Source organism: Leguminivora glycinivorella, chromosome 3 (assembly GCF_023078275.1).
Source record: "Leguminivora glycinivorella isolate SPB_JAAS2020 chromosome 3, LegGlyc_1.1, whole genome shotgun sequence".
NCBI classification, from domain to species: domain Eukaryota; kingdom Metazoa; phylum Arthropoda; class Insecta; order Lepidoptera; family Tortricidae; genus Leguminivora; species Leguminivora glycinivorella.
In genome coordinates this window covers 10,878,235-11,109,481 of record NC_062973.1, presented here as the reverse complement: position 1 = coordinate 11,109,481, position 231,247 = coordinate 10,878,235, and the positions used below count along the sequence as shown (strand labels likewise).

Here is a 231,247-nt window from a genome sequence, read left to right as displayed (position 1 = left end):
TTAGCGCCATCTAGCTGAGCCTACCCCAAAGGTGTAACGCCATCTAGGTCACCACTGCTTTATCTATATGGTACTGAGGTACGTTTTTTTCTTAGACTTTATCCGTCTAGATGGAGTTATATAGGTCTTTGATAATATGGAATTAATATGAAATCGAATTGAGTGACGTCACGGTCAACTCAGTTATTTTATTTATTTCTACCTGACTTATTAAATAGAAATTGGATTTAAAAATAACTTCTATCCATGTTTTTCTTATATTTATCTGATGCTTTATTTCGTGCATGGTATAAAATAATTTATCAAAAAACTGCATTGTAGAGAACAGATTGTGGAGTATTTTTTATAGAGCTGTTATGTACAATAAATACGAAAAAATATACCTACCTAAAGAAAAATAATATACATGTTATAATTAATAATTGTTTTATTTATTTATTAAACCTTCATCAAATCCTATTATCACAATATCAAGAATAGGGGATAATACGCAAAACTTTGCTCAGAGGGCGCCACTTGCCCATTAAGGAAGTTGAACTTGCACTAAGGAAGGAACAGAAAGGAACTACCCTGAACCTCGATGGTGTGTTACCCCTTCGTCGAATTATTTTGTACTAGTTTTTGCCCGCGGCTTCGCTCGCGTTAAATTCGAATATTGCGGAATACTCCATACAAACTTCTACCACCCATTTTAGGGAAGTGGGGGGTTAGAAAGAGACAAAAAGTGGCCTATGTCACTCTCCATCCATTCAACTATCTCCACTAAAAAAAATCACGTCAATTCGTCGCTCCGTTTTGCCGTGAAAGACGGACAAACAAACAGACACACACATTTTCCCATTTATAATATTAGTATGGATAAGTTACAGTAATCTAATCCCCGATAAGTTTGCAACGATTTTCACAGCGGCGCCAGTGCAGATGTTATTTTAAACGTCAAACTTTGATGAAATTATGACGTTTACTTAACCCTTGCAGAGGCGGGGATATTAAAATCTCGTTGATTCTAAAGACGTAGTATGTCAGGCCCCGTAGCCGAATGGCATTTCTCCGACGCCAAACGAAAGCGATATGGCTCTGTCGCGCCAAATTCGCGTGATAGAGATAGATATCTAAGCGCTTCGTTTCGTGTGCCATTCGGGAAGGGAAGGAAGCAATATGTATATCAAATGCAATTAGGCGGTAGGCGCTCTAAGACAAACTGCCCTGATATATCGAAGTTAAAAGGAAAAATCTGTTTAAGTTTAATCTGCATAGTAGATACCTAATATGTATAAGTTATTCTATGTTTTTTTAAGTGGTAAAAAAGTGATATAACTGGGTATACAACAGTTTTGCTCTAGAAACTGTAACTTTTGTTACTTTTATCCAACTGATATCAGAATTACGAAGACAACAAAAATTGATCAGAGTTTTTATGTAATACGTAACCTATTTAGATAAAGTTTTCGTCATATTATGTCAAGATCGTAACCTTTCAAATGATTGTCACGTTGTGTTTTGCTATTTTTTATTTCCGTATGACTCGTAAAGTACATAAAATTCAAAGAAAATCTACTCTCCCTAGATTCATAATACATTAGTACCTACCTACTGGATGTGGCTAGACGCAATTTTATTACATTTAGGTATTACCTACATAACCGCAGCTGCAAATATCGCCGAGTTTGCTTGAGATTTTTGCTTTCTCACCCAGATAACTTATGTTACTTCTTCGAAGATAAGTGATACCATATAGAACATTGAAGGGAATTATGATGAATATCAGTTATAGGAAGTAAGTATATTTTGTCTTACTATCGACTACACGTTGATAAGTGATTTGGCAGAAGTTCCTGCCACATATTTCTAATTTTCTCATGAATAATGTATGGACAAAGTATTGGACAAAGTGAAGAGTTAGTGACGAATGTACATAAAATACAAAATTTTAGTTGATTTTTATATTTTTGTGTAAAAAAGTTTAATGAATGCACTAAGTGATAAAGTTACGAATGTACATAAAATACAAAATTTTCAGAGTTGATTTTTATATTTTTGAGAATGCCATAAAAAAATATAGGTACTTAAGAATAGATAATGATGATAGATAAACATAAATTATCTACACCGTGTTTTTATTGAATTCCGTTAACTTTAAGGGAAGGGTCTTTAGGTCAAATACAATTAATTTCTCTAAGAAACAAGCGTCCTAACTTTTACGGTTATCGAATCATTAAAAAAATACATTTAATTACTGGCAAAAAACGACTCTAACTTACCTCATTTTCTCAAGCCTGATTTTGATATATGATACGCAGGGACCTGTAACTAGACCGTTTGTAAGCAGCCAGACCAATCGGATGGACCCAACCATCCGCCAGACCGACTTAAAGTTTCGATATGAGCATTAGTAGAATTGAAATATTCCGGGTCTATAAAAGCTAAAAACTTGAATTTTCTACATTAAGCTACGTGTATATTGTATACTTGACGTAATAAGCGACTTTCAAAAATTTTACTTCTAAGGAAATAAAAAAATGAAAGTTTATATGTGGTGCAAGATTAATTTTAAGCTATGAATTTTATTTACACTGCGTAAGTACATGTGTATTTTATTATAAATATAACTTTTACCAGACGCGACAAAGTTGGCAAAAAACGACTCTAACTTACCTCATTTTCTCAAGCCTGATTTTGATATATGATACGCAGGGACCTGTAACGCAGACCGTTTGTAAGCAGCCAGACCAATCGGATGAACACTTGTGTGGCATCCCTTACCACTCCCTTATGTTATTTGTTTTGACATTTGCCGTCAGACACTTGACACTGACTTTAATGTTAAGATTAAGGTCCTCTCACACTAATTAATTCATTTATTATGTATGGAAAGGAGAAAAAAGAACGAATTTTACGAAAAGCGATATACAGGGTGGTTCCTGATGACGAACCTAACTGCGCACGGTGGGCTGGATGGCTCGAAAAGAGGACATTCGCACTTTTTTTAGAAAATGTTTTTTTGAAAAATGCTATCCGATAGAGAATTATATAAAAAACAATAAATGCAGAATACATTTTTTCGAAATAAGGCGTATTGACAGCAGAAAAAAATAAAGTCTGTTTTTTTGTATGGGACCCAAAAAATATGTATCTTGTTTCTCAGAAACTATTAGAGGTCCTGTCTTCTACCTTTTAAGACTTTGTTTTTCTACTTTTATAGAGGAGGAAACGATAAGCAGATTTTTTATACAGGTGCTGTTTTTTTTTAGTCTAGTAAACAGTCCACACATTTTCGATTTTTTCGTTTTGTCTTTTTTGGGATTCCACAATATTTTTCGATAGTTTAATTCTGTAATAATAATAAAAAGTTACAGATGCGACGATTTTTGACATTTTTTTTGGGAAAGAGTTGATTTTGGTTCAAATTTGTTGTTAGTTATTTATTTACAACTCAATCATAACCATATTTTTTAAATTGTTTATTGTTTATTTTAAGTGACATGTGTCTATTGTAAAACATTAGATTATTTACTTTTTAGTTGTATGAAAAATGTAAAAAATATACTTAGGCTTTTTTTTATAACTTAATAAACGTGACATATATTATGTGTTACTACCATTTTTACTTTTAACTATCTAAATATAATGTAAAAATCCAAAAATGACATAAACGAAAAAATCGAAAATGAGTGGACTAAAAAAAACAGCACCTGTATAAAAAATCTGCTTATCGTTTCCTCCTCTATAAAAGTAGAAAAACAAAGTCTTGAAAGGTAGAAGACGGGACCTCTAATAGTTTATGAGAAACAAGATAGCTATTTTTGGGTCCCATACAAAAAAAACAGACTTTATTTTTTTCTGCTGTCAATATGCATTATTTCGAAAAAATCAATTCTACATTTATTGTTCCTTATATAATTCTCTATCGGATAGCATTATTCAAAAAATGATTTTCTGAAAAAAGTGCGAATGTCCTCTTTTCGAGCCATCCAGCCCACTGTGCTGTGCTGCGTGTCGAATTTAAAAAAAAAACACGGTGTATAATCCCACTTATCTATCTATTACTACACGATACAAGTCATTGTATTTTGCATCAGATATTATAGATACCTAAGCATAAATAAACAACGATCCATAACTATGAATAGCACATCTTCATCAGAATCGACATAATGACATACATTCTGTAATCAGATGATCACTGTGATTAGAGACTCACAGACCAATACTATACTTGCCTTGAGCCAGCAAGATAGCGATTGCAGAATGCTCTCCAGTATACGTGTGCATTTTGACAACGACGACCGCCTCGGTTTTTATCGCGCAGTACAGGGCTTTATATGTTTTAATGCAATGCATTTCCATTGAACGGGGACGAATGGGGACGGGTTAACTACTAAAAATGCGGTTAGGTATTGAATAATTTTAGCCGGTGAAAGTGCCTGTTCCATTTATTGGATAATTAATATTTTAATACTAAATAAATAGCGACATCAATACGGTAAGTATTTAAAATAAGAATACCACGCTATGGTTATTTCATTTTGTACGACTAGTATTCGTGTTAAATACTCGTATTCTAATTTTGTTCTAATTTATTTTTCCCGAAAATTAAGAATATTAGTGATACAAATAACTATTATCTGTTTAGTCCAGTAATTGGTTGGCTGAAGTTAAAATTAGATGTCAACAAAATTTCGAATACAGAAAAATACGCTTTAACAATTGTTACTCATTTACTCTTATGAGCAATCGGTGTCATATTGATGAAGCAATGTGAGTAGAAAAGTTTTGAGGTTTGGAATTTAATTCGTGAAGACAGGCTAACACATACCATTCCTTTTTCTTACGTATGATTGCAATGTCAAGTCAGCGAAAAAATAATGTTGGACACCAGAATCATGTCCCTGTTTTTGTACCTAATATAAATAAAGTAATGCACCATGCATTGGGGTAATTTCCATAGCTGGGCACCGTTAATCAAATAGTTAACTTCGTTAATCGCTAATCCGTTACTAAAAAAGTTAACTTCGTTAATCGTTAAAGCGATACATTTCGACAAATTTAACGTAAGTTAAAGTTAATCGTTAATCCGTTAACACGTGAAGAAAAATGAACTTTTCTTTAAATATCTTGCATCAGTATCCACTATAACGTATTATATTTCTGTAAAAGGCCGAAGTACAGCTAGCCTATTGAACTCTAGGCTGCACGTGGAAGGCAGTGATCGCCTGAGCTACTGCCAAGAGCTGTGTCAGGAGAGATGCTGGCGGTGACGGGACTGTTGTGGCACTTTGGGCGGTAGAGGCTAGGGAAGCGAATGTGGTCGTAACAGTCGCCATGGTAAAGCTTAAGATTCACCGAATCAAAGTTAGTAAAAGCAAATCCACGTGAAGAATACTTTTTTAGGTAATATTTCGGACAGACATCGACATCGGTAAAACAGACCGGCAAATCAGATTTGCCGGTAAAACCTAGGATTTACCGGCAAATCATAGGATTTGCCGTACTTCGGGCTTTTATAGTAGCGTTCAGAACGTGTTTTTCGCAGCGCAGATGGCGCCTGGTGCCCTACTAGATTAACGATTAACGGACTCGGAGAAATTTAACGGAAGTTAACGAGTCCGTTAACATTTTTTCAAGTTAACTTAAAAGTTAATCCGTTAATCGAAATGTTAACTTCGTTAATTAACGATTAACGGATTAACGAGTTAATGCCCAGCTATGGTAATTTCGAAGGACAGAAATGCTCGGGTAATTTCGAAAGGGGAATCTTAATATGGTGATTTTATGTGACTTTCGAAATTATACGACCTTCGAAATTAACCCAATGCACCCTACAATATTTAATTAAAATTAAGTAAAATGCAAAGTTCTAAATTGATAAAAACGCTGATGGTGATGAAGAACCAATTCGTTATAATTATTTGATCTATCTATGTATATTAAAATGCTTAGGCCTTTGCTAGGTAAGTAGGGAATATTAAAAAAAAATACCAAAACTATTTACATACAATCAATGATAGCGAAAGGAGTTCGTAGGAATTGACAAACAAAAAAATATTTTTTTTTCTAGTAAAAATGAAGCTCTCAATGTTCGGGACATGGGATTATGTCATAATAGCGGCCACTTTAATCATCTCTACCGCCATAGGAGTGTACTACCGCTTCAGTGGAGGGAAACAAAAGACTAATGAGGTAAACAGCATATCATGAGAAATAATATCTCTTCGTCTTCCTCGTCTTACACAATTCATATTTATCTAATAGTAATCACACCAATAAAAATGTTATCAAAGCAATACCTACTTGCAATAATTATGATAATAAGTATTAGGTATAGATTGACATCTAATAAAATAAAATGAGCCTTACTTATCTAAAATATCTATATCTTATGAATTATAAAATGGAGTTGCAAATTTTGTCTAAAAATCTCATATCACCTATATTTCCAGGAATTTTTACTGGCGGACCGAAATATGTCCATAATGCCAGTCGCAGTATCTCTAATGGCTTCCTTCATGTCCGCTATCTCCTTGCTAGGAGGGTCTTCAGAAACCTACACTTACGGCATGATGTTTTTTCTGATAAACTTGCCTTATGGCTACGGCACGCCAATTGTGACGAAACTGTACCTACCAGTATTCTTTGGACTGCAAAAGACGAGTACTTACGAGTATTTAGAACTGCGATTTGGACGTTACATACGCTTGCTTACATCTCTGACGTACGCCTTGCAAATGCTGTTGTACAATGGCGTTGTTCTCTACGCGCCAGCTATCGCCTTGGAAGCAGTCACAGGACTTGACAGACTGATATCTATATTAGTAGTGGGGTTGTCTTGTACCATTTATGCGACTTTGGGAGGTATGAAAGCTGTGGTGATCACTGACGTTCTGCAGTCTGCGTTGATGTTTGCTGCAGTTCTGAGCGTTACTGCGTTCTGTTCCATACAGCTTGGAGGTTTTGAAAAGATTTTTACTATCGCTCGAGAAGGTGGACGCCTGGATTTCTCTAAGTAAGTTTTTTAAACTTCGTCGACTTTAATACAACTATAATTTTTCTTCGGGCTTTAAAAACATTATTCCTCCTTTTCAGTATCAGCATAAGTCCAACGGAGAGACACACGTGGTGGTCCTTGAACATCGGTGGTCTGATCAACTATTTGTCGCTCTACGCAGTCAATCAGACACAGGTTTAAAGTAAATCTTCGTTATATATTTTTCGTTATCTTATACGATACGCAAGTGCAACCGTGAGATACTGTTTTAACTAGAAATCTTAGAATTTCAAACAAAATTACAATTCTTTTTAACATTTCTAAAAAAAGGATAGCAGTTTGAAATTCTAAGAGAAGTGTAAGAAAGGGAATGTATAAGTATTACGTGCAAGTGGCGCAAATGTTTCGTATGTTCCAGGTCCAACGCCTTCTAACAGTAAGCTCGTTGAAGCGGTCACAAGCTTGTCTGTGGTGGAGCTGGCCGGTCCTCGCATTTATGAGCTTGTCCTGCTGTATGGCTGGTATCGCCATGTACGCTGTATACAAAGACTGTGACCCGCTCACGTCGGGCAGCATTACTGCTGTAAGTATGTTGACTCGCAAGCTGGCTTAAATAAGACTGTCCTGGATTTGTCATGAGTCCAGCTGTCTGGCAGGGGCCCATTTCTCAAAACTGAAAGTTACAAATTACAAGCGGAAGTCTCTTTCCAACTTGTCATATTAGACATTGACAATCACTTGTAAATTGTAACTACTAGCTTCGAGAAATGGGCCCCTGGTATCGCCATATAGGTACGCTGTAGGTATACAAAGTCCTGTGACCTGCTGACATCCGGTAATGTCCTATCACTGCTGTAAGTATGTTGACTAGCAAGCTGGCTTGAGACCGGCCTGTGTTTGTCGTCATTTCCAGCCGTCTGGCTGGTATTGCTATGTAGTGATTCGGTCAAACTGTGTTTTTTGAAAAAAAAAATTAAATCCAAATAAAAATAAACGCGGTTTGATACCTTAGCGTAAGGTGCTTTGCGCACACTAGCGTCCCCTCCTCCCCACCTGACGCAACCCCCCTTTTTACCCAAAAATATGTCCCAAAATTCTGTTTTTTTTTATTTTTTGGGCAAAGTATACATTTTAGAAAAAAGTTGACAATGAAAGAAATAATGCTCATGAAATTTCCAAGAAGAAAGGTCATATAATATTTTTTGATATCATGCACTATTTTCATGTTATCTACATTATATAAAAGGCAAAGTCCTGAGTGACTGACTGACTTAAATCAAGGTAAAGCCCAAACCGCTGATGCTATAGAATCTAAATTTGACACGTAGGTTACTTATAAGGTCTACGAAGCTGCTAAGGAAGGAATTTTCAAAAATTCATCCCCTAAGGGGGGTGAAATGGGTGTACAAAATTCGTATAAGGATCCTACCTTTATTTTGAGAATATGAGCTTGAAACTTTGTATAAAGACTATAAAGGTAAAATTAAAATGGAAAGAAACTAATTTCAGCGTTTTTGGATTTTTATCATTTAAGAGAGTTAAAATGAGGCTGGCTGAAGTATGTATGGGGAATAAGTTTTATTTCAAGCTACAGGCTTGAAACTTGGTAAAAAGGTACTTCAGAAGAGCAAAAACTAGTACCTTGATAAACTTTGTCAAAATTCTGAAATTAAACCACTAATACACATATGACTATACACGGATATGGTAAGCGCTACAAAAAAAATGCATATGACCTTTTTTGTCTAAAATTTAATAGGAATTAATTCTTTCATAGACACTTTTTTCCTAACTCTGATACTTTTCTCAAAAATGAAGAAAAACCGTAAAACGGGACCTATTTCGTGCTAAAAGGGGGTGTTGCGTCAGGGGGACGGTAGGGGACGCTAGTGTGCGCAAAGCACCTTACCCTAAGGTACCATACTACATTAAAATTTTGCTGGATTTAATTTTTTTAAATTTCCATACATTCAAACACAACTTGACCGAATCATAGGTACGCTGTATACAATTACAAAGACTGTGATCCGCTGACGTCGGGCTGCATTAGGTACTGCTGCTGTAAGTATGTTGATTAGCAATCTGGCTTGAGACTGACCTATGTTTGCCGTCATGAGTCCAGCATTCTGGCTGGTATTGCCATGTAGGTTCGCTGTACACAAAGACCTGTGACCTGCTGACATCCGGTAATGTACTACCTATCACTGCTCTTAGTGCTTGCCTTTATGAGTCTCCAGATGCCTAGCTGGTATTACCACGTACGCCGTAGCAATAGAATAATCTACAATAAGCTTCTGACTCAGTCGTGGTACTCGTATTGACATAACCGAATAATAACAGTTTGGTACACTTTACTTTTTAGTATCAGAAAAGAAAGCCATAAAATATTTGGCTGAGTCTAAGTTGCTTTTTAATGTCTCTGTGTATAAAATAATTTCTTTAATGTTTCTGAAATATGACACCTAAATACCTAATTACTTATCTTTATTACCGCTGCTATTGATACAGATACTTACGCAAATTGAAGTTTATTGGTGTCTAGTTGATAACCGTCTTGGGGCTCAACTCAGCGTAATATTTCTTAAGGTTGTCTAGAAGAAATCTACCTTAAGGTTGTCTAGAAGAAATCGCTCTTTAGCGATAAGACCGCCTGTTGTTTACCTAGCTTTGTTCGTGTTGCTTCCTTGTTTTGTATTGTTGTATTTTATCAAGGTGTGCAATAAAGAGTATTTGTATTGTATTGTACATATATAATCTCATTGAATTTAACAAATAGATAATCGACCGTGATCTTTGACCCTTAACCGTACGGCTATGCAAAACCGCCGTGTATAAGGTACCTACATTACATAATATGTATGCATAATTTATTTTGTAGATGGATCAGCTGATGCCATACTACGTCGTGGACTCAATGCGAAGAATACCCGGGATCTTAGGGTTGTTTGTGGCCGGTATATTCAGCGCTACTCTATCTACTGTGTCTTCTTCCTGCAATTCCTTGGCTGCCGTTACGTTGACGGATTATATGGGCAAGTAAGGCACTATCTCTGACAATCTACATTATATACAATATATGTAAGTATGTTTATATCTACCTATATTCCACCATTATAGAAGTACCTAGACATTGTCTGGACACAAAGAATTTACTATGAACATACATCCTACTTATGGCTGGTTAGTCAAGTCAATCGTCTAGACTGCACTTATAAAACATGTACCAATCTATTTCCGATCTAAAAGTATACAGTTTGTCTTAAGTTGTTGATTCTTGTAGTTAGCTATATCTCCGGATTTTTGGAAACGAAACTTACGATCGACTATTATTTTTTTCCGAAGATGCTGCCACGTGCGCAAGTCCTATATCCCCTGGCTGACAAAACTGGCTGCCTGTGTATACGGGCTCGTGTTTCTCGGCGTGGCATTTATCGCCGGACACCTGGGAGGAGTGCTGCAGGCGGCGCTGACGATCTTCGCTGTGGTCGGTGGCCCGGTGTTGGGTGTGTTTACACTTGGCATGTTCACTACCTTCGCCAACGAAGCCGTGAGTAGTTTTAAATAGTTTTTCAAGATGCTGACAATCCTGGCCGCCTACATACAGCTTCGTGTTTCTAGCATTTTTTGTCACGCGAAGTGGACGTGAAAAACGCTAATTACCAAAGCCAGGCCAAGGATAACTTGATTAGAGGTATAAATTACCACTATAAGTTACTTGTACTTCCCAAATTCCTCCTTTATTGAATTATGATTTCGTAGAGCATCCCAAATATTCATACCAAAAAGCTACCATTACCTACGGAAAGTAAAAAGTTAATCAATAATTACAGGGTGCCTGCTCAGGCTTGCTCAGTGGGTTAGCACTGACATTGTGGATAAACTTCGGCAGACCTCGGCCCTTGCCTACCAGGCTACCTGTGAGCGTGGAGGGCTGTGGCGGCAACGTCACTCTACCGGCGCTACCGCAAGTTAATCAGGGAGACTACTTCTATCTGTACAGATTGTCTTACCTGTGGACTAGTCCGGTAAGTTTATACTATTGAGTATGTGTTCAGGCTTGCTCATTACCATTTTAAACCCTGCAAATTTCTATAAATAAGATGACACTGAAATATCAATTAATTGTTGCTAATTAACTCATCTCCACAATTATAATGATAACTCATTGCTCTTCAATTTAAAGTCCTTATGTAACGCTTAACCCATTTAGATAAGATTCTCGACATATTATGTCAAGACCTTACAAAAATCATCTTTCCTCATTCAAGTTCAAGCAAAACGATTTGTTTTGCTGCTTTTCACGTTTGATAACATAACCCGTTATTGTAATGCAAATGTCAAAAATGAAATACCTACATAAAACAAGCCACTATCGTGCTGCATTGTTTCTAGTGTCATTAATGTCATTATATCGCTCGTCGCTTTTCAGCTTTCGTGGTAGGCTGTTAATATATTAGGTACGAAATTTCAACCATGAAAATGTTAGAAAATCAGTTTTTCCATTTCAGATCGGTTTAGTATGCGTACTGGTAGTGGGTTCTGTGGTCTCGTTACTATGGAGACACCAGCAGCCGTGGGAGCGGGCGGGGCGGAGCCATCCTGACCCCGCGCTATTCACACCGCCACTCGCCAAACGGCTTCGGCGAACTCAGGTGGAAAAGGGTATTCAAGTACATAGGGTAAGTTTTGTTTACGTACTTACTTCTTTGTCTCAGTGTCCCAAAATGAGACTTGGCCTCCAATACAAGACAGCGACACTTTTCTCGGTCCTGCGCTACCTCTCGCCAAATCTTGACTTGGAGTTCGCACAGATCCAGCTCCACCATGTCGCTCCAGCCAGCGAAACCTGCGTGCGTAGCCGAATGCACAAACGCTCACGAAACGAAACGCTCGCAGATATCTATCTCTATCGCTCTTGCGTATTGGCGCGACACATCCAGACTACCTTTCGCGGCGTTTAGTTTTCGTTTCGCGTCGTAGAAATGCCATTCGGATACGGGGCCTGGGGCGTCCAGCCGGTCGTCCTCCTGCTTGGCGACCCAGGTATGATCTTTAAGTAAGTTTATGTAAGTTTTGTTGAACGACACGAAATTATGAAATCATTATCTGACTGTTGAAGTAAGATTTTGTTTCAAATGCAAGTAGGTGTATACAGTCCAAACAAGAGTTTTGTGCATTTTTGTGACATTACTTTGATACCAGCTTGCGAGATTATTAAATACAGATTCTCGAAAGGTTTATGCAGATAGTTCCTGTTTCAATATATGGTTTGTGATACCATATTCAACTTTAGATATCGATACCATTAATTTCTATCAGCAAGTTGAATCATTAAATATACAGGCAAAACATTGCCGCATTATATTAAATTGCTCCATATTTGTCCGGTGACTGACTCCATTATAATTAACAGGAAATTACTACCCAATAAAATTGGTTGGATACCGTGTACGCAAAATAACACATAAAGAAGATGTTCACATACATTTCACAGCATTCTCTAGCTATACCTACCCAGTGATCGATTTTTCCCATTGAAAAACCAAACCTTCATTATAAAGTGTATTCAAAATTTCAGTCTTTTTGGTCATAACTACAGTAGTTTATTAAATATGTTTATTGAAAACAACTTAATTTTCTAGGTCGACGCGTCAGGTGAAACATCGACGAAGTAGAGTCACTGACTGACTCCGAAACTAAGACTAAGAGTAAGAAACTGGCTAAGAAAGAAGAACGCGTATCCTCTCATTTGCTGACTGGGATGAATGTAGAAAGATACGATTTGTTAGGTATATCGTATGTAATTGTTTTTATGATTAAAATGTATGACAAAAATAACACCTTTTTTGCCAAACGAACAGAAATAATAGTATGCAACTATGTAATGTAATACTATGTTAGCACGCCATTCCCATCGTTCTATCTCGAATAATGACACATGTAAGTTTTAATATATGTATATACTTATATTTTTATCTATTTTATGATATTCGCAAAAAGTCTATATTTATGATAATATTGATATTATAAATTAGGCACTTATGTGTAAATTTACGTACCGTTTAGGTGTCCGTCTGGTTATTATCTAATAATTAGACTTCAAAAGTTTATCATATCATATCATATCGATACCTCTGGGTTCAATTGGCGTAAAGGACATTTTGGCGAAAATGAGTTATATATACAGTTTTGTTCAGAATTTCAAGCGCTATCGATCTGTGTAGTTAAAATTTCGATATCTCTTAAAAAGTTGCCTTTACGACCAAGATTTTCTACTATGGACTTGCAAAAATAGCTTTTCTGAAGGGGCGTAAATATCAAGTCATTAATTATAAATTATTATTTGTGTCGTAAAGGAAATCTACAAATAAAAATATAGTCGTAAGTCACCTTGAAATATATTGTTGCCCTTTAAGCCCTTACTTTTTAAGGATCACTTTCTATAGTAGTGTGGTAAAGTTGGGCGTAAAGGACAAGTTTTTTTGTTCTTCGTCCTTTACGACCAGCACTAAAAATATTTAATCCGCAACTGTAATCGATATCTTTGGGTTCAATTGTCGTAAAGGACATATAATGCAGGTTTCCAAGAGAAAGATAAACCCACTTTTTTGTTTTATTGACCTATATTTGTGACGTGTATAAGAAAAATATGCAGATTACGAGTATCTTTAACCTAGTGTAGCAACCGTAGTGATAAACTAAACGATTTAGAAGATAGATGGTTGTAAAGGACACGTCAAAATGCTATAACGTCCTTTACACCCATGATTTGATAGGGTCGTAAATGACAGTCTTAGATGATTTTTATACAAAGTCGGGGCGTAATTGTAACCGAAATGGTACTACAAATGTTGTGCTAAGTTTACAATTTAAAACTGGAAAAATGTATCAATACGAGTACGTACTTAATATGGCATAGAATAGCTACATTAGTTTAATGCAGTGTATTATTTATCTAAGCTATCTTAGCAACAAAAAAGAACAAGACTATTTTATATCCAGTTTTGTAATAAAGAAACAATATTTGCTTAAAAATTACGTTTATTGTTTGGAAAACCTCATTTGTTTACTTTGGCAACAAATTCAAAGTTATTTTTTAGTATTCGCCGCTGTCTGAATAGTCAGTAGGTTACGCATTCAGCCTTTAATTCTAGCAGGGAAACGCTTTCGTAGTATTATTATACCGCGGCGAGATGTAGGTAATAAAAAAAACACTATGGTAATCAGGGTACGTACCCAAATGCACAAACGTTCACGATAATATCTATTTCGTAGCTATTAAATATATCTTTATCGCTCTTGCGTATTGCACCAGACTGAATTTTTGTCGGCGTCTGGCGTCGACGATTGCCATTCAGCTACGCCGGCAGTAAACTTTAACAGTAGACTATACTAACATTTAGTGCGACAATAACAGGTGCGTTTCGCTAGCGAATGAGCGTTAGCGTTTGGTGACTTGGCTATGTACCCAGGTACTTAAAGCATTGACTATAATATTTCTAGGATTGAACTCATAATTAAGATTATTCTTATTTAACAGGGTTTAGACTAAATAACAATCTTCTGTTTTAAAATTATCAAAAATATGAATCAACATAGTAGGTAGTCTTGAGTACAGTTACTATTATTTATTAGTTGGTTACAGTTTGTATACGCGTCCTAACTTGCGTTTATAAATAGGTACTTAACTCTTTAGTTATTCTTAGAACTTCTTTCTACTTTAGACTTAAAATTACTGTCGTATTAATATACTCTACTGTTCACAGTTGCTGATTAAAGTTTACGTGATTACCATTATTGTTTTATATTTACTTAAACTACGAAAGCGTTTCCCTGCTAGAATTAAATACTGAATGCGTAACTTATTGAGACAGCGGCGAGTACTAAAATAATAACTTTCCAAAATAGTAGATAGTTTTGAAGAAAATGTTGTTTCTTTATTGCAAAACTGGATATAAAATAGTCTTGTTCTTTGTCTTTTCTAAATATTTAGATAAATATACACTGTAACACTATTGTGGCTATTCTATGCCATATTAACTACGTTTTGATACATTTTTCAAGTTTCTCAATTGTAAACTAAGCTAAAAACAGTTGCCATTTGTACCATTCCGGTTACATTTACGCCCCGAATTTGTATAAAAATCATCTAAGACCGTCACTTACGACCCTATCAACTCTAATTGTTCAAAAAAATCGTGGGTGTAAAGGACGTTCATAGCATTTTGACGTGTCCTTTACAACCATCTAACTTCTAAACCGTTTAGATTATCACTACGGTTGCTACACTAGGTTAAGGATACTAAAAATCTACATATTTTTCTATATACGTCACAAATATAGGTCAAAAAACAAAAAAGATATAATCATTTTTCTAAAAAAAAAGTTGTTTTTTGCTTCTCCTGAAAACCTGCATTTTGTCCTTTACGCCAATTGAACCCAAAGGTATCGATATATCATATCATATCATATATTTATTCAAAGAAAACAATACAGGTATTGTGTTTGAATTGAAGCCTTAAAACTAAATATAATGGTACAATAAAAATGGTAAGCCTAGATATTAAACATTATGAAAAATTTCGTCTACGGTGTAAAAACAACTTCTCAATAAAAAATTTTTTAGTTCTTTTTGAAATAAAGCGTAATCTGTAATGATTTTAAGTTCTGTAGGCAATCGGTTATAAATACATATACCTTGATGGCCAGCGGAATGTACAGCAACCTCGAGTCTGGGACGAAACTTTACCTTCATATTTTTGGTGCGCGTAAGTAGGCGTTCATGTTGCTCCGAAGAAGACTCGTTCCTTAGAAGCTTTGTGAGCAACACCAACACATACAAACTAGGCACTGTGAGAACTCCCAACTCTTTAAAAAAAGTGTCTACACGAGACCCATGGGGGTATGCGGAAAATAGTACGGACTGCTCTCTTTTGAATTATAAGGGCTCTGCTGATATTATATTTGTAGCTATTTCCCCAGAGTTTGATGCTATATCTTAACTTAGATTCTATCAGAGCATAGTAGACTGTTTTGAGTTGATCGATTCCCATGACCTCCCTAAGACAGCGTAAAGCATAGCATGATGATGCAATAGAGCTCTCGACAACCTCCAACTCATGCTTCCAGTTTAGATAAGAGTCAATGCGTACACCGAGACATTTAACCTGTTCTACTACATCTATGACAGCTCCATTCATTGACACTTCAAGTTTGTCAGTCTTGTGAGAGTTATATTTATATACTATTATTTTAGTCTTATCAGTATTTACTCGTAAATAATTTTTTGCAAACCAGTCACTAAATATTACAACTAGATCATTCATAATCTTATTTAACTCGTCAATACTGTCAGCAGAAACCGTTGCATTTGTATCATCTGCATAAACCGTCAAATTACAGTTTTTGACAGTACCTTTGATATAGTTTATGAGATCATTTGTAAATACGAGAAATAGTCAAGGGCCGGGAATGGAACCCTGCGGGACGGGAAGTATAAATGCGTTATAAATAGCTTTCCATCCATATCAACACATCTAAAACGCAAATATTTGGTGTCATATCTAGAATGTGTGACAATCACGCTGAAAACGTTGTTATCTTAATCGAAAAGAGGTCATAATTATGTAATTATGTCTAAAAAAACAAAGTATTGATGAAAAAGTAATAAAATTGCATTTATATTATCTTAATGAAATGTGCATACAATTATTTTAATGCAGCTTCCAATACTTAAGTGTAATGGTATAGTGATTAAAGACTACTGAATTAAGCAGATAAGAATCCTTCTGGGCGGTTGGTGAGTTCCTCTAAACGACGGCGTAAGTATGTGTTCTAAAACAGAAACAAAAATAAAACTGCTTTAGTAAAGGGAAGTATGTTTAATGACTAGTACTACTTATTTTCCCCACCAGATGAAAAAGCGAAAGTGTTTGTTCTGCTACAGTAGCAGTGAAAGAATAAAATAACCTACAATGTTTATCAAGAGAAAAATAGAGACCAACTTATGAAATCTTACTTATAATATGTAGGTTATAACTAGGTACTTTACACAACAACTAAGATAATTTCTCTCGATTCGGTTTTTGTGAAAAATGCTACAATGCTTTAAGAGGAAAATATTATAAATATTAACAGTAAGTTTGTTTCTCATAAAAGTTTAGGATTTTTACTTTATCGGCTAGAATTTAGCTCTAAGAATTTCTTATAGAACTTTATCTAATTTATCACACAAAAATACCTCCTGAAGTAGGTCCTCCTCTCTTTCAGCGGCTATCTTGAGCATTTCCTTGGACTTCTCCAACAAAAGGTCTTTGTCTTGAATGGTCCGTTTCAGATTGGCTATTTCGACACGGTAAGGCTCGAGCTGACGACTCTAATAAGTGGAATATATTCATATTAATGTCAAAATATATTGCTAAATACTGTTGTCATATAAAATGGTTAGTTTCTGTGCTTGGTACTCGTAACTTATTAGATTTTAGGGCCCATATCAGTATTACTGTTTAGACGTCTATTTATGCCAGTGAGTCAGGTCATCAATATGCGATAAAAAGAGTTTAAATTCAAAAACAAAACAATGCATCGGGAGGATGAAGTAACAAAGATCAAAATTGGCAGCGAGATGACAAGATCCCATGGGCTACGAAATCCTTTACTTATGTAAAAACATATTTGTCATGACTTGAGTATGCTGTAGAATGTAGAGTTTATCTATATATGAATAAATTTATTTCATATCTAAAACATACATCATCATCCAAATCCAGAGCGCAGGCTTCGTCAAACGTGTAGATACAAAATAACATCCGCAACAAACTTCGTCCAAACTACATCAGTCAATCAATAATCCACCACAGGCTTCGTCAAAAGTGTACATGATAAAATCCGCAACAAGCTTTGTCCAAAACGCTCTAATACCTACACGCTCCCATTAATCCCCAAATCGACATGTGACCGATGCAAATGTTCCAAAAATACTGGCTGCATTACCACGCTGCACTGCCAACGATATTTGCTGGACCAGGTATGAACCAGCCCGTGGACCCCCACCTAGCTCTCTTAACCGCAGTCCCAGGCTTTTAATGAAAGTTTTTGCCTCAGTACACCAGGGGCCACCTATGTATGTAAAGTAAAGAGAAGTACCTATCGTGGAATTTACGGGGGCCGTATTCCACGTCTTTTCTCTTTCCGCGTGATCGTTAAATAACTATAGGTACCTTATCCATTCCACTATGGCCGCTGCTGGGTCTTGAGCTAGATTCTGACCGCTTTTGTAGCGTAGACTTTTGCTCAGACTGGAGTTTACTCACTAGGCCTGAAAAATTACAATAACAGAAGTAGTGTAGAATTTATCCATTTTGAAATGATTGCCCTTCTCCCCTATGTCAATATTGTGATTTTGTAAACTTTTCTGTAGCTGTTCAAGAAGTTACCTCTTAATGTAAGTATTGTTTGCTCGAGATCATTAGCCCGCTGTTGATGGGAACTGGTCGGACTTGTTTCAATACTGTTGATCCTCATGGTCAGGTTCATGTTTTCTTCCTTCAGCATCTCGCAGTAGCTGGAAAACCAGAATCATCAACACTGCATCAATCTCAGATATTTTTATCTGAGACATAAAGAACATTAAAAATCTTCTATGCTATAAAAATTTAATTAAATAATCACGTTTACTTAACCTTTGTACAGGTGGTGCTATCAAAATTGTTGCCAACAGTTTTGGACAAATCGTTATTATCTATATTACTTCATAGACGTGGCGGCGAAAAGGTTAATAACGGTTAAACAAAATGGTTACATTAGGTACCTCTTCCAATAGTCTAATTCCGGTTGCGTTTCCTGTGCGGTCTTCATCGGCGTTCGAATCTGGGATTCTAAGAGGGACGATTCCAACTTCAACACTTGTCCTTTTAGAACAGTGATTTCGGCCAAGCTTCTCTCGTATTCCGCGACTAGGATCTCGTTGCCCTAGAATGTAAAATACGAGCATTAAAATTACTTTTTTTATTTCTGGGAAGTTCCTAACCAGCAAATTTAGGAAACAAGAAGAGCTTGGAAAGAAACACCGGCAGCGGCGACGAACACTCGTAGAAGATCGCTTGCTGGCTCATGAAGAAATTTTCTAAGTAGGGAAGAACTTTTCAAAAATTTTATCATAATTATGTAGCCTTTAAGATAGACCAACCTTTTCAGCAACTTCTAATGCAGCGATCCGTCTCTGCTGAGCTTCGACCCTGTCAAGAAGAGCTCGGGATGACACAGGGAGCGGCGATGGCGACTCATAGCGATCACTTTCTGGTTCGCGTAGGGACTTCTCCGAGTATTCTCCATCTTGTTTCTCTAATAGAACTTTGCTTTCCTCTGAAATTATGAATACTGAGTGTACTTAGAAAAATAGTTTCAAAGCGTTGATAAACTCTAACCAGAAATATATGACTATTTTCAAGAGAGCGCTGGTATTCATCAGAAAACCAGCGCCCAAAATGTCAGCGCATATGTCAGTGCGGTAACAGTTCAGTAGGTATATTCTGAAGACAAAAGTTCTAATTAAATTCCACAACATGGAGCGTACCTAGTCATATATTTTTGGTCAGGCTTTACTGTTATTTATTTTCTGCCAGTTCATGATCAATGATACTTACAAGAGATTTTTGCAACAAAGAAAATATAAATTGATTCTTACGTTTAACTTCATTCAGTCTTGACAACAATACACGTTTTTCCTTTTCGAGTCTTGAGAGTGTCGATTTTGCAAGGTGCAAGCTAGCTTCCAGTTTTTTAACTTCTTGACATTTATCTTCGTATCTTGTTTGCCAGCGATCAGAGGATTGCTGTGCCCTAAAATAAAATTCATATTCTCAAAATTCGAGAAACTGCTAAAACCGAGAAAAATAGCATGCGGTACTAAGAGACCTAAGGCATTGCTTTAATGATAGATACGGACTTAATACTGTCTTTTAGTATTATAAATGTAACGGTCTTACTTTTTCCATTTATCCCAAAGCGCGACACTGGAATTGGAGTCTCGTCTTGCACTAGAGAGTTGTGCAGTCAGCGATGCAATTTTATTGTGAAGGGACGCTGTTTCTGCAGTAGCCACCCTACTGCCTGATGTACTACTGCAAATCAAAAGGAACCTTCGGAGTATCATCAACATTTTAGAAAAAAAAACGTCCAATGCTGGACATAATACTCATGCCCAGAGAATGCCAGATCACAGCTCGCACCTAGTGAAGTTTCACGATCTTTAGGAAGTCTCCATGGACGCAATTTTGAGAAACTAACTTGACGATTCAATTCAACCGAAACCACTCGAGCGTTTATGTAAGTAATTAAGCCAATCCGACTGTATGTGACTTATCGAATGCCTAGAAGAGAACTAGACTTGGACAGAAGATGGTCCGGTAAGGAAGTATCAAAGATAAAAACAGGAGTTTTACGGATTTCTGTTCAGTTTGCTACTTACATACGGAACACTTGGTTCTTCAAGTTATGTGCATCGAGCCGGGCTCTCCTCTCCCTGGAAGCGAGTGCCTTGATCTGCCGTCGAAGCATCCCGTTCTGCTTGCTAATCAGCTGCTTCTCTCGCCGAAGCCGCTCAATTATTGGCTCTTGCCTTAAATGCATAAAATCAGGTTAAAAAAATCTCCTATTTATACATTTTCTAAGGCTTTTTAAATACCAGGCGAAAAACAATCAACCAATCTTTCATTTGGGCTTCTCGGTGGACCACACAAATTGGGAAAGTCTACGTATTATCCACAAAAAGTTACCATATAGTAGACGAAGTAGCAGGCAGCCTAGCATCATCTTGCAGATCTTGCAGATCCAGTGCAGAGTCGAACTTGAGCTCCAATCGCTCTGACCCTGGCTGGGACACTCCGTCGCTCACTTCCTCTACTTCCACTATGGCCGACAAATCGAAACTCGGGTCGTTCACAGCCATTATCGTTTGCATGTTCATTATTTGGCTCTAGAATAAAATAAAAACATTTTTCATGTGTCCGCAAATCACAAATAAACAGGTCAATAAGGCGTGAACCTAAGTGTATCCACATCAGAATTTCCGTTTGTTTGAACGAACATTTTTAACATTTAATAAGACACCGCCTGTATGATCAGATCGGATACTTACTACTTAGACTTACACGTCAAATCCCAACTCTATGACAACATTCTTGCACATTCTCGATAAATCGTCTAGTGACGAAATATTTAGCTTACAGGTAAGTTAAGTTCGGACAGACACCTGACATTAAACCGACAATATAATCATATCATCAAGGAAGGACCGATACAGAAAGACTCCAACCCAAAAGCAATTAGTAAGAGAAGTTCTGTTCCCCATATGGGTATTATTTGTAATGTATTGTAACTGTAAATTTAATGTATCTAATCTAGTATTTATAATAATTGTATAATTGTATTAGCAAATTACGTGACATTGTTAATTTTTAGAATAGGTACTTAAGCACTATCTTGTGAGCGTTTTGGGATCACCTGTAAGCCCGCAAGAGTTGATACTAAATCAATAAATCAATATGTCTTGCAGTTAAAAATCGTATCTCACCTTCAAAGTGTGTATAGCAGAACGCAGCTGCTCAATTTGCACGTCTTTATCAGATAATTGTTTAATGTGCAGTGCTTTTTGTTCAGATAGCTTGGCCCGTAATCCCAGGTGCTCGCGTTGAGTTTCGCTTAGTTGTGACAGCCAATGCTGATTCTCGGCTTTGTATGACTCCACCTAAACACAGTAAAGAAACATTTTATATAGAAATGTAAATAGTTAATTGCAAGTTGGAAACAAATAAAAATTTAACTCACTTCGTGAAAATGACGTTCTTCTAATTGTGAACTTAGTTGTTCCATTTTAGTCAGTCTTTCTGATGCTAAATGTTTCCAACGATCGACTTCATTTTGGTAAGAAACTCTGTAAAAGAAACTTCATTAGGTACTTATTCTTATAGTCTTGTAATATTTAGTAAATTTAAAATAAAATTAATTACTCACAGGTCAGTCTTACTTCCATCCAACTTGTTTCTTAAATTAAAACACTCGTCTTCAAGTTCTAAAATTTTCTGTGAATATTTTGCAACTACTTCTTGCAACTTTTCAGAGTAGGCGGCGTCTGAATCACTACCTCTTCTGTAAGTATAGAGTTATGTTTAGATGTTGAAGAAAATGTTTACAAAAGATTAATTTTATCTTGTTAGATTGATTATTTTTAGCAAAGCATTTAAACACGTAGGTAATATGACGTAATTATTTTAGAACGAAGGCGTGGCATTTAAAATAAGTAGGTTCATTGAAATATATGTAGTTGTCATACCTCTCTAGCTGCGTTTGTAATTCAATAATTTTAGATTTCAAATCTTTTGTTGATTTAGCATGTTCTTCTCTTTCAGTTTTCATCAACCTTTGGTATTCTTCCACAATTGCGTTTTTGTCTTTTTCTATCTGCTTAAGCGAACTCAAAAGTGCTTTATTTTCTTGTTGAACAGAATTTCCCATTTCATGTGATTTCGATATCTTAATTTCTTTGCTATCTAGTTGCCTTCTCAAATCGTCTGCAGTTGAGTTCAAAGTTTTAATTAATGTGTCTTTAAGATCGTTTTCTTTTTGTAAATCTTTTAATCTTGTTTCTAGACTTACTTTTTCAGTATTTAAATTTAAAATATCTATAGTTTGTTGCTTTGCGAGTGTAATGCTATCGACCATTTCTTTCCTCCTTTTCTCATTTTCTGTTTTAAGGTCGTTTATAACTTTATTCAAGTGCGGAATTTGAAGGTCTTTATCTGTTTGTGAAAGTTTATTGATTCGTCTCTTTTGTTCTAAATTAGTTTGTACAAAAACATTGATCGTCTCTTTTTTGCCGAGGATTTTTTCTGGAGAGCCAGGCAGATCAGGGTATTTTTCATAATCATTATGTATATTATCAGCTGTTACTTTTGGAGGTTTCAAAACTTTTGGCTTTGGTAACGTTATCGTTAGGCTTCCTGTAACAAAACACACAACATTTAAATAATGTGTACAGATTGTAAATATTGTAATAGACATTCGACTAATGCAATAATAAAAAATGTGCTTACTTCGTGAAGCGGAGTCATCATCTGATATAAGATCTTCGACTTCCATGTTTGGCGCGTTGACGTTTTCATTTGACTGTATTGTGCCAAAAATACCATCATCGCATAACTTCTCTGCGCCATGGTTTATTAGCAGTAATGTTTTCTCAAGATAATTACACTGCTTAGTCATTTCACCCATGGTTTGCTCCAGTGTTACAATTTTCTTATTCAAATAATCCGTTTCCCGCGAATACTTGCTTTGCTGAAATATATTTTAATCACTTTTCGTTAAAATTTATAATTTTGCGTGTGAGAAATCTAAGGGTGTCTAAAAAAACTACGTACCATTACAAGTAGTTGCAATTTATGTTGGCATGCATCATCTTCCTCCAAGCACTTGTTTTTTGAAATATCCAAAATTTGTTCATATACGCTGTGTTTTATGATCAGATTAGCTTGCAAGTCCTCTATTTCATTTAGTTTTGCATTCACTGAGTGTGTTTCCCGGGATAATTCTTCAAAGTTGTTTTGGTATTTTTCTAACGAGATCAAAGGTATGCATCCCTCATATTGTTGACGTAGCACTTGCATCACTTCGTACAAATACCTAAAATTTTGTCAAATAATAATATTAATAGATATATCGACTGTATATTTAAAACTGGTAATAAAAAAAACAACCTAAATTTAGTTTCGTATCTGTGTGCGTATAGATTAAAAACATTATGGCGTGCTTTGAACATTTCTTCAGCTTCAACCCGCATTCGCCTTTCATTGGTCAATGTTAAGTTCAGTTTATCAATTTTCTTTTGAAATTCCGATGCCTGCAAATGGGCTACCAAAATTTCTCCACTGAGCCTGTAAGTCATAATCATGATTCAGATATTAATTGCAATAATAGTTTTAAAAGTACCTATATCGTCATTTCGACCGATGTATTATAATTATAGTTACCTTGCCACAATAGCTCTATTGTCTCCAGTAGATTGCAAATCTAGTATTTGATGCCTTAGCATATTGATTTCCATGTCATTATCAAGTTTGTTATGCTGAACTTCCTGCAACTAAAAATTATTACTGTCAATTAATTATTTGACAAATATACGTTATGTACTGCCCGTCAGATTTTAATTCAGGTAGGTATCCTTTGACTTACTTGCAATAACGCGATGTTTAATTGGCTCGTGGTATGTTGGTTTTGCTCTTTCAAATACTTGTTTTCTTCCATGGTTTTATGTAATTGATTTCTTAAATCTTCGATATCTTTGTTTGGAAGGGCAGCCAAATTATCATCTCTGCAATATAGTAGTTGAATGTGTTACCTATTTTATTCCTGACGGAAAAAGGTATACAGTATTTTGAAATACGTTTACTTACATTAGTTTAGATTGAGATATTTGAAATTCCACATTTTTCTCTTGCAGGTGCTTTATCTCTTTTTCTTTTTCATTTAGCTCATTACATAACTCTTTTATCTGTTTTTGAAAGAGAGCCGACTCGATAGATGTTTTGTCTCTTGTCGTTCCTTTGTCATTAGAATCTTCTAAAAATAAATAAAAAATATATTAATTAGGTAAGTAGTTAAAATCATGTTTATTGCTCTTTGTCACTTTTATTCTTACCCCTGAAATAATTTCTTATTGCATTTAACACTTCAAGTTTATCATTGTCTAGTCGTTTCATCAAATTGAACGGTTCATCTTGAACGCTTATTTTATCATTTAATGATTTTCGATATTTTGCAATGATGTCTGATAGCGTATTATTTTGTTTCCAAAATAGATCAATGGATATAGATTTCCTCAATTTGTCTGTAAGATCTGACACGGTAAAAATAAATTTGTTAATTTGTGCTTCGTACTGTGATGCTGATAACATGGCATCTCTTTGACAATCCAAGAGTTCGTTCCTTATATTTTCATTTACGGTTCTAATATGCCGGTAATTTTCTTCCAAGTAGGAACATCTTCGTTCTAAGACACCGGCATCAGGGACGTTAATAAGCCCGGGTGAATTTTCACTTATACTATCATCCATATTTTCTACTATTTGTGACTTCAAGTTCTCAATTTGAGCCTTGTACTGTTCCTCTTCTATTCTCCAGTTGTTACGATCATCAGCGGCTTGAACCGCTAACGCTGTCATTTTGTTGTATAATGCGTTTAGTTTTTTATGAAAATATGATAATCCAGATTTCAATTGATTCTCGTACATAGAGTCTCGTTTAGCAATATAATTTATAATTTCATTTTTATCATTTAATTCTATAGCATCGTAATCTTCAGCTATCCAAGAACCAAATTCACCAATGTTTACATCTGTATCGTGATTTTCATTTATAATAACTTTTGCATCTAATTGTCTAGTAGATTCCATTTGCGATATTTTTTCTTCTAACTTAGTAGCCTTCATAGATTCTTTTGATAGTTTGTCCATCACGTCAAAAGTCTCTTTCCTAGAAACAAAATTATACATAGTCAAATTAGTCAATGAATACTTAGGAAATAATAATTTAAAATGAGACGGTTGTATACATAATGTATACACTTACCTCGCTTCATTCAATGCAGTAAGTAGAGCGTCTCTACCTCCCAGAGCTGCTTTCAACTCCATAACAGCTGCCATGTGCGGCGCGAACCAACCGGCTGAGTGTCGCGCTTCCATAGAATTCAAAACCGCTTCCAAACTCGGACATTGCAATTCTAATACTCCAGACGTAGTTTTACCTGAAATACGAATCAAAACTCTAGTCCTCGTATAATATGCGGGAAAATTGAAATAATGTTCAAATATTTAGGAAGGAGAGAATGGAAACTTTTTTGTTTTTGCTTACTATTATCCTTTAAAAAGTTCAATATATCCTGGAGTCCTTTACGAAGACCCTCATTTTCCTCTGTTATCGCTTGCATTTCGGCGTCTCGTTCGGCATTCTGTTTCAAAATCTCTTTTGAGTTTTTCCGAGCGACTTTAGCTAAATAGCTGTAACATTTAAATTATACACATTTTAAGAGCAGCTCCCAAAAACTTTGTACATAGCCACGTCAGCAAATTTTAATTGATCCTAATAATTTTAGAACAAAACGGGACTTATCCTATTTTGTTTCCAACATTTAGTAATATAAGTCGACTTTCATAAGATATGTACAGGATAATTGTTATAATTAAAAAATATAGATACTAGAAAACCTTAGTGACGAAATGAAACATAATTATAATAAAATCCAATTCATCAAATATAATCTTGGAAACAAAATAGGAATAAAAACAAATGATTTAACTTTTTTCCTAATTTTTGTACTAACTTTTTGAGTACTGCTGAGTGCTGTTAACTTTGATCCAAATAATTAATTATTGCGAGATTTAGTTATGACTGACTGACTTGCAACTGTGCTTGCAACAATAAAAAAATAGAAAAACGCACCTAGACGATTCTCCTCCGCCATCCATAGGCATTTCATCATTGCACATTTCGTTAACATCTTCTTTTTTCAATGTGTTTAGTTTTTTAATTAAACTGCGATTTTCAAGCTCCACAGATACGAGTTTATTTTCCATGGCTTTTAATTCCTTAGTAAGGGTCATGTTTTGGCTATCAATAGCCTGGTATTTACTTACAATGTCCTTGGAATCAATTGGTTCTCCACTAGGAATGTTAAGCTTTTGCCTATTCATAATAAATAGTTAAACCTTAGTATTTATTACTTATACACAATACCAAAAAAAAAAATTAAAAACTACGAATACTTAGATATAACCAACATTCATAGATTCATATCAAAACTGGAAATTACCTCATTGTTTCATTTTCAAGTTGTAAGTTGTCCACCACTTCATTTAACGAATTAAATTCCTTTACTATTTTTTTGAGTTCGTCATTCTTATTTTTGAGTTGCAGTTTCTTTTGTTTCAAGCTATCAACTAATGCCTTAACACCGTCATCCTTTTCAACCAGGTGTAAACGTGCTGTCATTTCAGCTAACTAAAAATAAAAGAGGGATATATTCATTTAAAGTATATTCAAACTATATTTACAGCTAAATAAGTATTACTTGGTACCTCTTTTTCCCTAGAAGCTATTAGCCCTTCAGATTCCGATAGTGCAGTTGTTAAAGACTTTATCCTTTTCTTCAATTTGCTTATGATAATCCTTTCTTTTCCTTCGTCACTTTCGTTTTTGACCTCAGTGGTAGAACACTCCACTGTATCATCTTGAGTTGATTTTAGATGTTCATTTTCCGCTTTTAAACGTTCTATTAACTGTGCGGATTGCAATAGCTTGTGAGAAGCCTCTAACAATTTTTCTTGTAATTCTTTTAACTTGTATTCTTCTGCGTATGATTTGCGCTGAAAATTTGTCACCAAAATGAGTTCTAGGTATATAATATGCATTAGTCATTATAGTTGAATTTACTAGTAGATAAAACGCTTACCTTTGGAGAAACCATTTTAGGAGTTTGAATTATTTCCTCCTTCAATTTCGTATTTTCATTTTCTAATGCTTCTATTTCAGTGCGTTTTGCACGTGCTACATCCTAAAAAGAATCGTTACATTTGAAATTACATTTTTGGTGTACAAAATACAGTTGTCCGAAAAACATATTTTTTTGAATTGATAACTCACAAGTCACCTGAGTTAATTACCTTCCAATGTTGAGCCTTAGCTTTGATATCTGCCAAAAAACTTTCTTTTTTTGATTCACTTTCTTGTAGTTCTTGTTTAAGAGTCTCTATCTCAACGGAGAGTTGTGTTTTTGATTGTTTAGTGTACCCTAAGTTTTCTGTGAATAAATGAATGAACAAGGAAATGTATAATGTATTCCTATCATTTGAATTCTCGCCATATGACTAGGTATTTTACGATTACTAGCAACCGATACTAAAGTAAAATTTTCCAAAATGTGGTAGTTTGCTTATTCATTTTCATAACTATTTTAGTAGAAAAATGTGTTAAATTATTTTAATTGTACCTTTTAACTTTGTGCACTCTGCGTTCATCGCATATACTTGGTCTGTTAAATTTTCTATAACTGCCGTAGCTTCTGTGAGCTTATCTTTCAATACTGATAGTTTTTCTTTCAGCTTATTATTATCATCTTCTAAAACCTTGGAAAAAGGGAAGACAGCATTATATTTAACAGTTCTTCTGAAATAAACTTTTAGATTGTAGATAAATAGTACCTAAATTCATATTAATAGCTATGGGTACCTTGAAATTTCCGCGTTGAATAGGTACCTGCATACTTTTGGAAGATTGGCTTAGAGTTCAAAAACCAACCATCTTATACAACAGACATCTTATACACACTATTTAATTATCTTAAAAAAATACCTTGACATCACCAAGCAGTTTCCTAATATGTCTATTCTTCAGTGTAATTTCGTTCTCGAGTTGGGCCACCGCATTCATTTCAGACAACGCATCTCTACTGGACTCTGTATCGTCATCGTGCCTTTCTTCTAATTTAGATTTTTTGCCTTCCAACTCAGCGATGTCTGCGTAGAGTTGCTCGAGAATTTCTTTATTTGCTTTTATTACTTCTTCTTGGTCGGCTATAGTGTCTAATACGCTGTCGTTGCTTCTTGTTGGTGACGCTAAACATTCAGAAGTTTAGGAACATGTTAAAATTAAGGCTGGAGAGCCTAAAAATCAAAAATCAAAATCAAAATAATTTATTCAGCAAATAGGCCACAGGGCCCTTTTACACGTCACATGTACATATTTAGAAAATATTTAAAATTGAGTTGAAATTACAATTGATACTATTATATACTAATTCTAAGTTCTAACTAAAGTATAACTCTACTACAATTAATTAGAGATGTAGAAGGTCTCTAAATGTCGAATTACAACCAAGAACTACACTAAATATAAAAAGTACAAATACAAAAAAAAAAGTCTAAAATTACTTTAGAGGTGCAAATGACTCTAAATGTCACAACTAAAGATAAAATGTATATCTACTTAAACTAATTCTCCTTAGAGATGTATATGGTCTCCATGAGTCAACATCATATATTTAAAATATTCACTAAAAGAAAGGAAACAAACGACAACCGAACAAAGTGTCCTAATTTAGTAAAAATTAGCCTAGATATTTAAAAAAAAAAAACCGGCCAAGTGCGAGTCGGACTCGCCCACCGAGGGTTCCGTACAAACTTTCAATGGTTAAAATAATCATACTACTCATACTCATTCATTTATTCATTCAACGCCATTTTACACGTCAAGATTTGATTTAAAAAAATAATATTCATACAACAATAATACTTAGAGAATAAATAGACAGAAGATTGAAATTACAAAAAGTTAGGCAATATTCACATAAAAAATGCACAAAAATATTTTTCTAATTAGGTAATAAAAAAATTGTCATAAGTGTAGAACGGGTGCTCGACCAGCCAATTTTTTAAGCGATAGGTACTTAAAGTTCGACACACTTAGGCGCTTCAACCACATATTGCGGCAATTTATTATAGACGGCAGTCCATCACATGTGTTAATTTAATTTGACCGTAAATTGGATTTCGCCAATTTACGGTCGATACCTACTAACTTTCCGGCATTTCGAATGTTGTACTTGGAACACATGTTGTTAGTTTTGTCACAGAATATATGTATAATAGTACAAGTACAGAAGGCTCACTCCTTTGATGTTCACAAAATGACGCCATTCTAAATTCTTACCTACATTAACAAACGGACCGCACGCGAGCAGCCAACATTGAATTTTTCCCCTCACTAGCTCGGAAACACGTGTTTTGTCCTTTAATACCAGCGGGTAAAAACCATTCCAGTTCCATCATGTAGTTCCAGTTCATATCTTCCGGCTCCATCATCAGATCAGTTCAACAGTACCATATTATTGTACTGTCATCAGAACTACATACAGCTGCCAATTATCATTACGCTACGATCCTTGGAAGATGGTTAAATTAGCCTCCGTAAATTCCATTACATAGTTAGTTACATACACGACGACCTAATAAAAGCGTGTTAATATTAATATTAGCGCCATCTAGCTGAGCCCTTCTTCTGTGTGGTACTGAGGTAAGTACGTTTTATTCTTAGACTTTACCTGTCTATACGGAGTTATATATGTCTTTGACTAGAAGTATAGGTACTCTAATGAGTATTATTGTATTTAGCGCCGTCTCTCGGCAAAATTTACTAAGTAATTTACGCGACTTGAGACTTGTGCGAACCTTTAGGCATGGAAAGTCACATGAAAAGTTGTCGAAACTAATAATAGATGGCGCTGCATTTAAATTTCTTGACTGATAACTCTAATACTAAATTGAATATACTCTAAGGTAGAGCAGAGTCTAATACCTCCGCTTTACAAAAGACCGCAATCAAGTAGCACTAGACTTTACTCATTGTTGTGTTCCTGCCGGTGAGTAAGGCAGCCAGAGCTCAACGAGGGTGCGGTACTCCTTCCTTCCTTCCCCCTCCTTCCTTCAGTCTTCGGCACCCAGGCCCCTTCTAAGTACAGGTTTGTACAAGTTTCTAATGAGTCGAGTCGGCAACGCACATGTGCCACTCCTTGAGTGGCAGGCGTCCATATGTAACAGTCACCGCTTTCCATCAGGCGGACCGTATGCATGTTTGCCACCTACGTGGTACAAAAAAAAACTCTCGACGAATTCACCTTAAACATTAAAAACTAAATCAAAATCGATTGATTCGTTCGGGAGCTATGATGCCAGACAGAAATGTCAAGCGTCAAACCTATTATTATTATAATATTTTTGCGTTGGTGGTTAAAAACAAGAAACCTCCTTTAAAACTATAATAAAACACAACTTTCTATGAAAATCGGTAAAGTGCGAGTCGGATTTCGACATTTCCATACAAAAAGGTCATGAGCGCCTGACTACACTAGATTTGTACTTTAAAGATTTTGCGTATATTTTGGAAACTATAAGAGATAGAGCAAATAGACTTCAGATTTTGGTTGTCGGTGGCACAATTTTTTTATTTTCGTATATATACACCATTTTTTGGACCTACTCGTATTAGGGCAATATTATGGTCAGTGCAGTTCTAAACAGTCGTAAGCGCCTCTTTTTTAGTAGGAACTTAAGTCATTTTGGCAAATGCTTAAAATTTTTAACAACTTCTAAACAGAAATGAATTTCTTTCTACCTGTCCATGGCGCTTACAAAATTTCAAAACATTTAGTAAGTACTTGTAGCGGCAGTGAGTGAAAAATCTCAATTTGAGTTTTTTTCTCTTAAGTCCGACTTACGCTTGACTGTAGATTTCTAATAGGTTTTCCTGTAATCTACAGGTAGAGGGCTATCTCGTGTATTTTTTTGAAAATTTTCCGCTAAGTAGTTTCGGAGATAAGGGGGGGAATGGTAATTTTTTGCTTATTTTCTTAAATTACTTCTAAATTACCAAAATAAAAACTATAAAAAAAATATATTTGAGATGCTTATAAAATGCTCTTTCATTTGATATGTAACACAATATAGTTCTAATAACTTTGATTTTTAATTGTCAATTTTACCCCCCAAAAGTGGCCCCTATGATTAAATCTCGTTTAATTTCATTTAATTATATTACATGTCCGTCTTTGGGCCACTTGTTTACATACGTGTGCCAAATTTCAAGTAAATCGGTCTAGTAGTTTCGGAGAAATCGGCTGTGACAGAGGGACAGACAGACACGCGAGTGATCCTATAAGGGTTCCGTTTTTCCTCTTTGAGGTACGGAACCCTAAAAACACTTTCGTCTCCATTGTCCATGTAACTGAGTTTTATTTTAACCATTTCCAGAAGTAACGTTCAATAGGTTCAGTAAATTATTATCCTCTCACTCTCACTAAATGTAAGAGTGAGGGAGATGGATGTGCGTGGTATTCATTTATTCTGGTTGGTGCTATATTCAAATGTTGACTTACCCACATACTGCCCTTTCGCTTTCCCTTTGCCTTTTCTTTGAGTTTCTAACTGGCCAAGTAAATTGTTTACCTAATGAAACAAGTTTCCGTTAGCATTCATTACATAGAAGTAGCAAATTTTTGACTAGTATTCATTTTAAAATAATATACCTATTTTTGGTCGAGTAACTAAATAATGTAATACAGTATAAAATACCTGCTCATTCTTAAACTTAAGAATGTCCTGTGCAAGACGAAATAAAGTTTTCAAATCCGTAAAGTTTAATTCAATATCATCAACTTCCATCCATGATAAAGATTCGCAAAGCTTCTCTTTGTCCGCTTCTTTGAGTTCTCTTTGAGAGAAACTAAGTAGTTCTCTCCAGTCCGTCTCTACCATTTTCACAGTTTAATTTCATTTATAAGTATTTCTAAATCGTATTATTTATTTGACTACAGTTTTGTTATTGCAGTCTAAAAGACAACTCAAGCGTGACGCAGTAATGTTTTGAAGTTCGCGCCGTTGCTAAGCAACCGTGCCCTGTATTGCTCTATGGAAGTATGGTACCGAAATCTGAAAAGCCCTGTCTAAACTCATGCGATATATCGATCCAATAGAGTGAGGTAGAGCGATAGTTAGAATGAGACAATCGCAGATCGCACCACGATCGCACTCATATCATAGACAGTCATAGTGCTCATATTGTCGTTGATATTGCTGGTCAAACAAGGCTGTCACAAAAAAGGCGCGAAATATTTTTTTCTATGGGGTCATTAAACATTCGCGCAAAAGATTTATGTATGACGCGAGGTAGGTACATTTCCCTGCATTTGATTTTTAGAGCTTGACCACAAGAGCGCGTTATTTTTCCCTACATTTGATTTAGGTATTCTACACTCTACACGCGATAACGCCACTACTCGCGTCCGCTTATTTTCGAATTGAGATCTAATCTGGATCAAAGAATATATTACTTACTGCTCATTCAGGTCGACACAGAACTGCAGCAACCAACGTGCAGTTCCCATAAAATACAACTTGCAGTTCGACAGTCATTCGTCTTCAACTTTAACGAAAATGGAGGATTAACCCTTCGTCTGTGTTTGATAAGGATTCTAACATAAGGCGTTGGACTTTAAAATTGTACATCAAAGTTAATTATTTTATGACAATTTTTTGACAGACACAGACGACGGGTTAACCAGAGGGTTAATCCACCATTTTATATGGAATTTGACAGATGACAGCCCACCAACCCTGAGCAAGAATTTTATATATATCTCTGGATAGTGCGTGCCGACCAATGAGTTGAAGCCAGGTTCATTCACCTTTACTCCTATGTTCTATCTCTTTCCGACACTGTGATGTATTGCCAGATTAGTTACTAAAAAAAACGTATAAAACATTCTTCAATCAAATTGACTTAGTTTTCTTTGTATTATACAAAAAAGCACTCGAGCAAAAACCTTATTTCTCCGGTATTTACCTCCTGCGTACTATGGGAACACTAATAATAAAGAAATATGCCCGATATGTCACAATTGTCAAAAGTAATTTACCAATTCAGATTTTTCTTTTGTGATATAAACATTTTTCGTCGGTTTCCTTAAGTTATGCGCAATGTATTGCATAGTGCAGCATTGTGGAAGTAAATGGAAACCGAAATCCGACATAAGATTTCACAAGTAAGTACTTATTTTACCAAAATGTTCATAAACCTCACTGACAATCAATTTTCTTCTATTTTGCTTGTAATCTTGGTTAGTTCTAATCATTATATTGTTTTCATTGTCTCAAATGATATCAAAATTCCCGCGAATAGGTTTAGAACGATAAATATAACCTTTAAAGAAAAAAATAGCTATGTGTGGTTTTACGACTAGGGTGACCAATCTTTTTTCGTATTTACTCTTATTGAATGGAGCTAAATCTATCAACTTGGTACGGTTTCTATGTTCATAATTCATATCACAGTATATAATACCAAATTTATTGTTTGTGTCTTTACAATTAACATGAATAATATTAAACATTTCAGTGTTCCAAAAGATGAAACAAGGAGACAGCATTGGCGACCAACATCTCGAGAGACTCTCGCTAGGTGGTTGGATCAAGGGTCAGATGCAGAAGGCGGTGATCTTGGATACGGCGCGGATAGTCCTACGGTTCCTCTCTCTGCATCCTTAACCACCGGCAGCTTGAACCCTGCCTCGCTGCTAGCGGCACCCTAGGTTAGGTTTTTTATAATATGTTTTTTTTTATTGTTTTGTAAGTGGTTTTGTATTTTACTTTTATTATCGTATTATAAATAGCCTAGCCTGAAGACTTAAAAGAAATAAAGAATAGATACTGTTGTAAAATGTCCTAGTATTTAATTTTTTTCCTATTGACAAATCGTCACTACTTTGAAAAAAACTTGTATCTTCTTCTGTCAATTAAAAGAAAATGTAGTAGTATGTATGGAATGCATATAGACTTACTGTGTTTTAACTTTGAGGAGAAGCATGAGATACGAGATTTTTTAAAAGTAGTGACGAAATACTTCCCTTATATTTCTGGGGCTATTCCCACTAGTTACCACCAAGTTTTACCAGCCCTAACTACGGGGATTTTTCCCACATTGTTAACTACCAAACCACCTGGTTTGGTAGTTGACTAGTTAATTAGTTTTCCCAGTAGTTCTACCAAAATATTGTTGTGATGGTTTAAAGTGACTGAAACATTTTTTAATAAATACAGGTGTCAGTTAGTAAAAGAAAAGTTATATTTTAAGCCTCGTGTTGCAACACTCACCACGTTCTTAACTATTCTGGAACGGTTCTGAAAAAAAATCCCAGTAGTTTACCACTGGTAAAAACTGTACCGTATTTTGTGGCGTAAGGCAAAGTAACTGCAGAGTGGTATAGAAATGGACCTTATTGGCGGTTGACAAATTAGTAAGGTGCATTAGAGTAATTCCGAATGACAGAAATGTTCAGATAATTCCGAAAGGGGAATCTTGATATGACGGAAATAATGGTGATTTCTATGCGACTTTCCTAATTAGACGACTTTCGGAATTGCCCTAATGTACCTTACTTTTTGAGTTTGTGAGGATGGATGTTCATTTTCGTGATAAAACGATTGATCGGATTTGAATTTAATAAGTTACAAAATTAATCAGTCGTATAAACGTAATACGTCAAATTCCGCGGGATATCCCTAATGTATGCTTAATCATGGACACCCTAAAGAAAGAGATGCAAGACCGGCGTGACGTAATTCAAGGTCAAATTTTCTGGCTTCAACGTAATGTTCGGCGTGCAATATCCAGTATGTATATAAGATTCTTGACCCTGAGTTAAGTGGTTGGTGCAAGTGGACCTAAGAGTTGTAGTTCTCGAGAACTTTATGTTGTGTGGCATTTCTGTTATTAAAAGTGCATGTTCTGAGAACATTTCTCTTAGTTAATGGAGAATGTTCTCGAGAACCACGCTCGGACCACATAGAAATATTTTAAGTACTATGTAATGATAGAGGCAGGGATCCTACCAGGGGGTTGTGAAAATAAAAGCGACAATTAAATAGAAGGATTATTTTATTAAAGTGATGATTTTGAACAATCAATTACTGTTACCATTATGTCGTGGTGTCAACAACAAAATAAACCATTTGTGCTTTTAAAAATAAATTAACAAGAGTAAATACAACAAATAGGTTAAAAATAAATGAAAGCATTTGGTATGTACTACATAAAACAAGTATGACATAGGGCGAGAGGGTTTCATTTTGGAGCTTAACTACAAAGTTTACGAGTAAAGGATTACAAAATATATATTCATATAACTTAATAGTAATACAGAATATAGTATGCGTTGTTAGCTAGACATGTACCACAAGTAATATCATTCTTTACACAAATCACGAAGGAAGCTGAGTTTAGGCCACAATGTAAAAATATAGTTACACAATTTGATTCATGACTAGACTTAATAGACACATAATTAAATAAGACTTTTTAACAGGATTTCCGTGCATTGATCGATCTGTTTCCATCTCTATTGTTCGCTCGACGTGACATTGACAGTTGACAGCCTGTTTCATAGGCAAAAGATGTGCAAAAGAGACAGCACCAGCTGGGTCCATGTACGATATTCCTCGTGGAAAGCGTATTTTATTTATAAGGAAAACAATCATCCCTGCAAGTCATTTTGACATTAGACTGTTAACATTTATTTCTTTTACACCTCATACTCCTAATTAAAAATTAAGCATATAAATATTGTATTGTCAACCGTTTCCAAATATACCTCGCCCTATATACATTACTGGGTGATTATTTGAGTATTACGAGTTTAGTGATTAATTTTATGCGGTAACTAATATTTGGTAAAACCTTACTCCATCTCATATATAATCTATGTCGCTTTTACTGTGGCCAATAGTCACAAAACGTCTAAACTTTGATACTGTTAGCATGTTACCGTTTTCAAAGTTTAACTTTTGCGGATATGTATACGTACAAAATTTGTTAGTAACAAGTATTAGTACCGAACGCTCAGCTTCGTTCTTTTAAAATGTCACTTTTAAAAGACAAGCTCAATTCACTCCTACACGTAAATAAATAACTATGCTAAATAATTATACAAGTATATAAGTATTTTTATTAATTTCTTTACACAATTATACAACGTCATTTTCTTTTAACTTACTCTTTGGGACGCACAACTTAGGATAGCTTACAATATGCCGAGGGCTGTTAGATGACGATTTAGTCAATTAAATAGACAATGACGACAGAAGCCACATCCATGGAGTTAGCACACTTTACAGTTAGAACTGAGATTCTAAACTACTCAGCGAAACCCGTCGAACATCGCCGTATATACCGACAGCCAAGTTACATGATACACCATATGATTATTGGAGACTACGGATTGAGGCAGTATAGATAAATATATAAAAATGTTATAAAAAGTCATGGTATAGTTTGGTTTCTTTACATTAAGATATGCTACTTGTGTGATACAGATTTCATCGTTTTATAATCAAGTTGTGTTTGTGTGGTGCCCGTTGGCAACTCTCATTCGACAAGGCTTTCACGTGTTAAAGCATAATTATAACAAGAGCTATCGCGTTGTCTCGCTATAGAAAGTTGAGCCACGACTTACTACGCGCCGTTACATAATTTGACAAGTATGGCTCAACAATTCTATGACTCTTTGACCTTATAGATCTATCATTTAAGGGCAGATATTGATATCGTTTTCTATACAGCTTTGGTATACCCTATGTTTATATTACATCGAGTCCGGTCCACCCTCTACTAAGCTGACACGCTTTAGAAACGAGTGCGTAACCTTATAAGGTACAATCCTAGGGGGAAGTCACTTTATTGTCATATTCAGTGTTTCACTCGTTTCCTACTAAGAAAAAGGCAGTTTATAATATTCACAATAGCCTTTCACTTTTGAATAGTATAGTTTTACCACTTTTATAGCTTACGTAGATTTTCATTCGCATTTAAGACCGATTTACATGGCACGAGATCCCACATGTAAGTATTATTACAGTGTGACCGGATTCATAGCTGGTGATGTCACTGAAATCACATGCCAGTTTGCGCGCCGTGTAAATAGGCCTTCAGTCTTCGATTTAAGGTCAGTCGCACCGACCAAAACTAAATAGATCAATGGCGCTCGACAGTAAGTCTTACAGTTTGGCGCAACAGTTTGCCAATCAAAACTCCACCTAACGGTGTTAAAAGAGTTTGATTCCGATCATGTCAGCCAAAACTTCACCTTTCGGTGTTAAAAGAATTTAATTCCGATTGTCAGTTGAACGATTTGAATTATGATTGGCATCGCGTATTCGGCGTGAAGGAGGTGTGACGTAAGCTATAGTGCGGCTCCGGCGGCGTCAGCGGCGGGGCCCGGGGCGGGCGGCGCGGCGCGCGCACAGCGCGGCGCTGCGCAGGCGCCGCAGCAGCGTCGCCCGCTATCAGATGCGCTCCACGTAGTTACCTGCCAATTAAGATAACAACTAAATTAAGTGATTTATTAATACACAATACGTAGCTTATATTATAACTGGACAAACTTCTAAAAAATTGTCGTTTCTCGCTTGCAGGAATCCATCTGTAAGTTGTTAAACAACCGTTAACCTGTTAACCGATTTGAGAGCCGCGAAACTGCTCTAGCATGCTTTACCGATAAGTAGAAGCGTCAGTATTGTGTGTAATATGCCGCAACTGTTCTTCGCGCTCTGTATTTAACAATAATTTTGCGTGAGACAAATTTTAGTGTAGCCAACGCGATGACTCGTGTCTCATGACGAATCTCCAACTTAATTTCAAAATGGCGTCAATAGCGTTACTATAAACGTAAGTAGAACCGTGCTTTTCAATATTTACAATATATGCACAAAATATATATTGTACGAACCAGTCCTATGAAGGCCTTTTTCGGTTTGACGTGTTTAATTTTAATATAAATCAAATCAATACCTGGGAAGGTACCGAAACGGCCGGTGCGCTGTGAAGAGCCGACGTACCAGCCGTCGTCACATTTCTCCAACACATACACAGTGTCGCCTTCGTTAAGTTCCAACTCATCGGGGTTCTGGGGTCGGTATTTGTACATCGCTCGGTACCTGAAAAAAAAAAAACAGTCATGGGTCATTAATCTGAGTCAGGTACTAATTGTAATACTTGTTTGGGTGATATTTAAATGCATGACCTTGACAAAGATTTATTCAAATTTGAACATATACATCACTATGCATTTAAGGGTTAACCCGCGATTTTTTTTTGCCCAGAAAGGTAAGTAATTGAGACCCGCTATGTATAACATTTATTCTAAGAAAAGCAAATCACATTTAATAATTTCAAGTGCTGATCAAGTCTTGCGAAAAGATTTTTCTTTGTATTTTTACAGAAATATCCGAACGTGTCCATGCTATTTCAGTCAGACCCGGTACAAGATGCACTGACTCTATTTAAACTAGCATGACAAATGTGTAGCTTAACTTCAAACTTGGATAAATCCATTCCGCTTTAAGGTCGATTATATAAAAAAAATATATTATGATCTGAAAGATAATCAACCTTATAGCAGATTGGATTTATCCAAGTTTGAAGTTAAGCGACACAAATATAATTGAACGTCTCCGTAAAAATACGAACGAAAAGCTTGGTCAATCCCTCTGACAGTTTGATTTTTGCTATGAAGAATTCCGGTCCTTGTCTATGATACATAAATAAAATAAAATAAATAAATAAATATTATAGAACATTCTTACACAGATTGACTGAGTCCCACGGTAAGCTCATGAAGGCTTGTGTTGCAGGTACTCAGACAACGATATATATAATATACAAATACTTACATACATAGAAAACATCCATGACTCAGGAACAAATATCTGTGCTCATCACACAAATAAATGCTCTTACCGGGATTCGAACCCGGGACCGCGGCGTAGCAGGCAGGGTCACTAGGCGCTAGGCCAGACCGGTCGTCAAATAAATATGGTATGATAAAAAGTAACTTACGGCACGGCTTCCGCGTTAGTGTCGACGTACAGAGGTTCAGTGTTGTTGAGGTCGACGCCAGCCCCGGTTGGTGGTCCGTAGCCGCGCTCCGAGGGAGTCATGGCTGATTGCGCTGTTTTTGTCGTGTACCCTGAAATTTTAATAAAAAATATTGCCAATAAGCCTGACATTGTGATAATAGATCGACCGCAACGCCGGGCCGTGCTCGTTGACATCACCATCCCCCATGATGAGAATCTCGTGAAAGCCGAGAAGGACAAGTCCAGTAAGTACCTAGACTTGGCTCACGAGATAACCGCCATGTGGGATGTTGATTCAACGATCATTGTTCCGATAGTCGTTTCAGCGAACGGTCTCATAGCGAAGAGTCTCGACCAACATCTTAAGAGACTCTCGCTAGGTGGCTGGATCAAGGGCCAGATGCAGAAGGCGGTGATCTTGGACACGGCGCGGATAGTCCGACGGTTCCTCTCTCTGCAGCCCTAACCACCGGCAGCTTGGGCCCTGCCCGCTGCTGGCGGCACCCTAGGTTAGGTTTTTTATAATATGTTTATATGTTTTTATATTGTTTTGTAAATGTTTTTATATTTTATTTTTATATACATATTGTAAAAAACCTAGTAGCCTAGAGAATGAAAAAAATAAATACTGAGAATAATAAACTGACACTGACATATGAAACATGTAAAATCGGGTAACTCACGTAAAATTGTCGCTCGACATGATTCGCTCAGTAACGAGGAGCATTTTCATTGAGCACGCGTGATGCCGATGCTCGTTACGGAGCGAAACATGTCGAGCGACGTTCGACAATTTTACGTGAGTTACCCGATTTTACGTGTTTTAAAATATTATTAAGATACTATTTTATATTTACATACAATGTTTTAGTTACTAAATACTTTTTTCTGTCTATTTAAGCTAAGTGCTATCCAAAAAGTATCTGTACTGATCCCTACATCTGAAGTATTGAACGAACGATCAGTCAGAGGGTTACATCGGAACGTTTACGGTCGAGCAATATTTCAAGGGTTGATATTTGGTAATTATAATTGTAAGCAGGTTTGTTAAAACAGGGACATAAAAGACGGTCATGTGTGCAGCAAAATGCAGGAGTAGGTATTATATCCTGTGTGCCAAATAAATGTACACAGTTCGATTACAACCAGCGTTGTTTAATAATAATAAGCATTTGTTGGTCTTAAATCACTTAATAACTATTTTACAATAGAATCACTTAATAACTATTTTACGATACACAAAATCATGAGACTTTGATACTTGCAATAGGAGAACCTGTGCTACAAGTATCAATTTCTTCCATATGTCTAAAACATTATGTAATAAGAGACATTATTAGTTGCCAATACAAAAGTTAGAAATTAAAGAAAAATAAGCCAAAGTAAAAGAAACATGTTTCATTTAATAGTTTGACTCCTTTATCATGTAGCCTATTTAACGTGGATTGGAGGCCGTTTACGTATGAAAGAAGTGCCCGGACTAAGTTTGATTACATATGTAAGGTAGTGATCTCACTAGCCAGTACACCCAGTCACTGAAGTTGAAACCGGCCGGGTCAGGATGATGATGAAGCCTATAAGTTCGCGGGACACTTCTAGATGTGGAATACGCGAAGAACGGTAATTAATGGACGGTCAATAACTATACCTATCGACGTTTAGTGACATTAAATTTGTCCACTAGAAAGTTGTAAATTATCGTGATTACCGAGTTGGAAAGGTTTGCGTTGATAGAGGCTGTACGATCTAGCTATCGTACAGCGTAGGCACATCTCGGACACTGGCGATCAAATATATGAAAGAGGCGCGTTCCTAGCACACATTCTAAGCTCGTGTAGGTGAACGCGTACCATGCTTGTATGAGTGAGATATGACAGGTCAATTGTTCGCGTTTTTGACAGGCGGTAACTGTGAGGTAACCGAGAGGGGGTGGGCGGCACTTTCAGCGGGGAGTGGGAGTGGCCATAGTGTACGATAGTACTCTTTATTATACTGTGGCGTAGGTATAGCATATACTGTAGCAATGTCTTTACGCAAATATTCGCACTCACGCGACCCAGATTATTTATTCAACACGTGTAATTGCATTAAGTACCAAAATCAGTGCATTAAAGACTATGGTTAACAACAAACGTATGTGAGTTATTTATGGGTTCCTAGAATTCTGACAGTACCGTCAACTGGCGCGTACAGAGGCATAACTACGTGATCTCACTTGATCGAGCTGTTATGGCGACGGCAGTGGTTATGTTGGGGCGGCGCATTTGCAAGGTTTGACTTGTTTGTATGAGACATGTGATTGTGAGCTCTTACGTTACGTTTGACAAAGCCGTTGAGGAGTCCATGTTTGGGGTGACACTATGAGCACACCTCGGACACTGATGATCAAATATATGAAAGAGGCGCGTTCCTAGCACACAGTCTAAGCTCGTGTAGGTGAACGCGTAATATGCTTGTATGAGTGAAATATGACAGGTCGACTGTTCGCGTTTTTGACAGGCGGTAACTGTGAGGTAACTGAGAGGGGGTGGGCGGCACTTTCAGCGGGGAGCGGGAGTGGCGATACTGTACGATAGTACTCTTTATTATACTGTGCTATGAGTCTGTAATTTGACTATCAAGAGTTTTCAATGTTTCAATTTACCTGGTAGGGGTTGCGTAGAGGGCGGTGCATTCGCGAGGTTAGGATTATTTGGCGTGGGCATGTAGCTGTGCGCGCCCATGCTGCGCTTGGCCGAGCCGTTCAGGAGCCCGTGCGCCGCGGGAGACGCTACTGGCTTGTCTGAGGGCGCGATTGGCTGAATTTCTGAAATACGAAAATGGTTTATTAGAAAACTGCACTGTAGTCATAGTGACGTTAATATCTGGGCGACCGAGCTTCGCTCGGTTCTATTTTAATATATCACGTCTTTAGATAAAAAAAAAACTCTTATAAATACAAAAACAAAAAAAAAAGACAAAAAACAAAAACTTAATTTCTGACCGGGATTCGAAACCCTGACACCTACGATCTATCTGCGTACATTAGACCGACCTCGTGCGACTGAGCTAAGCGGAATCGATGCGCGCGCGGCGAAATTAAGGACCATATTTTACGTTTACAAATGCGAAAGAAAAACCCATGAAAACTCGAAAATTCGCGTTTTCCGGGATCTAAGGCTACGCTAGATCGATTTTTCACCCCCGAAAACCCCCACAAAACAAATTTCAGCGAAATCGTTAGAGCGGTTTCCGAGATCGTCGGTATATATAAATAAATAAATATACAAGAATTGCTCGTTTAATAGTATAAGATAAAACAGTTTGTAAGCAATCTCTTACTGCTTGTCATTTTGACATGGTTGTAGAGTGGGTTCCAATTGGTTGACTGTACCGTAAATGTAATAAGCGCTACGTAGTGGTTGAGCATAACTTTGCTATTCAGGTCATGTTTTTTTTTCATTATTATTATAAATGTGCTTTCTTTTGGGTGGCCAAAGGCAATGAAGTCGCCTACGATGGAGTTAGCTCGCCCAGAATATGCCTGTTCACCCTTGATTTGAAGGTCGCCAATCTGCCACGTGTCTTTTTTTTATGGGATAGAAGGCAAACGAGCAGACAGGTCGCCTGGTGGTAAGCGATCACTGCCGCCCATGGACACTCGAAACACCAGAGGTGTTGGAGGTGCGTTGCCGGCCTTTAAGATGGGTGTACGCTCTTTTCTTGAAGGTTTGAAGCTCGTATCGGTCCGGAAATACCGCAGGCGACAATTAATTCCACAGTTTAGCTGTGCGGGGCAGGAAGTTTCTGGAGAAACGCACAGTTGAGGACGTGTCTTCGAGAAATGCGCGTGCTACCAGGCTTCTGCATTGTCTGTTTGCCATGCAAGAGGAAAATGCCTCGCGACACTGCTCGCTCTTGGGAATGACAATATGGCGAATATGAAAATGTGATCTGTTTGGTTGGGTCGCTTTTGTTCCTGTTGCAATAAGCTTCGGAAAACTAATAGTATAATTAAAGGTTGAACACGCCAAAACTGAGGCATATAAATTCATTTGCTGCTTCGTTATAATTAAAGGTATAGAATTTTTTTTGATGCCAAATAAATCTTAAAAGAGTATAGTTTTTAAATATATCAGTTACTTTTGTGAAAGATTTATATATGTAGCGATATCGAACAGGCAGCTGAAACAACGTGAACTTATTTTGCACGAAAACACAAAAAATCCAAAACTCAGCTACAGAGATGTGGGTAAAATATTTAAATTTCCACAATCCACTGTTTGTTGCGTATTGAAAAGGTTTCGGGAACGCCTAACTTTAGAACGAAAGCCAGGAATTGGTGGGTTGCAGGGTACAAAGGATAAAAAAAAAAGAAGGAATACATCTTAAGGATATTTGCTTCAAATTGTATGATGTTACCTCATGACGTGGCTAAAAAGTAAAAATGTCCCAATCGTATATTCAAAAGGTGAAACGTAGAGCAGGGCTAAGAAGTTTTAAAGCACAAAACGGCACCAGATCGGAATGTGAGACAGAAATCAGCAGCAGAAACTCGATTGAGAAACTATACGAAAATTTATTAACAAAATTTGACTGCGTTCTGATGGATGGTGAAACTTACATAAAATCCGATTTCTAACAAATCCCTGGCCAAGAGTTTTATACTAGCAAAAGTAGCACAGAGGCTCCCAAAGACTGTCAAATAAAAAAAGATCTAAGTTTCCGAAAAAAATACCAACTTTGGCAGGCAATTAGTGTTGGAAAAATCAGCATGCTTTGTAAACCAAAGAAAATGTTAGCTAATCACATAAACGCACTTAGAACATAATTTAAATGTTTGAATAAAAAGTCAGATGAATGTTCTGGTGCGTTGGGAATTCATTCTTGTTTCGATCCTACTACTACTAACATCCTAAATTCTATCAGGCCTTATTCATCAGGTCATGGGCCTGCGCTCTTCCAGTAAAAATCAAGTTTTGAGCGATAAAAAGTGAATATAGTTAATACGGTTGCCGACGGCAATGGCGTCGTCCAGTATAAGTTCCTCAGCTCCACTCGTAATGGAAAAACTAAAGGGAATTGAAAACTATAGTTTTTGGAAATTTATGATGAAAATGGTGTTGATTCACGAAGATCTATGGGAATTTGTGGAAAAAGAGGTTGACGAAAAAAAATCCGAAGATGTGAAGAAAAGCCAGAAAGCGCTCGCACGCATTGCATTATCCGTGCAATCGACGGCCTTCGTGCACATAAGGAACGTGACCTCGGCACACAAAGCATGGAAGAATCTTCAGAATGCTTATGAAGATAAGGGATTATGTCGGAGACTAGGCCTGTTGCGAACTTTGTTTAGCACAAAGTTGACGGAATGTCAAAGTATTGAAAAATATGTCAACAGAATCACGAACGTCGCACAACAATTACAAGATATCGATGCAAAGTTGGATGATGACTTTGTTGCGGTAATCATGCTGAGCGGACTTCCTGAGGACTACGACCCGCTGATCATGGCAATTGAGAACTCAGACCTCAAGTTGACTAGCGAAGTTGTATCGACGAAGTTGCTGCAGGAGACGTTGCGACGTGAGGACAGCAAACGCGACGGAGATGGAGTTACAGCTCTGGCGGCTGCGAGGAAGCTTCCCAGGTGTTTTGCTTGTAAAAAGATGGGACATATCAAGAAAGATTGTCCGACGTTGAACAAAAAGAAAAGTAGCAAGGTGATGTCATCGTCAAAGGTTCTGCTCACGGCGCTGTCGGTGAACGTTGAAAGTGATCTTTGGTACGTGGACAGTGGGTCGGCGAGTCATCTTTGTCGAGATGTGAACATGATGAGTGACATGAAGTCAGATAAATCGTTGCAAGTGACTGTGGCTAACGGAGATAAACTATTTACGGCTGGTAGAGGCAATGTTAACGTGGAACAACGTGATGGCAATGTAAAGACTATAAGTGACGTATATTATGTACCTAACTTAGCAGCTAACTTATTGTCAGTAAGCGCCATGGCTAAAAAAGGCTATAAGATAGTATTCGACTCCGATGGTTGTGAAATTTTAGATAATGGGGTTATTGCCGCGACGGCTACTTTGAAAAATGACGTGTATATCCTTGACACTGTTGAGGCTTGTTCAAAGGTTCCTTTACAGAATAAACAGGTGGCCAACGCAGCAGTGGAGGAGGAGCGTGCGGTTTCTAGCGACGAAACTGTCTCTGCAGCTTCAGAGAAAGTTTGGCATCGTCGTCTTTCGCATCTCAACAGAAGAAGCATGGAACTTTTAAGAAAAGGTATGGCTTCTGGTATATCGTATGATAGTAGAGATTTTGAAACGTGTATAGCGTGTGTCCAAGGCAAAGCGAGTAAGGTACCGTTTCCGAAGAAATCTCACAACAGGGCTAAAGAGGTCCTGGGTTTAGTGCATACAGACGTCTGTGGACCGCTACCATCGGCCTCATTCAGCGGTGCTAAATATTTCTTGCTCTTCATAGATGATCATTCTAGGAAGACGTTTGTGTACTTTTTAAATAAAAAAGGTGAAGTATTTGATAGGTTCAAAGAGTTCAAGGCTTTAGTGGAGAACCAGACAGGTAAAAAGATAAAATCGCTACGCAGCGACAACGGAGGGGAATACACCAGTTCTGCTTTTCAGGCATACCTCAGGAGCAATGGCATCGTGCATCAAACGACAGTTCCTGGCTGCGCTGCCCAGAACGGGGTCGCGGAGCGCGCGAACAGGACAGTGATGCAGGCGGCAAGGTGCATGCTACAAGATGCAGGCCTGAGCAACGAATTTTGGGCGGAAGCTGTCAACACGGCAGTCTACGTTAAGAACCGTTGTCCTACGAAAGCTGTACTGGGGAGCACTCCTGAAGAAAAGTGGAGTGGCAAAAAGGTATCACTGAGTCATTTACGTATCTTTGGTTCTGTGGCTTATGCTATGACTTCAAAGCGTTCAAAATTAGATCCGAAATGCAAAAAGTACATTTTTGTTGGGTATTGTGAGCATACAAAGGGTTACAGGCTCGTAGACCCGGAACAACCAACAAAATGCATCAAAGCCCGAGATGTAACCTTTTTAGAAAATACGTTCATTAAAAAAGCATCAAATGATGACATTGACAATGTCATTGTGTCAACTGAAATATTTACACAAACTAAAAATGCAGATGTAAATAAAAATGTTGAGTTCAAATTGTCTGACCCATCTTCTGTACAAACAGAAACGTCTGTAGTGAGTGGTACGTCTGATGATGTTAATTTGACAACAAATTCTCAGAATACAAACGATCGAACGAGTACAATCACAATTCATGATTCGTCTAGCTCTAGTGAATGTGATGATCCGGCCGATAAAACTTATATTCCAGAGGAGGAGAGCACGGAAACTTCGGAATATGACAGTTCATCGGGTTCGATACTTTCCGGATTATTGGCGGGTACGTGCGATCCAGATGCTCCACGAACTGTACGAGAGGCACTGAGTTGTCCAGATGCAGACAATTGGAAAGAAGCTATGTCTTGTGAGTACAACTCATTTATTAAGAACAAATGTTGGACATTGACAGATCGACGAGAGTCACAAAAACCTGTCAAATGCAAATGGGTGTTCAAAGTGAAACGTGGATTGAACGGTGAACTCCTAAAATATAGGGCACGCCTGGTAGCTAAAGGCTTCACTCAACAATATGGCATAGACTATGAGGAGACGTTTTCACCAGTTGTCAGATACTCCACAATACGTATTCTGCTAGCTTTAGCTGCTGAGTATGGTATGAAGATTGAACAGCATTTCTCAATGGTGATTTGAAGGAGACTGTGTTCATGGAACAACCGGAAGGCTTTGTAGTTAAAGGGCAAGAAAGTAAGGTCTACAAATTAAATAAAGCTATTTACGGGTTGAAAAAAGCTTCAAAGGCATGGTACGAGAAGATTGATCATGTTCTCTGTAATAAGTTGAAGTTCAAGAAGTCATCATCTGAGCCTTGTGTCTATTTTCAGCGCCAAAAGGGGTCGCTTATAATCATTGCTCTTTACGTTGACGACATCATATTGTTTTCAACAGGTAATAAACGTGATAAGCTAGATGTCAAAGTCAAGTTAATGAAAGAATTTGACATGACAGATCTAGGGCCAGCTCATCAAGTATTAGGTATGAGATTGTGTAGGGAAGAAAACCAAATTACTCTTGATCAATCGAACTATATCGCGATGGTGCTGAAGAAATATAAAATGGAAGAATGTAAGTGTTCGCCTACTCCTATGGAAACCGGACTTAAATTACCTAAGGGAAATCAAAGAGATGATACCTATGATTATAGAGGTTTAGTAGGTTCACTAATGTATATTGCTATCTGTACCCGACCAGACATTGCGTACGCAGTCAGCTACTTAAGTCAATTTAATGAATCATTTACAGAGACCCACTGGAAAGCGGCGAAAAGAGTCCTGCGCTACTTGAAAGGTACCATGGATCTCCATTTGACTTTTAAGAAAGGCAAGCAGCTGGACATCACTGGATTCGCAGATGCAGACTGGGGTGGAGACACCGTGGACAGGCGGTCGTACACGGGATATGTCTTCAAAGTAGGTGAGTCAATTGTTACTTGGGCAAGTTGTAAACAAAAAACAGTTAGCCTTAGCTCAACCGAAGCCGAATACTATTCTTTGTCGAACTCCTGTAAAGAGGGTTTGTTTATTCGTACATTTCTAAAAGAAATTATTAACGAAGAAATTGTGCCGACGATTTTCAATGACAATCAGTCAGCGCAGAAATTGTGTAGGAACTCCTTACATCATGCTAGGAGTAAGCATATAGATATTCGCCACCACTTTATTCGGCAACTTGTGAATAGTAATACGATTACTATTGAGTATCTTAATACAAATGATATGTTGGCAGATATACTGACAAAGGCGTTGTGTAAAGTTAAACACTATAAGTTTGTGAAACAGCTCATGTTACTTTCATGTAAGTAAATGCGTTAAAACTCTGTATTTATTTGATAGTTAAGAATGTGTTCTTAATGTAATTACCATCATGGTTATTTCAGTTACTTGTTAGTTTGCTTATACGTGATAGTGATTACATGATATTTAAATGATTGCATATCAATATAATTACAATTCATAATGTGAATAACTGAACTTGGTTGATTCATTGTAGCGAAAGTTCAGTGCATATGTTTTTGTTAATTGATTTATTGTTACTGTGAAGTGTAGGTCACTTCTTTAGTTATGAATTTGTTTGTGTGTTGAAACAAGACTGTTTTTGGTTTAAGGGCCAGTGTTGGAAAAATCAGCATGCTTTGTAAACCAAAGAAAATGTTAGCTAACCACATAAACGCACTTAGAACATAATTTAAATGTTTGAATAAAAAGTCAGATGAATGTTCTGGTGCGTTGGGAATTCATTCTTGTTTCGATCCTACTACTACTAACATCCTAAATTGTATCAGTGTCTTCCGTTCTCCGTTCAAGTAATAAACCATCTTCATAACCAAGTCATCGTTTCCTTCTATCAATTAGCAGTTGCGGGAAAAGAAGCAGCTCTTTTGTCACTACCGGAACAATAAAGGGCAGCATCTATCAAAACGAGTGCTTACAAAAGCGATTACTTCCGTTTCTTAAGAAACACCACTCCTGGCCTTTATTTTGGCCAGATCTTGCCAGGTGTTACTACGCGAAACCTGTCATGGAGTGGTACAAAGCAAATGGTGTAGCCGTGGTACCGAAATATAGCTGTCCACTAAATTGCCTAGAACTCCGGCCCATCGAGGAATATTGGAGTATAATGAAAGGGTTTCTTAAAAAGAGAGGCGGGGAGGTTAATTCCGCGGAGGAGCGGCGAAAACTGTGGACCTGGCGACAAAGAGGTATCCTGACGTGATGGTGCAAATTCTTATGAGTCGTGTTCGAAGAAAAGTACGATCGAGGGCTTATTCGTCGAGAAACCTTGGCTACTTATGGTTTGCATTTAAAATACATTAAATTTGCTGATATTTAAATCAAACATCTTTTATTTATTATATTTTTTTTATAATAAACATTTAAGTGTGCCCCATTTTTGGCGTGTTCAATCTTTATATACCCACATTACCAGATTTATTCTGAGTAAGGATGCCAGTTTTGTTGACTTTGCACGGCCGTCCCACCCGTTGTGATAGATGTCAGCACGACCACTTCTATCTTCAGAGACAGTAATATATTCATCTTACTAGGCTTGTTCTGACTAGGCTCCTGCAGTATGGTGACGTAGCTATCCGGGAAGATACCGGTCTTGCTGCCGTTGCGGCCCTCCCACCAGTTGTGGTCGATGTGTCGCGTCAGCACGACCTCTTCACCTCTCTTTAGAGACAGTAACACATCCATCTTACCAGGTTTGTTCTGACTAGGCTCCTGCAGTATGGTGACGTAGCTATCCGGGAAGATGCCGGCCGGTTTTGCTGCCGTTGTGTCCCTCCCACCAGTTGTGGTCGATGCGTCGCGTCAGCACGACCACTTCACCTCTCTTTAGAGACAGTAACACATCCATCTTACCAGGTTTGTTCTGACTAGGCTCCTGCAGTATGGTGACGTAGCTATCCGGGAAGATGCCGGTCTTGCTGCCGTTGCGGCCCTCCCACCAGTTGTGGTCGATGCGTCGCGTCAGCACGACCACATCACCTCTCTTTAGAGACAGTAACACATCCATCTTACCAGGTTTGTTCTGACTAGGCTCCTGCAGTATGGTGACGTAGCTATCCGGGAAGATGCCGGTCTTGCTGCCGTTGCGGCCCTCCCACCAATTGTGGTCGATGCGTCGCGTCAGCACGACCACTTCGCCCTTTTTCAAAGGCAGCTCGAGGTTGGTCTGGGCAGTGAAGTCGAACTTCGCACGGGCCTTGCCCTCTTGGGCGACGGGCTTCTTTGGTGAGTGTGCCACGTCGCCTTTTAATATCTGAAAATTGTACGGATTTTAAATGAGAAAAAGAAAATGTATAACAGATTATGCTGCAATTAAAATAAAGCACCTATGCAATTTAGGACAATTTTTTAGTATATCTTATCATCTCTAATCTATATCCATACTTATATTATAAATGCATGGGAAAGCGTCTGTTTGCGTGTCCGTCTTTCACGGCAAAACGGAGGGACGAATTGACGTGATTTTTGAAGTGGAGATAGTTGAAGGGAAGGAGAGTGACATAGGCTACTTTTTGTCTTTTTCTAAGGCGAGCGAAGCGAATAAATAGAAGTATGATTTCATTTTTTACCCACAACAACATCAGAAAGTTCCCATAAGCAAATCATTAAGTTACTTCTCGTTGGGTTGTTATTTTAATTACTTAGTATAAATATTAATCAAGTCTTTTAACGATGAAAATAAAGCATCATCATCTCTCTACTTAATTAAGCACACATGTTGTGTAGGGTAAGCGCATCACTCACCTCAACATAATTATAGGGGACCAATATCCTACCGTGAAGTTCGTCTTCATATCAATAGGCATAAACTATTTTAAGGCATGCTGCATAAACTATTTTAAGTATAGAGAACTATCTCTATACTTAAAATAGTTTATGCAGTGCACGAAATAAAGCACTACATAATTAGAAGAAAAATATGGACAGTAGTTATGTTTAAACATAATTTCTATTTAATAAGTCAAAAAGAAAGATATAAAGTAATTGAATTGACCGTGACGTCACTCCTCAGTATTTCATAGTAATTCCATATTAGCAAATCGTTTTGACAGTTCTTAAAAAGAAGCTGATTTGACTAGTAGGAAACTATTAGCCTATTAGCGTCTATCTGCCTCCTCACATGTATAAGATCCTTTTCTAATGCTCAACTCTCTCGTCGTCTATCCGTTGAAGGCAAACAAAGCTATAATTTCCGTTTCATAATAATTATAGGTAGAGAGGGACAACAGATTTTTGAACTTAACACTAGTTAATTGACTATACAACTCACCTCAACATAATTATAGGGGAACAGCCCTATCCTCCCGTGCAGCTCGCCCTCATACCAGTTAGTATCTATCTGTCTCCTCACATGTATAAGATCTCCTTTCCTAAAGCTCAACTCCCTTGGAGTCTGCCCGTTGAAAGCGTACAACGCGCGGGCGGCGATTCTCTCCGCTTCATCGTATCGGTTCAAAGGGACGACGGATTTCTGCGCTGGTGTGAAGTTGTCTTGATGACGCCTGTTTTGCATGTCTTGGAGTTCCTGTAATGTAGAAGTTGGTGGTGATTTTTATGTGGAATAATAGCGAGATACAGAATAACAGAAAACTGGCAAATGTTGAAGAACATAATTTATTTAGGTGTAGGTTCAAAAAAAACATGAACATGAAACCCACATTATTAAAAGACAGCTAATTAAATCTAGCTATGACAGACTTACAGGTACCCCAAATATAATAACTATTTATTACTAAGACCCACAACAAATACATTTAATAACTTTCATTACGGCCCAGTACTAATAAACATGTTATTATTTATTTTTTAAATGCCTTAAGGCTAGTGTAGACAGTATAGCAAAGTTCAATGTCCTGCTTAACTGAATACAAACAATTAACTACGTGAATTGTGACCATAGTCCGAAAAGGGGCGTTATCAGAAGCACCAGAGCGTTACGTTATACAATAATACATTTTTAAAACATATTTGAAAATCGCTTCACACGGTTTATGATATCAGTAAGTAAGTAATATGTATAATACAAATGAGAAGAATACAAATAGCAGTTGTTTTAATTCGGCATAACACCATGCGAAGCGAAACCCGATTTTAAAACACGAGAAATCAATTTACAAAACATGATAACGCAAAAAGAAAATTGGAATGTTTTATTAGCCTGATTATTGATGAATATTATGATATCGGTGAATATAGCGAATGAATGTTAAAGAGCACAATATTTATGTTTAAATAAAGTTAATAATAATATTCAGCCACACATCTCCCAAACGTCACCTTTATGGAGGCATCAAACATTTCTATGTCGTGGGGGTGTATATCATTCTCCTGTAATCAACACGTTCAAATAAGCGAAGAAACTATACAAAAAAATCCGTAAACTAACCATAATCAGTACCGTAAAATTGCAGCTTAATTTACATGATAATAATATAATTGTAAGTATAACAACAATGTATCACGCACTGAGTTGCACTCGGAGTTATTTGCATCACATTGTTTACACGTAACTGGTACAAAAACCGGCGCTTGCGCACGCAATGATCGCTTCTGTCGCACGCTGCGTGTACACTGATGGGGAAACTACTTGTTAGCTCTCACTGGACTTTACTATAACTACGACTGACCTTTATTTTTATAGCTTAGGAGCGAAATTCGAATGACTCTGGGTTCGGAATTTTTGGAGTATCGTACGGTCAGTTGGTCAACAGATTTTCGTTACTCAAGGTCGGAACAATACCGGATTTGCGGCATCTCGTTTGTAATTTATTTGTGTTACGTAAGGGCACGTTTTGTTATGTCCTTAATAATAACTACATGAATATTTTTACATGAAAATTAACACCATTAGCACAGGATGAAATAAAAATTAATATAAATAGTAATTTTATAACTTTCACTATCATTTCATTATTTAACTTGTATAGAAATGAATTCAACGCGTTTACTTGTGCGTAAAAACACGTTTTTGCCTCTTTCTAATAAGCATAGTGCAAATGAGATGGGAGAATGCATAACGCGCTTGTACCAACTCTGTACGGTATGAATAACTACAGGAATGAAATAACATCTCTATTCAAAAATCTTGGCTTTCTCTACGTCACGCTCTCCGCCCCTAATTATATTACAATTTAAAACAAAAGGAAACGTAGTTGATATCATTTAAATCTACATTACGTAGGTCACTCGATAAATTGTGAGATGCTCGAAATTTTAAAATGGAACGTACCCATATTATATGTTTTTAAAAAGCAAATTTATTTGGAAATAGAACACAAGAAGCCAATTCGGTTCAATTTTAAAAATAAATTTGTTTCTTTTGTTTTACTACAACGGTTCCCGCGTTTTTTCTTCGAAACGATGGGGCTGACCCGCGAGCATTTGCGTGCTATGATATTTTATGATTTTAAATTTGGTTTAACCGAACAACTGAGTTTGCAACGATTACAATCAGCATTAGGAGAGTCTGCTCCATCCCAAGCAACTGTTTTTAGATGGTTTAGTGAATTCAAGAGGGGTAAAACTAACCTCGAAGATGACCACAGAAGTGGTCGCCCGCAAACAGCAGTAATTGCAGAAAACGTATGGACTACTGAAATGTTAGTGCGAGAAGACCCACGAATTTACATACACCGACATCGAGGAAATCCTAGGCGTTAGTTCGCCACAAGTTTTCCAAGCAGTGCGGGAGAGGAGACCAAAGGCTGGCCTTCGGGGAATCATGCTGCATCACGACAACGCCTCTTCCCACACGTCCCTCAGAGCAAAGGCGATTATTGAAGAAACTGGGATTGAAACCTTGCCTCATCCACCCTACAGCCCTGACTTGGCTCCCTGTGATTTCTTTTTATTCCCGACAGTAAAGGAAAAAATAAAAGGAAAGTTTTTTTCGAGTGCCGAAGAAGCAGTGGCTGCCTATGAAGTAGCAATTTCTGGCCTAACCGATGAAGACTGGCAAAAGTGCTTCCAAAGTTGGTTTAGACGTATGGAACTTTGGTATGGAACGTATTTCGAAAAGATGTAAAATAAATAGTGTTAATATCTTCAATAGTTTTTTTGTATCTCAAAACTTTTCGAGTGACCCACGTATCATAAGATTAATTGCCTCATTTGAGAAAATTTAATAAGGAGTTTGAATCTGTTTTAGATTCAGATATTAGATATGGTGATATAAAGCTATAATATAGCAATAACCCTAAACTTTTGTCGTAGTTTTGAAGGACATTTTCTTTGGAAGCCCATTAATTTAATTAAATAATGCTAAAATTATAATACAGGGATCTCAAAGACAGCCTGTTTCAAGGTTTTCAGAGCTATTATATCTCCTTACATGTCCGAGCAATAGTAACCAATGAGATCGGCGATACGCTGTGGTGAGAGGGCCTACCGGGAAACAGGAAAAATAAATTTCTTTATTAGCCTCTTTGTCTTTTAAATAAAGAGTGAGGGAGTGAGAGGCCCTCGTGCTCTTAGTGTCATAATTTAATAGTGACGCTTGTTTGACTACTAAAAACTATGGCAAATGTTTCACTATAATTCTATTAGAAATATAATAAACTTATATAAAACACGATTTCCACTTTCTCGATGCAGTTCAAACCGCAATCAATTGGCATATAATTTCTCTGGCAGTAATCGCAGTGAAACTCGGTGAAAACTTATCTGCAGTATGCAACATCCGGCGCCACATCCGTTTAGCGGGGGAAAACAAGAGTAGATGACAGGTACTTATGTTTAGTGGTAATGGATACTCATTGAAAACGTGTTTACAAGTATGGCATAGTTAATATTTTCTCTTAAAATAATGCCCGCATGGATAGCCAGTATCTACATCTACATCTACGCGCCAAAAGTAGGTATCATATATACCTATATCTACCAGATTAACAAAGTCCGTGGACAAGTCGCAATTCGATCACGCTCCGTATAGCGTATGGTAATTATCATCTCCTTATCGCTCTTCCGTATTGGTCGGAGAGCCTGTTGCGTTTCGTTCGCCACGGAGCGTTAACGAAAAATGTCTGTATGTAACGAACGACCAAATTGTCTCGGATACAGCAAAGACTTTTTTTTTAATTTTATATTTAAAAAAAAGTATTATTTACTAGCTTTTGCCCGCGGCTTCGCTCGCGTCAGAAAGAGACAAAAAGTAGCCTATGTCACTCTCCATCCCTTCAACTATCTCCACCTAAAAAATCACGACAATTCGTCGCTCCGTTTTGCCGTGAAGAACGGACAAATGGATAGTTGAAAATCATCTGCTTTATAATTTTGCGCAACAATCATATTATGCAGTCCACGAATAACATCGCGAAATTTCGTTCACTGATATACATCTTCACTTGAATTTGTATTCTAGTCACACGTATTTTACATAAAAAACACGTTTTTAAATTCACCGATTTCTAAAGCATCTCCAAACAAAATGACAATAGCTCTGCTCACTGACCATTCGCAGTTCTTATTTCGTTAAAATAAAGTTATTGGTCATCTAAATAATGTATACGATGATACAATCACTACAATCAGACATAACGTGATTCGAACACGCGCCGGTAGCAAATAAAAAAGGTTCGCCTCACGTTCGTATGCAAACATGATATGAGCACGTTCCACAGTTCGAACGAAACGTAACCTAGTTTTAGTTCGATAATACGAATGTCGTTTTCCACGACATGTTGCGGTGGAAACTCGAATGGAGTCGACACGAGAGAAACCGCAAAGAGATAATGTTTCTTGTGCATGCGTAGAAACTGAGGTAATCTACATAATATATGCATTATCTCGCATGGCGATTGTTTTGTGATGTTTAGCGCGCTCTAGAGCAAAACGACGGAATCCACTACCTACAGTACTGGACAAGATTCTTCATACACCGACAAAAAAAATATACTTTCTATCATAATTTCTCTACCCTTAAACTTAACATCACAGCTGTGTTGAAAACTTTTGGCTAATTTCATGGCGTACAACATACAGACAACAATATATCAATGATTGTACAATTATTGTTTTACATGGGTATAAATATAAATATTAGTACTTTTGGCTCTGGACAAATTTGATCATACAGTAATTAAAATACGAATGAAATACAATGTATTAGTGTGTATGGCTTTCATCTGCTTTAGATATGGCTGCTTGTCTCGGAGGACCGTTTTCAGGTACAAACTGAAGGTATTTATCTAACCCAAGCTTTTTCCTGTGTGCCTACTAAAGTAGGCAAAGTGGGTATAATTCAGAATAACATTTGATATTTTCTTTGTTTTTCCAAAAACTTCCTTAAATTTTGGCTAGGATTGATAACATGAGACTATGTCAGCCATTGAAGCTACTTAATCCTATGAATCACAACGAACGCATGAAATAGACATACTAGTATTTTCTTTCAGTCATCTTTTCATATATATTCAGACGGGTGATGGCTGAAAGATAATACCAGTATGTATATCTCATGCGTTTGTTATGATTAATAGGAATGAATAGCTTGAATGGCTAACATAGTCTCATGTAATCAATCCAAGCCAAAATTTAAGGAAGTTTTTGGAAAAATAAAGAAAATATCAAATGTCATTCTGAATTATAGGTACCCACTTTGCCTACTTCAGCAGACACACAGGAAAAAGCTTGGGTTAGATAAATACTTTCAGTTTCTAACATAAAATGTTCCTCCGAGACAATCAGCGATATCTAAAGCAGATGACAGCCATACATACACACTACTACATTGCATTTCATTCGTATTTTAATTACTGTATGATCAAATTCGTCCAGAGCCAAAAGTACTGATATTTATATTTATACTCATGTAAAAAAATTATTGTACGATCATTGATATGTTATTGTCTGTATGTTGTACGCCATGAAATTAGTTAAAAGTTTTCCAATACAACTTTGATGTTAAGTTTAAGGGTAGAGAAATTATGATAGAAAGTTTATTTTATATGTCGGTGTATGAAGAATTTTGTCCAGTACCTACTGTAAGTTACATCATAAATATCGACACTGGAAATTTATTAAGATTCGTCTTAATACGACGATAAGCAGTTTACCATCTTATGTTTTAGCTCTCCTAAAACGTAGGGGTTTGTCCCTTACGACATGTGAAATGTCTAGTGGCGATATGTATAAATTTATTCTTATTTATAACATCCTTTTTGTATTGAAAATCGTACATACCTACGTATTTTGCGTCGATTAGTCGCATTTTTTTACAGCAATAGTAGATATTAATTATATTTAAAAATCGTAGCAATTAGCTAATTGAGTAATTTCTACAACTTCGCTATTTATGTATTACGTACACTAGAAAATCTGCGTTTGTACATTTTAGTAACGTAAAGAAATCATAAAACAAATATGACCTAATTTTTATGTAAACATCGAAACTTATAGCGCATTTTGTACGCATTTTACAATAAAACGTACTTAACAACATAACAATAAAATATTTGCATAGCATAGCATAGCATAAAAGTATAACAATATTACCTGACACCATGAAATCCTTTGATATTGGGCGATCGGAGGTATCGATCAAACTGCAATGCCGTGCGGCTTAACGAGATTAAACATATCGCGCGCGTTGACTGACGCGCTAATGGCACGATACCGTGGTGTTATAGAGGGATTCAAGTTTTATATGTTGTTTATGTTTTGATTTTGTTATTTTATTTTGCGTGGTTGATATTTTGCTTGTCACGTGGAGAAAACGACCTAATATTGTATATTTTATAAATACTGGGTAGATTTTGATATCTTTTAACTGCTTTTTTTTTTAAGTATAAAAACGTATGTTTATAGGTTAATCCATGGTATAATCATATCAGTATTGTGCCGCATGCGGTCGCATGCTTACGTCTTTCCGAAGCATACCTACACTTTTTTTTAAATACCGCCAGTCCGCCTGGTGGAAAGCGGTCACTGTAACCTATGGACGCCTGCAACTTATAAATACTTTAACTAATATCGATTGCTGATACCTGAAAAAAATGCGACTATTATGTTCGATATGATTTCACATATTAATATTGAAGGTTATAATTATAACTAAACAGTTTTCTTGAAATCGGAAACTTGTTAAAGGAACGCGTTTAGATCCTAGTTTTGTAATCATAAATTACTTTATACACAAGGTAATATGTATGTTCTTGCCCCCTTTAGCTTAGGCACCGTATATAATTTTATGCTCAAAGAGTATTTAGCTCGTTGGCTCCAGCATCCGATTTATTCGACCCGATGCAGGTATGGTTATTTGCGTTGTTAACTAATAAAACGAAATAATGAGATAATCTGTTGAAGCAAAATCGTAACTCGTAAATCGAAATTACGACCGATATTCCCATAGTAATAAACCAATCCGGAGGTTTAGCGTAGTCGATACAGCGAAGTCGCGTGACTGTAGCGAATCATTCACCGTCATTATTCTGTTTACCAAAACGGTTCAACCTTTTAACCCGACCACGCTTCGCGGGTATAAGCATATATCGAATTAAGTAAAAGTTGTTAGTTTGACTCTAAGAGATACTTTTAACAAGAAGGCAGCTCCCTTTTTTAGCTTGTTCTGCTATTTTTGTACAAAATACGCATTTACCATGCCGGACGCAATACACCCGGTTGACCTTAGGTATATAATTAGATCAAAGAAGTCCAGTTGAGAATTTTATTAGGTATCTCAATACAAACTCAGTGCGTGATATAAGTAACTTAATGACAAGCGAAAATGATGACTTTCATGTATTTAATTACACTAATTACCTATATATTTCTAATTCGCACACGCCTACACTAGGTATACAACATTTATGATTCTAGAGACAGCGTGAGAATTATGTTGGAGATTTATGTACCTGGGTACGTAGCCGAATGCACAAACGCTCACGAAATGCTCACGATAATATCTCTTTCGTAGCTATCTATCTCTATCGCTCTTGCGTATTGGCGCGACAGAGCCAGACTACATTACTTCGATTTCGTTTCGCGTCGCAGAAATGCCATTCGGTTACGCGGCGTGGGCCTGCATGTGTGTACTTGAACAGTCCCGTCTCGTACGGATGGTGCAATGACACTTAGTTCGCCTAGTTGTGCCACCTCTGCTCCCTGTACTATAAGGGACATCTGTAGTGGAGGTTCAGCTACCTTACCTGCGAGTACTTGTGCCGCCTCTGCTCCCGGTATAGCCGCTTCATGTGCTCGGCCTGCTGGCGCGCGAGCTCGCGCGCCGGCACAAGCGGCAGCGGGTCGTGTCGCACGGGACATCTGTAGTGGATGTTCACGGTACCTTACCTGCAAGTACTTGTCCCGCCTCTGCTCCCGGTATAGCCGCTTCATGTGCTCGGCCTGCTGGCGCGCGAGCTCGCGCTCCGGCACAAGCGGCAGCGGGTCGTGTCGCACGGGACATCTGTAGTGGATGTTCACGGTACCTTACCTGCAAGTACTTGTGCCGCCTCTGCTCCCGGTATAGCCGCTTCATGTGCTCGGCCTGTTCGCGCGCCGGCACAGGCGGCAGCGGGTCGTGTCGCACGGGACATCTGTAGTGGATGTTCACGGTACCTTTTACCTGCAAGTACTTGTGCCGCCTCTGCTCCCGGTATAGCCGCTTCATGTGCTCGGCCTGCTGGCGCGCGAGCTCGCGCTCCGGCACAAGCGGCAGCGGGTCGTGTCGCACGGGACATCTGTAGTGGATGTTCACGGTACCTTACTTGCAAGTACTTGTGCCGCCTCTGCTCCCGGTATAGCCGCTTCATGTGCTCGGCCTGCTGGCGCGCGAGCTCGCGCTCCGGCACAAGTGGCAGCGGGTCGTGTCGCACGGGACATCTGTAGTGGATGTTCACGGTACCTTACCTGCAAGTACTTGTGCCGCCTCTGCTCCCGGTATAGCCGCTTCATGTGCTCGGCCTGCTGGCGCGCGAGCTCGCGCTCCGGCACAAGTGGCAGCGGGTCGTGTCGCACGGGATATCTGTAGTGGATGTTCACGGTACCTTACCTGCAAGTACTTGTGCCGCCTCTGCTCCCGGTATAGCCGCTTCATGTGCTCGGCCTGCTGGCGCGCGAGCTCGCGCTCCGGCACAAGCGGCAGCGGGTCGTGTCGCACGGGACATCTGTAGTGGATGTTCACGGTACCTTACCTGCAAGTACTTGTGCCGCCTCTGCTCCCGGTATAGCCGCTTCATGTGCTCGGCCTGCTGGCGCGCGAGCTCGCGCTCCGGCACAAGCGGCAGCGGGTCGTGTCGCACGGGACATCTGTAGTGGATGTTCACGTCGCTTTCCACGTAGCGCCGTGGCGACTCTGTAGGGAGGATAAGTGATTCGTAAATTGTTGCCATTTGACTGATTTGAGTTCGTAAGCTATATCTGTCGCTTTAAATGATGGTCCTCATGGCAGTTCATTTTCGTGTTGAAATGTTTTGAAAATATGGCATAATATTTTATTTAGAAATGGGAAATTAAAATAAAAAAAGAGGTTTGAAGTCTGAGAACTGACATGAGGACTATCAATCGACACGAGAGATGTTGTAGGAGCTGCCATTATGTTTATAATTGGTAAGTACTCTGATCAGAGTATAGTTGCATATTTGGTTTTTTATAAATAAATTTACACAACAAATAACTATTTCCCCTCACTAGCTCGGAAACACGTGTATTTTCTTTAATATCAGCGGGTAAAAACGCATAATTAGACCTTGAGTATAGTCAAAATTTCTGCTTTAAAATTGATAAAAGTTGGTGAATCTAGTGATGACGACGATTTACCACCTGTGGAACTATTGGACGCCGTGATAAACGCGTTTTTTGCGTTGTACTTTCCTCGCTATAGTGAGGGGAAAAGTTTTGTGTTACACACGGGTGCAAATGTCAATTGGAAAAGGGGAAAAGTTTTGTGTTACACACGGGTGCAATTTTACTTCTCGTGTCTTGAAAAACTCGCAAGTTCAGGATTCTATTCTCGAACCACTCGTTTCGCTCGTGGTTCAACTAAGCAAAGCTATGGGTGCTAAGCGACGATATATTACACATACTTATATACATAGAAAACATCCATAATTCAGGAACAAATATCTGTGCTCATCACACAAATAAATGCCCTTTCCGGGATTCAAACCCAGGACTGCGTTTCAGCAGGCAGGGTCACTACCGACTGAGCCAGACCAGTCGTCAAATGACTTAAATCTCCAATCACTAAAATAAGTAAATAATTCAAGCTTTATCAGCTGCATTTCAATTAATGATAATATAATGATATCTATCTCTTTGTAGCTATACAAAACTTCTGTGAGTCATAACTCATATCCACCGATAGATACAATAGTTTTCAGCTTACTGACATCATTCTCATAACAATGATTGTTATTGGCCCAAAGCTCAGTCTATTATATCTTAATGAGCTATGTTGAAGAATGCAGTGAATTCATTGTTATTAACGCTTACGTACTACATGAACTTAATTGACAAAAAATACTATTTCCTAATTCTTGTTCAATGTTACTGTAAATTGTAACATGAAACGTAAACACCAACGAACAAGTACATAATTATAATTGTTATACTTTCACAAGAAATTAATTTTATAATTAAGTTACTTCGGGTAAAAAATATGAGCGGAAAAAAGTGAAAGTTTCGGATGTTATGGCGTCTCAAGTTATGCCGTAACATGGCTATTGATGATTTGTGCCGATTATGTGATGAGACGTAACTTCACACGGTGGAACAGGTTTACTAGTAGCTTTAAAATAATGTAGTGCGGTCAGCGACAATAGGAGCGAATGAAAGACACTAAAAGTAAGTGCCATATTTTTCCAAATAGAGGTTTTCTTTTACATTTAAGCCCCATTTAGATGGTACGAGTTTCTCGCCCGTCTTGGTCGAGAAACTCGTATGACATAATCGTATGCGATAATCGCCTGGCGAGTATCGTACGAAAACGTTTACATTAGTGCGAGAAATAAAAACTCGCATACGAGTATCGTATGCGAGACTCGCCAGGCGATTATCGCCAGGCGAAATAGTTTAGACGGAGAGTAGAATTTTCGGGAGATATTTCCATAACATTTCTCGACTCGTCTAAACCAGTTCTCGTATGACATTTTTTCTCGAACGTGCGATTATCGCACGAATCGGAGCGAACCGATTTTCATACGAGTTTTGCCTGTCAACTTGCGTGCCTAGTTGCAAATTAATTAATTATATACACATATATTATATGCTTTTTTATAATATTGGGTATAATTTACCTTGTATTTATTTGAATTTAAGATGAATAGTACCTAATAATATTAAAAACACTATAAATGATTTATGAAGGTCTCAATAATATACAATAGGGAAAGTAATGATTTCGACCGTAGCGTTACCTAGCTAATAAAATCTTGGTTGCGATACTTGCGATTAGGTTTAGGATATTATTATTTATTAAACATAGAATATAAATAACATTTTTTTTAAATTATCGTAGGCATTTTGCCCCATAGATATATGGGGTAAAATGTCAGTAGGTAAACATTAACTGTATAATATTAATAAGCCGAATTTATTTTTGGTTTTAGCAGTTACTGAGAGGTAGCTATAAATATAAAAACACCATGTTTTACATGATTTCTACTGAATACATTTCGACTGAGTAGCGTATAAACTCGTATACGATTCTCGCATATGTGGTTTGTTTACACGGAGACATACAAATATCAAAGGCGAGGCGATTATCGCCCCCTCTCGTGCGATATCGTACGCATAGTTTACATGATACGATATTTTTTCTCGTACTTCGATAATCGTACGTTCGAGGCGAGAAACTCGTACCATCTAAATGAGGCTTTAACGTCAAAATGCATTTGTCACAGAATAGTTTTATTGTTTTTAATACAGAGAGTATTTATTTACGCGCAATTATTTACTCTACGTAGGTGAAAATAACGAAGACTTCCATAGAAAATGTCAAAGCATCTTTTTTCGTGATGTTGGTGTTGGAAACATAATAAAAATTGTTTAGTATGACCTGACTAAAACAGTCTGACTTAACGAACATTTTTATTTCGTTTATTTATTAAAGCTACTTTTGGTGCTGGCTGTACTCACAGCAAAACATTCTAGTGACCACTGGTCGATCTTATCTGTTTGCCATAAGGTAAGCAAAGATAATATCTAAGACAAACTCAAATATACCCACTGATGCACGACGTTACAGGCGTTACAGCTTATAACAGCGTAAGATGTATTAATAGATAAGCGGAAGTAATTAAACGAAAGGAATCATTAGGCGGCGAGGAAATTACATAATTTTGGCGTTACGAAAAGTTCAATCTTTGACCAATTTTTTTTCTATTGAAGACTGTAATTCAATTATGTAGATTAAAGTGTTACACACCTTGTTAAGTAAGAGCTGTGTTATAATGGTTCAATATGAATGAGCTCGAGATGTAATAGTTATCGTTGTACATTGTTACACAGATGTATTGTTAGTTATGTTTGCTTTTTATTTATCTTCAATCGAACGCAGTCGATATGAAAAGAATAGGGTGCTGTTTAAATTTTAAAATATGAATACAGAATTTCAATTATCTCAAGATAATGATAATGTTTCAACAATATATTTTTATTAAGACGCAAAAGGAGGGGTCAATTATCTATATCTATACAAACGCTCTCGACTATTTCCTCTCTGGCTTTTGAAGATAGAGCAATGATTTTTTCAACACAGATTATTATTATTTTTAACTGTGTCAGACCAATTTGATTTTTTTGATATTCTTATTTTTAAAGACGATAGAGCCCTTCATAAAAAATTATGGCGCAAAAAAAGGTGTGGTATTCAAAATAAGTAACAATTAGCCAAAAAACTAACCGGCCCGGCAAGATTATTTCATTGTTATACAGATTTTCAAATTTCGTTACGATTGATTAAGGTTTGAAGGTGGAAACAGTCGAGAGAGGAACCTCGATTTTGAGTTGATTTGTTCTTAATGGACAATTTTTTTATCGATAAATCTAGTCAATAACACTAGTATATTTTAACTAAAATTCCCAAATTGAAAGGGGGCTCCTTTCCAATTTAGCATTTTCACTCCTGTTGCGTCTTAATGTTATAGTTAAACACGCGTAAGTTACATAAAAATCACTTGAACCAGCTCATACAACTATTTACCATATTTGTGAAGTTTAAATCGCATTGTAAGCATACGAATCGGGAGGCCCTTCGGAATACGTAAGGCAACTTTCACGATCTTGTCAGTCGGAGCACGTGCTTGCGTCACATACGGACATTTCTACACGAAAAGATAAAGCATAACTTGAATGGAAGATTGAGTCTTATGTTAAAGATAATACGATATTGCTGTGTATTACTGTTGTCTTTACATGAAGGAATGTTTGATTGCGCCAAGTAAGGTTGGACAAAATTTTCTTAGTGTTACTCAATCTAAGCTACATTTGGCAAGAGTACCACACCTATACTCTAGGTATCATATTCGTAACAATATTTTCTATCATCGTATACCTTCAAAAAGATACGCGGCCATTGGCGAACTATATGTACGAACTAAGTTTTCTCGCGTATTACTTGAACTTTGCTAGAGTTCATAGTAAATATATTCTATATATTTTTTCTACTCCCGTACCGTTATTCTTGAGTTACAAGGTCGTGCAGAGAACTTTAAAACCCTACATAAAAGATGACAGGACAAGTCTATCTAGTCTATACCCTGAAAACATTTAGTAGCAGTAGCACGATATAGCTGTTAAAGTTCAGTAAATACATTGCTACCAACTTAACAAACCAATCACTTCATCGTCGAAAATTAAAATATTGTATGCATTGTTTGTAAACATTGCTGCCAACCTTAGAATGTCAGATAAAGCCTGGCATTCGCAGAGTCGAGTCTCGTTCGTTTTCTGCTGCGTTCATTGGCGACGCGTCGAATCGCATTCAAATGTATGAGAACTCGATTCAACTCGGCTCGATTCGTCTTAGTGGCCAGGCTTCAGAGAACCATACCATAGACAGTATTATTTTCATGTTTGCACTCAAACTGCATAATTCAAAATGGTAGGTCCACTAGATAACTAAGATGACTGGAATTAGGTATTTGTTGAATTTATAATTTTCCTTCAAAGTGCTTGGTCGTAGAAAAAGTATTGTATGCAACGGTGTTTAACTGAGTCAAAAAATGCTCGTGGCGTCTTTATTAACAATTTTCGGCTTCGCCTCAAATTGTTACCCACGCCACTCACCTTTTTTGATCTCTTTTAACCACCAGTTGCATAAAATACTATTTAAGTAGGTTAGTAATCTATGAACACAACAGCCTGGCCCGAAAGTTTCATAACGGTGCTGTTACACGGGCAACACAACTGCCAGCAATTCACATACAATTGCCGCGTTTGTTCAATACGCACCAACTAATTATGGAGCAAACGCGGCAATGGTATACGAATTGTTGGCATTTATGTTGCCCGTGTAACAACATCTTTAGTAGCCATACCCCGAGTTTGACACTGGCATATTCGCTAGCGTCTAGGTAACTGTCGTTCGATGCATCTCGCTCACTACTAGCGAGATTTACAGTAAAAGTTACGCAGCCGTTAGGGAGATGTGATGTGTCAAACTCTTGGTAAGGCTGGATGCAATCGGTAAAAACACACAAGGTACAGGTACCTATACATTTGTCACGCATCAGCCTAGTCTGATTTTAATCAGTTATCTATAGCCCGAGTCTGTGTATCTAAAAGTACTTACTTACCCCCTTATATTCATAAACGTACACTAAAGTTATCAAGCCGATAAAGTTCGTTTGTCCCTTCCTATCACACCAATACGTCGGAAAGGGACAAACGAACTTTATCAGCTTGATAACTTTAGAATACGTTTATGAATAAGGGGGTTAGTTTATAACTTCTTTGTAGTATGATAATTGGATATAATCGTATCAAATTAGATACTAGGTAAATTAGTGTTATGAGGTAAACCGAAACGTACTTTCTACTACTTTCCTCACGTAATTACAGAAAAGAATAAATAAAAAAATGAACTTTCGCGGACTGTACTAGCTAGAGTAAATAAGACAAAATTAAACGCGTACTTTTTATGGTTAGCCATACCAAAGAAACCAATTGACTTTGCAATGACTTTTTAATGTGAATTGGTCGCGACATTGACATAATTCGCTCGTATCTCGTAAAAACTTGACAGTAATTACTAGGATTATCATTTCTAACGAGTAATTGAATTATAAGAGAGAGAAGAAGACATAATCGTTGAGATTTAGTTTCATGTACCTATTTGTACAGTAATCTCCAATGATGTACCTATATCACGAGGAAGAAAGCCAAATATGTTACTTTTATTTCTAGAGTCAAAAGTTCGTGATATAGGTATTGTTTGCTAAGATGTATAGGATATGTCATGTTTGTATGTATAGGAATGTTAAGAATTTGAAAAGATCTTTATTGATCTTTGACTCAAAATTGATAACACAGGTCGGTACAGTCAGGAGATAGAAATAGTAATTAATTAATATAAAATGCTTCAGATAACCAAGTGTTAATTAAAACTTAATTATACGGCTAAAACTTTAAACAAATACAATTTACAAATCACTTGCAATATTATTTCAATATCGAAGTTTTCACCGCAATAAAAACTTGACGAAATCATTTAGCATTTGTCAAGTAGGTACAATTTAGGTAAGAAACAATTTGTTCCTTACTAGCGGCACGACCTACGATATTTTTCGTAATCTGTTACTAAAGCATAGCGAGCTAATCAACCATGGCGATCTCAAGCACGTTTTTTTACAAATAAAACTTAAATACACAACTACACAGAGAGAAACTCATAGTTCATTAAGGAAACAAATAAATTTGCTCTAATGAGGTTAATTGAATGTAAAAACCAGAATTTGAAAATGATTATGTTCATGTTCAAGACATTTTATGGTACAAGATGAATGCTACATTAATTGGCTCACACTATAGTAATTGGCCATCCCAAATGTAGGCAAAAAAACAAGGTAATGTAATTATTTTAATGTGACGCGTGTACATTTACTTATAGTTATAAGCCCTATAAATGTAACAATAATTAATGAATCTACTTGTAAGTACTCACGTTATTATATCGCTATTGCTGCGACATGTTTCGGGCCAATTTTGGAGGCCCCTCTTCAGGCATATAGGAATTCACACGGCGAATAAACTCAGTGGGTTTAGCCGCATGTCGCACTAACATATCGCAGCAATGGCGGTATAATAACGTGAGTACAACCGTCAGATTCTTTAATTATTTGAATGTCTCACGAACATGTAACATTTCCTAAAATTTTTGAAATGACCTTTATTTTTAGAGCGGCCATTTCAAAAAACACAATCTTATTTCACAATATCTCGGTAAAATATTTTGAGATAAAAAAACTGAAAACCTGCACGTGTAAGACATGCCAGTGTTAACTCTAGTCTCTTTTCTCGCCATTCTTACAACCATTTTCCACTGTAGATTAATAATTTTATTGTTAAAATGTTGAATAAAATATTAAATATAGTTTTTGTTAAATAAACTCTCATCCGAAATAGAACTAATCACATCACAGAACCAAATCATATAACAAATAACACACCGTGAGCCGTCATCTTCTTAATTTGCTTCAAAATACCCATCACGGCACTTCACTACACAATACTCTAAAACACGCAATCCGTCTTGTCTACTTGTCCGTCTGTCAACGCCGCGACTGTCGTCTGATAGATCAGATGGTCCGCTTTCTTGCTACCACGTCCATAGCGCCGGACCGGACAGTCTCCGGACGAAGTAGTGGTCACTACGCGAGTAGCCGATGATGAAGTCATTCACCTGTTGTTATCTTTATCAACTGATTTGAATTTAGTTTCTTTTTGTTTAAGCGATAGCAAGATAATACAAATACGATTTAGAAAATGTACTTAGACGGCCTAAATTGTTTTAAAATGTTGCCTCGATTGGATCTCGGCTTTTATAATAGCGTAATAGAATGTAAGTACCATTCATATGAATTCTAAATACTTGAGTTAACGCATAATTTGATGATCGATTGTTACGTCAAATATGAAACCAACAATGACATTTTAGTAATTCGTCATTTCTTTTCAGAGATTTGAATATTGTGTTTTTGTTTGTTTAAGCGAGATTAAACAAGTAATATTTGGAAAATATACTTAGTTAGGCGGCCTAAGTAGTTTTTAAACTCTCGTTTTAAAATGTTGCCTGCATTGGAAGTCCGCTTTAATAATATAGTAATAGGATCAAGTATCATTAAAATTTCTAAGTACGTGCGCTAAAGCATAACTTGATGACCGGTTGCTACGTCAAATATGTAACCAACAATGACATAATTTAGTCATTCGTCATTTCTTTTCAGAGAAGGATTACCGATATAACAAAATAAGCAAAATGATTTCACTTCAAAAATACAATGATAAACTGCTGATATAACGTGGTCTGGTACAATAGCTATGAATACATTTATGACTAATTTTATATTTCATTCTACTTTTCTTTATGAATGGACGCCGGTCACAAGAAGGTATTGTATACAATCACAATACGGAATGTAGACAAAAAGTAATCACGAATATCACGATACGTGAACAATCGTCGATAATTTCGACTTCGGCTATTGAAACTATTCAACAAAAAAGTGCATTAGTACCTCAGAACTTAATTTAGATAGAAGAAACAAATTCATATATTTGTATAGGGGCCGAGCGTGTAAAATTTTGTACTGAAGTTGATTCTTGCCTGTAATTTTAAATATGTCTCAGGCTCTTGATTGTTCATAATTTTTGTGTTGTTGCAATTGAATATCACGTAACGAGGCATTTTTTATGTTTTGGTTGACTTCAATTTACAAAAATTGACGCCCGAAAGCTGCAAGCTGCGAGTAAAGACGGACAACTCAGTGGATTTCACTGAGTTCATTTGACACGCTAAGTAGATACGTTTGCTTGATCTATGGTATATATGACATCTGTGATTAGTACTCACTGTACGGCAGCGGAGCGTAGACATCCGGATATATATTAGTCCTGTTCACCCACTCGCTGGATTCATGCACAGTATGCCTGTTTTGCGTGTTTTTAACATCACCAGTTTTCCCTCTGAGTGCTACTGGTTTTTCCTGATGATTTTCTCTTTCTATTTCGTGTTCGCTTGATAAATTATGTATGGATGTTGAGAGTTTTCTTAATTGGATCTGATCGTCTTTATAAATAGTTTCAACAGGTGTATTAGTACTTGAAGAGGTTGATTTATTATTTTCTAATTGCATCGATTTATAGTCATCGGTAAGCTTATCGGTATTGGTGACGTCATTTTCGGTACTTGATTCGGTTTCGACAGTTGTTTGTACCAACGGTGGACTATGACTGTTACCTTTTTCACTTGATTCGTTACTCATATTGCTCTCAGTGTCATATTTGGCACTTTCTTTAGGACTGCCCTCCTTGGAAAAGTAAGCACCATCATCTGCATCAGTTTCACTCTCGTCGTAAAGCAAATTGGTTTTCACATACTTGTTCATGGCGATAATCGATTTAGATAAGGATCCTGAAGCCGGTACGTCACTAAAAAACCCATCGTCATCGTAAATTGTTTCATGTCTCCGAATGTACCCGTCCGGAGGCGAATTGCCACTATTATTTGTATCCATTTTTGCACCACACTTTACAAAGCTTAACACAATGGTTGTCCGCGTAAAACTGAAGCCAAGATAACCGAGATACGGATATTTTATCAGGGAAGAACTGAAGATAACACTTGTCGATATGTTATAACAAATACACGGCACCTCATTATTAAAATATGTAACACCGGCTTGTCGGACGATCACTATTAAATTGAGCGGAGGCCGCACACACTGTTTACAATCAAAAAACCGAACCAACAAGTTTTTTGCGCGTCAGGGTCAAAAATACGACCGTGTAACACGGCGTCATACTTTGATCTTAGGAATGTATTTAATTGAAATGAAGATACTAAGTAGCTTGTTGATAACCTAGTGAATGTCATTCGGTTACTTGAATTTATAATAAGAGGTCTTAATCGCGAGTCAAGACGTATGTTGACGCCGGCGGTCAGACATAACTTGAGAGCCCGATTGTTTTGAACAAAGGCTATTGTTTTTCATTCGCACAGTTAAATATTAAGTACAAATCACGCTCGCTAAAAATTTTCCGGAATGAAAGTACGGTTACGGAGATTATCTAATGTAGGTTATCTGGGTTTAGATACAGTTAATGAAGTCATGGTAGAATCAACATTTAAATCTGTACAAAAACATAACCATTTAACCAACCATAGTAATATTTGCATTAGAAGTTGAACATCTAAATAAAAGTAATGGTGTAAGCGCCAATCATTTACAGAGTAAATTGTTTTTACACAGAACTTTATTTAATATCACTAACTTACCGGTATCCGAGTGGGTTCCATTTAGCGCACGCCGCGGTGGTTCCGGAGCTGAGTCGGTTTCTACCAGAGTAAAACACGATGATGAGGGAAAACAAAAAATGCAATGATAACAGAAATCTACAAATGAGGCTTTAGCTAAAGAATTTATTGATTGGTTTCGGAACGCGAAAAAAAATAGCATCCTTTAAGTGGGACAATGGAAGATAGGCACGCGATGTGACAATCAATAAATCCCTTAACCCGGATATGATTTTTACAAAAGGCAGCTCCAAAATTGAACAATGAGAAAAGGATGAATTAAAAATAAATTTAACCTTGAAATGTGACCGTGTGACGCGAAGGCGTGACGAAGGGCGCTAGCCGGTAGGGCCACGAGGCAGGCGGCGGCCGCGGCGGCGCGCGCGGGGGCTCGTAGCGGCTCGCCGGTCTATGTGCCGATGCATTAAATTCTTGTTTTGCGAACACATCGCTTTTTAATATCGAACTTAATTTAACCGGATCTTTGGCATGCGGCTTAATCACTTTTTTTACTGGCGATTTCCTCCCGTTAACCAAACTAGAAGTATCTTTAATTGATCTATTATTATCGCTTCGTTTGGGGTACCGATGCGCTATCCACGGACCGGCTAGATATGGCGCGATGTCTCGCAGCTCGCTCATGTCAGGAGCGGAAGCGTATATTTGCCCTAGCAGTGACATAGTTTCGAACCGGCGTCGAATACGATTCACTTCTCCGGGGCGACATTCTAACGCTTCTTCGGCTGATCTGGAGCGTGGTGTGGTACGTCTTCGAAGAGCTGCTAATTTTGATATGATATCGATATGAGGCATGTAACGATTAGTCGGACGAAGAGGGACTCGCGCGACGGGTAGCACAGATTTTTGCTTGTACCGTCGGGTGTCGTAATTTTGGACATTTTGTGATATTTCAGGGTCGCTGCGGTGTCGGCGCAGCACGGCGCCGGCCGCGGTGGGCGAGTCGAAGCGGCGGGCCAGGCGGCGCACCTCCCCCGCGCGAGCCAGGTTGAGGTAGGCGCGCCAGTACCGCTCCGGGTCGGGCGACGGGCTCCGACTGCGCCAGATCGTCTCCTCGCTCGAGCACGGTAGCGTGTCTGGTGTACGCCGTCCTGTCACGTACACTTCCGAATGGGGTGAAGGCGACCTCGATAATATTCCGGGCTTCGGCGGAAGCGATAAAAATTTGCTTTTTTCGCTTTCGCCGAATAATTCTTTAAAATTTGTGCAAGATTGCGATTGAAATATGTGTGGTTTTTGAGGTTCTTCTTTTTTATCTTCCACTATGTTGTCTTTACATTTATTTTCAGTTTCTTTGTCGTCTGAACTATCTCTGGCGTGGTAAATTATTTTAGCTTGATCGACAGTGTTTTGCACGGACTCAAAATATTCAACTTTTTTCTTAACATCTTTGCTGGGTCCCCTGTAAATAACAGTCTTATTAGAAACATCTGAACTTCCTGTTTCAGTTTCGCTTGCAGATGAAGGGTGTGCAGTTTCAACGTGTTCTGCCTGAAGGGCTTGCTTACTCTCAATAGTCTCATTTTCTTCATTTTCATCCATAACACCCACCGTTGATGAAGCGTTTGAAGGGATCAGTGGATGTTCTGGTTGAATAGGTAAGGGCTGGGGCGTTACTTTTGTGTTTTCTTCAGAGGATGACCCATCTAGTTTGTTTATTCTGTTCATAATTTCTTTACTCAAAGTTTGGGATATTTTTCTTTTTTCGTTTTCACTGAGACTCATTTGTATTTTATTAACATTATTCTTGAGATCTTTAACTGATGGCACTGAACATGCGATAGCTGCAATTGAGTCTGATTTGATTAATTCGTGTTCTTTGACAGGGGATGAACAAGAAGAATTAAGAGAATTACTTCTTACATGTAACGTGGAGTTTTTTACATCTTTGGTGTCTTTTACTTCTACGTAATATTTGTCAATATCTTTCGATGACTTCGATTCCAGCTCTTTGCTGTATATGGCATTCAATTGGTTTTTTAAAGCATTTACTTGTTCCATCGACAAACTGCTCCATAAACGGTTGCCAAGACCAATCCTTTTGCGAAGTTCTGTAATTGAAGCATCTTGCAACATTACTGTAGGTTTTTGGTACACTACAGAATCTCGATTTGTTTTATTTTCATCCTTTCTGTTAATGTTGAAAGCAGTTTCAGCAACACTAGTGCCTCTCCAAAGAGGTTTGTATGTATCCCTAGACTGTTCCAATTCCAAAGAATCAAATTCAATTCCTTGTTGAAATTGTTCTTTCAGATCTTCTACAGATTTTTCCTTAATTCTCAGTCCCCGGTCACTGTCATAGTTCCACCTAAAATCCTTTACATCTCTGGGATAAAATAAAACGTCATTTTCTGTTTGTGCAATTCTTAGCTTGTGATAAAGATTGTTTAGTTCTTCTTCAGCCCTTTCTATAGCTCGAATTTTTTTCCAGCGATCAAAATCAATAATTTCTTCGTCTTTTTTTCTATGACGTAAATCAGCTGTTGATGTAGCCCTTTCCAACTCTCCCACTCTTTCTAAATATGAATAGTACCTGTTAAGTTCTCTAAACCTCTCGGATCTCGATTTGGAATTTTCCATGTCACGAATGTACTCGTCATAATCTGGATCCTCCGAAGGAATATTTGGATTGCTTTTAGTTTTTGTAATTCTTATAGTAACAGGCTGTCTTTTCTTGGCATCGTCTGCACTTCTCGTACGTATGATTTTTTTGGGCTCCACCTCCTCATTAAGCTTCCCATTTTGGATACGTACATTATGTATTCTTCGATACGATGGGGACCTAAAAGAAACTGGTGATGTCGATTGACTTCTACTTGGTGTTCCTAAAGCGTTCTTTTTTTGAACTTTAGGCGAGACAGGTCGAGAAGTCTGAGAAAAGAAAATCGTCGATGGTTGCAATCTCTCTTCAAAATGTATTCCTTTTTGTTCAACCTTGGGTTTTTTATGTGTTACTACTGGCGACACTGGCCGCGCAGTTTCAGTGAATATTATTTTAGTTGGGGACATTGACTGTCTTTTAACTTTACAACCTTGATCATGTTGACTCTGCGTTTGTTTACGAGTAATTTTAGGTGAAACTGGCCGAGATGTCTGAGAGAAAATTAATTTTGAAGGTGACAAGGAATCTCTCTGAGGCTTGTCTGGTTTGTTTGGTGACATCTCACGTTTATTAAATATGACCGTAGGAGATTTAGGCCGAGATGTTTGTGAGAAATACAACTTGTTTGTTGGAGGTTCACTTCTACTTCTCACAGTAGCAAGGGAGGAATTTGACCCAAATTCTTCACATTTTGATAAGCTATCGAACTTGCGTATTTCCTTGTACATCCTCCCAGGCCAAGATATGGAGCGCGGGGCTTGAACTTTGACAGGACTAGGATATCTATCCCACATTTTAAAACGAGATAAGGAGACTGGTTTCCTATGTATCAAATATGTGTTTAATGATTTCGTAGTGTAATTGTCTTGTGGGAATGACTGGAACATTTTGGCTTTTTGCAGGACAGATGTTTTTTCTTCCGGGGACAGCTGTGATATTGACGGCACATGTATACCCCCTAAGAATAGATGTTGGAAGAACGAGTCCGATACCACGGCATCACGAGTTTGTTGGATGTCCTTGGCACTTATTTTAATATTTCTTAAGTCTTCAAAGGATCCGAAATTAGACACGTCGATAGATGTGTCTCCAAATTGACTAACAGAATCACAATCGTCTGATGACTTGGTAGCACTCTTTACTTTCGACGATTTTATTTTGGAGGGTTTCTTCGCTGGCTTATTAATATCCTTTGACTTTTTACTACATGACTCATGGCACGGGACACTACGAGGTCTTAAAATAACGCTATCAAGCAATTTCTTTTTTCTCAAATTAGTCACTGTCGCGGTTTTGATTTGGCTTTGATTTTTCGCAACCCCAGAAGCTTTGGAAACGGTCGATACCTGAAGTGGTTTCGTCTGTCTGTTAGCGTCAGGTTTGGAATTTAAACACGGACTTGATTTAGCTTGATTTGACAACTTATATTTTTGCACTCTTTCAGCAGTCCTCATCATGTCACGACTTCTGTGTGAAGCCAAATTTGCATTAGACTTTAAATTAGATACACTCGATGTTGCTTTCAAAGGGCTCAATCTTGACGAACTAATATTGGGTTTTGTTACGGGTTTTGGTTTTATTTTCGATATTTCGATTCGTTCATTACGTTTTTCTGCACTCCATAACTTATCTATCGGGGTTACTTTGTCTAAAATATTTGAAATGGGTGTTCTTCTGCCAGCACCACCTTCGATGACAACAGATACTTGGGAGTCGCTATATCTGCTATGCAACGGTTTGGCATATTCTGTGGGTAACAGAGTATTTCTTGGTGAACCAAAGCTGCTTGTTCCGGTAGCTCTAATTTCATTTGCTAAATTTTTAGGCAGACTCCTTGTAACCGAAGCAGTGTTTTTTCTATTAACAGCTGGTGGTGCAGACAAAGACATGATTCGACTTCGTGTTTTATCAGTGGGAATTTTGTTATTTGGCTCCTTTTTACTGAGTATTTGTGTATTTTGCCTCGTTAGTTTGTGGCTAATTTTGTTTTTAAGAAAATCCACATTAGATTGAGAGGGCAGAGTAGGAGCTGAAGACTTGGCAGGCGAGGTAGATGTCACAAGTCTTAACGTCCGACTGTTTTTGGAAGATATCCTTCGAGGAGGGGCGGGAGGATAATTTGCGATTCTAGTTGGCACGTCAACACTTATGAAGGAAGGTCCTTTCTTCTTGAATTTGGTGTCTCGTTCAATGCCAGTGACTGGGTAGCAAATAACTTCTTGTAATTGAGGCGACTTCTTGTGGACTCTTATCTTCGTCAGTGTGGGAGAAATCGGAATGTATTCAATTTCCGATTCGTCTGTGGAATTTTAACCACCGTTCAATAGCACATTCTTCATGTAATGTGTGCTCGTTAGAGGTGGGTAAAACGTGGATGTGCTTTCGCATTTACGTGTCTTTAAAGCATTTTTGCGACTAATTGTGAAACTACTAAAGTCGTGTCAAATACGTGTACTTAATTTGAGTGATTGTTTAATTTTGGAGTTTAATTTTAATACATGCATTACCTGTTAACGTTGTCAGCCGAAGACCCAGCACCATGTTATAATATAAATTATGCATGCGGAATTAAAATACAAATATGGACTTACCTCATATGAGTTAGATATCGAACTAATATGGTACGCGGGCAGAATCGTAGTGATTATGTGTGACCTTGAGCGAGCAAACCTAACAATAGTGGACATGTGGACCATGTATGTGTCATACAGATGCGCCGACCTTAACTGAATTGTAGGGGATTTTATCAGCAGTTCTCGAAAAGTTTGTACAAAAGTTAAGGAAAAAGTTAAATTTGATTTTATTATTCCTATTTTGTTACCAAGATTTTTTTATATGAATTGAGATTTTAGTAAATTTTATTTCGTCATTAAGGTTCTCTAGTATCTATACTTTCTTAATTATAACAATTATCCAGTACATATCTTACGAAAGTCGACTTATATTACTAAATGTTGGTAACAAAATAGGATCAATTAAAATTTGCTGACGTGGCTATGTACAAAGTTGACGGGAACTGCTCTTATATATAATGTTCCGATGCATTTATTGAGAAATATAATAAACGAATTACAACAGCCTTTTGACGTAAAACTAAATATAAGTACCTTTCTAGTTCCAAGATTTTTTAAATACAATCACATAAAATGATAAATAAATGCCGCAAATAAAGTTAAACCACCACCGTCACCGATTACTCTATTCTACATTTTACATGCAGTTTATGTTACATCATTTTGGATTATTTCTGTAAAATTAATCTAATTTACTTACTACTAAAAGCAATCATTCCGTTTTGCGATTTATATCCTTATTAAATATTGTACTTATAATATTTTTATACGTCTATATATCTATCAAAAATATAGATATGTAAAGAAATGACTAGCTGTATGGATAAATCATAATTCATAATTCTTTTACATTAGGTATATACGTATGCTAAGTAATAACCAAAACCATTGAATTAAATGGAACAATTTTCTTCTGGAATGTCTCACAAATTACTTTTAGTCGTTTTCTTACATACACCATTTTTCTCGGAAAACATCTCGTAATAAACAATCAGTGGTCGACAAAGGCGATTTGTTCAAATAATAAGGGCCAGTTGCAGCAACCACAGTTAACAGACACATCAACGTCACGCAGCAGTAGTCTATGGAAATTTCCAAAAAAAAAAATTGCAAACGCTAATTAAATTCGGTAATGTTTGATGCAACCGACCCTAAATGTTTGTTGCGCCCGCCAGCTGATGTCGCAAGGAGCGGGCTCAGGTGAAATTGTAGTTAAAATTTGGCGCATCGCGTACGCGTCCTGGTCAGAAAGCGATGCTCATACTATTTTTCGTCGACCCGTCATGCACACAAACACACGAGCTAGCGGTCGCTACAAAACCGAAACCTCCACCTATCCTCATTAGTTACCTGTCCTCGGTGGTGCGGGCGAACGGAACCCTCGGAGCGGGGGCTCGCCGCCCGCCTGCAGGTCGCGGTAGGCGGCCCGCCGCTCTGCGGGGGACAGTGGTCCTTCTGTGTCGTCGCGGCGACGGAACACGAGCGTTGAGTCAGACTCGTAGCCTGACTCTTTTAGGGCTCTGTTGGATAAAAGAAGCAGTTAGTGTCAATATATCATGGGCAATAAATGAAAATGCAAGACACCGTCATCGGTTTTTTTTTGTTTTGCTTGGGGATCCAAAGTAAATCGACAGCATAACCAGTAAAATTTGTATAACTACCTACACTCGTTTGAGCGTAACCAAACCTGAGGAGAAACTGGGCCTTACTGGGATGAATGCTTTCGTCACGATGTTTTTTTTTAAAGCGATTGGCAAGTATCAAATGAATACGATTGATTACATACACAATTTTCTCTCCTCCCACTTCACAGTCACTCACTTCTAAGTCCCACATACATAGAGCAATCCTTCCCACATAAGAATATCTACGGTAGATATTCTACCCACACATATTCAAAGTTTAAATTAGCAATGAATGCAAATCAAAGAAACTCACCTTGCCATATTAGATTTAGATAAAATGGCAGACGTAATATCTTTCTTCTCTTTCGGTGATGCTTGTGGCAGTGACGTCGTGCTCTGTGCTGATATTTGCTGCAAACAGAATTCTACGCTTATTCATAATAATCATGGGGTGTAGTGTAGTTATGTAAATGTAGATACTGTGGAACCTGGACAGATGGAACCTGAATAAAACAAAGCCTCGTATGATGTAACGGAACCATATACCTAATTTGACAAATTTCAAAATGAACATTAGCTAAAATATACGGTAATATTATTCTATTTTATGAAACCTTTTCACGGGATCTTTGAAATTGGGATACGTATGTTGGTTTGTAAATGTAATAACTAAACATGTAGATTGAATTATTTTCAACTCCCTAGATACTATAGGTATCCTTGTAATTTATTCATCCAGGTTTCACCAAAGTATTTAAATGAGAGAATACCATATAAGATCTTAAAACAAAATGGATTCACATCACGAAAGTATCGTGCTTTCATGCTTTCACTGAAACAGTGTTGATAACTTAGTACCATAGTATTGTAAAAGCAATTTGAATATTGCTTTTATACCTATTTACATAAATAAAGAAATAAACGTATATAAAAACACAATTAGTCAACGAACATGCCAGCAACAACAAAAATCTGTACAAATAAACAAAGACAAAATGTTACACAATGATAATAATTATAATTAAGACATCCAATTAATATATCATGCCAGATACAGACAAAGCAAAAACAGATTTATCGTTTTTTCCAGAGAAAATAAAGTGTTCATTGGAATTAGATCGAGTGAATTAACGTTTGCGGCGTGTTATTTATGAGCACACTGCTATGAGTTTGTTTATTCAATTACATTAATAACTCGTCAAAGTTTTTATTCTCGAAGAAATGTATTTAATAATTTTTTTTAAAGGGACGTCCAGATCTGCTCAAATCACTCGTTTATAGAGCCCAATTGGTTAGTCATTAGATCAGGCAGGCAATTATGGTCGCGCGATAAATAATAAAACAGCAGGCCGTCCCTATCGCACTATTTGTAAGTGCGATAGGGACAGCACGATGTTTTATCATTAATTGAGCGACCATGATTGCTACAGGATGCATTTTATTGAGTAGTGAAAAACGTCACCGTAAGTAAACAAGGGTCAGTTAAGTCAGTCTCACCAATCCCTCGCAAAATTTCAGTCAATATTTTTCTGCAATATATAGTCCTCAAGTCCAGTTTCATAAGTTTCATAACATACTTCGCGTAAAAAATAACACTTATTATTTACATTACATGCCATGCATGATATAGGGTAGGTACACTAGGTACCTATAAAAAGTGAAGATATGTCAAAATAACATATGGAATCAAACACATTGAACTTCCAACCAGGGTACGAGCAGTTTTTGTGCAACTACTACTAAAATGGTATCACTTTTCTCAATTTGCTTCACTCATGAACGCATAATGGTGGAATCATATATATATCAACATCGAGCCGCATTTTATACACGAAAAGTCGCTCTTATTACGTATGAAGATGTGTGGAAATTCATACGTAGGTACGTGCGTACTTACGTATCGGAAAGCAGAAATCATGCGTTCGCATCTTCATCGATGCTGATAGATATGATTTCACCCTAAAGCTGAGTTTACACATGCAAGTTAATGCTGCAAGTTTTGAAACAGGTATATGCAAGAAAGAGATACAGATATTTGCCACTCACTCTTACCCATAGTTGCATCTCAAAACTTGCAGCAATAACTTGCTGGTGTAAACTCAGCTTGACATTATCCTCACTTTTCCATACATCACAGACACCAAATGCATACAGGCAGACATGTTAAGGTCCTTACGCTCTTCTGAATCGCGCGAGCGAGCAATGTGGTGTAAGGGGGCAGGGGTGAGTTGTCGTCTAGCCACTGTTAGTTCCGCCGATTAGTGACCGAGAGGGAAAACAGGTTAGTGCATTTGGGCATAGACAACTGTATTAACACTAAAGTGTCTAGATTGAACTAGAATTTATTGCTTTTCTATAGATACATAATATATAGTATGTAAAGTAAAGCAGTAATTAGTAAATTCCACCCAAGCTCCCATCAAACATGGTAAAAAGCTGGGACAACGCAAGGAATATGATCGGCACAGAGTCGTAGAGGACTCCACTAAATTTCTTGTACCACTTAAACAAGGTAGGCCCAATTTGGGTAAGATAATTCTTCGCCAATATTATTAAAAATATATATATTCACACTGATAACAGAAATAAAGACAACTTGTTTCCAATAACTAATCTAGCGACAGGACTTTTTATATTAATTATTATGGTACATTATAAATTACGTAATCAAATTCACCTTCTGTAATTATCCAATATGAATAGCTGATATTGATAATCTAAACACATGGAAGTCTTTGGCTTCAATGAGACCACTTTTGGGGTCTTAAGAAATACTTCAAGTCGTAACATCTACAGATATCAACATGGAGTACCTAACTACCTATACAGTTTCTGCATGGTTTATATGTGTAATAGTGGCGGCAGGGTCAGCACATGATTGCCGCTACAGTATGTCGGCTCGAGATAGACTACCCGTCCTTATATCATAAATACAGTTAGAAGAAGACGTATCATCTATATCGCGGCGACATACTCTCGCGGCAATCATGTGCTAGCCCTGCTGCAGATAAAGGTATGTACAGTCAGCATTAAAAATATATGTATGTTTAAAGTGCTAAAATATGTAAACAAGGCTTTATCACCTGTACACTAAGATACATACTTTTTGCACTTTGTCTATATTCATGTCTTTGTTGCTGCCTGTACCAAAAGTAATTGTACTCCATAAAGTAGACTCTTGTAGTAGATATACATTATTATTTAGCAATTAACCTAAGTCAGACATTTTCGAAACCCACATCTTAGCATAACTATGTAAATAAAAAAGTGTTAAATGGGTGAAGTACAGGGTTATCACAAACACATAGATAATAAAAAGATTTTCGTACCCCATCAAAAATGTCCATGACCTCGTCCCACCACTAGAAAAGAGAAATATATTGTTTTTTCTTTGATAGTGTTCTTCGTGGGTGTAATGAAATATGAGATTTAATCTACTATTTTTCTATTTTTCATACTACAGGGTTCAGGGATCTTGTAATATTAAGAACTAGCGAATGCTTACACAAATTGAAAAGAAAGTTGGTATTGAAATGCAGGTAGGTATGTATGAAATATCAAAAACTGCATTGCACCTTGGACAAATAATAAAAAGTTTATTTTATTGACTTTTTAATGTTAATTTATGAATGTTTGTTATACAGGCCACACAGATGGTAGTTCTACTTTCTGTTAATTTTATTCAGTTCTTAGACCTCTGATGAAAAAACAACTCACCACTTACAGTGTGGCAAAAAATAACAGAAATTAAAAAGTGGCAACATTGTAGTATTGTCCCTTTCAAATCATGGCTTAAAGGTCTCGTTACCAAGCCATAAAATCCTCAAAAAAAAAAAAAAAACCCTTTCAAATCAATTTGTGTGAGAAAACAGGGCACAAATATGATGCCATTGCGACTTTTTAATATCTACTCTTCAATTTGTACATACATAGATAGTGCTATATGTTGTAAACTTGTAATATAACATTACTTATCAGTCTTCTTTTATTATTTGTCCAAGGCATAAATTAAACAAATCTTTTTTTCTCCTATTCTTTTTGTGTCATCATTCATCATCGGGAGAGAGAGCGAGAGCGATATATACTACACCTGTATTCGTGCGTTCCGTGAATTTAATTACAAAGTGATAAAAACCTAACGGTATTCTTCTCAAAGTGACACCAAATTGAAGATAAGTGACAAGTTATGTGAAAAACACAAAATGGTCTCAAAATACGCAGTCGTAGTGCTAAAATAGTTATTAAAAGTGCTCCAACGGATACGATACAGTTAAAAATTAACAAAGGAAAACTGAACACTCTCGCCATTGGTCGATCATACGGCGATCATACGTCTGTCCCGCTTCCACTAAGCGGAAATCTACCACCGACATCTTCCCACCTCTGCGCTGATTGGCCGAATCCCAGCAAGCCGAAAGGTAATCAAAACAAACTAAACAAAGAAAAATGAAGTGCGTTACTTGCGATCTTGAAATTAAATACGATAGCGAAATGATAAAATGCACAAGATGCGGAAGGCAAAATCACCAATCTTGCCTGAACATGACTTCTGCATATTATATGGCTAACCATTTCACATTAGAAAAAAGCTGGATCTGTGAACTTTGCAAAAATGTCACCCGTCGTCCAAAACATGACAATACACCAATCAGAAAACCCTTTGAACGAAACTTAGACGAAACAACAATGTCAGTCGACGACCCCGCGCACGACCGTACGAATGCTAGCCTAGGGTCCCTGAGCCCTTTAAAAACGCCACCTAATATGTACTCTGGCAAGGAGAGTCCTATCACTCTCGACAGTATCAGTAAGCTGCTAGACCTTAAACTTAGAGAAAACAACCAGTCAATACTTACGGATCTCAAAAACACAATACAACTAGAGATAAACAAAACTATTGCTGACCTAAAAACAGACTTTACCTTACGCAATAATTTAATAACAACGGAGCAAACTAGCATAAAAAGTAGCATAACACTCATAGAAAGTAAAATAAAAGACCTAGAAAGGGAAAACACTACACTTCAACAAGAAATAAACCAACTGAGTCAACAAATAATTAAAAAACCGCAGGACACCGACGAGCAAAGCACGAATAGTAGAACAATCGTCTTGCATGGATTATCTGAATACCGCGATGAACACGAGATTGACCTTGAGAACCGTGTCATATACCTATGCCACGATGTGCTAGGCATCGACTTAACTGGGTACATAGAAGATATTTCCAGAATAGGAAGATATAGCAAGACCACTAGACCACTGAAAATAGAATTACTCAGCAAAAGAATGGCTAAGTATGTCCTTAAAAACTCCTGGCACTTTAAAAACACTGGATTATTTATATCCGACTACTTAACCGGACAGGCGCTAGAACAAAGGTAAACGGGAAAAAACTACGCAGGGATGGAGGCGCCTGCATACTACTTCGGGACGACATACTGTACGAGGAACGAAAGGATATTGTGGATTACTCGGTTGAATACACTATTGAAATCGCTGCCGTAGAACTTACCAAACTGAATGTGATTATTATTGTAATTTATTGGAACAGTAAAAACGTTGATACTTTCTATACACAATTAAGACTCGTCTTAGAACATTTAAATAAGAAATATAATAAAACATCGGTTATTCTCGGAGGCGATTTTAATACAAATGTTTTAGAAAATAATAGAAATTCTTCAACTCTGATACATCTCATGCTGGAATATAACTTTACGCAACACATCAAAGAACCGACACGAGTGACAAACACTTCGTCAACATGCTTAGACCTGATTTTCACTAATTTTATAAATAAATCTTTAAATACGTGCGTCCATGACTTTGGATTTTCTGACCACAAAGGAACTCTTCTACATACAAATATTACAAACGAAAATCCAAAAAAGCCCAATATGGCCTGGAAATACATAAACGATTATTTAACATGGGTAATATATTAAAATTTAAATTAGAGCTGCAAGAAATAGACTGGAACCACAAACTAGATCCGCGAAATGACGTAAATGAGAACTACCACATATTTGAAAGTACATTAAAAGAACTCTTAAACAAATGCATTCCAAAAATTTTAATCACAATAAAATCAAAAAATAAAAGAAAATGGCTTTCCAAAGGAATTAAATTATCGTGTAAGCACAAAAGACATTTAAAAATTCTAGTAACTTATACAAAACACCCAATCCTACGAAAACATTATAAACACTATGCCAAACTACTAAAACGCGCCATTTCACAATCAAAAAGAAATCAATATATAAACACATTACAGAACTCTGAGAACGTAACTATAGCTATGTGGAAAATAATTAAGGAACGCACAAACAAAATTATTAAACGACCACAACACAACATTGAATTAGCGATCAACAATAATCTTTCGTCTGACCCGAAACAAGTAGCAAACGCGTTCAATGCATTTTTTGCATCGGTCGGGCGAGTCGTCGAGGGGGAGGAGCCGCGCGGGCGGCCGGCTCCCCGCACACTCAACACCATGTACTTACGACCGGTCGAGCCGCGCGAAATAAATGCTATCATACGTAACTTGAAAAACAAAAGTAGTTATGGTATTGACGAATTACCGCCTAAATTAATTAAGAGCTGTGCTGATGAATTGACCTTACCGTATTATTTACTTGTAAATCAGTCGTTCTCCGAAGGAATATTCCCCGACCAATTAAAGACTGCTATTATTAAGCCCATTCATAAAAAAGGCACTAAGTCAGATCCCAACAATTATAGACCTATTGCTTTACTACCGACTTCATCAAAGATATTCGAACAAGCTATGTGCAAACGCCTGAACTCATTTTGCGAAAAATATTCAATTTTTAATGAAAGTCAGAACGGTTTTCGAAGAAACCGTTCAACTGTACTGGCCACTTATAAATACATACAAGAAGCGCTAAATATTATAAACGAAAGGAAATACGCGGTAGGTATTTTGCTAGATATGTCTAAAGCCTACGATCGAGTACAGTACAAAATTCTCTTAGACAAGTTACAGGAAATAGGTATAAGAGGTGCTGCTCATAAATGGTTTATCTCGTACCTCGAGAACCGTAAACAATATGTCGAGATACAGCACCACGACTACCAAACTGGCATGATCAATAACATTAAATCGGAAGCGCAATCTGTCAAACACTCCATTCCTCAAGGATCGTGTATAGGATGTTTGTTATTTTTAATATATATAAATAATCTCCCTAGAAATCTCAATGACATGTGTATACTTTTCGCGGACGATATTTCGATCATGACGTCCTGTCAAAATGACCTAAATCTAAAAAATGACATAAATGACATACTGACAAAACTGACAGACTGGTTGACTGACCATAACTTGGAGATAAATTTTTCAAAAACAAAACTTATACAATTTAGGCCATATCAAAAAAACGCACTAGACATAAATTATTCCTTTAAAGATAATGCAATAGAATGTGTAGATACATTTACCCTCCTTGGTCTGGATATTGATACACACCTAAATTGGAAAGCACATATCCAAAAACTAGCCAGCAAACTTTCAAAATTTATATACGCGCTAAGAGAATTAAAAAGATCGACAAACTTCGATTGCGCCCTTAAGGCCTACTACGCATACGCCTTTTCCTGGTTAAATTACGGGATAATACTTTGGGGAAACAGTACTGATATTGAAGAAATATTTATATTACAAAAAACTTGCATACGAATACTGGCAAATATTACGGTACCGGACAGTTGCAGACCCTATTTTATCAAGTATAAAATTATGACAGTAACTTCAATGTACATTTTCGAAATTTGTAAGTTCGTTAGAAAATATCCAAGTCTTTTTCCAAAAATAGCCGACCGTCCTCGACGGTACGAGAGTAGGCACAAACATAACCTGGCGCCACCGGAACGTTCAGAACTACACATACACAAAACAAGCCCAAAAATGATGGCTATCAAAATATATAATAAACTTAGTGACGATATTAAAACTCAGACATCACACAAACAATTTAATAACGAATTGAAGAATTTATTACTAAGTAAGTGCTACTATAAACTTAATGATTTTTTGGATGAAAAGAATGATGATAATGAATGCTATTAGTTTTAGTTAAAATTACACACGCCAATTTAATTAATATAATTTTAATCTTATTTTTATTTTCTTACCCTCTTAATTGAATATTCTGTGACATATTATCTATTTTGGTATACGTAGCAACTTCAAGTGACATTCATAATTTTAATTCTTTTTTGACATACCTACCTTTATGTCCTATTTCATTGTTTCCTATTATATACTTTTACATAATTACCTTGTTAAATTCAATATTGTAATATTATAATCGATTCAATACCTAGCATAATTTAGATTTAAGACTTGCTGTACCCTGTCAGGGTCCATGTGAAACCAATATAAATATGTAACACCTAGATGTAACCATGGATGCAATAAAGAAATTATGAATTATGAATTATGATAAAATGTGTAATCACAGTACAAGGACTGCTATCTCTCGAAGCTTAGAACTTTTGAACCTCAGTTTTGACAATTTAGCCCATATTGTTAGCTTGATATGTGTTAAAATGTCAAATATTAATATTAATGCCATCTAGCCGAGCATTCCCCAAAGGTGTAACGCCATCTAGGCCACCATACCTTTTTCTCTAGGGCTTTAGCGATTATTTCCGAAAATATTAATATTATCTAAAAACGATCTTAGTAAACCCTTATTCATTTTTAAATACCTATCCAACAATATATCACACGTTGTGGTTGGAATGAAAAAAAATATCAGCCCCCACTTTACATGTAGGGGGGGTACCCTAATAAAACATTTTTTTCCATTTTTAGGGTTCCGTAGTCAACTAGGAACCCTTATAGTTTCGCCATGTCTGTCTGTCCGTCCGTCCGTCCGTCCGTCCGTCCGTCCGTCCGTCCGCGGATAATCTCAGTAACCGTAAGCACTAGAAAGCTGAAATTTGGTACCAATACGTATATCAATCACGCCAACAAAGTGCAAAAATAAAAAATGGAAAAAAATGTTTTATTAGGGTACCCCCTACATGTAAAGTGGGGGCTGATATTTTTTTTCATTCCAACCCCAACGTGTGATATATTGTTGGATAGGTATTTAAAAATGAATAAGGGTTTAATAAGACCGTTTTTTGATAATATTAATATTTTCGGAAATAATCGCTCCTAAAGGAAAAAAAAGTGCGTCCCCCCCCCCTCTAACTTTTGAACCATATGTTTAAAAAATATGAAAAAAATCACAAAAGTAGAACTTTATAAATACTTTCTAGGAAAATTGTTTTGAACTTGATAGGTTCAGTAGTTTTTGAGAAAAATACGAAAAACTACGGAACCCTACACTGAGCGTGGCCCGACACGCTCTTGGCCGGTTTTTTATTTTTGCACTTTGTTGGCGTGATTGATATACATATTGGCACCAAATTTCAGCTGTCTAGTGCTAACGGTTACTGAGATTATCCGCGGACGGACGGACGGACGGACCGACAGACATGGCGAAACTATAAGGGTTCCTAGTTGACTACGGAACCCTAAAAATGAGATCCCTTTGCAATCATAACATTTTTCTCAGAAAGGAAAAATTATAGGTCTTGGTAGCATTTTTTAAAATAATTACTTTAATGTGTTTATTTTTAAATAATAGTGAAATAACAATATACTTACTTATTACTAGGTAGATATGGCGAAGTAATCTCTTCATGGCGTCTCTCTTCCTGAACAGAGGTGGTCCTTCTCCGAGGGCTGTTGGTCACATCGCTGTCATATGCATCGCTCCATGTGCTCGACCCTAGTCGGCTAAGACCCCCTTCAGGCTCGCTCAGGTAGCCAGAGCGGGGATCAAAGTATGCATACTGGGACTTGTTGGTCACCCTTTGCGGTGGTTGCCCTGAAGAAAAATATTCATTTAAGTGTATTAGCAAAGCAGTGGTAATATAGTTTGGTTGGACAACCATATCACTAGAAATTATTGCGGTAACAGAAGACAATATTAGAAATTATGATTTTGCTTTTTCTTTCCGAGTAGAGTTAGTAATGCTTTTTAGCCCCTGTCCTCTGAAGGACAACACAAGTATTTATTCTTCTAATGATACGGTTGACTAACCAGACTTGTCACACTGTCATTGCTTTAAAACTAAGAAGCATATATTTTTAGTCAGTATAACCTTTAGCCAAATGTTTGTTTCATGTGGATTATGCAAATGGTTAGCAAATGTCTATTGTATTTTGTGTCTTTACTGTATTAGCTACTTTGATATTCTTTATTTATTAATACTAAACTAAAATTGTCTGTGAAAGCACTGGATGTAGAAAAGTTAAACAAAAGCAATTAAATAAATGTAATAATGCAGTTCTTTGTGGAGTTATACAGCCACCGATGTTGTGTGAGAATTTGGAAAAAGTGTGAAATAATCACCTCGGCGGCTTTTGTACCGAATAGTCACAAAATCGTCTGAAAAAGAAAATGTATAAAATTGGGACAGTGTCCGACATACAACACCTTCGACTGAGAAATAGTAAAATAATAGGGTTTAAATAAAATAAAATGACAAAAATAACAATAAAATAGGAACTGATAAAAGTGAAAACCCTGAAAATATGTTAAAAATAAATTAATTAAACGCTGTGTAACAAAATAAAAACAAAACTCACCGTCGTATTTGTTTTTGTGTATGGTGTCGTACATTTTCTTGTACCATTTTGACTGGTCTCTGACTTCCTGAAAATTTTAAAGTTCCCATTATTCTCTTTAATTACATAAACCAAAAATAAATTAAATTCATCAATAATAAAACAACCAACGACTAGAATAAAAAAATTGTGAGTGAAAAAAAAGTGCAAGTGCTTTTTCTACGTCTGCAGTTGACAGCTAAAATCCGTTCCGACAACTTTTAAACCCAATTGTAATAAGTACTGGAATATTCGTGTAGAACGGAACGTAAACATAAAGTTGCAATACACGTAAGCGAGAACAGAAACAAATATTAATAAATTGCAAGTATGTCATTCATAAAGTAAACGGTCCCTCTATTTAATATTTATACTATATTTGGTGAAAACCTCATTTTCATTTCTTTAAAATCTGAAAACTGTCGTGTGCAAAGTAAAATTAAGAAAATTAACCATGTCCATAGACTTTACCTAGGCGTAAAAATAACCTGTGCTTTTTTAAAAACTAATTCCCGCGCTTTGCTAGCAGAAAAATGGTCGGAATTTAAATTGTCTATGGGAACCCAAATCTTCTCGGCCACTTTTCGGCTCTATTTGATTTTAAAATCTGTCAAGCTATTTCTGACAATAGAAAAAAGCGGAAATTTTAAAAAAAAAATTGGCGCGAATGATTATCCTCCCATAGGTTTTTTTTTCATTTCGCGCCCCTTTCTTGACGAGGTTGCTGTGCCAGGGTATAATTGTAATTTTTTTTACACTTACAGATCTCAATGCTACTGGCATGCCGTCTTTGGTAGTAGGTCCGATTCCTTCCACTTTTTCATGAGTATGTGCCATTTTACGTGGCCCGCCGCGTTCGTAGTCGCTCCTGTCCGCCTCTCCCTCACTCGCGTACTCTCTGCGTAGAGCGTGAACTGAAATTTGAAAAGAATTGAAATTAAAATCGATGTTTTTCGTGGACAGGTAGAAAATCATCAATCATTTAAAGTTCAGTTAGCTCGATAGTAGGTAACCAACTTATATTATTTTTCAGTTTTACGCAATTAGAAAACAATAGCAGAAGCTCAAGGAGCTAGCTGCAATGCAAGCCAATAACTGGGCGGGATTTACCATGGCCCATGGCTAGTCTACATGTATGACATACTCGTAGCCTAGTAGGACCCTATAATGTCAGTCTAAAGCTACCGATCTACTTTCATCTAAGAAAGTAAATAAATTGATGTGCAAAACACAATACATACTTGGGTCGCCCTTTGGTGGAGAAACTCTGTCACGGGGCAAACGCGCGCTATCCCTTTCCTGCTGCAGGTAGCTTGAACCTCGCGAAAGTTGGCCCTCTGAAAAATACAGAAGTACCCCCTTATTCATAAACGTCACTAAAGTTATCAAGCGGATAAAGTTCGTTTGTCCTTGTCCGACGTATTAGTGTAATAGAAAGGGACAAACGAACTTTATCGGCTTGATAACTTTAGTGAACGTTTATGAATAAGGGGGATAGAATTTAGTCATAATTAGGTCATAATTAATATTGTCTTCAGTTACCGCGATAGTTACTCATGAAATAAAACTATGGAAACGGACTAAATCGCGTATAATGAATTTTAGGTCATAATTAGTTTGGATAAGTTTAACACGTTGCATCATACGCCCGTAATTATGTTACTTGTATTTGCTCCCCTATTATTGTATAAAATCATCCTCATTTACGGTAAAAATATAAACACAATTAGGGTAGGCAGGATTCCCCATATCGCAACGCACCCAACAACTGTCATCTCATCACGTATTAAATGCTATCTGACCCTTGTCGTAGTATAATAACTTGTCACATATTTTTCTGCTTTTATGTTATAGTTGGGTACAGGGGACACAGCTGAATAAGTTTTTGAACGTGGGTCACAGTGAAGTCGAATATAGGGTGACATATGTCTGTAAAAGGTGTTCATCAACTAATAATGTGGAAAGTTTTCGACGAAATAAATAAGCGCTTATGAATTTCGACAGCCTCGTGGATTAGTTAGGTAAGTGACCTTTTCCTTGTAGCAACCAGCCGTTAGATGGAATACGGTAGGTAAATCCAGTTTCATTTTCCTGTGATGGAAAAATCCGCGAGAATACCAGCCTAATCTGCTGTATTTAAGACCAATTTTATTAGACGGCTGCTCGACTACCAATATTTACAAAGTACGTACCAAAGTCGCCCTATTGTATTGTCGCGCCCGCGAGATAGAATATACGTCATTTTCCAATTGTATTAATTAGAGTGGGATGGGGAATCCATCTCTAAAGGAGACTATGATGCCCTTGGCCTTGTCCTACTGAAAAATGAGGCCTAAAACCTAACTAATCAGATACGATTAATATAAATAGTGCATATTTGTAGCTGCTATAGATTTTCTATGTCAAGTAGATAATGTTTAGGTAAGAGTCTACTTAAGTTGTTAAGTTGACATACAAGAAACATGTAGGCCGATAATCCCATCGATTTTCTATTGCCGTTAAAGATAATGCAGTAAATTATCGGGTTTTCGGTAATCTTTAATTAGGGGGTGCGACTCATCAGTGCGTAAGCCAATTACTCCAAGTTTGGAGGCAATTAGTCGTCATTCCAGCGCTGTGCCCCGGGAATAAATTACGATGTTACAAATTTCCAATCCAGACCGTGTGTTTTCGTAGCTAAGGTGAAAGATAGACATTTTGTAAAATAACCAAGTACAGTAAGTTCCTATACCGAACTCTCCGTCTACTACGAGTACATGTACTCATATGAAACGACATGGCAAGCGCCAAAATGTGTATCAATTGTTTTTTTCTCTTCATGATTTTATATATCGAGTAAAAATATCCTAAGCATCTACATATTTCATCAACTTAACATTTGAACTCTGATCCGTGAGATTATTAAATGTCTGAAGATTTCATGGCGGGTAAGAAGCCAACCCTTGGAGCAGGCCCTTGGCCAAGATAAGAGTGGCTGTTTACACATTGGTAAACCAATCACTTGGCATTGGCCCTTCATAAAAGATGGACGTAGAATGGAAAAGGCTAGGTCATTCAAGGTCATTCACGTTGTCAGCAAAATTTAATAAATAAATAATAACCTCGTGATAAAATTAAATTATCTGAAATATTAACAATTTTTTGAATATTCTGCACGGGAAGCATGGTCGCGCGATAGACGATAAAATAGCAGGCCGTCCCTATCGCACTATTTGTAAGTGCGATAGGGACGGCCTGATATTTTATCGTCTATCGCGCGACCATGCTTCCCGTGCTGATAAGCACATTTATCTTTTTTAGGCAATACATAAAAAATTTGCAAGGGTATTGTATTTCCTAAAATCAACACTACTATTGGCATAGATAAACTTATTATTTTCGTAAATCTTTCACTACTGTCCTCTCTGACGGCTGACGACAAACTGAATGAGGCGCCAACGTGTGAACGCAGTTGGCCATGTGCGCCAAGATCCTTTGATGTGTGGACAAAAAACCGACACCAGTCGGTTGGCCGGCCAGCGCTGGCGCCAACTGCCAACGTACGGCCAAGTAGCCCTCTACACGCTTGGCCTATTAGGGGTTGGTCGAAGGGTTGGTCCAACCGTTAGGCCCGTGTGTACAGCGGCCTTAGCCAGGGTCCTTGTATTTGTCTATATGTCCTTTTATTTTCACCGGAAGACGTGTATGTGCAATAATCCTTTACCAAATAATCTTCAAGAATCTGAACCCGCGTATACTTTAACTGCATCTTTAAACAAATTCATATCTCTTTGCATAACACGGAAATTCCATCTTTATCCACGTCGACCCAAAGTTCCTTCCACATTGAGTAAAATCTTTAGGTAAGTAGTGTATCAAATTGGTTTTATACGGCACCCAACATCATCCTAATGACATGGGGGAGACATGAGCTAATTCAATCTGCTTACCTAGAGAAGGTACCATTCGGCAATGACCAGTTTATAGCGGACCTCCGAGATTCCTAACACCAACATGTAATTTCAGATCATAGTTTTGCTGGTTTACAGAATAGGTAAGCGATGGAAATGAGCATCCGCGAAGTCAGAATGCCGGTGGCTCTACACCTCCGACCAATTTAGATAACATTTAGACTGTTATGTTATGAATACTAACAACTGCTTGACAAACGCCTAAGGGCCCTATGAGGGTTGTTAGTCGTAAGATTAACATAGATTAGGTGATGAACGCCCTTAAGCTGAGAAATATCCAAACATTACCTGTGTTTTGATACTCAATTTATTTTCAGACAGTCGTAACATTTGACATGTTTTTGGAGTGATCATAATAAAAAGTCGGTGGGGTTCTGTTCACGAGGAAGATGGTTCTAGATTGGATATTATATCCGACTGGCCGAACTCATGCAGCTAGTGTATTCCTCTCGAAAAAAAAATCATTGGCTTCGTAGTTATTCTTACCTCTAGCTTTCTGCAGAAGAGTGACGGTGGGGTTCTGCGCACGCGGGAGACGGCTCGAAGAGTTGCCCAAGGAGTTGAGGCCGGTGGCTGGAGCGCTGTGGCTAGTCCGCAGACGGCCCTCGCTCTCCGAACCGCTCGTGCAACCGTTCTGCTCCGAACTCTGAAAATTGTACACGGAAAGGACATTAGGTATATAAAAGCACAGGTCTGCCGCCTCGTCAGAATCCGATACTTAGTCACACTGATTGAAACTGTTACGATTTATACACATAATTAAAACAAAACAGGGTTCCATAAAGGTGTAACGCCATCTAGGCCACCGTACCTTTTTCTCTATGGCTTTGAGGTACGTTTTTTTCTTAGACTTTATCCGTCTACACGGAGTTAATATGTCTTTGGTTCATGCTAACTTAGGTTTCCATTACAAAGCTATTAAGTAAGTAGTACGATTTTTCCAAGAATTTTAAAAGCTTTGACCTACATAACAGCCATAAAAATTCAGGTTGAAATAGTTTCTTCTAGACTGTATTGTACTGTATTGAAATGGTTTCTAAGGTTTTAACGAAATAAGTTCTCAGCTCAATTCATTTAAGCATATTCTGTCTGGTATTCTAGTCATTACATTACCAAAGGTAATTTAATCTGCCTAGTAAAACTTTCAGTCCTTATAGCACTTGCCACTGTTGGAGATTAAATGTTGAAACTTTAGTAAATCGAAGACTTTCTTCTCCTTGTAATTTAAATAAATCCTCTAAGCACTTAGGGTTTGCTTGATTAATTTGTTCAATTACTCATATCATATACAGTTTAGGTTGTGAACCTCAAATATTTAATTGGATAATATGTAACGATACATAATTTGAATTGGAAAATACCAAAATCTTGATTCTAATGTAATATTAAATTCTCAAGGTAGGACGTGGCACATCATCTGGTAACTGACTAAGTATAAATTATGTTGATAAAATTTAAGGTTTGGAAGCAAATTAATTCTGGTAGGCAGACATACATATACGATTCTATGAGAGATCAGAATTTAAATTTAAAGGTTCAATGATATTACAAAAACCTTTATAAAATCTCAATAATTTCCTGGTCGCCTCGGGCAAAGCGGCCGCGCTTCCCAGAGACTAGACTACGACAGTGGAGAAGAAATTCTCTGGTCTCCTCAAACACAGCAGTGCGGGAAAAAGTGCCAAACCCAGTGTCCACATCCACACTATGGAAGAGAAACTTCTTCCTTTTGAGGTACAAAAATGTGGTTTACCTGCACCCTACGGTTGAGGTTCGTTTGAACGTCATGAGACAACAAGGTCGATTTCCCCTTGCAATAATATTACGTCAGTGACAATTGCTCTCTCCATATATGATATTTACGTCATGCCATGTGTCAAGTCAGCCTTAGCGATCGTTAAAATGTTGAAAACTGGTACCATAAACCACTGGTACCACAGACCGCTTTCTTGGTCTACTGTACCATAAAAAGACAACAGCAATCTGCAAATTCGCAATAAAAACTCACCCCAAACTTCCTGCGGCTAGGCGGCGTCTCCTCAAAGTGCACAGGCCTGAAGGACTTCCTCGGCGTCTGGGGCGAAGCACCCGGGGTCCAGACTGGCGGCGGCGGCGGTGGCGGCGGCGGCGCGCCCGGCGAGCGCGCTACCGGCGCGGGCGCGGGCGGCGGCGTCGGCGCGCCTGGCCTCCACACCGCTGTTGGACAAAAAAAGGTTGATTAGTTATTGTAGTAGAAATTGACAGTTTATTTCTAGTTTAAGGATTGTGGACGCTCGAGTTGGACGTGCAGCGACGTATATGTTAAAGAAATGTAAACGTACAAGAGTGACGCTTCACTCCATGCAGAACGCATCGGTTCGGGCGTTCACTCAGGCCTTACACTTCCCAGTTGCCAAGGGTTGTTTTATAAAGCAAGCATCACGAATATCAAAGTAGACATACAGTGTCTAAAATGTTAAATTTAATTTGGCAAAAAGTTCATACCGCCGCCGGTAAGTATTCGATAAATGCAAGTTAATATACTTAACGGTGGTTGCATTAGTTTAACTAGCTCTTTTCGCGATTTTCGTCTTTTCATATCGTCATAAATATCGTATACTGGACAATGTAGGGCGGAATAGGAGACACTTTCGTGGAAAAGTGATTACAAACCAGTAGAATATTCGTTCTATTGAAATCATAACACCCATAGAAACACTGCTTTTGTTGTTACGTTGGCAGAGAATGATATCATACTAAAATTGATAGTAGTGAGAAACATCCTGGAACAGGATTTCCAGGAGTTTCACGGCACTATTTACCGCTTGCATCCTAATAGCAAGGGAGCCCAAGAAGGAATTCTCGTAGTTACTCTATAAGATTAAAAAAAGGTTAAAAAAATTATAATATAGATTTCTGATTCTGATTAGGTCATTTTGGTCTTAGTCAATGTTTTTAAGTTTACATATGATACAACTTTATGCGACAATTCCACATTTTCTTTACAAAAAATTGGGCTTCAAAATGGTGATCAAGGAAAAGCTTACAAAAATATCATATTGTCAGTCAAGGTGACAGTAAAATTAAAGGATAAACTTGGCCTGCAACAACCAAATACACAATCTACTCAATGATTAAATAACAATTTATTTTAAATAGAATACTTTTCTGAGCGCTGAAAAACAAAATATTACAGCTATCTAATTTTTTTTTCATAACATCTATGAAGCTCGAGTAACTACACCTTTATCATCTCTGGCTCCCCAGCTACAGAGCTCAGAATAGGTTTCCAAGAATCTAAATGCATCCCGTTAGTACCCATTGTGATTTCAGAAGAAGCGCCGTACAACTTTTAAAAAGAATGGAAGCACATTTACTGTTCTGACAGTTGCGTGATAAATGAGAATTATGTATGGCTGTTTGTACACTTTGTACTATAAATGATGTACCTATTACAAGTAGGAATTTAACTTGCCAATAAAGGCGTACAATATATCTGCTGAATACATAGAGTTAAATTAAGGTAACTTGGCAGCGATTTTGATAGCTCCATCAGGGCATGTGTCATTTGAAATATTATCGTAAAAATTCTTACATACCCAATGTAACGTTTAAATAACACTTGCACTTACGTGAATGCATATCAATACTGCCAATTTAACTTGGTCTTACTTTATATAAATACTCTGATAGATTTGTACCCTACAAACATTACCTAGGTACTTACGAGTAAGTCGCTTTTCGGTGAAGGAAAACATCGTGAGGAAACCGAAGTAATTCCAATAAGGCCTAGTTACCCTTTGGGTTGGAAGGTCAGATGGCAATCGCTTTCGTAAAACTAGTGCCTATGCCAAATCTTGGGATTAGTTGTCACAGCGGACCTCAGGCTCCCATGAGCCGCGGAAAATGCCGGGATAACGCAAGGAGAAAAAAAAATACCTAATTTAAATTAACTACTTATATTTTATTATTTTAGCATAAATCAGGAGTCAGTATAAGCGTAGAGTCAGTATTATACTTCAATCAACAGTAATACAATCGGTTAATTAAGTAATTCATATCATTAGTCAGGAGAGCAGACCATGAATATAGTAGGTAGGTAATACACGCTAGCATAACCCTAGAACTGGAAATTAATCATTAGCAATATAACCACCCATCCATCCATTGAATCAGCAACGTTAAGGTCATAAATAACGGAACTTACTAGACCAGAACACAATAAATATCTAGATCTGACAGACACGTGATATACAATGACTCAGTCAACTTAACACCAGATAGGGAAACATATTGAAAACCCGTTTATAAAACATATCAAGCATAATTGAAATTTGAGGCTCGGTCGCGTCAATTCCAATCAATTTGGGTGCTTTTACATAGTGCTGCATTTTACGATTCGACAATAAATCTCAGTGGAGCGTAGAATGGACGTATGTTGATACTTTAGAAGCAATAGGTCGGAAGTATTGTATTTTTAGTGATACTTGTAGCCCATTGGCTTTAGGGTTAGCCGGTCGTTCTGAGTAAATTGGGTTAGTGGCACTCCCTGCTACGTAATCGCAAAGCCTATTTAGGCTGTGATGTGATCACAGTTCACACCCCGGCGCGAATCCGAACATCAATATTTGTATTCGCAATACGTCACTCGACGAATCCTTTAATCAGGTGGAAGGGAATCAGTTTTTCCGCTAGTTTGCTTGCGGGAATTTCGACGTGCGCGCGGAAAAACTACGCTATATTATTCAGGATAATATATTTCACGTAAAACAGAGTGTAAATATATACACCTGTTATCCCTATTATATCGCGAATGATATCTATATTTTTGAGTATTCGTAATCTTTCGGAAGTTACATAGTAGGTATATTATAGAGGTAGTTGCTATTTCCATTACCTACACGACGAATTATACACGAAACCAATAAAACGCCTAAGTAGGTATGTTTGTATATGTAATGATATCTACCGCTAAGCCGTTTAATTAACTGTATTCAAATCTAACATCAAACGTGTCCAATATGTAAATAATCTATAGAAACATTTTTTAAATGTTTACACGTGTAACGAAATCTAATTATAATTCACAAAATAAGCCATCAAGATTACAAAAACGCTCAAGTGTTACAGATCACTTGCTGTCACAGGATTTAATCGAATCAGGATAATTGGTTATTTATCTAAGGCGTGTGCCGACATCAAAGTAAGCGCAAATAAATTAAAAGTGAATCCAATTAAGGTCAGACCGGGAAAAATCCACATTTTAAGCCGGAGTGCTATTGTGTCCAGCGGCGAGTGTGGGATAATGTGCCGGGAAAAGTTGGATCCGGAAACTCATCGTGTATAACACTTTATTCACATAAAATGAGTAAAAATACGAATGTGGGACAGAAATCTCATTTGCATAGCAATCTATTTGCTAGACACTGACAGTGACAATGCATAGTTAAATTTAACTGGTAGGACCTGTGAGGTAATTACCTACGGCATTTTATCCCGAAGTACCTAGCCTTTAATTTAACAAAAGTTATAAGAATGATTTGTATTCGCGTTTGCTATGACTATAATAAAGACTCTTCTTTATTATGGTCATCATTATTTTTATTACCATCACTTTAATGTACAATTCCAGGTAAGGACTTACTTAAGCGGTGTGCATAGGGATCCTTCTCTGTTCGAATTATGTACATAGAAATAAGGTCAGTGCGGGCAAGACCGGCATAGTTTATTTGAAATAAAGTTTGAGTGGATAAAACTCTATAATTAATGCAGTCTGGCGTAATGCGCATGATCCTATGGGATAGCAAATATTATATTTTACAAAGCTTTTACAGTATTTTGGTGAAGTAAGGTACTTTTAAGTGATAAAAATCACTTTTTTTAAGGCTCGGCGGGTTGACCGTCCTCCCGCGATGAGCACAGAAAGACCGTCTAGTGCTTGTTGTCGCGTAATTTCATATGAGACTAGGTTCCAAAATCATGATCATTGTTATTTTACGTAATAACGGGGCAGAATGTGCTAGATAACTATTAAAATAACGTTGAAATTTTCAACATATAAGCATTTTTCTATTTATAAGGCAAGACCGGCATATGTCCCGTAGATGGGGTTCATAACCTTTTCTTTTCAGGTCCAGATATTGCATAATACTGTTTTTCCAACGAACACCTGCGAATACAATTTAGTCATGATATTACAGGCTCATATAAATCCAACTACTTATCTGTTTTTGAAACTATGTTAATTAAGAAAACGTAATAGGATATTAAGATACGTGAATTAGTTTGGTAACATTTCTTAGCAATGCTTGGTTTTGCTATAGTCACTACAGTATGAATGAATGCGTAATTTTTTTTTCATCACACTCTCACACTAAATGTGATTTTACACGCAGGCGAAGCGTGAGTTATAGAAAAATCGTTCTAAAGGGAGTTATGAAATTTCTAGTACCATATTAATTTTTTTTATCTTTTTTACATATTTTTATGTTGCAAGTGTCATGAAAAACATTGTGTGTAACTCAGGGAGTATGAATGAATATTACAAACTCGAGTCTTGGAGGAGCTGAGTGGTTCTTTGCTGTTCAAGGATTTTATGTTGCCAGTATAACATATTCATTCAATGAAAAGAGTTTTGACATTATATTTCATGATCGTTTATAAATTGTTGTAGATTAAATTCGTACTACTGATTTGCAGTAGGTATATTCATTATTAATATTTTGGTAATTTCCTCATAGGTGACGTGAAAAATTGTATATGTCACATGGTAGCAAAATTATTTCCACCTTGAGCGTTAATACTTGAATCCCTCACTACGCTCAGGATTCTAATTTTGAATCCCGAGCGTAGCGAGATTAGAGATTCCTTTACTTCGTTCAGGATTTAATAAACACCCTTTGCCCCATTTTGCTCGATTACGACTTCAAAAACTCAGTAGAGATTCAGATGTCATTAATACATAAATATTTACATAAATATTTGTATACTTAATACATAAATATTTGTTTCAGTTATTAAAAATAGCAAACAATATACAAATCATGTCTATACATCTTCCGAAGAATGTATTGATAGAATCTTTTTTTTGATGCACTTCCTAACGCCAGCGTATATATCGACGAGCAAGACGAAATGCTTGAGAAGTGCACAGTTTGTGCCACTAGTCATAGTTTCGATATGACCCTCTGTGCCTCCAGGGTTCAGTTTCTGCCGTCTGACGAACAACTTTTATCAAATATGTTTTGTCAAGGGTGCGCAAATATTATGTTTTCTATTTGAATAAATAATTGGATTCAAAATGCTTACTTTTATTTTTAAACATACATAACTCTCTTTTGAAATATTTGTCGCCGCATGTTGCACAATCTATAAAAACACTACCATCTTAAATATGATGATGAGTAATGCAGTGTAAGTAGGCTTAGTTCTGTTCACCACTTATAATTCTTCACAACTATGTAATTTTTATTTAATACTTTCGAATGATATTAGTAACACCATACGAATCATTACCAAAACTGTATTTCGAAGTTAAAATCAAAAACGGTACAACTATCATAAGCAAAAAACGTACTTATATATTGATATTGTTTACACTCGACTTATTTCCAGTAAAGCCTAAAAAAGGTTGGCAACTCCTTGTTTATCATATGCCGGTCTTGCCTTTCTCTTTTATGCCGGACTTTCTGAGTAGGCACAATTTCTAAGTTACATATTTCAGAACATAAAACAAGAAATTGAACGCGTTTTGAGTAGATTAATAGTACTAGTCAGAAAGAACGGTTATTAAATGACTCCGTTACATATATGATATACAAATATTCCGACTGCTTCTATTTTATTTTAATTTTTTGCGGAACAATGTTGAACTCGATGCTCGAGTACGAAACACGAATCAAGTTTATTGTTAACTAGTGTTCGTACTAGGGATATGTATTCAAGACCAATGGCTTAAGGATGAAAAACTGTGAGAGGCGTAGATATATAAACACAAAAGTTATTGTCAATAGACGGTCTTTCCGGGTAGACGGTCTTTCCCACACTGACCTTAAATTAAAGCTTTAAAGCAATCATGTAATTTGCATGTAAGATTGTAAACTTGCCATACGATATAGTATTTTATGCAACTGGCGTTTAAGTGAGGTCAAAAAAGACGAGTGGCGTGAGTAACAATTTGAAGCGAAGCCGAAAATTCTTAATAAAGACGCCACGAGTATTTTTGACTCAGTTAAACACCGTTGCATACAATACTTTTTCTACGACCATGCACTTACTTTTTAATAGTTTTCTAGAATAACTTTCGTGAAATTCGCACTGTCGCTCACACTCCCCCGCGCCGCCGCCGCCGCCAGCCCCCGGCGCCCCGCGCATCCACGCTATATCCCTTAAAGGCTTCCTAACAATGCTTTAAGAGCTATATCGTATGCGTGGGTGCGCGGGGCCCCGGGCGGGGGCGGGCATCTTTTATGTAGGGTTTTAACGATCTATGCACGACACTGTAAATGACGAATAACAACACGGGAGTAGAAAAAATAAATAATCAACATCCACTTTACGAATTAGTGCAACTTACATCCCATTTTAAAGTCGCTCAGTGTGTCATTAAGAGGTCCCCAGGACTAATGCACATAATCATTAGCAAAATAGATCACGTACCATTACAAACCGTACACAGGCGGTATTTTTCTCAAGCACAGAGATATGTTTCAGACTCAAAACGTCCTAAGCAAGTGTGTGGCGTATACAGGTACTGCTTGTTTTCTTTTGAGGGATGTTTGCATTACGCATTCTGGCCGCGCGCTGGAGTCGCACGCGCCGCCTCGCTAACTTACGGCACCCCCTAATTTAATTATGAAACTCCTTCCAATGTTAGCATTGGGCAACCCGAAACGACTTTTCTTTCTAAATTCCACGCTAGTTCCATTAGTTCCTTGCCTAATGAAATAATAATTTGGTAACTGTTACAAATTTCAAATCGATATCTTTTTGATATTTAGCGATGTGAATGCGACAACCATATCTACCGCTGATCCTAGGTTCCTTTTGTACCTTTTTGGTACGGAACCTCAAAAAGATATCTTGGACAATATTTTCGTTTTTTCAAGCCAACAAATTTTAAGGAATGTATCATTTTACAAAGAAATAAAAAGTTAAACACGATAATTTTCAAGCTCCTTGATATCAAGGGATATCAATTTCCATTTGCACTCACATTCAACCAGAGAATCTCTGAAACCTAATTACGCAAAGTATAAGTTCCAAATAAACATTTATTTGGAACTATCATATTACATTTTTATAAAGGTGCCTATAGATTGTTATTTAGTTTTATTTATTTTTAGATTTAACTTAATGTTGTGTTTAATCTTTTGGTTCAATCTTATACAGGGTGGGGCCTGTAACAAAAGCAAAAAATTAAACTGTAGGCTGTACTCCTTAAACTGACCAATATTTCTTCAGCGACTTTTAAAAATTATGAAGTCTTTAATTTTCTTATTTTTCATACAAAATAAATATTAGCTTCAATGGACGCCATTATTGTTGTCATTGACGTTGTCAGTCACACTTTAGACTTAACAGAATTCGCAATACATTACCTCTTAGGAAAAACTTTCAAGGGTGATAAATAACAAAATACAAGTTATTTTTAAAAGTCGCTGAACAAATGTTGGTCTGTGTAAGGAGTACAGCCTACAGTTTAATTTTTTGCTTTTGTTACAGGCCCCACCCGGTATTATTTTGTGGTCATTTCTAGAGTTATTAAAAAAAGAGTTAAATGATTTCCAGGCTCCATTTTCAGTTCCAAAAGAAGCATCTACCCATACTAAAAAGTTTTAAATCCATTTGTACAAATAATGCGTCCTCGTCCTATTGTTGCAGGCTACCATGAATCCTACCATAATAATGACATTGTAGAGTCCACGGTCAACGCTCGCGTCACTGATTACATAAAACGCAACGCTAATGAGCGCAGACATTACGAATATATTATGTCATATTTGTTTATTTACTTTAACGAGACTTACAGGACTATTCTGAACCTGTAATATGAGTTTTTGAGATTTTAGAATACATTTGTGTATAGCGTAAACGACACGAAAAGGCGTCCAGGGGCGCTGTATGCTCTTATCATAGCCTCATAAGTCCCGGTGTACTTGCACAATAAATTGATAATATGGAAATAAAAGAAAGTTCCAAATGCAAAATCGGAAAAAATGGTCTAGGTAAGGCTAAGGATCTAATTCAATGAATGTCATTTTCTGGGACGTATGGAGTAAGTCCGTTTTCACATTATCCGATCCGATATCGGATGTCGGAAGGATTCCAATAGCAATAATCCAAGATGGCGCCTGTAATGTACGGAATATCGGTCCGACATCCGATATCGGATCGGATAATGTGAAAACGCACTAACGCAATAAAAAACGTAAAAATATAAATACCTATAAACTAAGATATCTTTAATGGTTTTATCACTACCCAGTCCCGAATTCCCAATGCTTTAAGAGGAAAGGAGACTGCGACTTCTGCATACAACCCTTGTCCCTAATTTCCCGCCTGGATACTATAAAATTTAAAGTTTCCGTAAATTAATAATGTGTAAGGTTTAAAAATCACTGTATTTTTTTATCTAAAGGTATGTAATTATATGTAGTAACAACTAATCCTCAACTTAATTAAAATAGCCATAGTTGTTTCCATTAGTCAAATTGAGTCGTAGATATGTAAATAAATGTATTTATTTAATAACTTAATTAAGTTTAACCCTTGAGCATGTAAATTTAACAGTCCGGTGCTTCACCGCCGTCATATTTGGGTCATAATATAGTTTAAAGGGATAAGTTCCCTTAAAGGGATAAGTTCGCCTTTGTACTGAAACTTTTTATTTTAAATATTATGTGCTGTATTATTTTTCTGTACAATAAAGTGTTTACTTACTTACTTACTTACTTTACAGACTTGAATTAAATTCACTGTTCTGGACGATGTCAAAATTAAATATCAGTTCAAAACTTATAACTATTTCATTTATTCGTAGAAATTACCACTCATTTAAAATTAGATATATCTGTGACAATTTATGGAGCAAAGAAGCCATACATTTTCTGCACACTTTGAGCAATACTTAGAAGACTTTATTAAGATACAAATATTATGAGGCTGCACTTTTATAAAAAAATTATAATAATAAGGATACCTATCACATCGATAATATTTTTGTTAAATATTTGTCACCTTTGACATTTGGTATGCCATCTTTTCATCGTACAAGCATTGTCCAAGTTAGGCAATTCGATAATTTTAAGATGGTTTTTTTTTTATGGGATAGGAGGCAAACGAGCAGACAGGTCGCCTGATGGTAAGCGATCACCGCCGCCCATCGACACCGCAGGGTGGCGCGAATGGCACAATCGCTCACGAAACGCTCACGAAACAGCGCTAGTAGATATCTATCTCTATCGCGTGTATTGGCGCGACAGAGCCAGCGGCGTATCGCTTTCGTTTGGCGTCGGAGAATTGCCATTCGGCTACGGGGCCGGAGGTGTTGGAGGTGCGTTGCCGGCCTTTAAGATAGGTGTACGCTCTTTTCTTGAAGATTTGAAGGTCATATCGGTCCGGAAATACCGCAGGCGACAATTCATTCCACAGTTTAGCTGTGCGGGGCAGGAAGTTTCTGGAGAAACGCACAGTTGAGGACTGCCAGCCATCTAAATGATGACGATGGAAATGTTGTTGTTGCTTACATCGCACAATTTGATAGGGTCCAGAATCAAATTCAATTTAAGTATCACCTAAATGAATTTGGTTCAAAATTGGGTAGTCGACCGATATGTTTTTAACCGTTCCCGTCTGGCGGGGCAATTGCATTATCGACCACTCATCGGGGGCCATAATAGCGCCAGTAATGATGTTAGTGGACTCCGTTATACTGCATCTAATGTGCTGAGATTTAGTACAGTCCGCCAAGAAAATGGTCTACCACTTTTGACAAAAGTTTCTGCAAGCTCTAACGATCGCTATTGACTTGACACATGGCATGACGTAAGTGTCATATATACATGTCATATGTAGAGAGAGAAATTGTTAATGACATAATATAATTGCAAGGGGAAATCGACCTTGTTGTCTCATGACGTTCAAACGAACCTCAACTGTAGGGTGGTACACCACATTTTTGGTCGACGGTACATATGTCTTGGTATATAATGTAAGGGTCATTATGGAGTATAAATAAGATACTATTTAATCAAAACCGACTACTTTTATGGACTAAGTAAGCTACTAAAGAAATACCTACTAAGGTATGTTTGTATGAAATTAAAATTCATTCCCGGCATATGAATAGTTAAAATATTTTAAGACTAATTACTTGTACAAGACTTCACCTAGAAAAGTATGTCCCAATGTTAACTAAAATCTATTATGTACATCTTGTATAATAAACGTTAAACATTCGTAAAAACATATATTATACAGAGTGGGCCTGTAATAAAGGCGAAGAATCGAACCCAAGGCCACTCTCCCTACACTGATCAACATTTGTTCGGCGACTTTTAAAAATAACTTGTATTTTGATTTTTATCACCCTTGAAAGTTTTATCTAAGAGGTAATGTATTGCGAATTCTGTTAAGTCTAAAGTGTGACAGACAACGTCAATGACAACAATAATGGCGTACATTGAAGCTAATATTTATTTTGTATGAAAAATTATAATTTAAAGACTTCATAATTTTTAAAAGTCACTGAACAAATGTTGATCAGTATAAGGAGATCAGCCTACAGTTCAATTCTTCGCCTCTGTTACAGGCCCCACTCTGTATAAAAGGCGGCATTAATGTTCTAATATCGAATTAACATCAACATTAACTCTGATATATGATTATGGATTGTCGCCAAAAATAACAATAAACACGTTGTAGAAAACAAAACAAAGGTAAATTAATTCAGACTTTGATATCACGAGTTAAAATAAATGAAGCAAACAAATTTAGGCGGCACTGCAGAATCAGCAAGAGGGAAAATGACAAAGAGGTCGGCAGTTTATTTTTCAGAAAGATTTAGAGCAAAATTAAATTATTGTGTTGAAGATGCTAATAGGGCCATTAGTTTCGAGTCTCGCAAAAAATTGCAAAGAGGATCCTCATTATGCGCAAGACGGGGACTTGTTTCCATCACCTGGACTTAAAACGACGTCCCTTTAATTTTTGTCTGGTGCTGGAAGGCGATTATAACACAATGGATGATTTTAATGCTACTTATGTCATGTGAGTTCGGCCTTTTCCCTAAGCTTTCCAATTTGAATTTGAGTGTCTGAATTGCCTCTGCTTGATGTCGGGCCTTATAAAACTTATGAGATGCCTATAACCCCTAAACGAAGTTTACAAGTAAATTACATTTTCATAAGTAGTAGGTTCTACTAGGAATTTTTCGCGAATATACTACCATTGTCTGCGCCTATTTTGTGGGAAGAGTTGGGTCTACTCTAGTCTACTTTGGACACTATGGTAAATAGAATACTTCCACCCCTGGAGTAACTAGCAATCCTAAACCTAGCAATCTTCAGGTTACTAATTAGTGTTAGGTTTAGCGTGTTCGGCATCCGTATTTGGTTCTGTATATTTGTTTTTGTTTACTAGGAGAATATAATAAATTACATTTTAATGAGTAGATAGAATTTTATTGTAGTTCACGCAATAATATTATAAGATCACAAGCACAAGCATAATAGATATCACAATCACACAAAAACCCAAGACTCCATCATGCCGCCATCTCAAAACTCTTCCCTCAACATTCGAACGGCAATTTAGAAAACCCTGCACGTAAATTGCAGGATGTATTGACTATTATGCAGGTATATAAAAAAAGGCGACAAAACTTCACTCCGGGAAATGTGACGCAGCACACTAGTCTACACTGCAACGTAATCCTGACGGCCTAGCCGAAGTGACAATCGTTGACGTTACGTGGCGATCGAAACATAGTCTCTGTGTCTTGGTATTACACAAGAGCGATAGGGAGAGCTAGCTACTATAGGATTACGAATTGTAACCGATTGTGACGTAGGCTAGGTATTCTGGAGCGCCCATAAAATGCTATGCCACAAAATATTTCTTTCCGGAGCGACAAGGCGAGGAAATTTTCTTGAAAAATGTGAGAACAGAAATACCGCCCTGCATTTGTATATCTGAGAGTGAAATATGCGCAAACAGCTCTCAGTCATTCTCCCTTTATTAAAACTCTTCAAGTATTTAAGGAGGGCACAGTATTTAATTTGCACTTGGGCTGGAAATCTCAACCGCATTGCCGGCGACGTTTTCTTAGCTTTGCTCTGGGTTTTAGAAATGTGATGCAAAAATCTTATCAGGACGCTAATTGCTTACAGACTCCAGCAGGTTAATTATAGCTTGTACCAATCGATAAGAGTTTTTTAAGAGTTAATTAACGAATGTGCCTTATCAGTATTAAGTCAAGGTAAACTTAATTTTAATTAACCTTATCCAAATATTTGACAAGCAAACACGTTCACACTTTCGGCCTAAAAACGAGCATTTTAAGCATGATTAATGTTTTAAATTAAATATTGATTAATTTTTATCAATATTGAATTTAAAACATGTCGCTTTATGATCTAATAAAGGAATATACATTTTACCAGCAATTTACTTCTTGCCCGCCGACTCGGAAGAATGGAAACTTTTATCATTGCTAGTCTCATAAATCTTAATCTAGTGTGAAACAAAGAATCGGATATTTTATATGAATATTTACACAGTTTTTGTTTCTGCGTCGCGATGTGCGCTGTGGCCACGATTTTCCAGCACGATTTTTCGTGAAAATCCCCGTAGATGGGAATATTGTTGAAACTGGCTCGCGTTGGGAAAGCCTGTCAATGTTGATAGTGCATTTTTATCCGTTACCGACGTACCAACATAAAAGTGGCATCGAGTGCATAAAAATGAGTAAAATGGGCTCCGTTATACCGATTTTTTATAATATTTAGGGTATCAGGTACATTCAACAATTATTCGATTATACATTATTATCTGTGGTCGAAATAATATTGATATGATCAAACAACAATCAAATTACCTTGAGGTCTCCGCGGTCTGTATGTATATCTTTACAAGCTTTTATTTAACTTGACTTATTAGTACTTAAATAATTATGTTAGTTTGGGTCAAAACATAGAAGCTAAATTTTACCCACTTCCCCGTTTCCGATTGAGCTGAAATTTTGCACAGATAACTATGTATACTCTGTCAAACAAGTCTGTCAGTAAATAAGAAGAAAGAAAACTATAGGTATCCTTTTCTCTAACACCCTAAAGAAAAGGATGCATATAGTTTTCTTTGTTCTAATTTACTGACAGACTTGTTTGACAGAGTATAATCACGTGACAATGTAATATTATTGTATAATCGAGCTAAAGCTCTGAGAGATAAGAGCTAAAGCTGTAAGATCTAAGAGCAGAGAGGTGGTCATAGGAGTAAGGGGTTTTTAAAAACGTCTCGGAGAGTAAAAGATGACTATAATAATACAATAATAATAAATAAATATTGGGGACACCTTACACGGATCAAATTAGCCCCAAACTAAGCAAAGCTTGTACTATGGGTGCTAAGCGACGATATACATACTTAAATAGATAAATACATAGAAAACATCCATGACTCAGGAACAAATATCTGTGTTCATCACACAAATAAATGACCTTACCGGGATTCGAACCCAGGACCGCGGCTTAGCAGGCAGGATCACTACCGACTGAGCCGGACTGGACTATTGAAAGACAGTCGGCGATAAAAGTTTGTGCCAAAATGACATTTAAAAAACTTATTCTTCCATTGGCATTTATTTATTGGTTGTCATTCGCTTGCATTTGTTTTTTTTCACATCTCTGACACAGTCGATCTACCTTTCCTTCAGTCAATCACACAGTCGAAAAACAAGTATATACTTATTTCTGCATTACAAACTTAATATCAACATGAATAGAATATTCATTTTATTCTATTAACGTAACGTAACAGTTTATTATATTGATAAAGTGAATTGATTTCTATCCGATATCTTATCTTTTTGATGTAAGGTCAGTGTGGGGAAGACCGTCTACCCGGAAAGACCGTCTATTGACTATAACTTTTGTGTTTATATATCAACGCCTCTCACACCTCCGGAGGTATAGCAGTTTTTCATCCTTAATCCATTGGTCTTCAATACATATCCCTAGGACGAACACTAGTTAACAATAAACTTGATCCGCGTTTCGAACTCGAACATCGAGTTCAACATGGTTCCGCAAAAAATTAAAATAAAATAGAAGCAGTCGGAATATTTGTATATCATGTATGTAACGTAGTTATTTAATAACCGTTATTTCTGACTAGTACTATTATTCTACTCAAAACGCGCTCAATTTCTAGTTTTATGTTCTGAAATATGTAACTTAGAAATTGTGCCTAGTCAGAAAGTCCGGCATAAAAGAGAAAGGCAAGACCGGCATATGATAAACAAGGAGTTGCCAACCTTTTTTAGGCTTTATTGGATATAAGTCGAGTGTAAACAATATCAATATATAGGTACGTTTTTGGCTTATGATAGTTGTACCGTTTTTTATTTTAACTTCGAAATACAGGTTTGATAATGATTCGTATGGTGTTACTAAAATCATTCGAAAGTACTAAGTAAAAATAAAATATATGTGACATGGTTGTGAAGAATGATAAGAGGTGAACAGAAGTAAGCCTACACTGCATTATTCATCATCATATTTAAGTTGGTAGAATTATCGTAAGCTCTACCCGTTTTTTATTATTTTTGTTTAAGTATATGTAGATTGTGCAACATGCGGCGACAAATATTTCAAAAGAGAGTAGGGTTTAAAGTTGATCATTGTTTTTATAAACAGCATTACCCAACACGGACCGTATGGGTACCCTTTAAAAAGGTTTTGACACTTTTGACCGACTATTTTACGGCTACCCGACCGTTAATTGACATTGCTGGCTGTCACTTTGACAAAAAATTGTCATGGGTGTCGTCAAATATGTTTTCAGGGGTGCTGATTTCTAAATTAATGACCAATTTAGAATTTGACTTTGCTGACTGTCACTTTGACACAAAATTCAATAGGTTTTCGGGGGTGGTAGCTCAGGTAGGTGGTAACTCTGGTAGTAACTATAGAAAAACCAAGCATTGCTAAGAAATGTTACCAAACCAATTCACGTACCTTAATATCCTATTACCTTTCTTAATAAAAAGTTTCAAAAACAGATAAGTAGTTGGATTTATATGAGCCTATTGTATCGCAGGTGTTCGTTAGAAAAACAGTATTATGCAATATCTGGACCGCAAAAGAAAAGGTTATGAACCCCATCTACGGGACTTATGCCGGTCTTGCCTTATAAATAGAAAAATGCTTATATGTTCAAAATTTCAACGTTATTTTATTAATTATCTAGCACATTCTGCCCTGTTATTACGTAAAATAACAATGATCATGATTTTGTAACCTAGTCTCATATGAAATTACGCGACAACAAGCACTAGACGGTCTTTCTGTACTCATCGCGGGAGGACGGTCAACCCGCCGAGCCTTATAAAATGTGATTTTTATCACTTAAAAGTACCTTATTTTACCAAAATATTATAAAAGCTTTGTAAAATATAATATTTGCTATCCCATAGGACCATGCGCATTACGCCAGACTACATTAATTATAGAGTTTTATTCACTCAAACTTTATTTCAAATAAACTATGCCGGTCTTGCCCGCACTGACTTAATGCAGTTCAAAGAGCTAATCTTATCAAGGAGTTGACTGCGTTTCGATCCCAGATAGTTCCACTGCATATTACCTCTTCCGGGTGCATTTCCACATGTATTTTATTTATAGATATATCAACTATGAATATCTGGGACACCGAGTCAGCTTAGAATGAGATTCTGTATTCTTATTATATACATATACCGTATAAATTTGAAATTTGTTTTTTTGATCAACATTAGATGTCTACTTTGAGAAAACAGAAAAAAAAACTCCCTTGAGTGAGACTTACGTGAGTAAGTAAACTGAACATTTTAACCTAAGAAGACTTAAACATGTGTATTTGTGTATGCAAATATTTAATTGATTAGTACAGTTTTTATAATCACCTGTTTCGGGTGCATACTTTTGGTTAAGCTATATTTGAAATTATGTTTAGGTATGTAGGAATGCATCACGTTGAAAAATGTGTTCTTTTATTTTTCTATTCGCTAACATAGTCAAAGTAAGAGCGCCATATTTATACATTTGGCCGTAAAAATATCCCGTTTAATATTGTGGCTGCTCGCTACGCGTGGCAACATCAGAATAGTGATGATTTGTTTATCTAAACTTATACCTCGTTTCCTGTTTTTGCGGCAAACGTCCGAGGGTTATGCAACTTGTCAACGCGCCAAACGCTCAGGTGTTCTGACCTCCGTGGCCGTTGTGACACACCACCTTGTGAATCATTTTGTGGAATACTTCGCTCATCTAATCGAGGTGACAATTAACACACTTATATGTTCAGTATGGGACAATTCGGAAGTAGATCGAAATACTCACTCTATATCTATCTGTCTTGATATTCGTGAGACAAGACACAGAATATAAATTAAGCTACTATTGTCGCTGTTTTGAAAAGGTACCTTATCAAAATATATACCTACCAAACATCTGTGTTGTAAAATATGTTGTTTATTTTTTAAAGTCTAAGATAATAAGTAGTTATTAATATTATGTTTTTTTTTTCACTTTATTTTGAATGAAATATGGTTAAAATAGCTACGGCGTTGACACACATCTGTGCTTCTCAAATAGATACTGCTATTTCCGTCGTTCGACTCTCTTAATGACTAGGCGATCACACATCAAATCCACTTTACCTCTGTAAGTAGGCCTGCTCTTTAACAAATTACCCGACCAAAGTGAACAGATTTTTTGTCTCTCGCAATCAGAATCGACGTAGATTCCGATTTTTCAGCCGTGAATACGTTACGGCAGTCTCCCTCAATTCGTTTGAGGACGGAGGCAGGTGATGTTGGATTTAGTCCCGTCTGGAATTCAGCGGACTGTCAGCCTCAAAAGACTGACATACCTACTCGTACTAACATTTAGATCGTCGTCGGATATTGGATAGGACTTTTCACGATTTAATCCCGACGTAAAATGTTGTTACCGATCTGTGAAATGAAGAAGAGTAAATATGAATACTATCGCCTATTCGAACTATTCTTTGACTTGAAAACATTGTACACAATAGAAACATCAGCATTAGTGAAGGTAAAGTTTTCCTCAAAGACAATTGGTAGTAGAAATGAGAATTGTAAGTAGGTAATAAATGAAAGTAGGTATGAATAAATTTGGCCGGCAGATGGCGTCTTTATCATAATCATTTTATAACTTATAGCTAACGCACTCGCGTCGTCATAATTGTGATGTATCAAAAAGACAGTAAGAAACTGGAGATGAAAAAGGGTTTAGCAAATTAATAAAAGTAATTATAGATAGCGGCGCTGCTCCGATTCTCTCAGTCGATTGAGTTGCTTTCTTAATTAACTCCGTTGAAAAACTTTGTGGAGAACAATAGCCGCGGCAAATTGAATTCATTTGTCGATACAAATGTTTGGGTGAATAATTACCCACGTTCCGACCCAATGAGGCAATGACAATCGGCACTGCATTCAGGCAAACTATACCGAATAGCTATTGAACGTCAGCGAGCATGCGACCAACGTGATCAGCGTTTGATATTCGGCCCATTCAGCCCGGCAATGCTAAGATAGTGCATTAGATATCCGTTAGGCCGGCTTAATAACGTTCCATTAATCACAACTCTAACCAGATGTTTAGCATTCAGATCAGAACTTAGCCTCAATTCAGAAACCATTCTAACTAACGGACGTTGAGCTACAATGTCCAAACAGTAGCTTTGAGTATATGAGCGAATAATCGTAAAGTATAGACGTAAATAAAATAAATACAATGTATCGATAAACAGTATCTTTGTTGCGTCCCAAGGTGAGGCAGCCACCGGCATGAGACAATGATCGTTTACGCCACAATAAACGTTAATGTTGTGTGAAACACCAGCGATATTTAAAGGCGGCGAGTAAAATGTGTAATGTTATAAAACGGAGCAACGTAAGGTCGCAGGGCATCTGGCACGAACAACATGTGTTTTGCTATTTTTATCTCCACCATTCACAGAACTGATATCACTAATTACGTACACTGTAACCGCTCTACAATGTTTAATAATTTGCCTAATCCAACACCCCGTTTTATTTTACAGCGGTAAAACGTTCTGTTGTTTCGTGTTAAATTTTGATGTGCATTGTGGTTTGCGTTGCACTTAAAATACGGGTCGTATTTTGTTATTGGCTGCTAATTCAATATTTACATCTGTTTGAATATTTAAATGAACCGAAATTAAGTGTTTATATCTACGATAAACGGTAAATAAGTGCGTAGTGCCCACGAATATATATTTAAATAATTCGAACATAGACTTGCACTTAACGTTAAAAGCAGAATTTCAGTGGTAATAAATAAGTATATCAAAATCGGGAGGAATGAAATGTCTTTAAAAATAAGTCGTTGTTACAGTATTATTCATTTCCCTCGCGGAATAATTTAAGAGCCCTTTACATCGTTTCGGCTGGCAGCGTTTTGAAGTTGTGCCTTTTGGCTAAGAAACAAATATTACGACAGTTACTTTACATACGAAAGGGCCGAAGTTCACGATTGCCTCGCTTTTAGTGGAGTCGCGTAAACAATAACAGTACAATGGGGGCTTTCAGGTAGACTGACTCTTTTGTCCCCCACGGGGTGGGCTGCCTTCTTATAGGTAAGTACGTTACGGAGGCACCACACCTGGATTCGTTGCATGCACGTCCGATATAAGTGCATTACAGGTCATCATTTACGCTACCGTACCCGGCTGAAGTCTATGGTTCATATAAGTAATATGTTTGTTTAATAGCTTTTATATTTGCTGTACGGTCCGGTTTTGGCTACAGGTACACCTTACACATATTACTATTGCTTTAAAATAAATTCTTGCAATGATTGTAGAATTGTTACAAAGCGACTACAGCGTAGGTAGTAGGTACGAATATGTATGTATTTTACCTATTTAAATATTTATACTGGGGAAACTTCATACAATCCACATAGCCAGTATCTCGACGCTATGGTCGGTAGGGTAGAAAGTACTTCCTTGCATTATCGCTTACAATTTTTTCCATTTTGCTTATACTTATTGCAAACGTAAACATATAAAAGGCAAGCAAACAACGATCTTCTTACAGCACATTGAATGTAATAGTTATTACGGATGCAGGATAGATAGATAGATAGATACATTTATTGGTACTAATCATACACCGTCAAACACTGTTACAATTATGTAAAAAATAAACTGTACTCGCCGATGCCTACTTACTAATACCTTCCCACTGAGCCACCTGCATTTTACACTGCCTTGATATCGATTGCCGACCGATTATTCCGACCCCAATCCCTATTCTTATCCCCGTCTCTATCTCAATCTTTGTCCCCGTCCCCGTCCCCGTCCCCGTCCCCGTCCCCGTCCCCGTCCCCGTCCCCGTCCCCGTCCCCGTCCCCGTCCCCGTCCCCGTCCCCGTCCCCGTCCCCGTCCCCGTCCCCGTCCCCGTCCCCGTCCCCGTCCCCGTCCCCGTCCCCGTCCCCGTCCCCGTCCCCGTCCCCGTCCCCGTCCCCGTCCCCGTCCCCGTCCCCGTCCCCGTCCCCGTCCCCGTCCCCGTCCCCGTCCCCGACCCGTCCCCGTCCCCGTCCCCGTCCCCGTCCCCGTCCCCGTCCCCGTCCCCGTCCCCGTCCCCTATTTCTATCCCTATCCCTAACCCTAACCCTGTCCCTGTCCCTGTCCCTGTCCCTGTCCCTGTCCCTGTCCCTGTCCCTGTCCCTGTCCCTGTCCCTGTCCCTGTCCCTGTCCCTGTCCCTGTCCCTGTCCCTGTCCCTGTCCCTGTCCCTGTCCCTGTCCCTGTCCCTGTCCCTGTCCCTGTCCCTGTCCCTGTCCCTGTCCCTGTCCTGTCCCTGTCCCTGTCCCTGTCCCTGTCCCTGTCCCTGTCCCTGTCCCTGTCCCTGTCCCTGTCCCTGTCCCTGTCCCTGTCCCTGTCCCTGTCCCTGTCCCTGTCCCTGTCCCTGTCCCTGTCCCTGTCCCTGTCCCTGTCCCTGTCCCTGTCCCTGTCCCTGTCCCTGTCCCTGTCCCTGTCCCTGTCCCTGTCCCTGTCCCTGTCCCTGTCCCTGTCCCTGTCCCTGTCCCTGTCCCTGTCCCTGTCCCTGTCCCTGTCCCTGTCCCTGTCCCTGTCCCTGTCCCTGTCCCTGTCCCTGTCCCTGTCCCTGTCCCTGTCCCTGTCCCTGTCCCTGTCCCTGTCCCTGTCCCTGTCCCTGTCCCTGTCCCTGTCCCTGTCCCTGTCCCTGTCCCTGTCCCTGTCCCTGTCCCTGTCCCTGTCCCTGTCCCTGTCCCTGTCCCTGTCCCTGTCCCTGTCCCTGTCCCTGTCCCAGTCCCTGTCCCTGTCCCTGTCCCTGTCCCTGTCCCTGTCCCTGTCCCTGTCCCTGTCCCTGTCCCTGTCCCGTTCCTGTCCCTGTCCCTGTCCCTGTCCCTATCCCTGGCCCTGTCCCTGTCCTTGCCCCTGTCAAATTATCATGCTAGGAGGTGAACTTTAAAAAATCCTTTCTTAGTGCTCCTCTAAGGAACTTCCGTGTTAATTTGAAATCTCTTGAACCAGAAGTAAAGATAAAAACTAAAGCTATACTTATGGCTATTTTGGATATTTTAACCCCATTGCACAACAACAGGGGAGAAAATTTCTTTTCTACCTCATTAAATTTTAAAATCGTTGTATTTATCATGATCAGCGACCCGATAAACCATAAAAACGATACCCATATGGTTCTTTTGACTTTACCCCCTTTGCACCCCTTTAGGGGTCAAATTTCTTTAGGAATCCTCCTGTGAAGTTTCGAATAAAATAGTCAAACTAATCTTGTTTCCCCATACAAACTTTGAACCCCCATTTCACCCTTTTAAGAGGAGAATTTTGAAAAATCCTTTCTTAGTGCTCCTCTACGCCATATAAGGAACCTATGTGCCAAATTTGAAATCTCTAGGACCAACAGTTTCGGCTGTGTGTTGATATGTCAATCAGTCAGTCAATATCTTCTTTTATATATTTAAACCCCATTGCACCACAACAGGGGAGAAGGTATTTCACTTCCGCCTCGTTAGATTTTAAAAACGTTGTGTTTATCGTGATCAGCGACCCGATAAACCATAAAAACGATACCCATATTGATTTTTCGACTTTATTACCCCCTTTCACCCTTTTAGGGGTTAAATTTTCAAAAAACCTGAAACACGTAGTCAGTCATATGTCTTAAGGAATCTTCCTGTGAAGTTTCGAATAAAAAAGTCAAACTAATCTTGTTTCCCCATACAAACTTTGAACCCCCATTTGACCCCCTTAGGAAGTGAATTTTGGAAAATTCTTTCTTAGTGCTCCTCTACACTATATAAGGAACCTACTTGACAAATTTGACATCTCTAGGACCAGCGATTTCGGCTGTGCGTTGATATGTCAGTCAGTCAGTCAATATCTTCTTTTATATATTTTTTTGATATTTAAACCCCATTGCACCACAACAGGGGAGAAGGTATTTCACTTCCGCCTCGTTAGATTTTAAAACGTTGTATTTATCGTGATCAGCGACCCGATAAACCATAAAAACGATACCCATATTGATTTTTTGACTATATCACCCCCTTTTCACCCTTTTAGGGGTTAAATTTTCAAAAAACCTGAAACACGTATTCAGTCATATATCTTAAGGAATCTTCCTGTGAAGTTTCGAATAAATTAGTCAAACTAATCTTGTTTCCCCATACAAACTTTGAACCCCCATTTGACCCCCTTAGGAGGTGAATTTTGGAAAATCCTTTCTTAGTGCTCCTCTACACTATATAGGGAACCTACGTGCCAAATTTGAAATCTCTAGGACCAGCGGTTTCGGCTGTGCGTTGATATGTCAGTCAGTCAGTCAGTCAGCTTCTTCTTTTATATATTTAGATAGCTTAATTAACTTTGCTTCAGTGTAACTTTGTATAGCTACATGTCACATAAATAATCTTGCCTCACAGGCGTATGTATTATAATTCTAATAACAGGGGTCATGAATTACATCTGGATAAGTTATAGGTTTGATGTGCACTGACTACTGACACTTTATTGTGACACTTCACGTTTTTGACACTGATAGATCAGATCCATAAATATTCCAGATAAATAAATAAATATTGGGGACTACACACAGATCAACCTAGCCCCAAACTAAACAAAGCTTGTATTATGGGTGTAAGCGACGATATACATACTTAAATAGATAAATACATACTTATATACATAGAGATCATCCATGACTCAGGAACAAATATCTGTGCTCACACAAATACATGCCTTTACCGGGATTCGAACCCAGGAACGTGGCTTAGCAGGCAGGGTCATTACCGACTGAGCCAGACCGGTCGCCAAGATGTAATTCAATTGTTATTTTTTTGGCTTACATACATAGAGTAATTTTATCAATGTAGGTAGGTTTAACTTTTTAACCGCTTAGAATGATGGGCTCGTGTTGCCGTCGGTAATAAGAAGTTATACGAAGATTTGTCTTCTTGTTGGTAGGTGGTCGGTGAGATACTGAGAAGATCCTAAGGATATCATGTAAGTAAACATACATATTGGAATCAGGTGGACGGGGACACTCACATGCCGACGGGGACACGTCCTGCCTCGTGCATGTGCCCGACTGCGCTTGCAAATTAAATTACCGACTTGCGATGTGCCGTTTATTAGATACCGCCGTTTCCTAACGCGGACTGACAGCTCCCTGCTAGACTATTAACTAGGACAATCAAATAATGCATATTAACTGGAACTGGAAATAAAATAGATTCATTCATTAAAAGTACGTCTATCTATGCCAAATATGCAAAATTATACATGATATTAAGATTTTTTTTAACATATCGTTATTTTCTAATATTGTCCTACAGTGTTCCTGTTATAAGACTCTATTGAATAGGTAACGGAAACAGATAATAATCATTTATTCTGTTAAAGTGGGACTGTTACGAAATAATTTATTAGATATCGTTATTTTCTAATATGGATCGACATAAAGTGCTTTTAGCCTATTAACTAGTAAATACAGTGAAACCTGGATAAGTGAGACTTCAAGGGATGACAAAATTTATCTCACTTAAAGAGGTATTCCACTTATTCAGGGTCTCAGTTAGACAGGCATAATAAAATGTTTGTCTCATTTACAGAGGGTATCACTAATAGAGGCCAGAATAGAGGGTATGCCAGTTATAGAGGTGATAAATAAGGTGTTTTGCATATAGTTATTATTAGTTGCATACTACTTAAAAGAAAAGGTAAATAAGCCTTGTATTTAAATAAAATATAAGACTCTAACGTCATTGTGTCTTAAAACTTTTATAGGTATATTATGAAAGTATTTTTTTTAAATATTTTTATGTAAATTATCGAGATTTTAGTTTTAATTGCTTAAAATAACCAAGAAAACCCTTAAACTCATCTGAACACAAAAAAGATCAATTATTAAAAATATGGAAGTAGATTTTCAATGAAGTCCAAGTTACAGAGGTCATAGATTGACTGTGTCTCAGATACAGAGGTAAATTTTTATAAAATTCTTAACAAACAATTAAGTTCATATACATTTCAAATATAGTCTCAGTAACAGAGGTAAAATACACACTCTGTCTCACTAATAGAGGGAAATGTGACTATAAAATCGAAAAGGCTAATCTCACTTATAGAGGTCTGTTTTGTCTCACTAATAGAGGTAAATCGGTGCGAAAGTGTCGGGACCACACCTTGGGTCCCAACCAAAGAGGTTTCTCACTTATCCAGGTCCCACTTAACCAGGTTTCACTGTAATAAAATAATGCACTCGTTTAACTGGAACAGAGGTATGTACCAACATAAGTTAGCAACGAATAGGGCAGCCGCGCCGAAGTATGCGTTTATTGTCTATGAAATTATGAAATTTACTTAATCCTAACATAGGCAAGATTTTGAAAATCGCTTTCAAAATTATCTTGGACCGACTCTGTAATAAAATAATTGAGACTAGATTACATAGTTAAGCTGAGAGTATTAAGAAATCTTTTATAAGGCACCGCCGTTTCGAATAGTGTTCATGTTACTTGATTTTATTACTCGTATTTAGTATTATATCCCATTTAAAGTACCTGCAAAACTGATTACGCTATAAATCTGAGTATGTAACGACTCCAACAACTTAATGGCTGACTATTAAGTTGTTACACATTTGTTTTAATGGTATTGCCAGCACGATCTTCCAGTTATGTTCAAAGGTATTCATTTTCACGTTTATGCTTATACCTTTCTCCTGTTCTGTGTAACTGAGATGCATGTTTGACCAAAAAAAATAATTTAGCTTTAAATCCAATAGAGTTTGTGTCTTATAGCAAAATATCAGGAGAAAAACTTAGCAGACTTAGCACAATACATGCAAATAAAAATGGTGATCTGCAGGCTAGAACGCAGATCTCAACATAGAGAGATAGGTATTCCATTCTTAAGACGATACAGAAGGGCTCAATTCTCCATACAAACGCTCTCGACTATTTCCTCCCTGGTTTTTGAAGATAGAGCAATGATTTTTTCAACACAGATTATTATTATTCTTTTCTGTATCCGTGACCGTCTTGATTTTTTTGATATTCTTATTTTTAAAGACGCTAGAGCCCATCAAAAATTTCCAAAAACGACCTTATTGATTATAGCGCAAAAAAGGTGTGGTATTCAAAATTGGTAACAATTAGCCAAAAAAACTAAACGGTCCGACACAGATTATTTCATTGTTATTCAGATTCTCAAATTTCGTTACGATTGATTAAGTTTTGAAGAAGGAAATAGTCAAGAACGGAACCTCTACTAATAATACTAGTACATATATTTAACTAAAATTCCCAAATCGAAAGGGGGGCTCCTTTCTATTTTAGCATTTTCGCTCCTGTAGTGTCTTAAACACACGGATTTTATAAGACACCGTGATTTTCTTGGGTACAAATTTTAACTTTATTCTTTAATAACTTTCCGTCTTCAGCAATAAATATAAATAGCATGACGGTTGCCGAAGACTCGTCGAAACTTGCTCACATCGCACGACGAACTTTTATTGAGTTGGCTCGCCTGTCTTTCTACGTCAAAGACATTTTTTCCTCGGTACACCTAAATCTGAACGACGTAATGGGAAAAGTTGTAACAAGTATTCAGAACCTATTATGTGCCATTAATATTCTGACGGGACGCCAGGCACGACTAACTCTAAAAGTTAAATAATAAATAATTTGGTAGGCACCTGTATCCGCTTTCGATAATAGACTCAAGCTAGAACGGAGCGGCATGGGCCGATGTGCTAATATTTTCGTGGTAACCCCGAGGACAATTGAAATTATATGTCGGTCCGTCTCATCCGTCCCTAAACTCTACCAAAATCAAAATCAAAATCAAAATCAAAATGTTTAATAGCTTAATTAACTTTGCTTCAGTGTAACTTTGTATAGCTACATGTCACATAAATAATCTTGCCTCACAGGCGTATGTATTATAATTCTAATAACAGGGGTCATGAATTACATCTGGATAAGTTATAGGTTTGATGTGCACTGACTACTGACACTTTATTGTGACACTTCACGTTTTTGACACTGATAGATCAGATCCATAAATATTCCAGATAAATAAATAAATATTGGGGACTACACACAGATCAACCTAGCCCCAAACTAAACAAAGCTTGTATTATGGGTGTAAGCGACGATATACATACTTAAATAGATAAATACATACTTATATACATAGAGATCATCCATGACTCAGGAACAAATATCTGTGCTCACACAAATACATGCCTTTACCGGGATTCGAACCCAGGAACGTGGCTTAGCAGGCAGGGTCATTACCGACTGAGCCAGACCGGTCGCCAAGATGTAATTCAATTGTTATTTTTTTGGCTTACATACATAGAGTAATTTTATCAATGTAGGTAGGTTTAACTTTTTAACCGCTTAGAATGATGGGCTCGTGTTGCCGTCGGTAATAAGAAGTTATACGAAGATTTGTCTTCTTGTTGGTAGGTGGTCGGTGAGATACTGAGAAGATCCTAAGGATATCATGTAAGTAAACATACATATTGGAATCAGGTGGACGGGGACACTCACATGCCGACGGGGACACGTCCTGCCTCGTGCATGTGCCCGACTGCGCTTGCAAATTAAATTACCGACTTGCGATGTGCCGTTTATTAGATACCGCCGTTTCCTAACGCGGACTGACAGCTCCCTGCTAGACTATTAACTAGGACAATCAAATAATGCATATTAACTGGAACTGGAAATAAAATAGATTCATTCATTAAAAGTACGTCTATCTATGCCAAATATGCAAAATTATACATGATATTAAGATTTTTTTTAACATATCGTTATTTTCTAATATTGTCCTACAGTGTTCCTGTTATAAGACTCTATTGAATAGGTAACGGAAACAGATAATAATCATTTATTCTGTTAAAGTGGGACTGTTACGAAATAATTTATTAGATATCGTTATTTTCTAATATGGATCGACATAAAGTGCTTTTAGCCTATTAACTAGTAAATACAGTGAAACCTGGATAAGTGAGACTTCAAGGGATGACAAAATTTATCTCACTTAAAGAGGTATTCCACTTATTCAGGGTCTCAGTTAGACAGGCATAATAAAATGTTTGTCTCATTTACAGAGGGTATCACTAATAGAGGCCAGAATAGAGGGTATGCCAGTTATAGAGGTGATAAATAAGGTGTTTTGCATATAGTTATTATTAGTTGCATACTACTTAAAAGAAAAGGTAAATAAGCCTTGTATTTAAATAAAATATAAGACTCTAACGTCATTGTGTCTTAAAACTTTTATAGGTATATTATGAAAGTATTTTTTTTAAATATTTTTATGTAAATTATCGAGATTTTAGTTTTAATTGCTTAAAATAACCAAGAAAACCCTTAAACTCATCTGAACACAAAAAAGATCAATTATTAAAAATATGGAAGTAGATTTTCAATGAAGTCCAAGTTACAGAGGTCATAGATTGACTGTGTCTCAGATACAGAGGTAAATTTTTATAAAATTCTTAACAAACAATTAAGTTCATATACATTTCAAATATAGTCTCAGTAACAGAGGTAAAATACACACTCTGTCTCACTAATAGAGGGAAATGTGACTATAAAATCGAAAAGGCTAATCTCACTTATAGAGGTCTGTTTTGTCTCACTAATAGAGGTAAATCGGTGCGAAAGTGTCGGGACCACACCTTGGGTCCCAACCAAAGAGGTTTCTCACTTATCCAGGTCCCACTTAACCAGGTTTCACTGTAATAAAATAATGCACTCGTTTAACTGGAACAGAGGTATGTACCAACATAAGTTAGCAACGAATAGGGCAGCCGCGCCGAAGTATGCGTTTATTGTCTATGAAATTATGAAATTTACTTAATCCTAACATAGGCAAGATTTTGAAAATCGCTTTCAAAATTATCTTGGACCGACTCTGTAATAAAATAATTGAGACTAGATTACATAGTTAAGCTGAGAGTATTAAGAAATCTTTTATAAGGCACCGCCGTTTCGAATAGTGTTCATGTTACTTGATTTTATTACTCGTATTTAGTATTATATCCCATTTAAAGTACCTGCAAAACTGATTACGCTATAAATCTGAGTATGTAACGACTCCAACAACTTAATGGCTGACTATTAAGTTGTTACACATTTGTTTTAATGGTATTGCCAGCACGATCTTCCAGTTATGTTCAAAGGTATTCATTTTCACGTTTATGCTTATACCTTTCTCCTGTTCTGTGTAACTGAGATGCATGTTTGACCAAAAAAAATAATTTAGCTTTAAATCCAATAGAGTTTGTGTCTTATAGCAAAATATCAGGAGAAAAACTTAGCAGACTTAGCACAATACATGCAAATAAAAATGGTGATCTGCAGGCTAGAACGCAGATCTCAACATAGAGAGATAGGTATTCCATTCTTAAGACGATACAGAAGGGCTCAATTCTCCATACAAACGCTCTCGACTATTTCCTCCTGGTTTTTGAAGATAGAGCAATGATTTTTTCAACACAGATTATTATTATTCTTTTCTGTATCCGTGACCGTCTTGATTTTTTTGATATTCTTATTTTTAAAGACGCTAGAGCCCATCAAAAATTTCCAAAAACGACCTTATTGATTATAGCGCAAAAAAGGTGTGGTATTCAAAATTGGTAACAATTAGCCAAAAAAACTAAACGGTCCGACACAGATTATTTCATTGTTATTCAGATTCTCAAATTTCGTTACGATTGATTAAGTTTTGAAGAAGGAAATAGTCAAGAACGGAACCTCTACTAATAATACTAGTACATATATTTAACTAAAATTCCCAAATCGAAAGGGGGGCTCCTTTCTATTTTAGCATTTTCGCTCCTGTAGTGTCTTAAACACACGGATTTTATAAGACACCGTGATTTTCTTGGGTACAAATTTTAACTTTATTCTTTAATAACTTTCCGTCTTCAGCAATAAATATAAATAGCATGACGGTTGCCGAAGACTCGTCGAAACTTGCTCACATCGCACGACGAACTTTTATTGAGTTGGCTCGCCTGTCTTTCTACGTCAAAGACATTTTTTCCTCGGTACACCTAAATCTGAACGACGTAATGGGAAAAGTTGTAACAAGTATTCAGAACCTATTATGTGCCATTAATATTCTGACGGGACGCCAGGCACGACTAACTCTAAAAGTTAAATAATAAATAATTTGGTAGGCACCTGTATCCGCTTTCGATAATAGACTCAAGCTTGTTTAATAGCTTAATTAACTTTGCTTCAGTGTAACTTTGTATAGCTACATGTCACATAAATAATCTTGTCTCACACGCGTATCTATTATAATATTTATAATTCTAATAACAGGGGTCATGAATTACATCTGGATAAGTTAATAGGTTTGATGTGTACTGACTACTCACACTTTAGTGTCATGTCACGTTTTTGACACTGATAGATCGGATTCATAACTATTCCAGATAGATAAATAAATATTGGGGACTACACACAGATCAACCTAGCCCCAAACTAAACAAAGCTTGTATTATGGGTGTAAGCGACGATATACATACTTAAATAGATAAATACATACTTATATACATAGAGATCATCCATGACTCAGGAACAAATATCTGTGCTCACACAAATACATGCCTTTACCGGGATTCGAACCCAGGAACGTGGCTTAGCAGGCAGGGTCATTACCGACTGAGCCAGACCGGTCGCCAAGATGTAATTCAATTGTTATTTTTTTGGCTTACATACATAGAGTAATTTTATCAATGTAGGTAGGTTTAACTTTTTAACCGCTTAGAATGATGGGCTCGTGTTGCCGTCGGTAATAAGAAGTTATACGAAGATTTGTCTTCTTGTTGGTAGGTGGTCGGTGAGATACTGAGAAGATCCTAAGGATATCATGTAAGTAAACATACATATTGGAATCAGGTGGACGGGGACACTCACATGCCGACGGGGACACGTCCTGCCTCGTGCATGTGCCCGACTGCGCTTGCAAATTAAATTACCGACTTGCGATGTGCCGTTTATTAGATACCGCCGTTTCCTAACGCGGACTGACAGCTCCCTGCTAGACTATTAACTAGGACAATCAAATAATGCATATTAACTGGAACTGGAAATAAAATAGATTCATTCATTAAAAGTACGTCTATCTATGCCAAATATGCAAAATTATACATGATATTAAGATTTTTTTTAACATATCGTTATTTTCTAATATTGTCCTACAGTGTTCCTGTTATAAGACTCTATTGAATAGGTAACGGAAACAGATAATAATCATTTATTCTGTTAAAGTGGGACTGTTACGAAATAATTTATTAGATATCGTTATTTTCTAATATGGATCGACATAAAGTGCTTTTAGCCTATTAACTAGTAAATACAGTGAAACCTGGATAAGTGAGACTTCAAGGGATGACAAAATTTATCTCACTTAAAGAGGTATTCCACTTATTCAGGGTCTCAGTTAGACAGGCATAATAAAATGTTTGTCTCATTTACAGAGGGTATCACTAATAGAGGCCAGAATAGAGGGTATGCCAGTTATAGAGGTGATAAATAAGGTGTTTTGCATATAGTTATTATTAGTTGCATACTACTTAAAAGAAAAGGTAAATAAGCCTTGTATTTAAATAAAATATAAGACTCTAACGTCATTGTGTCTTAAAACTTTTATAGGTATATTATGAAAGTATTTTTTTTAAATATTTTTATGTAAATTATCGAGATTTTAGTTTTAATTGCTTAAAATAACCAAGAAAACCCTTAAACTCATCTGAACACAAAAAAGATCAATTATTAAAAATATGGAAGTAGATTTTCAATGAAGTCCAAGTTACAGAGGTCATAGATTGACTGTGTCTCAGATACAGAGGTAAATTTTTATAAAATTCTTAACAAACAATTAAGTTCATATACATTTCAAATATAGTCTCAGTAACAGAGGTAAAATACACACTCTGTCTCACTAATAGAGGGAAATGTGACTATAAAATCGAAAAGGCTAATCTCACTTATAGAGGTCTGTTTTGTCTCACTAATAGAGGTAAATCGGTGCGAAAGTGTCGGGACCACACCTTGGGTCCCAACCAAAGAGGTTTCTCACTTATCCAGGTCCCACTTAACCAGGTTTCACTGTAATAAAATAATGCACTCGTTTAACTGGAACAGAGGTATGTACCAACATAAGTTAGCAACGAATAGGGCAGCCGCGCCGAAGTATGCGTTTATTGTCTATGAAATTATGAAATTTACTTAATCCTAACATAGGCAAGATTTTGAAAATCGCTTTCAAAATTATCTTGGACCGACTCTGTAATAAAATAATTGAGACTAGATTACATAGTTAAGCTGAGAGTATTAAGAAATCTTTTATAAGGCACCGCCGTTTCGAATAGTGTTCATGTTACTTGATTTTATTACTCGTATTTAGTATTATATCCCATTTAAAGTACCTGCAAAACTGATTACGCTATAAATCTGAGTATGTAACGACTCCAACAACTTAATGGCTGACTATTAAGTTGTTACACATTTGTTTTAATGGTATTGCCAGCACGATCTTCCAGTTATGTTCAAAGGTATTCATTTTCACGTTTATGCTTATACCTTTCTCCTGTCGACTATTTCCAAAAAAAATAATTTAGCTTTAAATCCAATAGAGTTTGAGTCTTATAGCAAAATATCAGGAGGAAAACTTAGCAGACTTAGCACAATACATGCAAATAAAAATGGTGATATGCAGGCTAGAATGCGTTCTAAGAAGAACGGAATGGAATAGGTACCTATCTCTCTATGTTGAGATCTGCGGATCTCAACATAGAGAGATAGGTACCTATTCCATTCTTAAGACGATACAGAAGGGCTCAATTCTCCATACAAAGGCTCTCGACTATTTCCTCCCTGGTTTTTGAAGATAGAGCAATGATTTTTTCAACACAGATTATTATTATTCTTTTCTGTGTCCGTGACCGTCTTGATTTTTTTGATATTCTTATTTTTAAAGATGCTAGAGCCCATCAAAAATTTCCAAAAACGACCTTATTGATTAAAGCGCAAAAAAGGTGTGGTATTCAAAATTGGTAACAATTAGCCAAAAAAACTAAACGGTCCGAGTTCCGACACAGATTATTTCATTGTTATTCAGATTCTCAAATTTCGTTACGATTGATTAGGTTTTGAAGAAGGAAATAGTCAAGAACGGAACCTCTACTAATAATACTAGTATATTTAACTAAAATTCCCAAATTGAAAGGGGGGCTCCTTTCTATTTTAGCATTTTTGCTCCTGTAGTGTCTTAAACACACGGATTTTATAAGACACCGTGATTTTCTTGGGTACAAATTTTAACTTTATTCTTTAATAACTTTCCGTCTTCAGCAATAAATATAAATAGCATGACGGTTGCCGAAGACTCGTCGAAACTTGCTCACATCGCACGACGAACTTTTATTGAGTTGGCTCGCCTGTCTTTCTACGTCAAAGACATTTTTTCCTCGGTACACCTAAATCTGAACGACGTAATGGGAAAAGTTGTAACAAGTATTCAGAACCTATTATGTGCCATTAATATTCTGACGGGACGCCAGGCACGACCAACTCTAAAAGTTAAATAATAAATAATTTGGTAGGCACCTGTATCCGCTTTCGATAATATAATAATAAATCCGTCCCTAAACTCTACCTTTTTTTATTAACCTATAATGGTGTTCAACTGCCGGGCAAAGGCCTCTTCCCTTAACTTCCATGACTCCTAGTTTAGTGCCTCTTCCGCCAGGCCTAGGTACTACCTAACTTTTAAAAATGTATGTATAAAATCTCACACCACACTTCGATACTAACGTGTTGGAAAAATATCTTAATAACGTGTCGTGCAAACTGATCGTAATTCCAGGTAACAAGGTTATTCAGTGCAATAAATAAAACTAGTAGCACGTGAATATGTTAATTTGGCTCATAAAAGCACTTATCAAATAGTGGCAATACTAAGCTACCCACACAGAATGTACTAAAAATATATTACTTAAAGATAAGTTTTTGAAATAACATAAATATCTAATAAACATAATGGGTTCAACTGTGGTGTGGACGATGGGCTAGCAACCTGTCACTGCAATAGGTATCACAATTTCGGTTTCTTTCAACCCCTTAATTGGGCCATTTTTTTTTTCAAAGTTGTCCACCCCACTTTTTTTTTTATTTGGAAATTTTTATGTGGTTTCCACTCAGAATCGCGAGCTCTTTCAATCCTAATAGGGGAAAAAGTGTCCCAAGGTTTTTTTCCCATTCCGTTACCATTTTTTCATACAGTCATTTTGTATGGCGGTAACGGAATGGATGGTTTGAAAAATGTATGTGTGAAATCTTGGGACATTTTTTTTTCTCCTATCAGGATCGAAAGACCTCGCGATTCTGAGTATAAATCGCGTAAAAAATACCCATGTTACAAAAAAAGTGGGCAACTTTGAAAAAAAAAAATGGCCCGATTGCTAAAAGCGGCACTGGAACTCGAGCTGATTCATGTACTCTGTCTACCCCTATTGGGAATACAAGCGTGTGTTTATCTATGTAAAACGAATAAAAGGCTACCTACTTCATAATTACAAATTTCAGCCAAATTAGAATATTATTATACACAATTATTATAAAGTAAAAGTAGTACACGTTCGGAAAACCGCAAGAATAGGCATATGGGCAATTACTCTATAAGCAGCTTAAACGGCCGCTGGTGGCTCAATCCCCTACGGGAAACCTTAATAAAATTAATTCACTGCTAGCACATGCAATTCGCGGCGGATTTAAATACATAGTGGATATAAATAAAAGGATATAATACCTACAGTTACCGCAAATGAAAACCGTTTGTAAAGCTCATTGTTACCATTGAACGTTGCGAGGAAATTACCTACTGATTTTGGGCAAGGCCTTGTCCAAATGTTCTTTTTGAAGTAGAATGTAGCTTAGCTTTCGTTCGTTTTTCAAATCTGATAACAGGAATTCTTGCAGGTGATTACCAGACGCCCTTCTGTCACATTTATTGACAATAACTTAAAATCAAATTGAAAGTGTAATAATCTAGAAAAATAAAAAAAGTGTTATTACACTTAATTTTGGACAACATGAATAAAGTCGTCAAATATGCAAATAAACACAAAGTAAGGTAAAAGTACCAGTCGACAGTAACTCAGTAGATTTACACTTTCTTTATTTATCTATCTAGATTATTATCTAGATAAATCTACTGAGTTACTGTCGACTGGTACTTTTACCTTACTTTGTGTTTATTTGCATATTTGACGACTTTATTCATGTTGTCCAAAATTAAAAACGATGAAGTACCTTGAGAAGCAACGTTTTGACCCTGATTCTAGTTTTACGACTCTGTTGTCGTTGTCAACCTCCTACTTTATGTTCTGCCCAATTTAAATATGGTCCGTCCGTCTGGCGACATCGTAAACAAGGGAAGAGTCGTTGTTCGGAGTCGTTCGACTGTGAGAGTTCAACTTTAAATGGCAGCTGCCTTTTATTTTACGATACCCATTAAATGTAGCATTGCGAAACTTTCGGTAGATACGGTTTGTAGTAGGTGTGAAAAATAGGGCTTTTTTTTTTATACTACGTCGGTGGCAAACAAGCATACGGTCCGCCTGATGTAAAGCGGTTACCGTAACCTATGGACGCCTGCAACTCAAACAGTGTCACAAGCGCGTTGCCACCCTATTAGAAACTTGTACACTCCCTTTTGCTGTGTTAAGTACACAGCAAAAAGGAATGTACAAGTTCTAAGGAGGGTTCGGGTTGCCGACGACTCAAAGGACAATAGACGGAACAAGTTAGTTCCGTAAGTCCTCCCGTCATCAGCACACCGCACCCTCATTGAGCTCTGGCAGCCTTACTCACCGGCAGGAACACAACACTATGAGTAGGGTCTAGTGCTATTTGGCTGCGGTCTTCTGTAAGGCGGAGGTACTACCCCAGTTGGGCTCTGCTCTAGATTCGAGCGAGATGATATCCGGTGTGCTGTGCCCTACCACACAAAGCGGAATATCATTCGCTATGCCCTACCTCCTTCAAGTTGTACAGTCAACTACAAAAAAATTTATCAATTATTTCACCTTATTGCATTGTAATAAGGTGAAAAAGTGTATACCTACATCTCTTTGTAGTCGACTGTACATGTAATATTAATACATATTAGCGTATACAGGACATTGTATGGATGGTGGATTTGTAAGGTTGATAACAAACAAACAAATAACAAATCTGCAAGAAACAAGTAAAATGACAAACAATAAGTCATTATATGAATAATAAGTTATACTCATTCTCTTCAACTAAAGGGATTTTATGAGGGCTGTACAAATATCACCGAGATACAAACGTGTTGCTCATAAACTCCTAACATTTTACTAACAATAATTTAATTGTATTTCATTTTAAATTAAGAATGGAAATAAATGACATATTATCCGTCGACAATTTTATGCAGTGAGTCATTTAACTACATATACTGTCAGTGCCAAAAGTGGATAAGACGTCAAATCTATAAAAAGTGAATAAAAATTAAAAACACACAACATGGTATTTATGGGCATTTTCAGAATGTAGGACCCCTCAATTAGCGTAAGTTGATAACAAAAATTAACTCACTGACAGTTTTGTGACGACAATTAAGCATAAAATCTGTCTAAATATTTACTTTTTTCACATTCTGAATGTAGCTTATTGCTCAAAGTTTATGTAATTAACACAAAAACAATATTTTTTATAGAAATTTCATGCTTAATCGTCACAAAACTGTCAGTGAGTTAATTTTTGTTAACAACTTACGCTAATTGGGCCTCAAACTCTGAAAATGCCCTTATTTATCACATTTCAATGATACCCTACTTTTTGGTCCTCTCCATATTAAAGGATCTAGAGTATGCTCCGGCAAATTATCGTCGCATTACCAGAATTACAAGGGCTTCGCGGGGTTAAGCTAGGAGTATAATTACTGTAATTTACGGGTCGGCTTTAAATACTAGGTACTCTTCAACGTAATGCTAAATTTGAGTTCTCTCTTTAAAATTTGACGGCAGTCAGAATTATGTTAAACGAGCGGCCATCAAGTTTCGTGTCAGTTTTTGAGCTGCGCCTCTCATCTAACATAAGTTTTGGACGTTCTAGATTACGTTACAAGCGATCACGAAAAATAACATTTGTTATACAGTGTGTTACCACTGTTACCAGCACGTAGGTTTTTAAGGAGCGCAATCTAATAAATACCCGCATGGTGGTAACACGCTGTATGAGAAAGTGAACAGCGCTCCCAAACGATTACTAGTACCGCTATCGCTATTGAGAAATCCATGCTAATAATTATTATTGATGGGAAAGTATGTATGTCTGTTTGTTTGTCCGTCTTTCACGGCAAAACGGAGCGAATTGACGTGATTTTTAGGGTTCCGTACCAAAAAAGGTACAACAGGAACCCTTATGGTGCGACTCTGTCCGTCTGTCTGTCCGTCTGTCACATTGTTAAATATCTCGAGAACTACTTATGCTACCGATATGAAATTTGGAATAGTTATAAACATTGTGAACCTCTACAAGTTGAAAGAATTTTTTTTTTAATTAATTAATATAAATGATAGAAAATGGCCAAAATGAAAGGGGGTCAAACTGAAAATTTCAAGAAACTAGGTCAAGTGGGGTATCGTTAGAAAGAGCTCAAACTGTAAATATCAAAACTATTTTTTATAATTTTTTTGTTGTGGAAAAAAAATGTTTTTTGAAGGAAAATGTAAAAAAAAATACCGTTCCCCCCCCTTATCTCCGAAGTTTACCAACATAAATTTATGAAATTTTCACCAAATATGGCTATTATAATGAACATTACAGGAAAAATAAACTCGTACATGTATCTTGAAAACTTTTTTTTTTATTTATAAAAAACCTTTCAGATTTACATTTTCAATTTTAACACCCTTGCGGGTGTTTATTGTACCTGTATTTTTTAACAAAATAACAATGAAATTACCTGCTTTCAAATAGAGGAAAAATGGTTAAAATCGGTTCACGCAATAAACAATTATTCCATAAAAAGCATCTTCCATACTAGCTCGCGCGCATTAGTTTACTCAATTTGCCGATAGATGTCGCTGTACGTTGAACGCTCATTTCCTACATGGCGTTTTTCCTGATATAATGAGGTCGGTTCAGGAGCGTCCTTGCGACATGTCGTAAGTCGTAAACTATTGAAGTCGAATAGTCTTGATTTTATTTGGACGTTGTCTAACAATAAAATTGTATATTAAAATATTACTTGTTAGGTGGGAAATTGAGTCTTGAGGGATTTAGTCAAATCTGTAGAGTTCTATGAATAACATTTTGATGGTTCAACTATTGAAAGTTTGTACGGAACCCTCGGTGAGCGAGTCCGACTCGCACTTGACCGGTTTTTTAACACTTTCGCTACCAAGAACCCGACTGTCGGGTACACCGCTCGTAGAAGCGTAGCCGATTACATGGGTTTCCCCGTATGTAGCGAAAATGTCGTAGCGCCGCGTAGAGCCCGGTTTCGAAAGTGTTAAAGTGGAGGTAGTTAAAGTGATGGATGGAGAGTGACATAGGCTAGGTATTTTTTGTCTGTTTGTAACGCGAGCGAAGCCGCGGGCAAAAGCTAGTGTATTATAAGGAGTCGAAAACTCTGCTTCTCTGTAACTTTAATAAAAGGTACACAGATGTTGACGGCAAGAAACATTGTAGATGTAATCATTTTGCTCGGGGCAATGGGAACTAACTGTATGAGGATTGTCTACAATTATTTACTTTGCCACAGTGCCTCTCTTAAACCATCATACCTAACTATTGAAAGGAAGCCGCATATAGGTAATAAGACGGTATTACTTAGAATATTAAGAATCGAACTATTTCTTACTAGTCTTGGACACAGTCAAATTCGCCTAAATCTACGCACTACGCTAACCAAACCAACATATCTAAATAATCGAAAGACCCTTTCCTATCTCACAGCTCTAAAGCTGTGGTCAAATATTTTCGTTCTCGTGTGTAAACTAACTCGACTGTACGCTAGGTTACCATCAAGGTACGAAAAACAATCGTTACAAAATGATTTGGCGTCTGATCGACGTCTAATCAAGACTGAAGTCAAACAGAGATATTCCGACTGGTGAAATGAATTCGTTTGATGCATGTAACAGCCAACTTCAAAGCTTCGGCTGACTTTATGACCTTGTAAAATAACTGGCTTAATACTTGTGACTTGTGACAGCACCATGTTACACGGTCGTAAAAATGAGAGATTAAAGTTATATCTATATATTGTATTATTTATAAAGATTTTGAGACAACATACAATATTTATATCCTATTTTAAAGGTAACAATTCACGGATTGTTTCGTCATTTGAAATACAAGGTAGCAACCACTTTAGTGTTACAGGGACATATTATACAGGATTTTCCTGTCAGTCTGATTAGAATACATATTTGTAGCTTATCATAATAGAAGGGTCTTACACTTCATGTGCATATTCAGGTACCTACCTACCTAAGTTTCCTATAAAAAAAACTCATTTCTGATCGAAAACATGATCTTCAATACTTTACCTAATTATGATAATTGATAAGAAAAAGTTTTTTTAAAGAGGAAACAACAGAGAGCACATGGAATTTGATAGACCGCCACCGCCAGGTCATATTTCCTCTTAATTTTCCCTCTTTCGATCGAAAACATGCTCTTCAATATTTTACCTAATTATGATAATTGATAAGAAAAAGTTCTTTTAAAGAGGAAACAACAGAGAGCACATGGAATTTGATAGACCGCCAGGTCATATTTCCTCTTAATTTTCCCTCTTTCGATCGAAAACATGCTCTTCAATATTTTACCTAATTATGATAATTGATAAGAAAAAATTCTTTTAAAGAGGAAACAACAGAGAGCACATAGAATTAGATAGACCGCCAGGTCATATTTCCTCTTAATTATCCCTCTTTCGATCGAAAACATGCTCTTCAATATTTTATCTAATTATGATAATTGATAAGAAAAAGTTCTTTTAAAGAGGAAACAACAGAGAGCACATAGAATTTGATAGACCGCCAGGTCATATTTCCTCTTAATTTTCCCTCTTTCGACCGAAAACATGCTCTTCAATATTTTAGCTAATTATGATAATTGATAAGAAAAAGTTCTTTTAAAGAGGAAACAACAGAGAGCACATAGAATTAGATAGACCGCCAGGTCATATTTCCTCTTAATTTTCCCTCTTTCTCTGGCTATCGTTGATAAAAAGTGCCACATCAGCCCGCCTAGCCGAACTCATAATTGTTGATACTTCAAACGCAGTCTATCTATGTCGCACCACTACAGAAGAGCGATAGGGAAAGCTAGCGAAGCGTAAGCAACTATGACGTTGGCTAGGTACCCAGGGGGACTAATGCTCGCTTTACGGTGCCTTTTGATGGCTATTTCGGATATGATTGTCGAGTCGAGCAACCCATAAAAGAAGTTGCCTTATAAACGTTTACGCACGACGCGTTAAATTTGTTTTTATAGACATTGTTCACTCGCGTTTTTAATAAGAGGATCGCTTGACAGAAAATTGCTGATGAAATTCATGGCACAAACAGTTGAAAAATCTTTCGTTTAAGTCTCCATCACGAATACTACAGAAAAAACAAATAAACCACTAAGTACTTAATAACTATTACCTTTACTAATGTAGAACACCTTCATATTATTCTTATAGCATCATAGAATGACAGAAAAATGAATCAATAAGGTAAACATGGACATAACCTCTCTAGCAACTACGTATCGAGGTTGATTAGTTCATAATTAGTAGGTCAGATAATCACGTACTCACACAGCAAACCAAACTAAAACCTTGTTAATATTAGTTTCATACCTTAGAACATCGACACTCCAAGCGTTTAAACAATTTTCATCTGTCCTAATGGAATAATGAATATGACAAAATAGTCAAATACTTTCAAGGTAAATTCAGACAATTCTTATACACGGTGAAATAAAAAGGATCATTCAAACTACTACTACTACTACTACTACTACTACTATTGAGTACTGAGTTTTGAGGCCATAATTAACAACTTTTAGTATTTGACCAATGCTGAAATCGCGAAAAAAAATTGGCTGTTTCATACATTTCTATGGAACGTCATTTTTTTTTCACAATTCTAGCATTGGTCCCATAATAAAAGTTGTTCATTATGATCTCAAAAGTCACTATGTAAAATTTGAAGTCCTTTTTATTTCATCCTGTATGTCATGAGGCACTTTGTCATTTACCTACGTAGCTTGATATTTTAATTTTACAGAACATTCATACGCCACATATTACCCAGTTTATGCCTTCCCCTTATTTGTATGCAAATATATTTTATGCTGAACGTTTATTACTTTTGGAAATAGGTTTTGTTCGTTCAAATACGAATCGGGTTTCTGAAAACGGCTATTTATTAGACGTTTTGTTTTCAATAAGCTTGTTCATACTTGAATTACTCAGCAAATATGAAACTAAGGCGCAATCTAGGCAAACTGCATGGAATACATATTGATATTAAATTCGAGAACAGGGTTGTCAAATATGTGAGGACTAATAGTTTTGGAATAAACATATTTGGTACTAGAACAGTTTTACAAATAAAGGGGAAATTCTTTTTTTTCATCAAATGAGCCCGGATTGTGGCGAAACAAAAAGGATTCTCTAGCAAAATGTTAGGTTAAGATGAATGTCCATTTTACTACAAGTCAAGGTGGACAGATGGACAAACAGATGGACACAAACATCACGATAGTACCTGGCGACGTGGAGCGCGCTTTAAACCGCGGTGCGATCATGACGGTCTCTGGAAATCACAATCAAAATAATGAAGTTCCTAGAAAATAAACTGATTTACCTCTAAAGTCTACTAAAGGTCTGATTTCTATATTTAACAGTTCAAGGGCTCAACGCCTTCATCAATAACCCTTGACGAGCCGGCTGACATGACACCCAATGGATAGGCAGATAGATGATATCAAATTATAACTTATTGGATACGTCAATTTAACTGTCGTTATCATTTTAATCTCCTAATTTTTACGGTTTGACCTCAAAATTATTTAGATAAATCTTGATACTAATCTGACTTTTTTTATCTATGCACTTAGCGGTACAAATTTTAATAGCAAAACTAATAATTTATGGTTGTTGTTATTTTTCACAAAACTTAAAAACTATACACGCTAACGATCTAAACTCGATAACTAACTAAACTACTCAGCTACTTTATGAACTTTAGAAAACAGGGGCAAACATTGGAACATGCGTTCTTGATACTTGGAAAATTTTGTTGATGTTAACTAACAACTATGTATTTACTTCGGAAGTTAATTTGAAACCGGGAATATCTAAATGATGCAGTGCAAATTTAAAACCATACCCGTGCGAAATAATGAAACTTGTAGAAAAGTAGATGCATGATATACGTAAATATATATGCGATAATGAAATAGAATGGCAGATAATCATGTTTTTTTTTCTACAGATCCTTAGTTATGATTATGTATTTTCTTCATGAGTTTCGTACTTTATAAGAATTATACGGTGTCATCTACCATGGCTGCACACGATATATTTTATACTACGCAATGTCCGCAACTGTTTAGTCAGACATATTGGAATTCTTCTTCCATGGAGTACCTAATAACAGGGAAAGCACTCTCATATGCTGAACAAAATTGTTATTCCGGACTATTATTATGCGGAGAGATGCAACTTATATGAGATTATATAATAAAATAATATTCTTTTCTATTCTATTGTATAATGAATAAACACCGATCAATATGGATTGAGGTATAAATACGATATCTCTTTTTAACCGACTTCAAAAAAGGAGGAGGTTCTCAATTCGACTGAATGTTTTTTTTTTTTATTTTTTTTTTTTTATGTATGTTACTCGATATCTCCGAGAATCGTGGACCGATTTTCAAAATTTTTTTTTTGATCGAACCGGTATAACCCCGAGATGGTCCCATTGGCACCAAGTCAGGGTCTGATGATGGGATCCTGGAGAAATCGAGGGAACTCTTCAAATGTTATAGGCACATGTAATGTTTTTAGTCTATTTTTCAAAGGTACACCAGTATTTACGTCTGATGGTAATAATTTTATGTGGCTGAGCTGATGATGGAAGGTCAACTCCTCAATGGTTAGGAGTTAAAGGATAATTCTTTCACTACTGTACATGTATTCGGACTGATACATATAATATCACTAGGAACCACTAAAAATCTACAAATAAATAAACTTTTTAACAAAAAATAAAACCGCCTTCAAAAATAAGCGCGTTACAAAACACGGAGAAACTAAAAAGCCAAAAATAATAAACCTTTCAATTCAGATTTCTTATCGTATTGCAATAAGCTAAACATCCAAATTATAAACAAATCAATTATTTTTGGAGTCGGTACCAGCCTGTGTATGGTTGGGTGAGGCAAACAGGCAATAGCAAGGCGACGAACAGGTCTGGTACCGACTACAAAAATAATTGATTTGTTTATAATTTGGATGTTTAGCTTATTGCAATACGATAAGAAATCTGAATTGAAAGGTTTATTATTTTTGGCTTTTTAGTTTCTCCGTGTTTTGTAACGCGCTTATTTTTGAAGGCGGTTTTATTTTTTGTTAAAAAGTTTTATAGTTTATACTTCGAGGTTCGTGGGTGGTGGGTGGGAGCGCTGGTAGCCTAACGGTAAGTACGTGCGACTTTCGTTCCGGAGGTCGCGGGTTCGAACCCCGGCTCGCACCAATGAGTTTTCGGAATTTATTTGCGAAATGTCATTTGATCCAGTCGCTTTTCGGTGAAGGAAAACATCATGAGGAAACCGGACTAATTCCAATAAGGTGTAGTTTACCCTTCGGGTTGGAAGGTCAGATGGCAGTCGCTTTCGTAAAAACTAGTGTCTACGCCAAATCTTGGGACTAGTTGTCAAAGCGGATCCCAGGCTCCCATGAGCTGTGGCATAACGCAAGGAGGATGATGACTTCGAGGTTCGTGGGTAGAACAGACGTAAATATATTTCTAGCGCTAAATTAAATTTAGCAGTAGAAGTGTTTGGTGTGTCATTCAAATAAAATTAACTATCCAAACTCCTAATGTCAATACATACCAAAAATCATAGGCAAATACAGCCGACAGTCTAGGTTAAGGTGAGGGATGTGGGTCAAACGGACGCGTCGGAGAGCGTGCTAGGCAAATATTGAATTAACGTGTACAGAATAATTGTGGAGAAAGCCCAGATTCCCCCGGCAGTGTGTCAACAACACCATAAATAATGACGGGCGATCCGTGAGTAGCATCATAGACAACAGCACAGATTTCAAAAGTAAAGGCCCGACCATATAACTCCAACTGCACATTCATGTGAGCAATCTTTGCTTATGCTTTTTATTTATTTTCATTATGATATTATGTTAACTCTTCCAATTTTACAGCGCATTGTCCAACACATAATTAAGTACTTATAGGCTGTAATGCTGTAAAATTTTCTTCGAATAAATAGTTTAAATTAAAATTATACTGCGGCCGTTGTACTCATCATGGGCCATCATACTGCCCTGCGTACTTCACACTCGTCGAGTATTTGGTGTGCCTCGGTGGAATAAACCAATGCGATTGTTTGATGAGTTCGCACCGCGCTTGAGATTGGTCGCAACTAGTTGCGCTAGACTGATCGATTGGCTTGAATCCGGATATGAAACCGTTTGAACTGGAACTATTATTAGTGTATTTACGAAAGTTAATACAATAGACGTGCGAACTCGGGCAACCATTCGTGAACTGTCGCTTAACAATCAAAGGACTGTAAGTAATAAACGAGACAACATGTACACGGTGTTTCCGGTATCACTCAAAACCTCAGACACCCCAACTGATTTTTATTTTTTTTAACTCATCTAGAGTATTCATCTTTTAATCTGATCGTTACTTTTTTTTTAATTGAATTTTTAATTTTCTGTACAGCTCTACTTGACTTTTAGCTCTACACTCAATAAAATAATTGCTATTTTTTTATAACTACCATCATAAACCATAAGACTATTTATTTGTGTACGTTACTGCAACGACATAAGGTTTACCAATAGACAGCTAAGATGTCACTGTAAAACACTTTAAAGCTTTGTCACAGTAAACTTCAAATTGGACAGGTAATCGCAGTAAGCAAATAAACTCAATATTCAAAATGACAAGGTTGTAATTAGGTAAGAGTTCAATTTGTTATGACTTATGATAAACATTAAGATTAAACTGACAAACAACGTCAAACTAGTAGCGGAAAAAATAATCGTCCAAGTAACCGGCCAGTATTAATACCCCTAAATACTGAAAAAAGGTAAACAACCTCTAACAATGCGATATACACAATGTTGTATTACGAGTACAATAGAATGGGCACGTAAAAAATAACTAATAATACTAATTTAAATAAAAATATTACCCCCATCAAGATATAGCTCAATCGATTCTAATCTCGATTCTGAACAAACTGTTTTCAGGTTTTTAGTGTTAAGTGAAACACGGTGTATATAGGGTGTTACCAAATTAGTCACGGATATTTTGAGGGACGTTATATTAACATCAAAACATAACTTTCACTAGAAAAAAAAAAAAGATATTTTTGTTTACATTTCCTTAGACAAAAATATTACATTACGATACAAGTGCGTAAAAAAGGAAGTTCGAAATGAGTGGCGATAAATTAAAACACGACCGAAGGGATTTAAATCGACACGAGTTACGAATTTCCTTTTCGCACGTGTATCGTACGACGTTTTTCAGTACAGATCGCCCTCCAAAGTTTAATGACCTGACATATAATGAACCACTTCTTGCACTAGTGCGTTAAAAAAACATCATCTGTACTGAAAAAAATATTTTTGTTTATTTTCTAAATAACCATCCCCTATAATGTAATTGCCTGTCAGGGTGTTTAACACTGTCTCTCATGTCACGTTAACAGTGTCTAGAGAGATCTCATTTAATTATTTTATCAACAGAGGGTGTTTTAACATAGCATATAAGTTTCCTAGTTTTCTCCAAAAAAACATAACAAAACCTATGATGTTTCATATACATAAATATACTCCAGAAGCGGAGTAGTATCAGTAGTAAAAATATCCGTGACTAATTTGGTAACACCTTATATAAAGTCATAAGTTCACGTTCAGCATAGAACGTTCTCTTCTAGTTTATGTCTGCTGTGGAATTGTGTTTTGCTGTTGTGAAGTTGGATTTAGAACGTGACCCGTCAGGGTTTGCGATGGACGCCTGCGGGTAATGTGAGGGGATCAAGAGAATTTCTAATCTGTTTCAATAGATTGGAAATTTATCTAGACGTATCTGCAATAGCTGCAACTGGTCATGCATTAAGACTTAAGCTATTAAATCCTGTATTTGTTATTACTCAGTAAGTATATATTATATATTAGATTGTGACATTCGATTTTTAAAAAAAAAAGAAAGATAATCGTGAAAGGATTTGTCATTTTGTCCAATTGTACTCCCTCCCTCTATGTGTCTATGTTTTTATTTACCACGACTAGTTATTACGTCGCGAGGGAAGCAGAAGATAATTAAGTCCCGTTAAAATAAAACAACACCCCTTAACATAAACTCAATATCGTCTCTTTCATCTACATGCAAATGCGTTTGCACGCACGGAAAAACTGCGACGCCCAATCAAAACAGTATAGTCGCATATTTTGAACCAGTACGTTCCCGATAATTAATGCCCAGCACTAGCAAAATTTGCATACCGAAAAATTCATTTGTTTTGTATCAAAAGCAATCAACAAATTCTCGGTCAGTTTAATTTCCAACGATTCGAAATGAATTTATTTATCCGTGCCGGTGAAATCGTGATGGTGAAACTATTATGGGGATTAAAGCGGGTTCCATTATCTAGGATTCTCCGTATTCATGACAGTGACCCTCCATTCGTTAGGGAAGGGCTCTGAACTAAACAAGCTCACACCTGGAATTTACCGCGGCGGTGGACGAGAAATATGGGCGGCGAATAGCAAGCCGATTTTAGGCTTGAGTGCTCGGCTGCTCGCGCTCAGCTTTAGTCTGAGTAGCTACAAATTAAATTGCGTTAATAATCTGTAGTACCGAATACCTATTATTGAGTGTTATTATTTATTACAAATTGTTCTGAGTTGATTATACTTGTGTGTCTATCTATCCCATTATTAATACCAAAATGTTGATCGAAATTAAAGGAAATATCAGCAGGATACATCGAAAGCCTGGTATGTATTAAAATGTCTCTTTTTCTACGCACAGATCGCGCTAGCCTGAAAGTAAGTGCGTTTTCACATTAACCGATCCGATATCGGATGTAGGACTGATATTATGTACATTGAAGATGCCATCTTTGATTTATGCCTTTGAAATCCTTTCGACATCCGACATCGGATCGGATAACGTGAGAACGCACAAAGATACAGTACCTTCTTTTATTGAAATATACACCGATAGGTAAATAAAAAACATTACGAAAACCAGTATGCATTCATTACACAATATACTTTTAGTTTCATTTCATTAGAATGAATCCATACGAACCGTAGTACACTCCCAGGTAAAGCTTGCCAGTTGGCGTTCACGGTTGGTCCATGAAATCGAATTGGCCCTCAGTCAGAGACGAAAATAGAGGTAATATCATATTAGTAACAAGACTCTCGCGCCGAGGTTTAAATTTAATGAAGATCGTGCTAAAGCCGTTCAGAGGTTTAAGGGACGGACCTATGTAACTGAGCTGTGTCCCTTTCTCTCAACCTAAACTGAACGTCTTTAGTACGTCATGGTATGGAACTCGTATTTGTATTTCAGCCAGTTATAATTGTTGTCCTTCATAATAAATTAATGGTTGTAAACAGCTGTGGCAACTTGTAAATACGTTGAAAAATTCATGTGAAATGTGCTTAAATATTGTAAAGGATTGTAATAGGCGTGTAAGGGCAAATTTCATAGCCTACATAAATAATGCTGTTAGTTACGAAATATATCACAAAGGAGCACAATATTGCGTACTCGTGGCAGTACTCGGAAGATACTATTAACGGTTAGAGCCGGCGTAGCTTTATTTGACGTTCATATGCGCATTGTAATATGCCTACTTGAAAAATAAATATTTCATTTTCATTTTCATTTTCATTAAATAGTAAGTTCGTTTCCATCTTCTATGTATAAATAAACACGTTGATCGATTAGGGATACTTTCCGACATTTGAATTTTATTGACTCATGTAAAATCAACAAAAATGTTTTAGAAACAACAACAACGGTTTTTAAGCCAAAAACGCACATTGTGTGATTTTTGGATTTAAAAATGGTGGGTACAGGGGGAATAATAGGTAGCAGTGGCGGCTGATGAAAATTTCTGCTAGGCTACCTACCTTAACATTAACTACTTTACTAGTAATCAATTTTAGGCAAGCCGTTGGGAATCGGCTTGTATGAACCAGCCACTGCTGATAGGTTAGGTTCATAGGAAGGCGTTTGTTTGTGCAAAAACTTTATGGTCGAAAGTAAATTATCAATATTATCATGTATTGGACTGTTACATACACGAAACATCTCAAAAATAAGGAATGGTTAATGTCCTTTAAGCAGATAAGTACGAAGATAAAAAAAAAACGAAAAAAATAGATATCACCATGAAAATTGTTATGTCTAATGAAAATATAAATACAGGTTTTTTATTCCATATTTTTGCCATAATAATTGCCAAAAATATGACGAATATGATTATAAGGCAAACAATAGTAAGGGTCCTCAAACTGCTCAAGACATACACTTGAAATTTATTGAGAAATTGTGTTTTAATTGATTCTCCAATTAAAGTTGTTACACTTGAAGTGGGCTTTGGGACTTTCAAGAATTTTGTTAATTAACACAATAATTACCTACCCTACCTACTTACTACGTCCATTAAAATTACTTAAATAAATACGACGATCATTTTTTTTTTTTATGAAATAGGCAGCAAACGAGCAGACGAGCCGCCTGATAGTAAGCAGTCATCGCCGCCCATGGACATAAGCAACATCATGGGAGCCACTTATGCGTTGCCGACCTTTAAAATTATTAGAAACTTGTACACTCCCTTTTGCTGATCATTGACTAATAACAAAGGTTTTATGTTGCAACTTGCAGCCCAAACCACCGGCAGCTTGGGCCCCGCCCCGCGGCTGCTGGCGGCACCTTAGGTTAGGTTTTTTTAAAATGTGTTTATAGATTTTGTATTGTTTTGTGAGTGATTTTGTACTTTTATAATCATATTATAAAATAGCCCAGCCTAAGAGTTAAAGTAAATATAGACTAAAACGATACTGAGACGAAGAATATCTGTAAGAATACGATATAAATTATAGTATAATTCAAATAGTACTGATATCGGTATACGTTCGAATTGGCCTCTTAACGTGTAACGTTATTATAATGTATTAATCTATTATACCCGTACTCCAAGAATGAGTATTAACAGCAAGTGTCGCTTGTTTACAACATGTGTTTAGCATACTTGTAATACATAACATGTTGTTTAGCATCAAGAACTATTTTAGAGGTGAATCATGCCGGATTAATCCCTGTTTTAACTAAGCGCGATAAGAGATTCATACAAGTTTAAAATTTGGTCAAAGATAAAAGATCAGATTAATAGAGAATTTTGTTAAAATTATTTCCTGTCGCTTAATCACGTCAAGTGCGGCAAAGAGGAAATTCGAAACGAGTGGCGATAAATTAAAAACGATCGAAGGGAGTGTTTTAAATCGACACGAGTTACGACAAGTGTATAGAACGACGGTTTTCAGTTAACTGTAAATATGTCACAAGAAATTTACTACCTACTTTGCGAAGCATAGGTATTAATTGAAAATTATATTTATACACTTAATACAGGCAACGAACGAATTAAGATTACATAGGCTAGCGAATATCGCTTGAAATTCAACGTGCCTTAAATTTTTACTTTTCGAACGACTTAAAACAAATAAATCTTATTTCTGGTTATCATTTTCGGCTTGGGTTGACGACGTGAAAAAAGTTCAACTCATATTAGCTAAGTTCATAAATATGTAAGTATGTATGTATTAGAGATGGGCCGAATACGGACTTTGCCGAATACGAATATTCGGCCGAAATTCGGTTCAGCTGTTACCGAACCGAACATTCGGCCGAATATTCGGTTCCGCCATATTTTAAATCCTTAGAAGTTAAAACTTTTCAATGATTGGTTAGTAATGAGTAGCAAGGCTCTTAATGTTCCTATAATTTGATGCATAACAAAATTTTGGTTTTTGTTTGTTAAGCTACGTTATTTTACTTTTTTACATAATTAATTAATTATTTTAGGTATATATATTTTAACGCATATTTAAATCCCTTTGGTGGTTCCTTAGAATCCTGAAATAGGATGTCATTATCCGATGAATTACGAAACAATTTACGATATTTATTTACTTTGTTTGTTAGGTAAATATTCGGCAACATAACCGAACTATTCGGCCGAATACGAACATTGAAAAACTTGCCGAATATGCCGAATACCGAATATTTACCGAATATTCGGCCCAGCTCTAGTATGTATATTTGATGGCCCGTGGCTCGATATGTAGCTATCCAAAATCACATTTATTGCTTAATTATTATTTATTTTTTATTATTATTTAATATACAATAAATTAATTGAATAATATAATGATTTACTATTTATTATTTAATTCAGGATTAAGATGAAATGGCGGAAAAGTGTGAAAAAACAGGACGATGGCGATTTTTAGTATGTGATTTAGGCTGATTTTTTCGGAGTTAGTAATTAGTTTATGTTTAAAAATTTTATCATAAAGGTTTCACAAATAGTGTACCTTTTTAATAGTAGTATTTTTTTTTAAATAAAACTTACCAATTACGATATATTTATATAAATATGATTTGGCCTATTTAACTTCTAACACTGATTTAGTATAAAAATCGATCTTAAGTATTATTTTTATTATTTTTCCCAGAGTCAGAAAACCATTGTCTATCACATATATTAATATCTCGTTAAAAGAAAAATTCATGCATTTAAGGGTTAACTCGTCGTCGTCACAATAAGATGAAAAAATGTACACACACATATTTATGAACTCGACTGCACTAGTTAATCTATTAGAAAAATCTTTGAGCTCGAAGTTTATTTTTTTCCTTCCTTCTTCATCATAAGACCAAACATAGTGTCGCTTATGTTTTTACCATAGTTCTGTGAATAAACTAGTTACGCGATATCCTAGAAATATTTACTCATAGTCAGTATAGACTAACCGCATAGTCGATGCACTAATTAATAGGTAATTACTATTCGAATGCTCTTGACTAGTTGTTGACGTAAGTGCACTATGGGAATGTGGTACAATCTCTTAGGTATTGTATTCTTAGACATAATCAATTGTGAGTGTGCACGGGAAAACGTCCCAGTTTGTCGATTGCTATAAAGCCGCTTTGTCAGTTTATTCATATAAAGATACAAGTACCTAAATCTCGCCTTAATAATGGTAACCGACAAAGTGGGACGTTTTACTAAACACACTCACAATTATTGCCAATACTATGTCAGCTAAATAAACTTGTCTCAGGGGGCTGATTTTTGAATCTCGGCCATTCGATTTCGTGAAATTCGTTCAATAATATCTCCATTAGGTTAGGTACTAGCGATTTAAATTCTACTAACAGAATCGAAAACGAGTGGTCATAAAATTACTAGCCGTCTTTTTTGAAAAATAGCATTACGTCGTTTTCCACAGACTTTCGAACGGCGAATTCGTGCGTTCGAAATTCAAAAATCGATCCCCTGTTACTAAGATCGTAGTACCTACAGCACCAAACATGTTATGTGTATTGTATTTACGTACTTAATGTGTATTGTATTTGTAATTTTACGTATTACATAACTATGAGGAATGATGAGATGACGGGGGATATAGAGGTGTGGAAGAGGAAGATATGCTGCGCCGACCCGAAATGACGGATAGGGAAAGGCGAATGATGATGACATCGCGTAAGTTGGCACAGCGTTTCAGAAAGAACCTATGTCGAAAATAGTATAATGAATCCTCTATAATAGATTATATATAAATAATATGAAACACTAATCTAACCAAGTATCACTCATCAGTACAAAGAATCCCCAGCGGACACGTGGGTTATTGAGTTGGGCGCGCCGTTTCGCATGAGCGCGGACGCGTCAATAGGGCCCAGATCCTGTGGCTGGACCGCACCCATCACACATTCTATACTTATACAGACTGTAGTATACAGTGTGTAAAGATATTATGGGCAAATTTCTGAACGGTGTCTCCCGGCAACCTTCAAATCAAGAGTGAACTAGGCAACTTTAGGGCGAGCACTCTCCATCGTAGGCCTCTTCTTTGCCTTTGGCTAGTCTATGTCTGTTTAAGCCCATTTATAATAATAAAAAAAATATCTGGCGTCATTTTTTATTGAAATGCGCTCTACAAATGAAAATTTGAAATTATACAGTGAAAAATATGAGCGCCGACGAGGACTATAATGAAAAACACAATTTTTCTTGGCTGAGCTTTTTTTTTTCTTCAATATACCTAATTAAATGCATTCCATATCACAAGTCAATTATTTTATCGCGAATATGCATTTCAATTTCATAGAAAAATCTGATTTATTAAATAATGAGTTTCCATGAATTTATACTTGTAAAATGTATAATACCTACAAAATTAAATTGGTCTTGTTATGATCAAAATTTCTCATGGAATTGATAAAAATCGTGAAAAAAATACTATAGGGCCGTAGGGTAAACTCGCCTCATTCGGTGACACGCCTAATTCGGGGATCAAGCTTTGAAACACTATTCCGAAAGACGATTTTTGGTTGTTTCACCTAATTAGGCGTGTCACCGAATGAGGCGAGTTTACCCTATATGTTTCGTCAACTTAGCGCCTTTTACACGAGCGAAAAAAAACAGCTTTTTCTGCAATTTGTGCTAGGTCCTAATGAACATTTGTTTTACGACCTGTAACTAAGCCTAAAGCTGTGCATGAATAATATGGATAGGTATCTAAGTAATAAAGTAGAACGTACACCGAGACTACAAAAGTCACTCGATATTTGAGAACGGATTTAAAAGTTTTGACACTAAAACCTCGATACCAAATAAATAAAAAAAACAGATAAATCTATTTAAATGAATTTCAAACGAACATACAAAGGTGAAACTTCTGTGAATCCATTAGGACACCGTAAATAAATAAAAACATTTCCAGCTATCTCAACTCTATAGGGCCGCTTGGATTTCTTGGAAATCCGAATATTGCTTTTATCGTTCTAATTTGGACATACATTTTACGTTTTTATTGTATAAAGTAACATTGTTCAACTAAACACAATAATTCTTTAGCTTATTTGATCTGTTTTATAAAACCATGTTGGACCTGTATGGAAACATAATTATCCTCAAACTGATAAACATTAGCGACTTTATTAGTAGTAATAGTATATGTATTACACTATGACTATTGTTGTTGTTGTTGATTGTCCTAGGGCACCCCATTAGGTGCATAGGACCTCCACAAGACTAACCCCTTTACACTGAGAGAAATTTGCATTGTGAATTTAACAAGTTCGACTTGTTGCGGTTTATCCGTTTGAATCAGCCAAACGTATGTTTAAAACAATATGTGTCAGGTTGTTTTTATAAAATCGACTTGTTGTTTCAAATATATTGCCGATTCAAATGACAAGTAGCTTGTTGTTTGAACCAAAGAGCACGTAGGCGCTATTTTAACCAAAAAACTTGTTGAACGAACATGAAAACTGGTTGTATTTTCTCTCAGTGTATTCATAAACGTTTTCTAAAGTTACCAAGCCGATAAAGTTCGTTTGTCCTTTTCTATCACACCAATACGTCGGAAAAGGACAAACGAACTTTATCGGCTTGATAACTTTAATGAACGTTTATAAATAAGGGGGTATGACTATTATCGATTTAAAACACTCCCTTCGATCGTGCTTTAATTTATCGCCACTCGTTTTAAATCTCCCTTCGCACGTAACTGTTACTTAAAAAGTAACTGTTACTTATAGTAACTGTTACTCATAGTAACTGTTACTTAAAAAGAGGTTCCAACTCAGAAAAATGTAAACATACTCTTATACTGAATAAACGATTTTTTTTACGTATATCGTATGACGTTTTACAGTACATTATGTTACGCAACTATGTCAAAAATTAAAATGGCCCTAATATGTTTAAAACGTCATAATCATAAAACGCATTGTTTTCATAAATTTATTTTAAAACGCATTGTTTTTCATGCGCTGAGCAAATATTTTTTAATGTTGATCAAACCTTATGTTTCATTTTCAGCTCATACTGAATAGTCCAGTTTTCATATTTTTTATTTTATTAAACCATATTATTATGACTTGAATGCTCCTGATATATAATAAAATCAAATTATCCATGGATTGAATTTCTTCATTGATTTTTTAACAGCTTTTAGTTTTATATTAAATAAGGGGCGCCAACAGGTTAACAAGATCAAGTTTATTATTTTTAAAATCTGAGAATTTCATAACTTAATCATCTCTTCTTGTTAAATCTATTTTCGTTTAAGTCCCTCTACATAAATTAGTAATCTGTACGCGATTTAATAAGCAATCCTTACAAGAGATTAAAACGTAGATAGATTACCAATTTTATGCCTTTTATACGGCTTCGGCGTCAATTGACTTTCTCTTTGATTTGATCTATTCATTCGTTTACTGTTCAATTAAAATAATGAATACGTATACATACATACTACATAGATATGTACAACTCGAGTAGGTATAAATAAGGCGTATAAGATCAATACTGGTAAGTGTGTCATAAGGAGAAGTGTGTCTGGCCATCACATTTGATCGTTTTACTCATTGCCACAGGTGTTTTTGCCTCTTCATACTTTTGCTCCTTGCTACTCACGATTAGTTGTAAACTTATGAACTCTCAATAAACACTTATAGTAGGTTTAAACATGCCAAATGTGAAGGCAAGACACACTTCTCCTTATGACTCACTTACCCGTATTGACCTTACTATCTTTATTTTAAGGAAATCGTAATTAACTTACGTTTGTCTTTATTTAGTAAGTGATCAGGGTGCGTAGCCAAATGGCACAAACGCTCACGAAACGCTCACGAAAAGAAACGCTAGTAGATATGTATCTCTATCGCTCTTGCTTATTGGCGCGACAGAGCCAGACTACCTTTCGCTGCGTTTCGTTTTCGTTTCGCGTCGGAGAAATGCCGTTAGGCTACAGGGCCCGGTTTTTACACTAGCAAAAAACTGCGTAATTATTTCTTTATTTAAGTTTAATCAACTTTAAGGCTGACCAACTTTTTCCTGTATTTGACTTAGAATTATAAAACACAGGATAATAGTTATTTGTTATACAAGGGGGCAAAGTTGTATTTTAACGCCGAGTGTGGAATTGAAAAACGAGCAAGTGAAAGGATTCTATAGTTGAACCACGAGCGAAGCGAGTGGTTCGAGAATAGAATCCTGAACTTGCGAGTTTTTTAACACACGAGAAGTAAAATACATTTGCACCCGAGTGTAACACAAAACTTTTCCCCTCACTATAGCGAGGAAACTACAACGCTAAAAATGCGTTTATCACTGCTTCCAGTAGTTCCACAGGTGGTAAATCATCTTTATTACTAGATTCACCTACTTTTATCAATTTTAAAGCAGTTAATTTGACTTTATTCAAGGTCAAATTACTTTATCCACTAGTGGATAAAATGCGTTTTTACCCGCTGGTATTAAAGGACAAAACACGTGTTTCCGAGCTAGTGAGGGGAAAAAGTGTTTATTTATTTTATTGAATGTTCTGACTTAATTATAATCTCCTAGAAAATTAAGGTACTACAAAGTCATTTTGCAATAAAAGCCCTCATGTAAACCAAATCGAAACTATGAATGAGATAAAATTAAGACTAAATTTTAATTCACCGATTTGTTAAGCATGAACTACTGTTTCTGCTCTAGTACAGTCGACTACAAACAGATGTATCAACTTTTTCACCATTGTAATAAGGTGAAAAAGTGGATACATCTCATTGTAGTCGACTGTACAACTGGATCTAAACCACCGATTTTGCCCGCCACACATGAAAGGTAAATGCCATAAACATGAATGCGACGTCCCTCAGAGAAACAAACGAAGCTACTAATTTGGCTCCATGAGGATTTTCGGTTCTCACCTAATTGCCACGTCGTACAGAACTTTTCACATAGAGAGCTAAAGGCAGGAGCAGGACAGTGTAGTGTCGAATTTGCGGCATTAGCAGAATTATCCCTGACTACCCCTGCCCCCTAGCTGAAGTGACAATGGTTGATTCTACGTGGCAATCGAAATGTAGTCTGTCTCTGTCGCGCTACTATAGAAGAGCGATAAGGAGAGCTAGCTAAGAAGCGTAAGCGATTGTGAGGTTTTCTAGGTACCCTCTGTTGGCTTTGTTCGTCTGTTTGCAGATGCAGTGTTGCAGTTAGTGCACATACCTTTATGTACACTGTAAATGTTTACAGCAACTTGTACAGACAACTTTGAATTTGTATTACGCTGTAGTTGAATCTGATAGTTTGTGTACTTTTGTAAATGAGGTTTGGCGCACGATATCCAGTGAGATCGCCCATGGCCATGGCTAACAATTACGACTTATATATGTAATATTCCCCGAGAGCCTTCATTAGTTTCTTACTACGATAACTTAACCATTTGCCATATTTTTTTCTTCAATTCGCAGCCTTTTTATGGCCAAAGCGGGTATACTAGAGTATATTTATTTAGAATACTATCTTATGTAATTATATTAAAAAAGGTTTCCTTGAAAGAGAAAACGAAGGTAATAAACTGATAATAGATAATATAATGATCAGTAGTCTATTTAGGACGTAAATGTCTAGGTCGCATGTCCATGTCAAAATGTCCATAATTATTAGGAACGGAATGTATTTTTTAGGCGCCAAATAATCGATACTAAGCTGTGTGAGAGTCATCCATGGAATTTGAATCATAGGCCACTGTAGAACCTTTTCACAGTATACGTCCAAGTAACTTCTAGGGAAAACAAAGCACGATGTCAAAATTACAGGGTTCTATAGTGGCTTAGGAATCAAATTATTTGAGCGTACGTATGTATTATCGTTGTATAACGGCGCTGTTACATGGGCAACACAAATGTCAGCAATTCACATGCCATTGCCGCGTTTGTTCAATACGTACCAACTAACTATGGAGCAAACGCGGCAATGGTATATGAATTGCTGGCAATTGTGTTGCCAGTGTAACAACACCTTAAGTCGACGTCCATATAAAGATGAGTTGTTGACACTCACTGAGACATCACTGAGATCATTCGAAGGGAGAGTTCAATGTTTGTATTTTTCAAAGTTCCAAATACTTATTTATTTTATTGCGAGTTTCCAACTTTTAACTGCTTTAAGTGTTTATTTTCATACACGAAAAAGCAAAAGAGTTATATTAAAAACTCCGTAAACATAGATAACGACGTTCGTTAAAACTTGTCAAGAGAAAAATTGAGTCGCTTTAAAAACATCCGGTACTTACTTTGTTGTAGACGAGTATCTCAAAGCTAAATTAGGTAAAGAAATTCAGTAACTGGCCATTACTTGTAGTCAATAGTTTGACAAACAAGGCACAGACTTAAGATTAGTCACAATACTGCTTATGTATTTATGTGTAGGTAAAGGAATCTACGTAGAAATACTATAAAGCAGTGTTTACAAGAATGACTATGTATGTGACTATGATTAATATAAAATAAAAAAACCTTATTGTAAGTATTATTCAAATGTCAATACATAGTATGAAACAAAGTCGCTATCCGCTATCTATGCGTCTTCTGTTCCTATAATTATATGCTTATATATCGAACAGTACGCAACAAATTTTGATGCGGTTTTTAAAAGATAGTCTTTGCCTTTGGCTAGTCTGTGGCCAAGAGTAAGCCCATTAATAATTAAAAAAAAAAGGTAAGAGCGTCATCCACGCTAGTGTAGGGTCACGTAGTTTTTGTAGGGGGGGGGGTCAAAAACTACTGAACCTATGTTCAAAACAATTTTCCTAGAAAGTCTTTATAATGTTCTACTTTTGTGATTTTTTTCATATTTTTTAAACATATGGTTCAAAAGTTAGAGGGGGGGGGACGCACTTTTTTTTCCTTTAGGAGCTATTATTTCAGAAAATATAAATATTATCAAAAAACGATCTTAGTAAACCCTTATTCATTTTTAAATACCTATCCAACAATATATCACACGTTGGGGTTGGAATGAAAAAACATATCAGCCCCCACTTTACATGTAGGGGGGGTACCCTAATAAAACATTTTTTTCCAATTTTTATTCTTGCACTTTGTTGGCGTGATTGATATACATATTGGTACCAAATTTCAGCTTTCTAGTACTTACGGTTACTGAGATTATCCGCGGACGGACGGACGGACGGACGGACGGACGGACGGACGGACGGACGGACGGACGGACGGACGGACGGACGGACGGACGGACGGACGGACGGACAGACGGACGGACGGACGGACAGAAACATGGCGAAACTATAAGGGTTCCTAGTTGATGATCCCTAACTCAAGAGGAAGGTTTATACGTAGGTACCTAATTACGTACAATACAAGGGACTACCGACGAGCCACGCCAATAATAATTATTCATACTAATTCATACTAATATTATAAATGGGAAAATATGTGTGTCTGTTTGTTTGTCCGTCTTTCACGGCAAAACGGAGCGACGAATTGACGTGATTTTTTAAGTGGAGATAGTTGAAGGGATGGAGAGTGACATAGGCTACTTTTTGTCTCTGTCTAACGCGAGCAAAGCCGCGGGCAAAAGCTAGTAATGCAAATAAGTCAATACGTATCATAGGTTCTGATCTAGACCGCTAGAGATTCAATATAATACAATACCGACGCAAAAACATGGTGGGAACATTTCACTGTGATTTCGTATCGGTAGGTATTAATTATTAAATACTAGCTTTTGCCCGCGGCTTTGCACGCGTTAGAAAGAGACAAAAAGTAGCCTATGTCACTCTCCATCCCTTTAACTATTTCCACTTAAAAAATCACGTCAATTCGTCGCTTCGTTTTGCCGTGAAAGACGGACAAACAAACAGACACACACACTTTCCCATTTATAATATTAGTATGGATTCACATCACATCACTTTGATAATAAATGTTAAAGCTGTAATGTTATTTGAAAAAAAAAGTGTATCCCATATCCTTAAACAGTAATTACTGGTTATAATTATGTATGTAAGTACAATATATTGCGTGTAATCTCAAACTGCATGATAGGTACGTAGGTATAAAAGTATATATAACTGACATACATCTTCGCATTTGAAGTTTAATTAATAATAATGAGAGGAAAAACAACTAGATTTCATGTTCGATTTCATTTTTTTTTGTTTAAAATTGCGCCTACGTGCTTTTTGGTTCAAAGTACAAGTTTGATTTTGTTAAATGTAAGTAGTACATTCTACAAGTTTTATATTAGTTGTATCAATGTTTTATTTTGAATCAAGAAGTCGATTTTATAAAAGCAACATGTCATGTTTTAAACAAATGTTTGACTGATTCAATCAAATATATTTTAACAGGTTTGACCTCGTTGTTCGTACAAATTCGACTTGTAACATCAATAATATATTAAGATTTATTATATTGACTAAAATACTTTTGTTTCAAACGGATAAACACGTAACAAGTCGAACTTGTTACATTCACAAGGCAAATTTCACTAAGCTCAATACTAAGTATTACTCAACCTGTCCACGTACCTACAGTACATACATCTAAAGAGCCGGTACCATGTGTGGGACTAGAGTAGGACGCTCCATAAGCGGCGCCTCAAAGGGCAATTACGTTACTTGCAAGATGCACTCGTGGAAATTGATTCCTATACTTCACGGTACCAATTCGAGAGATCAGAGGTCTTAAGGGGGATTGTGAGCTAACAATGTATAGACTAAATCTAGAGGAAGTTTATATTAGAATTTTAATAATGAACCCGTTCTAGACGTCCCCAAGTTTATATTAGCCATCTTTAATAATGAACTCCGTTGAATGCTGTCAAACGTCCCCAAGTCTGATAATTTCGCCATCTTTCTAATTTTACATAAACCGAAAAAAAAACTTAATTATTGAACCTACTCACAAAATTTCACGAAAATCAGTTGAGACTTGTGAATTGTATAGCAACATATTAAGACTTTTTGCTAGGTTAATAATATTTTTTTTTATTAATTTCGACTATTGCAAACGTTTATAACTTATAGACGAACTTTGCCGGTACATACTTGGTATCTTCACACGATTGGAGTTACATCATACTTAATCAGAAGCGACAATGTGGCACCTTTTGTTTGAAATCGGCACATTAAGCAATACAATTTCGCCTACAAGTTTTAGAAGCCAAATCAATCGATAAATAAACTTCAAAATTCTTCTTTCGGAAGAAACGACAAAGCCCTCTTAAGTACTTGACACACCGAACGATTCATCTGACGCCCACGCGGTCTTTTACTACATTTTTATTGTAACTTTATCTGTACATTTTATCTTACTCCTACTGTTTTAGCTTAATGGCGCGAGATTTAATCAAGAAGCGTTTAATGTAGGTATTTAATTAGGTGATTTGACTATTCAGTGACTGATATTATCAATAATTTCTAAAGCATTATGTTATGAATTTTCATTAATAGAAAGTTATAATAGTCATCATGAGATGTTTTATGATTAAATTCATCTCCTTAATGTCCTCGGTTTTGGTAGTCTAGTATTCGCTTGACAACTAATCTCATGTGGCATTTATTTTTGCGTATAACAACATACATTAAAGCTATTGTCGTTGAAACACCAATTAATGCTAACCTGGACAAACATAACACAAGTCATCTAAAAATGTGTCATGAGTTGGTGTATTAATCGCTTAAATGTCGTAATAGTATAAAGGTCACTGGGGCAACCATTATACGTGTTTAAGTAGCATATAATACCTTTATACAACCAATAGTCGAATAGAAGTCGCCAAGTTAACCTTTATACAACTTATGCCAATATGTCGTAAAATTAGAATGAGAATCTTCATTCTCATTCTAGTTTTACGACATATTGGCATTGGGGCGTTATTTTATGGTTTATGTATTTCAAACGTTGTATTATTTTTATAGCGAAGCCTAAAAGTATCGTTATGGCCACTAAGTTTCAGACAACAAAGCATTCATACATTTAAATTATACGTGTCGTATAAGGCAACTGATTTATAATTTGTCACTAATAATTATTAAATGGTTAAGAATTTTACTGGCACATCAAAAATTAGTTATAAACATAGGCTAGTATAATCAGTAAATTTGGCTGCTCAATAGTTTACCGGTATTAGATGCACTCTCGTCTCCTATCTCATAACCTAATATTTGATAATTAAAAACAAAATGGCGACTTCAGAACTTTGTATGTTGAATTCATAAGAAGTAAGTTATTTTAACGACCTTTAAGCGACAATTACTCGACTTTAAGTTGTATAAAGGTCGTATATTACGCCACTACTCTACCTTAAGTCGAATTCGCGACGCTTATACAACAACTATGCAACTAAATTGAGGTTTATACTACCTTTACTCAACCTTTATACGACTTTAAGTCGTATAAGATGCGCCTATTTTGGGTCGTATAAACGTTTACTCGACCTTTATACGACCACGATATTTGGTCGTATACCTTTATACGACCTCAAAATGTTAGTTGGGATTACGTTTAATTCTGCTCAGATGACGCCTCTAGCACATTACGAGTATGGAGGGCCTACCGCAAATCATGTTCGATATGTTGCCCCATGTCATAGTGAAATATTTACCGAAAACTAAAATAATAAATAAAGACCATTCCCAACTTGGGAATGGTCTTCCGCCAGAGTGCAGCACTTTCACAAAAAGTTAACATAACCATAGAGTAACTTTTACATACTATATTTAAACAGTTTTCGGTAAATATTTCACTATGACAAGGGGCAGCACATCGAACATGATTCGCGGTAGGCCCTCTATAATACGCTAGAGGCGCCATCTGAGCAGAATTAACGTAATATTGAAAATATAGGCATGTAAGCACAGAACACACTACTAGCAATACCTATGTATATCATAACCGAAGAGGATCGAGTATTATAGAGAGTTACTGTCAAAGTAAAATGTGTAATCACAGTGCATAAACTGCCATCTCTTGACACATACTTGAAACTTTTGAACCTCAGTTTTGACAATTTGGCCCAGATCCTTAGCTTGCCATGTGTTAAAATGTCAAATATTAATATAAGCGCTATCTAGCCGAGCGTCCCCCAAAGGTGTAACGCCATCTAGGCCACCGTACCTTTTACTTTTTTCTGTATGGTTCTGAGGTAGGTTTTTTTCTTAGACTATTATCTGTCTATACGATTACGGAGTTACATATGTCTTTGATCATAACTAAGAAATTAGCACTTGGATCGCTAAATGAAAAATGTCCAAGCGCGCGTGAACCTTTCAATTAGCGACAGAACTGTAATAATTGGATCTTATTGGAACTTTTACAGCGTTGTCACATCCTAATCACGTATTATCTACTAATTGCGTAATAGAAGATTATCAGTCATCAGCGTAATGCCCGCAAGGCGGTGTCCGAACCCTGACCTAAATATCGTCATCGTCCGCAGAGCTGCTACGTATTTCTTTACCACAAAGACGAGAATCCTACTCGGTACTAACCAGTATACTATGATCCGAAATGCTGCATATTACCTATGATAGTTTATTGTTTGTGGTTAATATTGCCCCCTTGTATAAAAATAAGGGGGCAATATTGTATTTTAACGCCGAGTGTGGAATTGAAAAACGAGCAAGTGGAAGGATTCTATAGTTGGAAGGATTCTAATGTTGATTCTGGTTCGAGAACAGAATCCTGAACTTGAGAGTTTTTTAATACACGAGAAGTAAAATACATTTGCACCCGAGTGTACCACAAAACTTTTCCCTTCACTATAGCGAGGAAACTACAACGCAAAAAATGCGTTTATCACTGCTTTCAGTAGTTCCACAGGTGGTAAATCATCTTTATTACTAGATTCACCTAACTTTTATCAATTTTAAAGCAATTATTCAAGGTCACATTACTTTACCCACTAGTGGATAAAATGCGTTTTTACCCGCTGATATTAAAGGACAAAACACGTGTTTCCGAGCTAGTGAGGGGAAAATAACTATTTCCATATTATGAATCCGGTTCAATATGATTTTATGTCCCCCGTCCGGTCCGAAAACCGTTAAAAGGTCAGGCTGCTGTGCGAACCGAAGTTGCCGCTTCCCGGACAGAAAAATAGTATATACTAAACACACCTTGACCAGTAAATAAGAAGGTACTTGTTAAAAATAATTTATGTAGTCAAGTATTCATGTTCTTCAAAGATTAGTACAATTAGTCGTCCGAAAATTGTGACAAGTGGTCTCAAATTGTGTCGCTTAACTTCACACTTGGGTAGATCCATTCTGCTATAAGGTTCATTATCTTTCAGATTATATTAGATTTTTAGGGTTCCGTACCTCAAAAGGAAAAAACGGAACCCTTATAGGATCACTTTGTTGTCCGTCTGTCCGTCCGTCCGTCTGTCAAGACCCTTTTTCTCAGGAACGCGTGGAGGTATGAAGCTGAAATTTATATCAATTACTCAGGTCTACTGTCCCTTGAAGCTGTGAAAAAATCAAACTTCTAAGCCAACGCAATCAAAAGATACAGCCGTTTATGCCGCAAATTTTCGACACTTGCAAGGGAATCAAAACCTACAGGGTGCTTCCCGTGAACTCAGAATCTTGAAATTTGGTACGAAGCAACGTCTTATAGCATAGATAAAGGAAAAATTACAAAAACCATAAATTTTTAATTTTGTACGGAACCCTCGGTGCGCGAGTCCGACTCGCACTGGGCCGGTTTTTTATATATTCAACCTTAAAACAGTATGGATTTACCCAAGTTTGAAGTTAAGCTACACAATTAATGTTGTATATTTTGATGTTTATTTTATTGAGTTCTTAAGGCAATTACTTTATCTACGTTTAAAATAGTCGTGGGCGTAATAAGTATAATAATGTCGTTGTATTTTCACCAAACTTTACGTAAGTATCAAGACAAATCGAAACTGGGAAATACGCTTAGTAATTTAACGTGTAAGATTTCATTACATAAATCTAGTCTTGCAAAGAGAATAATAAAAATAGATAAAAACTTTAAAACTACTATTCGTCTTTTTAGGGTTCCGCTCTGTGACAAAAAGGTACAAGACGAGTCTTTACGGTGTGAATATGTCCGTCTGTCTGTCTGTCACATCACTGAATGTCTTGAGAATTACTTGTGATATCGATTTGAAATTAGAAATATTCATAAATATCGTTAACCTCTACAACTTAAAGTCTATATTTTTTTAATTTGTTTGCCATGTCTCCACTCTGGAAGAGATCGCTCGTTATCGATAAGACCGTCAGTTATCTACCATTTTTAAGTTATGTGATAAATTAATACGTCAAGATCTTTTTATATTGGGGCTCAACAAAGAAAATTTGTACTGTATACTGAAAATAAAATATGATCAAAACTCGCCGGCGCTAGGCAAGCGGTTAGAAAAGCTTGCGTTGTTTACTTTGCGGCCATGTTTTGTGCTCTATGGCTCGTGTGAAGGGAAAAAAGCTATTAATAATTATAGTGGTTTTGATATCATTGACGACAACAAAAGAAGTAAAAATAAAGTATCAAAGCTAAAGGTACGAATTGCTATAAAATAGGCAGGGATAACCTCAAATAACGATTTTTTTTAATAAGAGTAAAATAAATCGCATTATAGCAGGCCACTCTAGAACCATGTCCTATAGATAACTTGTTTTATTTGCCATAGAAGTCACTTTTGCGTTCACTGTGAAAAGGTTCTATAGTGGCCTAGGATTTATATTGGTTGACTGTACATATGAAATACTTTTGTATTTTAAATGAAAACATGCAAGGTTAACTAGCACATGTTTGCCTCGAAAGTATGTCGCCGCGACATGGACTACCCGTCCTTATGTCAATAATACAGTTAGAAGGAGACGTGTCATCTATCTCGCGGCGACATACTCTCGCGGCAATCATGTGCTAGGGCTACTGGTTAAATAACTGCGTAAACAATAAACAAAATTCCATTTACAAAAAAAACCCACATTTTTGGACCTTATTAGAATTCTTAACTCAGGTAGGTACCTATTTAATTTATTAATTTCACTTCGATGTTGTTGGTCGTTTATCGAACCTTTCTGGGGTACCGAATAATTACGACTTTAATTACAGGCAAGTTTTTACCGTTTGCCCCAATTCTCTATTTACTTACGATTGCAACTTCTCTCATTACTACCGGTATCGGTATAGATAGAAGACTTGAGGGGAACCTATCAAATATAAGGTTTCCGTTTTCCTTTCAAGTCTCGTTTCTTATCAGAATTTCATTGAAAGCCTAAATCAAAAATCCTTTCCCAAAAGTATTGAAATCACATAAATCTTAGGTAATCATTTTATGAATTAAAAAAAAACCGTAAAGCATATAGGATAGAAAAAGCTGACGAATTACAGTAGAATAAGCCCAAGAAAGTCGAAAGCCGAATTATATCAAATACACCGTGTTTTTTTTGTTTTCCGTTAAATTCGACATGTCGTTAGGTTAATTATGAGGAACCATCCTGTATATCACTTTAAAAAAATCATCAATTTCATACATAATAAATGAATTTATTAGCGTGAGAGACCCTTAATAATCACATTCAAATTAGTGTCAAGTGATTGACGGCACATGTCAAAACAAATTATCAATTGTAATTTCAGTTCAACTTGTATGTTGACGTGTAAAAGTGCCCCTGTGGCCTATTTGCTGAACAAATAATTTGTAATAACGTTAGGAATTGGTAAAGGCACACGTGTTTAGTTATTATCTTAATTTTTTTAATAACCGTAAAAGTTAAGACGTTTGTTTCTTAGAGAAATTAATATTATTTGATCTAGAGAACCTTCCCTAAAAGATAACGGAATTCAATAAAAACAGGGTGTATATTTATTTGTTTGGATCTTACTGGATACCTAAACTCATATATGTGATAAAAATAATAACAAAGTAATCGTACAATACTTAAACATAAAAACAAACTAAACATACACCAGGCCTGTATACCTAAGGCCTGATTTAGACGGCGGCGTGCGAACTTGCATGCGATTTAGAGGTAGTTACATTACGGGCTGTTTTTTTTTTTTTTTTTTTTTAAATACTACGTCGTGGCAAAACTTATACGGCCCGCCTGATGTAAATGCGATTTCAAACAGTGACATGCGCGTTGCCACCCCATTAGTTACATTCACCGACAGGAACACATCACTATGAGTAGGGTCTAGTGCTATTTGGCTGCGGTCTTCTGTAAGGCGGAGGTACTACCCCAGTTGGGCTCTGCTCTAGATTTAAGCCCTACCTCCTACATACAATTTTGAACAGCCGTCAATACCGTAATGTAATAAAACTCGTATGCGATGGGCCCTAACAGTGTGTGAGTGTGTGTGTATGTCCATAGTGTGTGTGTAAGTTTTTTTATTTTTAATTTTTGATTATGACAAACAATATTGATTGTTTTCAGATCCTACTTCGACGCATCCCACATGCACCATGATGCGTCCAATTTGCATATTTAATATCGTCCCGCTAATGAAAAGCGCCGTTACTACTCCTAATTAACATTAATTGCTTAAATGAAAACAGTCATGCAACTGAGGCATTCACATCCTGCTGTGTGTAAATGAATGTAAGCTTTGCAATATGCATACTGTGAAAGTTATTAATAATAGTCCTAAATTACTAAAACGTAGTTAAAGGAGCTCGCTGTTGTAATTTTCGAAATGATTTTGTAGGTCCTGATACTCCTGATGCTCAATTTTATAGGTCGAAATTATAAATTACTAGCTTTTACCCGCGGTTTCGCTCGCGTTAGAAAGAGACACAAAGTAGCCTATGTCACTCTCCATCCCTTCAACTATCTCCACTTGAAAAATCACGACAATTTGTCGCTTCGTTTTGCCGTGAAGGACGGACAAACAGTCAAACAAACAGACACACACTTTCCCTTTTATAATATTAGTATAGATATGGATAATCCTAAATGACTAAAATGTAGTTAAAGAAGCTCGCTGTTGTAGGTTTCGGTAAAAACGCTTTTGTAGGTCTGGATCGGGATGTTCAATTTTACAGGTAGTAGGGGGAAATTAGCTAAAATTACGGCATAATTAATGGAAGGTTTTTTTAAATTAAAATATATACGTTATAGACTGAAGTTATTTTTCATCAACCCTCCCCACTCATCCCCCCTCTGCGTCACCCCTCTACCCTCCCTTAAAGTGCCGAAAATGCGGTTTTTCTCGATTTCTGACAAAACTGTTGAAGATACAGGAAAAGCGCGTAGGAACGAAGTAATCCTTTATAAATTTACTACAAATCATTCATTAACACTTTGGTTCTAGCACTTATAGATTTCGCGTGATCCGTCACGAAAGTTGGTCCTTTGCTGCAATTTTCTTTAATGAATGTTAAGTTTTCGCCCAAAATGCTTACGAAATCGTCGAAATTTGTTTGATATGACTAAAATATTGTAACCCATGACTAAAATAAAATTAAGGGGGAAAAATCACTACCATGGGTGGAATTTCCAATATGTCTTGGAATTCCAGTAACTATTTAAGACGTAATATTTTCACGGTAGTAGTCGCTAGGAGTACCATTGATCCATATAGTATATCGATGACTGGGGATGAGCTTTTGGTAGCTGTTGGTACAGCCCTGGAGTTTCAATCCAGAAGCCGTGAGTTCAAGTTCCATCCATGGTAGTGATTTTTCCCCCTGAAATTCATTTTCAGTTTATAATATTTTAGTAATATCAAACAGATTTCGTAAGCAATTTGGGAGAAAACTTAACATTCACTAAAGAAAATTGCAGCAAAGGACCAACTTTCGTGATGGATCACGCGAAAACTATAAGTGCTAGAACCAAAGTGTCAATGAATGATTTGTAGTAAATTTATTAAGGATTACTTTGTTCCTACACGCTTTTTCTGTATCTGCAACGGTTTTGTCAGAAATCACGAAAAACCGCATTTTCGGCTATTTAAGGGGGGGAAGAGGGGTGACGCAGAGGGGGGAGAGATGGGGAGGGTTGATGAAAAATAACTTCGGCCTATAATGTACATATCCCAATCAAAAAAAATCTTCCATTAATTATGCCAATATTTTCATACATAACTTTCCAGAAGCAACGTACTAAGGTAGAGAAAAAAATTATTACTTAATCGGGAAATTTCTTTCTTTTTGTCATAAAACTATTTCGTAATTTTCATCCCGGTCATTTTTTTTTAGCCATAGTTACACGATATTAGAAAATCCTACAGTAATAAAATAAAGAAAACTCAAATTTGTACCCAACAAAATGATCATTATAATTATAAAAGTCTCCGATAGATTAGAAGAAACATTTTCCCGGAAAATCTCCCTGGATTACCTTGTTAATCTCGCCTATAGGTAATTTGAAGGTAACAAAAGAACTCTCAGGATTAAGGGGATAAGGAGAGTGTCCACAAAGACTGTCTTTTACCTCTGATGGCTGTAGATGGAGTGCTTAGCCACAGAGACAAGAGCATATTTAGTAAATATTGGCAGCCTCTGTACAAAATTGTTTTAATAAAATGTTGCAGCCCTTTAAACAGAAATGAAGGTGTAAATTAGCCTTTATAATTAAGAGTAATTTTATTTATACACTTCAATTTATGAATTAATTTATATTTACTTTTGGAAAACTTATGAATCATAAGTTATGATATTTGTACGACTTGGTCACTTGACGTTGAAGCACCTTAAAGTATTTTTTTTAATCTTTATTTAATGAAAAGGGTTTTATCATACTTGATAATGTCACCCCCATTGTTACAAAACTAAATCCTAATTACAAACTTAGCGACGCCCAATTCCCAGATTGACCAGCATGTACAAATCTCTGGCAGTTTTAGACAAAGGAAGCGACAAAATATAGTTATATGTATGTGCCCACATTGAGTATATAAATATTATACTTAAAGTATTTTAAATTTCCATATTGTTCGATTTCTAATAGTGATCTGCTATTTTATTTTATTATTTTCATACGTACACACAAATACAATCACGATTGTATCCCATAAAGGGGTTAGGCAGAGCCCTGGAAACTACTCAAGTTACAATGCCACTCTTAGAAATAAAGGCAATTGAAACAAAACCATCGAAAAGGAATCGTCGGTCATTGCGCCAGTTTCACCGTTTTATTTTTCAAACAATCGAGCAAAATCATAGCCAGTTGAATAAGAGGACATCGACAGTTTTAATTCCTACCTGGTCTTTCGTGATTGCTAAGTATTTCGACCGTGACCCGATGCAGTCGGGACCTTTTAGTATTATTGGAGCTGGTCATCGCGCCCACATTTTCAATTCACGGACTAATATATTACATAAGGTACAGCGGGGCAAATCTCGATTTCGGGGCAAATGTAACTGGTCCCTTTTTGACCATGTTTTACAATTTTTGCATTATTAAATAGAGTGTTGCCGCACTCAACATCATAGTGTAATAATGGATTAGTTAAAATTGCCCCCCAGTCGAGATTTGACCCGCTGTACCTTAATTATATGTAACTAATATGTAATTATTTGTATAATAATATGTATTTATTTTATTTGTTAGGAAAACTTACAGCTTAAGTTACAATAAGGCTTATAACATAAAAACAATGAGCCAATAACAAGTTTCCACAGATAGAAACTGGGCAAAGTTTAACTGATTAACATGATCATAAGGACAGTGTCGGCTAAAATTATCAGACTCTGTAGTATATTTGTTTTAAATATTTTCAAGTGCTTTTTTTCATTCAAATAATGAAGTCGTGAAATCAGATTTGACCGCAGTTGGAATAGTTTAAATAACAAAAATATATCGTTGGATAATAGTACCAAATAAGTTTTTTATTCGAATAAAACAAAGGAGGGTTAAGTTTTTGAAAATTATGTAAAATTATAATGTAAAATCTCTGATTTAAATGACAAAAAGTTGTAAATATATATCCATAGTATGCATGAATTACGTTAATACCACTATTTTATATCACGCTTCGAAAAACACACAGAGGTCAAGAGATAATTTTGATGTATTTTCATCTGAAGGAGTATTCCGAAAAGCATTTACATTTTGAATTAAAAAAAAATACGAATTATTACAATACTTTTCCATACTGCATCCAACTGATCCAACTCAATGTGATGATATGAATGTAATATTGGAAATTTCATTCAACTTTGAAACGAATTCAGAAATTTGAAATATGATACCAATCATACTGCATCATAGTGGTAACATCCGATTAAAAGTCTCGACCATCGTTTTTATAACAAAGCACTTCTAAACTTCAATGAGAGCGTGACCTTTCGTAGGACCTGTCATTTCGATATTTTTCTTAATCGTTGACGTGTGGAGATGTATTTAAACTAGGCCCTCCCCTCTATACATAATGTTTGTTCTCATACTTATCATATTATATGAAAGGGACGCATTGATTTAGAAATCAATATTAAATTGTACGTTTTTGAATGTGCCTCAGTGTTTCAGTTGTTGAATACATTGCGACCAGAAATATTTGAAATTCATGAGCATTTCCAATTGGAAAAAGGCTAACAATATGGCTTTTTATTTTATTTCACGCGAGCAACGTTACGCTTAATTACTCCATGTTTCAATAGGTATGAAAAATAAACGAATGTTATAAAGATAGATACCCAGTCACCGTTTTTCTTATTAAATTGCTACCTAATACACGTCTTAAGACGATACGATACAGGCCAATTCTCCATACAAACGCTCTCGACTATTTCCTCCCTGGTTTTTGAAGATAGAGCAATGATTGTTTTAACACAGATTATTATTATTTTTATCTGTGTCGGACCGTTTTGATTTTATTGCTATTCTTATTTTAAAAGACGCTAGAGCCAATCAAAAATTTCTAAAAACGGCATTTTTCAATATGGCTCAAAAAAAGGTGTGATATTCAATATCAGTAACAATTAGCCAAAAAATCTAAACGATTCAACACAGATTATTTCATTGTTATTCAGATTCTCAAATTTCGTTCCGTTTAAATAAGTTTTGAAGGAGGAAACAGTCGAGAGCGGAACCTCGATTTTAAAGATTTTTTCGCAATATCTTCTAACTGAGTTGTTCTTAATGGATATTTTTTTTTTCGATAAATCTTAATAACACTAGTATATTTAACTGAAATTCCCAAATTGAAAGGGGAGCTCCTTTCCATTTTAGCATTTTCGCTCCCGTAGCGTCTTAATAAACCTCAAGACTGCATTATCCGTTCTATGACGCCATTATTTCCAAATAACCTAAATATTTGAGTGTGCACGGAAAAACGTCCCACTTTGTCGATTGCTATAAAGCCGCTTCGTGAGTTTATTCATATAAAGATACAAATAAATCTCGCCTTAATGGTAACCGACAAAAATGGGACGTTTTACTAAAAACACACTCACAAATAAACTTAACTAAAAATTTTATCGTGTTTTATATTACTAAGATATTATATTTTATGGTGTTTTTTTTCACACTAGTTCGCAAAGTAGTTACATTACTTCAAGCCGACACTTTAAATGGCCACATGTACTGTAAAACGTCGTACAATACACGTGCAAAGAGGGAATTCGTAACTCGTGTAGATTTAATTCAACTTATCTCCACTCGTTTCGAATTTCCTTTTTTTCCGCACGTGTATCGTGATATTTTGAGGTTGTGCAAAAAGGAGGATTTGTATAATTAATTTTCAACAGTTGCATTGAACTAGTGAACATGACAATGGACTGGATCTAGACCCAGATAGATCTAAATACTGATTTAATGCGCGCCTTGAGACAGGATAATGTAGGTGAATGTCAAAATTGTTAATGCGGTTTATGAGTTACGGTATATTGCTTGCATAGTACGCCAACGTTCAATACAATACCTATACAACAGGATATTGTTATGAATATGTAAACAATACCTATAGGTAAATTTACGCACTACATTCGATCTCTGTCATCCGTTTTTTTTCCGACATTCTTCGGATCTAGTGTAAACTACCATAAAAATAATTTTCCGCCTATGACAGATCTTATTTTCATGGATTCGGATAGGACGTAGCGCGAATTCGCTCTTAGGGCCTTATCACACTTGTGATTTGCGGGCGATTTGAAAGCGAAGCGAACGCGCAGCGAGTTCGCCGCGAGTGCGCAGCGAGTTCGCCGCGATATCCATTGCAACAGTGTTTGAATCTTCCGACGGTGCCATTATTGTTGCTTGCCCACATTCGTAGATAATAAACTACTACAAATATCGACTTGAACTAAAGTGGATAGAAATTAATTTTGCTGACGAATGCAGTATGACGTCTCGACTCTAGACGCGGCGAACTGCTGCGCACTCGCGGCGAACTCGCTGCGCGTTCGCTTCGCTTTCAAATCGCAAGTGTTATAAGGCCATACTCTAAAGACTAGCAAAGCTATGAGACGGTAGCTAAGTATGAAAACGGGGAGGTATTAGTTTGTGCATACATTAATCTCTCGGTGTTACTATAAGAAATTACCTACCTACCAGGCCTTTTTTAAAACATAATTATTCAGCCACTGAGTAGGAATAATTCTGTCCAACTTTGAGATCCAAATTCAAACTAATGAAGTCAGAGAAGGTTGAAAACTTAGCAAAGGCGCTTTTCGTGATAATTATGTTCACCTCATGGTGTTGCTATAGTCTATAGTACCTAAGTACCGTTTTTTATCAAAGCAGCGTATAGTGCCTTTGACTTAGGACTTACTAGATCTGAGTATAATTACCTATACCTTTATTGACTATAATCACTAACCATCCATCTGATACTTATACGCCAAGCGTATTAAATAACTATAACTATGTACAATTAAAATACTGTTTTGTAGTTTCAATGTCAAGCTATGTCAATATTATTTCAAATGTAAATGTATTACAAGGAATTTGACATGAATAGATTACCTGAAGAATATGTTAATAAATAATTACATTCACGTTTGACATTCATAGAATCTAAATAATACGATTCATTGATAGTAAAATGAGCAATTCCAGTTTTGTCACAAGTATTCAGATTTATGTTAATTTACTCCAATGATCCCATATTAATATTCATCATTGATTAATTTCAATATCGAGAAAACACCTAATTTTTACGATAGTTATCAATCGAATTCATTGAATTAGAAACAAGAGATAACGTCATTCAAAATAAACGGTAAAGATAAACAATACGCGACCTTCCGTCTTATCTGTAATCTTAACAAGTTAATTTTTACTTACTTTTTCAAAAACAATCCTGAGTATTAGGATGGTCACATAACACGGGCACTATTTGTTTATACACGATTATATCACGGTGACATTTCGTCACGGTCGAGGAGCGGCGGTGGGGGGCGGGGAACGCGCGGCGTGCGTCGTGCCAGGCGGCCGCGGTCGTACTGGCGCGCCGTGATAACGAGGTGACGCGGAAAATGGAAAACAATGGAAACTCGACATATGTCGAATGCTCATAAATCTCGTAATATATGGATATTTTGACGGATAATAGCAGATAGTTGGTAATAGCAGACAAAAGATTTTTCTTCGTAAAATGGAAAAAAATGAAAAGTCGACTTATGGGCATTTTGGCGGATTACTGTGTAGTTGGTGATAAGCTTATTATGAAGAACTTGTACCAAATTAAATTTATTTAATTGGTCTTTTTAGTTCCAGTGCGTTTTTGACGAGGAAATATGTAGTTGGTGAAAGGTTATTTACGAACTACGAGTACGGACATACTCGTATACTCAATTTTACTTAATCATTTTCATCATAATAACTAACTTTAGTTGACCGTTTTAAAGCGGCAAGTACAAACATAATGAAATGTGTTTTCTAAGAAGTTTTAGGAACTCGAACCAGAAAAAGCAAATCTAAAGGTTATCTGCCTCTCAATCAATGCGATGTAACATACATGAGATCGTGCCGAAAAAATTTTGATGTTTTCACACAAAATTCCGACAAGCCTAATTTCATAATTCCCATAAAGAAGATGAGTCATAATTGATTTCCTATTAATGAATTTCCTTCACCCCATCCCCCAGCAGCTGTTTTAAAAACGGGGTCACGATATTTATCCACGATTACCCCTCTGGATGTTATCGGGCCGCCCCTGCCATATTGTGCATTATTAGGGATGAAACGCTCGGTTATTGGTCGTAGGACAGTGTATTTATTCATAGTAAAGCATAGAAATCTAAACCCATAGGTAACATATACTTATACGACTTGACGTGGTTCTAGAATATGGCCTTACCATTGTTAATACATTTTCTAATATATATAAAATAAGTAAGAGAACAGCACCATACAATTTTCAAATATGGCATGGGTTAGGTCTTGCTCGACAAAACAATTGGAAACGTTTGTCAAACGAAAAAATATTAATTTTATAATTACACTAGCTTTTGTCCGCGGCTTTGCTCGCGTTAAATTCGAAAATAGCCGAATGCTTCATAAAAACTTCTTCTCCCCATTTTAGGGAAGTAGGGGGTTCAGAAAGACACAAAAAGTAGCCTATGTCACTCTCCATAACTTCAACTATCTCCACTTAAAACATCACGTCAATTCGTCGCTTTGTTTTTCCGTGAAAGACACACACAGAACTAGACAACCACACTTTCCCATTTATAATAATCAGTATGGATTACTTTGATTGTTCTTATTACCTAAGTATTACAGGAGTCGGTATTTAATACAAATTAGAAATTGTTTACCTATTTATTAAGAAGACTTAATTGTAATTGGCTTATAGCATCAAAGAAAGCTTGTAAAGCTTCTTGCAACACTACTCGAAAATTTAATTCCTACTTAATTGTTTCAAGCGTAACAGTTCAAATCAATAGTATAAAATCGTCTGAATTCGTATATATCATAGACTTCATCATTCGTATTTACTTAAATACACTTTAGAAGTTTAGACCATTTCTATAGTAGAAAAAGTAACATGTACCTACATATTCGGATTTAAAAGATCCCAAGGGCAGCGAGTAAAACAAAAGCCCACTTAGGGATTCCCTTTATTCCTTTATGTTATTCTACTTCGATTTCTATTCTTACCTAATACTGTGTCACTTCGGGCCCACAGTCCCTATTGACTGAATTATCGTGCCGTAATGCTCTTATTCCCTTTGATATTGTGGGTTTCTCATTTGAGAATCCCGCAATATAATATATATTATATCTACCTTTTATTTTTGTGGGTACAAGTCATTCGGTGGGATTATAATAAATCCGCCATACGCCAGTGATTATTTTTAAAACATTTTAAAAGTGTGCTTTATTTTAAAGATGTTTGTGATTATATCTAAATACCCAAGGGAACATAAGGAGCTCCTATTATTAAGATATATTCTATGCAATAAGAATCGTTGGAGCCAATATTTAATGAAAATAGACACCATTTTATTCATCTCCAGATATCCCATCATAGATACGATACAGATACCCAGAGATACATCTCATTAGAGATGCATCACTCCAAAAGACAATCATAAATAGAAACAACGTTATTTGAAAATGTTTCGTTGTAAGACTCTTCAAAACACATCGACCGATATAAAGGATCTCCTTGACAAACAAACGACGATAGCAGCGGGGGCAAGTAATGAACATAATAAAATAACAGTCGAACAAATAATAGACCGAAACTCACATTAAAGTCGCCCTTAAATTCGCACGTCGTTCGTCGAGACAGGAAGGGCCGAGAATAGACCGAAACAAAATATCTCGAAATAAACTCTGGCGGAGTCCACTACGGTACCTACTTGGACTGCAGGCCGTGGGTTACCATTGGTTACGCAAAACAGGCGAGTCGAGTTCTCAGGGTCGCCAGTAAAACGTGGCCTTTAGACGCGGCCACAGTTTTTCCACACACGATCCTATATCATTCTACAGTTACGTTGAAAGCTTATCACGGTTCCCGAGAAAAAATCTACTTAAATTTTTTCCCGCGAAATATGCCGAAGATGAAAGCTACTAATTATAGTTCTAGTAATAGTAGTATAATTATACTATTTACACGATACACTGTATTCGCATTGCTAAATTATATTTGCGAGATGAAAACCCCAGGAGAAACTTACGCGAGGATGGATAGTAAGATGATTTTAAGTACGTGATTGTTCTTACTAAAACCTGAACAGAAATATATACGGAATTTCGTCAGAATTATTTTTTTCATACCAATCTGAACTGTCACTGCTTACATCAGAATAACAGCACCCTCTTGACAATAGTCGTATATTTCTGGCCAGGCTTTGATAAAAAAATAGCGATACGATACCGATCTGTCAGTGTCAAGTGAAATTTCACTGGGCACTTGACACTGACAGGACTTGAACTTTGTGCACACAATAAAACGGTTGAAAAATGACGTTTTCGTGTTAAAGTGAGTACAATTGAAGCTTTTAAATCTGCTCTAGGGGTCGGAGTGGCGAAAAAGCTGGTTTCTGTAAGTTAGTTGACTTAGTTGTTACACCTAAGCTTTTCGAACTAAGATGTCGTAACTAAGAACAGTTTATCGTGGAACGTTTAACATTGACCAGCCTCAGCCTTAAAGCTCGTGCATAATCGAGAGGCAATTTTGTAACACCATCCCATAGGGGAAATAGTACCTACCCGAGGCAAACCAGTAGGCCTAGCACATGATGGCCGCGAGAGTATGTCGCCGCGAGATAGACTACCCGTCCTTATGTCATTAATACAGTTAGAAGAAGACGTGTCATCTATCTCGCGGCGACATACTCTCGCGGCCATCATGTGCTACGGTTACTGAACTGATACTCACTCGGAATGGCTTGAATGCGTTATGCTCCCGTGATAAGCATATCATAGCTTTTTCTAACTTCGGCTGAGAATAACTAATCGGGGAGCAAGTTACACTGGTACTACTGGTACTACTATTGGTAACGCCATCCCTAAGAGGAATTAGGTTAGGACTCGAGGCAAAGTAGACTCAGGGAACGGAATACTCGCTCAGAATTTCTTTTAATGTTTCCGTAGCAGGCAGATCATAGTATTTTCTAACTGAGAAGGCGTCACTAAGAAATACTAAATCGTGGATCGTTTTACACTGGACCGCCTGAGCTAACAACTCGCGCGTTATCGACAAGCAATGGTAACGCACACCCAAAGGGGAATTAGTTCCAGAGGCAAACCAGACTCGCAGAATACTCGCTTGGAATCCGTTGAATGTTTCCGTGGTAGGCAGTTAGGCGTGGGTGACAGCGTCTTGCCATTTTATACTTTGTCTTAAACTTTCACAATTGTTTTCAAATTGTTGAAAAAGAAAAGGTAATAACTTTGTTTACGATTCTATATTTAAATCAATTCCCCAATCTAGAGGTAGTTACACCATTATTTGACCTTTGATAAAATAGAGAAACTTCATCCCACGCAATAAATTCGTCGCATTAAAAACTTCAGAATGCCTTGCTGAAAATTAAAAAATAATTGACTACATGACAAAAAAGTTTAAACCGTCATTAACACTTTCGCTACCAAGAACCCGACTGTCGGGCACACCGCTCGTAGAAGCGTAGCCGATTACATGGGTTTCCCCGAATGTAGCGAAAATGTCGTAGCGCCGCGTAGAGCCCGGTTTCGAAAGTGTTAAAAATATTTGCGTGATACTTTTAATTTTGTGTGTAAAATCGCTAAAAGCATGGCTATAAGTTTTGGAGTTTCCCTAATTTTTGAGTCAATTTAGATTTTAAATAATATGGGACCAACGCGTATCTAAGTGTACTAGTATGTTACCATTTTAAGCGTTACAGTTTTCTATAGGTAATCGGTATATCGTCTACAAAGCCGGAGAAGTGTTAAGTGTAACCCAATCCGGTAACATCCGCGGCCTACGCCTTCCTACGTGAATGCATCACATACACTTTGCAAAATAGCAAATAATGTGCGTGATTCACACCTTCACACGACTTGGCCGTGCTTTTAGAAAAGGGATAAGTTCGCCTTTGAACTAATGATAAGAAATTTATAAGCCCATGAATGTATTTAAAAAAAACTGAATACGCTTTTTTGTTCATATTACTTACTACTTTTTGCCCGAGGCTACTTTTGTGGCTTTAGAAAGAGATAAAAAGTGGCTACTTTTTATCTCTTTCTAGAGAGTGACATAGGCTATGTCACTCTCCATCCCTTCAACTATCTCCACTTCAAAAATCACGACAATTCGTCGCTCCGTTTTGTCGTGAAGAACCGGACAAACAAACAACAGACACAAACACTTTCCCATAAGTAATATAAGTATAGATTAGAGTCATGTTCAGATATTTTTGTTCACGTAAGTGTGTTAGAAATAACTGAATGCAACTGTAGGTACGTTAATAGAAAAGGTATATTAAAACCGAAATAAATTACATATATGAAAGAAAAAGTGACCAAGGCCTCTATATATATATGTGTGTAATATATATATAGTGGTGTGACTACTTTAAGATAGCACAAGTTGAAATATTTTCAATAGATTATAATTTAACTTATGTTCATTAGAGAAGAAAATGTATAGTCTAATTATATACATTTCAGCTGTAATGTTACATCACAGGATTCATGATTCGTTTGTACAGCGGGGTAAATTTGTTTAACTTTGGTTTGAACTTTCACCGAACTAAAATGACGCTTTTAACCTTTCTATTTTTCTCTAAATTTTCACTTATATTTTTTGGCTCAAAGCGACGTAATATCACTTTAGGGCACTGATTATTAAAAACTCTTTAAAACTATACGCCCCGACAACATTAAGCCGCCTTAAATGAAAAAGCACAGAGTAGGTAAAGGGGGTAAAGGGGGAAAACAGAGTATCCAGATTGTAACCGGTATTTAAAAAAACGAAATAGCCCAATATTTTGGATTATTGTATGCTTTTGAAGTAGGTGTAACTCATATATAAATGTCGGTACTAAATTCGTGTTATTAGATTGTCGCATTCAATATATAAAAACAAATCAAATAACTGAAATAACGGTAAAGAGCTTTATTCTATAAGACCGGTATTTTTATATAAGAAAATACCGTTTTCAGGTCCTGGTAAATAATGTTTATTACATAGGCAATTCTTGAGCAATATACTTCGTGTTCAAGTTTAGAAGATATAATTATAATTAATTGACCGTTGAAGTCAGCGGGAAGCAGCTTCAGTACAAAACTAACCTGATTTAATTAGTCGAGTTACGCAACGTAATGTTTATTTTGGCCGCGGACTTATTCTGTAGAAGATTTGATTTACATTATAAAACTGTACAAGAGTTCGGAAGTATGGTTTGAGGCCGATAATCCACTATCATAGAAATATGATCATAGGCATGCAACATGCCATCCTTTTTATTTACGTTGGAGAAAAAGGGAGGCATACAGACCTATGCTCGTGTGAACAGCGTACCTAAACCTACTTGTTGGAAGCAAAAACTAAATAAAACGCACATAATAGTATATAAAACGTCAGTCACTCATAGTAGAGGTTTTTGGTTAGTACGGAGCGTAAGTCAAATGTAAAATCTAACAAGATGTTGATAAATTGATAATCGTTTGTCGTTATTTGTCATTTTCAAATTTGTGTTTGCTAGAAAATACCATTTGACAAATGTTTGCTAAGAATAAAGGAGGTTATTGTCTAAACTGTCTAGTATATTTTAACGTGCTGAATCAGTAGCTTCCAAAAAAAAGGTATTTATATTATTTTTTTCTTTTGTTGGTTTCAAATTTTTGAAACTTACAAACCACTTTCATACCTTCAACAGTCAAACTCACAAAAACCGAACACCGAAGTCCTCTCATAATTGTGCTGTATTGTCGTCAATTTCACGCTTTTATAAATCAACAATATATATAGTATATTACGTAATATAGGGCCCCGATATTAAGAACACGCACTTTCATTGTTAAGATTGCTGAGCTGTTCAGAACAAACGGCCAGACTAAACAACGCAACTCGGCCGAAATGGACCACTCAATCAAGAACGTATTTACTCAAATAAATATCGTATAGTTTTCACGGATTATTAATTTTATTGCTTTAATAATTATGTTTTTTTTATTTAGTGCTTGATATAGCTATACACAAATTAAAAAGCTTTTTAATTAATAATTATTTACGAAATATCAATATTCGCGTAGATACAAAATTATAGTGGAATTAATAACCTATTATTGAACCGGGTAATACCGGGAACCGGTACATATTATATCTTTGTAGGGGATGAAAATCCGAAGAGGGGTGGGGCGTGCGCGTGAGCGAAGGAAAAGGCGGCGTGTAGCAGACTTAGGCGTTTATTTCCAGTCGGCACTATGCTAAATACAATAAACCAGGTATCAAAGGCCGTACAGCGTCCTTAAGGACAGCAGTCGAGCGCTAAGGGAGCGATGATAGATTTAGTCAAATGGTCCACCAAAGTCCCGATACGGTACATAAGGTGTGCACGAATTGACTCCTATTTCTCAAATTAAACATTGTTCAGTGGATGAGGTCGTTATCCCAGGAAAAATCTTAATAGCGACAACTAACTTTGAAATGCGCCACAGCACAGCGACATCTATTGAGTTTTGTGTGTAACAGATAAGTTGATCTTAGTACTAACATTGGTGTCTGTTTTTTACATGTTTGACTACTTATTTACAATCTTTTCATTTACTAGTTACTTCAGTAAAATACACAAGTTACAGGAACGGTGTTCCATGATTTAAATATTTAAACACCGAAGTTCAATATCACAATATTGATACCCGTGGCGTTATCTGTTGACGGACGGCCAAACTAACAATTTGACGAATTTTATCTAAGAGTTACGTATTGACTTGATTACTATAAAATTCTAGGCACCCGTTAACACATGTTGCACTAGGTTTTAGAATTTTAAGTCTACGGGAACACTTAAATATTTGCTAAGTTCACTCGGAAAACCAGTACCGGTGGCGCCATCTAGTAGCGGCCGGTTAAACTAAGCTTGTTTGCACTGAGTTTATACGTTTTTGGTAAATGTTCGCGTTACATCTTTAAATTATGTCCACAAGGAAGATATGGCATTGTGAATGTCAACTTGTGTGGTAGAGCACGGCACACGGGATTTATATCAGAGTCAAATAATACTATACCCTGCTATTTAATTACTAACGTTGAGTTCCTATTCCTACCGATGAAAAAAATTGCTTAAGGTACAGTTGGGCAAATCTCGACGGTCACAATGTTTGCATTATTAAATAGTGTCCACCGGTTATATATGGTAGGCGTGTTAAGTGGATACATGTAGAACTCAACATTATAGTGTAATAATGGAATGGATTAGTTACAATTGCCCCCCAGTCAAGATTTGCCCCGCTGTACAGTCAACCAATTAGAACCCTAGGCCACTCTACAACCATGTCAAAATGACAAGCAGTAAGAGATTTCTTACAATCTGATTTATAAATAACGCCACTATGACATAGTTCTACAGTGGCCTAGGGTTCCAATTGGTTGACCGTACCTTACCATCGACAGTAGGCCTAGCATATGATGGCCGCGGGAGTATGTCGCCGCGAGATAGATGACACGTCTTTGTCTAATTGTATTAATGACATAAGGACAGGTAGTCTATCTCGCGGCGACATACTCCAGCGGCCATCATGTGCTAGGCCTGCTGGTATCTGTTTACGTCGATAAAAATTACAGATTCTAACATTTACTTGGATTTTTCTAACATATAGTTTATATAAATACTTAGTACATATATATTTGATAATTATACTATGACATGACTCATACTTCGTATATTATGATCATTATTGTAAAGGAGTACCATTGTTTACCTTTCTATACGGAAGACTGCGCGCGGGCCAGATTAAACGATATTTATTTGTGTGTCTTCCAAGTCCCATTTTGTTGCTAGGTACTTAGGACTTTTCAATAGGTTATTCCGTAGACTATAAAGACATAAATAAATAAATAAAATATTACTCCAGAGATATCCGCGCCGATTTGATAAAAACGGCTTTGAACAGATAACCATGACGGTCTCTATGGTAGGACAAGATCCACTCTAGAACCACATTAGGGATCATCTATTTATTACATAGGGGGTAGTCAAGCAAAGTATGACTTTTCTCTAAGAAAAAGTATGACATGGGGCAGGGTTCCAAAGACTTTAAATTGAGTGAGATGTAACTAATCAGCTCACCTTTATCCCTTTGAACTATCGTTACCGTTAGTCATTGATGATTTTTGCTCTCGAGCAGCGTACAATCAATGTTAATTTTTGGTTGAAAGAGAAATGGCAAAAGTATGCAAATTAACGATAACAGTGGAAATTGGGGTCGAATACTAACGAATCGAATACTTTTCGATGTGAATTCGGTTTATATCGATAAAAAAAAACCTATGCAGAGTGCAGAGTATATCAATGAAACAGCTGGGGGCCGATTTTTGAGTCTCACTGTCACTAAAATACCGGTTGAAAACGGTGAATTGCCTATTATTTTCAGTGACAATTTTCTGAATTCGAACGCCGTGAGACTCAAAAATCGGCCCCCTGAACTTACAAGATCTATTACATCTGGGGCCCATTTCTCAAAACTGAAAGTTACAAGTTACAAGCGGAAGTCTCTTTCCAACTTGTCATATTATTAGACATTAGACACCGCTTGTAAATTTTAACTTGTAGCTTCGAGAAATGGGCCCCTGATATGTATAAATCAATAATACGAGTAAGTTTGGCCTAGTAGCTATTGACCCCGCCTGTGAAGACGATAATCCTGTATTCAAATCCCGGTAAGGACATTTTTTAAACGACGCGGTGATATAAGTTTGATGTGTCTGTTTGTCTGTCTGTCTGTGTGTGTATGTCTGTGGCAAGGTAATTTTCGAACGGATAGGAATTTAAATTAAGTTTTTATTTGTTTGAAAGCTGAATTAGTCGGGAGTGTTCTTAGCTAATGTTTGTTGTTCCTAAGTCGTTATTTGAGTACCTACCATACCACGAAACTTTCTTCAGATTACCGTGAGACAATCGATCTATGAAAGAATGTCCAAGGATCAAGGGTGAACAGGCACCTTCTGGGCGAGCTCCATCATAGGATTCGTAGGCCATGTCTTCGCTTCGGCTAGTCTGTGGCCACGGGTTCCCATTTATAATTAAAAAAATAGAGAAAAAAGGTGAGGAATATGTAATCTATGGCGGCAGGATCACACCCGTGCCCATTCGCGCGCAATGCCAGAACAGATGAGCATCAACGGCGCTCCAGTCGAACGATTGCAGATGGTTCTCGTAAAACCCGCTCGGCGAATAACGGGCGAATTTTAAAAATATGCCTTTGCGGGAAAATCACGGTGTATGTCGTGAGCGAAGTGCCTGACAAAATAAATTTTAGCAAGCTATGTTTTTTTTGTTTGGCTAAAAACGACGGTGACATATATAGCCGGCGGCTGGTTGAACTTTTTATTTCTTTAAGCAGATTTCATAAAATATATCAAGAAATATTTTTTGACGACGTTCGATAGTTTTACATTTTCAAGAGTTTTTCAACATTTTCTGCATCCACGAATTCAAAAATCTGATTACGTGTACAAAATAACAAAACCGAATACAGAATGTACTGACATGTAGGTAAATATTAATATTTGAGTATGAATGTAAACACTATGGGTAAACAAAATGATGATGTTTAAATGACGGCTTCCGTTAATGCGGGATAAAACAGTAGATATATAGGATTTTATAGGAGTTATATTTAATATAATGGCGTAATGCTAATGACCACCTAATACAGTCACCGGCATAAGTGATTATATCTGTACCTTGTCTTTAACGTCTTGTTTGAAATGTCATATGAAATTATCACACGATTAAAAGCGACAAGGTACAGAAATCATCACTTCTTTATGTCGGTGACTGTACATCGTACAACTACACTTCGGTTCTATAGAGAAGGACTACATCTGTGTAACATTGGTGTTAAGATTAATCATTTAAGTTGAAGTAAAGGTACAAGGGCCAATTTCGACTGGAGTGCAAATTCAAATACTTAATCGATTTTTTCCCACGTTTTACAATTTTCACGTTTCCCACGTTTTTCAGTTTTTTGGGTAAAATTGTGGCGTAGGCGAGAGGCTGGCAACTTGTCACTGCAATGTCACAATTTGGATTTCTTTCAATCCCTTTTTGCCAAGAGTGGCGCTGAAACATAGTAGTTCATGTGCTCTGCCTACCCCTTTATGGGATACAGGGTGCGTAGCCGAATGGCACAGACGCTCACGAAACGAAACGCTCGTAAATAGCTATCTCTATCGCTCTTGCGGACTTGCGTGTTGGCGCGTCGAGCCAGACTACCTTTCGCGGCGTTTCCTTTTCGATTCGTGTCGCAAAAATGCCATTCGGCTACGGCACCTGGCGTAATTAATTGATTATATGTACGTATGTATGTTTTACAATTTTTTCATTTATATTACATAGAGTTTCCAATATTCATATATGGCACGCGTGTTTGGTGGATACATATGGAAAAAAATAGTTTTAAAGTAGAAAAGAAATCGATCCGTTGAAATTAAATTTCGCCTGTGTGAAGACCAAGTACAGTCACAAATCGACTTTAATTGTTGATCCACTTCTAGCTCATTTTATACTGGAACGTCATAGCTTAACTACACTTAACTCTGAAATGTCCAGTATAAAATGAGCTAGAAGTGGATCAACAATTAAAGTCCGTGACCGTACAAAAATCGGAAATATCACTTTTGACTATTAATACTAGAAAGTCATTCATGATCCGTTTCATGATATGAAACTTAAGAGTCAGGCAAATAACACATTTATGAAAATTTGCTTATACCTATACGAATTATTTTCCTACGTTAAAATGTTGGCTCTCTTCTTGAAGCATCTGTAAGTAGTAGCAACGCTGAGGTCAGATGTGGGCTGTTTATCGTTACCAGGTCATTAGCGGCCGTAATAGAGAGGTAATGCGATTTGCATCTCATTGAGCCAGCAGCGGCGCGGGCCCTGTCATGTGCGAGCACCTAATTAACAAGGGAAATATTCCGTTCTGCCCACTATATCAACCACTACGGAACACTATGGAGAATGTTCAACATTCACTGAAATTGAAGAAGAAAAACGTAAGCAAATATTTAAAAAAAAAACTCAGTGCCAGTGCGAAAGTAGCACAAATATATTTTTCCAAAGATAACAGCACTATATCTTTAGAAAATAATAATAAACAAACAGTAGGTAATTAGAAAAAGGTAAACGCATTTACTGTGAGTGCAAGCTACGCGCTACGCTCGTAGCCAAGTATCCAGCATTCGACCAAACCAACCAACCATTCAGACAAGGTCGCTGACAGATGTAGTGTTTATAGATGATAGAGATACGAAATATAACTTCTCGTTTTAGAGCTTCTTAGACAGTAAACTAATAAACTAAACTAATGTAAGGGTAAACTAATGTAAGGGAAGATTAAAAAATGCATTGTCTACATCTACAATATGAAATTGACGTATCTACTTGATCAATTTCAGCTTCAATTTTTTTATCTAATTATGTGTGTTTTCCGTTATTGCACCTACTGTGATATGTCCGAGGTGTAATATTTTTTAATTAATATCTACTGGTATTGATAGAAAAAATACAAAATATTAATACATAAATAAATATTGGGGACACCTTACACAGATCAACTTAGCCCCAAACTAAGCAAAGCTGGTACTATGGGTGCTAAGCGACGATATACATACTTAAATAGATAAATACATACTCATATATACATAGAAAACATCCATGACTCAGGAACAAATAGCTGTGCTCATCACACAAATAAATGCCCTTACCGGGATTCGAACCCAGTACCACGGTTTAGCAGGCAGGTTTACTACCGACTGAGCCAGACCGGTCGTCATTAAATTAAATCAAATAGAAAGTGTAAGTACATTGAAACGTCAGCTTTTTGATCTTTTATTTATCAGACACGGTAATATAATCCCCGCATTAGTTTTTGCAGCACATATTGTCCGCGGGCAGCAGTGATTTCGAATAAGGGTTAGTGCATCTGACATATTCGATTACAGGAGGGATGTTTCGAAATGGGTATGTTGTTTGGTAAAACGAGCCATGTTTTATTTGCGGGATTTTGCCGCTGGTGGCGACACTCAACTAATTTAAGCTGTACCTTTGTTAGAGTTAAAAATGCACTGACATTTATTTAGAAGTGCATTGCATGCAAACAACCGTAATTTCGAAAGAAAACTTTTGACAGTTGTGTTGTATGCATCATAATTAAAGGGTAAATGCGTCTTCATATTTTTTATTCCAGTATGTGGATGTAATTGAACGAAATTTTGTATAAAATAGTAATAATTCATATCATAAGGTTCACTTGCGAATGTTTCACGACCAGTCTGGCCTAATAAGTAATTAATAACTAATAACCTAGTCTAAGGGTCTTGAATTCGAATCGCGGTATTAGGTAAAGCTTGAATATAGCAGGCAGCTGACCCTCTCCATACTTACCTACCGCTATCCTAAGAAACCAGAGCTTAACTTGCTGCTTTTACCTACTTATATGTATTAAAATGATAACCAAGTCGTATTATGCTTAGTTTATAACTAGATCAATGTTTGTAAAATATCTCCCAATTTTTATTCTATTACCTTTTGTTTTCAACCGAATAGAGTTACAACTTGAGACATTATCCGTTCCAATTCCAGACAAACACCGCACAGGGCGTCCGTCCAGCGTTCAGGGTGCGTGTCAGCTGCGTTATTAATTTAACCGCAGCCCTAATTAATCTTGCCCGCTGCGGACTCTCCCACGGCGGATCCGCGATCCAGCATGGATCGGGCGTGTTTGGACCGAGGTTTACAATTAATACGCGGTACCCTTATGATTACATTCAAGAATAGTACAGAATGCCCTACTTAGAGTAAGACGTGTTCATTTTCGAATCGATTTTCTTTATACAAGTACCTACATAAAATATGTCTATTATTGTTATATTAATTGAGCTTATTTTTTTTGCCAACAGGCTGGCGAGAACTGGATGCAGATGGCAATCGACCGACAGGCGTGGAGGAATGGAGAGGAGGCCTATGTCCAAAAACGTGCGATTTAAAGGCCTATAGATAGATAGAGTTTTCCTCCCCCCCCTGTCCTTCTGTCCCCAAAGCCGATTGGGGACTCCACATACACCTTTGATTTTTCCGCAGATGTATGCAAGCCTTCCTCACGATGTTTTCATTCGTCGAAAAGTTAGTGGTAAATTTCAAACTATATGCTGAGAAAAATAGTGAACGGAAATGTGTTGCTGACAAGACAGCAGATATGGAGTGAATGGAGTGATAGACGAAAGAATTAGTTATGAGTATATACCTAATAAACTTTAATATTTCTAAATTGAAATTGATACCATACACTAAAGAAAAAGCGATCAAGCCCACTGCTCCTTTTAATCATCATCATCCTCCTTGCGTTATCCCGGCATTTCCCACGGTTCATGGGAGCCTAGGGTCCGCTTTGACAACTGCTCTTTTTAATATTTCTAATTTAGTAGTTAAATTATTTGCAGTTACAAATAAAACATAATAGATCAACACACAACTATTAAATAATCGATGGAATCAGGCGTTACTTTGCGGAAATCCATGTTAATCGTAAACTAGAACTTTCCTTTGCTAATCCGCGAATAGATAACGTGCAAGTCAATCAGTGCTAACCTGTTATAATTACTTGCGTATTTTTTACATGCAATTAATTTTCCCACCCTCCACCGCAAAAATAAAAATAAATACGCAAATAAATATAACAACCCACCACCAAAAATACAAAACTCGACACGTGTTTCGCCTCTCTACGAGGCATCCTCAGGAGCTGATGTTGACGGTCCGAAGTCCCGCAACTGACTGATCGTCCCCGATCGAGTCTTCATCGACGATTCCTCTGTTGAGGACATCGGTGGCCTTCCCATCCTCTGTTTAGGATTTTTGGCGGTTTCTTCCGCCGCCCACGACAGTGGGCGGGTCTTTTCGTCGCCCTCATTGAGGGCTGTGGCTTCGGTGAGTTGCGTCTAGCCCGTCTGACCGGGACAGGCCTGACGCAAGCTCAGTGGGTGGAGCGGGTGCCTTCTAGGCGTGGCTTCTTGAACTGGCCGCCGTTGGTGTTGGTGGCCAGTCTGCGGCTGGCAGGTGGCCTGTCAGCGGCGTAGTGGGGGCGACGGGTGCTCCATTTCCGTCGTCCTTGCGGGGTGGCTGGTGTCCGTTAGGCTTGCATGGGTTGTCGGGGGCGACGAGGTACCCTGCTCGTCGTCCTGGGCTGTCGGCTCGTGAGGGCTGGCAGCGGTGGCGGCGTTCGTCCGGCGGGCGCGCGTGTAGCGGCGCGGCGGACTGCCGGCGGGGGCAGTGGCCGGCCGGTGGTCCGGGGCCGGTCGGGGAGACTGCGGTGGGCGCTGGGTTGGCGGGTTCCGTGGTGCCCTGTGGGGGCGCCTTGGAGCAAGTAGGAGCGCGTTTGGGGCCCTTGCAGGGGCCGGCGCTCGGCTTGCGTGTGTTGCGGGTGCTGGGGGCCGCAGGGGGTGCGGCCTGCTGTCCGTTTGCCACAGCGGACGCTGCGGCGGACGCGGGGTTGCTGGCTGGCGTAGCGACGTTCGGGGCCCCCGGCTTGGGGGCCTCGGGGCGAGCTGGGGCGGCGACGGTGTCACCGCTCACCTGCGGCAGGGGTTGCGGGGCCGTGGGCACGACCGCGGGCCTAGGAGCCGCAGGGGCGGCTGCGGCGGTGGGCGTGCTGTCGGGGCCAGGCGGGGTGGTGGCCGCGGCCTCCGGGATGGGGGTCGCGGACTGGTCCGTGGAGTCTTCAGGGCCCTTGGTGGGGTCCGGTTGCGGCTGTGTGTGGTGGTGGCTGCTGTCCGAGGGCGCAGGGGAGCGCGGTCTCGGGTCGGTTTGGCGTGGCAGAGTTGGAGGCGGGCCGTAGCTGGTGAAGAAGTCGGCAAAGAACCCGTCGAGGGCCTCGGAGTAGGCCCTCAACTGCGGTGACGTTTCCTTAAGCCTTTCCAACTCCTTGCGGTAGGTTTCTTTGTCGTCTTCATCTTCATCGGGTGTCAGATACCCTTGACCGGCTGTACCCTCGCAATCGGCCAGGATACGTTCACGATCCTGGCGGAGATCGCAAGGGGGAGGCCAGTCAGGGGCTTCCCTCGGGAACAGTGAGGCGTCCGTGATCGACTCGCCGAGTTCCGGGGTCGGTGGTTTTCCTGTCGGTACATCGAAAAATCCGCGTTGCGGCCTACCCACCTCAACCGGCTGGTCGGGGGGGGTCGCGGTTTTCGATGCACCTCGTGCGGGTAGATGGCGGAACACGTTTCTCAAGGTACCCACCCTACCCGGGGGGGCGGGGGGGCGCCTCGGCGCGCGTCGGGGCATCGTGCGCAGTCGGGTTCAGGGGGCGGATCCGTCGCGACGCATTTTCGCCGCTCAGCGCCTAGCTTTCAGACCTCTCTCCAGGTAAGACCTAGATTGAAGTCCGTCGGCTAGGGCGATTGGCGAGGCTTCTATGTGGTGCTGGGCTTCCCCTCAGGCCGGAGGCCAGGCGCGATGACGCAGCAATTTTCTTAGAAAATTCAGCGAGAGTGGCGGAGAGCAGAGCAGGTGGAGCGTCCGAGCGACTGTTCAGGACAAATAACACTTTGCACTCCAAGCTTTGTAACGGCAAAGATAGGATCGAGAAAGGGAAAAAATCTGGGGTTTATAAGTTGAGCTGTGATGTTTGTAACAAAGTGTACGTGGGCCAAACGGGCCGCAATTTCACTACTAGGTATAAGGAGCATATGGCATCATATAGGCACAACCATCTAGAGAGATCCAATTTTGCAAAGCATTTGATAGAGAGTGACCATACTGTATCAGAGAATCATTCTTTTGATGTTTTACATGTATGTGAGAAAGGGCTGCGTTTGGGGGTTCTGGAACAGTTGGAGATAATTAGGTACAACAATAGGGGGTTAATCCTTAATGAGCAGTTGAATGTTGCGTCATCGCCGTTATTACGAATTTTTCCATCTAACTTGCTTGGTAGGGGGGGTGGACAAAGTATAAATATCTAGAAATATATAGAAGACAATAATATTCTACCTGACGTGCAATCAGGGTTCCGCAAGGGAATGGGAACGGTTACAGCTCTAATGGATGTAGTAGATAACATCATTTCAGAGCAAGACAATGGCAAGGGTACCTGTCTAGTGTTATTAGATTTTTCTCGCGCCTTTGATTGTATAGATACTGCCTTGCTAATCGCTAAATTGCGTTTCTATGGAGTAGGTTCGAGATCACTGGCGTGGTTTAGTGATTATCTGAATGGACGCACGCAATCCGTTAAATTAACTAAGTACGATGGTACAGTAATGATATCTGACTCTAGAAACCTAACCCGAGGAGTGCCTCAAGGCTCTATACTCGGCCCTTTACTGTATATTATATACGCTGCTGATATCACCAAAAGCATCAAAAACTGCAATTATCACCTATACGCAGATGACGTTCAACTATATTATGCAGCCCGTCCAAGTCAGTTCGATGAGGCGGTACAAAAAATAAGTACAGACCTGGAAAATATCTCCACTTGGGCAGATAATAACGGATTACTGTTGAACCCACTTAAATCAAAGTTTATGATACTCGGATCCAAAGTACAACTCTCTAGGATTTTATGTAATGAACCTAAAATTTTTATAAGGGGTTCACTGATCGAACGCGTAGACGAGGCTAGAAACTTGGGATTAGTCATTGACAACCAGCTGAGGTTTGAGAAGCATATAGGAGAATTAGTGAAGTCGTGTTTTTTTCGTCTTAAGGTCTTATACCAAGTACGATACCTCTTAAATGAGGAAATTCGTAAGTTGTTGTGCGAATCGCTGGTACTCTCTAAGTTAAATTATGCAGACATTGTGTACGGGCCACGACTATTGGAAAAAACTCGTCGTCTTATCCAAAGAGTCCAAAATGCCTGTTTCCGTTTTTGTAGCTCAATACCACCGAGAACACACATTACACCATACCTTAACAAAGCATCCATATTAAACATGTCCTCACGGAGGCACTTACATCTAGCTAGTCTCTTATTTGGCGTTTTGAATGACAAAAAGCCCCATTACTTATTCTCTAAAATACGCATATCCTCTTTCCATGAACGACATGGTACACGGTCTACCAGGCGATGTCTCCTAGAAGCTCACCCTCACAAAACTGTTGCTTTTACAGGCTGTTTCCGGTATCTCGCAACCAGGTGCTGGAACAATATCCCGCCCCCGATTCGTCAAATTAAAACTAAATTTACTTTTAAACGTCATTTAAAAAAATATCTTTTAGAAAAACAAAGTTTGGGTATCCCTTATGGCTACCTGGTTGCAGATTACCGGATTTAGCTTCAGGTTTAGCTCTAGCTGTAGCAATTATTTTACTATCTATCGATCTAACAGATCAAACACACATTTCTTTTCATCATAGCATTCATCTCACTCGTTTCATAGGCAATTATTTATAGATATTTTAGGTATATAATTTCATCTCTTTACAATATTTCTTATTCTCTCAATTATGTGTTATCGTGATCTGATCCGGTTCCGGCAGAATATCAGTGCTGCTGCCTCAGGGCGTAGCGTAATACTGAGCCGTAACCCTTTTGTCTTGTTGCGACGCGCACAGTATCATAGTACGCTATGGTAAAAATCTGTGTAATTTCCTGTTTTCCAATTTGCTTATTATGTATTCTAATTCTTTTTTGTAACTTATTTCTTTTGTGTATTCTGTGTGTATTGTGACAAACAAATAAACGTATATCTATCTATCTATCTATCTATCTAAATATGGCCGACCATTCTGGGGACGATCAGTCAGTTGCGGGACTTCGGACCGTCAACATCAGCTCCTGAGGATGCCTCGTAGAGAGGCGAAACACGTGTCGAGTTTTGTATTTTTGGTGGTGGGTTGTTATATTTATTTGCGTATTTATTTTTATTTTTGCGGTGGGAGGGTGGGAAAATTAATTGCATGTAAAAAATACGCAAGTAATTATAACAGGTTAGCACTGATTGACTTGCACGTTATCTATTCGCGGATTAGCAAAGGAAAGTTCTAGTTTACGATTAACATGGATTTCCGCAAAGTAACGCCTGATTCCATCGATTATTTGAAAACGGCTAGCGTGGCCGAACAGGCACGACTTTATGTCAAACTAACCAAACAACATCGTGCAGCTGTCCAGAATGTGTGGTTTAATCAACAGTGCAAGCGTTTGAACGTTGTGCCTAATTACATCCAGTTGCGTTGTAGTAGCAATTCGAGGGCTGCTAAGTTGGCTGTTAGTAGGGCTCAGAGAATTTGGTTGAACGAAGAATCTCGCCATTGGTTTTCGGTTAGAGATAATTTGAAACTGCATCTTAAAGTGTTGTATTCTGAACTCTCATTTAAGTTGCATAATCTCGAGTTTGATATCCTAGACCAAAAGGCGAGATACTTTGCTTCTGAACTTGCACATGAGATGTATACTACTCAGCTAAACAAATTGCGTAGGTTAACGGAGTCGAGTTCGAGTTCGTTTTTGAGGGGGAGGGAAACGGAACCAACACCTCACCATGACTTCCATCCTCGTGTGAAAAATTTAACTGATGTGGAGTTTTCGGAGAATGAAGTGGAGCTTTTAGGAAAAGGGTTGAAATATAATTTCCAGCCAAAAATAACTCAGGGGACGTTAGAGAATTTGGCTGTGGATTCAGAGGTAGCGATAGTGCGGGGCCGTGGTGATTTAGATACCAAGACCATGGTGGCCAATGTTATTAAGAGTACTGTTCCGGCACAGGGTGGTGGATTTAGTTCTGATGGTTTGGCACTGAGAACTATTCAACAGAAAGTGCGAGAAAATGATTTGGTAGTTTCGAAAGCAGACAAAGGAAATTGCATTGTTATTATGGAGAAAGGAAGTTATAATCAGAAAGTTCTTGATCTGATTCAAGGTGATGGCTTTTCGAGTTTGCAGAGAGACTCAACTCCAGGATTCCAGAAAGATCTGAGACAGGCAATTAAGAACTCTATGTTTGTTTTTGACACTGAACATCAGAAGAGCATGGTTGTGCCAATGAATCCACGAGCTCCTATTCTTTATGGGCTACCTAAGATTCATAAGGATAACATTCCAGTTCGTCCAGTGGTCTCATATTTGGGTGCACCAACTTATAATCTAGCTAAGAGGTTGAATCACATTATTAGAGAAAAGTCTCAGTTCCGGCCGAAGTTTTGTTTGAGGAATAGTTTGCAGTTAATAGAAAAGATCAAAGATATTATTATTCCAGATAATGCTGTCTTGCTTTCGTTGGATGTAGATAGTTTGTTTACGAATGTGCCGTATGGGGAGACTTTGGATATTCTAAGGGACCTTTTTGAAAAGCAACGTTTACATCCAGGGGAGGTAGATGAGTTGATAGATCTAACTGCTATATGTATGAAACATAATTATTTTAGATTTGGGGGACAGTATTATTTGCAAAGTGATGGTTTAGCCATGGGTTCTCCACTGAGTCCTTTAATGGCGGATATCTTTATGGACCACTTTGAGAACCAGCATATTGCAGGGAATGATAATATATTGTATTACTTCAGATACGTAGATGATTTGATTATTTGTTGGACGGGGAGTATGGACCTGCTGGATGAATTTGTTACTGGGCTTAATAGTAAACATCCAAAGATCAAGTTTAAGAAGGAACTAGAGCAAGACAAGTCATTGAATTTTCTAGATTTGACCATTACTAGAGTTAATAATAGCCATCAATTTCAAATTTACCGCAAGCCTACACATACTGATACAGTTATACCAGCTTCTTCTACACACCCTTGGCAGCATAGGTTGGCCGCTTTTCACTGTTATGTGCATAGGATGTTGTCTGTGCCTCTTTCTGAAGAACACTATCGAGCCGAATTGGACAATATTTACCACTTGGCAGTTTCGAATGGTTATGATAAATCAATCGTTGATGGCATCATCAGAAAGAAGCGAATGGTTATGGTTAACAATATTTTGTATGCGGCACGTCCTTCTAAACCGGTTAAGAGGTGTCAAGCGAGCATTACTTATGTTGGCAAAGTGTCAGAGGACATTTATAAGATTTTGAAGTCAAACGGCATTCCTGTGGCCTTTAGGACAAATAACACTTTGCACTCCAAGCTTTGTAACGGCAAAGATAGGATCGAGAAAGGGAAAAAATCTGGGGTTTATAAGTTGAGCTGTGATGTTTGTAACAAAGTGTACGTGGGCCAAACGGGCCGCAATTTCACTACTAGGTATAAGGAGCATATGGCATCATATAGGCACAACCATCCAGAGAGATCCAATTTTGCAAAGCATTTGATAGAGAGTGACCATACTGTATCAGAGAATCATTCTTTTGATGTTTTACATGTATGTGAGAAAGGGCTGCGTTTGGGGGTTCTGGAACAGTTGGAGATAATTAGGTACAACAATAGGGGGTTAATCCTTAATGAGCAGTTGAATGTTGCGTCATCGCCGTTATTACGAATTTTTCCATCTAACTTGCTTGGTAGGGGGGGTGGACAAAGTATAAATCGACGGTCCCAAGTAACACTGTCGGATCTACAAAATCGTCATTTTCATTTTATTGCATTAATGATCTTAAAACATCCAAATTTATAATATGACATTTTCAGAATTTTACATTTCTCTCTATTTTCCGAAATAATATGTCACAAGAACGTCGTATCTTACACAGCGTCTAGTTTACAATGTCGGATGTCGCGTTGTAACAATGTTAGCGGGAGCGCGGGTAGGGCGACGCGGTCGTTTGTGCCACTACCCACAATATTGTATGGATAACCGCCGACTTCGCGAGCTCACACACTCGAAACACAAACAACAACATCTAGCTGTCGTATTTCACCACTATAGAAGAAAATGCACAACACAGGTAATTTAGTCGTAAATGACACATGCGACCCATATTATTACCTATTGTCCAATAAAAAAAGGCGTTAGTGGCACATACGACCATTTTATATGAACCATGTCCAAACAAAAAAGTAGTATGTGACACATCCGACAAAATCGTTTAATAATCTCCTGGCAAGAATGTCGGTTGTACTATTTCTGAGGTTTCCTCAAGTATTTTCTTATTTTTACTTATGCACATCTTAAGAGTATCTAAAAATAGTAACTATTCCTAAATTTTATAACTTAATATCATAATTTGACAATTTTATAGAGCAAAAACCTGTTTGCAAAACTTTGATTGGCTCTGCTGGAAAGTAGTCATTTCGCAAATCCGACAGTGTTACTTGGGACCGGCGAAATATGGCCGACCATTCTGGGGACGATCAGTCAGTTGCGGGACTTCGGACCGTCAACATCAGCTCCTGAGGATGCCTCATAGAGAGGCGAAACACGTGTCGAGTTTTGTATTTTTGGTGGTGGGTTGTTATATTTATTTGCGTATTTATTTTTATTTTTGCGGTGGGAGGGTGGGAAAATTAATTGCATGTAAAAAATACGCAAGTAATTATAACAGGTTAGCACTGATTGACTTGCACGTTATCTATTCGCGGATTAGCAAAGGAAAGTTCTAGTTTACCATTTACACAACTATTAAAACAGAACGTTTTTAAATTAGTCATTGGGGGTCCAAATAGCTCTTAGTAGACCTATTTCAAAACCCCACTCGTTTGTACTACTCTACTTATCTTCACGTCGCCGTAACTTTTATTTATCTTTGTACTGTTCAAAATTGTACATTAAGCCACGGGACCAGTTACTCACTAAGGACATTTTCGTCATTTATTAGGCTGTTCGGAAAACAGTAAAACTATATTTCTAGTTTTTCGGCGGCGTGGTAAACATTCGCGTCCAATAACTGTCGGCTATTCCCCCGACGCGACATCAAACAGGTTGCCACTATAATTTGTCTGGAGACATTTTGTTGACAAACCCCGCCATTATAATCAGTCCAACTGGTTATTATAATAACGAACCCTTTTGTAAGCTTTTGTCAATGTTCATGAATTAAGGGCTAAATCTAGCCATAGTGTATTTTGGTAACTTAAATAATATAGGTACTATTTAACAAAGAACTTGTACTTTTTATGAAGTACTAGCTTTTGCCCGCGGCTTCGCTCGTGTTAAATTCGAAAATTGCGGAGTGCTCCATACAAACTTCCACCCCCATTTTAGGGAAGTGGGAGGTTAGAAAGAGACAAAAAGTAGCCCATGTCACTCTCCATCTCTTCAACTATCTCCACCTAAAAAAACACGTCAATTCGTCGCTCCGTTTTGCCATCAAAGACAGAAAAACAAACAGACACACACACACACACTTTCCCATTGATAGTATGGAATATATTGTATTATAGTATGGATAAAATCTATAAAAACAAAATAGGACGTAAAACACCTAGACATCACCACATCACTATAAAAAAATATGTGTAATTTAGGTTTTTCGCATAAGTTGTAGTGATACCACCTCATACCACCTACTTTACAATATTTTGCCATACAAGGTAGTTTTTTTAAACACAGCAATGCTTCTTCATCTATAGCAATAACATTTGATATACATAGATTAGTTTTGAGGGATAAATCCCTTCTCACATGATGAGCAAAACTAAGCTAAATGAGCAAAATTAAACTAAGCAAGGATTTGTACGAGGTCCAGTATTCCAAACCGTACGATATACGGACTGAAACTGAACATCAAAGACAGTTTTGTACAAATGTAAATATCGTATTTTAAATACTACGTATAGTATAATTTTGGCATGATGCAGAAATACGTATTTCCGAATGAAAACGAAAAAATCATGAGAATTTAATATTGCATATACCGTCTTGAAAATGGCATACTTTTCATGTTTTACATTTGACTTTACAGATTTAACAATTGAAGGAATGCTAACATTGTACTAAATTATATGGCATTAAAGATAATTGTATTAAACATTATTGTTTTGCCTCGTTTAGACTAATTATTAAAGAACAAACTAGGGCACTTTTTGTTTTTCATAATTCATGTGTATTATATTGTAATTGCTCCGTAATACCTCTTAGAACGTAGGGCTGTAATTAAAATCTGAAAAAATATAATTTAAATCCAAAGTAGTAAAAAATAATTTATGCAAGGTAAAATAATTTCACTATTACAAATTGAGGGCAAGGTCTGGGAATTCAACAGTACTTTCAGTTGTTGTAGGCACCTAATCAAAAGTTGGAGTCGTTTGAATCCCCCACAGGCGACTGGCCTGCTGAATATTGTAATAATCGGAATGTGTTAACAAACTCTTTACCAAACAAAGTTTAGGAAATTATGTTTAAGTATGTCGTTCGAAATGTTCAAAACGGCGTGGTTTAAATGGAACTTTCGGGTGCTTTTCTCTTGACTCAAAAAGGCGAGGATTTTGAATATTTCTAAATTCATAGTTTCGTAAGAATTTACTTAGCAGATAGTCTTGATTTTTAAACGCAGCTAGATTGCTTTCACAAGTAAATAAAGAATACTTAGTTGGTAGACTCGTAATTACCATTAAAACAATTAGAGGCTATCAATATAAGAAATGAAAGATTACTAAGTTCTTAAGGACGTTTTAAAAGCTGTTAAAGATTTACACAAATATTATCCAGCGTAGGGCCAGGCCAGTCATCGCTTCGACGAGTTCGACGCTTATACAATACAGATTCATGTCTGCCAAAAAACTGTCATTTGTTATACAAAATAATATTGGCAACTTTTCTTCTGGGAAACTAAAATTAACACTCTTACTCATCGGGCGAGAAAAGAACTTCCTTTCAAATTTAGGTCACTAGACATCTAGTGGCCACGAGGCGAACTTCCGTCACCGAGTGCGCCGTCTCGAAAATAGATGGCGTTGTAATACCCGATGTCAACGATAAAAATATTGGCAGCCCACTGGGAAATCTTTGAGCGAAAGTATAAAGTATACACTGAAAGAGTGTGTGGGGAATTTTGGAATGGGTAATAATGTTATTAGAACTATTCACCTACACTTTCACTTTTCCATTGTTTTTTTTATCGAATACACATTATTTGCTACTCTTCGTGAATCGTTATTTAGATCTTGTATTTGACTTCACGGATAGGTAATAAGCGTTTAAAAAAAAATCAACCGGATAAACGAAAACATTTGTATCATTACACAATAAAGTTTATACATAATTATGTAAAGCTTATTAAGTACCGGTCTATTTTGTACCTTTACCGTTTTCCTTGTTAACATGCATAGGTATAACCTACAACTTAACTTAAATCCTTTGCTGCATATTTTTCTTTAAATGCCCGTTAAATGTATGTAAATTCTACTGTACCTACTGACCGCTTCTCAAGTTCAAATTTGAAACAAACATTATGCCACATGCAGGAAAATGCTAACAGTCATTGGAAACCCACCTGCTGTCTATTTTTCCAATTTGTAAAGTAATTTTTCACGTGCCTAATCGGACGTGTCGCCAGGCGACATGACGCGACAGGGTCCCAACAAAGAGTTTGTCGAAAAGCCCGCGGGCGCGCCGGAAGCGATTTGGCCACGGATGTGACGTCACACACCGGTGGGGCTCATTGTACTCCGCCATTGCGGAACAAGCCCAAAGGCATTGAGGCACAGTTTGTCTTTGGATGGTTTAAATGGATGAGGAAAATAAGAGAATAGCTACTTGGGGATGAAAACGAATTTCAGTTGAAAAAGTGTAATTATAAGAATAAACATAGAGCAGAAAAATTGCTTCCAGATTATGTTTTAAATTGAAGAGTTTTAAGTTTTTACTTTAGGTACTTAAAGAGTTTTCGACCTTGATAATTTCAATACATAGTTTTACAAATCGCGGATGCCACCATGATCGTACGTACTTCATTCATGTCCTTGTAAAATAGGTAGGTAAATAATGTAAGTAGGTACCAATGTATTTTGGCCTTTTTAAATAAATCATGCCAAATCGCCAGAACAGACTTCTTTGCATTATAACATACCTATATAATTAATGCAATTAATAACGTACACATTGATAAACAGATAAGAGATAACCTTGTCGATCTTCCTAAGATAGATAGGTAGTTCTTAGGTAACATGATTCAATAATATTACTTATTGCACTGTTTTGTATACATTTTAAGACATGAAAGCCGATTTTGGTTTACCGATTTGCTACAGGTTTTACTTGGTTTAACATGACCTCGACGATCGTCATCAGGCCTTCATCTATTAAATTCTCCCAGTTGGAAAGTCCATTTGAAATGTTTGTCAGTGACAGTAAATTCAAATTTCAATGACCAAGATGTCTAACATGTGAAGTGAAGGGTTGGGCATGGGCATATCACACGCACCGATATGTGCGAACTGCGAACGAAATACCTAATGATAACATTTGCGTTATTCTATAATATATCTATTCTTTCATGGCATTACACCTAACTTTATGTCCAACAAAATCAAAAACATAACAATTTTTCAATCAAAAATCGGCTCACTAAGTTAAAATTAATCGACTAAATAGCTACATGAAGAGGGCTTGCACGTAGTTATTAGAAAAATAGAGTATCAGAATAGTTATTTGTTATACAAGGGGGCAAAGTTGTATTTTAACGCCGAGTGTGGAATTGCAAAGCGAGCAAGTGAAAGGAGTCTATAGTTGAACCACGAGCGAAGCGAGTGGTTCGAGAATAGAATCCTGAACTTGCGAGTTTTTGTAACACACGAGAAGTAAAATACATTTGCACCCGAGTGTAACACAAAACTTTTCTTCGCCCTCACTATAGCGAGGAAACTACAACGCAAAAAATGCGTTTATCACTCCTTCCAGTAGTTCCACAGGCGGTAAATCATCTTTATTACTAGATTCACCTACTTTTATCAATTTTAAAGCAGTTAATTTGACTTTATTCAAGGTCAAATTACTTTACCCACTAGTGGATAAAATGCGTTTTTACCCGCTGGTATTAAAGGACAAAACACGTGTTTCCGAGCTAGTGAGGGGAAAAATATATGAATACATTATGGTGGCCAACGTCAGATCCAATCACTGAGTAATCCACAGGACCCAAGTTTCAAAGCAGCAATTTCGCACAGTGCCTATAAGCCGGCAACATGAGTAAAGGTGAGACAAGTTGCCTATTTTAACCTGTAAAGTTAAAACTTGGAAGTTTATAAAGTCGGGCATAGTAATTATGACATAAACGGTGCGCAAGTTTAATTATTCATCATAGCGCTTAATCTAGAATTTGTTAAAATCCATGACGTGAGTGATTTTTTAAGTGGAGATAGTTGCAGGGATGGTGAGTGACATATTTCTTTCTCTCCATTTATTTGTCTCTTTCTAACTCCTCTCTTCCCTAAAAAGGGGCCGGGGGGGGGGGGGGGTGAAGTTTGTATGGAGCATTCCGCGAAGCTAGTTAATAAATATATTTTCACCACACCAACTGTTAAAGGCTTATTTTTGCTATTCGAAAACAGATAGCACAATTGCATTTTATCCACAAGAGTGCAAAGTAATTTTATACAAATTTTAACTTGATGTCTTAAACGGGCTGGTAAAATTTACCTATAAATGATGATTTTGAATCATAAATATTGAATAAATTTATGGATTTGATTTAATTTGATGTTTTATAGTCAGTATTTTGTTCGTGTTGGTGTGGTGAAAAATTTTGTGTTTCACTCGGTGGCAAAGTTTGTTTAACCTTCGTGATTTGAAACCCTCGCAACGACGCTCAAGCTCTTCCACTTTTTGAACCACTGGCTACGCTCGCGGTTCAATATTGGAATCTTTCGCTTGCTCGGATATCAATATTGGCACGTGCGGTTAAACAACTACTTTGCCCCCTTGTAAAACAAATAACTAATTTTGCTTAGTAAGTCAGTGGCAAACAAGCATATGGTCCTATTGATGGTAAAGTCGTTGATGTACTCTAACTGACCAGTAGAAACACAACGTTTCGAATAGGATCTAGTGTTATTTTTGCGGTTTTCTTTAAGGTACTTCCTCAGTTAGATTCTGCTCTAGACCCAGAATCACATCCGCCGTGCTGTGGCTGTGACCTTTAAAAACAATATTATCACATACACATAAAACGCTATTTTCATTCTAACCGTAAAGAAAATATGTATCTATGTATACTTTCTTCAAATATTACCAGACACGAGTAACGAAAAGTATCTAAACATATTATTAGATGTGACTACACAATACGAGCACGCAGATTCATTTTTACGACTGCCATCGGCACGGCATATTGTTCCCTAATGGATATGCATTATGGGCACAAATTGACTATATCATTCTGATGACGTTCGCAAAGTGACGTGAACGGAAGGGAGGTATTTACGCCATCAGAAATACGTTTGCGAAATATTCGTATTTGTTTATTGTAAACTTTTTAAGTCGCAAGATTTCATCCGTGGATAGATGTGGACTATAAACCATTTTTCACGACATTTTCTTTGGAAACTTAACTTAAGCTGCCACTATAGGCTTTTTTTATACCACGTCGGCGGTAAACAGGTATACCTACGGTCCGCCTGATGGAAAGCGGTCACCGTAACCTATGGACGCCTGCAACGCAAGGGGTGTAACGTGCGCGTTGCCGACCCATTAGAAACTTGTACACTACTTTTTTGAAGAACCCCATACTGTAGTTCATCGGAAATACCTCGGCAGGGAGCTCATTCCACAGCCGAAGCGTCCGCGGGAGGAAATTCCTTTGAAACGGTGCGCGACCATTTAGGTTGCAAGGTGTGTGGATGAGCGCCCTGTCGATGACGAGCAGTGCGATGATGAAAAGTGGACGTTAAGCCTCGTTAGCCTCTTAAGACCCAGACCAATTTTCCTAGGTATCTTGAATTTTGAACTTTATTAAGTTCTAAACTGGAAAGTAATTTGTATTTATACAGATACAGGAATCTACATACACAGTGGAATATTACACCCTACCAGCTAATTACGAGTATGAAGTCAAGGTAAGGGCATCAGATAATCATAATATTTGTAAGTATGTGTTATTATGTCTATGAGGTCAGCTTAAGATTAAACCTGAACTACTTGACTCCCTTTATCAATGAAAGTACCTATACCTAGAAATTGTGTCGCTTACTTCAAACTTGGGTAAATCCATTGTGCTTTAAGGTTGATTATATAGAGAATATAATATTGATCTGAAAGGTAATCAACCTTATGGCAGAATGGATTTACCCTAGTTTGAAGGTAAGCGACACAATTGTACATGTTCGTCACTTAAAACAAACGCGAAGCAAGAGATATGTGTAAAATTTTGTATAGGTAAGGTAAGTCACAATGAAAAATATACCCAAACAATCCGCTTCTGCACTCAACGAAGTTACCGCTTCTCAGCACCATCGAACTGAATAATAGTACAAAACTTTTTGTTTTTCCTCGGCTCCGTCTCGGCCGACAATTGAATAATATACCAGGCGGACCGTATGCCAGTTTGCCACCGACGTGATATATATATACTGTCGTGGTTCAGGGATTTTATCAAATCCCTAAACAAATCTAGTGAAATGACAAAACGTGGCGTGTCTATTGGCCGATTTTGTGATTTCACTAAACAGAGTCAGGGATTTAGTCAAATGACTGAAATTTTCTAGAGAAATGATGAAATGGACTCGTAATTTTGACATCCTGCGTGATTTGATCATATCCCTTAGAGATTTGATCAAATCTCTGTTTTGGCCATTTCCCTGCGACATATACATATATATAATTATACATAAGGCATACCGCGCATGCGGCATGCGGTCTGCCTGGTGGAAACTAGTCACCATAACCTATGGAAGCTTGAGACATTTCTTACTTTACTGGTTTAGGTATTTAATCTACTAATACCTAAATAGTATTACTTTGTAAGTACAGCGATGGTCAATGCTATCCATACTAATCCATACTAAAGTGATTGTTTGTCCGTGACGAATTGACGTGATTTTTTAAGTGGAGATAGTTGAAGGGATGGAGAGTGAGATAGGCTGCTTTTAGTCTCTTTCTATCGCGAGCGGAGACGCAGGCAAGTGCTAGTAGTAAACCAAATGAATGTAACTGGAAGTTGGCTACCGGGTTCCATATAAAACCACATAAAATCCCCTTTTAATAATTACCTGTCAGCAACTGCCGCTTCACTTGATACGCAGGTGCTTTATTACGAGTAATACCGATATGAATATTTGTCATTTTAATCATTCAGGCTTCGCGAAATAATGGATGATTAAATTGAAATTGTTCGGCAGATCTGGGGTCTGATTCGCGAATGGATATTGAAAATATATTGTTGCATAATACATAGGTACATATGATATGAACATGACAACTAAGAACTGAAATAAATTAAATTACATATATGTATTTATGTATAATTTCATTTCATTTCATTTATTTATTTTGCGACCAACATAGGATCATAATTATATTATTAAAATTAAAATACATTAAATTAATTAAATTAAAATACACTAAGAGCTAAATTATAATTATCATACTTAATAATTAACTTAATTATCTTAATTAAATTTACAACAGTCCGGTGGACTTTGCTACCAGCATGTGAATCATGTGACAATGGTTCAGATACTGGCAGTCAAATCTCTCCGCCAACGCCCTTAAGATGCTGCTGGAACTAGCCCGCACTCTGCGCACCAGGGATGTACAGCGTTTCCTCATTGTAGTGTAGAAACAATCTACCCTGGCGTCCGCGAACATCCCCGATGCACTACAAAAACGAGGTAGTCCCATCAACACCCTAAAGGCGTTGTTATACTGAATACGAAGAGCGTTGTATTGTTTCTGCGTATAGCACGCCCACAGACTAGCAGTGTAAAAGGTAGTGCAAAATGCTCTAAAAAGAGTCTTTTTAACCTCAATGGAGCAACTAACAAATCTGCGGGCCACCATATTCGCTCTAACACACAACGCTCTCCGTTCTCTCTCAATGTCAGCATCGTCCTTCAAGTCAGAGGTTACTATGTGCCCAAGATATTTATTGAAATGATGAAATGAATAATAATTGAAATGATGAAAGAAAAAGTGAGCAAGATCTTCAGTGCCTGAGCACACCTCGGAAACTGGCGATCAAATATATGAAAGAGGCGCGTTCCTAGCACCAGTCTTAAGCTCGTGTAGGCGAACGCGTAGGTACCTACTATGTATGAGCGAAATATGACAGGTCGACTGTTCGCGTTTTTGACAGGCGGTAAGTGTGAGGTAACCGAGAGGGGGTGGGCGGCACTTTCAGCGGGGAGCGCGAGTGGCCATACTATACGATAGTACTCTTAAAATTATACTGTGGCCAGAGGCTGAATATACAGGGTGTAACAAGAATGGTGGTGATCCGTTTAATGGCGTATTCAGTATCGTATTCTCATCAGGAAAAAGTAGGATACAAATTTTTTTTCGCAAAAAATTTTTTTATCTTTGTATGGAGATTCGACCGATTCGCGCGGCCCGGCTCATACAAAAGTGAAAATTTTTTTAGCGAAAAAAAAATTTTCTTCTACTTTTTCCTGATAAGAATACGATACTGAGTACGCCCTTAAACGGATCACCACCATTTTTATTACACTCTGTACACAGTGGTGTGATTACCAACTTAAAATACTTTCATTTGAATTAAACCTCTGGACTCTCTGGAGTGAGAGTAAGTTGACAGCTTACTATCGGGCAAGCCGTATTCGTATGCCACCGATAGAGTATAAAAATATCTTCTGAATATTAAGATGTCTAAATACATCGACTATAATTTAATTGAAATGTATCAACTGAAATATTTCATTTACATGACTTTACAATCACTTGCAGAGATAGTTATACCCCCTAAAAATAAATGTAACTAACTAGTACGAGTATGTCTGCAGTTGATTATACGTATGTACAATATACATCCATACCAGAGGGCGGAATTACTCATGGCAAAAATCAAACGTCAATAGAGTTGGAACGTAAAATTTTATCGACTATCGATTAAACTGAAATTATCAGTATATATTGTTGAGTTATTTTCGACGTAAGTAAGGATACTTCTTTATCCATTTGGTGGCTGTTTTTCGTCTTGGATTAACCATTTTTTAGGGTTCCGTAGTCAACTAGGAACCCTTATAGTTTCGCCATGTCTGTCTGTCCGTCCGTCCGTCCGTCCGTCCGTCCGTCCGCGGATAATCTCAGTAACCGTAAGCACTAGAAAGCTGAAAGTTGGTACCAATATGTATATCAATCACGCCAACAAAGTGCAAAAATAAAAAATGGGAAAAAATGTTTTATTAGGGTACCCCCCTACATGCAAAGTGGGGGCTGATATTTTTTTCATTCCAACCCCAACGTGTGATATATTGTTGGATAGGTATTTAAAAATGAATAAGGGTTTACTAAAATCATTTTTTGATAATATTAATAGTTTCGGAAATAATCGCTCTTAAAGGAAAAAAAGTGCGTCCCCCCCCCTCTAAACTTTTGAACCATATGTTTAAAAAATATGAAAAAAATCACCAAAGTAGAACTTTGTAAAGACTTTCTAGGAAAATTGTTTTGAACTTGATAGGTTCAGTAGTTTTTGAGAAAAATACGAAAAACTACGGAACCCTACACTGAGCGTGGCCCGACACGCTCTTGGCCGGTTTTTCAAACGTGAATTAGTTGCAAAAGGACTAGTGACAGAAATGGTAATTAAATGTCATTCAATTTACTTTTAATCTAATCAAAGAGGTCAAAATCAAATGGTCGACTAGCTAATCAAAGAGGTTAATGTTAAAGTCAGAAATGTAAAATGTGACTGAATTTATCGATAGCTGAATATGTCGATAAAATTTAACATTCCAACTCTATTGACGTTTGATTTTTGCCATGAGCAATTCCGCCCTCTGATCCATACTAATCCATACTAATATTATAAATGGGAAAGCATGTCTGTCTTGTTTGTCCGTCTTTCACGGCACAACGGAGCGACAAATTGACGTGATTTTTTTAGTGGAGATAGCTGAAGGGATGAAGAGTGACATAGACTACTTTTTGTCTCTTTCTAACGCGAGCGAAGCCACGGACAAAAGTGTTGATATAAATGTATTAAGTACCTACGTTCATGTTTGTTTTCAGAATAATCCCACTGCATACCTACCTACATTATGAAGTCGTCTGCGAAGTTAATTGAAATGCCTACGTTATTGGCCCCGGGTCAGGGGTTCCGAACAGTTTAATTTACTGCGATTGATAAATTTAGATAGTGCCACTACGGACCCCTCGGTCCGTCATTGTGTCGGAGTTCAGACGCATTACCAATAAAATTTCTATTAAATAAACCTTAGGTTGGCCTCGCCGTCAAATCCTTTAGTTCGGTCGATTTATAAAGTCAACCCGAAGTGGAATAAAGTTTGGTTGTTTATTGAAACTGCTTTTGGAACGAATTCGAATGTTATTTGGAAATGTACTTAAACGACCTTGTGCTAAAATTGTATATTAGTGTTTAAAAAAACTTGTCTGTGATATTTGTGATGATTGCATCGTAAGTCGTAACACTGGTCTGACATACAGATCAAATGTTTTTTTTTTAATTATAAAGCGTAAAGAAAAACAAAACCGAATGGTCTACTCAGTTTTGTCTTCATACATAATAAGAAATGATGCATCGCTTGGTATAGCACCAACATTTGACATAAGTGCGAACTCGACACAAAACAGTAAAACTACTCCTAAATCTTAGCTAGTTTATATTTACTAGGCCATAATGAATGAGGTAAGAATAGCCCGAGTGAAAGATCGAGCGGTGGTCATACGCGAAGTATGTATGCACGTCACCAAAGGCCATACCGGACGGATTTAGACGGGCTAAATATTTTCAGGGACGATGCACTTGACTCCTCAAGAGGAATTCTTCAACATTTTCGGTTTACTTGTGATACCAAATGGACTGGCGTCGTGTCATCATGCCCTACTCTGCTGAACTCTTTGGCTCTTGGTTGGTAAGAATAAAAAAAAAGATGATATTATGATTATTAATAGAACCGTGACGAGTGGCGGAAAACAGGGGAGGCCTTTGCCCAGCAGTGGGAAACAATATAGGCTATAAAAAAAAAAAAAAAAATTATGATTATTATACTTTAGTCGCCAATTGGCGGTGTGGTAATTATAGACCAATTGTTGATTTTCACCGTCTTAAAAATAAGTTCACACTCTGGTTGACCAGTATCAATTGAATTTACACTTAAACTAAAACTACAGCACTTTGTTTACAATAAACAACATCATAAGTATTCGAACCTTTTTTTGGGTTATGCTTACCATTCTCTATTAAAAGAAATATAGTCTGTTAAAAGTACGTAATTAAAGTCGATTTGTTTTGTGTAAGGTTTTAAAAACCAACATCATCCATATAAATAAGATAAATAAAAAAAATATACTTGTCACGAGTTAAAGCACAATCATCATGTTACACAGCAGGTCAATATGTAACTTATGATTTAAAGGCCATCCCAAGATCCAATTATGTCGTTTATAATCAAAACCACATTATCGTCAGGTGAAATGCTTATGTAATCACTAATTAACGCGACTTGGTGTAGGTACTCGCAGCTAATCCAATTATCGTGTGTATCAGTGTTGTGTCACGTGATAAGGCATTTATCTCCGGCCGCAGGGGCGACGGCTGTCACCTGCTGTTTCGTTATCATAATAATCGTTGATATTGTAAACAATGTTATTGAGCAATTGTCCGACCAATTTGGTTTTGTGCGAGACATAATTTTCTCTCACGGCGGCGCTTTTTGACAAAACCTTTTGCTGTTATAGTCTATGCGGAAAGAGAAGAGTTGTAAAAAGTGTTATTCGCACAGACTACCTAATAATGACATTCAAAGACAACAGTTATTTTTTATATTTTTAATACTTTACAATTTTTTACGTACTTACTTCTAATTACATACTTTTTAATTTAGTGAGCTCTATCAGTCATTCAATTTAAGCATTTCTAAATTATCTTATCAATTAAGATTAGATATCTGTTTGTGGCAGGCGAAACATAAAAAAAATACTTGTCTAGTGAATTCGTAGATAAAAAAAAACACTTACGCTTACTATATCTGTTTTTTAAGAAGAAAATATTTATAACCTCAAAATTACTCTTATTTTTTTTTCAAAAGGCTAAGTTTCCTATGATCTAATATTGCGGCATAATAATATAAACGACAGTTTGCCAGTTTTAGAGGAACGGTTATCACTACTTTTAGACTTCTTAAACTTCTACGTAGGTATTTACTCCGAAAAAAAGTATGAATAAAAAGGAAATTACGTGACTGAGAGTCAAAATACTCGAACAAAGAGATAGACTAATAGACACGGTTACTGAGTGGGTGTTCCGTGTCCCAATTCCAGTCACATAGCCGTCGATACAAACACATGTTGCCGCTGTCAGAAATTAATTACGGGTGGAAATCCTCCACGAAAATATTGACGCGAATTTGATCTGCTAGTCTGCTGCTGGTTACGTAGCTATACTTTTTGGCTCTCGCAATTTTCGCCTGTAATGTGTCGTGTAGGTTTCCATATCATTTTGTAATGACGAAAGCTTAGCTGAGCCTCAAAACTGGTAAACTAAAAAGTAAAATAATAAGAATAAATAAGTACGTGGTAGTAAAATAATAATGACTAAATTAGTATCTATGAATTTTCGAACCTCAAAAATAATGTTAATGAACTTTTTTTAATGCTAGGTACCATTATAATCTATGTTTCGAAGTTCCATGATTTTTAAATAACGGATCCTCCACATGGATTTATTTTGAAAGGAAATGGTTACCTTTGAGGTTATAAACATTGAACATGTTATCGAGAAATTAATAGGAGGCTACTAGACTCATATCTAATTTGGCACAATAAATGATTGTCTTCTGTAATATTTGACATAAGAAACCAATATTTAATGATTTTGAGTATTTAATGTGTACGATGACTACTTTTAATTCAGAAATGTGAGTAATATTTTTTTTTAATTTTGGCCACTGAAAACGCTGTCGGCCGTGTAGTGACGTCATAGAATTCACGACAAATCAATCACTGACATAATGACCTTTATGCCACATACTTAAAGTGTTGTTTTCGCACTGAATGACTTCATTCACAGAAAATCTATAGATGACATGGCTGATGTTGTTTTTGCCTGATTACGTAAAATAATTCTTTAAAAATATTTTTTGCGTATAAACCGCATGTCATAATAAAATATAGTGATATTTTTTTTCGGTAATTGGAGAGTAAGTAATAATATAAAACAAACTTTAAAAAAGGGTCAAGTAGCCTATTACGGGTGTAATTCCTCCAAGAAAGCATTATGTAGCATTACTTTTTGGCATTAGAGATTAGCGCATCAAGTATGAAAATTACCCTGCAAATTATGTAGGGTAATTTAGTATCGTGGAAGTATTTTAGTCCTTAATATTTTTAGGATTTATTTTACACTTTATTACTTTTTTATCAAGCAGAAAATTTTAATGTCGAACTATTTTTTTTTAGTTGGACCGGTGTCACCGGTGTTCCAGTAGGCCACAGGTTTGAATGCTGTCGGAAGTGTGAATTTTCCATTATTCCATTTTAGAAACGGCGACGTAATTATTTTTTAACTCGTTTACCTTCATCTATAAATATATTTTGAAGTACTAGTGCCCCACAAAGTCGAGACTTCATAGCCCTAAGGTTATCACATTAAATAAATAAATATTGGGGGACACCTGACACAGATCAACCCCCAAACTAAACAAAGCTTGTACATTGATGTTTATCTTATTTTTCTTGAAAAAAAAAAAATGACAGTAGTATTCGCTTTATTTATGTGTTGTGTCAGTCCCGTCTAATATGAACAATACGAATGTCGTGCGCGGTGCGCTTAATACAGCTGCTCTACTTTTTGACTGTCGCAAATACCCGTGGGTTGATTTACTTCTGCTGCTGTCTATACGAAGTATTTTATTTGAAATATTTTACACAATAACTAAGATAATAATAAACATACTATGAATTCATAATTTTTTTGAAGTCATTTTAAAATGATCTAAGAAAGTTACTAAGTTCAACCTCCTGCTTGTTTTCGCTGACGACTATATATTTATATTGGCATAAATCCATACACAAGATGTGTGTTTATTTATGTTCATATAAAATCGATAATACCAAGCTCATTGTAAATGTTACATTAGATAACTCCATTCACGTCTGTAATAAATCTGCTTCAATCCAATACTGATATTGATGTATATCCTGATGTAAAATACTGACTCATGCTCAATACATCGGGACAGGGAAAATGCATAAACGGGAAATACTCACCACTCTGAGATGATCATTTAGATTCTCCAATAAAGTACACAGATTTGATTAATGTTATCTGAACACATGTGGAACTAAAAATACATTTCGCATTCACAAACTACACTCATGCAACAACACACAGCGTCTACACACAAACTATATACAAATGTTAAAGTAAGTCTTATCAAACAGTTGCTTTGTTAGTATTCACTTGTTTCGCAACAATCGAAAAAACATTTTGCCAACAGCTATCATTAGAATGATCACTGCACACAAGATCATAACGTGCGGGGATGCGGGTCCAGTACTGGACTCACCCGGACTGCTTTTCCCCTGGTCGGAGTCCTTCACAGTGAAACGAACGAATTCTTGCAGATGGCTCGGCAACTTCTTTACATCCTTTTCTTCTCCTCCTTCTATCACTTTAATTTTGTGCTCAACTACTTTCGGCTCCTTATAAACGTCTTTATTATTCTCATCTCTCTCATCCTCTGTCTCTGGATCTTTGATTCCTAATTTGTTCCACCTTTCTCTTGCTCTCCAGATAAATTCCTTTTCGATTCTATTATTTACTTTAGAATCTAGAAAATCTAAGGCTGGCATACTTTTAGAGAAAGGGTTTTCTGAGGTAGATGTAACAGGTTTACTGTTATTGGTTATTTTAATTACTTTTTGTTGCCTCCTTTCTTCGCGTTCAGCCATTTGGTTGACATATTCTGAATACATTTTCTCGCGTAGTAGTTCTTCTTGACTACTGCTGAAAACAGACAATTTTCCTTTATCTGGTTTTTCTGGTACTTTTGGCGTTTTAAGAGCAGAGAGTTTTAATTCCGAATCCTTTTTAAGAAGTATGCTTTGACTACTAGTGCGAGTAATTTGTTGGTTATAGACTTCGGCTTCTGATATTAGCGGAGCCCTAGGGCCTTGTTTCATTTGTACAGGGAGACTAAGCTTTTCATTTTCAAGTCGACGTATTTCAGCTTCTACTTCTTTTTCTTTACGTCGTATGTATTCCATTTGTTGGTCACACAAATCTTTGGGCAAAGACGGCCTTCTTGGAGCAGTTTGATCTTTGAACTGATCTCTGAAGTCTGTGTAATATCGATGCATATTTTGAATTGACGATATATCGTTCTCAATTTCTTTACTTAAATTACCAGTTGAGTAGTGAAATGATTTTCTCTCACTTTTAATAGAGCGAAACGAACTGTCTGTAAAATCACTTTCGTCGCTTTCATATATTGATGACGAAAATTTACGAGTTCTAGGAGGTGGGACGGGTTTTAAGTTGCTTGTAAGATTATTTGCCGAATTATAGTAATCTTGCTTTTTAAATGACATTTCTTGAGATTTTTTATCAATACTTCCTATTTGGTCTAAAATTTTGAGTTGATTCTTTGATTTTATAGAATTCATATTATCAGTGACAGCTGGGTCACGTATCAACGCCAGTAATCGAGACCCAGTCTGGGATTTGAATGGCACAACAGGAGGGTTATCAGGTCTCTGGTTTTCTTTTCTGATTTCTTTGCCATAATATTCATTATAACCTCTTCTATCAACATACTTTTTATGCATATCAACAAGTTGACTAGCATCTTCCTTCGTTATAACTGTATTGGTTTTTTCCATTAACATTTTTTGAGATGGCGATAAACATACATAAACCGGTTCCGTTTCTGTTGGTACTCCTACCCAATGATTGTCATCTTGAGACAATTTTAAAGAAGAATTTCTAGGTTGCACTGGAGGTGGATTGTGTACATTATCTTTAGAAGGTAATGTTACCTTTTCAATAGATGAAACATCAGGCAGAGGATAGTAAGGCATATTTTCTTTCAATTGAATCTGTGGAATTCTATGTGATCCAATAGTAGTAGTTTTGTCGTGGCTGTTAAAATTTGGCTACAAATTGTAATGTTTTGGAGTCGTTTTGAAACGGAAGCCAATTCTTCCAATATTTTTTCACCATAAGGAAATGCTGCGACTTTTTGAACACATAGATCTTTCAAGGAGGATGGCTCGTCAAAAGTTCCTTTTTTACTTTGTGAGGTGATTCCTGTAACACATTCAAATACATCGTTTACATGACTTGTATTACTACTTTCAAGTGTGTGTTGAATATTGACAGGTACTTCAATCATATCATCATGCACAATGTTAGCGACATCGTTAAGGGACGAATAAGTGGGATTGTATTTGGCCGTGCATTGAGAGGAACCAACACTGCTAGAAGAATCCTGTCTATTTAATGTTTCTTTTCCATGATTTTCAGAGGATTCAGAATCGGAAGAAACTTCTTTTATTAGATTATTTATAGCATCGTTTAATTCGCATTTTAAAACTTTTATTTCCAAATCGTAACCGTTATTAGGTTTTTGTGAATCAGAATTGTTTGGATCTGACAGTTTATTTGCATTATTATCAGACTCAATATCTTTCACAATCAAGTTGGTTTTTATCTCATCAGTGGATAAGACCACTATTTCGTGCGAGTTAAGATCTGACTGATTTTCGCCTTCTTGTATGATTTCTGTAGGTGTTTCAATTACTTGAGGTATGTCTGGAGAACGTTTTTCTTGCTTTGCAGTAAATGTTTCTTTTAGTAAGGTCTCGGTGTCAGTAACTTCAATAGTTGGTGTAATCATCCTGACTGAAGCATCTGTCTCAACTCCATCATCCCCGTCTTCACTATTATCATAAATAGAACTTGTGCTACTCGACGTATCCGTTAAATACACTAATTCGGCTCCGGTCATCTTTTCCACATTTGACACTGACCAGTCTCCTCGTGCTTCACTGATTTCCGGTTCTTTCAACTTGGTATCAAGAAGCATGCATTGTTGTTGGATTTGCCTTCCAAACTTGTTGTGATTCATTTTAGTAACAAACTTACTCGTTTTTGTCTTGTCTTCAAATACATCATCGTCTAAATCGTCATTGTCATTTTTTCTTTCACTTAAATATGATTGACGTCTTGAGCTTTTTGACGACTCACCACTACCTTCTTCATCAATTACGTCTAGTGTTCTTGGAGGACCCAGTCTATGAAAATTAAAGTCATCAGCAGATGCTTTCTTACGTAGTCTATGCTTAACTCCATGATTTACCACTTGTACGGTTTGAACAATTATTTCAGATGAATCGTAAGTTGAATTAGTCAGTGGAAGGTTTTGTAAACAGTTGCGCAAAGATTCTTCTTCTTCGGGCGTTAAGTTCCTGCTTTGTGCGCTATGTGTAATATTAATAGGAATATCACAAGTTGTTAAAGGTTTAGTTAAATCACGTGGAACCATCGAGCCATCCTGTAAATCATCTGTCTTTTCCCATTCTATATCTGACTCAACATCAGATACTAAAACACTACTGCTATCAATTAAGTGTAGTGTACTTTCATCGTCAGACTGTATGCCACTTTCTTCGGTTATCTCAACAATTTCGTAGCCTCCTCATTATCTAAGCTCTTGCTTTTTACATTTGCGTTTAATTTCTGTTTGCTTTTAAGTGACTGCTCGGGAGATTCAACGACGTATTGCGGGTCATTAGTTACACTCTCCATTAACTGTTCAACATTGAGTTTTGTGTTGTCGATAGTGTTTAAGTCCGGCAATTCAGTACTGTTGCTGTTCAAATCTTGATTCGTGCTTAAATTATTGCCGGGAGTATCTTTAGAACTTTTTTCGACATTAATTTTCACTTCGCCAGCTAAAGGAGTTGAAATTTCAGGTTTTGTTTCATTATCTGTTGTAAAAGTTTGTTTGTTTTCATTGACGTCAGCACTACACGATTCAGAGTTCGAAACGCTTTCTATATTATTATTTTTATTTGGTTCTTGCTTATTTTTATTCCTACTACGTTGATTTTTATTTGGCTTGCGTCGTTTAGGTTTTTCAGGCATATTTAAATACGGATTCTAATCGTTATCACTGTCACAACGTTATCACACAATCACACGCGGCGTCCAATCAAACGCGGCTCGCTTTCCGACACCGGTGTCTGCGTAGGAGTCGCTATTTTGACAGGTTAGTTGAGTCGCGCAGGGATTCCGTGGTATGCGGGCTGAAGGGCCCGGGTAGACAGATCGCGGTTTTCTTTTCAGCGAGCGGTCACTGGCCGTGCCAGTCGTGTGCTCTCGCGGCGATTTACTGATAATTATAAATGTTTGGAGTACACGAGCGCCGTGGACTTTATTTTTACGCGGACGTACGAGCGGTGCGCGCGCCGACGCTGGCCGAGGAGAGTGAGCGCGCCGGCCACTTGCGCCCGCGCGCCGGGTTTATCGTGCACTATGTAAATCGTATATTGCTAATTAATATTGCACGCACACGCTTCCACTATTTAGGGACGACTAACGGACATAACATTCAAAACAATAGGTTTCGCAGGACGTATAAGGGTTGGCTTTGTTGGAGTAATGTTAGTTTATTTGTGAAGGTTGACGCTCCAAACAGAAAAACAAAGTAAGCAAAAACCGTAAGGCATATTGCACATTGTATTTAACACAATGTAGTTTTCTGATTATCCAGACCATGCATTATCTTGAACGACCGACGTTGGGGGTTTAAAAAAGTCTTTAAGGCTTTATTTCCTTGCTCCGACCTATTTCCGCAATTATATGGAAATTACTCTTTGAGCCTTTTCTCCTCCTCGCCGTCTAAGAATAGGTAAAGACCTGTAATATTTCTTTAAAAATCTTGTAAGTATTTTGAACTGCGATTACACGTTTCTTTGTGACATACTTTTAAGATAAAATATATTGACTGTCGATTTGCGTTAAGTGATTCGATAATACATGTTATCATAAGATAAACCTCGTCAACAAGTCATAAAGTCATAAACGTAATTTTTAATTACTTAATTTTTCTAGAATTCCAGGTTATCGGTTAATTGGCTTCCGGATTTCAGTACCCACTTATTTTATTCTTTATTCTTTATTTCATTGTAGTCATGTGCATGATACAGTAGGTGTTACAAGTATATATACTTAGGTAGGTACATGATGCCCTGTAAGGGCACACAATATTAATTTATTAATAAAAAAACATCATAAACAGCGATGTTATTAAAATGTATACATATAACAGGAAATTAAGGAAATGTGAAAGAACTCGATTTTAGTTATTTTATAATTACTTAGATTTTCACTAAAATCAACGACTCAATTTATTACACAGCACCTACCTACTTTAAGCCGTAAAACTATAACGAAAACCTACTCGTACATATATTAAGTATTACGAAAGCGCACATACTCTAAAGTTTATACAACACATAAGTGAACTCAAATAGACAGTTTAAAGGTGCATTTCACGCTCACAAAAACTCAGTTTATTTATAAAAAGCTACATACGAAGTTAGGCCAAATTGCGAAACTTAAAAATGCACGTAGGTACGGTAAGTGTTAAAAATACCTTCACAATTTTGCACCTTATGCTGTTACACTAAGAGGAAGATACGTGTAGATATCTTTGGTGCCGTTCGAACTCGCCTTGGTTATTTTTAAAGAAACGATATTGGACATAGGTGCGGCTTGCTTACTCAGGAAATATCGTTACGTAGCCAGGTAGACTTAAAGTGGACTAACTAGAGTAACAAGCCCCTGCATCTAGACTGATTGGACACTTCCACTCTTGCAACGATATCGATGTAATAGTAGGTATATTTACATTACATAGGTATATAATATGCCAGTAAAGTAAGAAATGTCTCAGATCACATTTAATTGACAACTTTTCGAAATTTTCACTGTCCCTAAATCGAAAACCATTCCGAGATATACGCCTAGATCGCCTAGACGCCGGTAGATCACAAAAATATATTTTTGAATTTTTTCGTATTGTTTAATGGTCAAAATGACGTCACATAGCTGATTCAGAGCTGCCACCATAACCAAAAAAATCTTTCGGTTGGGATGTCACTTGAGTTTGACAGTGACACTTATCACCGCTCGTAGTTAGGTATTCAATATTTGTTGAAGGTGACATTTGACAGTCAGACATCTCGGACTGTTTAAACTGTCTGTAAAAACTTTTTTTATGAATGATTTTGTCGTTTTCTTAGGTGTTTGAAACAACACATGTGACGTCATTTAGGCAAAGGCATTTACTTGAATGATAAAATATTGTACAACCATCACACTTAAATGTCCTATGGTAGCATTAGTCGATGTTTGAGAGTAAGGTGAAAACCAAAACAAACTAGATAAATACTTACCTAAGTATACTTACTTACATGGGTGAATTTACGTAAAAGTAACGTAAGTCACGACTTCATTAAGTGGTTATTTGAACTACATCTGCAAATGAAAGGATCTATGCATATGTCGGGAAAGTAACACTTATTTAGAGATAGATTATCACTTGAACGTGAATCTTGAATTGATTGAACATGCCATAAAATCGTGACTAATACTCTTGTCGCGGATTGACTTACGTAAACATTCCTAACGCCGATGTCGAGCAGTTTTATCTGAGTATTTAATTACTTAAAAACCAGAAAACCAGATGGGTTCACTTTAAGTGCTAAATATACCTACTTATAATAAATAAAGAAATATACACCCTGTTGTTATTGGATTACGTTAATTTAAAAAAAAAAAGATTCATTACATCAAATACAACTAATTTATCTAAGAAACTAGCGTCGTAATTCTATCGGTTATCGAGTTAAAAAAAAAGTGCTGAACACAACAATTCCTAATGTTATTTGTTTTGACATATGCAGTCAATCACTTGACTCTAACTTAAATGTTATTCTTAAGGGTCTCTCACAATAATAAATTAATTTATTATGTATGAAAAGGATGAACATTTTTTATTGCATATTTACCTAAAAGTGATATACAGGATGGTTCTTGATAATGAACCTAACGACGTGTCAAATTTAACGAAAAAAAAAACACGGTATAGAACAAAAAAAAAACACATTTTTGAAGCACGTATGATAAGCAGTTTCCATCTGAGTATTAAATTACTTTGTCAGTAAAGTCGGCAGAAAAAAAAAGAGGCATTAAACGGAGGTGCAACTCTGTACATTCAATTGTATCGACCATTTAATTGGCACCTAAGTACTATGAAATTTTATGCCATTCGTGGCTGAAAATAAAGCATTAAATTGCGAATTTGGAAACAGCACATGGAGGTGCACTCTGCACATTCAATTGTATTGTTTAGTATCGACCATTTAATTGGCATCTAAATACTATGAAATTTTATGCTATTTGTGGCTGAAAATAAGGCATTAAATTGCGAATTTGGAAACAGCACATGGAGGTGCACTCTGCACATTCAATTGTATTGTTTAGTATCGACCATTTAATTGGCATCTAAATACTATGAAATTTTATGCTATTTGTGGCTGAAAATAAGACATTAAATTGCGAAGTTGGATACAGCAGATAATACTGATCATTAAATTGTTATAAACAGTAGTTAAATAGCAATACGAAAAAAAAACTGAACATTGAATTGTTGCAAATATCAGCTTAATGATAATAACCTAAACACGAAGTAAATTACGGTTATACTGGTTGAACGTGCGCTTAAATGACGCTTAGATCAGATGATAAATACTATCTGAGCCTTCAATTGTCATAATAGTAGATTGACGTCGGTCAATAAATATCATTAAATTGAAACCGAAATAAATTACACATATGAAAGAAAAAATACCAAGGCCTCCAGTGCCAGAGAGTCTGAGACAACTACCCCAGTAAAACACTCAAGTACAATGACTGAGTACTTTGAGATAGCATAAGTTGAAATATTTTCAATAGGATATAGGTATTTTGACTTGTGTTAGTTAGAATCATTAAATTAATTGGGTACAGGTTGCCCCAAGAAAGTCCAGTATGGCTTCTTAATTTTCGTTGGAGGCATTTGACAGCGAAGGTGATCCTGCATCAGTAGGAGTTCGGTGGGAGCGCTGGAAAAGAGCACTCTTTATATACCTAGATGCCGCTAACGTCAATCAGAGTGAAAAGAGTAAAAAAAAAGACAGTGCATTGGTTTGACATTGCATTGTATATAAAAACACGTAGTGGAGCAGCTGAATTGAATAAAATTAAGCGAACGCTTGATATATTTCAAAGCGGAAAAAAAAACAAGTTGCTAACTCTGCTTACCGTCAACAAGGCTTTGTCAGGTATGGGTGACCTCAAGAGAAAGACATGCCTATTTAAGTTGATCTATGATAGATTTTCAAAGACAATCTACGTCAGTTGAAAATCATTACAAAAATATATTGCTACTGAAGGTACTCGTTATCAGTTAGGGTAATAGGTACATACTGCAGAGATTCATGTAGGTGAATCTCATATAAGTCAGGTGTCCAGTTAAAACAAATAAACTAATGGATCTGTGACCCTCTATTGAACTAATATAGAAAAAAAAATAAGAAACAAAAATGCTGAACTTGTTTGCGTAATTTCACGGGAGGATATTGAAATGTGGTCTCTCTTTCGTGAATACATATTAAAAATTTTCCAAGCGAACTAGTAACCTAAGTTTGTAAATTTATAAAATAAATCTCACTAGTGACCTTATTTCGTCTGGTCAAAAAAAATGAACAAAAGGACAACAATCAGCGGCTGAATCAGCTTTGTCTGTAGTGATTGTAAAATGTTAAATAATCACAAATTTCAATGCTTCACGTCAATTATCTAGGTACCTAACTACCTACAATGCACATTATTTAGAGGTTAGGGAACATGATTCTATATATAAATGGATTGATAGACGGATGTGAAGTTAAGGGTACAACTGAGAGAAATTTGCCTTGTGAATCTAACAAACTCGTCTTGTTGCGTGTTTATCTGTTTGAAACAATAGTATTTTAGTAAAGGGAATAAATCACAATATTGATGATACAAGTCGAATTTGTACGAACCAAACAACAAGGTCAAACTTGTTAAAATATATTTTATTGAATCAGCTAAACATATGTTTAAAACAATATATGACATGTGCTTTTACAAAATCGACTTGTTGGTTTAAATAAAACATTGGTTCAAAAAAAAAAATCAATAATAATTCCTCCCACGAACGCTCCGGCTGTGGAATGAGCTATGTCAAGGTATTCCCGATGAACTACAGTATGGGGTTCTAAAAAAAAAAAAGGAGTATACAAGTTTCTAATGGGTCGGCGACGCGCATGTGACACCCCTTGAGTTGCAGGCGTCCATAGGTTACGGTGACCGCTTTCAATTAGGAGGCCCTATAACTGTTTGCCTTTGCCACCGACGTGGCATATAAAAAAAAAAATTCTAGAAGGTAGTTACACTTAACAACATCAAACTTGTAGTTGGAATGAAAGAACACGTAGGCGCAATTTTAACAAAAAAAAAAAAAAAAGAAATAGAAATGTTGAACGAACATGAAATGTAGTTGTTTTTCTCTCCGTGTGACACATAAATAAACGCTGAGTCTGTCAAGATATAACATCTCCTGCAGGAATTTAAAGACACAGCTGCAAAAACAAAATCAAATCGTGGTACCTTGGGAGAAACACTGTGCTTACCTACTAAACTACCTCGTAGTTCGGTGAGCTGTATAAGTATACTGTTACTCCTGTTACTCCGGTCAATTTCAGTATGACTTGATGCCTTGTAAATGGGCATGCTGATTTGTTCGGTTAACAGCGCAAAGAAAGTAAATCAAGGAGATAATATTTGGGTAATAATTTAGATAATATTTTATCAAAGGAATGGAATGCACCACCAATGCCTCCCACCATAGATGTTCCCAGAAAAATACGACCTCGGTCTCTTTAAGATAAAAGTGAATATGCTAAGTATTACTGAATCGGTGAGCTCCATCTTCGACTATGTCTTCACCTTCCATTAGGTGTGACTATGGTCAATCGACAATCAACCAAGAAAAAAAAGAAAAAAAAGTGGTTTTGTAATTTCTTTAATAATCATATTATTAAATAGCCTAGCCTAAAAGAGTTAAGATCTTAAGATAGATAAAGAGATAATAATAATAAATAAAAAAGATGTTAATAAAATACTTTAAAAGAAAAGTGTTATCTAAAATATATACATACTGTGTAGATATAAATCGGATGTTAGTATAATTGGGTCAATTGGGTAAGCACTTCTTAAATAGTATATGAACAGCTATCTATTTTAGAAAATTAATCGTTGATTACTTTGTGTGGTACAAAGTATCTACGAGAAAGAAAGCTGATCATGATGAAACAAAATCAATAAAACGATAAAGTGGATACGTGACCCTGAATCGGATTTTAATGCATATTCTATATAGTATTGTATTACATTGAAATGAATCACGAGCCCTTTCGATCCAGAAAAAAAAAACAGGAGACAGTAAAAGTTGTAATAACTATGCACTGCAATTTATAATTAAATTTATGAGTAGATCTAACTAAACATTATAATATCCGTAAGTATTATGAATTGCATTAGATGAAATGAAAAATGAAATAAAATGAAATAAATGTTTATTCAAAAACTAAACTTACAACTAAATTTATCTTCTGATAAACCAGAGTATGGTTTGTCGGCAGACGAGGCTCCAAATACATTAGGTTCTATAACTAAATACTTATATGTACTATTTACTAGTTACTAGCAATAATAGGTATATAATGAAGTATAGGGCCGATACAATCAGTTATCATCAATAATTACCTAATATACATTAATTAGACGCCTGACAAGCGACCTATTAAAAAAATGTAAATCATGAAAAGGTATGAAATTAGTGAAATATTATTGTACGAGCCGTACACCTTAGATGATATGATTCTTGATGGTTGATTGTAGTCTTGATAGAAACACTGATTTTTGATACACTTATAAATTTATTGATAACCAAGGTATACTGAGTACTAGCTAGGAGCACGTATAAACGTAAACTAATGCATAAATCGATGTATAGCGTAATCGTAAATACAGCAATCAATCAATCAATCAATCATTATTTATTTGCAATAAAACATAACTAAATGCATGCAAATGCAATCAAGCAATGCAAAGCAATTCTAATCAATTCATAATTATATTAATTTTAATGCTGACGCGAGAAATGTGCGATGCTTGCATTGTACAATTATATTCTATGCTATTGAAGAAAAAAAAACACTCTTATATGTATATAAATATTAAAAAAAAAAAATAATGTACTAATCTAGTTTTCAAAACAGTCTGAATTGGAAAAGGTAACAGAATTAAAGAAGAAAGAATGAGACTGACATCTAGGAATTGTAGTTAATAAAACACACAAGTATGTTTGAGTAAACACTGCAGGTGGTGGTGCAGCGTCCGCTCTGAGTCAACCCTCAGACCGGAATGTCCTAAACATATGACTAAAGATAGAAAATTAATCCCTAATTATAACACTACTTCACATACAGTACTAAGTGGTAAAGACGGAGATGATCAAGTTAGGAATGACGAAAGTGGGCAGACAATTAGAAGAAAAGTAGTACATTAAAAAAAAAAAAAAAAAAAAAAAAAAAAAAAAAAAAAAAAAAAAGATACACGGCACAGCATGGCAAGTATTTAAATTAAAACTAAATTGACCTATTATCTTAATATTTATAAATAAAAAAAAATAAAAAAAATTAAAACAAGAAAGGGATGTAGTGTATAGGTGTCTCGAGTACATATGGCAGTCGGTCTCCGAGTGAGATAGAGGACGGACGTGCGGTGTGTATTGGCGAGCCAACCCAATGTATATAGCGTAATAGAGAGACATTACACTGGTTACCCGTTAATATTTGTAGAAAATTAAAACATGGTTTTAGAGAATCAAAATTTAAAAAGCAAGGTTTTAAGACTCGCTACTTCTTTCCGCACAGCCTAAAATCCATGAATATTGTGCCTTAATCGAAGTCATCGATGTTTATTTTCTTTTTTCGTGGGACCTTGTTCTGTACTGGTGGCAGTTATGGAACGGCCTCCTTATTTCTATACATATTTTTCACGGCAGAGCTACAGACACCTTAAATTATTAGAACAAAAAATATATTAGGCTAAACGCGAAACCAACAAATTAATACAGGAGAACCGCACTATAAACTGTCAGTCCCGGACTTGTCAATAACCAATTTCAGAACATTGGTATCGAAATGCTGTCGAATCCTTCATCCTTTTTTGTTGTAAGTAATTTATCACGTTTAGTATAATTATTTTCACTTTTAATCATATTATTTTGGACAAAATTGCGATGAAACCGTTAGAAAATTTAAAATATTTGCTTCATGTTTACATCACTGATATTCGATGCCTTTCGACAACGGGTGTCAAATAGTAATCCTTGCCAGTAAAAGAAATTAGTTCAGCTGAAAATCCGCAACGCGGCGAGGGTCAAATAAAAACTTGTCAGGCTTTACTCAAAAATATGAAATGTTGTCAGTATTGGCATACCTATTATTATCGAAGTCATACGGAGCTGGGAAGCGCTAACTTCGTTTAGCGCAGCCTGGCATTTCCGGACGGAGGATAAAAAAGATATTTATAAATTATAGCACTACCGTTTTGGATTTAAACTACTCCATAATATTTAATACATAGAGTAAATAACAAGCTTAAACGATTGTATATTCCCATTTGATAAATAATAAAATTTTATTGCAATTTCAACCATGCATTTGCAGGATTTCTACAAAATTAAAGCAATAACGTAAAATATAAATAACGTTTGTTGAGTTTGGATTGATGTCTGAATCAACAAACATGTCCATGTCCAACGCTATGTATTTATACTATGCAACTATTAGAACTCTGAATATTGTTAATAAAGGAAAATCTAAAACATTTACTGATGGTTTAAATTTAAATTAAATGAAGTTATAAACGCCAAGTTAAATAATAATATGTCATAATTTTCAGTTGTTTGGTGGATTAATTATTTAATTATTATTTAATTTTTGGAAACGAAATGTGAGTGTGTTTAGTAAAACGTCCCACTTTGTCGGTTACCATTAAGGCGAAATTTACGTGTATCATTATATGAATAAACTGACAAAGCGGCTTTATAGCAATCGACAAAGTGGGACGTTTTCCCGTGCACACGCACAAATGATAGCCTGAAGTTACCGGAGTTAACCGGATTTAATGTCGAATATTAAAACTGGTATTTTGTCCCATCGGATGTTTGTCTCACTCATCTGTCACAGTAGTTGGATGAGTTTTAATAAACATCTAAGTATCCATATGCAATAATTAAAGCCAATTTAATTGCTTTTAAGACCATTTTGATGTGTACGAGCAACAGTAATGCACTACGCCCGTCCTACTTAATCATCATAATCATCATTTATTTTATTTATTTATTTTATTTATTTATTTAATCAAAAAGTAACACAGCATTACAGTTTACACTAAGGCACTGTGAAACTACAAAATACAAAACAAGACATAAACGATAAATATTACAAAAAAGAATACAAATTAAACATTAGATTTGATTAGATTTGAGATCATATCGAAAGATGTCCACTGCTGGACATAGTCCTCCCCCAAGATGGCCACAATGACCTGTCCTGCGCCACCCGCATCCAGCGGACTCCTGCGACCTTCACCAGGTCATCAGTCCACCTTGTGGTGGGCCTACCCACGCTTCGCCTTACGGTACGCGGTCGCCACTCGAGAACCTTTCCGCCCCAACGGCCATCGGTTCTACGTGCAATGTGCCCCGCCCACTGCCCGCGCACTTAAGTTTAGCGATTCAGAGGGCTATGTCGGTTACTTTGGTACTGTTGCGGATGGTCTCATTTCTGATACGATCTCGCAAAGAGACTCCTAGCATAGCCCTCTCCATTGCCACATTGGCTTGGCATTACTTAATAGTAAGTAGATAAATTGTACTTGTGGTGCTGAACTGCTGATGCAATGAGCATTTATAAGGAGCCTTTTAATTTTTATTGATTGATTGTACGGGTGTGTGTTTTTTTATGAGAAAGGAGGCAAATGAACAGAGAGATCGCCTGATAGTATGCGATCACTCCCGTCCTAAGACACCCGAAACACCAGAAGGGTTGAAGGTAAGTTGCCGGCTTTTAAGATGGAGTATGCTCTTTTCTTTAATGTCAAATCGGTCCGGAAATACCGTAGGCGACAGTTTATAAAGCAGTGTAAATTTTAAGGACATTGTTTTGTACATCATCGGTCCCTCTAATAATACATATAATATAATTCACAACGACTTGACTTTATATGAAAACGTATAAAGTCGCCGTCAATAGAATTTGTGAACAATGTAAACAAACCTTGCAGTCAAATGTCTTCAATTTCCATTCTAACTCATCAGATACTGGCTAAATCCATGTGTTATTTAATCAATTCATGTCACATTATGATCCTCAACCTTTAAAGTAATAAAATCGTGCTAGAATATTGATATTTTATAGAATGGTTTGTTTACATTGTTGACAATTTCTATTGACGGCGATTTTAGTTCATTGTTGTTACTTCGGATTCGGAATGACAAAAATAATACTTTTGCGAAGTCAAATAAGTCTGAAGTCTATTTTCGGCCTGTGACTTTCCTCGGTTCACTTGTACACATATATTAGCCCTGCTCTCAAAGAAAAGAGGTCAAGTACGAAACTTTATGGCATGCAATATATTACCAAGCACTGACAGTTCAGTTTTCAGATATTATATGTTTTAACCCCCGACGCAAAAAGGTCGGGGTGTTATAAGTTTGACGTGTCTGTCTGTCTGTCTGTTTGTCTGTCTGTCTGTGTGTGTCTGAGGCATCGTAGCTCCTGAACGGATAAACCGATTTAGATTTAGTTTTTTTTGTCTGAAAGCTGAGTTCGGGAGTGTTCTTAGCCATGTTTCATGAAAACCGGTCAACTATGTCGCGGTCGGGAGTTTTTTCAAAATTTTCATTTTGTGCAGATATTACATATAAACTTTGTTTTGTGTTCTATGAAACTTTACGATCATATTTTTATTTGCGGTTTATTTTAACCTCTGGAACGCCGCTTTAAAAATTTGCTACTGAATTAATAACCTTCAATTTATTAATTACAATTTAAATTGTCTGTGATATATCTGAAACAAGGCGCTTGAGGGTTTAAACCCATTTTTCTATACGCAAGTAACACTCTAAATTTTGCGTAGATAGCTACTGTCGATGGCGCTTACGTCTCGCGGCGTTATTTATACACGAACATCGCTCATTACGCCGTAAACGCCATCGACAATAAGGTACCTTTACCCAGATAATGGAGTAAGGGTCAAAATAAAAATAAAATCAGTTTGAATTAAGTATCTACCGTTTATTATCCTACTTTTTTTATTACTAAGTTTACTTAATAGCTTTTGTACTAGTTAACTGAAAACAATAAAGACAAACACAAATGTTGTGACATTTTGAAAAGTATTAACAATTTTCGATACTGCCATAAACATCGACCAGTACATTAATAACCCTTTGACTGCACTCGCAGCTGCATTCCAACCTTCGCTATAAATACGAAATGCAATAAAAAGTGTGGTTATTTGTTACCGCCGTGGAAAAACAAACGCACGTTTCGAATGGTGCATGACATAATCGCGGCGCGGATCCGGGCCACTGTGCCAAATCGACTGCCACCGACCGCTTTTTTGGCACGCAGTCAAGGGGTTATAAGGTGAACGTGTCTTGTGTTGTGCGAGACAGGGCTACGTTCGACTAAACTGGGCCTGATATTGAAAATTAATTTAAAAGATAACTAAAATTACAATTATTAATTGAGTCATGGATGTTTTCCTATGTATGTATTTATCTATTTAAGTATGTATATCGTCGTTTAGCATCCATATTACAAGCTTAGTTTGGGGCTAAGTTGATATGTATGTAAGGTGTGCCCCATATTTATTTATTTATTTACTTTTTAAAGTGACGTATGACGCAGTCAAGGGGTCAAAAAAGTCAAAATAGACTTAAAAGATAACAATTTTAACAAAATAACACTTTTTAGAGGAATGCAGTCAAGGGGTTATAACGTGAATCTGTTTTATGTAAGACAGGACTAGGTACGCTTAAAAAAGTGATGTTCATATGAAAATCAATTTAATAATTAACAATGGGATATGATTCGGAATGAGTATATATAAGAGGAAGCCTGAGAGTAGCGCCAGTGACAGAGAAGGTGATTAGCATGGTATGGGCATGTAATGCGGAGGGATGAAAGCAATGTTATAAAACGAGTGGTAAATATGAAGGTGGCTGGATACACTATCCTTGTAGTGGAAGGCCTGAGAAAAGATGGATGAATGTGTGAACAATGATATGAGAGTGAAAGGTGTTAGTATGGAAATGCCGGCTGATAGCGAGGAATGGAGGAGGAAGATCTGCTGCGCCGACTCCAAATAATGTGAAGAGGGCAAGAGAATGATGATGATTTAATAATTAACAAGTTGTTTTGTTATTTATTTACCATTTTGGCTGTTTGTATTTTGAATTTTTGATGTCATAGTACAGTCTATAGCCCGAGAGGCATTAACAGAATTTTTGAACTTTTAATTGTGTCGCTTAACCTCAAACTTGGGTAAATCCATTCTGCTTTAAGGTTAAATATATATAAAATATAAATAAATAAATAATAATAAATAAATATTGGGGAACTTACACAGATCAACTTACTTGCAAAGGTAAATAAGCGACATACATCTTAAATAGCTTTCCATGACTCAGGAACAAATAGGTTAAATAAATATATAAAATATACCGGTCGTCAAAATATTGGTCTAAAAGATAATCAACCTTATAGCGGAATGCATATACCCAAGTTTGAAGTTAAGCGACACAATTTTATGCAATAAAATTATCTCAGTCATCCAGCAAAAAGCGACAATTTGACATAATTTACTTTTGGGTATCTACCCATTTTGCAAAATTTCATATTCTATTGACCGTCGGGTTACCAAGTTATGGGTAAAATTAAATTTCAACAACCTTAATAACTTTATGTGAACTACGAACGGTCGAAAGGGTCACCGATGGCTGCGGTCGCTCTTTTTCGCTTAAGAGGGGGTAGAGCAGGGAGAATTTTCAGAATCTGTCAAATTACCCCATTACACACACAAACACCCTTCACTCACACTACCTCAATTTACTGTGAAAGGTCAGTGACCCTTAATTTTTTTCAAGAGTGTTATTTTGAGTTTGTAGTCAACTACTGACCTCCTTTGAGAAATTAAAACTGTAAAAAAGGTAGCATACAAGAAGACAGAGAAAAAATACGCATCATCTAGCTTTCCTTCTCTGTTCATGTCTCATGTGACTTAAATTTACCTAAATATGTAGATAACGTTCCTTATTCAATTGATTGTTTATCTAGGTGTATTTCAAATTACTTTGCACTTCATTTTGCGTTACTTTTCTATACTTAGATTAAAAATCGTCAGCCTGCCTATCCCCGCAAACATTATTCAAAGACGTGTGTGAAGGGCTAAAGGCCGATACCTCCAGGCAGACAATTATGGTCGCGTGATAAATGATAAACCATCAGCCCTATCACACTATTTGTAAGTGCGATAGGGACGGCCCGATGTTATACCATTTATCGCGCGACCATGATTGCCCTGCCGGTCTTCGGAGGCCTGTGCTGTGCATTACGTATATGCGGGGTAGGTACTTTATTCTTTTTGGTCGTTAGGTTTTTTATCAATTTATCATTTATTTTGATACAAAAATAAAGTATGTGTATAAAATAAAAACCTAATGAATAGAGTACAGCTAGCAGCAGTCATGTCAGAGACACAAAGAAAGACAGGGAATATCGACGCATATCTTATCTTATCCAATACTGCCATCGGCATCTGCATCAGACTCTTGATCTTACCCAATTTCCGAGTCCCTTCTCTTAATTTCAGTTCCTTGAGTTGAAAATGTTGAAACTCATACTTAGTATTAAATAAACCACAAATACATATAAAAATCACAATATAATTTTAAATTATGGCTTAGGCCCTGTACCAGTTGCAGTCGCCACGTCTGTAAAGCCCCTTGTAGTTTCTTTTAAATGGAAAAATACCTAGATGTCATGTCATACACATCTGTGATGTAACTGAAAATTAAAAAACATCGCTTAGAGATAAGGTTCAAATTAGCATGGCAAAAAATACAGTGCAGTCAAAATACCATCAAAATACGAAAAAGCATATGTCAATGTCAATATCACTGCCGTATGCCGTATTTCAGGCCATAAGGGCTGTTTTCTCAAATATGAAAAAATCTCAAAAGCAGAACTTTAAATAGTACTTTATGCAACAGGCGTTTAAAGGAGATCAAAAAAGACGAGTGGCGTGGGTAACAATTTGAGGCGAAGCCGAAAATTGTTATTAAGACGCCACGAGTATTTTTTGACTCAGTTAAACACCGTTGCATACAATACTTTTTCTACGACCATGCACTTAGTTGTTAATAGGTTTCTCGAATAACTTTCGTGAAATTCACACTGTTTCCTGTATTTTGACGCAAAGGTTTGCACTGTCAGCTCAGCTGCCCAAAGCCTTCCGCGCACGCGCGCCGTATCGTTATAAGGCGTTGCCATGGTTACCGAGCCAAACAATGCGTTTTCAGTTTTTTCGATACTGCGCGCATGCGCGGAAAGCCGGCGGACACTGGCTTTGGGGAATAGACTTTTATGTAGGGTTTTAAAGATCTATGCACGACCCTGTAAATGACGAATAATAGTTCGGGAGTAGAAAAAAGACTTTCTAGGAAAATTATTTTGAACTTGATAGGTAGAACAATTTTTAAAAGTTGTACAAAAAAAATCTGAACTAAGTTTGTAACTATAATTATGAAAAGCATTTTTTATCTTAGATTGCATATTTTATATACATATTATCGTAACGAATTTTCTTTCAAATAAAAAGAGAATTATTAGAATAGGTTGACGGTGTCTACCGTAAACTGGGGTTACATTGACCAATTTGGGAATTTAAACGTAACGTAACTAAGGAAGAAAAAAATGGGACCATCAACTTTTTCAGTCTTTTCCTGCTAAAAAGCTAACAAGGTAACAAAATAAGTGATAATATTGTCTTCGGTAAGGAGAAGCGATATATACCCAGAATGTTGCGAGAGGCCATTGAGATCAAGAAATATCCAAACTTTAATAGAGAGGATGGCTTTACTTTACCACCGGCTTGGGATCCAGTAGTACATCTGATAATGGAACAAGCACGACGAAGGCTGTGAGGCATTTGTGTTGTATGGTGTTGGACATTTGCAGTTTGTTTCTTTGTCAATTTTGTGTAGATTAATTGGTTAATTATTTTTTAACAGAGTAATGGTAAAAATTTTTTGAATATTGTATAACTGGCTTTATTAATAGTGTGTGAACCTGCCTTAGAAATCTAGATTATTTGTGGTCATGGTTCGTTAATATTTCTTGTAAGTGGGTAGCTTTTGCACATTTTAATTTTTCCTCAGTCACCCGTTGACCACGAACGCTGTAAAGAGTTCGAAACGTCGGGATGTATTTTAAATTCATTATACGCGATTTAATCCGTTTCCATAGTTTTATTTCAAAAATAAGTGATATCAGGATTATTGTTTTCTGTCACAATGCCTGCACGTATGAAATGTTTCTTTTTAACCCAGTGGTTGACTGGTAGAGAATGCCTTAAGGCATTATGTCCACCATTTGTACTTATTTTTTATGTGCGATAAGGAATAAATAAATAAATAAATAAATAAAATAATGTACGCAGAAAAAAAACGATGTGATCAAACATAAACTGACATTGGGGTTACTTTGATACACTATATATTTTTTTTAATGATAATCGAATGTAATCCCTTACAAAAGTATTTTATGTCAAGAAAAGATAAAAAAAATGGTTCGCAGTCAAATATCACAACTCTTTAACGCTATTTTGTGGTTACTTTGATCAAGAATAAAAATTAACATCTTCGAAAAACCAACTTTTTTTGCAATTATTTCAATATTTATCACAAGAAGCGATCAAATTATCAGCCTCAACAAGTACCGTGACAAAATCAGACAATAATTAACTATGTGTCATTATGGTCAATGTTACCCCATGCAAGTGATCAAAGACACCCCACAGAGTAAATCATTACTTAGTAGTAAATACCTAGTTTGACTTTATGATACAAAATTCAATACAATGGTATAGCTAAACACATTTCTGGCAACCTAATATTCACTGTGAACCTTTTACTTTAATACCCACTACGTTAGTTTATAAGTTTATTTAAACATGAAAAATAGCAATAAACTATGCTTATATTTTGACACGTTATCCGCACTGCCCACGACCATACTTACTTATTCACCGCGTCAGAGCACCATCTAACTATAAAGGTTGGTTAAGGGTTATCATAATATGTGTAGATTTCATTACCGACCACTCATAACATATTTAATCCTTATTTTTTGGTAAAATAAATATAATACGCTCGTGACAGGTCATATTTTGTTCGCAATCCGAAAGAGTCAACCCTTTTCCCTATTCACCCCCTTCCCGACCCTATTCACTCCAACGTTAGGGTGAGCGAAAATTACTAAATAAAACGACATATTTTCAAAGACAAACCGAAGTTCACACTGCCGGAAGATTTTTTTGTGTAAAAAATTAGCATGGCACATATAAAAAAACGGCTATCGACGTTCAAAAGTCGGTTTTGGCCCAATTCACCATAAATTACGTTAGTTATACCCGTTCCGACCCCATGAACCCAAAATCTTCAGAAAACGATGTACTATGTAGCCCAATTTTATTTGGTATTTTGGAGGTAACTAGTAAAAATAATTTAGTTTTACAATTGTGCGAAAATAAATTCTCATCTGGCCGGTTTTTTTAACCTGGCCTGGTGGCCTAGTGGTAATAACGTTAGCTGCGTAAGCTGAAGACCCGGATTCGATTCCCGGCTCAGCCACCGTGGGCCTTGTCGTTTTTTCTTTCGTGTATGATATCTATTTCAATATATGTACCTATGTATGTATGTGAACACTTTATTGTACATAAGACAAGTTAGGACATAAAAATACAGTATAGTTATGATGTACAAAGGCGAACTTATCCCTATAAGGGATCTCTTCCAACCTTTGAGCGAATTGAAAATGTATTATTTATATAAACTTGAAAAAGAACAAATCAAAAATGATTCAATAAAATAATTTTATTTCTTCCCTAGTTGTATAGTTTCATACTTATGATTTTTATTTTAAAGTAATCCGTCTATATTATAGCAACCATGGGTGATTTTTGCGGACTTAAGTAGAAACGTGGAGGTAGACAGAAGTGTGATTAACATTTCTAAGTGTTAATTTCTTGTATCTAGTCTAACTACGAAGCAATACATTGACGTATAAATTGCGTCCATATACAGAGAGGTCATTCATAAAAATACCACTTTAGGTAAGTTATTGTATACAATGTGACAAGCATTGACCACACATCCCAATTCACCCCTCTTCCGACCCTAATCAGCCCCTTCGTAAACCTATTCACCCCCTTGCGACCCGATTCCCCCCATTCCTGATCCCATTCACCCCTCAGGCCGCGGATATTTATTCATCCCGTAAAAATTCCCCAACACAGTTGCATCGCTTTCTTCATGAAAACCATTATAAAAATGAAAATATGTCTTATGATTTTCTGTTATACATAAACTTTAGAAGTGTATACACATTCAAAAGGATAATGAATGATTAAAATGAGTAAAAATCCAATAAATTTGAACGTCAACTTTGACAGACATGAAACTGTAAATAAAAATGTGTGGCTTGCACATTTTCACTGTAATTTTAAATATGTAACACATTTTTTTTAGTAACATATTGTGTATAATACTTTTCATTCAACAGATAACTGTTATTGGCCTAAGACTATGTAAAAATACCTATGTAAGTTGAATATTTACGGCTGTTGTCCTAAATACCAATAATAATAATAAAAAAAAACATAATATATTATTTTCCTACTTTGATTGCGGAAAATAGAAGGAATATGTCAAGAAATATAATAATATTATATACCCCCGGAACCCTTTTCACCCCAAATTACGGTATTTATTAAATTGTCAAGAGTGAACAGGCATCTTCTGGGCGAGCTCACTCCATCGTAGGCCACGTCTTTGCCTTTGGCTAGTCTGTGGTCAAGAGTAAGCCCATTTATAATTAAAAAAAAAACCGGCCAAGAGCGTGTCGGGCCACGCTCAGTGTAGGGTTCCGTAGTTTTCCGTATTTTTCTCAAAAACTACTGAACCAATCAAGTTCAAAACAATTTTCCTAGAAATTTTTTATAAAGTTCTACTATTGTGATTTTTTTCATATTTTGTGAACGTAGGGTTCAAAAGTTAGAGGGGGGGGGGGGGCGCACTTTTTTTCCTTTACAAGCGATTATTTCCGAAACTATTAATATTATCAAAAAACGATCTTAGTAAACCCTTTTTCATTTTTAAATACCTATCCAACAATATATCACACGTTGGGGTTGGAATTAAAAAAAATCTCAGCCCCCACTCTAATAAAACATTTTTTTTCATTTTTTATTTTTGCACTTTGTTGGCGTGATTGATATACATATTGGTACCAAATTTCAGCTTTCTAGTGCTTACGGTTACTGAGATTATCCGCGGACGGACGGACGGACGGACGGACGGACGGACGGACGGACGGACGGACGGACGGACGGACGACGGACACGGACAGACAGACATGGCGAAACTATAAGGGTTCCTAGTTGACTACGGAACCCTAAAAATTGTCATTATGTAAAATGTCGGAAACTACGAAACCCTACATTGACGCGCTCTTGGTCGATTTTTCGTCTTAATGCTATGTAAGAGATAATAAAAAATTACACCTCCCAATTTATAATAAGTTTTTTTTGCAAAAAAAATATTTATTGCTCTCCGAGACATTTTTAAAAACCCCTGACTCAATGGGTATACGACGTTTCATAACAGAGTTCCTATGATCACCTTTCTGCTCCATCATCAGATTAGCTCCATGATACCATAATATTGCATTGTCACTTGATTTACATAGGTGTGCAAAATTTCAGCTCAATTGGAAACCGGAAAGTGGGTCAAATTTAGCTTCTACGTTTTGACTCTAACTAACATACCTACTAACAAGGCAAGTTGAATAAAAGCTTGTATAAAGGCTCGTTTTCGTGAACTGTCAAATCACCTCATACAATTTACGGCTGTAAGGCAACCAGGTAGGGTTTATTATTGCACTTTAATTACATATTAATGATTTCTAGTTCGTAAGATATATATTTGCTTTAACAATGGATAGATATTTATGCGGGTGAAAGTGTAATTTAGGTTTTTATAAAGAATCAAATATTTTTAAGCGACCCGATCAGATATGTATGCGGATAAGGACCCTCCCACATCTACCGTCTTGCGATCGTAGCGTCGGGCCAACTGTATGGCTAAGCCGCGCTGACGCGGCGTCTTTTTCCATACAGTTGGCCCGACGCTATACGCTCGCGAGACGCTAGAAAGAGAGACGATGTTTTAGCCGGTCACGGAGCATCACAAATTTTTGCCGGGAACATGTCGTCATATACTTATGTTATGGCCCACTATAGAAAATCAGATATTTTTGCACGGCTGTTCATAGTCATTTATGCTGGTCACCAGCTGGTGTTCCATGAATATTTGGTTTAGTTGAGTGGAGAAGTGCCATTCAAAACAAGCGCTTTGTAAACAACGATGTATTTAGGTGATTTATAATTATTATTGTTTTCAACTTACGGTTACGTGTTCGCGGTATGCACAGAGTAAATCTTTAATGAAATTGAGTCATTTTTTTATATACACAATTAAATTTGAACCAGAAGCACTATACCTATACCCGCTCGCATTCCCCTTTTTTCTATTCTAAGTAAGAATCGATTAATACGTATCTGAATATGTATGAATAAATTAAATTGTAATTGTTTACATACAACCTGTGAAGTTTGGTTGACAAAATTTGACGTAGGTACTGTCATATATATTTTTAAAATGACGTACTGTTAATACCAGCGTAATGAAAATGTATTCCAATGAGTAAAACAAAACATTAAACTTTTTTCAATTTAACCGAACTAGAATGAAATCATTTATACTCATTCGGTTGTGTTCGTTATTTTCTTTGATAATGTGATATATTTTTATTTATTTTTTATGAACAAGCCATGCACCTTTAAATTTTAAATGAGATTGGATCTCCACCTGACATATTTGATTTACCCTATTTATTTTGAGCACAGTTTTACACTGGTATGGTTTTTCGTGTACGTACACTATTTTCTGTCAAAATATTTGTCAAATTTAATTGTCAACGCGGAGCGACCGGCGACACGTCTGCCTCCGACGAGCCGCTCACGGCATCTAATCGAAAGGAGAATTCTGACAGCAATGGCGAATGTATGGAAATTTTACGATAGTTTAAATTTAAGGTAAAATTTCTTTGTTGCCTTTGAGAGGAAAAATATAAAAAACCTCAAAACTTCTAGTCCATTTATCTGGCTTTTAGAATCACTTAATGTTATAACTAAAGTATTGAATTTTTTTAACAAAGTTTACTAAACGGCGACATACGTTTTTCTCATTTTAGGTCAACTTTGCGTGGGTTTATTTATTATACCTTTAATAATTAGAGATTCTGAATAGTCAAAAGTTGTAGACACACTCTTTAAGATAATAACTCCATTTATTTTATTTCATTTAATTTAGAAATGTGAGCAGCATTTGTTAAACGCCGAATGCACTTTTCGAGGATTTCGTACGACCCCCTCTTAACGGGTAAGCTTTTGTTGTAGAGTAAATAAAGTTAGTAATTTATTGCTATACAAAGTCCTGCATGACCCTGCGGCTTAAAAGGCCATTTCTTTAACACGATTACGTTTCAAACTTTGCTTTAGCTGTTGCATCATTTGATGTTGAATGAATGAATGAATGTTTATTCACAACAACATAAATAAATATTATGGTGCATTACAGTAGACGTTATCGGTTAGTAGCGGTTTCGGTGCGGTCCTAATTGGTTTTAAAGGAGTTTAAAGACTATTTCGTATAATTTATTTTAGGTACGTATAAACAATAAATACGTAATACATATGCCGTTATATTTTATAAGTGTCCGTATTAACTTACTGGCAGTACTGGTTTTACTGAAATAAGAGGAATTTTATTCGTATTTTTCTTCGTGTTCTATACTTCTGGGAATGGTAAGAGAAACTTGACTAAAAGCTTTCATAACATTCAAATTATTACAGTTTCCGAGAAAAAACGTTTTGTACAAATCTAAGGCAAAAACATCAAGCGTTTTAGTTCAGACTAATCTTTATGTGCTGACAGAAAAATATGACTGAATAAGAAGTTTAATTTGTTTTCGAGGCGAAGCCGACTAGTTAAAGACAATTAACTGTATGTCAAGCTGCACGGTTAATAATGATATAACAATACATTTAAATGTATATTGTAAGGATATTTTATATAATTTAAATAGCGAGTATAGCGACCCGCCCTGGATCAAAACGGATATCACAACGCCTTAACAAAATACGCGCATATCTTTCCTCAAGAACTCTATATTGTTAGGTCGACAGACGAACAGACATAACTAGATGGACTTTGTTTTATACTACATAAATATTATGTACCTACCTCTTTCAGTTAAACGCAAACCTCAACAGTAAATTACCTAACACTTTCGCTAATATACAGGGTGGAAAAATAAGTCAGGCCCTAGAGGGAAACTACCTTAAGTCCCTAAGCTGGCTCGTTTTATTAAAGAAGACATTCCTTTATTTTTAAAAAGAAATAAAGCTACATTCAAAGATTTTCTAAAACTCTCTTTCCTCGGCCGTAACTCGAACTAACTAAAATAAAAGCACTCGCTGTGTTATTACACTAATCGATAGCATTATTATTCAGGATAAAATTTCTCTAATTACATTTGGTCTTAACTAGTCTTAAGAATAAAACGGTCTTAAAAGTAGTTTTCGTCCAGGGCCTAATTTACCTTTCCTGTATAATATAAGCTACAATAAGAGATAGAACACAGTACATTCATGAATTGTGGAAACTATTCCCTACAATATGACTGCAATGCTAATGCACACGTTAGTTTACCGCTATCACACCTGCTGCCTAGCCAAAGTGACAATTGTACGCTACGTGGCGATGGAAACACAGTCAGGCTTTTTTATTATGCTGACTCTTGACCACAGACTAGCCAGTCAGACGTTTTTTAGCTCGCCCAGAAGATGCCTGCCTCTGTTGCGTCTACTACTACAGAAGAACGATAGGGTGAGCTATGCGATCCGCCATGGCTGGCCGTAGAACTATTTGTATGGTATTTTACGTACTAGCAGGGGCGGCTCACTCCGCGGTTCTATCGCCGCGCTACAAGTACATGCTGGCGTGCCGCGAGTTCGCGGCCTAATCAAAGTGGCGCGCGTTTTCACGGAACGCACGTTGCACTTTCTATTGTTACTTTACGTCGCGAGTTTTTTTAAGTTTTATATGCGATGTCTACGTGTGAATGGCTAATGGTGCTTAGATAAACAGACATCATGAGAAAATAGGACAATCTATGCATATCTACTATTGATTAAGCTGGCCATGGAAAAGTTCAATAAAGGTATTTTGATGGGCGGCATTTCGTGAACATCAAAGCAGTGGGCCTTCTGTACTTGTACTATTATATATTCTGTGGTACTAGATCCGAAGAAATCGGATGACGAGGAGCGGCTGGCCCCGTGACCCCGGGCCTGCTGAAGATCTAAACATCGTGACACCAGACCTGTATGCGTAGCCGCACAAACGCTCATTATAATATCTCTTTCGTAGCTATCTATCTCTATCGCTCTTGCGCATTTCCGCGAAAAAGCCAGACTACATTTCTGCGCCGTATCGGTGGCGTTTCGTACCTATCGCAGAAATGCCATTCGGCTACGGGGCATGGTTGCCTGGCAACCTGAAGGCTACACTCTGATTGCTGTTAGATATAATATTTTGCCATACGATTAAATAAATATGGCTGTGACAGATTTTTTTATACCACGTCGGTATACGGCCCGCCTGATGGAAAGCGGTCACCGTAACCTATGAACGCCTGCAACTCAAGTTGTGTCACATGCGCGTTGCCGACTCACTATAAACTTGTAAGCACACTACTTTTTTGAAGAACCCCATACGGATCTTATTATCACGGATTTGGATCTGGCGTAGTGCGAAAACGCTCTTATGATTGTGTCTTATGATTGTGACGTTGGCTAGGTACCCTGAACAAGAATAACTTTACATCATCAGCAGTCGGACAAAACTAAGGCACATGATTTCAGGAGCGGACAAGCCAAGCGGGGGGTCGCCGTATCACAATCGGGCATTTCACTTGCTAATACGGCCGCATAATACGTCCTGTCTCCTTTTGCTATGTTGTTTATACGTCATGTGCCGTATTTTAAACAGTTCTAAGGCTAAATAAATGTTGGGCTGAAAATATGAGTTCAATACTCGTACATTTCTTTGTGAGGTTTGTTTCATTTGAGTTTTAGATTTGCTTTTGCTATTTGGTATATATATTATACTCGCGCCGTAAATAATCATAGTAAGTTATATCCTGTCACAATATGCGTTAAACATATACCACAGTCCAAGGACATCTATTTCTAAACAAGTAGGTGAACACAAGTAAAATGAACAAAGGGTTGGGTCACACCGAAC

The 231,247-nt window shown here is 36.8% G+C and overlaps 3 protein-coding genes across 3 annotated transcripts; 1 reads left to right on the top strand and 2 right to left on the bottom strand.

The window, feature by feature from the left end:
* Positions 1-4,357: 4,357 nt before the first annotated feature.
* LOC125242777 (putative sodium-dependent multivitamin transporter) lies at positions 4,358-12,802 on the top strand. Its single transcript, XM_048151715.1, has 10 exons — positions 4,358-4,483; positions 6,059-6,180; positions 6,441-7,003; positions 7,084-7,180; positions 7,404-7,568; positions 9,864-10,021; positions 10,328-10,532; positions 10,816-11,010; positions 11,494-11,664; positions 12,628-12,802. Exons 2-10 carry the CDS (start codon positions 6,064-6,066, stop codon positions 12,658-12,660), a joined length of 1,704 nt encoding a protein of 567 aa, XP_048007672.1. The 5' UTR covers positions 4,358-4,483; positions 6,059-6,063; the 3' UTR covers positions 12,661-12,802.
* Positions 12,803-16,482: 3,680 nt separating this feature from the next.
* Positions 16,483-32,340, bottom strand: LOC125224635 (centrosomal protein of 290 kDa-like). Its single transcript, XM_048128060.1, has 32 exons — positions 32,158-32,340; positions 31,962-32,031; positions 28,385-28,647; positions 28,023-28,158; positions 27,697-27,833; positions 27,486-27,587; positions 27,112-27,399; positions 26,847-27,034; positions 26,477-26,719; positions 25,889-26,034; positions 25,607-25,781; positions 24,678-25,510; positions 24,433-24,598; positions 24,212-24,350; positions 24,010-24,119; positions 23,737-23,913; positions 23,401-23,662; positions 23,077-23,317; positions 22,317-22,983; positions 21,998-22,132; positions 21,812-21,917; positions 21,558-21,731; positions 20,761-20,960; positions 20,454-20,603; positions 19,972-20,106; positions 19,671-19,825; positions 19,173-19,348; positions 18,795-18,955; positions 18,421-18,548; positions 18,205-18,302; positions 17,226-17,360; positions 16,483-16,819 (listed from the first exon to the last, which is right to left on the bottom strand). Exons 1-32 carry the CDS (start codon positions 32,338-32,340, stop codon positions 16,754-16,756), a joined length of 6,345 nt encoding a protein of 2,114 aa, XP_047984017.1. The 3' UTR covers positions 16,483-16,753.
* A 3,160-nt stretch (positions 32,341-35,500) lies between these two features.
* On the bottom strand, positions 35,501-205,403 carry LOC125224634. Its single transcript, XM_048128059.1, has 22 exons — positions 203,891-205,403; positions 134,677-134,724; positions 94,077-94,264; positions 92,555-92,714; positions 89,360-89,455; positions 88,881-89,032; positions 88,101-88,167; positions 87,865-87,900; positions 87,113-87,336; positions 80,755-80,787; positions 79,602-79,667; positions 77,739-77,836; positions 77,151-77,320; positions 70,904-75,526; positions 70,590-70,649; positions 60,286-60,446; positions 51,429-51,683; positions 50,012-50,411; positions 42,137-42,298; positions 39,473-39,602; positions 38,426-38,571; positions 35,501-37,943 (listed from the first exon to the last, which is right to left on the bottom strand). Exons 1-22 carry the CDS (start codon positions 205,401-205,403, stop codon positions 37,921-37,923), a joined length of 8,811 nt encoding a protein of 2,936 aa, XP_047984016.1. The 3' UTR covers positions 35,501-37,920.
* Positions 205,404-231,247: the final 25,844 nt, after the last annotated feature.

Bases quoted from the DNA above. Each gene is read 5' to 3' on its own strand.
- LOC125224634 (XM_048128059.1), bottom strand. From the start codon at position 205,403: ATGCCTTACTATCCTCTGCCTGATGTTTCATCTATTGAAAAGGTAACA. The intron at 79,668-80,754 runs GTACGAAAATCT...CGGAACTAACAG, and splicing joins TCATGGACATTTTTGATGGG to TGGCTAGACGACAACTCACC. The intron at 77,837-79,601 runs GTAAGGACCTTA...TTCTGTTTGCAG, and splicing joins CTCGCGCGATTCAGAAGAGC to CAAATATCAGCACAGAGCAC.
- LOC125242777 (XM_048151715.1), top strand. From the start codon at position 6,064: ATGAAGCTCTCAATGTTCGGGACATGGGATTATGTCATAATAGCGGCC. The intron at 7,181-7,403 runs GTTTAAAGTAAA...CGTATGTTCCAG, and splicing joins ACGCAGTCAATCAGACACAG to GTCCAACGCCTTCTAACAGT. The intron at 11,011-11,493 runs GTAAGTTTATAC...TTTCCATTTCAG, and splicing joins CTTACCTGTGGACTAGTCCG to ATCGGTTTAGTATGCGTACT.
- LOC125224635 (XM_048128060.1), bottom strand. From the start codon at position 32,340: ATGGTAGAGACGGACTGGAGAGAACTACTTAGTTTCTCTCAAAGAGAA. The intron at 27,035-27,111 runs GTACCAAGTAAT...TTTTATTTTTAG, and splicing joins TAGCTTCTAGGGAAAAAGAG to TTAGCTGAAATGACAGCACG. The intron at 20,107-20,453 runs GTAAGTAGCAAA...TTTGATTTGCAG, and splicing joins AAGAACCAAGTGTTCCGTAT to TAGTACATCAGGCAGTAGGG.